We start from the raw sequence: 288,358 nt of genomic DNA, 5'->3' as shown, positions 1-288,358 counted from the left end.
AAATTTTGAAAACAGAAAATTTTTGAAAAAAATATGATGGTGAAAACAATTGTTTGGTAAACAAAAATTGATGAAAACAAGTAAGAAAGTATGGTCGGTCAAGCCCGAACATATAATACCCTACACTAAGTAAAAGAGCAAAAACATTTTTCTTTTATATTTTTGAGTGATTTTCGGAAGTGGGCTTTATATGGGGGCTATACCAATTATGGACGGTACCGTGAAATAGCTCCCAAATGAAATAACTCCCAATGAAATAACACCAAATGAAATAATTCCCATGAAAAATGAAATAATTCCCAAACTTGAAAAATGAAATAACTACCAAAGGGTAAAATGAAATTACTCCCAATAATCGGCGGTTTCATAATTTTTAAAATATTAGTACCTAAAAAGCGAAATAACTCCCAATGAAATAAATCCCAATAGAAATGAAATAATTCCCAATCCGATGCAATTTTTTTATGTAATCTAAAAAAAGGAACTACAAAAGTGAAATTATTCTTCGCTTACCAAACATTTTTGGCATTGCGGGCCTATAGCGTAGCTCAAAGTTTTACTCCTCTGGGGTGTATCAAAAACTGGCTTCGCTCAGAAAAGTATTTTGCATTGCCGGCCTTCGGCCGTGCGCTAAGGTTTTCTCCTTTGGGGTGTATCAAAAACTGGCTTCGCTCAGAAAAGTTTTTTGCATTGCCGGCCTTCGGCTGTCCGCTAAGGTTTTCTCCTCCGGGGTGTATCAAAATATGGCTTCGCTCAGAAAAGATTTCTTTCATTGCAGAAAGTTTTTTTAATATTTCAGAAAACCGATTTTCATTTCGCACCAGATTAAGAAATCGTTGCAACCTAACAAAGGCCGACGATGTAAAAAGAATATTTTCTGAGCGAAGCCGGTTTTTGATACACCCCAGAGGAGAAAACCTTTGCGACAAACCAACAAAAATGAAATAACTCCCAATACAGTGAAATAACTCCTAATTCCCAAAATAAAATGAAGTAAAACCCAACAAAAATTTCATTGGGAGTTGTTTCAAAAAATTATGAAATAACTCCATATGCGTTAGGAGTTGTTTCATAATGAAATAAGTCCTAAGTTGTATGAAAAATTTGTTGGGTGTTATTTCATTTTTTCGTGGGGAGTTATTTCATTTGGGAGTTATTTCACGGTACCATTATGGACCGATCGTAATAAAATTTGGTGACATGAATTTTGTATATATAAAACTTATTTGGAGCCAAATTTGTGGAGATACATTTATAAATTAAACATTTATGACCGATAAAGTCCAATTTCGGAAGGACATTTGTATGGTGGCTAGGTGAAATAATGGAGCCATTTCAGCCAGTTTCAATAGGCTTGGTTCTTGGGCCGAAAAAATAATATGTACCAAATTTGATCAAAATATCTTCAAAATTGCGACCTGTACTCTGCGCACAATCAGAAAGTGATTCTAAGTCGATCGGTATACTTTAAGGTGGGCGTTAGACTAATATTTTTAGGCGTTACAAACATCTGCACAAACGCATAATACCCTCCCCACTATGGTGGTGTAGGGTATAAATAGATAAGAAAATCGAGGCAGTCGTATTTTTTTTTATCTCAGCCACCTGATATCAACAGTATCACCACTATATCTGATATATTTACACTCATAGATATATCAATCATGTTTTTTAGTTATTTGGTACATCGGAAAGTTGATTTTAATAGACAGATTTTTTCAAACCATCTTAATTGGAATTTAAATGTAAAATTCAAAACTTGGTTTTGATTTGAGAAACTTTAAGAATTATTTTTTTTAATGAAATGAAGCCTGCTTTGTCAATTGATTGAAACTTCCAAATTAATTGCACATGGCAATAAAATCGAAAAAATTTTACAGGCTTTTTAAACCACTACACAATTTTAATGTTTTGTGGTTCTAGTAGTACAAAAAATATGGTCCAAATTTTAAATTCTTTGGAGAGGTGTTTTTTAAAAAAATGTTTAAGTAAAATTGTGAATTAGTCCTATATTATTTAAGTAAATTTTGAAAAATTTAAATTTACATAACCTTTAATCCGTTTATATATTGCGTTTTAATCGGCTTAGTAGTTTCGGAGCTATAATAATAAATTGAAGCAAAAAATATAATTTTTACGTGAAAATAGCAAATTTTTTTCTTTTAAAAAATTCATGAAAAATCGAAAACGGCAGAAATTGTTCAGATTTATTGCTTTATCGCAAAGACAAATATAATAGTAACAAAATGAGGTATCGACGATAGAAATCAATTGATTCTTTTCGAATTTATTCACACTTATGTAAATTCGCTCATTTTTACAAAATTTTGAGGATTTTGTTTGATATACATAAAATTAAGTAGTTAGTGTTCTTCTTTCGATTGATTGAATTTTGAAAACATTTTCCCCATGCTGTTTATAAATTTTCATATATATATTGCGTTTCAATCGGCTCAGTAGTTTCGAAGTTATAATAACAAATTGAAGCAAAAAATATATTTTTTACGTGAAAATAGCAAAATTTTTTATTTTAAAAAAATCATGAAAAATCGAAAATGCCAGAAATTGTTCAGATTTATTAATTTATCGCAAAGCCACATGTAATAGGTACAAATTGATATATCCACAATAAAAATCGTAGGATTCTTTTCGAATTTATTCACAATTAGGTGAATTCGCTCATTTTCACAAAATTGTATGTGCTTACAAGCGTGTACTTTGAGGGGTAGTTACACAATCATATAAATAAGGACAGTAAAATGATTACTACTATATTTTTTTTCTGGGTGTGTCATTAATAACACTCTGCTACAAAATGACCCTTTCTGTCAGAACTTAAAAAGCGACCTAATGGGAGTTGTAGGCCTAGATGAGGACATAATAAAACCGTTTTCAAAGATTTTGAAACACCCTCAAAATTTTTAGACCGATTTAATCAATTATGGATAGACAAGGAATTAGGCTTTCATAAAATGTATGCACAAAATTTATATAAAAAAAATTGCGTAAGTTTTTATAAAAAGTTTCGCTTTATTTTTTTTTCGAAATTTTTCATATTCAACAATAGTCAATTTAATTTTTTTCTATGAAAACCTATTCTCTTTTGCACAGTGTTTTAAAGACAACTTTATATGGGAAAAAATGAGATATAACCTGTTAAAATTGATTTATATTTGCAAAAGTTATTAAACTTTTTTGAAAAAAGTTCGAAAAAATTTACCTGTAAATTCAAAATTTTAAAAATATTTTTTTTCTACAGTTTTTTGTTTATTTTTATTTATATGCGCTGGGGCAGAAAATACTAAAAATGGCGTTAATTAAAAGTTGAATAACTTATAGAACTTTCATCCGATTTGAATAATTAAAACCATGTTTTGTTAAGAACTAAATTTCCTATATATGTTGGTATAAATTTTTATAAACTTTCATATCAAAATAAGCAATGAAAAGCGACTGAAATCAAAAAAGTTGATAAATTTTGTTTTTCTTTTAGATATTCTTAACAAAAACAATACTTATAACTTAAAAATGTTTAAAAAAAATGCCCATCATTTTAAAGCGTAATCAGTTTTCTTTCCAAACCCGTTAAAAATTTTAAAGTCGGACAAAAACTGACTAAGCTACAGGTCGATAAGTGGACGAACATCACTGAAAACGTTATTTTCAGAATAACTTCTGAATTTGAGGGTGTTTCTTAAATTTTGAGAGACAATTTCTAGTGTACTCAGCAAGACCTATAACCCACGCTAGGCCTTTTTTCAAGTTTTTTTTCCATCGTAGCACCGTGTAATTAATTTTCAACTAAATTTATTTTTATTTCTTAATTTTGAAAATCTGACTCCAATAAGTTTATACTTGTGAACTTTTGAAATGATTCTCGTACATTAAACCTGCAATTCTATTAAAACTTTCAATTTTATTTAGTATGCATTGTACTTGGAAATGTATTCACAAGATAACACGGCAACACTTGTTCAATCTTTACTATACAATTTCCATATTCTCATCTCAAGCAAAAGGTAGTTGCTTCATGAGTATGTGTGTTGTTTTTTTTTTTTCATGCAACATTTTTTGCATTTAGAAGTACGAGTTCATATACAAACATACTTGCAGCTAGCAATAACATTTTCTAAGAAATGGGGTAATTTATGAACAAAAAAAAAACACTATAAAGAAAATATTCCATGTGTCTCCTTGGTACTTTTTTTTTTTTTTGCTGAAGCATCTTATAGTTGTTGCTCTAGACGTATGTATGTTTGTTTATGTATTCAAATGCATTTTCTTTCTACATATTTTTGTAAAATGAAAATTTTTTAGTAGAAAAAAAAAATGTTTTGATTTTAAAAGGAAACTATTTTGCAATTTACATTGTCTTGTCATGTCATAAGTTGATGTTGTTAGTTTTGTTGATGTCGTTTTTGCTGCATTTATTGTAGGAAAGAAAGTATCATCATCATTATTATGAGTATTATTTAGATAATACAACTAGGTGTGTAGATAGGATAGATGTTTTAAAATTGTATTTTTATAGGGATTATATATAAATACATTAAGGTAATATTGCTTATTAATATAATTTCCTAAAATTTAACATTATACTTACAATTTCCCTGAGTAAGGTTCTTTACATCAGTGGCAGACATTCTTCATGTTGCTTAGATTGAGTAGATTATTGGAAATTTATTTAAACACGACACTTGCCTATCTTTATCATAGTTAAAATAAACTTGCTAAAATTCCTAAAATCTCCTTTTTGTGTTAGATAATAGAGGGATTATCAAAGTCACAACTAAAATTTAATTTCTAAATTTATTAAATTATTTTTTTGACAAGAAATAAGGCATTTCGATTTTTCAAGTTTTAATTTTTTATTATTTTACTATTCACTCCTTTACTTATCTGCCTCCTACCCTCTTATTTTGTACTTTGTTTCATGTAAATGTGCTAAAATAAAATCATACATTGAACACATCTTGTCTATACTTTTATTTTTACATTTGCGTACCAAAAACAAAAACAAAAACAAAGAACACAAGTAACAAATGTGAAATTTTACTACATTTTGCAGTTGTTGTCATCAGCAGCGAATATTTTATGGGGGGCGCCATGTTTTCAAAAATAGATTTTGGAGTAAATAATGGCACCAACAAAACTAAACAATATAAAAATAAATGCAAGACAACAGCTCGAGGAAGAACTATAAGAAACAAAGACAAAGAAATTACTTGAAATTCAGCAAAAGATGTGTGAATGTGATGGGAAAGATATTTAAATTTCGCTAAAGTTGCATGTGGGGCAAAAGGTTACTTATTCAATTTTACATTAAAGTAGTGGAGATATTTTTTTGAGAGAAATTAGTGAAAAAAACATTTGCCTTTCACAAAGTTGTTTTCAAAACCGGTTTCCAGAACCGGTATGTAAAATCAGAACAACTGTGTATTCCTTATTAATAGCACCAGCTATATTTAACAATATTTATTAATTCGAAGCATCTTGTTTTTCGTAAAAATGCTGCCTGCGTGTTTTTGCTAATAATCTTTGATTTGTTTTTCTAGTTGACTTATCTTTACAACATTCTTAGTCCATGTACCTTTTCATATTCTCAATAAAACTTTTCGATCTTTTAATTATACTCTCTACGAAATAATTGGGGTATTCACAAGGTGTGCTACCAAGTCATATTGTCATAAAGTACTAAAGTTTTATAATAGTTTTAAAAATTCTTGTTGAGCTTCAAAGAAAAAAGTCATAAAATAATAAGACTTACTCATCCAGCCTTTGCAACGACGTATATAACGCCATAGTAAGATGGACCCATTGTAGAATGGGTCAAAATCGGGGAAAAAAATTTGATCATAAAATTTTTTCAGTACTAAATTTAAAAAAAAAAATTTTAAAAGTAAAATATTTGTTTCCCTAAAAAATTAAATGAAAATTAAAAAAAAATTGCCATAAAATTTGTTTCACCATTTTTTTAAATTTTGAAATGAAAAAAAAAAATGTAACTAAAAATATTTAAAATTTCTATTTGTTGAGTAGTGTATATGTAAGATTCGGCACAGTCGAATTGTTTTTTTCAGCTGACTCAAATTTGAAATAGCACACTAATTTATGAGGATTGCTCAATGCAGTCATATTTTTTCTTGGTATTATTTTATGACATACGACTTTATGACTACCGTGAATACCCTAAATATGTTTCTTACACAGAATTAAAAAAAACATAATTTTTAAATTCATGACGAATTTTATTATAGGTCAAGCTTAATCGAGCAAAAAATTAATTAAGTACATTGTGCGATCAGTTTGGCAAGAGAGCTAAATTAAAATTTTTGCAATAGATTTATTATTTATTGTTTTGACATACTTTTTATATAGAACTTTAGCCCTTTAACTAAATCCACTTGTAAAGTAGTTTCTACATTCTCTACTGCTTTATCAACCTTCATTCTGCCATATACTTCAATATGCAGTTACAAAAGTCAGTCCATCAACCCAACATAATAAAAATACAATAATTCCCAAATAGTTTATGTGAATTTTAATAAAAGACATCTAAGAAAAACATGAACAAGAAAAACAAGAACAGATGTCACAATCTAACATAATTCTGAATTCGGACTAATACCGTAGATAAAATCCATAGTTATCGGATTGTACTCATTAGCTAGTATTAGCCAATATGTGGTAGTATGCCGATGATAGCTGAAGAATTTATCTGCTCGGATTGCATCCATAAGCTGTATTTACCAATAATTAGTCATTAGCCGACCGAGAGTCGAAGCAGTTATCTCGTCGGAATCTACTCATTAGCTAGTGATAGCCAATAAGTTGTAGTTTGCCGACGTGAGCTGATGAATTTATCGCCTCGGATTGCATCCATATTCACTAATAATTAGTCGATAGCGGACCGAAGCATTTATCTCTTCGGATTATACTCAGTAGCTAGCTAACTTATAGTACCAACGAATTCATCTCCTTGGATTGTATCCATTGCATTTACTTTACAATAATAAGTCGTTGGAAGAGCGAGAGCCGAATCGTTTATCTCCTTGAATCCTCTATTAGAAGCTTCACTCATAAACAAACTTATTGCAAAGATAAAAGAATCTCGGTGGTAAAGAAGATTTCAAAGACCGCAAACCTTCGAAGAACCTGGACAGACTAAAAGCTGCATCACAATACGAAATTTATTTTTCACTTTTATCTTTCAGCAGCCTGTTATTGGTTGTATCTAATTTCAGTCGCTCTAAACATAGTTTTCTCAGCTTCTATATTCAAATATTCTTTACATTAATAAATCTATTTAAATGTTTCCCCACTGCTGTATTGTTGCTCTTTCTATTAGCACACGTTTTATCCATCTAAATAAGCATTTCAATTTCGATAGCGAACGCGACATGGTTTGAAAGTCGTAATAAAATGTTTAGTGTGATTATTAAACGCTTTAGCTTTTTTAAGTTTAAGCCACTAAATTTTAATTTTAATTAAAATTTTCAGCCAAGTATTTATGAACGAATAATGATTTTACAAGAACGCGTCATTGGAACATGTACGGAAATCATGTGAATAATTTTTCCTTAAATTCGGCTTTGTTCGTCATCATTTATATTATAAATGTGTCCCAAATAGTTTAGATATCTATTTCTGTAATCTTTTGAAAATGTTGTGTAATTCAAAACATAAAATGTATGACATTTTTAGGTCTTAGGTCTTTTCCTTTTTCTATTAAAGTAAATATTTTGTAACTCAAGACATACAGAAATAGCTATCTAAACTATTTGGGACCCATTTTGCTATTAACAATAGGTAATAAGTTACATGGATGAGAAAAAACATCTGTTTGGCCAAAATGTCATATTTTTGACCCCCTCTAACTCAGAAAGTTTTCGACCGATATTATTGAAAAAATTGACTGAATTACTATCCATTAGGACTTAACCGGAAGATATCGATTTCAAAAGTTGGTTCACTTGGAATGAAATCCCGCATATATATACTGGATAGTTATAGATAGCGGTGCCATATTCGTCCTTTGAAATCAACTTTCTCAAGCCCTCAAATAACACACATGATAGATACATCAATATAACGGGTATGTTTCTGGTTAGGTTGCTATTTGAAATCGATTCAAGAAAGGCTGAGATACAAAAAGCCCCTACTACCTCGATTTGTTAACCTATTTTTCACATAATATATATAGTTTTTATGGTGGTAATGCAGAAGTACTAAAGTAAATGGTAAATTACAAAACTATTATCTAAGTCAAATAGAATTAGGTATAAATTACTTTATTATATATATAGTAGCGCCAAACTTGTTTTAGTTATTCATTCACTTATTAAGTTAGTTTTAACGAGATAAATTAAATCATATATTTTTTAAGGAAATATTGAAAATTTATTATCATCTCGACTACTACCCAGCAAAAACTTTACTTACCTAGTAAGCCAGCAAGTATAATTGGAGCAAAGCGATAACTACTTATTATTTGACTGAAACACTACTTACCGTTGTTCGAGATTTTTAAAAAATTCAGGGGTCAAGCTTACAAATGTACTTACAATCAGTTGAGAAATAAGTAGTAAATTCACAACAAGAATATGTAGCTAAAAAAAAAAACACAAAAAATATTGCCTTGTGTGGGAATCGAACAGTCACATTATTTGCTTGTGTTTGATAGTCAAGCTGCTAACTCACTGCTCCATGTACGAGTTATTTTGTTGTAAGTTAACAATAGTTTTAACATCAACATATAAATGAATATGATATGAACAAAAAAATTAATGGCTTTGACAGGTGGCGAACCACTAACCTCCCGTTTTCCAGTCAAACACACTAGATAGCTGTGCTAAATGCAAAAGTTCATTACCAGCCTGCATAAAAATAAGTACTTATTCTAGTGAATAAAATAATGTGCTGGGTAACCACCACTCCTTACAAAAGAATGCATGAAATAACTAGTGGTCATTACAAAAATTCACAAAATTTTTCCTGGGTAATATCAAAAACGTTAGTCCATTGACTCTTTTCCATTTTTTTCATTTCCTCAATTTACAGATATAAAGCTTTAGAATTAATGACAGTTCTCATAAAAAACTCTATGATATTAAAGTATAAACAAATTTGAATTTCATGCTTAAACCGCTGCACCCCCACTTGTGATTCAAATAACGCGAAAAACTCTTCACATTCGATTTGCAATTTGTATGGGTGGGTGTATGTGTGTGTATAGATTGTGAACTTATAAAGTTTTCTTATGAATATTCATTAGACACTGACTGAATTGATTATTTATGCCTGCGAAATTGAAATGTTTTGCCATAAAAACAGAATTGTCTCTGCTGCGCGACAACAAGTCAATATTTTCATTCAAAGTTTTGTTGTTTGGTTTTTTTGTCGTTAAAATGAAAGTTTTATTGGTTGTATGAGAATGTTGTCTATATGTATATGGGTGTTGGGGAAAAATTAATAACAAACATTTAAATGCAAATACTTACACATACACACAAAGCAATATTATATAAAACACATACATACACATCTATGCAAAGAGAGCTAGGATCATGGCAGAATTTTGCATATGAAAACACCCACCAGTATTCGACAACATAAACTTGCTTTATTAAAATATTTTTATATTAAAACAACCGGTATACAGTGAATAACAGAAGAGGAGTCAGACTCTTACAGGCAGACAACAAACAACATGAATCATACATAGAAACACACACACAGAAACATATATTCAACAAATAATAACCCAATTGGCCAACTGATTACTCATATTGGTAACCAACAGTTTATGATCGATTCTCAAATAAAAAAATATTCAAGAACGATTGTCAAAAAGAATCGTATCGCTACAAGGGGACGAATAATTTATTTCTCGAATTTTTTGTAAATTTCTGAATATTATTTCCATACACATAACATGAGTGAGTAAGTGACTGTATTTGAAATATCTACAAACAGACAAATATTAAAGTTTGAAATGTTTTGCATACGCCAGCAAAAATCAACGTACATTAGAATGTCACATTAAAGTCAAACATTTATAAAAGACCACAAAGAAAATAAAAACAGACATACAACACACCGACTCAATATTCAAACAGACAAGCAGCGTCACACAACAATTTTTCTAAAAGGAAGTTTTGTGATTTCGATTAAGTTATTTTCTGTCTGTGCATGAAAATGTGTGCTTGAGCATGAATAGCTACTACAGACGTTTTATTTATATAAATATTGATATTTTTATGTAAATATTTTATTGCATTTTTTTTTAAATTAAAGTATTGAATCAATCAAAAACAGTTCCTGAATTTTTAGTTTTTTTTTTCTGTTAATAGAGGAAATTTAGTAAATTAATTAATTTTGTAATATTAGAGAAAGTCTTTTACAGCTCTGTGATGTCATATAGTTCTGCAAAGTAAATTTACCATTGCTATATGTAGTGGTTTTTATTTCATTTCAATTTTCGCCAACTTTTTTCAAATAACGCGGAGTAGCTGAGTTTGGAACTAGCATGTTGATATGTACATACCGAAAATCTCGACACAGCTAGTAGCAACAAACAAGTATATTTTGTTGTATTTATTCTATTTTATTTTTGGATATAAAGTACAACGAACTTTAATACAAATGACACCCACTTGGAAGATGACATAACATTACATGCACTCGTTGGCTTTTGCATGCATGTGTATTCTGAATGTGTTGCTCAAACAGATATTTGAAGCAAATATTCTTGTTTTTTATTGGATATAGAGAGCCAGTTTTTAAATTTAATTTAAATACCAGCAATAAAAATAAAGCTATTGAAGTTTTAGTTATTTGATGGAGTAGAGAACTAAAGTAAATTAAAGTTTGAAAACAAATTGAAATACATACTTGGTGGATTTAATGTCAAGTGAACTAATATTTGAAATCGATGTCTTCCGGGATGAAATTTGCACCAAGGTTAGTCCTATTGGATACTAATTCAGACACAATTTTCCAACAAGATCGGTTAAGAACTCTCTTAAGCTGGGTTTCCGCATACACCGTAATCGGCGCCGATAACGAAAACTGAAAAACGTTGGTGTTTGTCACCGTCTCGTTTCTAAATTGTTTTCGTTTCAGGTGCGCTGCGGCATGAAACAGAAACGAAATTATTTTTTTAATTTTAGATGTCGCACATTAAATAAAATTTAATTATTTTTGACAAAATCTATATTTTTTCCTCTTCCAATAAAGAAAAAATTTTTTTTTTATTTATTTTGATTTTCTTTATTGAAATAAAAAAATAATTAAAATAATTTCTACAGTACCGAAAACAACCTACTTGAAGTTGTTTTCTTTCCGGCCCCAAATGACAGGTTTTTCGTTACCAATTTTCGTTGCCGATTTCTGAAACGAACTTTTTTCAGTGCAAATGTATGGAATTTCGTTATCGGTGCCGATTACGGTGTATGCGGAAACATAGCTTTATGTTCTTAGCAAAATGTGTCCCAAATAGTTCAGATAGCTATTTCTTCAATCTTTCAAAAAACTAAAAATATCTGACATTTTTTTTTTCGAAATAAAATTTCATCCCGATCGGAAGACATCGAATTGAAAAGTTGGCTCACTAAATTATCTTTAAAATTACCAAGACAGAGATACAAATTAAAACTCTTTCAGAAACATTAGATAAACAAAATTAGAATTCTAAATTGAAAATACCGAGTATACCAATACAACACAGGATACATTAAAACACGACCATGTTCTAATGTCGCGTTCTTGTACAAATATCATATTTTATTATCACTACTTCTCGATCGTTCTAACAATTTTAATTCAAATTTAAATTTAGTGGCTTTAGCTAAACAAAATTACTGCCTATAATTACCACACTAAATGTTTTGTCAAAATGTGTCTCGTTCGCCATCGTAAGTGATTACTGTTTGAAAAACAAATGTTTTTATTAATTTAAAATGAATATTTGTGCCGAAAGTAGCAGGTTAGCTGAGAAATTTGGTTCTTAAAACTATGAATATGTTTTTTCTTCCTCTTAACTACTTCTAAAGAAATTTTCTCATGAGTATTTATTAGAGTAAATTTTAAAATTTTTTTCGGATTTGGAATTTTTTTAAGGGTTTAAAAAACGTCCCTTGTATTAATTTTTGCTGCAGAATCGACTGGTGTAATCATATTTGCAAATATATTCAACCGTTTTTGCTCTACAGAAAAATGAGCTCAAAATCCACATCTTTAAATATGTTGAATCACATTAAGGAGTGAAAATTTTCCAAATAAAAGATCGCCATTATTTTTGTAAACGCAAAAACCTTCAAAAAAAAATTATGATACTCGAAAAACATATGAAGTGACCTGGTCACCAAACGAACTCTAGTATTTATTGTCCAAATATTTATACTCGTATCATGATTGCACTCAAATTATGAAAACTTGCTATCAACAAAAAATTTATTTGAATTAATAAATTATAGCAAACAAATGTGTGTATGTTCCAATGTCGCGTTCTGGTAACTTAATCATCATTGGTTGTCAGTGGCGTTAAATTAAAAAGGTTACTGCATATTGTAATTACTTTAAACACTTTATTTTGATTTTCAAGGCTGTCGCGTTCGCTATCGTAAATATAATATTGTTCAAAAAGAAAAGTTTTATTACTTTAACATGCTTCATATTAATATAGAAAGTAGAAAGGTAGCAACAGTGCGACACTTGAGATAAATTAAAAGAGATTTACTAAAGTGTACCGAATATTTCGATAAATCAGTTGAGAAGACGCCCTGAAAAGCTGTCGAATTGGAATTTCAAAACAAATAGCAAGCTGCGTATAGATAAAAGGGAAACAATTTTATAAAGCTGAAAAGGTTCAGCTATTGAAAGACACTTTATGATAAACAAAAAGGGAAGTTTGAGCCATACACATTCCTGCAAGCAAACATTGGTAAAATCAGTTAATAAAGCAGAAAATGTAATTGTTCATATTTTTCACGATGGAGTAGAAACTAGTAATTTTTATTAATGTTTATTGATCATACATTTGAAACAGTAAAACAACATAGCTAACAGAAAATGGAAACCAAAGAACAAATTTTAAAGTTTTCTTCATTTTTTGCTCAGTTCATAGCCATTGAATGTCGCGTTATTGATCGTGAAAATGCCCATATATAATGAAGTTTATGCAGTTGTTTGTAGTTTAATTCAATAAAACGATTATTAAGCTGTCATTAAAAGTGGGTTTAGTTAAAAAGTTAAAGTTATTGAAATACTAAAAAGCTTGTCTAACCAATAAACAATAAATACAAAGCATTTAAAATTACTTATTAGAAAAGTGACGGGAAAATATGTCGCACAGATCTTACAAATATTGTAAATAAACTAAATACAAATGTTTCATATTTATATATTTTCTTAAAAAAAATTAAGTTCTAATCCATAGATTTTTGCATTTTTCTAGATGCTTTCGAAAACAAATTCTATTTTTTGTAGCGTTCTTGATGCCATGTTTAATGCTAATATATTGGAAACTAAACAATGACAATACCAACCTTTTACACTATAATGCTATCGAAAAATGGAATTGTTAAGACTTATTTTTTGTTTCACTTCAAAGGCGTGGGTATGTCGCCTTCAAGACCGTGGAAATTCCCAAATTATCATTTTGAAAGAAATTTGTTTTTAATTCCGTTACAAAGTTTAGAATAAGTGAGCAACTCCACCTTTTTATAGAAAAAAATATTTTTATATAAAATTACACTTTTTTTATATGCCTTTACAACTATTTTAATTTATCACTCCTTTATTATTTTTCTATCGCTTCAAAAATCTTTGTTTGCAATCCTATTTTTTCAGTCTCAACAATTAATTTTCCTTTCTTTAACTATTCACAGTAACTAGTTCCAAATTCTTTAAAAAAGTTTTCTTTTTCAATTTTCTTTATATAACCAATTGTTTTTTTTTTGTTTGTGCTTTTTTCCTGCTCTAACGTCTGGCAATTGAAAATGCTTTTAAGTTTAACACACTTGCCAAAGTTTTGCAGCAAAAACAGTGAAAAATAGTAAATTGAAAATTGAATCTTTTCAGTTTTCTTAAACAATGGCAACAAAAAGACTATGCGATTCTACTTAAGGAAGAAAAATATATTGTTTTTGCTCATTTTCCGCTGGCATTTGTTTGCAAACAAGCCTCGTAAATTGTCATTTAATCATTTACATTTGGATGAGACAAATATTTTGGACTTTGGTAACAAATTTGTGAAAATTAGTGGAAAAAATATTAAAAGATTTACAGTAAAAGTTTTACGGGATTATTTTTGTTAAAGGGAAAAAGGAAAATCATTTATATAAAAACTTTTGTTTTTTAGCTAAATGATGGCATAATTTAAGACCAAAATTTACAGACTAGCTATAAATGTCAATTTTGTATTAAAATATGAAACTGCATTAAATACAATTTCACAAAGGAAATTGGATTTTATAAAAAAAAGTAATAGCAATTGGGTGGGATTTAAAGATAGTGTCTTCTTTAGTAATTTATTTATAAAAACTTATAGCTTTGTCTAAATGTTACAATATATTATTGCTGTTCAGACAAATCTAATTATATTTATCTCTAAAAAAGCTTATAATATAATCAACAAAATTTACATAAATAGTTAAAGCAAAATCTAATTTCTTTTTTTACGAAAAGAGAAAAGAAATTACAAGAGATTTGCATAAAATTTGTGTATTCATATGAAATTAAAATAAAACATTCAAGGACACACATTATCGAAAATCATATTTGATCCATAACAACATGCATCATTACAAGAATCTTTAGAAAAATAAAACATCCTATTGAAAATAGAACATTGGAAACTTTAGAAATTTTGTAATAAATACACACAAAACTAAACAATACACAGAATTGTATCTTTGAATCATTTAAAAACACAAACTTATATAATGAGAGACTCCATATATACAAAACGAAGTGAATCACAATCAATTCTGGAAAAAAAAAAGAATAATTCGCACTTGATCAACAAGAGGGTATTAACTCAAAATTTTAAAATTTTCAGTAGAGGTGAAAAACGGTTTGTGGTTACATTTTAAGAGAATTTGAAAATCCGAATATATCATAGTAAGCAAATTCCATTTGAAAATATATTTACATTGTTTTTCTTTTAAATTTTTGCAATTATTGCGAAAAAAAATCTATTTTTTGAGTTAATACCATTTTTCTGAAACTTCTCGATAGTTTTTTTTGTATTATTTTGAGTTGTGACTCTTTAGTTGAAATTTTAATAAAGTTTCTAATATTTTTTTTTCAACAAAATGGTATTAACTCAAATTTTTTTTTTATATCTTGAATATGTTCTTGATTTCAGATATACTACTACGAGTAGCCTTTATTAAATGATACAAAATTAAAAAAGCTAACAATTATTATGTGTTTAAATTAAGTATCTATTAAATTTTTGTAATACAACTCATAAATATGTTTTGGGATTATATTCTTTTTTACAAGTTCCTTAAGATCCTTTTTCTTGTTTTCTGACAGGGGTAGCATTTCCGAATAAATGGAGGATAAACTAAATCAATAATAAGTGTAAGATATGTTTTAAATTATAGCAGAAAAATATAAAGAAATTAATGAATTACAAACTTACTTAAGATTTTCCCAATAGCTCGTGCATTTGAATTTGTTTTTTTGGACAGTTACTTTTGAAAAATCTTTATCCTTATAGGAATCTTTATAAAAAAATGAATTGAGATTTTCGTATTCTACACGCAAAACTTTGATATTATGCCAGTTAACTTTTCCATTGGCATCATTTTTAACAAAATTTTGGCCCCATTGCTCTTGTAGGCTCTTAAGATCATAAAATCTATCATGCTTTAAATCATGAACTTTGTATGGTATACCAGTCTTTTTAGCGGTGGCTATTAATGTGATGTATTGATCTGCCGTATATATCGGTTTGCTTAAAAGATGTCTTTTTACTTGCTTTTCTATAACACTATGAACGTTATCTCCTTCATTTTGGGAGTGGCCTTGAATTAAATATTTATGAGTTATGCTTCGTATCTTATATTTTTGAACAGCATAGAAATACATCGAAAGCAAGTATTTATTTTTTTGCTGTCCAAAACAGTTGTCGGAGTAAAAAATTAAATCCAAATCTTGAGTACTATTTGCTTCTTGCACAATTTTTTGTATATATAAAAGAACGCACGTTCCTATTTCATTCGACCCACGCTTTCCTTCGACTTCAGTCCAGAAGAAGCATTCCACGTGGTTTGCTTTAAGGTCACTTACCGTAAAATTGTAACAATTTATTTTGCTTTTATAAAAAAAGCTAGAAGTTAATCCTTTTGGCAATGGAAGAACTGATTGCAAATCATATACAGCTACATTACCATATTGTTTATCTATATTTTTTTCTTTTCTACACAGTTCCTTTTCTTCGTGGTGTGAAGTGTAATCCTCATTTAAACTTCTTTTTCCATTTTCGTCGGAATTGGAAAACGATGTGCAAAGGTCACATTGATCTTTTTTCGGCTTAAAAAATGAAATGTTAAATTCTTCTTTGAATATTCTGCGGAACATAATGTTACTTCCGGGTGTTAAATGTTTATTTTCACACATTTCTTCATAGTCCTTGTATAAGTCTGTAATGCTTTTGCCGCTCTCTATAAACTCACGGGATGTTTGGGCGCGTAAGTAGTGGGACTCAATTTTCGGAATATCTTTTATAAATTGCCTTATTCCATCCTTGATTTCTGGGCTAACACTCTTGTGCTTATTATGCTTTCCACGATAATCAGGTTCCACAAATCCTTCTTCGCTCCTTTTTTTAATTACTGTTGCAATAACTCTATCATTTATATCGAGAGTTGATTTAAAAAATGTTTTGCATACTCGGATAAGTTTTGAGTCCATTTCCAAGAAAAAGGCGTTGTTAAAACTACGGTAATTTTGAGTGCTTGAATATCTATATTTGGGTCTTATCTGTTTTATGTGACTAGAAATGAATTCCCTCTGTCTTTGTAAGTTGCTTGTATCCCAATATTTTTGAAATATTTGATAACGTGAAGATTCCGTTATTTTTTCGTTGCACATAAAACGGCAGTTTTCTCTACAAGCAGTTCGCAAGCACTTTTCTTTTATTTTTCGTGTAGGATTAGATAGCGAAGTATATGAATATCCCGAGTTTCGCAAGTTTTGTTGACGTTTTTGTTTCTTGTTTTGTACTTTGTAATTAGTACTTTTTATTCTACCATCAACCAATTCCTGCATTTCTATGTCCGAAGAACTGCTTCGACTTACTAACGACGGATTGAAATCGTCATTCGAATCATCGCTGAATGGATCTGCAGAGCTATAACTATTATCAGTATGTATATCCTCTAAAGGCAAAGACGTAGAATAGTGTTGTACGTTTGGACACGTCATTTTAAATTTTAATTTACTATTGTTTGATCGTACAATATAAAATACAATAATTTTTCTATACATATTTAAATATTTTAATTATTACTGCAATGAGCAATCGATTTCGTTATCAGCAAGTATTTATGTTAAAGTAAATTTATTATAAACACGATATCATGAAAATGGTTATTACTAAAGAAGGATTGAATTATTTCATGAAAAGGGTCACAACTCAAAAAAATGTGAACAATTTTATCATAAAAAGAGTCACATTTCGAATTAAAATTATAAAGTAAAACAAATTTTATCAACAAAACTGTATCAACTCAAAATACAACCAAATTTAAATAAAACAATTTGATTATTTTTAACTTGAATAAAGGCTCAAATCAAAATAATACCTTTTTTATGAAAATATACGACGCATTTCTGTTTCAACTTTTGTATTAACTCAAAATAATACCTTTTTGTTGATATAAAGGTAGTCACTACATTATCACGAAAATAGTCTCAAATGTGGTTTTCAAGATGAAAGAGTATTCGGAATACGTTGAAATTTTTACAGTATATAGATATTGATGTTGTTAGATGATTTCTTGCAAAAAGTGGAATTTTAAAAATTTTGAGTTAATACCCTCTTGTTGATCAAGTGCGAATTGTTGATTGTAAAATCTATAAGCATTTCGAAGATTGTTTACATTTACAAAACCCCAACAACGTAAGTCGACATAGACACACTTTTCTCTATAAAAGACTTGGCTAAATGAAAATTTCATTTTGTTGAGAAATTGTGTTACAAGCCACACACATAAAAGAAATGGAAAATATTAAATGGAATTGATTTCTATAAACGAAAAACAAACATTAATAACTTGCATTCTAAAGAAGAAAAATTATACAAAAAGGAAATTATTTCATTTTTAAGCTGGAAAACAATTCTACACAGAAAAAAGTTTCAACATAAATATTATGATTCGAATTCACTGATTTCAATTCATATTATTTATAAATAATTTCTTAAATAGTATGATTTTTTTAATATTTTATGTTTTGAAATAAAATCTAGAAGGCTTGAAAAATATAATTTCATTTTTATTTTTATGTTGTTCAACAATGTTTGAAATTTTTCATGGAAAATGTTTAATTTTTTTATGATTTTCAGCTACAAATTGATATTAAAGCGCGAAAATGATTAAATTGATTTAAGAGGATGAAATGCTTTTATATTTATGAATGTTTTATTATGTTTAATGATAATTTTTAAGTTTCAGATATTCTACTTTTTATCTTAAAATATTGGCCAATATATGGCTATTATGCAAATATTCTTGCACTAATTCATTATATAATACAATTATAATGCAATTTATTAAAAAAATTAAGTAAAAAAAGCAAAAATTTCCGTCATGTAAAATTTTATAATATTTATGAACATGTTCTTATTTTGAATGAAATAAGTTTGGGAAAAAAAAGTCAAGTTCGATTAATAATATTTATTACAAAATTCATTCCAATTATGAATTTTTTTTTCTGTGTATTGAAAATTGTGTTTTTCTTTTTGAAAAAAAAGAACTTAAACAAATAATATAATGCTGAGGTTAAACACTCGAAGAGTTAAGGTGAGTTTGAAAGAATGGGAGCTAAAATCATCAGTTTGGGTTTTAAAGTCTCTGTTTCATAAAAATGTACATGAAAGATATGTAACAGCTTTTAGAAGCTTTTAGATAGATATCTTATGGACAGAGATGAATTTTCCTTAAAAAACTTTATCACTAAAAAAAGTATTTGCACCAACCAATAATTTCCACTAAAAGTTCATTTGCACCAAAAAATATTTTTCATACAAAAAAGGTGTTTCCAAAAAAATTTTTCACTTAAAAAGCTTTTCCACAGAAATTTGTTAATTAATAAATACTTTTGAACTAAAAAAAGTAAAAAAAAGTTTTGTAATTAAAAAATCGTTTTCACCAAAAAAATTTTAAAATTTATTATAAAAGCTTTTTCAGAAGTTTTAACTAAAAAGCTTTTTAAATAAAAAATTCATTTTCATTAAAAAAGCTTTTTAACATTAAATATCTTTCACTAAAATATACATACATTTTCATTAAAAAGTATTTCTCTACTAAAAAATACTTTTTCATTAAAAAGCTTTTCACTGCTAAAAAAATACTTTTTCATTACTAAAAACATTAAATAAAAAAAATGCTTTTTCACTTTACAAAAATAAAATGTTCACAGAAAAAAGTTCTAGCACCAAATGATGTATTTTCACTAAAAAGCTTTTTAAAGAAAAATTAAATTTTTCACATTAAATATCTTTTAATAAAATATACTTTTTTATTAAAAAGCTTTTACATGTTTAATAAAAAGTACGATTTTAATAAAAAGTACTTTTTTATTAAAAAAAACAATTTTAATCAAAAATAAATTTTTACTAAAGCTTTTTTGCAGAAAACATTTTTCAATACATAAAATAATTTTTCACAAAAAAACTACATTACTAAAAAATTTTCACTGAGAAAAGCTTTGCACCTTTTCATTAAAAAGCTTTTTATAGAAAAAATTAATTTTCACTAAAAAGCTTTTGAACATTGAACATATTTCACTAAAATATACATTTTCATTTAAAAGCTTTTCTTTACTAAAAACTATTTTTCCATTAAAAAAGCTTATTTAAGCTTTTGCACTGAAATATAGCTTTTCACTAAAAAGCTTTTTATAGAAAAATAAATTTTCGTTCATTAAAAAAGGTTTGTCACTAAAAAATTTATTTAAATAAAAATACTTTTTCACTAAAAATTCTTGCTATGTCACTTAGACATTTTTTCTCTAAAAAAAAGCTTTTTACTTATCATTGAAATTAGCATTAAAAATGTGCTTTGAATAAGTTTTTTCTCTAAAGAAGCTTTTTACTAAAAAGTTTTATTTTATTCAATGAAAAAACTTTTTTACTAAAAAGCTTTATTTCATTCACTGAAAGACCGTTTTTACTAAAAAGCTTTATTTCATTATTGATTTATAAACTTTCTTAAAATATTACTAAACCCATTTTTTTAGTGTATTCGTAAATACATTTTAACACACAACAGCAATATTTGTATTATAAGTATGAGAGCGTTTTGAGTAACATCTGTAGGTTAAAAGCCGAAAGCAAAATAGATTCCTAGAAACACGATATGTTTAGATAATGAATACGTGTTTTTTTATTTTTACTACATTAGAAAGAAGTTCGAACTAAAACATTTCAAAATATTAAATTTTTTCCTCAGAAAAATAAAAGTTTTTGTTGTTGTTGACCTAAATTTGTTTGATTTTCCGGAAATAATTGCTTTTGCTAAATAAATATCAATTACATTCGTAATAAGGACTGCCAAGTTTATTTTTAAAATGTGTAAAAGAGAAAAAATTTGTTGGTTAAAGTTAAAAATATTCTAGCCTTAACTGATAAATTTGCAAAGTATTTTAGAAATAAAAACCCATTAAATGTTATGCAAGCTTGCTTAAAATCGCAAGCATGATGAATTGTCTAAATAATAGTTTATTTGCTGTATATTCTACGTATCTTTAAATTTACATTTAATTATTTTTTTTACTTTAAAAATTATAATTTTACATTTCAAGCAAATAGTAGAAACCTTAAAAAGACCTTCTTGACTTAACTACGTAGATCCTTTTTACATTCTCATATGACATTTAATTTTCTTAGACACACATTTTTATAGAAAACCAATATATGAAAAAAAGACCAAACCGTTTTTATTTTTTCATGTTTTACAAAACTCAAATTGCATTTATTAAATCTCAACTATAAATCCTTTTATTTATACTGCCTGTTATTTTGTATTTCCTTTTTATAGTGTTACCAACATTAACCTTCGCCAAACGAACAATAAAACAAGTGTTACACGCTTGTATCTGCTGCCACTACATACAGTGAGCCTTAAAAGTGAGAATACACCAACAATTATTTGTTTTTTTTAAGATAATGAAAATCTTAAAATTTATTCATCGATTAAAATTTTAATATTTTGGTTTGTTGGATATTAAATTGAATAATAGATTCGGCTGTGAAAAAGAAAGATTTAAGTCGAACTATAATGATTTTCATGATCCTAAAAAAATCAAAAAAATCGCGGGTGTTTACTCACTTTTGAGGCTGTGTGTATATGTAGAAGAAAATAATAATAATAAAAAACGTCTAAGATTTTATGTACAAACCATGAAATAGAAACTCACATTTTACAACCTGACCCTTAATTTTATGCGAAATTAAAATACAAAAACACTTTATCACCAAAGAGATGTATAAAGTCCGTGATGTGGGTAGTGGGTGGAAATTGGGTGAAATAAAATAAAATCAAAGTCAAAATCTACATTTGTTTAGTAAAACGAAAGGGAAAATATATGTATATAAATCTCATCAATAACATCTATTGTAATAACAAACGTACAAAAGTATTGAATTGATGGAAAAAACCTCAAATCTGAAAGGAAAATAGAAGAAGAAGTAGGAAAAATAAGCAGAAACACATTTCAGATTTCAAATAATTTTCATGTTCTACTACGCACTTTGCATAAAATTTAAGAATTATTGTGACACATGATGCTGATGCTTTAAGCTGTTGAAGGAAATAGAAAATTTGAAAAGGTGAAAACAATAAGGAAGTATGGGATCGTCAAGGCCGACTGACTGATTGGAAGTGTATATGAATATTTGCTGTATGAAATCCTGTTCGAATCAAATTTATGCTCAGCTTCATATTTCAAAATTTGTAATATTAATTTGATTCATTTTTAACCAGTTCAAAATCTTAAAAATTTTATTAATTTAATCAATTTCGTAATTGAAATAGATTTTTATTTTTTCTGAGTAGATTTGATTTGCTTGGATATCGATTTTGTATTAATTTAATAAACAAAGATAGATTTCTTGATATGGTTTAGCTTTTAAATAAATATTTGATTAATCTTCTTTGCCTCCATTTCAAATTATTCTAGTTCAAAGACAGATTTCTTGATATGGTTTAGTTTTTAAATAAATATTTGACTAATCTTCTTTGCCTCCATTTGAAATTATTCTAGTTATATTTTCGAGAAGAATGGTAGCACACGATTAAATAATAATAACTATTCAAAAATTTTGAGATGAAATGAAAAATATTGTACGTTTTACGTACATACACAGAAAAAACTATTTCTTAACCCGTTTCAATTCAAATATTTGTCACATATTGAACTGGTTTCAATTATTTCATAATTAAATCAAGTATTCATTTGCTCAAAAACAAAATATCTTGATATTTTCTATTGAATTTTGAATTGGATTATTTTGACAATTGAATAAACAATTTTCGTTATTGGTTGAATTTCAAATACAAAAATTATTGAATAGATAATTTTCGTAATTGAAAACACATTTTTGTTATTTTTTGTGTTTCAATTACGAAAATTATCTATTCAATAATTTTTGTATTTGAAATTCAACCAATAACGAAAATTGTTTATTCAATTGTCAAAATAATCCAATTCAAAACTCAAAATTCAATAGAAAATATCAAGATATTTTGTTTTTGAGCAAATGAATACTTGATTTAATTATGAAATAATTGAAACCAGTTCAATTTGGGATAAATGTTTGAATTGAAATATAATTTCTTCTGTGTATGTATATTAATATTATTGTGACAGTAATGTTGAAGCATCTGGCGAACTGTTGGGTGTATGACATAAAAATTCTGGACTTTTTAAAATTTTTAGCTTTTATTTTGAAACATTTGTACAACATAAATTAATTCAAAGTATTGGCCATTGTTAGCTATGATCTTTTCCCATTTTTCTGGCAACACATGGCTTGCGAGCCAAAAGAACTGCTCATCTTTTTAAGCCAAGAACAAATCAAGCCAATATCGAATACTCTGTTCCCAAGTGTGTCCCAGAGAGAGCATTCAGCATCGATCGAAACAAATAGTAGTCGGACGGGGCACGTAGTAATAGTCTGGACTATAAAACAGTTGAGGTAAAACCAAAATTTAAGCAGCTCATATTAGATAAGATTTTTTTGGTCCCACCAAATAGAGAGTATTACCTTAGCATCATGGATATTTGGCTGTGGTGTCGATTCGGCTGTTTGGCCGGGCTTCACGTATGATCTCTTACGCTTTGGGTTATCGTAATGGATCTATTTTTCATCGCATGAAATGATTTGGTGGAAAAATGATTTTCTTGTATAGCGTTCAAGCTTCATTTCAGACATGCAAACTCGTCTTTCAAATGTAACTCGGTTTCATTACTTATGGTACCAAATTTCCCTGCTTTTTGATGAAACCTGCTGTTCGCAAACATTTTGAAATTGCTGCTAGAGTAGCACCCAATGATTTTACAAGCTCTTGTTGAGTTTGACAACAATCTTCGTGGAATAATCCATCCAATTCTTGGTCTTCAAACTTTTTTGGCTGGCTTTGTCTTCCGTATCAAAATCACCACTTGGGAACCGAACAAACCATCTCTCGCACGTTGAAGCCGATGAACACACTCACCATAAGCTGTAGTGATCAATCGGTGTTCTTCAGTGGCACTTTTTTTTTTTCCAAATTTAAGAATAAAGCTAAACTTCTCGCATATGACGCTTTGTTGGTACAAAATTCGACATTTCCGAAGCAAAAAAAACTTTGTTGTTTACATTATAATGTTGAATAACTAAGTGCGAATAAATAACAGATATGTACCTTCAAAATAACGTATAGACTATCAAAAACAAAAATCGCGTTCAAAAGATACGCCATTTATTGTAAACATTTCAGCAATTTGCTTGCAACATATGAGGATCTGCGGCTACAAAAGGTACTTTTTCGCATCTTATCAAAAATTGGTTTTTTGGTATTTTTATAATATTTGGGTTTAAATCTTCTAGAAACAATCAAGCCACCCACATTTTTTTAATTTTTTTACTGAGTGAATGGGTCTAAAAAAATTTGTACTTAATAAAACGTACAACACTAGTATAAAACGAAAAAAAATATTTATTTAGTTTCAATGTGTAATTTGTTTGTATATTAGATCAGGATTAAAAACATTCATTTAAAATATTATCATTAAAAAAAACTCATAAAAAACATACTTTTTAATTTTGCTTTTAACAAAGCGTACTTTTATTTCTTTATTTTTTAACAAAAGGTTCTTTTTCCGATATTAAAATGGCTTTATATCAAACATCCTTAACATTTAATGTGGGGACTTATGACAGTTAGGTGTATCTATTGATAAGTAAGAAACTTGTTTCCATTTCCAGGTTCATGCAGTTTTTTAAGGGGGCAAAATAAATAAAACTCATTTTCCCAAAAATTTGAAATGTGCGAAAAAGTACCTTTTGTTCTGCGGCTCCTCATATGATACATAATTAATATGCAGCAAATTTGTGACCTGTCCTACTATTATAAATTTATCTGATAACTGAAAGACAGTTGACATACAGTGAGCCTCAAAAGTGAGTATACACCAAAAATTAGTGGATTTTTTTAAGATAATGAAAATTCTAAAATTTATCCATCGATTAAAATTTTAAAGTTTCGGTTTGTTGGAGATTGGGTTGAATAATAGATTCGGTTGTGAAAAAAAAGATTTAAGTCGGACTATAATGATTTTCATGATCTTAAAAAAATTAAAAAAATCCCTGGTGTTTACTCACTTTTGAGGCTCACTGTACATTTATATCGGCTCTAAAATACAGCCAGAAAAAAATATTGTTGTACATCATCACAGCAATCATTTCAACATGATTTAAAGTTATTTAGCAATATTATGGTCACTGTAATTATTTATATGTTTCCGTATTATATTTACGATTTACTTACTTGCAGTAATCATATATATGATTGTAGTAATTATGTATATGTTTATGGAAATCATATCAATGACGAATCATTTCAGATTATGGTAATCATGTGAATCGTAACTGTAACATATTATGTTTGTCTCAATTATATGAATAATTACAGTGGCCATAAGATTGTTAAAATATCTTGTAACAGTGTTGAAATGATTCCTGCGATTATGTACAACTATATTTATTTCTTGCAATATGAACTTTAATTTTTCTTTAGACAAACTTTAGTTTAAATATATAATATCGGCCCATTGCTTATAGGTACTGTAGGGTACAACAAGAAACTACATAAAAAAGAAATACTGATGAATAAGTCAATACGATGATGATGGTCTTTGCCACGCTTTCATGTCCTACAAACAAAAAAGCAATGATTTAAAAGGATTGTATACAAGTGAACACATGAATATGTATGAGAGGATGTACATATGTATGTTTGCAGTTTATGTGTATATGTCAAGTTTAATGTATAGGTAAATAAAATGCCAAACAAATACGACTTCATGGAGAAATGAAATAAAATGAATACAAAACTGAATGTCAATACACTTGTTTGAGTTGTTAATATATGTACATCTGTATAGAGAAATATTTGTATGTACATCAGAACATATATAGGGGCAAGTCTATATACATATGGTTGAAGGTATAAGTGTGACTCTATAAAGGATCCCAACAACAAGAAATGGGAATAAGAAAGAGTTGTTTACCAAGCACAGCCAGTTGTATAGTACGCAACTCAGCAAGGACCTTGTAGTAGCAAAAGCCATAGCTGCTACAAGTAGTTGTATTGATAGGACTAGTATATGGCAGTGGCAACAAAAAAAGGCCATCATGTCTTGTATATGTGCTGCTTGTTATTTCGAACATTTTTAGAATTTAAATGAGTTTTAAAATGCTTTATTTGTTGTTGTTGGTTTTTTTGTATTAAAAATGAAAAACAACTTCGATTTAAAAACATTTACAATACACTATGACAAATTCCTGCAAAGAGGTCATGAATTATTTCAACTCCCGCCCCATTGCACAGTAGGTTCAAATATATCCAAAGTGGCGATTAATTCAGGCAAACCGTAATTTTATATAGTTTTATTTTTTTATCGATAAATAACTAAAATTACATAAATTTTTTATTTTTTCGGCAACAATTTACTTGCTTCACAATTTTCGCTGTATTTTTTAAACGAAAAGACACAAATTAATAAATTATGTTTGCAAATCAGAGCATACATGATTTATTATTTAATAAATTATATTCTGTATTAATATGAAGTTTAAGTTTTTGCTTTTGACCAAATTCAATAATTATTAAAATTTATCCCAAATATAAAATATAATATTTTTATACTGATGAATATTTATGAAATAAATAAACTGTTTTACAAAAAAAATAGAAACATTTTTTTTTGCTTTTTTATTTTTCGGCATTAAATGCTCGATGCACAATTCTAGTTGCAACACTGAAATACAAATCAAAAACTTAATAAATCGAATTTTAAATAAAAAAACTATATGTCCTATATACGAGTATATATCGCTCATTTGCTGCAACAACGTCATAACTCAAAATCCGGGTGTTTTGAACTGAGTAATACAAAATATGCGCCGTTCTTTAGTCTTTCATATAGTTTTATCTGTTTTAAAAAAGTCAATTGTTGTTTGTATGCGAGTGTTTTTTCGGTGTAAACGTCAAAATTAAAATTCATGTTTTCTTGTATATTTGACAAGTAAAAATTTGGGTTAAATACAGATTAGAAAGATACTATTTAAATTAAAGATCTACTATTTAAATGGATGGATATTAATATCTACTATTTAAATCAGGTTTTATTTCTGAAATAGCCTGATTTGTTGAAAATTTATTTAAGAATTAGTAAAATGACATAAAACTTTAAAAGCAGTTTTTCTAGAAACGACATTTTTTAAATTATGACGTTGTTGCAGCAAATGAGCGATATTTATTAACAAAATATAATATTGGGTTTACAATAGCTGGTGTATCGCCTAGGCCAGCCAACAAAGTTTGAAGACCAAGAATTGGAGGCATTGCTGCATGAAGATTGTTGTAAAAATCAATAAGTGCTAGTAAAATCAAAAGCAGGAAAATAGGGTACCATACGAATTGAGACGAGAGACCTTGAAAGACGAGTTTGCATGTCCGAAATGATGCTTGAACTCTATAAAAGAATCATTACTTGCGATGAAAAATGATTCCATTGCGATAACCCGAAGCGTAAGAGATCGTATGTGAAGCCCGGCCAAACAGCCGAATCGACACCAAAGCCAAATATCCTTGGCGCTATTTGGTGGGACCAAAAGAATCCTATCTATTATGAGCTGCTGAAATCTGGCCATATTGTCACAGGGAACCAGTACCACTTGCATAAAAATGGCCAGAGTCTATCAATGGCTAGGGGATTTTGTTTACTTTTTCAAAAATATATCCAAAATTTGACAATTAAAAAATTCATGGAATACTTTTTTGAAAAATATGACAAAAAATGCTTCCTATTGAGTTTTTGCAAAGATACACATTTTTCAAATTGAAATTAAATTTTTATTTATGAATAGTTTTTATTGAAATTTTACAGTTATATAGATTTTTCTATTGAAAATAGAGAAACAAAAACAAATTTTGAAATTTGTAATCAGAAGAGAAATTTTGTAATCAGAAATCCCGCAATTCCCAAAAAAGTTTTGAAAAATCCAAAAAATTAATTTTTTTAGTTTTTTGGCTATAATATCCATACCAGGGCCGGGTTTATAAGGAACCCTTCACAAAATAATTAAGAACATATTTGTCTAAAGTGGGTTACTATATTTTGATATCGGCTATGCAATTTGAGAATTTTTTGCCCTAAATTAAAATTTTTCATAAAAAATAGGCGTTTTTTTTGGGTGGACCTGGTCCCCTCAGTATCAGCAATTTTCAAATTTGTTTTCATTTAAAATATTTAGTATAAAGCTAGCTTTTCAAAAAGTATAAACTTCTAATACATCTTCTTAGACATTTTTTAGATAACTTAAAATGAAAAAATTACGTTTTTCGTAAAAACTAGCGAAAAATGTTTTTTTTTTTAAATTAAAATGAATATAACTTTTGTCTCGGTCACGATTATTGAACAATTCTTTCTTTGTTTGACATATACATTTATTGTTAGTCCAAGAATGAAAAATGGAGAAAATCGGGAAATATTTGGACCCGCTGTTATCAAAAAATTTGAGTAGAGTGGCTAAAAATGTTGAAAATTTAATTTTGAAATGCGAATTATTTTTAGCTACTACGAGGTTTTTATAGGACTTGAAGAGGAGATTCTATATATGTTATCGGAAATTGATATACAGACGAATAAATATCATACCCGAGGTGTCCTACTTTGGGGACCCCTGCTGGGCAACACTTCTTCTTTGCGCATGTAAAATTTCATTCAATTTGTAACATCTAAACCATTAGTCCAACTAAGGGTTTAGATGTTAGAGATTTAATTCCCTAATTTTTTCTATACCCCTGTGGGACAGTCAACTTTGACCACTATCTACGGAATATGTAAATAACTTAGATTTTTAAAATTTCACATCTTTTATCTAGTTTTAGCCTATACAAATAATTATAAAAAAACGTTATTTTTAAATTCGAACCCAATTTACAATGCTAGGAAAGCAAAAAAGAGGAACTAGAAGTGGTCAGAAAAAATCTTGAAATACTTAAAGTGAAATTAAAACTTTCATAAGATTTATTAGCAATTACTTTAAAGGTTAAGCTAAGTTAAGGGCGTTTTAGAAGTGAGTTCAAAATGCAACTATTTGAATAATTTTTATTTTTAGTAATTATCATATTAATAGATTAAAATTAATAATTCAAATATATTTTCTAACAAAATCTTTACTTTTCTACTAAATGATAGATTATAAAATTTTAAGATAAACCTTTTAGATTTCATTGCTATTTTATAAATTTTACTCCTACTTAAAGCAAATTATTCAAAACCATTTTCCATTTCAATCGCCCAGCCAGCCAACCAGCCACTAAAACACCATCGTCATCACCTTGGCAAATTTTAAATATAGTTTTTGCTTTGCTAGACATAAAATATTTATAAGAATATAAACCAGGTTGTTATGACCCTTCTTTTATTTAAAATGGTTTTCATTTTGCTGCACTTAGTCCATGTATTAATTTTTGCATTAATAGTGCAGTATTATGTGGTGTGTTTTATAGTCGTTTTTCTTTAAAGATTAATATGAATTATAATATACATAATTTATAACCGTAATTCATAAAATTGCACTTAAACATAAGCACGGACATGCAGTTAGATACTCGCAATAGAGATGAGTAATTGAGAGGCATTTTTAGTTAGTATATTCACTGAAAGAGAAAGTGTAATAGCAAAGTATTGGAGCATTAACGAAGTCATTATTTCATAACATCCAAAGAATAGCATGTCCTTGTTTGTGTTCTTTTAGTTGAGTAGGATGCGGTATTTTTTTATTTGCAAATGGTGAATACTTCATTTTTGGCTTCTTCGGAAGTTCTCTTAGCTTCTTTGCTAAATAGCAAAATACCTCACGCGCTCATTACCAATTCGTTGCAAAAAATACTCTTATAAACTTCTATAAACAAATTCTATGAATCGTTAAGACTCTTTTAAATATTTACTTAAAAGAATTATATTGTTTCTCTCTCATCCACTTTCTTTGTAACAAGTCCTGTGAGTTTATCCTTTTTTATGATGTGAAACCACATCGTATTAGTTTTTCTGCTTTCAACATAAAGTATATTATTTGTGTTGTAGTCTCCAACACATTAAAAATTTAAAACTCTTCTACTACAATAAAAGCAAAACATATATATTTTTTTTAATATTTGTATTTTTCTTATTTTCTTTTCTTTATTTTATTGCAAATAGTTTAACGAAATAGAATCTGCTTTTTCATTTGAAAGTTTCACTTGAATATTTTATTATATAAATAGCTTAAAGCTTTAAAATCAAAAAAGTTTCTCTTTTTGTTGTTCACAAAATATTCTTTTAAAGTTTTATGAGTTTTTATTCTTTGTTTATATATAAAAAAAAACAAAAAGTTTAAATTTGCTGCAGTTTTGTGAAGAGTTTTGTTTTTTTCTGAGATTTGGTTTTGTGATTTGACTTCTGTTAAAGTTAATTATTGTTGAGTTTTATATTTTTACTTTGTTTTACTTAAGTTAAATAGCAATTTTGTTAAAGTAATTTATAAGCAGGCTTTTACTGAAAAATAAAGATTGTAATTATTTATATAAATTGCTGAAAATTGCCTTAGCCGGCTAGAAATGTCAATAATTTCATTCTGCTAGTATTCAAAATTATTTTGTAAAAAATTCTAAAATGGAAGAAATTATGAAAAATATTGAATGAATATTTTATTTGTCTTTTCAGAAAAAAAAGTTCTTCGAGTTTATTTCAAATTTCTAATCAATAGTGAAACAACAGGTAAGTTTCCAATATTTAACTTTTTGAATTAAATTCCATGTTCCTAAAATAAAACTGTAAAAAAACACAACATTTTCTGAAAACATAAAAGTGGAAATGTCTCTAAAACTGCAAGTACAATTTTAAAACTGTTGGCGTGTTCAACGAGTAGAGCCCTTTCTGGCACTCAAATAGTGTTATTTAAGCTAAAATATTGGATGTATGACTTAAAAATGTGGTATTTACAATAGATGTTGTATCTTTTGAACTCGGTTTTTGTTTCAATAACTTATATGTCATTTTGAAGGCTACATATCTGTCATTTATTCTCACTTAGTTACCGAACATTATAGTGTAAACAACAAAATTTGTTTGTGCTTCGATAATGTCGAATTTTGTGACAGCAAAACGTCATATACTGAAAGTTTTGCTTTACTTCTTTAATTTAAAAAAAAAATGCAACTGAAGCACTCTGATTGCTCATCAAAGTTTATGGTGAATGCGTTCCATCGGTTTCAACTAGCAAGAGATGGCTTGTGCTGTACCGATGTAGTGATTTTGACACCGGCCAGCCTAAAAGGTTTGAAGACCAAAAATAGGAGGCTTTACTCCATGAGGATTGCTGTAAAACTCGACAAGAGCTTGTAAAATCAATGGGAGCTTCTCAAACAGTAATTTCAAAACTCTTAAGAGCAGCAGGATTCATCAAAAAGCAGGGAAATTGGGTACCATACGTATTGAAGCCGAGAGACCTTGAAAGTCCAAAATTATGCTTGAAATCTATAAAAAAATAATTTTTGCACCGAATCATTACATGCGATGAAAAGTGGATTCATTACGATAACCCGAAGCGTAAGAAATCGCATGTGAACCCCGGTCAACCAGTCGAGTCGATAACAAAGTCAAATAGCCATGGCCCTAAGGAAATCTGATCAGACCAGAATATGCGGCCAGACATGAAATCCTAATATTCCATCATGACAATGTTCGGCCACATTTTGCAATACCTGTTAAAAAGTATTTAGAATGAAGTTTTCCCTCACCCGCTTTATTAGTCCAGAACGTTGCCCGTCCGAATAGTATTTATTTCGATCGATGCTCTCTTTTTGGAACAGAGTATTGGCTTGGTTCGTTCTTGCCTCAAAAAATGAGCAGTTCTTTTGTCTCGGAATCCATATGTCATGAATTTTTAAGTCATACATCCAATATATATAAAAAACAAGTAAGAAAGTATGGTCGGTCAAGCCCGACCATAAATACCCTACACTAAGTAAAAGAGCAAAAAAATTTGTCTTTTAAAATTTCAATAATTTATATTTTTGAGTGATTTGTCTAATTTAAAGTGAAGTGTCTATATTAAAGTTAACTATGTTGAATTTTGTGTGTTTACCAACATTTTTAAGTGATTTATGCACGTTAAAGTGATTTTCGGAAGCGGGTCTATATGTGAGCTATGACTAATTATGGACCGATCGTAACAAAATTTGGTGACATGAATTTTGTGTATATAAAACTTATTTGGAGCGGAATTTGTGGAGATACATATATAAATTAAACATTTATAACCGATAAAGTCCAACTTCGGGAGGATATTTGTATGGGGGCTAGGTGAAATAGTGGACCGATTTCAGCCAGTTTCAGTAGGCTTGGTCCTTGAGCCGAAAAAATAATATGTACCAAATTTGATCGAAATATCTTCAAAATTGCGACCTGTACTCTGCGCACAAAGTTTACATGGACAGCCAGCCAGCCAGCCAGCCGACCAGACGGACGGACGGACATCGCTTAATCGACTCAGAAAGTGATTCTAAGTCGATCGGTATACCTTAAGGTGGGTGTTAGACTAATATTTTTGGGCGTTGCAAATATCTGCACAAACGCATAATACCCTCCCCACTATGGTGGTGTAGGGTATAATGAATGAAAACTGTAAACAGTTTAAGTACTTGGGTGTTATTCTTAAAAAGGACTATACTGAAATTCGGCATCCAGAATAGGATAAATAGGCAACAAATTGAATTGGTCCAATTGAAGCCCATTTAGTTTTATGGTCAGTAACACGAAGTCTGGTTTTGTGTTAACTAATAGTTATACTGACAGTTTTCATACAAATATAATTTTAACCGACAGTATAACTATTGGTTAACTTATAACCAGGCTTCGTGTTAATGGGGCTTAATCTTTGTGTAACAAAATTTTTTTATAAATGTATTAAAAAATGAAATGTATTAAAAAATTCTATTCTATTTTTTATTTTGGTTTTGAAAATCCCTGAGTGATGAAGTGGTTTTATAATAATTATAATGATATTTATTTCTTTACATAACTAACATATTCTATAACCTTTGTAAGCAGAATTTTTAATCATATAATCCCAATTAATTACACTAATATCAAATTGCTCTAATAAACATAGAAAATGCTTATGCTCTCTTAACCATTGAAACGACCTTGATAAACATATTAATTAATCAAACAGTTTTACATGAATACAAAAACCCCAAACCCTCTTACACAATTGGAATATGTATGTACTAGCAATGCAAATATGTAACATAATTTATTAAATAACAACTAATCTGTCAATTAGTTTATGAAAGTGAGAGAGAGAGGGTACGAGTGTAAAGAGACAAACAAAAACCAACAAACGGAAATAGTCAACAACTTAAAATATGATAAAATCATGTTGCAATATTTATAAATGTAAATGGTTGTTGTTTATATGTAAGTGCTGCTATATTAGTATGAATTGCAATATAAATTATTTACCAGGCATGACATTGCATGCCAAACCAAGCTAAAGCATCAGCATAGAGAAGAGAGTGAGGGAATAAAGAAATACATGTAAAGCAAGCAATTTGGTTAAAAGGAAAATTGTATTTAATTGTAATTGCATCTGGCAAACAAATTCACTTTCATCAGCAACACAACATCGTCATCATCAACAACTGCCACCAATAAAGCTTTTCTGTTTTTTATTCTCAATATTTTTTCCCTTTTAGTCCCTTTTGGATATAGTTTTTCAATAACACAATTTTCGTGTCCTTCCGCCTGCTCTAACAAATGGCTTCAACTAAAAATGCGCCAGAGAAAATTTTTACAATTACAGCTGTTTTCGAAAATTCGAACTGTTAGTGCAGTATTGAATTACTTTCATTCAAAACTAAAGCAGAAAAAGAAAACAAAAGAAACTACCAACTTTGTTTTTCTCACAATAAGTTTTCTATTTTTCGTTTTATATTTCTTTTATTTGAAAAAAAAATTATAGAAAAAAGGAGAAATTTGTATAAAAGTTATTTTTTTTTATTTGTTTTTGTGTTTTTTTTTTTCTGTTTGTTCTGTATTTACTTTTCAATTTTGTTAAGTATTGCAAGTTTATACTCAATTTCTTTATAACAATATTATTTTGCAGAAATAAATAATGCCATAAAAAAGTATTCTTTATTGCTTTACTAAAAAGACTAAAGTGAAATTTTGAAATCTAGGAACTTTTTATTTACAGTTTAATGTTTTGTATTTAATTTAATTGCCTCACAACGATTTTTGACTTATCGCATTAATAATTCTAAGATTTTATCTCAGATTTGTTGTATTATTCTTTTTAAAATATATAACAATATATTTATAATTCTCACATGATTTTATTGCTGTGTGTCTGTCATTATTATAACTTTATCATTATCGAATGTTTTTGTGTTTATGTGTGTGTTAGTAATTTGAAATATTTGATTTCCGTTTCCTCAAATGTGCTTTTTTCTGTTGTTGATGTAAAAGACAATCATTACTCATTTCAAATGAGAATCTATTTGTTTTTGCTGTCTTAGTTTTTCCGTTAGTTTTCCAACTATTACTTGCTCATATGACAGGCATTGTGAGCGTGTGTGAAATTTTATTAACTTTGCTGCTGTTTACTAGCAAGGAGCATTGTGTGAGTATGTTGTACGTGTGTTTGAAGGAGTGTCATTAAATGCTTTGGGAAATTTTCCCATTCAATAAGCTTTGTTTCCGTTATGGTTTTTATTATTGTTACTGTTGATTTTTTTTGGGTAATGATTAATGACATCATTGAAATCATAAATGAGTATTATTTTATATCATTTTTATCATTAAGGTTTGTGTATGAGCAGGCACTGTTAAGGACTGAGATCAATGGAACTCATGTAAGTTGTTAGTTTGTGAAAATTAATTGCAAAGAAATATTAATTGTTGAAACTGAGTATATTATTGGACATAATGCTCTGCATGGGGATTTTTCGCTCAAACAAAATTATCACGTATGGTTTTGCAGTGAATAAAATAAAGAATTCTTAACAATTTTTATTCTTGTTCTCGTTTTTCGATAGCAGCAGCAGTTTTGCTGATTCCAATATATTACCAATAAACATGAGATCAAGAACGCGACAAAAAATGTAACACATTGAGGACTAAAATGAGGCTTGATTGTTGTTATGGTGAATATACATTCACAATTTTTGTTTGTCAACTTTTACTATGATTTAGAACGCGACTTATTTTCTTATCAAGTTTGTATTGTAATAACTGTAAGTTCAAGTAATTTCAACTCAAAATTGCAATAACTACCAAAAGCTTCTTATGTCTTGGGTGTATGACTTCAAAATGGGAGATTTTTTTAATTTTTTTATGGTAATGGATCCATTTTTCATCGCAAGTGATGATTCGGTGCGAAAATGATTTTCTTTTATAGATATCAAGCATCATTTCGGGCATGCACAATCGTCTTTCAAGGTCTCTCGGCTTCAATTCGTATGGTACCCAATTTGACTACTTTTGGAAGAATTGCTTTGAAATTGTTGCTTGATATAATAATGCTCCTAATGATTTTGCAAGCTCTTGTTGAGCTTGACAACAATCTGCATGGAGTAATGTATCCAATTCTTGGTCTTCAAACTTGTTTGGCTGGCGTGGGAGATCTTTGACTTCCGTGTCAGAATCACCCCTTCTGAACCGCACAAACCACTTCTCTCGCACATTGAAACCTATGAAACACATTCACTATAAGCTGTAGTGAGCATTCGGTGTGCTTCAGCGGCGCTTTTTTCAAATTAGAGTACAGCAAAACTTCCCGGATATGACGCTTCGTTGGTAAAAAATTCGACATAACTGTAGCCGACCCTGATAGAATGTCCTGAAAATTCGAGTTTTCCAAAATTACTTCCTGGATCTATTTGGCAGGAGACGAATCTTTATTCTCCATTAACTAATGACTTCCCTTTTACTCTACTTTTATCACTAAAGTAATGTTTATAAAAATTGCCCACTGTGTCCTCATATACCCTACTAGTTACTAGTTTGACTTACTCCTAGTCCTTAATATATGTTTTATATTATTCTAGTTAGTTACGGTATTTAGTATATAAAACTTTTATGATTTATACGTAGTTATGTGAATATAAGTATGTCTACAAAAAAATAAGAAAAATTATGGCAAACATAAATTAACTATTTGAGGAATGACCTAAAAAATTACACATTTTATTGTGGATTACAGAGATAAATTTTGCAAAAACATACACATGAACAAGCTAACGATTGAAGGTCATAATAAGGAAATTATTTTGTTTAGCACATGTCTATTTTCACAACATTTCATAACAGTATCCGTTTAAAAGCCGGAAACTAACAAAAATATTTGATTGAAATTTCAAAATTCTATTGAAATTTAGAAATATCGTATGTACCTTAAAATTACTTGCCTTTATACCCTTTAACATGTTGTCACAATAATAAAACCCTTACCAAAATAACAGTATCCTTTTTCATATCAATTGATGACAACATTTCTCTTTCAATTTCTATTCATTATACTTTTTGGTTAATTATGTTTATGTTGCAAATCTCCATATAGATGTCATTCAAACTTGAACTTATTGTTCGAATCTGAGTAACATGCTCAACCATTAACATTGAATTGAATCTCTTTCAAAGCCACAAATTAGGAAATACATTTTCTAACTCTCTCTACCCGCTCCTCCTCTTCACAAAAAAATAAACATTATGTAAATATATGGAAATGTAAATGTAAGTTTACATTTACAAATTAAATGTTTATTTGTATGTCTAGCTACATGTAAACGTACGTTGGAGAGTAAGTTTGTACCAGTATTTGTTTGTAAAATATTGTAGGTGACAAAGTGTATCATTGGTTGACTTAACAACTTAACCAAATAGTTAAAGTTGACTGTATGATACAGAATTGTCTAACTGACCGTCCGTCTGTATATCCCAAACATTTGACAGTTTATTGTAAGCAGTTGTAAGCAGATAACATTTGATTTGTATTGATTTGCCTTAAATCTCTGCTTTCGTCATGTGTGTGTCTTTATATTTTAACAAGGAGTATACATTGAATTTATTTTGCTAACTTGCTTTTAACTTGAAAATTGAAATGCTATTTTGGTTGTAATGAGCAAAAAAATAAAGGATTTTGTTGTAAGGCGGTTAATTGAAAGGAAACTGAAAATTGTGTTTTTTTTATATAAAATAGATTGGAAATATATTTCAATGAACAATTTCTGTAAGGATATAATGGTCCTTCGGATGCTAATATTGTGACTATTTATTTTATGTTTAAGGTTTTAAATCTATAAAAAACTAAGTAAAATAATAAGAAATGTATAGCAAAAAATAATACATAGGTAAAATGTATTTTTTTTTGCAAATGTTAATGAGAATTTAACATTTCTTTTGAATATATAATTTTTAATATTATATCTTGAGTTATCCCAATAACTCAATTTCTTCTAACTTAGAACATGTAAAGAAATATGATTATAAAAATCGATATTTGGTGGCAAATGTGGAGTGATCACATATTTTTGTCCGTTTTCTATGAGTAATTATAGATTTCAATATAAAAAATGGATATTGGTGGGAAATATGAATGATCACAGATTTTTGTCCTTTTTGCCCTTGGACCTCTAATTAACGATATATGAGTGATTTAAAATTTTTCATATAAAAATCGATATTTGTTGTGAAATAAGGGTGATCACAGATTATTGCCTTTTTTCCTCTAGGACCTCATATAAACGATCTATGAGTGATTTTAGAATTCTCATATAAAAATCGATATTTGGTGGGAAATAAGAGTAATCACAGATTTTTGCCCTTTTTCCTCTAGGACCTCATATAAACGATCTATGAGTGATTTTAGATTTCTCATATAAAAATCGATATTTGGTGGCAAATAAGGGTTGATCACAAATTTTTGTCCTTTATCCTCTAGGACCTCATATAAGCGATCTATGAGTGATTTTATAATTCTCATATAAAAATCGATATTTGGTGGGAAATAAGAGTGATCACAGAATTTTGCCCTTTTTCCTCTAGGACCTCATATAAACGATCTATGAGTGATTTTAGAATTCTCATATAAAAATCGATATTTGGTAGGAAATAAGAGTGATCACAGATTTTTGCCCTTTTTCCTCTAGGACCTCGTATAAATGAGAGATCTATGAGTGATTTAAGAATTTTCATATAAAAATCAATATTTTGAGGGAAATATGAGTGATCACAGATTATTGCCCTTTTTCCTCTAGGACCTCATAAATTATCTATGAGTGATTTAAGATTTTTCATATAAAAATCGATATTTGGAGGGAAATATGAGTGATCACAGATTATTGCCCTTTTTCCTCTAGGACCTCATACATGATCTATGAGTGATTTAAGATTTTTCATATAAAAATCGATATTTGGAGGGAAATATGAGTGATCACAGATTATTGCCCTTTTTCCTCTAGGACCTCATAAATTATCTATGAGTGATTTTAGAATTCTCATATAAAAATCGATATTTGGTGGGAAATTCGAGTGATCACAGATTTTTGCCCTTTTTCCTCTAGGACCTCATATAAGCGATCTATGAGTGATTTTAGAATTCTCATATAAAAATCGATATTTGGTGGGAAATAAGAGTGATCACAGATTTTTGCCCTTTTTCCTCTAGGACCTCATATAAACGATCTATGAGTGATTTTAGAATTCTCATATAAAAATCGATATTTGGTGGGAAATAAGAGTGATCACAGATTTTTGCCCTTTTTCCTCTAGGACCTCATATAAACGATCTATGAGTGATTTTAGATTTCTCATACAAAAATCGATATTTGGAGGTAATTATTGGTGATCACAGATTATTGCCCTTTTTCCTCTAGGACCTCATATAAGCGATCTATGAGTGATTTAAGAATTTTCATATAAAAATCAATATTTTGAGGGAAATATGAGTGATCACAGATTTTTGCCCTTTTTCCTCTAGGACCTCATTTAAACGATCTATAATTCTCATATAAAAATCGATATTTGGTGGGAAATAAGAGTGATCACAGAATTTTGCCCTTTTTCCTCTAGGACCTCATATAAGCGAACTATGAGTGATTTTATAATTCTCATATAAAAATCGATATTTGGTGGGAAATAAGAGTGATCACAAATTTTTGCCCTTTTTCCTCTAGGACCTCATAAATGATCTATGAGTGATTTAAGATTTTTCATATAAACATCGATATTTGGAGGGAAATATGAGTGATCACAGATTATTGCCCTTTTTCCTCTAGGACCTCGTATAAATGATCTATGAGTGATTTAAGAATTTTCATATAAAAATCAATATTTTGAGGGAAATATGAGTGATCACAGATTATTGCCCTTTTTCCTCTAGGACCTCATATAAACGATCTATGAGTGATTTTAGAATTCTCATATAAAAATTGATATTTGGTGGGAAATAAGAGTGATCACAGATTTTTGCCCTTTTTCCTCTAGGACCTCATATAAACGATCTATGAGTGATTTTAGATTTCTCATACAAAAATCGGTATTTGGAGGGAATTATTGGTGATCACAGATTATTGCCCTTTTTCCTCTAGGACCTCATATAAGCGATCTATGGGTGATTTTATATTTCTCATACAAAAATCGATATTTTGAGGGAAACATGAGTGATCACAGATTATTGCCCTTTTTCCTCTAGGACCTCGTATAAATGATCTATAAGTGATTTAAGATTTTTCATATAAAAATCGATATTTGGAGGGAAATATGAGTGATCACAGATTATTGTCCTTTTTCCTCTAGGACCTCATATAAGCGATCTATGAGTGATTTTAGAATTCTCATATAAAAATCGATATTTGGTGGGAAATAAGAGTGATCACAGAATTTTGCCCTTTTTCCTCTAGGACCTCATATAAACGATCTATGTGTGATTTTAGATTTCTCATATAAAAATCGATATTTGGTGGAAATAAGAGTGATCACAGATTTTTGTCCTTTTTCCTCTAGGACCTCATATAAACGATCTATGAGTGATTTTAGAATTCTCATATAAAAATCGATATTTGGTGGAAAATAAGAGTGATTACAGATTATTGCCCTTTTTCCTCTAGGACCTCATATAAACGATCTATGAGTGATTCTAGAATTCTCATATAAAAATCGATATTTGGTGAAAAATAAGGGTAATCACATATTTTTGCCCTTTTTTCTTTAGGACCTCTTATTAACGATCTGTGAGTGATTTTAGATTTCTCATATAAAAATCGATATTTGGAGGGAAATATGAGTGATCACAGATTATTGCCCTTTTTCCTCTAGGACCTCATATAAACGATCTATGAGTGATTTTAGAATTCTCATATAAAAATCGATATTTGGTGGCAAATAATAGTGATCACATATTATTGCCCTTTTTCTTCTAGGACCTCACGATCTATGAGTGATTTTATAATTCTCATATAAAAATCGATATTTGGTGGGAAATAAGAGTGATCACAGAATTTTGCCCTTTTGCCTCTAGGACCTCATATAAACGATCTGTGAGTGATTTTAGATTTCTCATATAAAAATCGATATTTGGTGGGAAATAAGAGCGATCACAGATTTTTGCCCTTTTTCCTCTAGGACCTCATATAAACGATCTATGAGTGATTTTAGATTTCTCATATAAAAATCGATATTTTGAGGGAAATATGGGATCACAGATTATTGCCATTTTAGCTCTAGGGCCTCATATAAACGATCTATGACCTCATATAAACGATCTATGAGTGATTTTATAATTCTCATATAAAAATCGATATTTGGTGGAAAATAAGAGTGATCACAGATTATTGCCCTTTTTCCTCTAGGACCTCATATAAGCGATCTATGAGTGATTCTAGAATTCTCATATAAAAATCGATATTTGGTGAAAAATAAGGGTAATCACATATTTTTGCACTTTTTTCTTTAGGACCTCTTATTAACGATCTGTGAGTGATTTTAGATTTCTCATATAAAAATCGATATTTGGAGGGAAATATGAGTGATCACAGATTATTGCCCTTTTTCCTCTAGGACCTCATATAAGCGATCTATGAGTGATTTTCGAATTCTCATATAAAAATCGATATTTGGTGGAAAATAAGAGTGATCACAGATTATTGCCCTTTTTCCTCTAGGACCTTATATAAGCGATCTATGAGTGATTTTATAATTCTCATATAATAATCGATATTTGTTGGAAAATAAGAGTGATCTCAGATTCGATATTTGGTGGAAAATAAGAGTGATCACAGATTATTGCCCTTTTTCCTCTAGGACCTCATATAAGCGATCTATGAGTGATTTTATAATTCTCATATAAAAATCGATATTTGGTGGGAAATAAGAGTGATCACAGAATTTTGCCCTCAAAATATTGAAATCAATATTTATTTCTGAATTGTAAATTTGACCAATTTATAGGCCACGTGATAAGAATTTTGTATTTTATCTGCAACATTTTTTTTACTAAAAAATATATGCTACCATTGATGAACCAATCATAAATTCATGGAATTTATGAACATTTCTTATTATCAGAGGGTACTTTTACCTACTGTTTATTGCTAACAAAAATACTCATAAAACAGATTTACTTCAGGGACAATCACTAAGAAATTACAAAAATAAACAGTGGAGGCATAAGAAGGAGTAAAACCAATGTGCCCGCTGGCTTTTAAAACCCCTTTCAACCAACCTCAAATTTGATCAATTGCAATTATCTTTACTAATTCTCCTGAGAACTGTTGACATAAAATCGAAGCACTTTAAATCAATTCCCAATGGTCTAACGTATTAAAACGTATTTAATGTTTGTTTGTAGAATCCACAGAATATGTACGTGGCTGCTAATGTTGTCTTCTTCGTCATACAATCGTAATAGTTTGAGTATTAGAAAATGCTGATGAAATGAATTGTCATGTACGTTTCAATTTCCGGTCTTGTTGTTGTTGCTATTGTGTTGTGTTGATGTAACCTCAAACTTCAATATTGAAGCTGACAATTGTTACAAGATTGTGCGTGTGTGTGTATTTTACTGCTGCTACTAATACTAAATGCTAAGTCTACATACAGGCGCAAATATTATAAACATACATACTAAGTATGAATATGTGTATTTGCTTAACATTTCAAGCTAAAGACACGCACGTCTATCTCGCACTCGTCTATCTGTGCAAACACAAACATTTATTTCTAGTTAATGTTGCTGCAAATGGACTAATTTTTTGGTACAATTGAAATGGAAAAAAGTACAGAAAAGGTACTTTAAGCATATAACATGAGTAAATAATAACTTATAACAACTTTTAAATTCGTTGGTGCTTCTAAAAAATTGGGTTTGTGTTACGACCCTTGTCTTAGATCATTCTACTTTTTAAACTTACAGATCAGCGATTTTAAAGAAGCTACAATGGGTCAGTGAAAGAGCTAGTATTCATTTACAACGAAAAAAATTTTGAATTTATACAAAAAGTACTGTTTCCTCTTACTTTTCCCAACACTCAATCTAAACACTACTAGTCTACAAAGGCTTGTTTGTTTTCCAGTTTCTACAACAGTGAATTGCTAAATATCCCAGCAGTTAAGCAAATAGTCAATGTATCCCATATAGACAGTAATTGTCACTAATGTCCTATGAATTGTCTGACTCCAATTTGTATATTTGGGTTGAGTTACATTATACATCCCAGGTAATCTAGCGTGAAGACAATTGTCACTTATGTGTCTCTAAGTAATCAAGAGTGTAGTCACTTTAAAAGCTTCGTGCGTAATCCGTACAAACTGGTTTTATGCAAATTGTGTTGATATAATTCTCATACAGTTTATTTTTATTTTTGCTTTAGTATACTGATATCCCATGTAACATAGCGTGCAGTTAATAGTCACTTTAGTGTCTCCTAGTAACCTATACTGTAGTCACTTTATTTTGTACTGCACTTTATAAAGTAGTCATTTTACCTAACAAAAGCAATCTATTGGAGAGTTGTTGGATGAAGGCTTGTTTACAAGAATGGTTTATTGCACTAGTTGTTACTTAACTAGTTTTCACCTTAAGTGATGGGTAAAATCACTAGTTCGCGACTTTCTCCTAGAACTGCTGGGATGTGAGTGAACGTTTTACTGTGTAAGGATGTATGCATGTATATGTGCGTCTGTGTGAATGTGTGCGTATGTATGTCAAGTGATATTTTAGTATTTGAGTCAGTCTGTATGTCTGTCTGTCTGCCATTATGTCTGTGTATTTGCCTGTTTATCTATATCTTTGGCTTTTCCTTAATGAAAAACGAAAATAAAACTTCACATAAAATATCAATATGGGTTAAATTGACATTCTAGTTTCGTTTTATTACATTATGTAGTAGTATTAGTGCGGTTTTATTTGTATTAGTTGCTGTTGTCGAGTTGTGTCTATTTGATAAGCATAAGTAGTTGTTATATTGTGGCAGTGTTAGTAGCAATTTCTATAGACATTTATGTGTGTGGGAGAGTTTTTATATAAGAATAGATAGATTTAATGTTACCCCAGCTGCTTTTCTCTCAGCCTCCTTCCTCTTTTGGGCTTGTGTTAATGAGTTTTTTTTTTGTTGTTGTTTGCAAAAAAGTGCTGATTTAGCTAGCTACCGCCTCATTTCAATTGTAAGTTTTAATGTCTTCAAATCTGTTTGACAGTTGTTGCTTTCCCCAACTCCTTTAAGTGTTGTGGTTACTATTGTCGTTATAATTTGTCTATTTAATTGCTGTTTTGAAGTAATAGATCACATTACCACCGAAAATATTTCAAATCTCCTGTGGGTGTTTCTGTGAAGGTCATTATTGTCAACGTGGTGAGTGAGTGAATGAATGAATGATTGGGTGGTGGTCGTCGCTTTGTAGGTTGATTGTTAGAAAACTTAAGCAGTTGTCAGCAGTTTAATTCGTTAACAAACGAGTGGGTTGTAATTTGTATGAAGATATGTATAAAATGTTGTATAAGCTAAATAAAACAATAATTTTAATTACATAAATAATGCTTTCTTTGAAGCTTAAAATATGTAAATGTATATTTTCTGGAATTTGACAGAAAACTACAAATACAATTTTCGTTTTGGGAATGCTATAAGTAGAAAATAATTTAACTAATTTTGTGGAATTTAACTTTCAAATGTCGAAATGAAATTATGTCGTGTACAATGTGACAGAATATTTATTCATATTGAAAGATAAGTTTAGTTTTAAAATCTATCAATTTTAATTGTTTGAAACACGAACAACATACAAATATATCAGTATTTCCAAGATCAAGAACGCTACATTCTAATGCCTTTGAAGTGAAACAAATAAAATATCTTATCATTTTGATTGATTTAATTGATTTACTATTATGTTTAGTGCATATTCCTTTGTTGTTTCATTATATTAGCTCCAAACTTTGAATCAGGAACACGACAAAAAATATAATTCGTTTCCAACTGCATCTAGAAAAATGGAAAAATCTGCGAATTGATTAATAATTTGTTCGAAGCTATTTTTAATAGTAACTTAGAACGTTGTACATGATATTGGGAAAATTGCAAGTGAAATAGCGAATTTTTAAATTATATTGAAAAGTTTAGAAAGAAATTTTAAAAATTCCAAGTAAAATTTAGAATACTAATTTGAAATTGAGGAAATTCCAATTGATATGTTGAATTTCTATGTAGAATTTAGAAAAATCCATATATAATTGAGAAATTTGTATTATTCTCAATTTCAATTGGAATTTTACCAATTTCATATTGGAATTCTCAATTTTATTTGGTATTCTCTCAATTTGAAGCTGAATTTCTCAATTGTATTTAAAATTTTACCAATTTAAGATTGAAATTCTTAATTTATTTTAGAATTTTATTTTTTTTACAAGCTTATGATTTATCACGCGAGATTTATAACGCGACATATTTTCCCAACATGAAATATTTCAACAAAATTTATATATTTCTTTAACACAATTGAATCGTTTATTTCAAAAACCAGTCAAGCAACATATTATTAATTTTGAGTAAATCAAAGAAAACTAGTAACCTAAAAGTTATTTTTATACCCTACACCACCATAGTGGGGAGGGTATAATGCGTTTGTGCAGATGTTTGTAACGCCCAAAAATTTTAGTCTAAGACCCACCATAAAGTATACCGATCGGCTTAGAATCACTTTCTGAGTCGATTAAACGATGTCCGTCCGTCCGTCTGGTCGGCTGGCTGGCTGGCTGGCTGTCCATGTAAACCTTGTGCGCAGAGTACAGGTCGCAATTTTGAAGATATTTCGATGAAATTTAGTGCATATCAAGGACCAAGCCTATTGAAACTGGCTGAAATCGGCCCATTATTTCACCTAGCCCCCATACAAATGTCCTCCCGAAATTGGACTTTATCGGTCATAAATGTTTAATTTATATATGTACCTCCACAAATTCCGCTCCAAATAAGTTTTATATACACAAAATTTAATCACCAAATTTTGTTACGGTCGGTCCATAATTAGTCATAGCTCCCATATAGACCCGCTTCCGAAAATCACTTAAACGTGTATAAATCGCTTAAAAATGTGGGTATACTCACAAAATTCAATATAGTATACTTTCATATAGACACAAATCACACGACCTAATTTCATGGTGATCGGTCTATAATTGGTCATAGCCCCCATATAAGACCCACTACCGAAAATCTCTCAAAAATATAAATTATTGAAATTTTAAAAGAAAAATGTTTTTGCTCTTTTACATAGTGTAGGGTATCATATGGTCGGGCTTGACCGATCATATTTTCTTACTTGTTTTATCTATATATTTAAAAAATAATATAAAGTTTTCACTTGACTGGTTTCTGAAACAAACAACCATCACTATTTCATACGAAATATTCTAATTTTATTAGGAATTTCAAAAGTATAATCACAAATGAACTTTTTAAAGTGTTTAACATCATATTCATATATAAATATTTGTTCTGAAAAATTTACTCGTCATCATACATTCGTTCTACGCTGCATTCTGCTTCCGTTGTAGGCCATTGAAAAATATTCCTATAAAATTCTTCAACCAAGTAGGATTATAGTACTTGTAAGTCATTAGTTTTATTAGTATTACTTAATATAAAATAAATCATTTGACTTCTTTCTGCACTAAACACAGATATGCTTCACCATAATAGCCGGCAGTATTTAATTTTTTTTTCATTTAACGGAGACTTTTCAAAACATTAATTACCCAATAACTCAATTTTGGATTTTTTGTTGCTTGACTGGTTTTTGAAACAAACGATTCAATTGTTCTTTCTATGGCGCAACTTCTTCTTTTGGGCATTTTTTGCCTTAGTGAAGATATTTCAAAATCCAACTTAACCAATTAAAGCTTTTTCAAATTGCTACATTTAAAAACTCGAAAACTAAACTGTCAAACTAAAGTTTAAAAAAAATCTCATTTAAATGTTGCTCTATTATTTTTATTTCCAAGAACACAACAATCACTTCTAACAGTTTAAGAAAAAAACGAAAAAAATAATGGGAAAAATGACACAGCATCTGTTTGTTTCAATTTTTCTTTGGCAACATTTTTTTTTCTCGTTTCAACTTAAATTTATATTTTTCAATGTGAAAATCACAAAAATATAACTGACAAGTTATTGTTTGAGGCGTTATTGGCCTTTGTATCGTGCTTTATATATTATTCTGTCTTCTGCGAGTATGTACGTTTGTTTTTTCATTGGGGTACGTATATTATTATTATTTGTTCATGTTGTTTTGTTTTATTTGCAGTATATTTTTTATTTTATTTCATGCCTTCATTAAATGTGAACGTGAAAATTCGTTCGAATTACATCCTTTGTTTTTTTTTCTCTCTCTTCTGCTCCCCCACTCTAGATTTTCTAGTATTTTTTTTGCAGTTGTCTATGACTTGTTGTTATTATTATAGTTGCTGTTGTGCTGCCTTTACTTTTTCTATCTTATAAATACAAACATTTTAGCTCGTGGCATTATAATCTTACACTGGGTGTTGTAGTTCGTTTTTTTCTCCTCCAACTTTGTTATTTTTTCTTGTTTGGATTTTGTTGTTGGGTTTTAAATTCAGTTTTGTGGTGTTTTATCATTCATTCGTATCTTGTGAATACGTGTATAAGGATACAGGATATTTTGTTCTGCTGTTGCTGCTGTGTTGTTTGTGGTTGTTGGTGCTGTTGTGAGAGTGTTGTCAGTACCCTTAGATGTTGGTTTCTATTACTTGTTTTATGTTGTCTTTGTTTTGTGTTTTTTCTATCTTTTTTTTTTTTGCTGTAAAGGTTTTTTAGCCTTAACCTGGTTTAGTAACATAGTATGCTGATAAATGTTAAATAATTAAATAAGAATTTCGTTTCTATTAAATTTTGTTAAATTAAGAGCGAGAAATATAAAATAGAACAGTTTTGTATTTAATCAAAAATCATTTTTTACTTTTTCCATCGTCTTTTGTAATTATATTACAGCAGGTCGGTGTAATATGATGATGTGCTCAAGTGTCTGAAATGATGCTGGGTTGTTTATTTTATAAAGTTTGTATTTACTTACAGAAACAAATTACATAGAATTTGGTTTATCAGACAGTATTGAATCTAATAACAAATTTTGGTTATTTTGCTCTTTAACTATTTTCGTATTGGGAAAATTTATTTGCTCGTGAAGTTGTATTTTCCACCTAAAATATTGGAAATTTCTATTAGAATTTTCTTAGTACTATCACAATGCACTTCATAAAGAGGTGTCGTGTCCTGACAAGACAATTTAAATGTCCTTTTAAAATAGGAAAATTATTTCTGGAATACTATTCATCAACATCAATCAAACAAATTTTAAAATTGTATATATTTGAGCACATTTATCAATATAGTATAGAACGAAAACTTAATGACGTACAGTTAAATGAAAATGTCTTAAATTGTGGCCTTCCTTCAGATTGTATGCATTCTCACAGAAAGATCAGCTTCCGTAGACTAGTTTGAAGCCAGAGTAACTAACACACAAAAATCTCACTTCATTAGTTGCTGATACCCCTAGTTTTATACCGATTCATTTATTCTCATTTACATATTTTATATTCGCTGTAAAGCTGGAAAGATGTTTTTAAAAAAAAACCATTAATTTCTTATTTGAATGATGAGAAAAATTCAACATTATTTAGAGTAGAAACAAAAACACAATATTAAATTATTGTTTTTTTTAGTTCTTTTCTTATCTGTCCTTTTCGTTTGTTTATTTGTTTGTGTAGCTATCTTATTTAAGGATTAATATTGAATGTTTATGCAATATATTTTACAACAAAACATGAAGAAACGCAAACAAATAATATGATAATCCAACCTGTACTTATAAGATAAATACTTATGTTGTTATTCTTCTTATTTTACTCATATTTCAAAAATTTATATTAGAGAGGTTCGAATTCAAATTTCATATGCAGCAATTCATATGAGACCTAAAAAGCGTTAGGTCAGTAAAACAATTATATATGTCAGTAAAACATTTAGGTAATTTTCTTTTGTATAATAAAATTATCCAAAAATTTTATTTATTTATTTTATTTAAATATTATATAATGTTGAACCACCCTTGTGTTTAAAGATACTTATTTTGTTTTTTTTCCATAATAATACTTTTTAATACAGACACAAATTGTAATTGAATTATTTAAGACTTTGCTAAATATACATTTATCCTTATTTTTAAAATAAACATTGATTATAATGCAAAGAATCAATAGTTAGTAATATTTTTTCAAATGTTTATTTGTGTATAATGAATTATCTTAATAATGTCTTTATGTTTTCAAAAGAAATTAAATATTGTTTAGATTATATTATTTTTGAACATTTCTTTAAATTAATTTAAAAATAAATACTTTTGGTTTTATAAGTAAGGTCAGTAATTTGTAATTTTTTTCATAAAATATAAATTTTCAACTTTAACTTTTTTGTCTGAGACATAAATCAGTTTATTCCGCTTATTTAAATTTTACCAAAATGTTTTTAAATCAATTAAATATTCAATTACGTATTTCAATCTTCATAAGTTATTTTACTAATTAAACAAAATGCCCCCTTTTAATCAATTTAATTTGTTGCTTTAAATGCCTATTTATTGACTATTAATTATTAATGCGTTCATCATATACTGTAATTATTGCGTCAATCAACATAAATAGATTCCACGAAAATGTGTTAAAATGAAAATTGTAAAGGAAATATGACTAAATTAAAATGTCCTTGAGAAAAATAGCATTTTTCAATCTAACTACATACAACTGCTTAAACTTTCATACATATGGAGTTTTCCACGGTCATGAACGCGACATTTGTATGACTTTGAAGTAAAGAAATATAGAAATCTTCATTTGTTTACATTTTTCGATAGCATTTTAGTAGCACTATGTTTATTGCAAAAAGTCGATTTTGTAGTTTTGTTGTTTCTAATCTATTAGTAATAACCATGTGTTTATAAACGGCACAAAAATATGGAACTCGTTCTGCATTCGTTTTTTCCTTTAATAAGATTTATCACGCTACATATTTTCCCCTCAAGTTCGTAATATGGATAGTTTAACTAATTTCAACAAAAGTATTGTATTTATTATTTGTTTAATATTGTTACGTTTTAACCTTTTCAAAACGTTGGTTTATTTTCTTTAAATAAACCGGATACTTTTGATTGCAAATAAAAGCCGTTTAGTAGTTTGAAAATTGTAACAACTCTTTATTTATTTAAAATGTACAACAACAGAATTAAATAATCACTCAATGTTTTTTATACACGTTTATAAATTCGCAGAAATACAGGAACACTTTATAATGTACACGAATTCACTTGAAAATCACAGCACTCAGTTGATGTTTGTTCGAAAAGCGTCTCTGATAAACTCACTCACGACTGCAACCTCTGGCACTATTTATAACACTGCCATCTGCATTCTAGAATGCTCTTTAACTGTCTAAAGCTTTCTAATACATACGCCATCTGAGGTGTACTTTCTACAATGTTCTTTAACTGAATATTCGAATTCGAATATACGGTCGCAGCAAACAGCGTTGCCAACTTACGATCAATGGTCAACTGAAAGCTTTTATTCAATGTTAATAATGCCCACAGATATGTTAAAGTTTGCAGCACTGTTATTTGAAAGCATTATACTACTTTTAAATCAGCCGTTAAAATCGTTATTTTTGAATTCAAGTACAATTTCGTACCACTGGCAATGCCTTTTATGCCTTCTTTACTGTATTCCTCATGTTAAGTAATACTAAAACTGTAAGCAAATTACACCTTGATCAAAATTACCGCATAGTACTGACAACAGACGATGATTTACATACTAGAACGTGACATTACTAGAATTTGATAACATACGAAGATTTAGGTACAAGAACGTGACATTAGAAGATGAAGAAACTCAAATGAAAAACTAACAGTGCTTGGTTTGTTTTATTTTCAATTTGTTGATAGAAAGATTTCATAAAATGTTTGCAGTAAGTGCTCCAAAAAGGATGATAAGATGTTAGGAAGTATTACTTCACCCACTTTATATTCCAGACTTTGGCCCATTCAACTATTATTTGTTTTGATCGATGCAAAACGCTCTCTCTGGGATACTCTTCACTTTTAAACCGAGTATCCGATATTGGCTTGATTTGTTCTTGGCTTCAAAAGATGATCAGTTGTTTTGGATCTGAATCCATATGTTGTCAGAAAGATGGGAAAAGGTCAAAGCTAACAATGGCCGATACTTTGAATACATTTATATTGTACAAATATTTCAAAATAAATGCTAAAAATTTGAAATAATTCTGCATTTTTTTTATTATAATGTTAGAAATATATATTTTTTTTAACATATTAAGTTATGTCACCTATCTGTGGAAATACCCATATACTATATTATAGAACCATTTCAACCAAATTATTTTTAGCCTTTAATAATATTAATATTTTTCCAACTTAAATTTAAAGGCAATTATGTAGTTTACAAACGATATAATACACAAAATACACAATTCCTTAAACAATTCAAAAATAATTGATCAGTATTTTGAAGATGCCAACCCGTCCATAAAACCTTTTCCTACAACGGCAATAAAACTCAACCAGGTGAAGCAGTCGTAATGAAACATCATTATCATAAAATGAAATTTGTTATTAAATAGGTACTGGCCTTTAGAACATTTAAATAGTCCTGATGAGTTTTACTCGTGTATGGTATTAAATTAAAGCCTTCATTTAATACATCCACAAATGCCTTGTTGGGCATAAATCAGATACTGTGAGGTGGGGGAGTCGTGAAAACAAATCAGAAAATCAATGAATGTAATAAAAATGAAAATGTAACAGTTAACACTTTTACTATGGGCTAAAGAAATGTTGAATACAGGGAGAGAAATTGTGGGTTTACATTCTTTTGGTGAAACAAAATTTTCATCTGATTAATCCTGCCGACATTATATTGCCAGACACAAATAACTTTTTAAAACCCTCTGTTTTATATATTGTTACGGAATTTCATTACCAATTTGAAGTTAACGGTCTGTAATGGTTGCTTCAAGTTCATCAAGTTCTAAAACATTTTTATCAGTAGAAACATCTACTTATCAACAATTTTGATGACACTCTGTTATTAACATTGTCTATTAGTATGACAACAGTAACTGTTAAAGCTGCTGACACTAACATTAAAGCTGCTAAAAGCTCTAGCTGATCATTGTGGAAATGTAGAAAATTCATGAAACCACTAGAAGATGGCACTGGGTATATAAATAGTAACAGCGAGATGGAGAGTTAGTTTATCGTAGGCTCTGTTAAAGTTAACTCAACTGTATTACCGATATATTCAGGCCTGTCACAGAATTCCATTCCGATCGAAAGTGGAATTAATTCCGTATTTTGCTTCTTCAGAAAAATTAAAACGAAATTTCTTTCGGATTGAAACCTCTTTCAGTTTTCAAAGTGGAATTGATATTTGATTGTAATTATTTGGTTTTCAAAAATTTTCTAATCAATTTCTGTACCAAAACCTTCACATTTGTTTTAATATGAAAAACGCTGTCAAATTAAAATCAGAAATACAGAATTATCAAATATTTTCGGAATTAATAAATTACACGGAATCTGAAGAACCTAAAACGAAATCGATCGGAATAAAAACTACGGAATTGAAACCATTCAGAACAAAATGTGTGACAGGCCTGATTGTTGTAAATTATAAATACAAGTTTGACTTTATGGTACATTTAATAACATATTTATACTCAATTTCATTTCACAGAGATAATGATTTAGTAATTTTAATAAAAAATGGACTTCTCTCAGTGTAAATTTTATTCCCCGTATTTGTGTTGCCCTCATTCAATCATATCGTATTCGTACAGTATAGAACACATTGTTTATTATCTACACTTTTTAACCCGTATCGAATTGTATCACATCGTATCGTATCTTTACTCTCATCTTTTATTTTATTTATTTTTCATTAAAACGTTATTTTTTATTGTTTTTGTTGTTGTAATATCTTGACTATGGTAAAATCATAAATAATATTATTACCCATTGTTGTTGCTGTAACTATTCTCCTTCAGAGGTCATAAAACATTTATTGCTTGTTTATTGTAAACAATTTAACAACTGTTAACCCGTTCGTTGGTTCGCTTCACTCCACCTCTCCTATCCCTCTATCCATCCACTTTATTCCTTGGAGCATTATTAGCCACGATTATAAACAAGAGTCGATTTAAAAACAACCAACGTTAAATTCAAAACTTCCTCCCTCAGCGCCGTGTTTTTTTTTGTCGATGTAGCGGCGTTGTTTTGTTGTCTGTTGGTGGCTCCTGGTTGGATTTTTATTCGCACAATTATTATTTGAATGCTGGAGAATGAACGGCGATAAGGTGGTCTGGGAATAGAGTAAACGATATTGATACTTGGTTATTTTTTATTATCATAGAATAGAGACAAACAAACAAAAATTTTTAAATACAACATTTTAACCATGTTGGAAGAAGCCAATATGAAATTTTATGACTGTTTATAATTTACGAGAAGAAAATGTTTGTTTTTTAAGCTGTTTTTAATTAAATTTGTATAATCAATAAAAATTAATTTCTAAGAAGAAAGTGCTTGCAGATAAATTTTCTATAAGAAAATAAAGCTGTTTTTAAGTATAATAAGATGTTATTTAAAAAAACTTTAACAAACACTTTTCTAACAAGTAAGAATTTATGGTCGGTCAAGCCCGACCATATAATACCCTACACTAAGTAAATGTTTTTCCAAAAACATTTTTCTTTTAAAATATCAATAATTTATATTCGTTACTGATTTTCGGAAGTGGGCCTTATATGGGAGCTATGATCAGTTATGGACCGATCACCATGAAAATAGGTCGCGTGATTTATGACTATATGAAAGTTATCTATCTTTAATTTTGTGTGTATACCAAAATTTTTAAGAGATTTATGTACGTTAAAGTGTTTTTCGGAAGCGGGTCTATATGGGAGCTATGATTAATTATGGATCGATCGTAACCAAATTTGGTGACATGAATTTTGTATATATAAAACTCATTTAGAGCGAAATTTGTGTAGATACCTATATAAATTAAATATTTATGACCGATAAAGTCAATTTCGGCAGGACATTTGTATGGGAGCTAGGTGAAATAACGGCCCGATTTCAGCCATTTTATCGAAATATCTTCAAAATTGTACTTTGCGCACAAGGTTTACATGGACAGACGGACGGTAGGACATCACTTAATCGACTCAGAAAGTGATTACAAGTCGATCGGTATACTTTAAGGTGGGTGTTAGATTAATATTTTTGGGCGTTGCAAACATCTGCACAAACGCATTATACCCACCCCACTATGTTGGTGTGGGGTATAAAATTAGAATATCTTGATAAACGAAAATTGAGAATATTCTAAAGACAGTAAGATTTTCTATATGAAAATAAGGCAGACAGCTAAAATTCCTATAAGAAACTACAGCTGCGTTTCTAGATAGCTAAATATAAAATACAAAAAATGTTTCTAATTATGTCCGTTATAGACTCTGAGACCATCCAACCGATTAGCTATAAACTGGTATCATTGTAAAGGAAATTTTCTAAATATGGTTTTAGACACATAAAACACTACATTAGGTCCATTCGCTCCATTCTTAAAGAAGATTTACGAATTTTCTCATACAAAAATTTTTCATCTAATATACATGTTCCGAATGAATTCAAAAACGGGTGGACCGATTTTAATGAAATTTTCAGGGAATCATCAGATTACCCTAGCGGGTAACACTATAAAGTCGGTCTGTGGGCGGAGGGGTGTGGAAAAATCAAATTTTTACATTATACCGCTAATGCCATCTATATATATAAAAAAACGGCTGGACCGATTGTGATGAAATTTTCAGGGAATCTTCAGAATTGCCCATCGGTTAACACTGTATAATCAGATTTTTAATATTCGGTCTGTGGGCGGACGGGCGTGTAAAAATCAAATTTTTACATTATACTGCTAATGCCCTATATTTCATAAAAATGGATGTGTGTATGTATGTTCCGTATGGACTCAAAAATGGCTGGACCGATTTTGATGAAATTTTCGCGGAATCTTCAGAAAAGCCTCTTGGGTAACAGTGTAAAGTTAGATTTCCGATTTTCGGTAAGTGATGAACAATTTAGTTTACTCTTGAATATTAGGTGCATGAATAAGAAATTTCCATACTAAATTTTTGAATTCATTGGAACCAGCTGAAATGCCATTACATGTATTACCATTGAAGTTTGGATCACCGACTTTAAAATCGAGATCAAGATGCAATATAAAAAGGCCAGCAACGCGGACCGGGTTCCGCTAGTTTTCTATAAGAAAATACAGCTGTCTTAGAAGGCAGCTAAATTTTCTATAAGAAAATATAGCTGTCTTAGAGGCAGCTAAATTTTCTATAATCAAATACAGCTGTCGTTGAAGACAACTAAATATTCTATAAGAAAATACAGCTGTCTTTGAACACTGCAAAATTTTCTATAAGGAAATCTTGCTGTCTTTGCAGACAGCTTAATTTTCTATAAGAAAATCTTGCTGTCTTTAAAGACAGCTTAATTTTCTATGAGAAAAACTTGCTGCCTTTGAAGACAGCTTCATTTTCTATAAGAAAATCTTACTGTCTTTGCAGACAGTTTAATTTTATATAGAAAAATCTTGCATTCTTTAAGGCAGCTTAATTTTCTATAAGAAAATACAGTTGGCATTGATGACAGCTTAATTTTCTATAACAAGATCTTGCTGTCTTTGAAGATATCTTAATATGCTATAAGAAACTACAGTTGGCTTTTGTGACAGCTTAATTTTCTATAAGAAAATCTTGCTGTCTTAATTTTATATAGGAAAATCTTGCAGGTAATTTGCTATATGAAAATACAAGTGTCGTTGAAAACAGCTAAATTTTATATTAGACAATACAGCTGTCTTTGAAGACAGCAAGATTTTCTATAAGAAAATATAGCTGTCTTCCAAGATAGCAAGATTTTCTATAGGAAAATACAGCTGTGTCTAAAGACTCCAAATACACCAGCACTTTCTATACGAAATTAAATCTCTTATTAAAAAATACATGATTTTTTATATGAACTTTAGGCAGCCTTTAAAGACATCAAAATTTTCTATATGAAAATATACCATTTTCTTATTTTCATTGATTTTAAATCTTATTATTAGATACTTGACCAATACACTAAATCTATTTATTTGAGTAGGTAGGTGTACATTTAGGGGATTTATAAGAACATATTCCAATATTTATTTATTGGATTGCTACATATAAATATTACTTACAATAAATATATTTGTGTTAGTATCTCTGGCTAAGAATTAGTCTTGTTTTTGTTATTTATATTTATGATAAACATGTGTAAACATAAAGGTTTAGTTTATATATTTATCTTACTTTATTGCAGAGCTTCTTCCTCTTCTTAATATTTATTTATATACTCATAAATACAAATGCAAACACACATACATTTACTAATACGTACTTACTAAACTAAAAGATACATAGATATTTTTTTTTAGAAGGAAAACATAAATGTGTACATATGATTATAACTCTATAAAATAAAAAAAAATACATATTTACTTTTGATTTGCTTGACTAAACTAACGATTCGTTTATAGACCAAATAGTTAGAAAACGTATAAATACTTGTTCAATAGACTAATACATGAACATACTCTATCCTTATGTCTCAAACACTCTTACATTCTGATACTGATAATAAGAATTTATGTTATGGCCTTTAGCAAATAATAAAAAAATAAAATATATTTATGTGTAATGAAGTAAAATATGTATTTATTTTCTGATTTTCTTAAATTCTTATAAAGAGATGAATATGTTTGTTTAGCAGTACTTTTTGTGGTAATATTCTAAATTGAAAAGTACTTTATTGATTTAAATTGCAAAATTCTATACATCATATAAAACCTCTGGCCTCTATCATATGAACTGGTTTGCCCACTTTATTTTATTTAATGTACTTAAAATTATAGAACATTTTAGCATTCCCAAATTTCAACATGGGTCATATTTTATCGGAATGTAACCATTTTTTAGTCTAACTAATTGTTGGGATTCGTTTTATGCTTGTTGATTTCAGAATCTTCCCTTGTTTTAAATCGATATTTTTTTCAATATTATTGCTACAATTAGTACTTTCTCTATGTACTTCATTTTTTCTCCTTATTATTGTATGTATTTATTTTTTTAGTTCAGAACATTTTTATAAACCTACTTCTTTACTCTTCATACAATATTTTTAACTTATCTTTACTTGTGCTGAAAATAATTCAATAATTATAACCCCAATGCTACAGAAGGCCGACATTGTCAATGATTATTTATCTTAAAAAATTCTTTGCCAACAAAAAATTTATGAAAAAAAAAGAAATATTTCGAATTCTTCGTTGTGGTGTAAATAAAGTAGAAAAACAGAGAAAAAAGACTATTTAAACAAAAATGGCAAAAGAAATATAAATTTTATGTGGCATTAACAACACCTTTAGTTGTTAAAGAAATATTGGAATTATAAAGGGCCATCATCACATGAAATCTTATATATTGCCACTTAAATTATTAGGAGAAAGCTAACAAAACGACAGTATATTCTTATAGAAAATCTAGAATTTTCTTATAGAAACTCTAACTGTCTTTAAAGTAAGGCATATTTTCTTATAAAAAATGTTGCTGTTTTTAAAGACCGACATATTTTCTTACAAAAAATCTTGCTTTCTTTAAAGACAGTATTATTATCTTCTAGAAAATCTTGCTGCTTTTAAAGACAAACAAATTTTCTTATAGAAAATTGTGATGTCTTCAAAAACTGTTTTAGTTTCTTATAAAAAAACCTTGCTGCCTTTAAAGACAGACAAATTTTTTTTATAGAAAATCTTGATATCTTGAAAGACAGACAAATTTTCTTATAGAAAATCTTGCTGTCATTAAAGACGGACAAAGTTTCTTATAGAAAATCTTGCTGTCTTTAAAGACAGACAAATTTTCTTATAGAAAATCTTGCTGTCTTTAAAGACAGACAAATTTTCTTATAGAAAATCTTGCTGTCTTCAAAGACGACTGTAGTTTCTTATAGAAAATCTTGCTGTCTTTAAATATACAAATTTTCTTGAAGACAGCCAAATTTTCTTATAGAAAATCTAGCCTCCTTTAAAAAAAATAAATTTTCTTATAGAAAATCATGCTGTTTTTAAAGACAGAAAAATTTTCTTATAGAAAATTGTGATGTCTTCAAAAACAGTTTTAGTTTCTTATAGAAAATCTTGCTGTCTTTAAAGACAGACATATTTTCTTATAGAATATATAGCTGTTTTTAAGATAGCAGTAGTTTCTTAATGAAAATTTTCTTGTCCTTAAAGGCAGAGGAATTTTCTTATAAAAAAACTTGCTGTCATTAAAGAGAGGCACATTTTGCTGTCTTTAAAGGACAGATGAAAAACAGAGATAGTTTGCGATAGAAAATATTGCTGTCTTTTGAAGCACTCACATTTGATCACAGAAAATCTGGCTATCTTTAAATACAGGCAAATTTTCTTTTAGAAGTTCATACTGTCTTCAAAGACAGACAAATTTTCTTTTAGAAAATCTTGTACAAGATCTTGACTGCTTGTAATGGCAGACATATCTACTTATAGAAAAAGTTCAATTCTTAAAAACAGCCTTAATTTTAGATAGAAAATCTTGATGTGTTCAAGGGAGCTCTTCGTTTGTTATAAAAATTGTTGGTGTTGGTATTAGTTGGTCATGCTTTGATAATCAATATTTTTCTTTATTGACATTACAACAAAAGAATTTCGCTACAACAGCAGAACAAATAAACGTAAGAACAAAAAAAAAAACGAAAAAAACTCAACTCCAGCATAAAATTTTATAGCACATAATGGTCACAATAAATGACCAAATTGTCGTAACAAAATTGAGAGAAGAAAGGCAGTTGAAACTGAAAACAAGGGAAAACATGTTGCTTGCGGTTGACTTTCATAAACGACTGACGGACTAAATGAATGACTGACTGAACTGAATTAAATGAATGAATGAACCAAGAAACAAACGAACACACAAGAATATAAAAAAAATCCTTGCAAGGGAAGTTTTTTCCCTTGAATTTTTCTGCTTTGTCTTTGCTTTTTTGTTTAAACAATATTTTTCACTGCAAACAAAGAAATACAAAAATATTGACATGTAGAGTAAGAACAACAAAAGAAATAAATTTTTTATATTGTTTATCTTACATTTTTCCCCCCTTTTTAAAAATTGAAGAAAAACACAAACATTCTTGAAACTGATGATGTTCTCTCTTTTTGAAAAGAAGCAAAAAAATATAAAAATATCATTGTCACATAAACAATAAAGAAGAACATGTGAAGAAAAGGACCCAGAAACGACAACAAAATTAAATTGAATGGAATGGATCATTATCACAGAAAGAAAAAAAAATAATGTTGCTGCTGAAAAATAAAACACTTTAAAAACATTTAAACTCTTATGTACAGTTTAAAAATATTAGAGAACTAGCTGACCCGGTGCGCTTCGCCACCCCAATTAGAAGAAATAAATAGTACTATCAAGTCTCACTTTGTGAATCTAATTGTAAATGTCTAATTTCATATTTCCATTATTATAGAAAATGCAAAATGTGTTCCTAATTTTAAATTTTTATGTTTATTATTATAAAATATTCAAAAAGTACCATTGCAATAAGGAAATAGTACCATTGATTATCACTTTTAAATTCGCATTTTAGATTTGTATATCATTTCCTATATTATCAACTAATTTTGTTTCTATAATACTTAAGATTTAATAAATTATCACAAAACCGAAACCGATCGGTTTTTAATTTTTTAAAACCGAAACCGCGGTTTTTAAATTCTTCGATTTTTTGGAAAGTCTAGGTCCATTATTATAGGAAATTCAAAAAAGTACCATTAGAATATATAAAAAGTACCAAAAATCCCCCACTTGTGGTTTCCCACTCACTCGGGTCCATATAAGCTTAAATTCATGGCTTTAGGTTCATTGGTGTAGAAATTACAAAAAGTACCATTCGAATAAAGAAAAAGTACCAAAAAGTCTCCCCTAGAATTCTAACTCACTTAGGACCATGTATGCTTAATTTCATGTTTTTAAGTCCATTGCTATAGAAAATTAAAAAAAAAGTACCATTAGAATAAACAAAAGGTACCATGAGGTATCCGCTTGAATTTTCAATCACTTAGGACCATATACGCTTAATTTCATATTTCTAGGTCCATTATGTTATAGAAAATTCAAAAAGTACCATTAAAATATAGAAAAAGTACCAAAAAGCACCCACTTGTAGTTGCTCACCCACTCGGGTCCGTATAACCTTTATTTAATGTTTCTAGGTTCATTGGTGAAGAAATTACAAAAAGTACCATTTTAATAAAGAATAAGTACCAAAAATTCTCCCCCTAGACTTCTCACTCACTTAGGACCATATATGTTTAATTTCGTGTTTCTAAGTCCATTGTTATAGAAAATTCAAAAAAGTACCATTATAATATAGAAAAAGTACTAAAAAGTATACACTTGTGGTTTTCCAGTCACTCGGGTTCATATAAGCTTTATTTCATGATTCTAGGTTCATTGGTGAAGAAATTACAAAAAGTACCATTCGAATAAAGAAAAAGTACCAAAAAGTCTCCCCTTAGAATTCTCACTCACTTAGGACCATATATGTTTAATTTCATGTTTCTAAGTCCATTGTTATAGAAAATTCAAAAAAGTACCATTAGAATATAGAAAAAGTACCAAAAAGCAGCCACTTGCGGATTCCCACTCACTCTGGTCCATATAACCTTTATTTTATATTTCAAGGTTCATTGGTGAAGAAATTACAAAAAGTACCATTCGAATAAAGAAAAAGTACCAAAAAGTCTCCCCTAGAATTCTAACTCACTTAGGACCATGTATGCTTAATTTCATGTTTTTAAGTCCATTGCTATAGAAAATTAAAAAAAAGTACCATTAGAATAAACAAAAGGTACCATGAGGTATCCGCTTGAATTTTCAATCACTTAGGACCATATACGCTTAGTTTCATATTATATATATATATTAATTCCTGTTGTTCCTATAAGGAGCATAGGGCCGTAAATATCATATTTAGGTCCATTATATTATAGAAAATTCAAAAAGTACCATTAGAATATAGAAAAAGTACCAAAAAGCACACACTTGTAGTTTCCCACTCACTCGGTTCCATATAAGCTTTATTTCATGTTTCTAGGTTCATTGGTGAAGAAATTACAAAAAGTACCAATCGAATAAAGAAAAAGTACCACAAAGTCTCCCCATAGAATTCTCACTTACTTAGGACCATATATGCTTAATTTCATGTTTCTAAGTTCATTGTTATAGAAAATTCAAAAAAGTACTATTAGAATAAACAAAAAGTACCAAAAAGTCTCCCCCTAGAATTCTCACTCACTTAGGACCATATATGCTTAAATTCATATTTCTATGTCCATTATTACAGAAAATTCAAAAAGTACCATTCGAATATAGAAAAAGTACCAAAAAGTAGATTCCCACTCACTCCGGTCTTTATTTCATGTTTTTAGGTTCATTGGTGAAGAAATTACAAAAAGTACCATTCGAATAAAGAAAAAGTACCAAAAAGTCTCCCCTAGAATTCTCACTCACTTAGGACCATATATGCTTAATTTCATGTCTCTAATTCCATTGTTATAGAAAATTCAAAAAAGTACCATTAGAATATAGAAAAAGTACCTAAAAACCCACACTTGTGGTTTTCCACTCACTCGGTTTATATATAAGCTTTATTTCATGTTTCTAGGTTCATTGGTGAAGAAATTACAAAAAGTACCATTCCAATAAAGAAAAAGTACCAAAAAGTCTCCCGCTAGAATTCTCACTCACTTAGGACCATATATGTTTAATTTCATGTTTCTAAGTCCATTATTATAGAAATTTCAAAAAAGTACCATTAGATGAACAAAAAAGTACCTATAGTACAGTTCACACATTATGGTACCTAAATATTATCCCCTATTCCTAACACTAACTTCACTCAAATAAATATCAGCTAACTTTAATGTCGATAACTGAAATAATTTAAAATTTTAAAAAAGTACCATTAGGAGAAAAGTACCAATTTCCCTTTTCTTACTTGAACACCCCTCAAGTTTGAAATTTAAAAATATTCCATTTTGCCAAAATTGTTTATGCTATAGGCATGTATCAAAATATTAAAATCTGTGTTAATGTGCCCAAGAATAAATATGTTTTAAAAAAAGTACCAAACTGTTTACCCGGATTTGGCCCAATATACACCTTGGTACTCGAGTTCCAAATAACACGCTGTTAGTTAATTTTTGTATGAATCCAGGAACCAACGTTAAAAAAAATTATCAAAATTGGCTTAATAATTTCAAATATAATGTATTTTCCCGATTTTATCCCCTTTTTGGTACCTTTTTTATCCCCATTGAGGTGGTACAATTTCATTCAAATAAATTTCTGTAACGTGGTGGGAGCTCATAATAAAATATTCGTATGTCTATGTCAAATTATAGAAAAACATATTTTATGAAAAAGTACCAAAAATTAACACAATTTTTATCCCTTAAGGGTTCGAATTTCCGAAAAGTACCAAACTTATATTTTTTATTTTTTGTTAGTTAAAGAATACGATTTAAAATTTGTTTCTATGTTTATTGGTTTAAAAGATACATAGGGTGCAAAAAAAGTACCAAAATACAGTTTTTACCCGTTTTCTCCCCTAAAAGTTTCGAATTTCCAAAAAGTACGAAACACCTGTCAGCTTATTTTTTAAATGGAGTAACATGCTATTTTAAGTTTTTTTGTATCTTTATTAGTTTTGAAGATATAATGTTACCGAATTTACCCGTTTTTACCCTTTTTTACCCCCTAAACGTTCGAATTTCCAAAAATCCCTTCTTATCGGATCGTTTTGGGGAGGGAGGAACCCACAGTTAAAATTTCGTGATTCTAGCTTCAGCCGTTTGGGCTGTGCGATGATGAATCAGTCAGTCATTCAGTCAGTCAGTCAGTCAGTCAGTCAGTCAGTCAGTAACGTTACTCTTTTATATATATAGATTGCAGAATAAACTGCACAATTCATTTCATTCATTTGCTATAAAGATTCCTTAAGTTTTTTTTATTTTGAGGTTACATGAGTCAATGAAAAGTCTTGTAAATTCCTGTCCTCACTGATGGAGATAATGAAGAGTCAGTAAATGATTGGAAATTGTAAAATCAGCAAATATGACGGGGTTCTTTATTTTACAGGAAATTCTTAAATTTCTATCAAATATTCGAGAAATCAGTAAAAAAAATATATCTAGTGTTTAAAAAATATTGCTTTGACGAATATGTCACCACTTCTGCTCTTAAAATCTTTGAGACATTGTTGAAACCACACAAGAACTTTAAACAACCTCAACGTTGCGAAAAAGAAAGTATGAATATCTTCCCTCTTACTCATCACAAAATAATAAATTTAATTCAACTAAAAAATGGAAAACGTTTCTTTTTAAACTGCTGGTATAAGTGTTTTTCCTTTTGCAACATATTCGGGCGTTATTTACCACAACCGTATAGAAATTACAAGGTCGTTTATTACCCAAACTCGCAGAAACAAAATTTCAGAAATGACATGAAAATAATACAATAAATATGAGACAAACGAAAAAAAATTAAGGAAACATCATGCATGACAACAGCACACATTGAACAACAAAATCCTTTTTAGTTGAAAGCATAAAATCATTAAATATGAAGCACCGCAAATACAAAACAAGACACACACTTACACTCGACTTGGTTGATGTCTTAATGACAAGGACATTGGGACCAAATTCAAAAAGAATAACATGTGTTGGCACAAACAAATAATAAAAATAAATATGTATGTTTACACAAAACAATTTCATTACAAATTTACACGTAACGTGTAAAATAAAGATATATAATGTATTTTTAAATATTTTTAATGAATATGAAAGTGAAATTTAAGATTTGCTAAAATTTATGCAAGAACTTATTTTGATTTTTAAACTAAATTTAGTATATTTTTTGGAATTTCTAATTGTACTCCTTTCATAACAAAGATTTTTTTCTTTTATTTCAGGTATGTAGCTCCGTTTTACGAAATTACTAAGGTATGTCTCAGCTCTAGTTCAGTTCTAGTTCTAGTTCAGTTCTAGTTCAGTTCTAGTTCAGTTCTAGTTCAGTTCTAGTTCAGTTCTAGTTCAGTTCTAGTTCAGTTCTAGTTCAGTTCTAGTTCAGTTCTAGTTCAGTTCTAGTTCAGTTCTAGTTCAGTTCTAGTTCAGTTCTAGTTCAGTTCTAGTTCAGTTCTAGTTCAGTTCTAGTTCAGTTCTAGTTCAGTTCTAGTTCAGTGAAGATCTAAAGAGAAACACAAGAACATGCATTGATCATTTATTTCTAAAAACAAATAAAGCAACAACAAACGCACACGCAGTAATAATTACAACAAACATCTCTGACCACTACTCGCTCTTCTGTTGTGTTGATGAACAAATAACAAACCAGGGTACGGAAAATGCACTAAATCAGGGGACGGAGTTTAACAATTATAAAATTAACAAACAAATACGGGAAATAAATTGGTATGAAGTTACAAACGAAATAACAAATACAAACAGTTTATACAATAAAATTCACGACACGTTCTGTCAAATATATAAAAATGCAATAAATAGAGAAAAAACTATTAAAAAAAGATCAACAAATCCGTGGATAAGTGAGGAAATAGTCAAATATTGTGATATTAGGGATAAACTTTTCAAAAAATGGCGAAATAATCGTAATAATAAAAGATATGAAATTGAATATAAAACTTTTCGAAACTTTTTAACCAAAAAAATTAACTACGAAAAAAACAATTATTATAAAAACAAATTTATTGAAAATAAACGCAATATACGGGCAACGTGGCAAATAATTAACGAAATTATTGGCAGAAAATCAACAAATATTGACAATTTTATATTAAAAAATTTTAAAAACGAAAATTTAAATAATATTTTAAACAAATTTGCGCTAAATTTTAATGAAAATGTTAAAAAAATTATGCATGTCTGTAATATTAGAACAACTGATAATGTGTGTAGTAATGTACAAAATTCAATATACGTTGAATACACTAATGAGGAAGAGATATATTATGTTCTAAAATCATTAAATATTAGAAAAGGAGCAGGTTTTGACGGTATACGACCAAAAGATATCAAGATAAATGCTAGTTTTTTAACACCAATCATAACAAAACTAATTAACTCAAGTTTGGAACAGGCAACTGTGCCGAATTTACTAAAAATATCAACAGTAAGACCAATATATAAGAGTGGCAACCAATCCTATGTAAACAACTACAGACCTATTTCCATCCTATCAGTGATAGATAAAGTACTAGAGGAGATTGTTGTTAGACGACTAACAAATTATCTACAAAAGTACAAAATTATCAATGAAAATCAATATGGGTTTCAAAAAGGCAAAAATATTAATAAACTTTTGGGAAACTTCTCAACATACATAAACGGATGCTTAAGCAAAAACATGCATGTTTTAGCTCTTTTTATTGATTTCAGTAAAGCGTTTGACACTCTTTCCCACAGCAAAATGCTTCAAATTCTGGAAAGAATTGGTATCAGAGGAAATATTTTATGCTGGTTTAAAAGCTACTTAGAGTGCAGATCATATTGTGTTAAAATTAACAATAAATTAAGTAACAAAATAGCAAGTGATTGTGGAGTTCCCCAAGGATCGAAACTTGGTCCAATATTATACATCATCTACGCCAACGATATGATGAAATGTCTGATAAATGGAACAACTTTTGCTTATGCGGATGATACTGCAATAATTGTCGCCGATAAAAGCATAACAAACGCAACAAAAATAATGCAAAATCAACTGAATGTTGCTACAAAATGGTGCCATGATAATGGGCTAATTATAAACGGAAGTAAAACAAAAGTTATGCATATAAAGCCTCCTCATTTGGAAAATTCAGACATTACACTAAAATATCACGACATACAATGCGCCCATAACAAATCCATGGACAATATAAATGATACATGCTCAACAATAATAGAAAAAGTCGACACATATAAATATCTAGGTGTAATCGTTGATAACAAATTTAAATGGAAGATTCACCTGGAAAAATTACAAAAAAAATTAAGAAAGTCAGCATATATGCTCTTCCATTTAAGCAATTGTGCTACTTATAGCGTATTACGTCAAGCTTACTTTGCGTTAGCTGAATCCTACATTCGTCACGGAATAACAGCCTGGGGAAATGTGAAATACAGCAGCACATTACAAAAAACACAGAACCAAATACTAAAAATATTATGGAGAAAATACAAATACAACACAACAAACAACACAAACTCAAATGTCCTAAACAACAATCGTCAAACTGAACACAACATAAGATATAACAACTCACCAAATTATAATATTAATATCAATACTAGCAGCGAAAATAATATAAACAACAATAACATAACTACAACAAATATTAAATCAAACAAACTTGCCAAACATCTACACGTCCTAAGCGTTAAACATCTTTTCTACACAACATTAACCAAAGAATTTTACAACAACACCAGCTTTCTACAACCAATTGATCATCCACACAACACCAGAAGCCGTTCCCAAGGAAGGTTCAAGGTTGACCGATTTACGAACGAGTACGGTAGAAGCACACTCCAAGTAACATTACCAACCATTTTCAATAATATACCAATTAATATAATTAACGAAAAAAATTATTCTAAAAGAAATAAACTTATCAAAAATTATTTCATAAATATGCAATAGTTTATAATAAAAAATAAAATACACATATATATCATATTTTAAATTAAATTAAAAATGAAATGTAAATAATGAACTTTTTAGTATATAATACTCCCTGCAGTCAAGCGAAAAGCTTTGCGGGTTTTAATTTAAGAAATCATTGTAAACGAATTTTTAAAATAAAATATATATATATATATATATATATATATATATATATATATATAAAAAAAAAAAAAAAAAAAAGTTCTAGTTCAGTTCTAGTTCAGTTCTAGTTCAGTTCTAGTTCAGTTCTAGTTCAGTTCTAGTTCAGTTCTAGTTCAGTTCTAGTTCAGTTCTAGTTCAGTTCTAGTTCAGTTCTAGTTCAGTTCTAGTTCAGTTCTAGTTCAGTTCTAGTTCAGTTCTAGTTCAGTTCTAGTTCAGTTCTAGTTCAGTTCTAGTTCAGTTCTAGTTCAGTTCTAGTTCAGTTCTAGTTCAGTTCTAGTTCAGTTCTAGTTCAGTTCTAGTTCAGTTCTAGTTCAGTTCTAGTTCAGTTCTAGTTCAGTTCTAGTTCAGTTCTAGTTCAGTTCTAGTTCAGTTCTAGTTCAGTTCTAGTTCAGTTCTAGTTCTAGTTCAGTTCTAGTTCAGTTCTAGTTCAGTTCTAGTTCAGTTCTAGTTCAGTTCTAGTTCAGTTCTAGTTCAGTTCTAGTTCAGTTCTAGTTCAGTTCTAGTTCAGTTCTAGTTCAGTTCTAGTTCAGTTCTAGTTCAGTTCTAGTTCAGTTCTAGTTCAGTTCTAGTTCAGTTCTAGTTCAGTTCTAGTTCAGTTCTAGTTCAGTTCTAGTTCAGTTCTAGTTCAGTTCTAGTTCAGTTCTAGTTCAGTTCTAGTTCAGTTCTAGTTCAGTTCTAGTTCAGTTCTAGTTCAGTTCTAGTTCAGTTCTAGTTCAGTTCTAGTTCAGTTCTAGTTCAGTTCTAGTTCAGTTCTAGTTCAGTTCTAGTTCAGTTCTAGTTCAGTTCTAGTTCAGTTCTAGTTCAGTTCTAGTTCAGTTCTAGTTCAGTTCTAGTTCAGTTCTAGTTCAGTTCTAGTTCAGTTCTAGTTCAGTTCTAGTTCAGTTCTAGTTCAGTTCTAGTTCAGTTCTAGTTCAGTTCCAGTTCAGTTCTAGTTCAGTTCTAGTTCAGTTCTAGTTCAGTTCTAGTTCAGTTCTAGTTTTAATTTAAAACAGCGACCACTTTTTTGCTTCATTTGAATTCATATGTTACCAAACATTGTAACGTATGAGTATTGCACATTTTAATAATAACATTAAATATTTATCATACGCCTAGTATATATTTACATGTAGCCACATGAATAATAAATGGTAATTATCTTTTCTACCTTCTAAACTGTTTGTCCAATCAAAAAGCTATTTATATAAAGATTATAGAAGGCGACTTATGTGCTGTTTTCCTATAGCGAACGAGTGGTTTTTGTGGACGTTTTTCATGTATTTTGTTTTTGTTACAATAACAAAACACATGTTAAATTTCCACTCAAAGTACTCGTTCGCTATAGAAAAACAGCAAATTAAGCTTTTTAATTTTAGAACGTTTTGGAGCTCTTACATTAATTTTTCGTAAAGTTTATTGAAAGATAAGTAAAAACATGTGATCAAAAGATATTGAATCAACATTAACAATACGTAATTAAAATAATAAATGCAATCAAATTGGACTTTCTTGTATTTTGTCATGAAATCAAGACACTGATTATCATTTTAAATTTCTAATTTCTATTTTTAAATAATTTTTTCTGTATTCATACAAAATCTAAAAAAGCTACTTAACATTGGACACATTAGCAAAGATACTTATCTTTCATCTATTTTTAACAATATTTCCTTTTATGTTCGTTGAAAAAAGCTAAATAATTATATACAAACACAAATAATTGCTTGGAAAAATACTAGAATTGAAAAGGTTAAAACTAAAGTGAAAAATATATCAACTGTAGCATTGAATATGCAGTACTAGTTTCTTAAAACATCATCCATGGTTATATTTTTCATTTTCCATCTTTTTAACTTTTACATTATTTTTCTCAGAAAACAGCCATCCCTTTCATCATATTTCTCTTGCTATTTGTAGTATATATTTTTTTGTGTGGTCATACAAAAATCATACTCACGGGTATAAAAATGGAAATACAAAAATAGAAAATAGTGTACTTGCATTGCAAGTCAGGGTATAATTTTTTTGGGGATTCATTTTGTATCTGTTCAGCTTATAGTGGACCAAATAAATGAGGGAGAGCACATGTATATTAGAGAGGCCCCAATTAAAATTGAACTTTAACATTTGTGTCCTTTGTTGAAATTCACCAATGCTACAAATTTGAATAACAAAACTTAAATGTTTTTTGGGTCATATTAGTTGATAACTTGTTGAGGGTCCAGACTAATAGGAATATACTTGAAAATAGTGGGAGCTATAATAAAAAACTTATAAATTCTATATTGTATATAGTAATTTGGTATACATATACATGTTTATAACTTGCATTAGTTAATGTAGGTGTGGGTGTTTGTGAAAGTCTGAGGATGTAGATATTTATCCCTATTATGTGTGTTATAAAATGTGGAAAATGTTATATTAAGCTGAATGTTGCACAATTTAAAAGGCTGAATTGATTCTTGATATTATGATTTTACACGATAATTATTATTATTATTTCAGTTTTCTGCGGACTTTAGGAAGGACCTTGATCCTTTCAAATTTGTTATAACTTGTCATTCACAAGTCATTCACTTGTCATTCGAAGTTGCTCAAGCATTTTATATTCACTTTGGTTTGTCTTTTGTAGAGTTTTAAACTCTATTGCATCAAAAGTTTCAGCAACAAATTGCAAGAATATCTTTTTTTCAACATCGTGAAATTTAATGAAAACAAAATAATAGGTGATTAACTTATGATATTGCGTCTATAGCAAAGTGTAGATTTGTCTTTTTATATAAAATACATATAAAATGCGGTAATGTTGAATATGAAATTGAATCAAAATTGTACGTTCGAATAAACGATTGTATGTCTGATCTCTGCTCTTAAACCAAATATCTTAGTTCTCTTAAAAATTATATCAACAATTAATTATTTTATTTCTCTGCCGGTGGCATAATCATACATTATTGCAACTTTAATAACATTTCAGTGATGTTGTATGCAGTGATGCCAACTATTTTTGATCAAAACGAGCAGTGCAGCACTCCAAGAGTTAAATAAAACTTAAACCGTTAAATATGAAAATTCTCAAAAATACTTGAATTTATTCAAATATTGTACGAATTCAATAAACATTAAAATATTGGCATATTACTCGGTATTTGTAAATTTATCCATCATTTCCGGAAACCCTCCCATCAATGATAATAGAATATTTGCTTCTGCTAACTTTTTGGACGTGGTGGTCCACTTACCGGACACGTCCTTGGGTACCTTTCTTGTGTTTTTTAATTTTTTTTTACAAGAGCCCAATACCTTTCCACAGCCCGAAGTTTTGGACAGTTGGGTGGATTTGTCTCCCGTGGTACAAAATTGACATTATTATTTGAATATCACTCAAGGCGTTTTTTCCATAGTAGCATAAAGCCAAATCGGGCCGGAATTATGAAGACACTCTGTGGTATTTTAAGAAAGGTAAAAACCGTTTTTGTAGAACCTCCGTAATATTTCTGTGTTTATCGTCCCTGATGTCACGAATGATTGGCTTCTGTTGCCACAACTTCAAATGTCTTGCCACACAAGAAACTTCTTGGGGAATTTTGTTTGTTTTTTTATTCGGTATTATTCTTGAACATTATCTCATCCATCACACAACAGGTTCACATAGAAATCAGATTCCTGATAGCTATGTGAACCTGTTGTGTGATGGATGATGTTGCCAGTCGAATATTTCTATTTTAGTGACCGAATTTTACAATTGTGACTACAAAATTTTGCAAAGGGTAACAAAAGGTTGGTTGCTTCAACTGAAATTCTTCTTTATCAACTGACATTCTGTTGATAAAACCGAAAAATTCTATGTGTGCAACCGAATCGTTCGATTGGCAACAAATTTGGTTGCTACTATCAAACTATTTTCTCTGTGTGTATTTTTTTATAAAATTTTATCTAAATTTTTTGAATGTTCTTTTTTTTCTAAGTTCTTTAACGCATTGCGACCTGGAAGCATTAATCTTTACGAACAGCTTTTCTGATAGAAGTGTTCGGTGCATTTCGAAAGAGTTGGTCGACTTCTTTTGCCATACCAATATCGGTTAGTCTTTATTTCTTACTGTTTAATGGCTTTTGTAGCAACATGACGCTGAACCCTCAGATCTTTTACTATTTTTTTTGAAATTCCATATTGGATGTCTTTGAAGTTCTAATTATTTTTTCACTGTCCATTTTGACCAAGAATAAGTTTTGGCTGGAGTAGTGTGTATACGTTTTTTCTGACTCATTCTCTATTGTTTTCATATGAGATATTTTGTTTACAGTAGCAAAATATTTACAAATTTGTAATAGACAAATTTGTAAAATAAATTGAAATTGGAAACAAAATTCTCCTACATTGGCAGGCCTAAAGGTGGACATTAAATAGAAGATTGCATATATTTCATCTAGATAATTGAAGAAAAATACTCACAAACGTGGTCAGTTTTTTATCTGATGATGTCAACTTAAACAAATTTCGACATAAAACCTTGTCATTTTAATAAAATATTGTTAAGAAATTGTATTTGAATTCAAATATAATGGTTTTAACAGCTTGTTTGAAGTTGCATCATGTTTCCAAACCTTTCTATTTCTGGAGCCTTATAATTGCAGTTAATATAACTGTGGACATTATTAACATATCTGTAGATATTATTAACATAGCTGTGGAACATACAACATTGAATTAAAATTTCGAGTTGATCATTGTAGAAATAGAACATTCATGAAACTACTGGAAGGAAGATGGCGCTGTGTTTTAAATAGCGGTAATAGTTGTAGGCGGTAGTTAGTTTAACATAGGCGCATTAACTATGCAAAAAATCATTGAGCAAAAATGCGACTTTTGTGTTATTAATCGCTAAATATTCTGCGAAAAGCTCTTAAGTTGCAACACTGGTTGGACATATCTGTAAGCTCTCTCTTTGTGTATAAAACTGTATCTTGGTTTTTGTTGTTGTTGCTGTTGTTTTAGTTACATTGTATTCGCTCATTCGTTTGGTTAATTGTTGGTCTATTTGTTCATTCTCTTTTTTTATTCATATTTAACAACATCCAAATGTAGTTGTTGGTGTTGTTTGCTTCCTTAACGGTCCTTCTAGCTCTATATGTCAGTCATAGCAAAGTAAGAACGGACCAGAGTTTGTGTGTGGTTATGTGCATGTGACAGTGTTTAATAATAACAGTCATCAAGCATAAAATACAATACAAAATATTTCTAGTTGTTTCATTACAATTATTTTTCTATTTTTATGTTTTTTCTACTTTGGTATTGTTGTTGTTGTTGACAATTTTGTTCACTAACGAGTCTTTTAGAAGTGACAATAGTGGTGCTTTACTTTGTCATAGAGGATGTAAAAGTGGTCGTAGTAGTAGTGGCCGGTGGTGGCGGTAGAGGCAGTAGCTTTAGCCAACGTTCCTTTGCAATATTGTTTCAATGATCCACAGTGATGTTTTCCTTTTTTCCTTGCATCTTTACTATATTTGATGTTGTTATTGCCATTATAGTGAGCATAGTGTTGAGTCAAATAATTAAATGTTGACAGCATGACTGCAGACCAACAGATGTGTGTTGGTCTGCAGTGCAAGTCAGCATCCTTGCCAGCTGACTACTGCAAATACAACAACTACATTTAGTTATTACCACTTCTATTTTTAACTACTATTATTGATAATACAGTAAGTTGTTTGTTGTGGGGTTTTATGTTTTTCTCTCTGTTTTACTCCTACTTTTTGTCAATGTCATGTTGGTCCCTTTAGAATATTTGCGCTATGATGACTAGCCAAGGATGTTACGTCTGACAGCTTTTGTGGCTTGTATTGGACAAAACTCTTTTATATAAATAACCATGTAGTTTTGTTTTATATAAACTTTTTAGTTTTTCTTCTATGTAAATAAATAATAAAAGTAATAAAGTGGTTAAGGATGCTAGAAAATATATGTTAAAATATAAACTATGTATATTAGGGTGGCCTTATTTTAAAAATTTTCGATTTTCAAGGCTAACAGGTCTACAATTTTTCCTTATCAATGCTGAAATCTTCAGTAAAATCTAATAACGTTTAGAGGTTGCACATTTTATTTGAAGTTCCTAGTTTTGGGTCAAAGTAACAATATTTTTCAAAAAACTAAAAAATTAAATCGCTCATTTGCTGCAACACGTCATAGTTCAAAAAAAGTCGTTTCGAGAAAAACGACTTTGAATGTTTTATGGCATTTTACTATTTCTTAAATCAATTTTTAACAAATCATGCGATTTCTGAAATAAAAAATGTTTTAAATAGTATCTTTTAATCTATATTTAACCCAAATTTTTACTTGTCAAATATACGAGAAAACATGAATTTTCATTTTGACGTTTACAACAAAAAACACTCTCATACAAAAAACAAGTAAGAGAGCTATGCCGAATCTTATATACCCTTCACCAAATTATACTTTAAAATACATTTTTTTAAATATTTTTAGGTAAACAAAATTTTTTTTTTTTTAATTGTTTTACAAAATTTTTTTTTTCGAAATTGTTTTTTAAAAAATTTTTTTTCATTTTTTTTTTTTTGGAATAAAAAATGTTTGACAAAAAAAATTTTTGATGAAAAAAAATTCGGGTCAAAAAATATTTTTCCCGATTTTGACCCATTGTAGGTCCAACTTACTATAGCCTTATCTACATCGTTGCAATGGACTTTGAAATATCTATCATTAGATATCCATATTGTCATTTATACCCTACACCACCATAGTGGGGAGGGTATTATGTGTTTGTGCAGATGTTTGTAACGCCCAAAAATTTGTAAAAAAATTTTAATGAAGAAAAAAAATCGGGTTAAACAATATTTTTCCCGATTTTTACCCATTGTATGTCCAACTTACTATAGCCTGATAAACCATGGAATTTGAAATATCTATGATTAGCTATCTATATTGTCTATATTAATTACTTAGTAATCCAGATATAAATCAAAAATAGGCCAGAAATTGAGGTTGTCCCAGTTATTTCCTTATAATTGTCGATTTTAAATAGCAGCCGATCCGGAAGAATTCCCGATATATTGATGTATGAATCATGTATGTTAGTTATTTGGGGTCTACGGAAAGTTGAGTTCAACATACTGACGGACATGGATATATCGACTTCGCTATCTATAACGATCCAGAATATATATCGAAATATTCATCACAGACTCACTAAAGTATATAAATTCTAGGTCCTTATGATATTCTAAGATATGACCGTCCATCTGTCTGTTGAAAACAAAATAGGGCTCAAACGCAAGGCGATAGGTGGCTGAAATTGAAACATTACTCTCTGCTGTTTAGGTTTGTTTGGTATTGAAAATGGTATCATGATATAATCTAGCCCCCATACTTATTCGCTTTTGCTCAAGATGAGAATCGATAATCCAAAAGTCCAATAATAAGGGCCACACTAATGTTTATACTATAGTTTTTAATTAACTTGTTCATGAAGCTTATTGTCCAGGGACAATATTATATTTATTAGATTTTAAGAGATTAATGGTAAATATTAACATTCTGCTGTTTTGTTGCTACGCATAACCAAAATGTTTTGCCATAACTTTAGAAGTTTATAATTTCGCGCGAGGAAAACAACAATCCTCAATAATATCGCCAACAGTGAAGCGATAATATCGCTGTTTAAGGCTTTCATGTTTTATCGATTTTCCAAATTCTATTGCATTATGCTAGAATTCAACATAAACCAAAGTAAAACTAAATTAATTAAGTTAACCAACCCATAAGAAATTAGTTTGTAACATATTTATTTCCCTGTTTACACTAGTAGTTAATTTCCCTTTTTCCTTATTAGTTTTATATACAAGTAACGATTTACTTTTTAACATTTTTTTAAATTAAAATTAAACATACTTAAAGAAAACTTTCTTTTCCAAGTTCCTCCTCTATGCTGTTTTAATTTTAAACAAATAAACAAGTTGAAATTTGTAAATAGAAAAAAAAACAAACATCATAAATAAATAAATTATCTATGCTTATTATGTTTAGCCACTTAAATATAAATTTACAAAATTTTATGTTTTTGGGCTTTAAAGTTTCTTTAACAAATCCTTGCAAATTACACATACAAACACTCACAACTAAATGATAAGATAAACAAACACAAACATATTTTTTTGATGTTGGCTTCCATCACAATCTTGTAGTTGTTAACAAAGTGACAAAAAAAATAATAAGAAGAAGCCAACAACAATGATAACAACATTAGGAAAAAGTTTTGCAACAACAATTTGTATTTAAGCGAGTCTCTAAAGTTTTCTCGTTTGTAGCTAGACACATACAAACACTCGCTCACACACACACAAACAATTTAGGCTAACATCAACTAAAACATACATCCGCTCAAATAAATTATAATCATAAAGAAGGAAAACTCTGAAGCACTAAATTTATGAGTGTAACAATGGGACAGACAACAAAATGAAATAGATTATTTAAGTTGTTGTTTAATTTGTTGAAACTAAGGCGAATTGTTTGTACGCTGCAGCTCAGGAGGTAGGATACTCTCCTCGGATCAATCGGAGAGGAATATAGTATTACATGATCACCGCAATCATTTTATTTTAATATGATTTCAAGTTATTTGCAATATTTGGTTACTGTAATTATTGATATATGTTTGCGTTTATCATAATATGTTACAGTTAAGATTGACATGATTTCAGCAATCATATATATGATTGTAGTAATTATTGCCAGCAGTCTTTTTTGCGTTATCATGATTATCTACTTGTTGTAGTCAGATTTTGAAGATATGATCTTTTTTTCAGCAGGATAATCGATCCCTTGATCACCAAATTCATCAACTATATTACGAGCTATCTTCACAGAAAATTATTATTATTTTTTAAAATAAATTCATAATTAAATCAAGTATTCATTTGCTCAAAAACAATATTTCTTGATATTTTCTATTGAATTTTCAGTTTTGAATTTGATTATTTTGACAATTGAATTTACAATTTTCGTTATTGGTTGAATTTCAAATACAAAAATTATTGAATAGATCATTTTCGTAAATAAAATAAAAACAAAAAATAACAAAAATGTGTTTTCAGTTACGAAAATTGTAAATTCAATTGTCAAAATAATCAAATTCAATACTCAAAATTCAACAGAAAATATCAAGAAATTTTGTTTTTGAGCAAACGAATACTTGATTTAATTATGAAATAATTGAAACCAGTTCAATATGTGACAAATATTTGAATTGAAACGAATCAAGATAAATTCGGATACTCTATTCCAAAGTGAAGCTTATACTAGAGAGAGAGAGTTTTGCATCTCTCGAAACAAATAGTAGTCGGACTATAAAGCGGCTGAGGCAAAACTTTCTAACCACTTCTTTCTATATAGTTTTTAACAGGTATTGCAACAATGGCCTATCCTTGTCATGATGGAATATTACGTGTTCATGTCTGGCCGCATATAATGGGCGTTTTTTGGCCAATTCTTGCTTCAAACGAATCAGTAGCGCTTTTTAAATGTTCCTTGTGGTGCTCTAGTCGGATCTCAGCAACTCATAATAGATAGCACTCTTTTGCTTCCACTAAATACAGAGAATTTCCTTAGCGCCAGGAATATTTGGCTTTGTTGTGGATTCAATTGGCTGTACTGGCTTCACATACGATCTCTTACACTTATATTAGGTTAGGTTCCATGGGTAGCCACTCTTCAAGCAGCTCACTTGGGTCCATTAAAAACTGATTCCGTTGCGATACCCAAGGGGTAAACATCTGGGTATTACTTATACGTCCATTGTTTTCAGGCTAAACCAACCAGATTCTCTGATGAAAGAGTACATTCGTCTAACACTCATCCTTAATAGCTAGTCTAAGCATGATAGGAATGGCAGTCCGAGGATGCGTTCCCTCAGGTTTAGTAGAGCTGGGCATTGGCAGAATAGGTGGGACAGCGTATCTTCTTCATTATGACAGCTCCTGCAGTAGTCATTGTATCGTAGGCCCAATCTCCTAGCATGTGTCTCAATTATACAGTGTCCTGTAATGAAGGAAACATAAGTAGATTCGTCCTACTGACATCATATACGGGCCACATAGACCTCGTTATAGCTGAATAGCCATCTTGCATTTAACAAGAGAAATATCAGAAAAGGGGTCAATCTCCTCATCATCCATCATCGCACCCCTTTTGGCCAGTTCGTCTGCTATACAATTACAATTAATTAAAGACATTTTCCAAGCAAAATAATGTTTTTTGTTTAAACTATAATATTCAATAAATAAGTGAGAATAAATAACAGATGTAAACTCTTCAAAATAACATTACAGTTATTATAAACAAAAGCCGGGTTCAAAAGATAAGCCATGTATTATAAATCCCGGATTTTTAAGTCATACACCCAATATCTAGCTAATAAATATGTAATTTATACGAAGCTTTTGATGAAAGTTGTTGAACTAATCCTTATTACAAACGTGACACTAATAGAGCATTCATTGTAAATGTCGCATATTATATCATACTAAAATTTATATCAACGTTAAAAAATTCTATAAAATATTATGTTAACATTTGAGATTTTTCCATTTTTCATGATCGAAAACGATCTATTTTATTTTGTCCCGTTTTTGAACCAATATTTATTTATTGCTAATATATTGGAAATTACAAAACCTATCTTTTGTACTAAACCTAGAATAAGCTAACGAAAAATGGAAACAAGAAAACAGATTTTAAGATTTATTTATTTTTTCACTTTTTCTCGCATCTCTTGTCGCGTTCTTGATCCTGGAAATTCACATATCAGAAATTTTAAAGCCATTCATTATTTATTTCTGCACTTTTTAAATGTTCTTTGTCAAAACTTATTTCGCCTTAAATACACATCTCTTTTTAATAAAGCGTACTCATAAATGAAATAAATAAAAATAATTTCATGCTTGTTTTTCTTATAATAATGGACAAATTTTCTACGCTTGTCTGCCTGTGAAAATGATGATGATGTTGAATCATTTTTTTTTCTTTCTCTCATCACTGGTAGTCTTTTCATTATTTTTGTTGTTGGTCATTTCATTTCTTTATCTTTAGCTGTACGAACATTGTGTGTGGCACTCCAGTAGTTGTTGTAGCTGTAGTAAGTAGAAATAGTGCTCATTAAGTTTTTCATGTTCAGTTTTCTCCCTCTTGTCCGTCAGCTCATTTACAGCGTCCAAATTCGTTGGACTCCCAACAACCGAGTAATTTAAGAAAGACAAATTTTCTTTAATTTATGAAAATGTTGAGAGAAAAAAGATTTGCCAGTTCGTGATAGACTCATACTATTATAAGTAGAATAATATCTGCAACTACAATTTCTTTAAAAAATATGCTTTAAGGAAAAAAAAGAAGAACAAACATTTTAATAAAGCAGAAAAACAAAAATCAAGAGAAAGACCCAGAGAAATTAAATTTAATAGAAATATTATTCCTTCTGCTGAAAATTAGCCATGGTACTTTAAAAGGAACAATATGGCTAAATAATTTTTTTCTCATTTACAGTTATTCTTGCTGGTTTTGTGAGTAATTGTGGGGCCATAAAAACAACTATTTAGACAAATGAAAGACAACTAATTATTTTAAATTAATTTACACTTGAAAGCTGGAGAAATAAAGTGCCATGATGACAGTAGGTTAAATCTACTACAGCAGTTTATTATGTTTTTGAGAAATATATGCTTAATTTTATAGGAAGACTCTTAAAGTTTGCCTTACGCAACATAAAAATTATACAATTTCCTATTTTCAAAACATATCGAGCCCTAACTGCGAAAATATCTTAAGTTCATAACAACTTTACAGGATAAGATTAGCTTTGTTTGTGATTGTTTGCATGTTTTAATTCAATGTAAACATAGGGACGATATGTTACGGTAGTTACACCCATAAAATTTCAACAGATTATGCAAACGACTTTAAATAATCGATTTGCTTTAAAAAATTAAAATCGAAATATTATTGGTTAAGATATTTTCGCTGTTAGGGCTCGATACATTAAATATTTGTGTGCATACTGAGAATAGTCATACAATTGGAAAGCCTCAGTGAAATTTCAACATTTTACATAAATTTATTGTGCAAAAAGCTGCTTAATTATTTCTAGTTTGAAATATTTGAAATTCCTTTTAAGTCTCTTTTATTTATATGTAATTCAAATCAAATATATGCCTTTTAAAATAATGAATATAAACCATTTTGCATATTTTGATTCTTATTAACCTTAATTACACAATAAGTAGATTTAAATCTAGAGAAAAATGTTAAATATACACACATAGAAACTCATACTTGTGCAACGACTACAACAATAAATGTGGCAGTAATGTGTACTTGCAATAAGCTGAACAAACTGTTTCAACTCAAGTAGACAAAATGTAGCAATATAAAAAAAGTACTGAATACGAGTATGAAACTTATAGGAATTTAAGACGATTTTTTTAGGTTACAAAAAAAGTTTTTTATTTCAAGTAGTACAGCCACTCGAGACAACACTAATAACAAATAAGAGTGTGTATTATTTGCTGCATGTTATTAACTGTATGAAAGTAATACAATTTGATTGTACAGTGGGAGAGGATTTGTTCTAAATATAACAATAAATTGATAGATAAAAACATATATAAAATGTGATAAAATCGAAAAATGTGCATCAAAAAATTAATTTTTAAAACTTTACTCTTCTGAATTTAATATATTTGGTTAAAATTTTTCCTTGTCTATACAAAATCTAAGGTCCTCCAGAATTTCAAAACTGGCTTTAATTTGGTTTTCTTATACTCACAGCCTCAAAAGTGAGTAAACAGCAGTGAATTTTTTTATAGTCCGATATTTCAGAACCGAATCTATTATTCAGCCCAATCTGCAACAAACTGAAACTTTTAATCAATAGATAGATTTTAAGATTTTCATTATTATAAAAAAATCAAATAATTTTGAGGCTGCGTATATTCAAAATTCATATTTTTGAATAGATGTATGCAAATGGTCTAAAGTAAAACTGTTAATAGCTTTATAAATATCAGTTTTGATCTCTAAAAAATTGCCGCTAAAGCACACCGATTGCTCACTAAAGCTTATGGTGAATGTGTTTCACCAGTTTTAATGTGCGAGATTTTCACACGGAAGACAAATATCGCCCAGGACAGCCAACAAAGTTTGAAGACACACAATTATAGGTGTTTCTCCATGAAGATTGTATTCAAACTCAACAAGAGTTTGCAAAATCATTGGGAACTACTAGGGCATTCATTCGACTAATGATCGTTCGATTAATCGAATAATTTCTTACGAATAATTATTCGATCAATTTAAAAATGGCAATTTTCGAATAACGAATAATACGAAAAATTGTATGTAGAATAATCGAATAAAACGAATAAATGTTCATATATATTTAAATTTATTAAATTGCTTAACATTTTTCATAATTTCAAATTTAAATAAGTAATAATGACTCACAAAAATTTTATTGTTTCTGAAATTTGACAAATAACTAAAGACAGAGGGACTTTCGATCACTGTAGATGAGTGGCCCGATAGCTCCTTCTATAAATATATAAATATTACTGCAAGAAGTTACAATTCCACAGTACAACATTTTTCAGTTCATTGCTTTGGGACTCAATTCTGACAATTTCACGTGAAAGTAGCCCCAAAAATAAGAACTTCTGCATCATTAGTTTTGTCAAGTTGGCTGCCGTATTAATTTAATGGCCATACGAATTTTTTTTCCTCAAGGTGGATTTTTATCACTTTTTCTATATTTTAGCACGGTTATATCTCGTATACCGTACGGAATATCTCTTTTGTGGCTGAAGCAAAGTTGTAGATATTGAATAGTAGAAAAAAAGTACGGAACATGCCTACCCGAAAAAAGTGCATCCAGTGCCTTAAAAATCGCAAAAATGCCCATTTTTTAAAAATTTTTACCAATTTTTCACCTTTTTTGCTCAATAGCTGGATTACAAATCCAATTATGGACTGATCACCATGAAATTAGGTCGTGTGATTTGTGTCTATATAAAAGTTATTTATCATGAATTTTGTATGTATACCATCATTTTTAACAGATTTATTCACTTTAAAGTGATTTTCGGAAGCTGGTCTTATATGGGATCTATGAATAATTATGGACCGATCATAATAAAATTTTTTGACATGAATTTTGTATATATTAAACTTATTTGGAGCGAAATTTGTGTATATACATATATAAATTAAACATTTATGACCGATAAAGTCCAATTTCGGGAGGACATTTGTAAGGGGGCTAGGTGAAATAATGAACCGTTTTCAGCCAATTTCAACAGTTTTCGTCCTTGGGCCGAACAAATTATATGTACCGAATTTGTTTATGATCGGTCCATAATTAGTCATAGCTCACATATAAGACACGCTTCCGAAAATCACTTTAAAGTGAATAAATCTGTTAAAAATGATGGTATGCATACAAAATTCATGACAAATAACTTTCATGTAGACACAAATCACACGACCTAATTTCATGGTGATCGGTCCATAATTGGATTTGTAATCCAGCTATTGAGCAAAAAAGGTGAAAAATTGGTAAAAAATTTAAAAAAATGGGCATTTTTGCGATTTTTAAGGCACTGGATGCACTTTTTTCGGGTAGGTATGTTCCGTACTTTTTTTCTACTATTCAATATCTTCAACATTGCTTCAGCCACAAAAGAGATATTCCGTACGGTATACGAGATATAACCGTGTTAAAATATAGAAAAAGTGATAAAAATCCACCTTGAGGAATAAAAATTCGTATGGCCATTAAATTAATACGGCAGCCAACTTGACAAAACTAATGATGCAGAAGTTCTTATTTTTGGGGCTACTTTCACGTGCAATTGTCAGAATTGAGTCCCAAAATCATGTGTTGTACTGTGTTCTAAAAACAAATCTTTAAAATTTTTTAACTTAAGACTTGAACCAATGAAAATAAAAGGTACAGAATAAAATATTTGTTATTTAGCTGGAGAAATATTAGAAGAATCGCAATTAATAATCAGAATTTTAACTTAGATTAAAGTGGAGTTGAATGTGATGGAGAATGTGATTTTGAAACGGTCGTCGAAAGTGATATTGAGGATGACATTTATAATGATAGTAAATCAATATAAAACCCGAATTAATGAACGACATAAAAAAGTTCTTAATAATTTAATATTGTATTTGTATTCAGGATCATGTCCAACTAGCTCAAATTTTTTAAAGCATAACTCCAAAACGGAAACTAAAGAGTTTCCTAATCAATTGTTATGTAGATTGTACGGGAGTTAATCTGATCAGAATATTTGTGTTGAAAATTTAATGATGAACATTATCAATACATGAATTGTTAACTTTAACGTTATTTTTTGTTTATCTTTAACAATAAAGTATTAAAAAACCGACATCAAAACTTCATTCTTTACTTTTTTAAAAAACTCTTAATTATTCGAATAATTCGATTAATTTTAAACATATGATCGAACAAGTTGAAATCTCTTATTCGAATTATTCATTTTATTCGAACAAGAGAAAAATCGAATAATTCGAATACCCTAGGAACTACTCAAGCCGTAATTTCCACACGTTTGCAAGCAGCAGTATTCTGTGTCTGTGATGATGCTTGAACGCTATAAAATAATACCATTATTTGAGATGAAAATGGATCCATTGCGATAACCCGAAACGTAAGAGATCGTACTTGAAGCCCGGCCAACCGGCCAATCAGCTTCTGAAATCTGATCAGACCGTAATATTCCATCATGACAACGCTCGGTCACATTTTGCAATACCTGTTAAAAACCCATCCGACTTATAATTGTTTCGATCGATGAAGAACGCTCTCTCTGGGATACGCTTCACTTTGGAACAGAGTATTAGGTATTGGCTTGAAAAGATGAGCGGCTCTTTTGGCTCGGAATCCATATGTTGTCAGAATGGTCTGAAAATATCAAAGTTAACAATGTTTTGAAGCCAATATTTTGAAGCTAAAAATTTTAGGGATTTTACCAGCCGAATAAGTTATTTTAAATTATTTTAAGGTATGTAGTGAAATTACAAATATCAATATAGCTAAGGCATATTGATCCTATTTATGTGATATTTGTTCTGGACTACTTTGAAAATGGTTCTACAAAGTTTGCTTTCGATAAACATACAAAAATTATCACAAAAACTTTTTTAGCTGGATACTGTTTTTAATATTTCTATTATATCACCAATCGATATAAGCCATTTTTAGGCCCTAGTTAAATACTATATTTATATTTCATTGCAATTAGTTAATTATTACATAGCAAAGATTTTTAGCGTTAATTCGATTTCTAAAACATAATTCTGGGAAATATTATCAGTCGTTAAAAATTTTAGCATAATGACACAGTTTCCTTAAGATCATTTTTCGCTCAACAAACAGCAACAATATTTTATGAAAGTAAGCTGCAGAGCAACAGAATAAATGCAACAATATTCAAAATTAGCTTTTATACTAGCTCAAGTATTTATATAATGCCTGATGCTGCAACATATTTTTTTGTTAAAATGTTACTAGATTTTTCATAAGTGCCGCATTATAATACAACTACGATATTTTTTAGCACACTCTCACTAACTTTTCTTTGCTTATTGTATTTTTCATTTCCTTGTTGGTGTCATGTTGTAAGTTGCATGTATGATGTAAATATATTTTTGTATATATCGGTACGTACTCTGACTTTGTAAGATGCTGATGTGCACTAGGGTGGTCCAACTTTCCATTTCATCTAAAATTTAAATTTATTTCGTTTTAAGATACTATATCTCAAAATGTCTGAACGTGATCCAGGAAAGGATTTTCTGCATGATTTTCCGATTTTCCTTAAATAATGTAAAATTTAATTTTAGTTGCTTAAAAATTTATTCTGTTTCGTCTTTTAATAATAAAATATGCAGAAAATCCATTTAGCCTGGCTGTTTTTGTAATGTGTGTGTAAAACAAGCTTACGTCCAATATGTCAAACCAAAATTAGTGAGATTTATGTTGAATATTTCAAATTATCATAAGTAGCTTTTTATTGAAAATCATAAGAATGGGTTTTGTAGAAAAAAAATTATAAGTCAAAACCTGAGACAATCGATAAAAGGTTTTTTGATTTTAATTAAAAAAATTTTCAACATAATTTGGGCTGGTTCACAGATATGTTTACTTGATTTAATCTTGAGTTTACAGAAGGAGAGGAAGGAAAATCTTTCCAACTCCTCTTTCTTCTATAAACTCAAGAAATTTGACGAGTGCGTACCATCTTTTTCATTGGTTGAGGTTTTAATGCGTGCTTAAATATATAATGTAAGTCAGCATATAGTTGTAGTTTTTATTTCCCGAAAAAAGATCTATGTACAATTTTTAGAAGCTTTTTATTCCTTCATTAAGATAGCCTTATTTAGTATATTGTTACGTTTTAACCTTTTCAAAACGCTGGTTTATTTCCTTTAAATAAACCGGATACTTTTGATTGCAAATAAAAGCCGTTTAGTAGTTTGAAAATTGTAACAACTCTTTATTTATTTAAAATGTACAACAACCACAGAATTAAATAGTCACTCAATGTTTTTTATACACGTTTATAAATTCTCAGAAATACAAATACTTTATAATGTACATGAATTCACTTGTAAAATACAGCACACTTTAAGGCACTCAGTTGATGTTTATTCGAATAGCGTCTCTGATAAACTGACTAACGACTGTAACCTCTGCCACTATTTATAACACTGCCATCTGCACTCTAGATTTGTCTTTAACTGTCTAGATGTTTCTAATACATACGCCATCTGTGGTGTACTTTCTACAATGTTCTTTAACTGAATATTCGAATTCGAATATACGGTCGCAGCAAACAGCGTTGCCAACTTACGATCAATGGTCAACTGAAAGCTTTTATTCAATGTTAATAATGCCCACAGATATGTTACAGTTTGCTATTACAGCACTGTTATTTGAAATCATTAGGCTATTTTTAAATCAGCCGTTAAAATCGTCATATTTGAATTCAAGTACAATTTCGTAACAATATATTCAATGAGCAATACATTTCTAAATATTTGAACTAACTCCAAATTTATCACACAGAATTCATAAATTTTTTTTTTTTAAACACATTAATTGTTAAGAAAACAATACGACAGTAATGAGTGTAAAAAGAAAGTGGTTGCAATCTTAAAATATAGTAAATTTTTATTTTAAATAGACACATAGACATATTTCTTTGACTCCATACAAACGAGGATACCCTACTGTACAATATAAGTGTGCGTGTATGCTGTAAGCTTATTTTAAAACATAATTTTATATAACATTCATATACTAAATCTGATCCTTATTTCATACAAATATAAAAAAAATATAAGAAAATCGTATACATATTTTTTTAAAAGCAAATCTTTTCAATTTAGCATTTTTTCATGCCATATTTTTTAGTTTCTTTTTCTAGTTTTACTTTATTGTCGACAATTTGTCTATAAGAGTGAAATTAATTTGCATGCATGTGAGTAAATTTCGTCTTTTATAATAAAAAAACCTAAAAAATAGTACAGATTATAATCGGTTATAACGAATCTATAGGACCCTTAAACGAAAGTTTTCTGATGAAAATGTATCCACAGGGAAATTATTTCAGTAGGATACATAAAAATACTGGATTTTTTAAATTTTTAGTTTTTATTTTGAAACATTTGTACAATATAAAAGTATTCAATGTATTTTTAGTTTTTATTTTGAAACATTTGTACAATATAAAAGTATTCAATGTATTGGCCATTGTTAGCTATGACCTTTGGCAACATATGGATTCCAAACAAAAAGAACTGCTCATATTTTGAGACCAAGAAGGAATCAAACCAATATCGGATACTCTGTTGCAAAGTGAAGCGTATCCCAAAGAGAGCGTTTTGTATCGATCGAAACAAATAGCATTCGGACGGGGCAAGGTCTGGACTAAAAGGCGGGAGAGGAAAAAATTCACAACCACTTCATCCTAAATACTTTTTAACAGGTATTGAACCATGCGGTCGAGCGTTGTTATGACGAAATCATGTCTAGCCGCATATTCTGTGCATTTTTCGACCAATGCTCGCTTCAAACGAATCAGTTGCGTTCGTTCAGCCGCTCATGATATATAGTACCCACCAAATACAGAGAATTACCTTAGCGCCATGGATATTTGGCTTTGGTGACGATTAACCTGGATGACCGGGCTTCACATACGATCTCCTACACGCAGAGAAAAAATATAATTGGACATGGTTACTGTAACCATTTATATAGTGTTACAAGTTTTTTAACTATATTATAGTCACAGTAACCATTTACATGATTGTGGTAACCATAATATGGTTAACTTACGATTCACATGATTGTCTCAACCATATATATGGTTACAGTAAACATATATATGTTTGTGGCAACCATATTTATGATGAATAATTTTATCATAATATGTTGTTCTCAGATTATGATAAGCCTTAAGCCGAGAGCACCATAATATGATAAGTCCTTCATCATATAAATAGTTGTCACAAACATATATATGTTTACTGTAACCATATATATGGTTGAGACAATCATGTGAATCGTAAGTTAACCATATTATGGTTACCACAATCATGTAAATGGTTACTGTGACTATAATATACTTAAAAAACTTGTAACAATATTGAAATGATTACAGTAACCATGCCCAACTATATTTTTTCTCTGCGTGTACGTTTCGGGTTATTGAAAGGGATCCGTTTTACATCACAAGTAATGATTCAGTGCAAAAATGATTTACTTGTATAGCATTCAAGCATCATTTCGGCCAAATCGTCTTTCAAGATTCATATCTCGGTTTTAATTCGTTTTTGGATGAATCCTGCTGCTCGCAAACATTTTGAAATTGCTGCTTGAGTAGCTCCCAATGTTTCTTCAAGCTCGTGATGAGTTTGACAATTATCTTCATGGAGTAATGCCTCCAAACTTTTTCGGCTGGCCTGTGCGATCTTTGTCTTCCATTTCAATATCTTCACTTCTGAACCGAATAAGCCATCTGTCGGAAATTCAAACTAATAGAGCACATACACCATAAGCTTTGGTGAGCTATCGGTCAAATTTCAAATTAAAGACATTTTCAAAGCAAAAAAAAAAAATGTTTACTCTATAATGTTCAAGTGTTCAAGTGAGGAGAAATGACCTTCAAAATAACATATAAGTTATTAAAAACAAAAACCGCTTTAAAAATATACGCCATCTATTGTAAATCCCGCATTTTTAAGTCATACACCCATAGAATAAATTTTTTCCCATTTTTTTTAGTTAAAACAAGCTGAAGTTGTAATTGTTTCATCATATCGAAAGGTACCTTCACATTGATCAAATATGAGATGAGAAAAAAACGTAACCAACATATTAACATATGTTTATTTGCTATTAAATGGCTTTTGTAAGAGGAAATAATGTCACTTTTTCTAAAATGATTGTTTAGTGGTTACGCTTTTTTCAACAATTTGAACGAACCTTAAGCCATTTAACAACCAATTATAGTGACTATTCTGGAGATAACAAATGGATTGACAAACTTATATATACCTAGTTTAATCAGCATGGTGTAGGGTATAACAAAAGGAAAAGAAAAACTAAATTTAAAATAGAAAACAATAAGAAAATTTAAATACATAGTTCCTTTATTTTCGACATTCTACATACATATATACATTTTATGTAAAACATGTATGTCGTTGTCATTTGTTAAAGAAGATGGTTCATTCTTAAATTTATTTAAAGAAAAATAATGTTCCAGTTTTTGTCTATGATTTTTTATACTTAATACACAATAAAGAATAAGGAAACTTTATATAAGCTCTTAAACATTCATGTGCATATTGTAGATTTTTGTTTAGTTTTCGCTATAGTTGTAGTTGCTGAAGCTTTTCTACTATAAGTGAATGTCTAAAGAGTGTGATGTAGTCATATCCATGTACACATAATATAGTATACTCCTTTGAGTATATATTCTATATAAAAATGTGTATATGGGCATTTCCATTATGGCGTGATGTGAAATTTTTACGACAAAATGTTAAAAAAAACGAAAATTGGCCTTTTTTAGAAAACCGGTTTTTCGGTTAACCGATATCTAAAAAACCGGTTAACCGTCATATATGCTTAGAAAACATAAAATGTCCAATATAGTATATACAGCTCTAAAATTTGTAGTTTTTACTAGTCAGAAATGGTTAATATTAAATAACTATAAATATACAAAAGTGCTAAATCCATTTTATTTTGTAAAAATTTCAAAATTATTATCTCAGTCAAATGGAATTGAGTGTAAATATGTTACAAAATATATAATAAGTACTTGTTTTAATTTTTGGTTTATTCATTAAATTTCAACCAACAAATGTAAATCAATTTTTTAATTAAATATTTCATAATTTTTAAATTTATTATCACCTGGACTTTCTGATATGAAACAGAAACTGTTACAAGTCCCAAAAAAGGCCCTATAAGATGCAAACGCACTTCTTCTTAGGTGTGATTATTTGTCATTATAAATCATACCAAATATGTAAGAAATAAAACTCCATTATCAGATTTCAAAAATATTAAAAATCATGGATTTTGAACGTTTTCTCTCCTATAATATTTCTGAAAAGAACTTTGTACACTAAGCTAACGAAATGATTAATAAAATAAAATTTTAAGAGCAAAACACTCATTAGTGTGTCAAAGTTATTGAAAGGTTTGTACATCAAATTCAATTTAACGTTTGGTAAAATCATCACTAAGTTTATAATGAATCATTATTAAGATTTAGCTTAACTTCCAAAATTATGCGGAATTTAATTTTTAATAGATTCATTATGTGCAGTTTATTCTGAAAAAGTTTTTAAGTAAATTCATCGTCCTCTACTATTTGGAATCATTGTAATTCTTAAAAATATTAATCTAAAGAGGTTTGTATTGTAAATCACCAGTTTAGGTTTCAAATCTGACCAAAAATGTGTATGCAATGAATATAAAAATGCACAAAAACATGAGATTTATTAATTTTAGTCCCAAATTTTAAAAACCGATTAACCGAGTGAAAAAAACCAGAAAAACCGGTTAACCGAAAATCAATATTTTAAATTAACTGATTTTCAAAAACAGAGATTTCGAAGAAAAACCGGTTTTTCGGTTAACCGCTAGTTATGTTGGAGCTATGACCAATTATGGACCGATCGCCATGCAATTTCGTGACATGATTACCATATATATAAAACTTATTTGGATCGCATATATAAAACTTATTTAATTTGAATTGATTCACTTTTAATTTTTCGATTTGGGTGGAGTTTTTGGGGGAAATGCCCATATATACATGCTTATAGGTATGTAAATCAGTGTATAAGACATATATGTATATTTTTTGGCATCATTAGTTTAAATGTTGCAAATTCTCATACCCGTACATAAATTCTACATACATACATATATGTTAGTGTATGAACGTATATAAAGTATAAACTTAGTAAAGCTCTCTACAACTATTCATTCAGCTTGATTTGTTGCAATTTATTTGAAGTGTTCTGTCGTTTATTTAAATACTCAGACAATTTCGTTGATGTATGCATGTGTTAGTATTTTTTTTTTTATTTTTTTGCTTTTGCGTATGTGTTTATGTGATGCATGTAATTTTTTTTATTATTATTTATTTGTCTATATACTAGAGTTATATTTAGTTTGTGAGAACATTTTGCTGTATAACTTGCGTGCTTTTTTTTTTTTTTGTTGTCTATGTTAGTTTGACTAGTACTTGTAGTATTTGCAAATCACAACGTATCTACTACATACTACATTGCTGTTATTTACTCGTGAAATTATTATAAAAGACGGATGAAATGGTAACACCAGCAGCATTAGAGCCAGAAGATAACAGCGGAAGTTGTAGAAGGACTAGAAAACTAGCTTTGTATGTGAAGTGTTCATTCAATTTGCTAAGTTTTAAAGAGATAATAAAACGTTCGAGTGTATTTGTGCAGATAACAAAAAATCTGTTGAAAATTTAGCAGATTTTTTTTGTATGTATTTGTTTTTTTGCATATTGAAATTTAAGAGGATTTTAAGGTTTATTTTAAGACTTTATTTCGCAAAAACAAAGCATCAATTATTTAAGTCAGACAATTTTTATGAATTTGTTAATATTATTTCATGTATAGTTTAGAATTTCGAGAGTTTTTGATAAAATTTAGCCCACATGTAATTAAATTGGCCACTTAAACCAATTTTGACATCAGCAATTTTAATCAGAAAGTATTTCACTTTATTGTTTTAATATTGAATGTGGAATGCATATCGAAATAACTTGCATCTATCACGTTTACTTTCCAGATCGTGTTAGTCGAAAATTTTCAGGGAAAATCTACCAAAAAAAAGCTTTTTCACAAAAAAAAAAAAACAATTTTTTAGAAAAGCTTTTTCACCAAAAACAAATTTTGACACGAACAGTTTTGTTTAGTATTTGCACAAAAAACTATTTTCTTATAAAGCTTTTTCATCAAAAGACTTCAATGGTTTTGAAGACTTCAGACTAAAAAAAATAATTCCACTTAAAACGATTGTTCTCCGCAAAAGGCTTTTTTCAAAATATTTTATAAAAAAATATATTTTAATGAAAAGCTTTTTTTGTTGTAAAATTGTTTGTGTTAAAAAGTGTTTTCACCAAAACAAAAATCCAGAAAAAATTAAGCTTTTTCATTCAAATTTCCCAAAAAATCTAAATTTTATCAAAAACGGTTTTTTCTTTGAAAATTTTTTTCGAAAAAATTTTACAACGAAAAAAGCTTTCTTGATTAAAATACATATTTTTTTTAAAATGCTTTTCACTAAAAGAAATCCAGAAAAATTAAGCTTTTTCACAATTCAAAATTTAGTTTCCAACAAAATTTTTTTTTGAACTAATGTTTTTCAAACAAAACGTTTTCAACCATAAAACTTACATAAATTGATTACCAAACAAGCTTTTAAAACATACATCAATCAATTTTTTACATAGATTCCTTTGTTACTAAAAATCAGATATCGCTTTTTTAAGATACTTTCTCAAAAAGCTTTTTTAACATAAAAAAAAAATCACAAAAAAGCTTTTCCACATGAAAAATTACTTTTTACAAAAAGAAAAAGCTTTTTCAGAAATAAAAGCTTTTTGACAACAAAAAAGTTTATAATGGTCAACATTTTTGAAAACCATTAAAAAAAATTAAATGATCTTTTTGGTGAGAAAACCCGTTTGTGATGAAAAGCTTTTTTTGTGAAAAAGCTTATTTTTTTAAAGTGTCATAAATAAATCAGAATTTAAAAAAAAGTTTTTTTTCCAAAAACAGAAATATTCATAAAACTTGTAATGGTTTTTTGTCACAAATCAAATTCCTTTTTCTATAAAAAGGCAGTATATCAAGCCATTAACGATCAATAATTTTGGTAGCTTTACACAATTTTAATTTGTTCCTTCAAAACCCTTTCGTAAGAATATTTTACTCAGTTTTCTTATGAATACCTGTTAAATGATTTTGATAACTTTATATTTTTACAAACAAGTCAGGTTTATTTTCCATTTAAATCATGATTTTAGAGCACATACGCTGTTTTAAACGTTTTCTATTGTCAGTTTTCTTCGAATCGCATCTTCTGTGAAAGCAACAGTAAATTGAAAATTCTAAAGCATTTTCATTTTAATTTCTGCTGTTAATTGTTGTTCCTTTAAAGTGATTCTCATACTTTTTCATTGAATTAATTAAGCAAACAAAGAGCAACGTCAACACATCAAAGCAGGCACAGTGCAGCTCTTCCGGTACCAGAGAAAGTTAAATAAAAACAAACAAAAAAACGGAAGAAAAACACGAGAAATGCTAAAAGCAAAGAAAACAAAATTCACTACCAGAAATATTTGTTTAACGTGTGATGACTGAAAAATGTACGCAAACAAAATCATACCAACACAAATATTTTGTTTTCCATCATCATGAGGGGTAAAAATTGAAAGAACTGAACCGTAATATGTACACAACACAAAAACTACAATATTTTACAAAGATGCAGCAGAGTTAGTGACAATAATAATGTTTGTGGGCTGATGCAGAAAAAAGTGTGAAAAGGAATTGCCGTGTTTTATTTTGAAATGTTGCACACGGAAATGCAGTCATAATGCAATGTTTTCCGTTAATATTTCTTTTATTTTTTTATTTCAGATTTTATTATAATTTTCATACTAATGATAGAATTTAATTGAAATATAATTTAAAATATTTTTTATTTAAATTTCCATTATATTTGTTTAATTTAATGTTTAGTATCATTAAATCGCAGTGATAATGCCTGCAGTGAACATGTTTAATTTAATTTGTACTCCCTTTTCGTGGCGTCTGGTTGCATTTGTTTTTCCTGAAACTGCAAATTTAAGTGCAATGCAGTTATTAAGGATGTGTTTTATAGGTTGGCATATTTGTTTATAATGCACTCGTATTTGGCAAGAAATTAAAAATGTTTTCAATGGGGTGACCAAATTTTTAAGTTTTTTTTGCGGTTTGCTTTTGTTATATAATAAGTTGGTACTTATCGTATATAATTGTTACGTTTTTACCTTTTAAAAATGGTGGTTTATTTACTTTAAATAAACTGGATACTTTTAGTTTCAAATAAAAGCAGTTTAGTAGTTTAAAATTGCAACAACTCTTTATTTATTAAAATTTACACAACAGTTTAAATAGTCAGTATGTGTTTTTATATAATTACACGTTTATAATGTACAAGAATGCTGTTAACTCTAACATCGACTATGATAAACTAATCTTCAGACTGCAGCCTCTGCCACTATTTATACACAGCTCCATCTTCCTTCCAGTAGCTTCATGAAAGTTATGTTTCTACAATGATCAACTCTAAGCTTTTATTCAATGTTGTATGTTCCACAACTATGTTAATAATATCCACAGTTATCAGAAACATGATACAACTTAAAAACAGCCGTTCCATTTGATACTTGATACAATATTAATTTGCGATCATAGCCGAAGGTTGACCATGTCCACCTTTGGCTATGACACCAGTAAAGAAATCTTTGATTTTAGTAGCAATCTCATTTTGATTTGTTTTGATCTAAACAAACGTGACCACCCTAACGTCGATATGTGTGTTACTGTATGTATTTCTGTGATTGCGTGCTTTATATTTTTCCGAAATTGATTTCAAAGTCTATTTATTTAAATTTGTATTGCATATGTGACCATTTATACACCATTAATATTATTCATACACAAACAGCCACAGTTAAAATCTCACGTATGTATGTGTATAATTGTTTAAATGTATGTGGGTGCACGTACCAATACTCGCATACATCATATACACACACACACAATACAACAACAGATTGCAACAAAATATAACAAATTTAATTGAGTTAAATAACTTTGAATACACGTACAACACACCAACCAATCTGTACACACATGCAACCCCTCACATTTATCAGCATGCAACGTACGCGCCGCACAAATGTTCGATTAAAAAAAAAACAGAACCGAAATGAAAATGCAAAAAAAAAATGAAATTTATTAATATATACAGATGTAGACCACTTTAAATCAAATTAATTTATTAATTTATATTTATTGAATGACCAAAGAAATATATACACAATATTTTGCCACTCGTTGTGTATGTATTTTTTGGTAAATAAATGAAATATTTGTGTGTTTTGGAAAAACTTAAGCAACTGAAATTAAAATAATCGAAATTTGTAATAAACAGTTTTTCAATAAATAAAGGACACACGACTGGCGTATACTTAAACAATTTTACTTTCAAAATAATTGAAATTGAAATCTAAAGTTGCTGATTGTTTGAACCATTCTAAGAAATCCTCTACTTAGACCCAAAATGTTTATCATACGCTGATACTTCCGAGAGAGTTCTATGAATTGGAGTTGACTATAGCACTCAGTTACCCTTTATTGACAGAAGCTTCTCAGAATCGATTACGGGCGAGTTACCTACTTCTAGGGACACTTTTATCATCTATACAGAAGGCTCCAAGTCTGGGACTAGGGTGGGCGGTGGATTGTATCTCATGTCTATAAGTCAACGAGATCGATCTTTTGGTCGGTTTACTGCTCTCCTTTTGTAAATCACTCATACAGCACAAATTTTTTGAGTCTGCTCAAATTGTCTAGTTTGAAAAATTGCTCGGTATTAAGGCTTACATGGCCCGTTTACGACCATCATAAGTCAATCACGGCTACGAATTTTGATAGTCGTTCCTACAGGTCACTGCTGAATTGGTACGCATGCTAGGAGACTGAACACTCCTTATAATAACTGCTGTAGAATTTATCATAACGAAGACGATAAGGAAACGGTTGAACATCTCCTCTGTCTTTGCCCTACTCTTTCGGGAATCCGGACAACGACAATGGTTAGTCCTTCTATGGACGCTCTAATGGATCTATCGAGATCCATGTTGTTACGATATAGATGTTATGAAGGTGTATTCGTTTATTCGTGCGTCAGGTTGGTTCGGCATTGAAGCACTTTTCTACATGTGAAGGACCTCTTGAACATGATCATTTAGAGTATCACAAGGGTGCCAACTCATGGACCCAAGTGAGTTGGTAATACTGGCTGCCTTTATAGCCTAACCTAAACTAAAAGCTTTAGTTTCGAATTTTTAACTTTACACCAACATAAATTTAGCAGTTTTATCAAGCACTCATTATCACAAAAAAAAAAACATTTTAATAATAGTTTTAGTTAAATTCTGTAAAATGTTTGATTTTCCTCATATGATAATTTAATGAGAAATTTATATTTATGTTTCAAACAAAATTTTATTAAATTTGCATTTTCTAAAAGCAATTCTTTTCAGTTTTTTATAAAAAAAATCATGATCTCAAAAATATCACAGGTACTAGAGGAATAGTTAAGCAATTTTCTTAAACATTTTGCATAAAGACTATTAAAACAAAATACTTTACAAGTTTGCTAATATTTCCACCTAAAGTTTTCCATTTGCACAGTGGTATAATAGGCAAATATTGAAGAAATATTAGTGGTTAGCATTACATCACTTTCTATTATTAAAGGACAAACAAAAATTATCATTAACCCTCCGTTACTCGCAACTGATCTAGTTGATACAGGCAAATATTTTTTTATTGTAAATTTGTTTAAACACCCGAAATTTTAAACTATTTTTTGATAAAATAATATTTTTACTGCAATTTGTTTGTATTACTCTTTTAAATAAATTGCATTTAATATTGTTTTTATGTTTCCGAAATAAAAAGTGAAGAGATTATTTTGGAAACGCGCCTTTTTTATTGATATCAATTTGATACATTGCGACTAGTCTCGATTGAAAATGATTGCGACTAACGGGGGGTTAAAAAATAAATATAAAGTTCATACAGCAGTATTTAGATGGACTCCACCAAAACTTAATTTTAATTTTTGGGGGTTAGATCCGGTTCTAGTTCAAACACTTCATAAGACATGTCCTTTGTCTCTGTACTTCTGACATCTTTTAGACGCTCTTTGATATGTCATGGCTCACTTAAATTGAAATTGTTCTTTTTTTTGGTAATTATAATTGACAAAAAAATAAAATGAGAGAAATTACGACATATTTGAAAATATGTCATAATTGTTGATAGAAGGACCATTTGATTTTGAGAGCAAAGCAAAACAAAGTATAGTTTTTGACATTTGCTTTAAAATGTTTAAGAGCGGCCTAACCACAAGCATTGGTTGAATGTAACTAGATGGCATTATTAGAAAAGTTAAGGAAAAAATGGAGATAGCGGACTTTGCCTCTATACCACTCATTTCATTACCACTCTGTCATTTTTTCACATGTCAGGAGGAAAGAGCGTTTAACACAATTGACTAAAATTTGCCCAAGGTACTTTTTCAACATGCAAAACTTTGACAGGTGATGTAAATTAACCTCAAAAACAAACATCTTATATAATGTTACTTAAGCAACTTTTGCGGTCATAGCTCGTTATTATCTTCTTTAATACCACTGTTCAAGGTTAAATTTATTTTTCTTTACACAAACGAAATAAAAAATTAAAAAAAACAGCAGAAACTTAAGATTGCTTACGCACAACAAGAGTAGCATGAAAAAAACTCACGCCTTTAAGGCTAACCTGTGTTTTAAGCTTTAGGCTCTTTAGCATAGAAAAATACTACAAAAAGTACTTTCTACTCGTTTTCCTTTTTGTTTTTTTTTCCTGAGAATATTATGAGCCCCAAAAAACTTTAAGAAAAAATAAACCAACATATAGAAAAACTTAAGCGTAGAAAATAATATACAAAAAAAAAACAAAAAAGGAAAAATAAAATTTAAATCACGTTTACCTGTTAAACAAAAATAACTTTGTAAATTTCACCTTTTAACACAAAGGTAAGGTATACGAAATTTGTGTTCACTTCGTTTTTATTATTATTTTTTTGTTCAGCAAAGTTATAAAAACAACAAAAAAGTACTAGTAGACGAAATTATGATGGTTGAGCAAAGTAAAAAAAAATGTTAAAGAATTTAAATGTACAGAGGTGGAGGGAAGTTTAGGGATTATGCGTTCTTTTTCCTCTAGAAAACAATTGTTGAAAAGTTGTCGTTTATCATGATTTAGATTTATTAGTCTAGACTCTAGACTGTTATATACAAAAATTTCTATAGAGAATACTGATATACACAAAGTTGCTGCTCGAAAACGTTTTGAAATTGCTGCGTAAGTAACTCCCAATGATTTTGCAAGCTCTTATTGAGTTTAGCGACCATCTTCACGGAGTAATGCCTCCAATTCTTGGTCTTCCAACTCTGTTGGCTGGCCTGGTAGATATTTGTCTTCCTTGTCAAAATCACCACTTTTGAACCACATTGTGCTTCAGTGGAACTTCAAGTTAAAGAAGAAAAGCAAAACTTCCCGCATATGACTGACGTTTTGTAGGTACAAAATTCGACATTTTCGAATAAAAAAAAAACTGTTTTCTTTACACTACTCAAAAAACACCACCAAAAATTTCTATAGAAAAAACAGAACATTTTTTTAAATGGGTCGCGGGATTACATATAAATTAAATAGTTGTGATTATTTTAATTTAAACATAAACTCCTTCTTTTGCGTTTCCGTGTCTTTACTATAACAACATTCAACTAGTAAATTTAGTTAGTGATGTCATTAATCACTGCATGGACTCATTTGTTTGTAATTAACATTTTAACATACATAGGTCACCCTGTAGCAATGACAAAACATCAGTGTGACGAAAATTTTACCACGGTTCGCAAGTCAGTGTGATAAAAATCAAGTAAAATAAATTAAAATTAAATATTTAAAGAGTTTCTTTGAACAAATTAATACGGCAGTGTGGTGAAAAATATATTAAAAATAATGTTGTGTTATTGGTTTTGTAAACAAAATGTTATTAATAAAAATATAATTAAAATAAAAAAATGCAATTAATTGTGATACAAAGTTATTTTGCTTTATGTTGTTGTTGCTTTACATTGTATGCTGCGTCATCAATAATCAGCTCATTAAAGAAACAATACAAAAATAACGGTTAATCAATTGAGAACATAAAGAGAGTGAATAAAATATGGGTGAGAAGTTAATATTGTTATTGTTGCATTATTTTACTAAAGAAAAAAATTGTTTTTATTGTTTTGGTGCATATTCAGAGTAGTGAGAAAATTAGTGAGTGCATTTTAGTAATTTTGTTGTTGTTTGTTATAAGAATGTAAACAAAAAGTGAGAAAGGTGTTGTAAAATGTATAAGATATATTTTGTAATGGGAAAATAATGTTTAGTGTAAAGTGTGGCCCACTTCGTTGGAAATGCAAATGTTCGAGTATTTATCAAAGGTAAATTAATATTTTATAAGGAAAATAATGTATTTTTCTCTATGATTCATAAAACCTAAACAATTTTAATAAAAAACTTGCATTTTAAATTAAAAATATATGATTTAAAACCAAAAGATATGCAAAATTTTTGTAGCTGATATTCATAACGAAATGTTTATTGATTAAATTAAAATACAAAAATAATATGAATCAGAAAAATATACATATCTTTGAATTACCCTTGGTTAAATTAATTTTCGAATAAGCTGTTATTATTACTGCTCTCGAATTTAAAATTATATGTACTTCTTTTCGTGAAAGATTTTCAATGTAGACAAATTTTTAAAAAACTCCAGAAATTTTAGAAATTTGTTCCACATTACTATTTGCCTCTCATTATTTTTAATTTCGAATATTCCAAACTTTCAAAAATAGTTTTTAAAAATTCCGTTTCTTTTATAATATATATCGACTTTGAAACCTTTTCAATATTAGCCATGACTTTTTAACAATTTAATCTCACTGCTTTAAACATTTTGTGTATGTACTTCAAATTACACAAAGAATTCCTTGTAAACGTTTGTCTTCTAATGTTCGTGCATTTGTCTTGTTGCAGTCAGTGCTGCTGCTTGCTCAACGTACTCGTCCATCATTTGAAACACATTTTATTTCCAAGTTTCAAACTAAAAAAAAAAAAATTCAACTGGGAAATGGAGTTGAAACTGCAAAAAAACCTCCACTGACAGATGATCAACATTAGTCTGAAAGTCTTTAGAGGTTTGCTGTGTAATCTTTGTTAACCTAAAAAGTTTCAATCCATTTTTTGTTTGTAGTTTTTGTTCCTCTTGGAATTTGCTCAACATTGTACGAGGACTAAAGCCGTAACAGAAATATTTGTTTTTTTTTGTGCAGCAAGTTTAAATAGTTGCTAGTATTTTTGATGTCAGTTTTTTTTCTCTAAGTATTTTGCTTTTTCTAGCCCAAAGTAATAGGAAGTTCAGAAAAAGAAAACAGAGAAATTGTAACAATCGTTAGCAGCAGTAAAGTTGTTTTCGGGAGAGCTAATAGTTAGCTAGAAACGAATTTGAAAGAGCTGCTAAAGGAAGGGAATCATTTAATTTTTTAATTTAAAACAAGTTACTAAAACAATTTTTATTAATAACTAGGGAAAATGGGGAATAATTTGCCACTGGTGTACATGCGCCATCTGCAATTTCTACCACTTTATTTATAACATGCGATCTTTGACAGTTAATCTTAACCTGTGAATAGGAGTTTTGGTATTTTGCGGATAAAAATTATTTTAGGTATTTTCACTGTAGCCTTAATAAAATAGTTTCTTCTTCAAGGCTTTTTATAGTATTCAATGAGATATTAAATACTTAAGTTACCAACTATTGCACTAACTTTACTTACCCTTTGTAGCTCTTTGGTATTCCAACAACTATTTGTTGTCTTTCTAAATGGTTAACAACTTTGATAATTTTCTTTCTTTCCTCATTTTTTTCGATTTAAATCGCAAAATAAGAAAAGTCTTATGAGAACAAAAAACTAAATATAATTTGAAAAGTATAAAACTATTTTTCGTTTAAAACAATTTAGCTAAAGCAAAAAAAGAATTATTAATTTAAGTACTATGAACGCATATAAAATACTTTGGGCAAGGAAAATCTGTAGTTAGAATTTGTGGAGCCAAATAAATGCGTAAAAATATAAAAAAGTTGAATTAAATTCAAATAATCGATTGGAATGGAAAATTAAATTTTGCTTTAGTACTTATTAGTGATTTTCACTACTGGAATCGTCTTTCTATAAAGAACTCTGTTATACACAAAATTGTCTATAGAAAATACTGTTATACACGAAATTGTCTATAGAGAATATTGTTATACACAAACATTTATATAGAAAAACTGTTATACACGAAATTGTCTGCAATTAATACTGTAATAATTTTCTACAGAAAAAAAACTCTTATACACAAAATTTTCGGTAGAAAAACAGTTATACACAAAATGTTCTATAGACAATACAGCTATACACAACATTGCCTACAGTTAATAATGTTATACACACAATTTTCTATAGAGGAAACTGTTATACACAAATGGTTTATATAGAATACTGTTATACACAAAATTGTCTATAGAAAAAACTCTTATATTCAAAATTTTCTACAGAAAATGCTGTTATTGACAAAATTTTCTATATAAATTATGTTATGCACAACATTTTCTATATAAAATATGTTTTTCTATAGAAAAGAACTGTGATATGTACACAAAATGTTCTATAGAAAAAACTGTTATACACAAAATTTTTTGAAAAAAGAAACTGTTAAAAATTGTCTATAGAAAAAACTATTATACACAAATTTTTGTATAGAAAAGAACTGTTATACACAAATTTTTCTATAGAAAAAACTGTTATACACAAAATTTTCTGTAGAAAAAAACTGTTATACACTAGATTTTCTATAGATAAAACTGTTATACACAAAATTTTCTACATAATATACTGTTATACACAAATGTTTATGTAGACAAAAACTGTTATACACAAAATTTTGTATAGAAAAAAACTGTTATATACAAAATTTGCTATAGAAAATACTTTATGGAGACGCAAATGAATAATGGAGAAATTCAAAACGGCATGACACACTTATAATACCCTTGCAACTCATGGTGAATGGTATAATGAAGGAATGGAAGATTAGCAAGTCATGATCGAACATACTGATTTATAAATGTTTATTTTTAAGTGTATATTTAATAAATTAATGTGTAAATTTGTCTTTTGAAGTAAAATACATAGTGAACATTTTTCTAAAAGTATCAAATATAGAAATACTATCGAAAAGAGTGTAAATTTTTTCAATTCTGATTTTAAAACAATTCATTTTAGTTAATACAAATATAATCTACAAAAAACTCCTTGCGACTGACCACAGTGTCTTTCACTTTGTGATCCTGTAATTATTTTTACATTTTTGCCGCGGTTTAAATTGTTAACACCCTGTAATAGCAATAGTGGAAGCTAGAAAATGGCTAGGATATAAAGCAAAGTGGGGAATGATACTCGATAAGATTCACCCCTCTCGCGAATCAATATTTCACATGAAATATGTTCCCTTTTTCCATTTTTAGTTCAAAAACATTTTTCACGTGAAAAAATTCCCCATGTTGTGAAATTTTTAGATGGAATTTTGTAAACAATTACGAACAAAATCAACCATTGTGATTGAATAGTTCATGGGAATATCACGATAGCAATTTTCCTTTCGAGGGAAATGGATATTTCATAGGAACATAAATTTCACATGTTATTGCCGATAGGGGTGATTATTTTCATATAAATCAATTATATGACATGAAGTGAAAACTATCGCTTTAAAGATCTAACAATAGTTTAAACTTAACAAAACGATAAAAAACTAAAACTTTTAAGGAAATTATAGAAATCAAATTTTCTTAAGCATGAATAATTTTTCATATTTTTCTTTATAATTCTTTCTTATCAAATCAACTTATATCTATTATACTTATTTACCATTTTGCTAAAATCAGCAAAAAATTGTTTCGTTACTCTTAAAGTCTGTTTATTTAAATCTTAATTTGACATGTCAGTTTAGCAAAAACACATTTGTTCTCTGGTGTTTTAACTTTTCGCAAAAAAACCAACCAACACTCTCACACAACAAAGAGCTGTCAAAAGATGTCCTGATGTTGGTATTTTTTTTACTCGTTGTTATTTAAATATTTTTCCCTTAGACGCCTTTTGTTGACGACTACAACTGCCACCGTGCTCAGACCAGCGTTTGAGTATTCGAAATCGAAAAGCAATTTGATAAACTTCTACTGGAAATCCATGAGGGGAAACATGAATTGTAATCTACTCAGTTAAATTGGGTAATTGTGCTTATCTAACGCGTTTTTTTGTGTCTAGAGCGAGCTGACAGTTTCATATTTTCTTTACTTATTTTTTTTTTTTGGTTTTCGTTTTTGCTGGTTGCTTTCGAAATGTCATAAAATATAAAGCATTATAATATCCTGTATAATATTCTCTGTTATTTGTTATTATACTTTTGGTGTTGTTGTTGCTGTAGCTGTAAGTTGTGTGTTTTCTTTATTTTTGTTACAAAACAGAAATCTTGAAGATAAAATATGAAAATCCTTTAGACAAAAAGTTTGAACTTGTTTGTTTCGTTTTTGCTTTTAAATCTAACAACATTCAAAGCAGCGTAAACTTTATTTGACCTCGTTGTGGTGACAATGAGGGTTTCTACACTAGGCGAAAAGTTTTAAGGGTTTTATATAGGACAAAATATCCTTGGTTTATTTAAATAGCTTAGGATATTCAAAAAGTTTTCGTTCAATGCATTCATATTTAGCTTACTGAACATAGTCAAAACTCTAAAAGGCGATCATATAGTAGAACAGATCTAAATTAAAGACTCTCTTTAATAAACTAGAATGCAAAAATCCAAAATCAGCAGTAAACTTTCATTGGGTTTAAAATATTTTCATATTGTATCCATTTGTCTAAGACTATTATAGTTGTAATTTACTAGTTATTGTATTTTACTAATATTTTTCCTTGAGTTAAATAATTTATTATTTTTCATTTTATGTGGATTGCCAATATTTATGACCAGTTTTTTACGACACCATTAATTTTTTTTTATATAAAACTATTGCTTTCATGGCATTTTATTATGATAATCAGGATTCTATTAAAACGAAGGACAATATTTTGTATAGAACTAAACTGTAACTAGGAAATTTAATTTCATCCATTATGTGGTATTTTATAGGTTTTTGTAATGTGAGTAGTAGTATTATTGAAATTTACAATACAAAAAAAAACTAATCAAAATATGTTGTAAAATAAATCATAATGGAAATAACTGCCTGCAAGCATATGTAATTTTTAGACATTATTAAAATTGGTTTAAATTAAAGATTTTATAAAGCAAACAAAATTCAATGAAGCTTTCAGAACTAAGAGTTTTCAAATCTAAATAGTTTTGACTACACAATTTTTAAAGTTATCTATAGCATTGTTCTTATTTTCATTATTTTTTTGTGTAGGTGATTTAAATAATATTAGTTGTTGTACCTGTTGTGTGCTCTCGTCGAAAGTTCTTCCGACGCACAGTGGCACAGATCATTTTTAGGAAATGTGGTTCGCTTTTAGATACAATATATGGAAAACTATTTAACGGATCGTCATTATTTTTGATTCTGTTGATAGTTCTATTTTTTTATATTTTTTCAATATTTCTCAACTTTGATGGAAAATAAAAAAACTATCAATATCTATATTTGCCATATTTTCAAAATAAGTTCCTTGATTATTCCTTTACCTAATGCTCCTTGCCCCCTAGAGGTAAACTTTTGAAAAAATACATGGTTCCAAACAGTGAAAAACTAACCAAAAAATTTTTTTTGCAGAGATCGAAAATAACTCGTCCATATATCAAAAAACCCAAATTGTGATTTATATTTTTGTGATAAAAATAAATCACTGGAAATAACAGTTATAAAATGATTTTTATTTAAATGGTTTGGTATGACCTTTATTCGTTTTTGCTGTTTTTTTAATTGTTTGGTTTGAGATAAACAATTCATTTGTTCTTGTTCGTAATAACTGTTACTTTCTCCTTTATTTACACACAGTAACATATTATTAGTAATTTTTAACAAATTATGGAAATAATATGATAAGTATGAAGTAATGAATTCTGAGTAACAGAAATGAGAATTTTTTTTTTAAATTGTTATTAATCTTTTGATAAATTTTATATATTTAAGCGTTGATTTGCATCAAATGCATTTTTGCGATTTATTTTTCATGTTCGCAAATAAAGGTCTCAAGCTGACCTTTACGAAAAAAATAAGTTATAAATCACTCATCCATATTATTTGTGTTTGATTCTTTTCTGTTTCTCTCAACTCCAAACCTAAAATGTTCTCAAATAAATCACCCTCTCAGTGATATATCACAAACAATTATTTTTAAATGGCTGCGAATGAGAATTTACCATTGAAATGAAAGTAAACCCGTTATTTTCGGTCTCTGTTTTGTTTATCTTTTCTGGATTAATTTTAGATCATAAAAGCCTTTAAAAAGAAACATAAAAAATCAAAAATTTTAAAAAATATTTTATTTTACTTCCCATAAAATTGATTTTTCCACAAATTTCAACTTTGCTAACTCATAAGTAGGCACCTGAAAGGCGTAGATCCCTTTTCAAACTGTCATTTCATAGGCAGATCAATTATCGAATTGTTTGATTATCTCATTTGGTTCAAAAGTTATAATTTTTTCAACGAAAAAACTCAAATGGCGCCACTGTGCGACGCTGAGTTGACAATATTTAGCACAATTGTGTGTTATTGATGAAGACTTTTTAACTTTAGAATTAATATTAATATCGATATTAAGAATACTATTTTTTATTTCTGAAAAAAAAATTTTTTTTTAATTTTTTTTTTCGAATTTTAAAATTTATTTTTTTTTAATTTATTAATAAAAAAATTAATGAAAAAAAAATTCGGAATTAAATAGCGAGATTTTCGAAATAAGAAAACTTTTAAATGAAAATGTCAAAATGGCTCCAGACTATATACATATGTGGGCCAAATTTTAACAAAGTCTGAAGACCCATGGTAAAATAATGGAATTTGTTTATAAATCTTTCATGGAAGGATATACTTCATGGTGTCGCTATTGAAAAATGTGGAAACTACAAATGGAATGAATTGATTGATTAATTAATTTCGCATAAAACGATACTCTAGCTTCATATAAAAACTAATGATGCGTTCCAAAATTCTGAAAAACCGCATAAATTCATATTTTCATTAAAAAACCAAAGCAAAATCGCATAAAAAAATCATCAAAAATATATTTATTTCATTTATTTAAATAGTTAAAATAAAACCCGTTTAAAAAAATAAACAAAAATATAATATTAATTCATTAATTACAGAAAAAACTGAAAATGATCCAAAAAATAAGCTAAAATATTTTTTAAGGAAATTCTGTAAATATTTATGATTAATCTGAATCACTAAATAATTGTCTGCATCGTTTTGGAATTGGTTCAAAGTCACTTTCATCACTAGATGATATAATCATATTGTCACCATATTGTATATATTTTTAATCACTAGAGTTTAAAAAAAAAACATCTAAAATTTTAAAATCTGTTAAAATTGCAAAAAAAATTGTTAATTTAAAATCGCATAAATTTGAATCCGCATAAAACTAGACCTGAGTGTAGTTTGAATTTAGATTTTTTAAAAACTTCTTGTTCCATGTAATTGAAATGAATTACTCATAATACAAAGTTGGCTTCCGATTCAAAACTATTATAAGGTAACGCTAATTATTATTTCAGTAACGGTATTTTGACGGCCATTTGCAATTATTTCGAAAACGTTATTTTATAGGAAACAGTAGTTGATAGGGTATTTTAAGGCTAACCTTGGTACAAACAAATGATTGACATAGAATACAACTTTAGTTAATATATACAACCATCACATTTGGTATTTAAACTAACTGAACATCTTTCAAGACAATTTATTACAATTTCCTTAATGATTATGTTCTGCAAATACCTATGTGACAAATTTGCAATCCTGCTAAGATATTTGAAGTGTCATAAATCTTTTACCATACCACCCACATAAACAATGGTACCAAACTAATTATTAGGAAAAACGGAACAACTTGTTTTATTAACACGCCAGCGACAACCAAAGATAGGCGTTTAGCTCGAATTAACATCATTAAGATTATCTGGAAATAATCAATGAAATGACATCATTTATTATTTTGTTTTTCTGATGGCGCGCTGTAGCAGAAGAATACAACATAATAACATTGATATAAACGAAAACTGACAATTGTGGATATACTGGACAAGCTTATTGTTTTGTGGTTAAATTTTACGGCTTTATTAGAAATAGATTTAGATATTTATTAAATATATAATAAATAATTTAATTTCTTTGTTTTTATGCTAAGATGGAGGAAATGTTTACATAAATTGCTTTATAAATATTGTAAAATATACGTGCATAAATATGTTTATATTTAATTATGTAAAGGATTTAGATAAAAAACAAGGATATTAAATATAAATATTTATGTTTATGTAAAACCACAATAGTTAAGTATCATGTATATAAAGGAAAACAAAATTTGTTTGTAAACAAATGTAATTTCATTTTTTAAAAACAATAAAGATATAAAATTGGGTGTATGACTTAAAAATTTTTAGCTTTTATTTTGAAAAATTTGCACAATATAAATTTATTCAATGTAATAGTAATTGTCAACTATGAACTTTTTCCATCATTCTGGCAACATATGGATTTCGAGCCAAAAGAACTGCTCATCTTTTGAGACCAAGAACGAATCAAGCCAATATCGGATACTGTGTTACAAAGTGAAGCGTATCTCAGAGAGATCGTTCTGCATCTAACGAAACAAATAGTTGTTGGATGGAGCAAGATCTGGGGTATAAGGCGGTTGAGGCAAAGCTTCCCTACCACTTTATTCTAAATAGTTTTTAACAGATATTGCAACATGTGGCCGAGAATTGTGTTGATGGAATATTACGGTTTCGTATCTGGCCGCATATTCTTGCTTCAAACGAATCAGTTGAGTTCGGTGCAGGTTCTCTGTGATGGTAGATATGATCCTTTTTGTCCCACCAAATACAGAGCATTACCTTAGCGCCATGGATATTTGTCTTTGGTGTCGATTCGGTTGGTTGGCCGGGCTTTACATACGATCTCTTATGCTTCGGATTATTGTTATTTGTCAATTTTTCATCACAAGTAATAATTCGGTGCAAAACTGTTTCATTTATTGCGTTCAACAAGCATTTCAGACATACAAAATCTTATATCAAGGTCTCTCAGCTTAAATTAATATGGTGCCCAATTTTTCTGCTTTTAGATGAATCCTGCTGCTCTCAGACATTTTGAAATTGTTGTTTGTTTAGCTCCTAATGATTTTGCAAGCCTGCTAAACTTTTTTTCAAATACTTGAAATAGAGTTAGATTTCAAGTCATTTGCAATTTAATATCAAATCTCTATATTTGGGGGTTGTACTCAAAGACACCAACCAGCATCTCAGGCTTTAGCGAACATGTAATTAAGCTTAGATTAATCATTAACTCAATTTTAAGTTGCGTATGCTTATAAGTTTTTTGAATGTAGCTTAAACCTCTTGGAATCCTAGACATGAGTAAACTTCAATTACTGAACTGTTTAATTGGGTTAACTGTCAAAAAAAAAACTTTCAAACTGCGATCACTTTTTGACATTATTGATCAGTATACTCTAGCAAATCATCGTGAATAGATTGACGCTTGAACAACGCTACTATGTTATCCAAATTTACTTTGAAAATCGGTTATCGATAAGTTTCGCTTATAGTCAAGTGTTTTATCGCCAAAATTGCCACAAATGGAGTAAGACCAAAATACAACAGACCCTACAGAATCCACTACATCTAGAAAACTAAACCGTTTGGTGCGGCTTACACGCTGGTGGAATTATCGGATCTTATTTCTTCAAAAATGAAGCTGCACCATGATCAATGATTTTTTGATTGAAAATATGAATCACATTGATATGGTTTCAACAGGATGGCGCTACGTGCCATACGGTGACCAACGATTTATTGAAATCAAATTTTAGCGATAACTTGATTTAGAGAAATGGAGATTTAAAATGACCTCCCAGGTCGTGCGATTGACATAGGCAAACAATCCTTGAAAAAGTGGCCCACAATTATACTTCCAGAATGCGGAACAGCAGTGGCTATATTGCTAAAATCATTTTTAAATTTGTATGCAATGCATTGATTATTCGATTAAAAAAATAGTTTTCATTAAATTTACATTTTACAATTTAAAGTTCTATCTGGCAAACAATGTTTTGTTTGCTACAAACTTGCATTGTGACTGTTTTTATTTTTTTGTTTAAATCTAAAGTTAAAACTTTAAACAAATATGTATTCAATTATTTTATGCAAATTTAAATAAAATATATATTTTTTTATCTCCATTTAGTTTATCTTCATTTATAATTCCTATGAGTATTGAGTTTTGGTCATAAAATTTCCTTTTTTTTGTATTTTTCATTCTCATTTTACTTTTTGGTTTGCTGATACGAGTACGAGTCTGCTTTATAAAAAAGTGTTGAATGACTTTTAATTTGTTGCATTTATCTTTGTGTCTTGAGGCTACTTGTAGCAAAATATTGTATATTTTTTTTTATTTCATTTTTTATCTTTATTCAAACAAAGGTAAAAATTATTTTGTGGTTAATAATTTTATTTTACTAATGCTTTATATTTTTTGTATTGTTTTCTTTATCTCTTGCAGAAAATCGTGTACAAAAAATAAAGTTTTGAAATATTCCGGAGAATGCTGTATTAAAGTGGCAGCATAAAACCCACAAAACGTTTTCAAGTGGTAAGTCATATTGCTGTTGCACAATGTTTTTAATTAAATTAAAAACCATTAGTTTAATGAAGAAGATTAAGTGGGTTTTGTTTTTTTTTTGTTTGTGTTTGAAGAGACTATATGTATAAGAAGAATAATGAAGAAGGCTTTAGTTACTAAAAAGAAGTATCTACTTTAGACGAGTGTGTTTTTAGTGGAGTAAAAAAAGTTTTTGTAGTGTACTATATTGTAAGAAAGACCATTACATTAAGTAATTGTTTTTGGTTTTACTTTGAGATGTTAGTTAAAATATAAATGCAATTCTATTGCAAAAACTTTGGGATTATTTAATGGGATTTAAACAAAAATATTATCTTAAATGGAAATACAGAAATTCAGTTTTAATTAATATAAATAAGAGCTACATCTAGCATGAAAAGCTGTAACAAGGTTTCTTTGCCTCATACACTAGAATTACTCACACTTCGCACGTCTCTATATTTTACCACAATAAGTTATTTTATAACATTTATTTTGTGATTTTACAATCCATCTAAAACAGTTATTATTCAACGTAAAAATAGAAGTTCTCACGAAACTCTTAAAAAACAGTTTTAAATAGCCGTCATAAAAAATCTCATTTGAGAAGTTTAATTTTTCCTGTCAGAAAAAAAAATTATTTGGAGGAGTTTTATTTTTCCCGTCAGAAAATAAAACTCATTTGAGGAGTTTTATTTTTCCCGTCAGAAAATATAATTCATTTTATGTAAATTGACACTTGTTTAATTGTTGTTGTTTTTTCTTAAAAAAATAAATAACTACACACCAGGCGCTGATCCAGGTCAACCATTTGGGGAAACTTATATGAAAACTTTTCAGTTTTGGGAGGGGAAAATTCCTATTTCACCCCCTCTGGATCCGCGCCTGCTACACACATTATATCAGATAGAATCATTAAATAAAGACACGGAAAAAAGTAAAAAATATACAAAAAGAGTTTTATTTTGTGGCGGGGTAAATAAAACTCCTCAAATGACTTTTATTCTATGACAGAAAAAATAAAACTCCTCAAATAATTTTTTTATGACGACATTTTAAAACTTTTTGAAAAATAACTATTAACTGTGCAGTTGAGATAATTTTTTATCACCATAGAAAGAGTATTTTAATACGAATCTATTGGTATGTAACAGTATAGGTCTCCGTTGACGCTAACATTAAGAGTCATATATTAACCAAATGATTAAAATTACCAAATTTTTCTGTTGAGTCTGAACAAAACTATGGATTTAATCAAATCATTCGATTGGCAAAAAATCATAACAAATCTTATTTATATGTACAGCACTAATACTCTAACTATAAGTAGAAAACATGTAAAATAATTCCGGAACTTTTCCGAAATGTTAAAAAATATCTTCTTAAAATTTTTCGCGATTTGGAAACTTTCAGCTTTAGAAATCGGAAGATTTTTCTGCAGGACAGCAGATATATTACAATAACAACATCTTATTTAATGCATTTCATTGTTGTTCTTGATGGAACAGAGTAGGAAATAGTTTGTTCTTACAAAATTCAGGTAAGAACAAATAAATTTGTATTTGTTTTTTTAAATACCACAACCCTGTCAATGTACCTTTACTGCTATAGCAGATTAAACGAAATACACAATTTCTATACAAACAAGTTTTTAATTAAAAAAGAAACAAATAAATGCAAATAGAATTGCTTCAGATAATGAGTTAAATAATAATTTAATACCACTCTCTCACCTTACTAACCATTCAAAGTTGTTTGTTCTTCAAAACAAATTAAAAATATTCATTTAAAAACTTATTATTTGCTCAACATAAATACTTTACCCCTACTATTGCTCACAAACAAATAAGAACCCACAACACATATTGATCAGATTATTAAATAATAAATAAAGATTTATACAAAACGTTTCCTTCCCCTTTTCCTTCCCCTTTTTACTTAGTAATTTGATAAATATTTTATAATTTCATGGCAATTATACAAACCGTAAACAGATTATATAAGCAAAACTACATATAAACACCCTTTTTTAACACGATTTTCCTCAGCACTACGACACACAACAGTTCAAAGACCCTTTTATTTTAGTTGGAATTCTCATATTTCTTGCCACAAAACCCAATAATTCATTAAATAATGTTGCTTGCTAACTGTGACTGCAGGATGAAAACAGGATGTGGGTGGAGTGGTAGTCAAGTGGTAGTGGCTGGGGTTTCTTAAGGAAAATTACATTAAATATTTTGCAAATAATTAGTATGAAATGTCTTGCTTGTTTATTCTTATTTATTTCTTATTTTTATTTTTTTGTGCTGGCAAATGAAAATCATTTGAAAATGAAAAATGTTTATTTCTTTAAAATAGAAAAGGGGAGCAGAAAGAGACCAACAAATCATAAATTTTAAATGGTTTCGCACAAATATCATTAGCTGCTAAAAAAAAAGCCAAAACGAAGAAATATGGTTTTGGGTTGCAATGGCAATGTATAGAGGTTGCTGCTGCCGGCTGAAGGAGTGAGAAATTTAAGACAAATAAATTAATCAAAAATAAGCTTTAAACAAAAACGACAATGACGACATTAAGCAAACACATTAGAGGGTATTAAATGAAATGATTTATTTCTCTTACTGGGCTTTGCTGCTGCCTTTTCTAAAGAATTTTAGGTATGCGGCCAGTGGCACAATTATAATGTCATAGCTAAGGTAGAGTTGTAATGAATTGTTAATGTATTCATTTACGTTATTTACTACGGAAAATCATGAGTGGCAGGGGCAATAAACATATATTTTTCATAATAAAGACTAGAAGTGGGCAACAAGTTGTTTAAGGTACATGCATATTGTTGAAATTGTTGAAGGACCAACGAAAATTAAATATTTATTATAACAAAGACAAATAAATATAGACTACCGGACAAATTTCAATCATATCATTTTCAATATCCATTTTTAAACAAAAATTAAAGACCTTAGTAAAAGAAGAAGCCTCTCCAATCACATTCGCATTTTATTCGCCTTAAACGAGGCAATAAAATGACTTTAGCACACAAAGAAACCAATTAGTTTAATAAAGAAACGAACAAAAAAATAACGGAAACTTTTGTTAAACATTTAAAAGTCCAAAAAACTACAATTAGCAACAAATTGTTTTTACAAACTTTTTCAGTTCAGCTACTTTTCTTCAGAGTCAGCGGAAACATTTGCGCCAGACAGAAATTTTGTTGAATTTCATTTAAAGCTGAAATGTGTTCGTTTCGAATTTTACATGAACTTTAAGGCCATAAAGCAAAAGGACATTCACAAAAACTCATTCAATATATCTCTTTTTGTAAGAAAATGTGGTAGTAATTTTTTACACAAAATTTTCTTGAACAAGTTTAAAAATGTTAGTTTTATACAATATTTTATGGCCTAAAGCAAGAAAATTTCTCTAAAAATGCTAATTACACTGACATGAAGTTAAGTAAAGACGACTGTCACAAAGTTTTTTAATGTAAATACATAGTTAGATTTAAAGTTTTAAAGTTTCTGCAAAATATTTTATTATACCTCACGCTTTTCTACTTTAATATTGATACCACATGTTTTTTGCACCCTATCGCTCTATCGAACTATTACTTTTCTAGGAATACAAGAACAACTTGAGTTTTTTTTTTATCTATTTTCTTACACAACTCTTAGCGTATGTCTTAAACAGAGAGTGAGAGTAACTTTAACTCGATTTCTATTCTTTAGTTTTTTGTTTGTTCCTTCAGTAAAAAACTTTATAAAATCATATACATATATTTACGATTTTTTCAAGTTTTTCTTTGAGCCAAAACTTTCCAATCTAAACTCTTCAACACATAAAGATAGTCAGGAAAGAAAGCAAGAAGAAAGAAAAAATAACAAAGTTTTCTACAACAAAGTTAACTAACCAACACTTCTACACTTGCCGTGATGTGTTGCTATAAGGTTTATTATTTTTTACTATTTTTTTTGCTGTAGTAAACGTGTGTGGTGGCTGTTGTGGGACCAACTAGTTTTTGGGAGTCTAAAGAAAATAGCTCAATCTGTAATTGGAAATCAAAAATGTTTCAAAAAAAATTATTTTCGAATCATTTTCGTTGAAAGAACTTTTTTGTGAAAGTTTTTATTAAAAACTTTTTTTGTTAAAAAGCTTTTGTTCAAAACTGTTTCAAAACAAGTTATTTTCGGATTTATTCGTCAAAAAGCTTTTGTTGCGAAAAAAGCTATTGTTATAATAAAACTTCTTGTTGTATGAGAAAATATCTGTTTGTAAAAAAGCTCATAACAAAAGCTTTTTTACAAACAGATATTTTCTAATCACTTTTTGTAACTAAAACTTTGGTTTTGTTAAAAGCTTTTTTGTTGTAAGAAAAATATATTTTCATAAACAATCTTTTGTTGGTAGAAAAGCTATTTTTATAAATAAAAGCTTTTTTGTAAAATCATTTGTTGTGAGAAAAAGTATTTTGTTGAATATCATTTTTTTATATATGAAAAATCTTTTGATGTAAAATGAGTCGAAAAAATGTGTATTAAAAAATCTCAGTTTTTTAAGTTCTTTCGAATAGTTTTCATACAAATTAGTTCGAATCATTTTTCTTTCGACATCGTGACAAAAACTTTTTTTTTGGGTAAAGCTAATTTTTTGTTTTCGGTAAAGCTAATTTTTTTATTTTTGAAAAACAAATCTTACTGCGATTGGCTGTTTTTGTTGAAATGCCTTATTAAAAAAATCTGCTTTTGAAGGAGTTTTCTGTTGTTGTGAATAAAGTTTGCTGAAAAATAAGCATTTTGGTGAATATTGATATTGTTTTATTAAATTTTTCTAATTTCTTTCCCCTATGGACTGTTAGTGGTCACATCAAATGAAAATGTTTTCCCTTATCATTCCATATGTGTTGGAATAGAGAAAAGTTAAACTTAAACTTTTATTGTTATTGTTTTAAAACCACTATGACAGCGCGAATTAGCCAAATAGTAAATAAATACCATACCATACTTGTATTTTTCTTTACATGCACAACTTCTTGCTCCTGCCTGCCTTTGAAACTTTTCCCACTATCTAGCTTCTATTTTATATTTTTTTCTCATATTGAAAGTCATGCTACTAATCATGGTATGTGTTAAAATAACCCTGCAGTCAAAATTGCATTTATATCAGCAGGAAAATGAAAAAAAAAACAATAAAAAATAAAGAAAAAAGAGAATAAACTTGATGTGTAGTATATTTCTTTAAACATGAGTGTGCTTGTTTATGTGAAAACGCGAGAGTGCATGTGTGCATTCTACCGGAAGTGGTCTCTTTGGTATCCAATGTTATAGTTTTATATTTTTTTTTGAATTTGTAAACTACTACTCTGTTATTGTTTTATAGAGTTAGTAAGCGAGTAAGTTTTCATATTCCTAGTTCAAGCTGTAATAGTGGGGCAGTTACTGTGTGTGGCAGTAGCAGTTTTTCCTCTTTTCTGAACTCTTATTCACGTCCATTGCAACAATACGGTTGGTTTTATGCTTCGTTTGCACTTTTGTTTTGTTTAGTGAAAGTTTCTTAACTTAATTTTTTATACAGTTCTGTAATCCACGTTTTCTTTGTCGTTTGTAGTTGAAGGGAAAACTTTTGAATAAGAAACGTCTCATGTGTTTATATAAATTTAAAAAACATTTTCTATTTTATTTCTGTAGCATTCTAAGTGGACAAAGTTTTTATAATTTTATTTTTTTTCCCAGTTCTTTCTGTATTTTTTTTGTTGTTTATTAGAAGGTTAAGAGTAAAGTGCATAATTGTTTTAATTGTGTATCATTCGTGATCTAAAAAGATTTCTCAAACATTAGTTTTTTCTTTAATTAGCTGCACTCGAGTTTTCTGTGTTAGCTTACAAATGAAAATTAGATTTTGTTAGAAGATATTTGCTAATGTTTATAAAAAGAGTGGGCATTGTATGTGACCTAATGTCTTGGCATACAAAATTATGTGCGAACTCTTTTTTATTATCTATTAGCTAAAACCCGATGTGCTTTGCTACCCGTACCGTAATGATTTAAAATATAATTGGACTAATATTATGGAAAAGTTTAGAACACAAAATTCAGATGTTGGATTTTTGGAGCTTGCTTTATTAGTTCCGTTTTTATCACATTAAAATTTGAATTGCCAAAAATCCGTTCTTAGTGGATCTACACATCGGTGGTAATAGCTGTATAATGTAAATTTATTTTTACACGCCCCTCCGCCCCTTATTATCGGTCCAGCCGATAATAAGGTTTGTTTTAGTATTGAAAATGGGCAAATATCTTCCCGGAATTAAAAAAAAACAATATCTGACATTCAAAGGTGTGATCTCGATCACGTTGGCAGGTACAGAATGCGAAATTATGTGATTTTCAAAATGATTTCTCAATAAATCCATTATTGCTCGAATTGCTCGAAAAACATTTCTCACAGAACGCGGATTTTCGTAATACAGCTGAATATTTCCATGATAAATTGTCGAATAATATTGAATAAATGCAAGTAAAAGAGCTATCTTATATACCTTTCACCAAATTAAACTTTAAAATAAAATTTTACATTTCCAAAAATATTAATTTCCAAATTTTTTTTAGTCAAAAAAATTGTATGCCAATTTTTTTTTTAATAATTTAATGTTTACTTTTTTAAAAAATTTTATTTTTTTTTTAATTTATTAGTGAAAAAAATTTTATAATAAAAAAAATTTTAGTGAATAAAAAAATAAGTAAATGAGCAAAATCACTTTTCTTTTAAAATTTCAACAATTTATTTTCGTGAGTGATTTTCGGAACCGATCGCCATAAAATTAGGTCATGTGATTTATGTCTATATGAAATTTATTTCTGTTTAATTTTATTTGTATACCAACATTTTTAAGAGATTTTATGTCTTATTATGGACCGATCATCATAAAAGTAGGAGTGAGTGAAATTTGTGTATGAATTAAGCATTTATGATGAAGTCCAATTTCGAGAGGACATTTTTATGGGGGCTATGTGAAATAATGGACTGATTTCAGTCAGTTTCAATAGGGTCGAAAAAGATGCATCTACCAAATTTTATCAAATCGTCTCAGAAAGTGATTCTGTTGTCCTAGTTTTTTTCTTACATCTCAGCCATTTGTGGCCCGATTTTCTCGATTTTAAATACAATTGAACCGGGTATATAGCGGACATATTGGTGTATGATTCATGTATGTAAGTTATTTGGGGGATAAAGAACGTTGATTTAAACATACAGATGGACATGGATATATCGACTCCGCTATCTATAACTATCCAAAATATATCTAATTCGTTGGGTCGCAGATGAAAAATGTAGAAATTACAAATGGAATGATAAACTTATATAACTCTTGTGACTCATGGTGAAGGGTATACAAACAAATTTCATTATTTATTTACACAATAATATTAAGTGATTGGTTTTTAACAAAAACAAACAAATTATCTTAAAGCTTAATTAAATCAATCAAATAATACATGTTATTCACACATTTTTTTTAAAATTGTTTAAAATAATTTAGAATTTTTCAATATAAGTTTTGTTTGTCGTTTCTTTAATTGATGTTTATCTCTCAACATTTTTTTTATTTATTTAGATTTTTTCATTTCGTTTTTTTTGCTAATACATGTAGGTATTCCCATAGAAAGAATTTCATTTTTAATTTCCTTTAAGTAAATTGACATTTCGAAATTCTCAATTGTCTACAGAAGCTTTACAAACATGTCAGTCGGTTGTTTATCTATTTTCAAATATTTTTGCAACACTTGACAAAGCAATTAAAAACCACACCATTGTAAATATAATAATGAAAAAAAGTATATACATATGTAACTATACGAATAATAGCAACAAATATAACTGTGGAAAAAATCAAATATGTACGTACTTATGTTGCAAAAAAAAAAGAAACCTCAAAAACCAGCTATAAAAACATTAAACAAAAACCCATTTTGGTAACAATATCATGACACATGAATCCACATACGAGTAGAAGCAACAAAAAAACGAAAACACTATTGGTATTTGTGTTGTAAAATTTTTGTTGTTGGTGGCGTTGTTTGTTTCTTTTCTTGTTCATTACAACTTCTAAATAAATAGATAGAGAGTCTCCTTAATGTTGCAGGAAAGTGTGTTGGAATGAGTTTTCCTTTATCTAAATATAAGGGTTTGCCGAAAAAGGATTTGTTGCCTGGTAATGGGTTATATTTTAACCTTAATAGGGTCTTGGGATCAAATTTGACCCATTTTGAAATTAGAATTGATTTTTTTCCAAAAAAAAAAATTTTAAAAAAATATATATTTTCTATTTGGGTCAAATTTGACCCGAAGATCGATAACGTCAGTAAATTGTGATGGTTAAATCAAAAAAAATCTTTAGACCATTTTGTGATCCTCTGGACTGAACCATCTTGTTTATTTTCACTGACGAATTTCGAAGGTCTCATCGGAATAAATGGCTAATACCTTATTAAGACTATACCTTATAAGGACTAGAGAATGACTAATGCTTCCATTCAATATAGTTGTATTAACCATGTCAAAATATATAGGATATCACATGGTGTCAAAGTTTGACATTATTTCTAATGAATATTTTGCAAGAATCTAAAGAACATATAGGCACAACAAGAGAATACTACATTGGTAAAAGTATTTGCATGATTGTACTGAAATGTCACAACAGTAGAAGTTAGCTGCCAAAATCGAGCACTGTATCGTTATATTATCTTTCTTGGTGACATTATATTCAACGCAGTTTTTGTATCCTTAAAGTTTTACTTTATCTACCTGTTACTTATTACCCCATACATCCTTAAACCGCACCCCCTTAATCATTTACAAGTTTATGTATCCATATGAGAACACATGTATTAAGAACTTAATGTTGTTTAGCAATTTCTAAGCAATGTTTTACTTTCAAATACACACAACTACAAAAAAAATTAAATAAAATAAAGGAAGTCCACACAACCATACAAATAAAGACAGAACAACAAAAACGCAATTTAAACATTAATACAGACATGAAAAATTTACACAAAACCTTTTACTAGAGAAGAATAGAAATGAAGAACGAAAAAAAAAAATCAAAGTAATTTTCTTTATTTTCTAAATGAGACTAGGAAAAAAGTAGAAGAAAGTCTTTATATTTTATGTTGGTAACATGGTGCTTGTGATAATGTGAGTAGAAAATGAGTTTTAAAGTTAAAAACCGGGTTGCAAGAAGACAAAAACAAACATTAAAACAAATTACTCAAGTGGCAACATAAGCAACTAACCAACCAGCCAACTACAACAAATATTAAAACAACTATATAACTTCACATATATGTATGAGTATTAAAAATCTAATGAAAATAAAATCAAACTTAAAAATAGTAGACAGTAGAGGAGGCAAAAATAGTGAAATTGTCAAACTTGCAGAAATTTTTTAGAAGAAATTGTCTAAAACAGTGGTTGGGCATTTATAAATACCAGAAACTGTACGAGATCAGCTTTACCACTTTTACTTTAACTTTAACCTTCTTCTTGAAGTGCTTGTTAAAATAATAAAAAAAAATTGATATTGAAATAATACACTTACGATAGCGAATGCGACATATTTTGGTAACCAAAACAAAATGTGTTATTACTAAATGCAGTAACTGCTTTCAATTAAAGCCACTATATTTTGATTTGAATTACAAATGTCCGCTACTTGATTACAACTATCACGGATTACAGATGACTAAGGTACAAGAACGCGACATTGGAGCACTAGACATTATCGTACATCAGCTGTACAAGAGTTCAATCGCAAGCGTTTTACATAGTAAAAGTACCAAAAATCTAAAAAGTACGATTGCTCTTTTGTAAATTAGATGAAGATGTTTTCTAAGCTTTATATAAGGTGAAAGATTGCTAGTACTATATTTCTGTAAACTTTATAATTTTCAAAACTCTCTTCTTAATGGATGTATTAATCTGGAGATAATTTCATTTATTGGTTTGGGCGTTTACGCCCAAAATAAACTCAAAAATAAACTTAAGTTGTTAACTTTCATATGTTTTACATATGCGTAGAAAACCACACACCAGGGTAAACAACGCACCTTTTAAATATCTAGTTATTAAAATATTTTTAAATCAATTAAGGCGTTTTCACTGCTAAACTGATGCGGCAGCAAATGCCAAGAAAATTCATGAACATAGCTGAATAATTTTGTTAACCCTCCGGCGGGTGAGAAGGTCCCTGGGGACCTTTTTCATTTTCAGACTGAATAACTTCTTGATGGTCCATGGGAAGAGTACCCGCCCCTCACATGTATTCCAAGGAAATTTTATCTAGAATCGTTTAAAAAAAATCAAGGCGATCCGACCAATAGTTTAGTTTCTATTGAGATTTAAATGTGTTTAGTACGGGAACGTGTGAAAAGGTACTTGTACTGAAATTTCAACAATAGTTTTTTAGGCTTTTTTCATATAAAACTCATAAAAAATTAATAATGTTATATATAAAAGAAAATTTTTTTTCTAACATTCATTATACATGTATAATTAGTAAATAATAATAAACCAAACAAAAATGTTTAAAAAATGCGTTTTCATATAAAATTCCCTAAAGGTCCCTGTGGACCTTGTACTTCGTATAAGGGCAACTTCTCCTCAACCGTCGTAGGGTTAAATATATCAAAATATTCATTTGTGTGAGTTTCCACACACAGGTGAAATCATCGTCCTGCAGAAAATAGCGAATTTAGAAACATTTCTTCTCCTACATAGACTAATTGTGCTCACTTTTTCTACCCCACTATTCAGCATTCTCTCGAAGCCCTTCATAGTTTGCCAAAAAGTTCAGTCGATTGTAAAAATCACTAAAAAACAATAGCAATGAAAATAAATTCATACACTTGTCTGAAAATTAGTAGAAGTACTAAGGAAAACATAAAAACACCAAACTAAGGAAGCAGAACAAAAAAAAAATTAAAACAAATAAAAATAACAAAAACCAAATACTAAAACAAACAAAACGAAAGCTAAATAAAAAAAGGATAATAAACGCAAAAACAAATTCTATCAATGTCTCACATGATTACAGATCCACATACACACACGTTAAGGACTAAGAGTACAAGTTACACACACTTTCAGCAAAAAGTCACAAGTGAGAAACAGGGATAAAAGAAAGTTCATGAAACTTTCATTAAGGACATCATTGTATGCATTCGTTATAAATATTTGTATTTTTTTGTAACTGTTTGAGCAAAAACATACTGGTTGGTTGGCTGCTTGCTTTAAACGTTATTAGATTCAACATGATTTTAGTTGTTGGTATTTTTTTCTCATATAATAGAGACATGTTAAAGGATTTCATTTTATTTGTTTTTATTGCATTGTATATCTTTTTATAAAGTAGAAATTTTTCCTTTTAACAACATGATGTTGTTTAGTTTTTTCTTAGATTTTTTTTTCATTTATATTTTTCAAGACAAGAACATGTCAAATGTGTTCACTTGAATGCTTGTTTTTATGGTTAAATGAGTCGTTATTATATTATTGGGAATTATGCCAAACTTATTGTTCCAGAAAATGTTCTTATACATACACACACACATATTTGTATATAAAGAAATTTAAAAACAATTGGAAATATACTAAAATATTTTCTGTATTTTGCTTTAGAGAGAAAACTACTCTCCCTTTTAAATTCTATTTTTGTTTGTTTCAACTAGAAAGTGATGTTTTTGCCAAGACAACAATGGCATCGTTAAATGAACACATATCAAATGTGACACAAAATAAGGACATTGTACAAAAACACCAAACAAAATTAGAAAAATATCTATTCTTGATGTTTTTTTTTTTTTTGGGAAATTTATTAAATTAATTTCAATGTGATTTGCCAAAATCAGAGATAGTTGTTATTTTTATGTTCATTTCTTAAAGTTTCTATGGAATTCAAAACTTTAAGGATATTAAATTTGATTTAATAATGCTAATTGCGAAAAAGGTTTTGTTAGAATTAAGAAAAAGATTTGTGAGAACTCATCTTAAAATAATCATATCTTTTTCTGTGGAAGCTGGAGCTATAGTGTTTTCATTTACAGAAGAAGACCTGATTTGTATGTGATGAGTTCCCGCTTGTAAGTAGGTTTTTATGCTTTGTTTTGTTTTAATTATAAATTTTGTTTTCTCGCTTAATATAATTAATTTATTATCCTATACTTGCAAATCTTAGAAGCACTTAAAATGCTTAGAAAAGAAGCTACATTTGTTTACTTCGGATAAGAGCGACTCACTTCGTATGGATAGAAAAGTATTGATTTTGTTACACACCTCAAAATAATCTTTGTTTTGTTTTATGATGTTTCCTCAAATATTTTTGGTTGTTGCTAATATATTGGCAATATACATGGAATGCAGAACGCGACAGAAAATAGAAGTAGTTTTCAACTGTATCTAGAAAAGTTGATCATATTCATTAACAATAAACACCTGATCAAGAACGCGACAAAAAATAGAACTTGGTTATGTCTATAACAATTTAGATGCAAGACATAGTTTCTACTTATTGAGTTTTTTAGTAAAAGCTACAAAATTTTGATTTCAATTACAAATTTCAGCTTGATTGCATCGATTACGGAATACTGATAATAAATGATGATTATCTCTCGAAGATAGAATGCAAATTTTACTACAAATGTAGACTTTTTTTATACCCTTCACCTTCGTGAGAAGGTACACCCTTATTTGGGTATATTAGTTTGTATATTACGTTGTAATTGAAAACTTTTTTTTAGAAAAGTTTGTTATTAGAATTTTTTATTTTCCAATAAAATTTAATAAATAATGATAACAGTAGTAATGAGTTCTAATAATAACAAGTAAGAAAGTATGGTCGGTCAAGCCCGACCATATAATACCCTATACTAAGAAAATGAACAAAATAATTTTTCTTTAAAATTATTTTGTTTATTTGGGAAATTAGGTCATGTGATTTATGTCTATATGAAAGTTATTTGTATTGAATTTTGTGTAGCTACCAACATTTTTAAGAGATTTATGCTCATTAAAGTGATTTTCAGAAGAGGGTCTTATATGGGAGCTATTTATAGACCGATCGCCATGAAATTAGACCATCTGATTTATGTCTATATTAAAGTTATTTGTGTTGAATTTTGTATAGCTACCCAAATTTTTAAGAGATTAATTCTCGTTTAAGTAATTTTCGGAAGAGGTCCTTATATGGGAGCTATGACTAATTATGGACCGATCGACATGGAATTAGGTGACATGACTTCCGTATACATAGAACTTATTTGGAAAGAAATTTTGTGCAGATACCTATATTAATAAAACATTTATGACGGATAAAGTCCAATTTCGGGAGCACATTTGTATGGGGGCTAGATGAAACAATGGACCGATTTCAGCTTATTTCAATAGGCTTCATCCTTGGGTCGAAAACATTTTATGTGCCTTATTTGATCGAAATATGTTCAAAATTGCGACCTGTACTTTGTTTACAAGAATGCATTTATACTAAACAACATCAGACTTAAGTCAGAAAAATTGATCGAGCTCAAAAAGAGCAAAAAAGCGCAACACGACATGGGTATGTAAATAAAGGAGAGAGTACGTGCTTTAAATGGTACTACGTTTTTTACGAAATATTAGGAATTCCCTAAGGTTCTATTCCATCAAACCTTAAATTTATGAAAAATTTAATACATTTTTAAAAATAATATGAAAGCGATTTCAAAAGTGGTGGAAACATATATCTATATTGAAATTATAGCTATGAAACCATTTTAGCGAAAACCGTTTATCTCATAAAAATACCTTTTGAAAATAAAAAGTTATAAGAGATTGAATTTTCAAAATTTATTACAAAATCCTACTTTTGTTAGACCTGTAGACTTTTAGAGACCTGAATTTTTGGCTTCTGAGGTGCTCAGGAGTTGACTTTAATATGAGTATTTAAAACTAAAAATTGGCGACAAAATAAAAAAAATACGTGCGACGTATGTAAGACCATAGTGAGTTGGAACTACAATGGATCAAAATCGGAAAAAATATGTTTTAACCCAAATTTTTTTATTCACCAAAAAAATTTAAAAATCATAAATATTTTTTTGAAATTTAAAAAAAAAAATTTAATTACAATTCGAAAAAAATTTTTTTCCAAAAAAATTATTGAATAGATAATTTTTGTATTTAAAGTACAACCAATAATGAAAATTGTATATTCAATTGCCAAAATTATCAAATTCAAAACTCAAAATTCAATAGAAAATATCAGAAAATTTTGTTTTTGAGCACATCAATAAGTGATAAATGTTTGAATTGAAATATAATTTTTTCTGTGTAGGCAGGTATTGGCTAAAACTTGCCTAAAAAAGTATTAAATTTGCTTTAATAGAATCGAATTATCTTGACTGTTTCCACATTTATTATAGGACCTTATACGTATGAGTAATACGTAATGTCTTAATAAACAAAACCTCAACCTAAGCGTATGAGTATTTTAAAAATAAAATACTAATAATACGTATACGCCTCAATGAACTTTAAATGACCTAAGAAACCACATAATAACTACAATAATTCCTTTATTTATTAAGTTGTTTAGGATTTTATAACTTTGAAGTTTTCTTTCCGCCCCCAAAAAACACTTAAATAACTTTTATTAACATTGAGTCTTAGTTAACTTAAAAATGTGTTGAAAAATTTCTTGAAAATTAACTACAAATTTTCAGCACATATTAAATAACAAAAATTATGTTAAAAATATTTACCATAAACAAGAAATAAACATCATACAAACATATTTTTCATACTTAATTACTAGAATAAACTCAACAAATTTTCTCTCTTCAATGTAGATTACAATTAAGTTTCACATACAAACCATCAACAGAAACGTCTAACAAATTTTAATCATTCTACATCATTGTAAGGCCTACAACAAATAGAATATTAGAGAGTATGTTGCTTGTTGTTGGGCATTAGAAAGTGTATGAGTGTGTGTGTTTTTGTATGTGTATGTAGACTTCATAAATAACAGGGCTTTTAACGGTATAACAAATATCACAAATACCACTTACTCGTACTCGTTCTTGTACAGACACACATTCATACACATATTTCTATTAATTTATTACCCTGCTAAATATATGGTAGTAGTTTTGTTCTTTGGTGATATTTCTGCTACATAGTATTATACTGTATTTACGAGTTGAGTATTTTCAGGCTGTACACAAAACGTATTTTAGTTTTAGTCTGGTTGTATTAAAGTTTACTATAAAATCATTATCAATACGATCATTATTGTCCAAAGTTAATGTTGTGCTAACAAATATACGACCATTTTCAGTGTGTCTGTCTGTATGTGTCTATCTTTTCCCTTCCTGCTTTCCTGGCAAACGTATGTCTATCAGTTAGTCAGTCAGTATTTTAATATCTGTTTACACTTTAAGCAGAAATACACATACATACAGACATACTTACATAATATAAATGTTATTATTATATTAGGGTGGCCCTTATTTTGCAATTTTTGGATTTTCGATGTCTAAAATTATTATCTCATCTAGAAACAAAATGTTACAAATTTGAGTAAAATCGGATAAGGATAAATTTCGTGGCCTATTTTCATACAACCATCAAAAAAGATCGGGGATATATCGGTGTTTCCATTCCATTTGTAACATATTGAAATATGCATCGCAGACCTTATGATATTCTAGGACGATCTCGATGTATCCGTCTGTCTCTCTGTCTGTTGAAAACACGAAAGGTCCCAAATGGAAGGAGCTAACTGACTGAAATTTTACCAAAATACACTCTGTTAGGTTTGTTTGGTATTGAAAATGGGCAATACCCGCCCACGATTTAAATTACCCCAGGAATACTGTTTGAGCAGTCATACATACGTTGATTATGATGCAATCCTGCACAATAAGGACCTCCCTTGTATACATATTTACTTGTCTACAAACGATTTTTGTTGTATGTATTTTACTGGTCTAATTTAATCTATTATTAGCAGTTTATAAACCTAACCATAAATTTCTTATTCTTGTTTTTGTTTTTGCTGTTAATATAATGCTCTTTACCAGTACCGATACTGTTTTTGTGTTTATAACATGTTTATTATGCCAACAATTATTTAAGATATGCTACATTTTACGTTTTACTTTTATGGTCTTGTGATAGCAAATCAGTTATAATTGTGGCAACTAAATATTTTTGTGGTTGTAGCTACTACAATTTGCAATAAAGGTTGTTGGCATATTTTTAGTTGGGTTATGAGCAAATTAAGTAATTGTCTAGGGTACAGATTGTATGGTGAAATAATTCGAAATTTTTTAGAAATATTTAGAAATTGTCACAGAAGTTTGTATGTTAAAGAGTGGAATGAAAGGTGATAAATATTGTTACGTTTTAACCTTTTCAAAACGTTGGTTTATTTCCTTTAAATAAACCGGATACTTTTGATTGCAAATAAAAGCCATTTGGTATTTTAAAAATTGTAACAACTCTTTATTTATTTAAAATGTACAACAACCACAGAATTAAATAGTCACTCAATGTTTTTTTATACACTTTTATAAATTCACAGAAATACAGGCACACTTTATAATGTACACGAATTCACTTGAAAAACACAGCACTTAGTTGATGTTTGTTCGAAAAGCGTCTCTGATCAACTCACTCACGACTGCAACCTCTGCCACTATTTATAACACTGCATTACCATCTAGAAAGCTCTATTTCTACAATGTTCTTTAACTGAATATTCGAATTCGAATATACGGTCGCAGCAAACAGCGTTGCCATACTTACGATCAATGGTCAACTGAATGCTTTTATTCAATGTTAATAATGTTAAAGTTTGGGCACTGCTATTTGAAAGCATTATGCAACTTTAAATCAGCCGTTAAAATCGTTATATTTGAATTCAAGTACAATTTTGTAACAATATTTTAAATTAGGGACCATAGTATTTAATACTTTTTAACGATCTTCATTAGTAGTAGTAAAACTATACATTTTTTTGACTTTTATTTTGTAATGATCCCATAAAGTATATATTTAGTCCAATCTCATCAGCATTCAGAAGACCCTACACGCAGAGACAGAATATGGTTGTGGTAAACAGAATCAAAGAGCAAAATATTATGATAAGATTTGTTATTGTAGTCTAAACATACTATGATCATTATTAATGTCATAATATTATTGTCTGAAATAATCATATTATGATCCAAAGCAATCATATGATCCAAATGAAATCTTATTATAATAGAATGTCATCATATTTATGATCCAATGAAATCATATTATGATCCAAAGTAAATTTTATTTTTGGGAATATAAAATTAAATTTCAATAGATTTAGATTTAATGTGCTAAATTTCCAATTTAAATATTATTGATAAATTCACTTATGACTTAAAAATGCGGGATTTTTAAAAATTTTTAGCTTTAATTTGGAACATTTGTGCAATATAAATGTATTCAAAGTTTTGGCCATTGCTAGCTATGACCTTTTCCCGTCTTTCTGGCAACTAATGGATTCCGATCGAAAAGAACTGCTCATATTTTGAGAACAAGAACGAATCAAGCTAATATTTGATACTTTTTCCCAAAGTGAAGCGTATCCCAGAAAGACCATTCTGCATCGATCTAAACAAAGAGTAGTCGGGTGTGGCAAAATCAGGACTATAAAGCGGGTGAGGCAAAACTTCCCACCCATTTCTAAATACTTTTAAACAGGTATTGAAACATGTGCCCATGATGGAATATTATGGTTTCATGTCTGGCGTTTTTCGGCCACTGCTCACTTCAAACGACTCAATTGCATTCGGTACAGGTTGCGTGTGATAATCTGGTCAGATTTCAGTAACCAAATGCAGACAACTATCTTAGTGCCATGGATATTTGGAATTGGTGTCCATTTGGCTGGATGACCGGGCTTCAAATACGATCTCATTCACTTCGGGTTATTGTAGTGGATCTATTTTTCATCTCAAATAATGATTCCGTGCAAAACATATTTTCTTTTATTGCGTTCAAGCATCATTTCGGAGATGTAAGGTCTTTCAAGGCCTGATTGGACACTTCAGTAGCTCCCAATGATTTTGCAAGCTCTTGTTGAGTTTGACTGCTGTCAAAGTTCATGGAGTAATGATTTCTTGGAGTTCAATCTTTTATGGCTGGCGTGGAAGAAATTTACCTTCCGTGTCAAAATCATTACTTCTGAACCGCACAAACCACCTCTCGCACCTTGGAAACTGTTGGAACACATTCACCATAAGTTCTGGTGAGCAATCGGTGTGCTTTAATGGCACTTTTTTTCAACAAGTGGTATAAAATTCGACATTTTTCAAAATTCAGTATCTATTCACCAAACTGCTTTCTAATTTATTTATCAAAATTTCTAAACCTACTTCCAAACATATGAGCAACTAATATTTAAACAACTAACTTATACACAATATTTTAGCTATTTTTATTTAAATTAGCCTTACTTTAATATAATTATTGGTATTACTAATATTTTCTACTACATTTTATCTGGCCACACTATTAAATTAACCATAACAAATAGAATTTTTCCATTACAAACAATATTTGCCAAGCAATCAACCGATCAATTAATTATGCTAAAGCAAAAATATTCCAAAAAACAAGTTCTCAACTTCATTAATAAATACATAAGTACGCCCATACTCTTACATTACTGTACAGGCGGCTCCTACGAGAGTATAAACTTCTAAAGAATCCAAATAAATATGACTAATTAATAAATATTCATTAACTTTTACCTCAAATTTAACCATAGAATATTAAATAGAATTTTATTCAGTATGTTTAGCCTTAAATATTCATAGAATAATATAGTAAAATTAACATACAAACTGACTGACTGACATCTTTTATGGAAAATTTTGTGTTGGGGTTTTTTTTTGTAATCGAAAAACCCCAAAAAATTAAGGTTACACACACCACACCACACACACATATAAAATCCAATTTTATGACTTTATAAATGTGTCAAAAAGTGTTAAAATTTGCCATAGTTTTTGTTGTTGTTAATGGCATGAAGGCAAAAAAAGGAAAAGTCAATGACACAAACAGGACATGTACAGACTCGTAAATACATACAGACGTTAAGGATTTGCATACACTGAACTATAGCTAATAGTGTTGTTTTGTAACAGTTATTGGAAGACCAATTGACCACTAATTTGTTTATTTAATACCAAGTAACCCTTACATACATACACTTCAATGCATATTTATAATGGCTTTTTTCTTCTTTTTTTGGTTATGTTGTAGTTGGCTTAGTTTAGTTGCAGATTCAAAGTCATACATTAAATCCATGTTGTTATAATTCACCATAATTGTGTCAGCCAACAAAACAGCAAACTATCGATGGGAGAAACTGAATTTTTGTTGGGCTTTTTTTGGCTGACACATAAATACTTTTTTTGTTGAATCGTTAATGTTTGATATAGTGTTTTGTATGGTGACCTTTTGAGTTAGGTCTTTTTGTATACTTAGATGGTTAATGTAACCAAGTGGATGGCATGGAGGATGGTACTAATATTTTCATGGATTAAAATGTCCTTTGCCAAATTTTTGAAACATGTTTTAGAATTCTTCATAAAAATATATTCTAAAAGTTAGTTTTTTTAAAACTTTTGATATACTTTGAAAATTACGGTAATAGCTATACACAGAGAAGACAGATTCGTGATAGCAACCGAATTTGTGGCCAATCGAATGATTATACCTTAGTGACTGAATTTTACAGTTGTGGCTACAAAATTTTAAAAGGGGTAACAAAAGTTTGGCTGCTTTAACCGAAATTCTTCTTTATCAACAGACTTCCTGTTGATAGAACCGAAAAATTCTATGTGTGCAACCAAATCATTCAATTGGTAACAAATTCGGTTGCTATCATGAATCTGTTTTCTCTGTCTATGACTATTTATTTTGAAACATTTGTACAATATGACCTTTTTCCACCTTTCTTGCAACATATGGATTGCGAGCGAAAACAACTGCTCATCGTTTGAGGCCAAGAACGAATTAAATTAATATCGGATACTCTGTTCTAAGGTGAAGCGTATCCCAGAGAGAGCGTTGTGCATCAATCCAAACAAAAAGTAATCGAACGGGGCACGTCTGGATTACAAAGTGGGTGAGGCAAAACTTCCCGACTTCTAAATGGTATTTAACAGACATTGCAACATGTGGCCGAGCTTTGCCATTATGGAATATTACGGTTTCATGTCTGGCCGCATACTCTGGACAGTTTTCGGCAAATGCTCGCTTCAAACGAATCAGTTATGTTCGGAACAGGTTCCATGTTATGGTCAGGCCAGATTTCAGTAGCTCATAATAGATTGGAACCTTTTGGTCCCACCAAATACATAGATATTTGGCTTTGCTGTCGATTTCGATGGTCGGCCTTACTTTACGTACGATATTTTACGCTTTGGGTTATAGTAATGGATCCATTTTTTATCAAAAGTAATTATTCGATGCTAAACTTATTTTCTTTTATAGCTTTCGGATATGCAAAGGTATCTTTGCTTCAATTCGTATGGTTCTTGTCTTGCCAGGTGATCTTTGTCTACTATGTCAAAATCACCACTTCTGAATCAAAAGAGTATTTAATGGGTAATGGTAGTTTAGTGGTTAACATTGCAAGTCAGCAATCTCCTGGAATTGTTTTTAATTATACATCTTATCATCTTTCTAAATCGTTAAAAAAATGTGAAATGAAGAATAAACGAAATATTCATTCCTTCATATTCAAGAAAAATTCCACTTTGATCTAGGCTGGATTCTAGCTTCGCTTAAAAAGTGTCTTGAATAGCCGTTCTTCAGTCGGGAGTTTTAAACTATTATTAATAGAGGTAACTTTAGTTACCGCTGGATACCATGACTCGTTTTTGTCATACCATAATATCCGAGAACACAAATATTTCATCTTGGAATTTATACAAATTTATGTAACATTAAAACAATACAATAATGCATTCTCATTTCATGGTCCAAGAGTGACAATGTATTCCTAATTTGCAAACCTTTGAAAAAGACGCTGGCTCTGTTGCTAACTATTTATGGTGTATACATACAAAACATACTGGTCACATTTTAAATGCAAGTTATCTAAAATACCTTAAAAAACCCACTGCCAAAATCACTGAAAACTAACCCAACATATTTGCTCTTCATCTCCAACAAATTAGTTAAAGTAACCCAAAATAGTAAAGAAACAGAACAACAATGAAAACGAAACTTTAGCCCAAAAGAAAATGATAATCAATGTGTAGAATTTAACGATAATTTCAACGTTTATGAACGTTTAGACATGAACATTTCGTATGTGTACTAAATAACAATGACACCGGAAATCCGACGATAAATGTTACTTGTTTTTTTGGCTTTTGTTTGCTCTACACTGCATAAAACAAAAGACTTCTCGACAATACGATGAAAATCATATTACAAGCAAAACCATTTGTTAAGCTTTTTGAGGGCATGTGTGGTGAGTGTTTTTTGCACAAACATACGAGCACTACTTAATAAATGGACAACGGTCATCTGTGATGTTCTAAAACGAAATAGAATTTTTTGCTGGCCAAAAAGCAGGCACACGGAAAAAAATATTGTAGAAACTCTCATATATTAACACATTAGTTTGACCGCTTTTTAGTGTGTTGGGATTTTTTTTTTGTTGGCTTCTTCATGTTTCATCCTTTTAACCAACATTCAATAGCAGGCCAACCCAAGCAACCAACCACCAAAGCTCTCTAACAAATGAACCAAACACAAATTTAATGTAATCGATGATACTTGCTCCATAATGGTTCCTGATGATATTTTGTGGTGGTTGCTGTTGTGTTGTTGCTGCTTTTAACTTTTAGAGCTTATAATTCTCAATAATCAATGGCTGCTTGTTTGGGGCCATAATGTTATTTTTGGTCTATAAATGGCCATCATACAGTTTAAATAGCTAAAGTACTCCTCATACACAATACATGTAGTAAAAGCATCCACATCCACAACATCATCATCACCATCGTCATCATCAGTTAAGTTGTGAGTGAAGAACTAAGGCCTAAGGAAATAAACGATTTGTTTTTCCAATTTATTTTGAACACAACATTTCCACAAATCCCTTTATTGATGATTATAATTTTGTTGTTTTGCCATGGCAAACATTTAGTAACATTTAGTATTTACGAATTGAAATAGCTACACAGAAATCCACAGAAATACACATAAATCTATGAATTTGTTTAGTAGTTGTATTAATACAAGAAATGAAAACAAAATAAAGGATTTAAATTTATATGTTTTTATATCAATAGATCTTGGTTTCTAAAGAACAATATACTTTAAACTGAGTGAGTGAGTGGTGACTTCAAAACAATATAAAAAACAAATTTAGTTGAAGTTGAAGAAAATTATTTTGTAATTTATTTGTGGTGTTAGAAGATAAGCTAAAGTTCTTTGGAGACTTTAGAAAATTTGTGTGTTTTTTTAATTTACAACTTAAATAGATAAGGTTTAATGTAATATATTTAGCCACAAAACCAAACATATAGTTTAAAAATATTGCAAAACTTTAATAGATTTTAGTAAATATTGTGTGATGTTTGGTCACAATTATAATATTTACTGTAAATACTTTGAAAAAATGTATTCAAAAAATTGTTTTGATGGCAAGAATAATTGTCAACCTTCGTTTTCAAAAGTCTAAATCTTAACCAAGAACTACTTCAACGATTGAAATAACACAGTTACTAAGGAAATCATAAATAGTAAAGCGATTTGTGTTAAATCCTAATAAACCATGGTTGGCTGCTGATTCAAAACGGTTCTAAGGTAACGGTAATGCCAATTTTGATTATATTATTGGCTTATTTCGGTAACGGTAGTTTAGCGGTATATGCTGTTAGTTAGTTTCACCCTGAATTAGATTATTATAAAAATTTCCAAAAATTTTATATAAGTGTAATTTTATTATATTTAAATTTCATCATGAAAAACGAAAGTTTGTATTTTCATATGTTAAATAGATTTATAGAATAACGGCAACGGAAAAACGGTTCTAGAGGTATAATAATATAATTACAATTATCGGTAAAAGTGTTTTAGAGATAACGGTAGTAGTGCTGAAAGAGTATTATAGGGATGACGACAGACAACCTTGTAATAAACGTAATTAGAAATAAAATTATTTTCTATTTCTCAAACTTTAACTAGGCTTTGAGTTTCACATTCGGATGCTAGTTTTTTTTTGAAAAAATTTTATTTTTTTAATACAATAAATCTTAACAAATGTTTAAACAATTATTTGACTATCATTTGATATTGAATGTTATTCACAAAGTTTTCTGAAACTTTAACATATCCTTTAGATTCACTCAAAGCCAGAGAAGAGGTGACTTTTCCTGGATGTATCTATTTGAGCCCAAAGTAGAAACTGTAACATTCTAATTTTATTTCTTAAATTACCATTTCTTAGTGGACCATTTTTTACATATTTCCATTCTTTCTTTTTTAAGATGATATCGGTAAAGTAGGCGTCGCTATTGTTGATGATAATTTTGTCTCTTTTTATCGCATTTTCAAACAATCTTGGGAAAAATGCCCAAAATAAGTTCTCGCACTCTTGTCTGATATTCTCTTTGATAACTTCCAGAGTCTGTGGTTTGTTCATTTAGAATTCTGAAAACCAATGAAAACCATCAAAACGAGAACTTAATCGAACCGGAAACTGTAAAATGTTGTGATCACATATTCTTCAAAACTAATTTCACAATTAACGGCAATAAAAACTAGTTGTTCATGGTTTCTGTGGCTTATAAGTAGTTGCTTACAATAAAAAATTTGGTCGATCGAAAAAAACTACTGTCGGATTGAAAAATCATGTATGAACGAATTGTAGAGAAGAGTATAGACTATAATAAAATTTAATTTGAGATCACTGTGTTAGAATAGGATACATGGTGTCAAAGTCAACCATTTCTGTTTAGGAAAACTTTGCTATAAAGCAAGTGGGAAGGTAAAGTAATATCTGCTTATATCACTAAGTTATCTGTAATAGTTTATAAGATATTTTAGTTTCAATTTTTAAATTGTTTATTTTTTTTTTCCAAATTGTTTTTTATTTTTTAAAAAAAAGTTTTTCCAATTTTTTCAAATTATTTAAACATTTTTTTTTTTTGAAAACAATTTATGACAAAAAAAAAAGTTTTTTGATGAAAAAAAAAATTCGGGTTAAAAAATATGTTTCCCGATTTTTACCCATTATATACATCGTTGGAATGGACTTTGAAATATCGATCATTAGATATCCATATTGGCTATATTAATGACTTAGTAATATAGATATAGATCAAAAATAGGGTCAAAATCGAGGTTGTCCCGGTTTTTTCCTTTTTTTCAGCCATTTATCGGCCGATTTTAAATAGTAACCGAGCCGGAAGAACTCCCGATATATTGATGTATATGTATTAAGTTATTTGGGTATTTAAGTTATTTGGGGGCTACGGAAAGTTGATTTCAACATACAGACGGACATGGCTATATCGACTTCGATATCTATAACGATCCAGAATATATATACTTTGTGGGGTCACAAATGAAAAATGTAGAAATTACAAACGGAATGACAAACTTATATACACACAGCCTCATAAGTGAGTAAACACCAGTGAATTTTTCTATTTTTTTAAGATCATGAAAATCTTTATAGTCCAACTTAAATCTTTGTTTTTCAGAACCGAATCTATTATTCAACTCAGTCTCTAACAAACCGAAAGTTTTAAATTTTAATCGATGGATAGGTTTTAGAATTTTCATTATCTTAAAAAAAGTCATATAATTTTTGGTGTTTATTCAATTTTGAGGCTCACTGTTACCCTTACCACATGTCAAAAAATAATAATGGAGCGCTATTTTGCAAACAGAAGAAAATAGTTTTTGAGTAGGTACTTTTTTAATATAGTTTTATTTACATCGTAGTTTAAAAAAAAAATATTTTTAAGAAATGAACTCTTTTTTAAAACGATATTTTTAAAACAAAATTTTCGAATTTTCTTTTAAAAACGGTTTTTTTTTAAAGTACATTTTTAACAAAGCCTTTAAAAGAATATTTCTCCTGAAAGTACATTACAAAACATATAAATTTAATTTTGAATTTAATTTTTAAAAAGGTGCTTTTTAGGGAAAACTTATTTCTGATTGTCTAGCCTAGATAAAACTGTCATTACCAAGTTAAACTGCTAATTTCTGGCATATTACTATTTACACAATATCATTTTAAGTTATTATTTTAACACGGTGATGTCATTGCAGGCAAGCACTTGCAACAATCGCCTATAAATAAGTATGACTTATTGCCCGAATTAGAAATATGAAAGGAAAACTATTTAAAAACTAAGTGATTTTCATACAAAATTTTGAAAATCGTTTTACTTTAAGCCATTAGACTGTAGTCTAATATCACTCAAACTAGTTACAATTAATAGTTAGGTCTCACAGAACTCGTATAAAAAAATGTGCTAACGCAAATAACTAGAAATTAAGCAGTAGTAATTAGAAGTAATGCAGTAATATAGTAGTCATGGACAAGTAAGGTATTGCAAGTTATTACCAATTTTGAAAGGACATGTATTAAATAATTCACATACTAAATATCACCTCGAAAAAGGAAATATTTTATAAAGGTACTCTTTGGGAAAATGTTCACTGCAAGGCCAGGCCTTGAATACCAAACACACAAATGTTTGTATATAAACTGCAAAATAGGAAACAAAATTCAAATTTGTTTGACAAAAGTAGACGAAATGTTCATAACAATGTTTAAATTTGACTTTTTGGTTATAGCCTTTTTTCCAAAAATATATCCCCTACAAAATATCATATTACCACAACAATACATAGCCGATGAAATAATATAAACTCTTTTATTCAAGTAATATTAGCTTTCAAAAAGGGGATCAACTACAAACACATAAGGACAACAGTTAAATCCTTTAACAAATGAAAAACAATTTATAAAGAATATTGTTTTGATGAACCAAAACGAATGAAATAAAATGAAAATAAAATTATATGTTTTGTATAAATGACATTTATACTTAAAGACCAATAATATTACGTACTAATATAACAATATAAGAAGGACTTTTTCTTCATTTTCAAATCAAAAAAGGGGTTTTACGTGATGACCAATAAATGTTAAATAATCATAAGAAGAAAGCATACGGAAACGGTAATACCGACAGATACAGATACATAGATACATATAAATAAAATATATAAAAATAAATCCCAATCATTTTTAACCACAACAGTAAGCTTAAATATGATTATAAAAGAAATCTTGTATTGTTTAATAAAAAGGTCAAGCAAATAAGAAAAGGATATAACTAAGAAACAAATGGAAAATTTCAACTTTTTGTTTGCCATGCTAAATTTTTACTTTTATTGCTGGAAATAATCATAAATGCAGGAACAATTTCTATAAAATTCCAATTGGAAATCAAAGTTTATATGCTAAATTTATAGGCCACAAATAACAATGCAAGTTATATTTTTTTTTAACACTTTATGTATTAAATCTTAACTAATTTTCTTAACGTTTAAATAGTTTTATTGCTTAGTAAAATTAGACAATTCCAAGTGAATAGAGTCAATGCATTAGGAAAATATAACATAGGATAAAAAGCTGTAAAAGGACTTTTAAACTTTGTTTGAATTAAATTTATTCTGGCCTCCAAACAGTTTTATAAAAATATTTTGTTTTAAAATGTCTTCATCCCAAAAATTTGTATTTTTAACACTTTTTATTTCAGCTAAAATATGTGTCATTATTAGCTTCATTAATCACAATTACAAGCTCTTCCCCATCACTGCAAATTTGTCTCAAACATTCCTTAAACATTTTTTAAAACTTTACATAAAACAAGTAAGAAAGAATAATACCCTACACTAAGTAAAAGAACATTTTTCATTCAAAATTTTAATAGTTTGTTTCGTGGGTGAATTTCGGAGTGGTCTTATATTGAAGATATGATTAATTATGGACCAGTCGCCTTGAAATTAGGTCGATATTTTTATGAGATTTATGCTCGTTAAAGTGATTTTCGGAAGTGGGCCCTGCATGGCAGCTTTGTAGAATCAGCATGAAATTAGGTACCGTGATGTCTTTTTTATATGAAAATTATTTGTGTTGAATTTTTACTGGATATCAAGTTTTTTATGTTCTATAAAGTAATTTTCGGAAGTGGGGCTTATTTGAGAGCTATGGTCAATAATGAGTTGAATTATGAGTTGTAGATGTGATTTATTTGTATATAAAACTTATTTGTGGAAAAACTTCTGCGTATATCTGTATAAAAAAAGCATTTATGACCGATAAAGTCGAATTTCGGGAGGAGATTAGTATGCGGGCTAGGTGAAATATTGGAACGATTTTTACCAGTTTCAATAGACTTCGTCTTTGGGCCGAAAGTAATACATTTTGCGCACAAGTTTACATGGATGCCAGACGGACAGACATCGTTAAATCGATTCAGAGAGTGCACAGAGAAAACAGATTCGTAATAGCAACCGAATTTGTTGCCAATAGAATGATTCGGTTGCACACATAGAATTTTTCGATTCTATCAAAACAAAATCAGTGGATAAAGAGGAATTTCGTTTGAAGCAACCAAACTATTTTTACCACTTCTAAAATTTTGTAGCCACAAATGTAATATTTGGTCACTAAGACAGAATCATTAGATTGACAACAAATTCGGTTGGTATACTTTAAGGTGGATGTTAGACTAATATTTTTGGCTGTTAGAAACATCAGCGCAACCGCATAATACTTATTGTGGTGTAGGGTATAAAAATGTTTTAAATTTTGCAACTTAACTGACAATTATGCAGACACTTGGCTCGTTTATACAGAATATATTTCTTTATCTTTTCGTGAGTTTCCCACAGTTTTATTTTCTCCCCATCTTATGAAGCATCTTGTACCCAATTGTATTTTCATTATTAGCATTTTTGGAAATCCTCGAAGAGTGTTCAAAGTTACCCCGTTGGTCCTTAATCTTTGTTCGTGTTGTATGCAAATTCTATTTTATTTTAAATGCACTTGAAAATACAATTTCTTTCATTCAATTCCACTAAACTTCATTTAGCATACAATGAAGAAAATGACGGAGTGAGCGAGTGAGTGCATGAATGAATGAGTGAATGAATAAATGTTGAAGTTGGTGAAAAGTGTGCTGCACATCAAATGTTATTAAAACAATTTGCCAAAGTTTTCTTTGTATTTTTAAATGCAGGGTATAGGGGGTGATGTTTAGAAAGTGAGAAAATAACTTTTTATTTTACACTTTTCTTAAGGATTTTAATATTAGGAATTTTTTTTGATGATGATAAATGGCGGTTATTTCGAATGCTTGCGAGTTTGCTGTTGTATATAATTTGTTTATTAAATGTTTCTGAAGCTTTATTACGTTAATAACATTTAAGGAAATTATTTTGTTTAAAGAATTTTAAAGGTGAGACAAATTTTTCAGGAATATAGATTGTTTTTTCGTTGTTAGAGAGAACTGTTTCGTTGGGACAAACGAATTTGTTTCCAGTTGTGTTAACCGCTCCCACCATATTTCTGATAACCCCCACCCTCTTTTCCATGCCATTTCTGCCATAAAGCAAAAGTTGAAAATTTAAATTTTTTGCAGCTAAAATTGGAAATTGGCACATAGTGCAGTATCACAAATATTTGGTTGCTTCAGTTATAATTCATCTTAATCAGAATCTAAGAAATCTTTCTACACAATTACCCATTGGCAACAAATACGGTTGTCACAACAAATCTGCTTCCTCATCAGCTCCAATGATTCCAACCCGAAATAAAAATAGACTAGTGGACAAACTGTAGTGGTCCTATTTTAAGAGTTTTTGTTACGTTCCTTATTTTGAACTTTATTTGGTTTAAAATTTTCTAAAAAGAAAATGCTGAAAATTTTAGCTAAAGCGGATTACGCTTAGAGTTTGCAAATATGTGTAGTTTTAATGTAAATATATTATTTTGTTCATACAGCATTTGAAGTATTTAACTAGTTTGAAATTTTGTAATTTCTCTTTTGCCTAACCTTTCATACATCTTGTGAAGAGTACATAAGATTCGGGTTAACCGAATCTTCGTGTTTTACTAAAGTCTATTACTAGTTTACAAGGTTAAAAAGTTACTTGATTTTAACAAATCTCAAAAACAAACTGTTTTTTATTTTGGAATAAATTCGTTAAAAAATTGAGAACAAGTGTTTTGTAAATGTGAGTGTTTGTGAAGGTAATACATGAATAGCACTTAAAAAAACTACTACAACAAGTTGCAAACTATTGGAATAGGTTTTTTTAGCTTGAAGGTAGAAATAGATTTAGAGACTTGTACTCATGCATATCATGCATCAATATTAGAATGGCCCTGGTTCCAGAAAAAAATTTGTGGATTAAATTGAAGTTGAAAAAAGTTTCTTAATTTCGGTCATCAAATAATACTTGATCTTTGCATGGCGATTTCCGACTTGAAAGCAGATGTTTGTGTGTTTTGATCTGTTTAAATCATTGTATTTGTTTTCTTCATTATAATATTTTATTAAATCACACTATTGCTTCTAAGAAGCTCAATTTTTGAATGCTTTCTTTTTCTTAAGTAGTCCGAATACTTAGAAGCTAATTTTGTTTGCCTGGGTGATTCATAAGTTGCTTATGGTCATATCTCAAATTAAATCTGACTTTATTTTAGTCTATAACCGGAGACATTTTTTCTGGACCGGTCTAATGTAAAATAGTTTTATAAACTACAAATTCTAGACTGCCTATATCGATTTTGGCAACCTCCCTAGATTCATTAAACTTAGCTTTAACGTTTAAAACTGTTTTCAATACATATTTATGTATGTATAGATTATTTTTTAGTTTTTTTTTTTTTCTTAATAAGTGCAATTTGAAATCACTAGAGCCTCCAGAAAAAAATCACTCATTCATTTGTAAACTTACAAACACTGCCATCAATATTATTAACAGTTTCAGGAATACCAATGTCAATTCTTGATTTTATGAATACAAATTCACATGCATTCATATTCATATATATTTTAGCATGATGTTATATGTGGAGCATGCTGTTGGAACAGTGAAGGTTCAAAAATAATATAGAAACTGAATTATCATTTATAGCTTTAGCTCAGTTTAATTTGTGTCTCTGAAACATAAATTTGCTAAATAAGTTTTCAACATTTAGAGCAAATTTGTTTTGCAGATCTTTAGATTAAAATAAATAAATGCTATTTATTTATGCAACTCTGTTTACAAAAAAAAAAAGGAATTTTTTATACATATGCATCCATGTATATAACATATGCATATTTGTTGAAGAATTTTCAACGGAAATTCAATTTATACACTAAAGTTCATTTGTTTAAAGGTGCCTGCAGCACACACACAAATTTTCCACTCACAAGCACATACATGTATTAGTTTGTTTCTTTCAAAAACTACCCAGCAATTAACCAGGTATTCAATGTGTTCCTTAAATACAATAATTATACCTAATGTCTGATCAGTTGACTAACTCCAATTGATATATTTTGGGTCATTTGATATGTATGTGCTTTTTGTGGTGCTGAGATAAGTCAATTGGTTACTTTATACATCCCTGGTAATCGAACGAGAAGATAATTGTAACTTAAGTTTCTCTAAGTAATCTAGAGTGAATAATTTTAAACGCTTAATTTCCCAGCAGTTAGCAAGTGGTCAATGTATGTCTTATACACAGTAATTGTAACTCATGTCTGATCACTTGGCTGACTCCAATTTATATATTTTGGGTCATTTGACATGTATGTGCTCTTAGAAGTGCAGAGAGGAGTCAATTGGTTACTTCATATATCCCAGGTATTCTAGCGTGAAGGCAATTGTCACTTAAGTGTCTCTAAGTAATGTAGAGTGTAGTCACTTTAAACTTTTGTTTTGTACTGAACTTTAAAAAGCAGTTATTTTACCCACCAGAAGTTATTTATTGGAAAGTAGTCGAAGGAAGGTTTATTTACAAGCAATCGGGTATTAGACTGTCTATAAGATAAGGTAACTATGTCTATGTAACCACACAGTATCATATTGTCAAAAGGTGCAATTGACCCCCTGCTTAGAAATAACAGCGTAGCTAGTTATTTAACTAGTTATCACCCTAAAGGATAGGTAAAATCACTTGTTCGGGACAGTCTCCTAGAACTGCTGGGAAATAGTAATACCAACATCTACATATGTATTTATGCACATATGTGTGTGTATCTGTTTAACGACAAAAAGTTTGATAAAAAAAATTGAAGAGAAGTAGAAGGAAACCATTACTTGTCGCTACACATCACTGAGAACATGACAACGAATTTAAATGAATAACCAACCGTGAACACACACATACACAGATAGAACGCGACATAAATACATGCATACAAAACAAATTTGCTATGCATACACATTAGGGTGGCCCCGTTTTTAAACTTCAATGAACATTTACTTAATTTATGGGCTTACTGCAATAACTCGCTAAGCTACATGATTTAGAAAACTAGTTTTATAATAATATGCCTTGGTCACCTCAACCCAAAATATTTGATCTTATATTTCTAATCTTTTTTTTTATATACATAAACCAAACTTTCTTATATTATTCAAATATTTTCAAACGTTAAAGTCATCTTTTCAATATTTAGATTTAGTGGGCCTAAACTTTAGCATAACTTTTTTTAAAATTGTTACTCTACGCTTAGCCATTGCTGAGCAGGATTAAAGTACAAAGAGGTCCCTTCATATTTCTTTTTATTTTTATCATATTAGAACAAATCATTTGAGAATTATTTAGTATCAAAAACAGAAGTAATTTTTTTTTCAACTCGACAACTTTTCTTGGGTCCAGCCTAAATCTCATGCATTTATCTTTACATCCAAACATATGCAATCATGCTCATATACAGATACATAAGTATATGCATTTAAATTTCAAATATACAGTTAGCAGCAATAGAAAACAAACTCTTAGTGTTTTTCAAGCGGATGTCAAATATGCAATTTTGAAGAGTTTTCAGAGAAAAAATAAATTTGTAAAATTATAGCAAAAACAAGCAATAGTGATTTATTAGAGTATGCCAAAATTTATATGGGCATTTCCACTTTTCAGAACGCGACATTCATACAACTTTAAGATGAAAAAATAAAGAAATCTTAATAATTTGTTTCTTATTTCCATTTTAAATCAAAAATTTCAAAACTGTACATAAATACTTGCATAAGTTTATTTTACAACTTTCAGCTTGATATAGCTGAAAGTTGTTTATATATAGGACATATATAACTCGTCACTTTTGTAATAAGGATTAGTTCAAGTTATTTCAACAAAACCATCGTACATTACGAATGTTATTTATTTATAGTTTAGACAACTTTTTATATACTTAGTTCTTCAGTAACTTTAACTAAGCCCAGGTAATATAGTTTCACTCTTGTTTTTACTGATTTTTTTTCCAATGCAGCAGCTTCCTATTTGTTATTGACAATTTGTACAACGCCTCAAATAATCTTATCTGATGCTTTATCGAAATATTATTTATACTTCAGATGAATTATGTGTTCTGTTGAAATAACAACTGCATATAGTTTAATGTACACTTACGATAGCGAACGCGACAAACTTTGTAAATGAAAATAAAATCATTAGTATGATTTTGATATTTTGTTAAAGCTACATTGTAATTGTAATATAAATTTAAATCCACTTAATTAGAACTTACGCTTTGCACTGATAACAGACAATGATTTATGTACAAGAACACGATATTAGAACATAACAGAAAATAGCTACCAGCAAAAACAAATATTTTCAAGATATCAACTAAGATTAACTGCAAAATCATTATATGTGTACGACTTAAAAATTAGGGATTTTTAAAATTTGTTGCTTTTTTTTGAAACATTTTTACAACATTAATTTATTCAAAGTATTGGCCGTTGGTAGCTATGGCCTTTTCCCATCTTTCTGGCAACATATTGATTCCGAGCCAAAAGAACTGCTATTCTTTTGAGGCCAAAATCGAATCAAGCCAATCAACTCTATTGCAACCTGAAGCGTATACCAGAGAGCGTTCTGCTTCGATCTAAACAAATGGTTGTCGAATGGGACAAGGTCTGGAATATAAAGCGGGTGAGGCAAAACATTCAAACCACTTCATTCTAAATAGTTTTTAACAGGTATTACAACATGTGTCCGAGTTTCATATTTATGATGAATAATTTTATCATAATATGTTATTCTCAGATTATGATAAGCCTTAAGCCGAGAGCACCATACTATGATAAGTCCTTCATCATATAAATGGTTGTCACAAACATATATATGTTTAGTGTAACCATATATATGGTTGAGACAATCATGTGAATGGTAAGTTAACCATATTATGGTTACCACAATCATGTAAATGGTTACTGTGACTATAATATAGTTAAAAAACTTGTAACAATATTGAAATGGTTACAGTAACCATGCCCAACTATATTTTTTCTCTGCGTGCATATTGTCTATATTAATGACTAGTAATCCAGATATAGGTCAAAAATCGAGATTGTCCTGGTTTTTTCCTCATATCTCAGCCATTTGTGGACCGATTTTGCTGCTTTTAAATAGAAGACTTCTCGACAGAATTACATCCCGAGGATATCTGGGGTCTTCAGAAACTTGATTTCAACAGACAGACGGAAATGGCTTAATCGACTCCGCTTACTATAAGGATCCAGAATATATATACTTTGTAGGGTCAGAAAATTATATTGTGGAAATTACAAAAGGAATGACAAACTTATATATACCCTTCTCACGAAGGTGAAAGGTATAAAAAAGGAATTCAGAGAGTTTGAGATTCCAGATAACTTCTAAAAGTCCCCTCTGTTTTGACCCCCACTGCAGATGTGTACCGAAATTCGTATTTGTACACAAGAAAAGAGAGAAAAACAAAAACACACACAGAATACTTTTACATTAATAAACATTGGTTATAAAGACAATATGTTTAAAAGGATTGTTGATTTAGTTTTTTCTCTCTGTACACACATGTTTGTGTGTATCTTCTCGAATAATTTTTCTGTATGTTTTTCTCTTGTAGCTGCGGTAAAATCATGTGCACAAACACATACAAATAATTTGCACATCAGCCATAAGGGGGGCAACAGGGAACACACATACTAACATAAATAAATGAAAAACTTTGTATGTATGAACTCCGATCATTATGTGTGTTGCATGCTGCATGTTGAAACACATCAAACAACCAAACAGTTCGTTGGTAATGCCAATTTGATGCAGCTTGAATGGGTTTCTGTGCCTCAAATATGATGTTGAAGAATCGGAAGTTCTTTCAGACACTTTAGTGGCTGTTGTCAATAGCGTGTCGTTCGTTTTGTTTAAAATGTGTTCATGAGAGGAAAATTTGTTAATCTTGGATAGAATTTTAAAGATGTTATTGGAATTTTACAGTAACGATGTGCACTTTACGCACAGAATATTAAACTTTTAAGCTGAAACAATAAGTCAAAATAGGCAGAGTATTTTGTGCAATAAAGTTATTAAAGATGTATTAAAAGAAATGAGTCTATTTCTAGAAAAACTGAATCTTGTTTTCCCTTAAGACTATAAATTGGAGAACTGATTTAACTTTTTTAATTGAAAAACAATTTTTAGCTTTGTTAGAATTATCTGTAAAATGTAGTTACTACACTGCTTTAATATTCAGGTTTTACACACAACAAAAACCTGTTTGCTGCAGTTCCTTTTGCAAACTACACATGAAAAGGTTTTTAATTACATAAAAATGTCATGTTTTTTCTTTCCCAAAACAAGGAAAAAGTAATACTAGTAAAGTAAGTTGTAGACAAACAAACTTGTCTGACTGGTATGATTGTTTTTCATTTTAGTCAAAGTATTCAACACAGTACAATATTTGAGCTTTATTACTTTTACGTAAACATTTTTGCAGCCTTTTTGAATTATTCTTTTTTGTTTGTTTCTTAAAACACTGAAAATAATCAAAGAAATTGCAATTAAAAGGAAAAAAAAATAATGTTGCCAGTTCAGTGCTCATTTGGCAAACGCATTTCAAGGCAACTTTGATGTTTTAGATGGATGATTTTAAATATGGAAATCATCTTAAAAAGCAGAAATTTATTTTTTTTAATGAACAGGAACAAATATTGTAACAAAAGTTAATAGAATTCTTTTCACTGCTAAAAATTTAAAGTAATTCTTTGAAAAATAATTTTAAGCGAATTCAAAAGTATCATATATTTATAGTTTTATCTCAACTGTCTGCCTTGTTCATCTTTTTCAAATTAAACACATTGGCCCATAATCATAGTCAGAAATAAAGTATATTTTAATAGAAATAAAGTCGTCTTTACTTAAGACTGGACTTTAGGTCTACCATAGACAAGTTAAAGTATATTTTTGACGTTAAAGTCGACTGTAAATATAAAACAAGCCGAAGCTGTTATTAACTCATTTAACAACAGCATCAGCTGTTCTTCGCCATGTAAAAAAGTTCGGCAAAAAGTAAAAAAATTAAGTTACAAGAATTTGGGAGAGATTTTACAATTATTGAACAGTTATCAATAAAATTAGTACCAAAATATTCTTAATATGATATTAAATTTATCTTTTCCATTTTTCCACGACAAACAATTTTTTTTCTTTAGTTGTCCCGGTTACTTTTATTGTTTACCTTTTTTGGTTTTTGTTTTAATTTTCTATGTCAGCTGTTCAGCGGTGCCACTTGTCTGTATTTCGTTGTATATTCTATGAAAACATTTTCTACATTTGAGGTGACACCCAGTTAAAGTCGGTTCAATTTAAAACATACTTTAATTTTGACTATAGTTGGGAAATAATATAAAGCGGGTTTTTAATTTAAAGTTGTTTTTAAAAAGAACCGACTTTAGTGTTTGACTATGATTATTTGCCATTGACTTTCATTCGTTTTTAATTATTATAAGTACATATTTTTTGGATCATTATAGATAGCGGAGTCGATATAGACATGTCCGTCTGTATGTTGAAATCAACTTTCCGTAGCCCCCAAATAAAAAAATCAGGACAATCTCGAGTTTTGACCTATTTTTGATCTATAGCTGGATTACTGTAAGTCGGACCTGGAATTAGTCATAATCGGGAAAATTTTTTTTAGACCGATTTTTTCCTTCACCCAATTTTTTTTTTTTTAAATTTAAAAATAAAATTTCTTTCAATAAAAAAATTTTATTTTTTTAATTAAAAAAAATTTTGCAATAAAATTTTTTTCACTAAAAATTTAAAAAAAAAATATTTTAAAAATTTTGAAAAACAAAAATTTTCAACAAAAATATTTAAAATTTTTATTTAAAAATTTAAGAAAAGAATGGTATAGGTGATCTGGAACATCTACTCCATTTGAATCACACAGATTATCTCTATATACAGTCCGAAAAAGTCAGTCTTATATTCCCCCTGTTTGTCTTTAAGTTTTTGTTGACCAAAAAAAATTCCCAAATTCCAGACAATGACAGCGCCACAGTTGTTTCTTCTTATTTTTCGTAGTTGCAAATTCTATGTGTAAAAATAATAGACTATGACTAGTAGTAACTGCTATAAGTTTCCTTAGATTGAATATAGGCAGATTTATCCCAAGTCGCTGCCTCAGAATATCCATCTTATCCAGATTTTTCTATTTTCCATGCATGTAACTAGTCAAATAGTTACTACATCCGATACTTTCATCTTGATCAAGCGCTGAATATTTGAATGACATTCCCTGGAAGGTGCAGGCCTTTTGTCATAGTCTGATATATCGGGTTCAGAAATGGCGCAGTCTAGATTTTCTAGATTTGTATTTAATTTTTTTTAGATTTTTTTTAATTTTGCTTAACAATTTTCTTTGAGAAATATAAACTTATTTATATTATTTACTAAACTAATTATGACTGTGTTTACTTTCAAAATTCATTAAAATAATTTAAATAAAATTTTTAGAAAAAAATGCGTATGATTTTTTTTAATTCAAGTCATGAACTAATATTAATCATACGCTCTAGATTAAGAGAATAATAATATTTATAGATATTTTAAACTACTGCAGCGGCTAAGACAAAACTGAGAGTGCAAATAGAGGAGGAACTAAGCTTTTAAAATATTCTTAGCAACTATTCAAAGTTTAAACAAAATGGGCTCTGCTTAAGAGCGAAATAGGCTACCTCGAGTAAGGCAACTTTAAGGTACTATGTCTTCTTTAATTTTAGTATTATGAAAATCTAACTCTGTAATTCAGTTAGTGCTTAAAAAACTTAAATTTAGTAAACTTTCTACATAATTACGTATAGAATGTAGTGGTTTTACTGGTTTTCAAAAGCAAAATTCTGAGGTCTTCATTTCAAGATACAGACGTTTAAATGAAAATAGTCTTGATCTGTCTCACTTCTTTCTATTTGATAATATATATTTCGGTTTACTTTTTATACAATACATATTTCTCCATTACAAGTAAAATGCATTAGTAGCTCACAAATCAATTTCATGCCATTAGTATCAATTAGAATTTTGTTTAAAAGTAAAAGAAAATATACCATAATTAATAAATGATTAAATTACTCGTTCATTTGGCTTTGGCAACATTTATGATAAGTGTTTGACTTATGAAGTTCTCATGCATACTAATAAACGGAATTAAAAAATTTCACATTCATTGAATATTTCCCTTCAATACAGCTTTTTTAAACAGATTATACCAACTACACTAGTTATTTGCTAAAAGTTAAACAATGTTAAAAAAATAAAAAACAGAAAGATATAAAGCAAATGTCACTTCAATTGTAGATTAAAGTCATATACAGTCTAAAGTATAAACTCTACTCATGTTGCTTATAAGTGGCGTCATAGAAAATTATACTACCATCGAAGCATAGATGGTAGCAAAAAGATATACAGTAACTAAACTGAACAGAACTTATCATAAAACAAATAGATAGATACATAAATGTTTTAACAAAAAAATCACAAACATTACGGTTCAGTTATGTGAACTTACAAAACAGAAAGACTAACTGACTGACTGACAAATTATTATACTACATTCACTCATAGATGAAACTCATATGTTTCGGTAGTAGTACATATGTATGACCTCTTGTGCTTTTTCGTAGAAAAATCTGTTTTTAAAAATAATGTCATAGATTGTTGTACATGTATACATACTTACACTTAAGTATGGATATGTATATTTGTTTATGTGTGAGTATTGAAAGAAACTTTTATATTTTCCATATTTCCATAAATGTATCTCATGAGTGTTTGTGTGTGCTCATACTTTTAACAAAAGATAGGAAAATATGTTTCATGCTTTTTTTGTTTGTCTTTCATAATGTTTTGATGCCAATAAGTCTACAATGAAAATATAAAAATCTTGTTTGTTCTGATATATCTTGGCTAGAGTTGTGAAAAAGGGCTTACATTACATTCTTCAACTGCAGGCATACTGAATCTACTCTTGGCGCTTCTAACATGTCCAAAGTAGCTATTCGATGTACCCAATATTGACGTGACCTCTCCGTACTGCTCCCTATATTCTGGATCGTTATAGATAGCGCAGTAGATTAAGCCATGTCCTTCTATCCGTCAGTATGTTGAAATCAACTTTCCGAAGCCTCCAAATAACTTATATACAGTGGTGGCCAGGTAATTAAGATAAAAATTGTTTGCTAAATTAATGTGATCCATGGCTAAATTCCATGTGATCCATGTGATCAATTATTTTTTCAAATATTTCCACAAATATGAATGTATGAGATGAGGACTGTTTTAACACAGAAGTGTGTTTTATTCAACTGTGTCAATTCATACATATTCACCACGAACACATAAGATTTTTCTACAACTTGACCAAAAAAAATTTTTTTTAAATAAACATATTTTCAAACATTTATATCATTATGTTTTTATTATTATAAAATATTCGGATTAAATTTCTTATTTTTAGTTCCATTAGTTTCGGTCACATCATGTTATTAACAGCAGATGCTCGCTGAGGTGGGTCAACGTATTTCCACATATCTTTGTCCATATATGATGTACCGATTTTTCCAAAAATTTTTGAGAAACTAGATATATTAATAATATGGTATGGTATGGTATTCAGGCAGCCGTCCAAAACCTTAAGTATTGTTCAGCTCACTTGGGTCCAATAAACGTTCCCTTTGTGATACCTGAAAGGAGAATAAAAACAGAACGGAAGAAAAAGGAAAATAGAAGTTAAAGAAAAGGGAAATCTATAGTTTGAGTCATAGTGAAGTTAACAAGAGTAGAGTGTAAAGAAAAAGAGGAAGAGGAGAGGAGTTAAGAATTCAAAGAATTCGAAAAACGCAGACCATCATTGCTGGATCCCTAGGAGGTAAAGTTTGCGTGACCGGTTTTATCAACCATCCGCTTTCCCTGATAAAGGCGTCTATACACCTTAGTTCCTTCACAGATAACCCGGAAAGGGTACTCACGAATCTCTCTCCTAAGAGCCTAGCACGTATATCACCCAGTGCCGGGCAGATATTAATAATACAATTTAATTCCTTTTGTTTTGACTTGTGTTATAATGTCTCCTTATTGAAAACAAACTCCCAAAAATATGTGAGTAGAAATACAGAAAAAGGTACCGTGAAATAACACCCAAATTAAATAACTCCCCACTAAAAAAAATGAAATAACACCCAACAAATTTTTCATACAACTTAGGACTTATTTCATTATGAAACAACTCCTAACGCATAAGGAGTTATTTCATAATTTTTTGTTGGGAGTTATTTCATAATGCAATAACTCCCAATGAAACAACAAATTTTTGTTGGGTTTTATTTCATTTTATTTTGGGAATTAGGTTGCAACGATTTCTTAATCTGGTGCGAAATGAAAATCGGCTTTCTGAAATATGGTAAAACCTTTCTGCAAAGAAAGAAATCTTTTCTGAGCGAAGCCAGATTTTGATACACCCCGGAGGAGAAAATCTAAGCGCCCGGCCGAAGGCCGGCAATGCAAATATCTTTTCTGAGCGAAGTAAGATGCAATGCAAAACAAATTTTGGGAAATTGGGAATTATTTCATTTCTATTGGGATTTATTTCATTGGGAGTTATTTCGCTTTTTTGGGACTAATATTTTTAAAATTATGAAACCGCCGATTATTGGGAGTAATTTCATTTTACCCTTTGGTAGTTATTTTTTTGGTAGAATTATTTCATTTTTGGTGGGAATTATTTCATTAGGAGTTATTTCATTGGGAGATATTTCATTTGGGAGCTATTTCACGGTACCACAGAAAAAACGTAATGTTGCGTTTTTACCTTTTAAAAACGGTGGTTTATTTCCTTTAAATAAACCAAATTCTTTTGATTGATAATAAAAGCAATATAGTAGTTTAAATGTGCAACTACTCTTTATTTAACCCTTTATTTTAAAAACTCACGTTATAATGTACATGAATACGGTTGATTTTAAGTCTAACAGGGCCTACAATACACTGCCTAACTTAAACTTGTTGTTTTTATTTATACACAGAGCTTTTATCATGTTGTTATACTTGTAAACAATGTTAATAACAGCATGTTATAATAACTACAAGTTTCGAGCACTGGAAATGTTTATAAAGATGATAAATGTTGCCAGCAGTCGTTACAGACCGTCAAATTCAAAGTGTTAATAAAACTTCGTAACAATAAATTAAGGGCTTACACAAGACAACTTGCTGCACAAATATGTGGCATTGATGTGTCTTATTGTATGATTGTAACGCAACCAAATATCCTTTTGTTAGCCAAAGGATATTATTGATGGATAGCAGAATAGTCTAATAATGTGAAATCCAGATCGTGATCCAAATATAACAATATATATTGAACGTGTAGCAGTGCCCTTAGACATTGCATTTTAATATTTTTCATATCCTTTTGTATGACATTTTAGGGAAACTATAATTGAGAACATACATATATACATTCTAATAAATGTACCTGGTTGATTCTGCCATGATATATTATTGATGTATGTATTTTTTAAAAAAAAATATAAAAAATAAATAAAAACTTACATCCAAAGCCTTACACATGAATTTCAATTGTTATTAGAAGCCAATTTGAATTTAAAGAAATTCCCTTGTCTATTTAAAATTACAATTCTATGAAGATACTTATTTGCAAAATGTTTTTAAATTTCATTGGTATATTTCTTAAATTCTGTAAAGTGTTTAAGGAATATTAAATGTTTATAAATATATACTATAAAACACAAATACAATTTGGTATTATTTTTATTGATTTATAAATAAATTGTTATTAGAAATTTTGCAATGTATGAAGTAATTTTTTGCAAAACTCTAAATATTTGTTAAATTGTTGAATTTTTTAAACACATACTTAGACATTTGTATGCTTACGAGTACAAATTGGAGAGAACAATAAAAAAAATTGACAGACATAAAGACGTAACAGTCATACCACTAGCATTACTAAATTCAATTGCTAACAGAAAATATGAGGGTTGTAGCTGGAAGTAGAGAATAAATACGGCTTCAAATTCTTCTTCTAGCTTCAACTTAAACATAATTTTTGTATAAGCAACTTTTATAAAATTTAACAAGTTCTAATATCTCTTTTGAAATAAATCATGTTTCACTTATTTTTCAAAATCCTAACAATCTACCCCTCGTATCGGCAACAACATTAGCAAATTTATTGCATGCAGGCAAACATGTTGTATGTATTCACAAGCAACACTGCTGCTGCATGTTGATGTTTAAACAATTTTTCTCTTATTTTCCTCAGTTTTGTTTTTTTTATTGAAAGGATTTTCAATATTTGCATATCGCATGCACACACACACACTCAATCGAACACTGTATTTGTATGAGTATGTTTTGGTTTTATTTTTCTGTTTTTGCTGATCACAATGAATGTGTGGCATTTTGAATAATAAAAACAAAATTTATATCAAACTTAACAAGTTTGTCATACATACTCGAACATTAAACAACAATTTTGTTTTAGTTTCCGGTTCTTTATAAAAACGAAACGAAACTTTTTTTGCAGCAGTTATTGCAAATTGTATTTATATGTGTATTGGGTAAATTGGTGTTTGTATTTGAGAGCATGAAAGTGTGTGTGAGTGTGTGTGAAAAAAGAGGTACAACTTCAATCAGCACTATGGAAAGTCACGTATTATCGCAAAATAACCATGTGTTATTTAAGTGTATGCAGAATTGCGATTTTTTTTATTGGTTTTTATTTTTAAAGAAATGAAGTGTAAATAGTTGTGTAAATAAAAGTAGCGCTATTTGGGAAAATGATTTTGAATTCTGTTATAAAAGTGAAAATAAATATTTACAATGGAGATCATAATCATAAATCAGTATGATGCAATTTTAAATATATAATCCACATTCGGTTGCCTCTTATAAGACAAGAAATAGTCACTCGGGGCTAAATCCGAGCATTTCGTAGAATAATTCAAGGATTTTTGGAATGGAAACTCTACGTGTATGTACCCCTTCGTGCCCTCAATTGTGAGCAAATGCGACAGCTATCTTGCGGAAAGCTTTCTCATACTCAAGTGATCATTCAAAATTTAAATCACTGAGCCATGTGAAATGTCTATGGCTTCTACAATCTCTCACTTTCAATCTCCGATCAGCGTAGAGACATGATCTGGTCATCCACTACGTTCGGCATCTTACACGCTTGTAAGGCCACCACTTTTTTACCATTGAAATTGATGGTGAGAATTCCCGTAGTATTTATCAAGCTTAATATTTATTTGGGTAATGGCTTTTCCGCGAAAATTAATGCTTAATGAGCAGACGAAATTCGCTTTTTCCAATTTCTTCTATTTTGACAGGATTCAACTGACAGATAGATGCCTTTTGACAAGAGCAGTGTTGACCTTTCAGTTAAGAGCCGTATTTTTTCATAAACTTTTTCAATTGATTGAAAATTTTTAAATTCGAACATTTGCTTAGGTTTGAAAAGACTTTGGGTATATTTTAATAAATTTATTATTTATTGTGATGAATAGAAAAATTACCATATAATTATCTGGATGATAATTGTTTTATTGATTAAAGTACGATTTGTTTTGAGAGGTAGTGTACTAATGTAGTGTACTAATATGAGTTCATCGCTCTAAATTGCAATAGAGAGTCAAACGTGGCAACATGTTTGGCTTTTTGATGTAAAATTTCAATTTATTTGTATCCGAATTACTGAATTTATTTGCATCGTTCAAACAACACTCTAAGTATATACAGTTCCACTTTTTTATGTTATGGCATCCATTCATCTATTTCACCATCTCTACATCTGCCTTTAAATCTTCATACCTTCGCCCTTCGCCCTTTTCACTGACATTTCAATTATGTACTCGAGTTTATTAAAATTCTTAGAATTTTGCAAAATCTCCTCAACAGTTTTTAAAGGGATAGTTTCGACAATTTCTTCTTATGTGGCCCAACACAACAAAAATAGGATTTGCAAACAGCCAATTAAAATGTCTACTTTACACTTTACATTTGGTAATCTACCAGAGTTAAACAACAAAATCGAGCTTTTATTTTCCATTTTTCTTCTTTTTTTTTTGATGGGTAGACGACGTTGACATTCTGAACAAAAGCAACAAATGGTAAATAGTATGCCAAAGTGTACATCAATCTAGTTTTACCCAAACACATGCTTAAACATTTAAACAAAATCAGAAATTTTCAACGGAAATCCATTGTAAATATCGTTGTTGTATTGAGATTGTGATTCAATTCCTTGTCTATCTTTTTTTTATACTTATGCAGACAGAGAGAACAGTTAAACGTATACACAACATAAGTCTGTCAATAACTGTCTATGCTGTCTTTCAATCACAAACATACGGCATAGCAGAGAATAGAATAGAAAATAATCGAATTGAATCGCCTGGCATCGAAGGGAAATACAAAGGAAGATTTCTGCTTATAGTAGCCCAACTAAACTCTTAACTTGTAACTAGATTTCTAAAGGGGTTTAGATTGGCTTGTGTTTTTTTTTTCTATATTCTACTATTTTATACGTTTGTTTGTCTTTCACGGGTTGATGAACTGAATTTTTGTTTTTCCTGTAAGTTTGTTTTTTTTTTGCTTTATCTCAAAATGTTTATCTGGCCATTTTGTTGTTGTGTTTGTAAGTTATTGCTGTGTTACATGTGGCAAAGATTCACGATTTCATGTCGTTATGGCTTTTTTAGTCTACATATTTTCAATATTTCTACATCTGTTAAGATTTTGTCTATAAGACAGTCGTTTTATAGACACCATTCATTCCTACCTAGATGTTTTCGTCTATGTGAGTGTGTTACTGTTATGTGTTTGTATAAGTTTGATTTAAACTGTCAGTTGTTATTGCTGCATTAACATTTGTAATACAGCAGCATATATATAGAATTTCCGGACTTTCTTTATTTTCCTTACCACTCTTATATAGGAGTTCATATATATTTTTGTTTTATCTTCTCAATTTAAGTGGATTGTTAGTTGTTCGTTTGCTTTTGTTTCTCTATTTTGGGTAAGCACTATGGCTCTGAAAATTTAAATATTTAAGAGTTCAGAATACAGAGACCAGTTTGTAACACATAAATATAATTGTAATTACAGAAAATATGTGGAATTATTCGCGGTGCCCAAACAGTTAATAAACTAACTCATTGAAAAGCTCCAACACAACCGCCTTGACCGTTCTCCGAATTTATACCCTGATAAGTATAAAGGGTATGCTGTTGCACCTCTCGAAATTTCGGATTACTGTACCATTTTTACGCTCTCCGTATTTCGCAGAGTTTTGCGAAAATTTTTATCTACGAAAAGTCTCTTTGAGTCGAGCTTGATTCTCATTCTCTATTCGATTTCTTATGTTGGAAGGTGGATAATGAAAACCCAATTCTTAAAAAGATAGACTATCCCTTAAATTCATCGCCCAGTAGCAATTTGCATTGCGTTTTCAACAGTCATGAAAAATATGACAAACTACCATCTATTCGTTTATTATAAGTCCAACAATTTACCTAACGATCGACAGTATCTCTGCGGGACACTGTCTAGCTTTCTTATTAGGAAAATGATGCCATTACATTCACAGTTTTGGCGAAAATAAAGTCTTACTCTAATTATTTCCAAGTAATCGGTTATAGTCTCTCATGGTGTACTTATTGAAACTCAATATATAGCGAGCTTTCTCAATATTACGAGTTGATATAGATGGGATCTCTACACGCGAGCCCAAATTTGAATCAGTAGTACCACCTATTTTCATCAAGATCATATTACAATAGATTATAGGCGGTGTAAATCTTAGGGATTTAAAAGGACGAATCTACTTATCGGTGAAAGTAGTGTATCTAACTCTACTGATTCACTAGAACATCGTCTCAATGTGGGTTGTGTTTCACTGTTCTATCGATACTACAACAGAATGTGTTTTGCTGAAGTTAGGAAATTTGTTCTAGGACCGAATTATCGCATTGGATATCGCGTAGAACTGACCTTATTTTTATACCCTTCACCTTCGTGAGAAGGGTATATATAAGTTTGTCATTCCGTTTGTAATTTCTACATTTTTCATTTCCGACCCTATATCCTATAAAGTATATATATTCTGGATCCTTATAGATAGCGGAGTCGATTAAAAAGTCGATTTAAAAAAAAAAAAGTTTAAATTTAAAAAAAAATAAAAAAATTAAAATAACAATAAACAATTTTTTTTCCAAAAAATTAAAAAAACAACTGGAAAAAAATTAAATTTTGTTTACCTAAAAATATTTAAAATTTTTAAGTATAATTTGGTGAAGGGTATATAAGATTCGGCACAGCCGAATATAGCACTCTTACTTGTTATACTTTGAGGTTGTGGCATTCGATATCTAGCAAGAAATTTAGTACATCCTATTTTAATTTCGATATCGAAATTATATTTAGATACGATAACTCATTCGATCACGAATGCGGTAATTCGGTCACTGGTTATCCTTAGTATTTTACGTAACACACGTTATTCATAAACAGCTCTTTCATTCGTGGTCGAATATACAGTCTACCACACAACACTCTATAAGGAAAAGTCGTTATCTAGCAGGACCGGCTGTATGTCTTTCCTGTAAATTTCAATGTAGGTCAATTTAGCATTTTATCCTAAATCCAACACAATGCACTGCATGGGAGGGGTCATCACCAGAGTGAATAAGTAGGGATTCTCCCCTGAGTCCTGGTTGATAAATAAGACATGCCATTGTTACAAATACACTACAATCCACAATTTTCGACATCGACTTTGTATTTCATGCCAAGCAAATTTTGACACTTGTCGTCTATTTCTGGGCGATATTTACTTAATACACATCCCCCAATAACAGCTCAAAGCTTCGTAGTAAATTGGACAGTAGATCGCACAACACAGGAAAAAATTTTCTTTACCCGGACCCGACATACATATGTATTTCTGTCACTTTCAATGTTGGACAATTCAAGTCGAATATCCACAAACACTACTTCTTATACCATCCTTCCCATAAGCTAGTTTCCCAGATCCAACACAATCGGGGTTGTCATAGAATCCAATCATCGTCGGAATCGGTTTTGAAAACCATAAAAAGGTACATTCGACTTATTAAATCCAATATGATTTCTTGTTTAATCGATAAAGAATTTAATTCTAGATCGAACATTAAACCGATTACTTTCGATTTCACGAGACCAATCTACTTTTTCTTTCGTTTTCAAAACCGATTCCTACAGGGATTGGATTTTATGACAACCCCGAATACACTGCATGAGTAGGGGTCAACCCTTAAGTGGTGGTTAATAAATAGGATATGTCCTATTTAAAAAGAGAAAGAACATGGTTGTGATAAACATAATCAATATTAGTATCATAAACTATCATATTATGATCAAATATAGTCGTAATATTATTGTCATACATGATCATAATATATTCTTAAGTAATCACATTATGATCCAAAGCGATCTTGGAATTTCTATTACCCTACTCGTGATGATGAACTATAACAATGGCTAGTCCTGACTCACATTACACTTTCTAACTTAATACTTTACATCCCATGGTGTTACAACTTAAGATTTCCCCAAAAATTTATGTTTATGTGTTTGTAGAACACACATACACGTACTCTATTAAATGTCAATATTAAATTTATTTTATTTATTTTGTATTTTTTTGGTTTTCTTCCTTCAAACTGGCATTTCCTGACAATCCTTTGTACGAGCATGCATGAAAATTATATTTGAATTTTGTTGTTGCCATTTCCATTGTTGCCATTGATGGTTGGTTTGCTGTTGTTGCTCTTTATGTTGTTGTTGCTGTTGTAGTGAACTTTTGTTATAGTTTATTTTCCGCTTTTTTATGGTATTGTGTAAATAGTTAAATCAAATAAATATATACAGACAGACATTTTGTTGTTCCAGTATTTATATTCAAATGTTTTATTTCTGCAATGTAAATATGTATTTTATTGTTCTAAGTTTAGTTATTTAAATTTAATTTATGAATATATGAGTTTTTTGTTTTTTTAAATGATATAGGTTTTGAATAGAAGGTTTTGAAAAATATTTATTGCACTAAAAGTTATACAATTAAATTCTTGATTTTATATGTTTAAAATATCCTTAAATCTTAGAATGCTAATTTCATCGGATTATTAAATTTCTTAGTGCAACAAGAATACAGAGGAAACAGTTTAATAACTAGATTCTGTCCTGCTGAGAAGTTTCAGAGGTTATTATTGAGATTATTATAGGGACATAGGCAAACAAGTCAGCTGTAATATGAAATCTGCAGCCAAGTGTATTAACTCCCAGAGAAAAATTATAGTTGAGATATGTGATATATGATTGTAGCTGTCAAGAGATTGGGGTAACTGTATCATAATATAGTTACGGCAGTCATATTAATTATAACAGTGGTCATATATTGTTAAATAATTTGTAATCATGCCACTTAAGTAGATACTAAGTAAATCGAAAGCAATACAAAATAAAAATAGAATTTCCGTAAATTTATATTTTTTTAGAATTAAGTATTTCCATACGTACAATCTTTGATTTCTTAAACTTTCGATTTAATTGGATTTCAACTCTTTCTGTTCAATTTTATACCCACCATCGAAAAATATGGGGGTATATTGATTTTGTCATTCTGTTTGTAACACATTAAAATATTCATCTCACACCCACAAAAGTATACACATTCTGGGTCCTTATGAAATTCTAAGACGATCTAGCTATGCCCGTTCATCTGTCTGTCTGTCTGTTTAAAATATGATGGGACACAAACGAAAGGAGCTAACTGATTTCAGCTCATTTCGCTTGTGTTCCACCAATACTCTCTGTTGACAAGGTTTGTTTGGTTGAAATTAGGCAATATCGATCAAATTAGCTCGAAGTACTCTGAAATTATACAGTAATTTATGGCGAAAATCGGGCAACATTTGTCTCTAGTTTCCCGTAAAAAATTACTTGAAATTTCCTAATTTTCTTATTATTAAAATCGTGATGAAATTGGAAATAAACAAGTTTTATGTGAACCTAAATCTTTCTACCAACTTTTTGTAAGGATGTTACGCGCCGGATACAAGCTGAATAATAAAAATTTTTATACATTTCCAAAACTCAAGTTGTTATACCAAAAATAAAATTGTTGAGGAGGCATGGATGAAGATTTCCCAGCTAGCCACAGAAAAGGTAAATTTGGTTCTCAACCCATAAATTCTATTGCGCGTAAACACATAACACACTAACCATGCCAAAGATAATACCAATAGTGTGCAAAAAGAAAAATATATATCAGAAAACATTAAGAAAAAATCGCAAAACTAACCATGGCAAGTTGTTGAGCCATGTAGGGTACATTGGTTCCCTCCCACTGACTTAAGGTCAGACGCCTTGACAGAAAAAATACCCAGAATGTTATACCTGTCCCTATATTAGACATGATTATTACTTACAATTCATATTTTGTATGGTGTACCATTCCCCTTTGAAATTATTTAAAATTGCATATTACTTTTTATACTATTACGAAAACAATATTTATTTGATTCATTTTAAACTGATTGATATATGTGTCTATCAAAACGAAAAAAAGATTTTCAATTATAAAAAAAAATAATGGAAAATATTTAGAAATTTAAGTTAACATTAATTTGGTTTAATTATAATTAATAAAAATAAAAGAAATATTAAATTACTCACAAAACTTTTGTAGATTTGCACTTAACTTGATGTATGTTTAATGTAGAGTTGTCTGCAGCATCAATTGATGGGCCCAGCAATTATTGCATGAAGATACTGTTGTACTGATTGTTAAATTATTAATAAATATTAAGCTATATTCAAGAAAAAAGATTAGTACAAAATAGCAAATTTAATCGAACAATTTTTTGAGATGTTTTGTTTGTAAATGTTTCAAAAATTCAGTTAAATTACATAGTTTTAGATTGTTATGAATTTATGACATTTTATGGAAATTATTTCAATTTAATTTTTAATTCAAATTATTTTGTTTTAATTTAATTTTTAAAATTTCTTTTAATTTTTAGGATTTCTGAATATTTTAATGCAAATTATTTAAATTTTTAATTCAAATATTTATTTTTTTTTTTTTATTGAATAAAAAAAAAAATCTTTTAATTTTTAGGATTTGTGAATATTTTAATGCAAATTAAATTTGATTTAATTTGTTAATATTTTTAAACTTAATATTTTAATAATTTTAAATTCTACATTGTTTTGAATTTAATTTAGTGATATTTAATTTAATATTTAATAATTAAATTATCAGTTTTAAAATTTCAATTTAACTTTATATAATTTTTTATTTTAAATCAATTTTAATTTAGTATCTAATATTTTTAATTTAATTATTCAATTAGTTAATTTATCTATTTATATTTGCATTAACTTTGACTTTAAATTCATTTTAATTTAGAATTATTTAAAAATTAAAAAGTGATTACTTTAATATTTAGTTTATATTAATTATATTTTCAATTTAACAGAATTAATAATTTGCATTAGAATATTTTAAATTTATTAATTGGTTATTTACATGATTTTCACTTTACTTCAGATTTGGTTTAGCATGATCTTTAATTTAATTAATTTTAGATTCAAAAATGTTGAGTTTAATTTAAAATTTAACACATTAATTTTCAAAATTGTATTTTTAATTGTTTGGTTTACATTAATTACTTTTTGTTTAATTTTTCAATTGTTTTTTTTTTTTTTTATTCACATCGATATCAATTCAATATTTTTTTAAATTTCAATATTATTTAAATGTTTTTTCAAATTCCTTTTGTTTGACAAATTTTCATTTTTGCTTCTTTAGATTTTTGATTTGATTTTATGTATAATTTACATATTTGTAAATTGGTTTAAATAAGGTTAAACAAATTTATAAAATGTTATATTTTAGTAATAGTTAGTAAATTTGAATCGATGATGTGAATGATTGATTAGAATGAGTTAAAATTACATGAATGAATTATAATTTTTTGTGATAAATAAAAGATTTGGAATTTAGTTCACATATTTTTGTATAAATTCTTTTTTAATATTCTTTAATTTTTTTGGTTTTTTTCTTTTATGGAATAATTATATTACAATATTTAATTTTAAGTGAATTTGAATACTATAATTTAATTTTAATTTAGGATTTTAAAGCAATATTTTATGTTTTTATATTAATTAATAATATGTAAATTTTGAAAATGTTTAATTAATTAATTGCAAAATAAGTTGTATATGTAACTAGTTTTAGGTGAATTTATAAATTTAAATTGTTTGAAAAAAAAGAATTTGGCTTTATATAACATTAATTTTAAGTAATTAGTGTAATTAATAATTTTAATTAAATTAGATTTAATAATTTAATTAGAACATTAGCGTAATTATAATTACAATTGTTTTATGTCAATAGCAGGGGAAAGAAATTACAAGTACCTAATTAAGAGTACTTAGGCAGAAATTAGAAATTTCGTTGTAAATTTAATTTTGTTTTAAAATTTTTGGAATTAATAAATTCCAAAAATAATTACGTTTTAAGTTTTGAAAAAAAAAAATAATGACGTTTAAAGTTTTGTATGCAATTTATGATAAATTGACTTGCAAAATGGAGGGCTTGCACGTGGTTTATGGTGGCGTGAAGACCACGTGCGCTTTCTTTTCGGTGTGAGTTTTGGAATCTTCTGGAACTTGACGGGAAAGATTTCTGGATTTGTCAAAGAAAGCTATGTGTTCAATAAAACACTTGTAGGATTCTAAGCTATGTGATGAAACTTTATTTTAGGCACTTATAAAGATTTGTGTGGTGAAATACTCCCACGTGATGAAACTTTATTTTAGGAGCACTTATAAAGATTTGTGTGGTGGAATACACCCACGTGATGAAACTTGACGTGTCAGATTCCTTTCCTAAACCAAGAAAATTCCTACATTAATTCAAAATGCTTTACCACTAGCCACAGTTTGGAAGCTTACCTTCAATGTTCTCCAGTAATTAGGTGATTATATAATGGTAAAATAGGCCACTGATATTTTCACAAACAAATAGGCCACTGATAATTACACAAATTACTTTTATTTAAAATCAATTTATCGTTTTTAATTTCTCCGCGGTTGATGTTTAATGCTCAACGTTTACTGATTTAATGACTTGGTTACAGAAAAAATATAAAAGACAAGTCAAAGGCAAGCGTCTTTTCCAAAAAAAAAAAGAAGTCCCGTTGCATTTCACAAAATATAAAAAAAATTGTTAGGTCTAATATAAACAAACTGGTAATGAAACATTACTTACATCTGAGTGTGATGAAGCAAAAAAAAAAAAAAAACACAAGAAATTTACTTTAAAAGGTACATGCAAAAAAAAAACTACCAAAAAAAATGATCTGCTCTCTTTGAAAGAAGCTGTATCGACAGCAAGCTATTAAAAACTGCATGTGTTCTCTTGTACTAAAAAAAACACAAGAGTAACAAAAGACACTCAACAACAACAACGTACAAAGAGTGTTATTATTATTGTAGTTAAATTATTGCAACTCTTAAATATTGTTTAATCAAAATAAAGAGTGAAGCATACATTCATACTTACATACAAATATATGTGTATAAGAAAAAAGCCAATGTGTAACCTTGAAATTTAAGATTCTTTGTTTAATAGAAATTTGGGAAGTAACCCTCACTAACAATCAACTTATGACAATGAAATATATCAATTTATTTCAAATATTAAAATAAATGTAATTTGTCTAAATAGAGAGCATAAAATCGTAACAAACCTGCTTCGAACAGAAATTTTCCCTAAATTGAAGTTCGAATAGGCAAGATTTTATTTAGTTTTGCTTATTATTTCATAATATGGTAAAAATTTTTATTATAAGTACTTAAAAGTGTGGCTCGACCCACGAAAAGCCGGGCAAATTTCACAATTTTAGGTCTGTTGCGTGATATTTCCCAATATATTTTCCATTTACGTCCTCTATATCATATAAATTGTTTCCAATTTTCTCCTTTATTTTGCATTTAACATATTTCGGCATAAATTTTCTATTTATATGTTTCGACATATTGCTTAAGATGTGATTTTTCCTAAATACAGACTGACCTTTGTGATATTCAATTGGCCTGCTACGAAGATTGTATGTTTTTGTGGCCTTCGTATGTGCAATTGTCAAGTTTTCACGGATCTTATCTCTGACTTTTGCTAATTTATCCACATTATCAGTTATCGAAACATCTTCTCCAGGTAAACACCCAATTTTATCTAATATTTTATATGCCGAACCATGTTGAATCATGTTTTGGCCAAAAGTCGCGTAATATGGGGAACATTTTATTGACGTATGATAGTCACTTCTTAAGATAGACAAAATTTGAGGAATATATTTATCCCAGTCTTTATGGTCCTTATGGCCTTGCAGAAAACATCTAATTTTTGTTATTATTTCGCGGTTAGCACGCTCAGATGCATTGGAATGTGGTGCATAGAACCCAGTGGTAATGTGAGTTATATCGTACAGAGTATAAAAATCTTTCATTTCCTTGGAAAGGAATTGTTTTGCATTGTCGCTATGTATGCACCTGGGAACACCAAATGTAGGAAATAACTCTGACTCAAAAAATAGAATAATATTTGATGTTGTTGCTGCCTTTAACGGTTTTAGAAATACAAATTTTGTCAAATGGTCTAAGCAAATAAATATTATTGAATTGTTCAACTTAGTAAATGGGTATGGGCCGAGAAAATCGCAGTATAATCTCTCAAATGGTCTATTGGTTATAATTTGATTCCCCATTGGAGGTCTTGAAATTCGATTTGACGATTTTACACTTTTACATACATCACATTTGCTTATAAATGACCTAATATCATTAACCATTGTCGGCCAAAAATATTTTTGCCGAATTCGAAACAAGGTTTTTATTAAGCCACCGTGACATGAAGTGTCGGAATCGTGAGCTAATTTAATGACAGATTGCGTTAAAGTTTTTGGGATCCATAACCGCCAATGAGAATCCTCTTCATCTTCTGCGCCTTCTCTAAAATTTACGCGCTTTAAAACTGTGTTATTGGATATGCAGAGATCTGGCAATGAATCTTTGTTTTCGCTGATGGTATTCCTAAGTTGTCGGTATTCATCGTCTTCAAATTCGGGTGATGATAAATCAATTTCAAAAGGCAAGTTTGTTAGTGTCAAGTCTTCTACGTCCATCCTAGATAAACAGTCTGGTACAATGTTCAATGCCCCTTTTCTATGTTCAATTCCAAAATTATACCGTTGAAGTTTAAGGCTCCAGCGTGCTAAACGTCCACTCAAATCTTTTTGCGACATAAGCCACTTCAGAGATGAGTGATCAGTAAGGATACGGAAACGCAAACCCTCAATATACGGACGAAACCTATTAACGCTTACAATTGCCGCTAAACATTCTAATTCGGTTACCGTATAATTTTTTTGAGCTTTGTTGAGCTTTTGCGATACGTACGCTATTGGATGTTCTTTTCCTTCATCGTCATATTGAAATAATACACCGCCCACTCCAACTTTAGAAGCGTCGCACTGAATGATAAACTCTTTATCGAAATTAGGTTGAGCTAAAACTGGTGCGGAGGAAAGAGCTAATTTCAACATATCAAATGATGATTTGGCTTCTTCTGTTAATGAAAATGCTCCTTTTGATTTCTTTAAGCAGTCCGTTAATGGTCCAGCCAGGTCAGCAAAGTTGTTAATGAATGAACGGTACCAGTTTGCCATACCGATAAACCTACGCACTTGTTTAGGTGTCCTAGGCAAAGGAAAATCTCGAATACATTCAACTTTAATAGGATCGACCTTCAGACATCCGTTGCCTACTATATATCCGAGATACCGAATCTCCTTCTGACAAAACTTGCTCTTTTCCACGTTAATTGTTAATTTAGCTGCCTTTAGACATGAAGCTACTTGGGACAAAAGACTAATGTGTGTTTGAAAATCTGAACTGCAGACCAATAAGTCGTCAAGATATATAAACACGTTTTCCCGTAATCGCGAAGGAATGACTTTGTCCATGAGACGACTCATGGTCTGAGGACCGTTGCACAATCCGAAGGGCATGTATTTGTAGTGGTACAACGGCTTACCTGGTATCACGAATGCAGTCTTTTCCTTTGAAGAGTCGGTCAACTTGATTTGTAAGAACGCATCTTTAAGATCTATTCCACTTATGTAGAACGTGTCTTTTAGTCTACTTAGCAAACCATTTATATGAGGCAATGGGTACGAGTCCTTCTTCGTAACTTCGTTAAGTTTCCTAGAATCGATACACAGGCGTACTTTTCCAGGCTTTCTGACTAACACAGCGGGGGAGCACCATGGAGAATTTGATTCCTCAATAACACCCATGCTCAACAACCTATCAATCTCCTTAAAAGCTTCTTCTTGTCGGGGAGGCGAGAGAGGATAATGTCTGCACTTTATTGGGACTGCGTCACCCGTATCAATGTGATGCTGTAGTAAGTCAGTACTACCTAAACCCAATTTTTCATATGAAGGAAATTCTAAAATGGCCTTGTCCAACATCAATTTCTGTTCGGGTGTAAGTTTATGCAAGTTTTCATCTAAACAAGAGATTTCAGAAATATTTCTGGTATTAGTCGGTATTAATTCAGGAGCTAATGCGAAATCTCTCCAAAAATTTGTACCAAAATAGGCAACTTGGCTCAATGATGGGACTAAATAAAATTGAATATGTCTTGTAACACCTTTGAAATGTATCGGAAGTTCACAGAATCCTATAATATCTTGTTTAGTTCCATTTGCCGTTCGAACGGAAGAACTAATTGGCGTGTACGTTAAATTATTATTTTCTAGAAAAGATAAACAGTCTTTACCTAACACTGAGATATTCGCACCCGAATCAAGTAGACCCACTAACGTGTCATTCAATACTTTAACTTTGGCGAATGGCCTGTCATCAGATCCATTAATTATGGTTGATTCTATAAGTTTACGAAAATACTTCCGTTTCTTAAAACGTTGCCTACATCTCATTATACGAAAAGTTGGTTTCCTAATAATTTTATGATTTGTATTAACAGAAGCATATTTCTCTTTTTCCCATATGCAAGTGTCATAAGTTTGAGTTGAGTTATCTTTTGTGGAATTATAAGTTTCTATATTATCGATTAAATTGTTTTTATAAATGCAAGAATAATGTAAATCGTTAGTTTGTGTTGAGCTATCCCTAGCAATATTTCTACTCATTACTTTGGATTTTTGAATAGGTATAAAATTTTTCGATTTGTAATCTAGTTCAAACTCGGGGTTTGATGGGATGGACGAGTGTCCCCGGTAGCCAGTTCGCCCACTTTCCGATTTCCCTGAAACCCATGTTTATTTGGGCACTTTGGTGTCAGAATACCCTTCTGCCCGCATTTAAAACAGAATGGTTTCTTAATTTCTTCGGAACAATAGATATAAGAGTGACCGAATTCCAAGCAATTCCAGCACTGAATGCCGGAATAATCAAACTTAGCTTTCCGATTTGGCAACTGAATTGCCTCAATTTGTGGATCTATAACTTGAGACTCGAAATCTACTTCCGGAGTATTATCAACTTCACTGACGTTTCTAGATGTTCCTATATTGGGATGTTGAAATTTCGAATCCCGCAGAACCTTTTCTGCCTTTCGGGCAATATCTCGAAAATCGTTTAAGTCGCGTGGCTCGGAATTAAATAATAAAAATCTTAAATTTTGATTTAAATTTCGTGTCATAATATCTATAAGTGTCTTGTCCGGTAGTGGATTCTGAAGTCGTAGATTCAATGTAACTATTGACGTGTGGAAATCATCATATGTTTCTTTTTGCTGTTGCTTTCGCAACGAAATCTTGAGTAACACATCATGATCGGACTCCAAGTGTCCAAATTCCTTAATTAGAGAATGACGTAAAATAGAATAAGTAATATTACGGTTTTGTTTTGTAAAAAGCCAATACCACTGCTCAGCGCGGCCCTCCAAGAGAATGTGGAAATTAGACAACAAATGTTCATCAGAGCATTTTGAACGTGAGCAGAGAGTTTCAACTTTGAAAAGAAAATCTGAAACCGATCCAGAACCATCGTAGGTTATCTTCCACTTTTCCATTTTCACATTGCCATTTTCGAATGTTCTAGTTTGACTATCAGATAAACGGTTCGAGTTGGAAAATGGAGTATTTGAAGTTGTAAAATTTTGTAAAATTTCTGCTTGTCTATTTGAATTCATAGTTGGGGCACTACCTATTTGAGAAATGCTTTCCCTAATCGATGTAAGTTCTCTACGAAATTCATCTTGTGTATTTCTCATAGTCTGCTGCATCAACGCTATTAACGAATCTATCGAGGATATACTGTTTGGATTCACACTATTTGTATTGGAATTTAATGAAGCGTTATTGTTAGAACCAGAAGGATAATCAAATGGAGTTACGTTTGGATTAAGGGACGATCTTGCGGGTGCTTCCTCAGAAACTGCCGAGTTGAACAGTTGAGGCTGTGAAGCGGAATTCTGTTCGTCCATAACTACTATGTCTTGAAACAGATTAGAAGACTGTAAACTGTTTGGACTATTAGCCCTTACAACTGCTGAGGCTTTTATTGTTCTATTTGCAGGGGAGTGAACAACTTTGGGTCTTTGACTTTTGGGATTATCTTGAAGGTTTATAGAAATGTTATTGCGTGAAGTGGATAAACGTCGACTTCCTCTACTAAAAGAATTATTTTGGGAACCTCTAGATGAATTTGTTCCTCTACTAAACGAATTATTATTAGAGCCTCTAGATGAACTTCTGGTGTTCATTACGCAGCTAATAACTAACTAATAATTGACAAGATATTGACAATAAAATTGCTTTAAAAATATCGAGGGAAAAAACCAAATTATATAATTCAAATCTGTATACAAAATTCAAAATCTAATCGAAAAAAAAAAAACCGAATTCACGATACGGTTTAAATGTGATAGAAATCAATAATAGCAAATATATATATATATATTAATTTAAAAAAAAACTGTATGTATGTATATTATAATATATATGGGGAATGATACACCGTAACAAAATTAAATATAGGAAGCAAAAATCATGTCTGTAATGAAGCTTAATATTGGCTGAACTTCTAAGATTAAAACAAATTGTTGCTAATCTCTGTCAGAATTTATCATACTGCAACATAAATAGCCTCTAAGAAAAAGCTAGGTACGGACTAGCATAATATTCTTAACAGATGTCATTGTCTTGCCTCATTGCATCTAAAACCGATATAAATACTACGTTCAGTATTAGGACTCATGAGACTAAAATCAAGGACTTTATGAGGTTAAATGTATAAAGTACGCATATTTTCTAAATCGCAATTAGATTCCGATACAATAATCTTATAGAATACTAAGACTTAAGTAGAAAATATTGTATACAAGCATGTAAATTACATACAAATTAATCTATTTAACCCACTTTAGCCAACAAGTTAATAATAAATGTTCAATTAATAATGAATGTTGCATTGTTTTGTTGACTTTTGAAAGTTTCTGCGATGGACGACATTATGTTAAAAGTCATATGCAACTAAGATTGGGTTGCATTAATTTCAGACCTTAAAAAGGCCATTCTCGTTGGGCGCCATATATGTTACGCGCCGGATACAAGCTGAATAATAAAAATTTTTATACATTTCCAAAACTCAAGTTGTTATACCAAAAATAAAATTGTTGAGGAGGCATGGATGAAGATTTCCCAGCTAGCCACAGAAAAGGTAAATTTGGTTCTCAACCCATAAATTCTATTGCGCGTAAACACATAACACACTAACCATGCCAAAGATAATACCAATAGTGTGCAAAAAGAAAAATATATATCAGAAAACATTAAGAAAAAATCGCAAAACTAACCATGGCAAGTTGTTGAGCCATGTAGGGTACATTGGTTCCCTCCCACTGACTTAAGGTCAGACGCCTTGACAGAAAAAATACCCAGAATGTTATACCTGTCCCTATATTAGACATGATTATTACTTACAATTCATATTTTGTATGGTGTACCATTCCCCTTTGAAATTATTTAAAATTGCATATTACTTTTTATACTATTACGAAAACAATATTTATTTGATTCATTTTAAACTGATTGATATATGTGTCTATCAAAACGAAAAAAAGATTTTCAATTATAAAAAAAAATAATGGAAAATATTTAGAAATTTAAGTTAACATTAATTTGGTTTAATTATAATTAATAAAAATAAAAGAAATATTAAATTACTCACAAAACTTTTGTAGATTTGCACTTAACTTGATGTATGTTTAATGTAGAGTTGTCTGCAGCATCAATTGATGGGCCCAGCAATTATTGCATGAAGATACTGTTGTACTGATTGTTAAATTATTAATAAATATTAAGCTATATTCAAGAAAAAAGATTAGTACAAAATAGCAAATTTAATCGAACAATTTTTTGAGATGTTTTGTTTGTAAATGTTTCAAAAATTCAGTTAAATTACATAGTTTTAGATTGTTATGAATTTATGACATTTTATGGAAATTATTTCAATTTAATTTTTAATTCAAATTATTTTGTTTTAATTTAATTTTTAAAATTTCTTTTAATTTTTAGGATTTCTGAATATTTTAATGCAAATTATTTAAATTTTTAATTCAAATATTTATTTTTTTTTTTTTATTGAATAAAAAAAAAAATCTTTTAATTTTTAGGATTTGTGAATATTTTAATGCAAATTAAATTTGATTTAATTTGTTAATATTTTTAAACTTAATATTTTAATAATTTTAAATTCTACATTGTTTTGAATTTAATTTAGTGATATTTAATTTAATATTTAATAATTAAATTATCAGTTTTAAAATTTCAATTTAACTTTATATAATTTTTTATTTTAAATCAATTTTAATTTAGTATCTAATATTTTTAATTTAATTATTCAATTAGTTAATTTATCTATTTATATTTGCATTAACTTTGACTTTAAATTCATTTTAATTTAGAATTATTTAAAAATTAAAAAGTGATTACTTTAATATTTAGTTTATATTAATTATATTTTCAATTTAACAGAATTAATAATTTGCATTAGAATATTTTAAATTTATTAATTGGTTATTTACATGATTTTCACTTTACTTCAGATTTGGTTTAGCATGATCTTTAATTTAATTAATTTTAGATTCAAAAATGTTGAGTTTAATTTAAAATTTAACACATTAATTTTCAAAATTGTATTTTTAATTGTTTGGTTTACATTAATTACTTTTTGTTTAATTTTTCAATTGTTTTTTTTTTTTTTTATTCACATCGATATCAATTCAATATTTTTTTAAATTTCAATATTATTTAAATGTTTTTTCAAATTCCTTTTGTTTGACAAATTTTCATTTTTGCTTCTTTAGATTTTTGATTTGATTTTATGTATAATTTACATATTTGTAAATTGGTTTAAATAAGGTTAAACAAATTTATAAAATGTTATATTTTAGTAATAGTTAGTAAATTTGAATCGATGATGTGAATGATTGATTAGAATGAGTTAAAATTACATGAATGAATTATAATTTTTTGTGATAAATAAAAGATTTGGAATTTAGTTCACATATTTTTGTATAAATTCTTTTTTAATATTCTTTAATTTTTTTGGTTTTTTTCTTTTATGGAATAATTATATTACAATATTTAATTTTAAGTGAATTTGAATACTATAATTTAATTTTAATTTAGGATTTTAAAGCAATATTTTATGTTTTTATATTAATTAATAATATGTAAATTTTGAAAATGTTTAATTAATTAATTGCAAAATAAGTTGTATATGTAACTAGTTTTAGGTGAATTTATAAATTTAAATTGTTTGAAAAAAAAGAATTTGGCTTTATATAACATTAATTTTAAGTAATTAGTGTAATTAATAATTTTAATTAAATTAGATTTAATAATTTAATTAGAACATTAGCGTAATTATAATTACAATTGTTTTATGTCAATAGCAGGGGAAAGAAATTACAAGTACCTAATTAAGAGTACTTAGGCAGAAATTAGAAATTTCGTTGTAAATTTAATTTTGTTTTAAAATTTTTGGAATTAATAAATTCCAAAAATAATTACGTTTTAAGTTTTGAAAAAAAAAAATAATGACGTTTAAAGTTTTGTATGCAATTTATGATAAATTGACTTGCAAAATGGAGGGCTTGCACGTGGTTTATGGTGGCGTGAAGACCACGTGCGCTTTCTTTTCGGTGTGAGTTTTGGAATCTTCTGGAACTTGACGGGAAAGATTTCTGGATTTGTCAAAGAAAGCTATGTGTTCAATAAAACACTTGTAGGATTCTAAGCTATGTGATGAAACTTTATTTTAGGCACTTATAAAGATTTGTGTGGTGAAATACTCCCACGTGATGAAACTTTATTTTAGGAGCACTTATAAAGATTTGTGTGGTGGAATACACCCACGTGATGAAACTTGACGTGTCAGATTCCTTTCCTAAACCAAGAAAATTCCTACATTAATTCAAAATGCTTTACCACTAGCCACAGTTTGGAAGCTTACCTTCAATGTTCTCCAGTAATTAGGTGATTATATAATGGTAAAATAGGCCACTGATATTTTCACAAACAAATAGGCCACTGATAATTACACAAATTACTTTTATTTAAAATCAATTTATCGTTTTTAATTTCTCCGCGGTTGATGTTTAATGCTCAACGTTTACTGATTTAATGACTTGGTTACAGAAAAAATATAAAAGACAAGTCAAAGGCAAGCGTCTTTTCCAAAAAAAAAAAGAAGTCCCGTTGCATTTCACAAAATATAAAAAAAATTGTTAGGTCTAATATAAACAAACTGGTAATGAAACATTACTTACATCTGAGTGTGATGAAGCAAAAAAAAAAAAAACACAAGAAATTTACTTTAAAAGGTACATGCAAAAAAAAAACTACCAAAAAAAATGATCTGCTCTCTTTGAAAGAAGCTGTATCGACAGCAAGCTATTAAAAACTGCATGTGTTCTCTTGTACTAAAAAAAACACAAGAGTAACAAAAGACACTCAACAACAACAACGTACAAAGAGTGTTATTATTATTGTAGTTAAATTATTGCAACTCTTAAATATTGTTTAATCAAAATAAAGAGTGAAGCATACATTCATACTTACATACAAATATATGTGTATAAGAAAAAAGCCAATGTGTAACCTTGAAATTTAAGATTCTTTGTTTAATAGAAATTTGGGAAGTAACCCTCACTAACAATCAACTTATGACAATGAAATATATCAATTTATTTCAAATATTAAAATAAATGTAATTTGTCTAAATAGAGAGCATAAAATCGTAACAAGGATCGGTCCATAATTGACTCTACCACATATTGATAGTGGGTATACAAGATTCGGCACAGCCGAAGATAACACTCTTACTTGTTTTTTTCTTCTTTTAGCCTCTATTACAATCAAATCATTTAAACCTTATCAATTCATTAATGCAAATATCCAGAAAACCAAAAAGAAGCAACATTAGCAAAAAAAAGATACACCAAAAATGAATTAGTTATTGTCTATATAAGAAATTGCCAATTATCATCATTACGGCCAATTAAGAAATTTTGCAAAGAAAATTACATTTCATTTACAGCAATTCTGTTCTATTCTCTTTCATTAACATTTTCTTTTAATTTATTTTCAGTTTTTTTTTCTGTTGGTATTTTTCTTTTCCATTTTGTTTGCATACAATTGTGTCTGAATGGTATAATGGAGTAATTTAAATTGCTTGTTAATTATTTTACACAAAATGATAAATTTGCCCAACTGGCTTTTTAGGTCTTTAGAAAACTCATTGGTCATTACAGAAACTTTTCGTTAGGGACGTTTGTAGTAACAGATGATGGCAGATTATTTAGCAGGAATTTTCCTTTTTTTTTTTGTGTAATTTTAGGCATTTGTATTACTGTTTGGTTTATTCCTTTGCATTTGTGTAAGCACTGTAAAAGTTAAAAGTCATTAAAAATTTAGAAGTAATGGGGTTTATAGGTACAATGCATGTTAGTTTATTTATGTTTAAAGTAAATTAAGGAAAAATATATCCTCAGCTAATGTCTTTATGTCCAATGTTAAAAAATAATTGAAATTTCAAAAAGGTTAGGAGTTACGAATAGTTTTCTTTATTTGTTTGTTTTATGCATTATTTATACTGTAGCTTTATAATACGAGTATAATCCCAATTTTCATATAAATGGACTTAACACATTTACACACTAAGCCAAAGATATGTACATTTTCATATTATCTTTAATGTTGCCTAAAAGTTGCTTTGTACTTTTATGTTTTAAATACCTACTTAGTTTCGTATCTATGAACATTAGGAAGGCTCTTATTTTTAAAATTTTATAATTTTCGAAGCTTCTTATGCCAGTATTTATTTTCCGTCATCTAAAAACTAAATGCTGAATACACAATCAAATTCGGAAAAGGGTAAAAAATTCTTATTTTATATAATATTAAGAACATTTTGCTAAATGCTTATTACCTCGAGATCCCCTCATGTTCTTACTCTGAAATTTGTATACCATATAGTGGCTGCAAATTGATAAAAATATTTTTTTTTTTTTGCTTGGAACCGCCCTCAGGTGATGACCCCTACTCATGCAATGCATTGTGTTGGAACTATGAACAAAGGTTATGGAAGGGAAGACAGAGGGGGTAGTGCTTGTGGACATTTGATTTGAAATTTCCTTGTCTGAAAGTGACAGAAAAGACTTTAGCAGGAAGCTTATTCCACATACGGACATTCCTTGTAATGTTTTGTACGATCCACTGTTTAGTCGATGACGAATTGACAAGCCCTCGCAGAAAACCGAGTATTGCGTAAAAAACTAAGGGTTTTGTAAACAAGTTCCCTAATTTCAACTGTTTCAATAGAGCTGGATAATCTACTGTCACCGATAAACACCTTCGCCCTCTCCTGTATGCGGTCGAGTAACTCCAAAATAGACTTTGAAGCACCGGTCCATACATCAGATTTGTATTCATTTTGGTTCGGATTTAGGTGGTGGAAATAGTAAGGATATCAGATGGAGTGAAGTATTTACTACAGCGTTTTAGAAAACCTAGAAAAAAAAATTAGTTTAGTCCAGCGAACATCGCACTGAATACACATGCCTGGAACATCAAGAGCTTTTGATTCATAAAACCAAATGAAGCAACAATATTTTGCGTGCCTTGATGTGTTAACGTACAACATTGAGTCTTCCGAGCATTAAAATCACCTCTATTGGCTCAACCCCATTCAGAGTTTGTCAAAAGTTCTTGGTTAAATGTAACATTCACGTTTTGCCTCATTGCTAAAATCTTGGACAGTATTGGTCTACAATTGAATGAATATGAATGGCAAATATTGCTGTCATCTGCATAAAGTTGGAGGTCCACACCACGCGTTTTACGCTTTCTCGCATTCTACGCGGCTGTCAAAAAAGTAGAATCAATGTATTTGTACGCTGCAAGTTACAAGTACTAAAGCGTAAAATGCCTTGACGCATAGAATGCTTGAAGTAGATCTACTTTCTACTTTTATAAGCGTCACAAGCGGCGCACGAACATGTCAGCTGATTTTGACAATTTATATTCTTTTTTAATGTGTATTTTTCATTTTTAATAAATTAAATCAAGTTTAATGGTGAAAAAATAAGTAAAAGCTGCAAAAAACTCGAAGTTTTTTTAAATATTAAAACAAAAAATTTAGGCTTAAAAATCATCGCATGTAACTTGAAGCGTAGAATGCGAATTAGGTATGAAAAGCACGCAATGCTTTGACTTGAAGACGCGTAGTGTGGACCTCTAGCTTAAGAGTAGATATGATTGAAAGTTTGACGTAGAAGGTCGTTTAGAGTAGGAGAAAGTACAGAGTCTTGTGGTACCCCTGAATCGATATTGAAGTCATTTGATGAGATTCAATCTACAACAACTTGCATAGTAAGATCACAGAGAAAGCTCGATATATATCGAGAGAAGTTATTACCGACACAAAAAAAATAATTGTTGATAAAGGATAATATTTTAGCTTCACTATTACTGATATTTTCTATATATGGCCCGCTACTGAAAATCACTTGCATGCGACAAATTATTGAAATTTTAAAATAACACTGTTTATACACTTCACCATGGCAAGGGTATATACAAGTTTGTCATTCCGTTTGCAATTTCTACATTTTTCATTTGCGATCCTACAAAGTATATATATTCTGGATCGTTATATATAGATATCGAAGTCGATATAGCCATGTCCGTCTGTATATTGAAATCAACTTTCCGTAGTCCACAAATAACTTACGTACATGATTCATACATCAATATATCGGGAATTCTTCCGATTGGGATGCTATTGAAATTTATTTTATTTTTTTATTTAATATAAATCGATACAATCGGCCCACAAATGGTTGAGATATAAGGAAAAAACCAAAACAACCTCGATTTTTTACCAATTTTTGATATATATCTTTATTATTATGTCATTAATATAGACAATATGGATATTTGAAAGACATTTGCACCGCGTTTATAAGGCCAAGTTAAGTCGGACCTATTTTTTACCCAAAATTTTTTTTATAAAATCTTTTTCACTTATAAATTTAACAAAATATATTTTTTAAAAAAATAAAAATAAATAGTTTGATCTAAAATATTTTTCGCTAATTAATTAAAAAAAAATAATTTTGTTTACTTAAAAATATTTAAAATTTTTTTATTTGGTGAAGGCTATATTCTGTTACTTGTTTTAGTGTAGGTCGGTAAGGCTTGACCGACTGTCATTTTTTACATGTTTCTTTATTCCTCACGTTTTTTATCTTACACTCTCGATTTATATAATAATTTTTATTTTCACAAAAAATGGACTTAGCACATTTGGACTATATGCATATTCAACAATATTATCTTAATTGTTTCCTTAAACTTATTTTGTCTTCTTAATATTTTAAGTAGTTTCATATTTAAGTACATAGATACAATTTCTACCAACTAATGGAATAATTTAAACTAAATTTGCTCAAAGCTGATAAAAATCCATTTATCCGATTAATTAGAATTATCTTAAACACTTCCCAACATTAATATATATAAATAATTGTCTTCGCAATACACTTAGGTTTAGCAAAAATAAGCAATATAAGTAAATTATAATAAATTTTAATGTAAACTGGATATAAATAAAAATAACTATTGTACAATGAATTGAATTAGAAAGGATTTTGATTAAAATTTTATAACTTCACAGACAAGTTAATTTGACTAATAATCATGAAAATTAATCTGTATTAAAATGTATATATTTCTCATATGATAAATTTGCTTAATTTCAATTCTATTTGGAAATGCAAATAGTCAATATAGTGCTGCACATTAAACACATAAATACGAATATATTTAATTCTATGAATTTTAAAACATTTTAACAAAACAAACATTTACATATGCAAAATCTCTTAAGTACATATTTGATATTAAACAATAGTTTACAGTATTTGTATGTGTTCACAAACACACTTACACACATTCACATTGACACACATACACAGAAACAAATCCTTAGATATTTATAAATGAAATCATTATCCCATTATTCTAACAATAGACTTAAGGCTTCAGTTTGTGATTTTTTTTTTTGTTCTTCTGTTCTAATGGCAAACAACGTTAAGACCCTAAGACTCGTCATCACTTAAATTTTATTCTCTTTTTAAGATTTACAGGATTCGTTTTTCTATTTCAATGCTAAAGACTAAGAGTAAGTATATCGGCACCTGAAATACAAAAGGGCGTAACAACCAAAAAATTCAAAATTCAATCCCCACCTTTTTCGGCTTTATTGATGAAAGAAAATCATATTTATAACCCCCTTAAATTTTGTTATGTTTTTTGTCTCTAATGTAAAATTTAAAAAATTGTTGATAGGCCCTTTTGCATTTTAGGTGACGGTGTGTTTCTGTCTTTCAGCAATTGAACTGCTAGGAAAAGCAAAGAAACTCGTTTTTCTTTATTTTTGAAACATTTAACAATATGTCGTCGTTGCAATTGTCATTTGAGTATTTTCTACTTTATGCATGTGTGTGTTATTGTAAAAAAAAACTTTTTTTCTGCCATTTTCTTATAAATGTTTATTCTTCGAAGGCTTTTATTGTCTGCTCCTTTTCATACAATTTCTTATATTCATATTGCCTGAGTGTTGGTGCATCCTTGCACGCACACACTCACTTATCCACCAGAATGGCTAATACTCAAGTACATTGAACCTTTAGGTTGATGCATTTAATAAATTCTATTCTATAAACTAATTTTGGTTTAAAGGAGATTCAAATGCCAGCAAAGAAATTCAAAAAAAAAAAACACAAAATGATGTTAAGCTTTCGTAAGAAAACTCTTGGTATGGTTATTGTATTGAAAGTAGGTCAGTTTATAAACAAAGTACCAGAGGAGGTTGGTTGAAAAAAGGACGAATGAACAAACGAAAAACAAACATGAAATTAGAGAATAAATGTAAGCATTTGCTAAGAAAATTTACAATAAAAAAGACATTTAGTTAAATCTCCAATGTATGTTAATCGATGCAAAAGAATTGTTATTTGAATGAAATTGTTATTATATATAAATATACAAATTTAGGGTAGTTTAAATTTATTTTACAATTAATTAATATACAAACTTTAATTTTTTCTTTACAGGTATGTACGATTTCTCAATTCTTTTTAATAAATGTATAAACTTTAGGTGAGTTGTTATTATATAATGGAGGGTTGTGAACCTACAATTCAAATTTGAGCTTTACGTTGATGAATCAGTCAGTGTTACTTTTTCACATCTATGGATACAATGTCAGAAGTATTAATGAATTAAAATTTTTTTTTTTCTAAATTTTGATTTCGAATATGAGATGAGCTGCTTTCAAAATATTCATAAGGATCGACTGATGTCTCAATAAGTATAAATAAATGTCAGTCTTTTCACTTAAAGGACAATAGCTCAGACCATAGAGAAACAGACACAGAGCGGAAAATAGAAAAAAACTCAAACATAAAAAGTAAGAAAGCACAGTCGGTTAAGTCCGACCATATTATACCCTACACTGAGAACAACAGTTTTTTTTTAAATTTCTTGGGTGGTATGTCTTCTGCATAAATGATACTTATTTGAATACCAACATTTTTAAGAAATTGATTTTCGGAAGTGGGCCTTATATGGGAGTTATGACTAATTATGGACCGATCGTTACAAAATTGGGTTACATAACTTTTGTATATATACAACATATTTTTATTATATTTTATTAGAATACCAAAAATTTTAAGAGATTTATGCTGGTTAAAGTGATTTTCAGAAGTGGGCTTTATATGGGAGCTATGACTAATTATGCACCGATTATCACAAAATTTGGAGAAACGAGTTAGGCTTTTACAACACTTATTCGTGCTGAATTTAGTTTCGATATCTATATAAAGAAGCTATTTATGAGAGCTTAACTATTTCCAGACAGCGCAATCGAATGGGCGCTTAAATAAATAATTTACCGATTCTAACCAAATTCAATAGGATCCGTCATTGGTGCAATAGAAAAGCTTGTATATAGTTTGATTACAAAGTTTACATGGACGGACAGACGGACGGACGGATGGACAACGCATAATCGACTCAGAAAGTGAATCTCAGAAAGATTGGTGTTGGACAACATTTCAGTACGTTACAAACATCAGCACTAACCCAATATACCCTCCCCAATATGGTGGTGTAGGGTATAAAAATGCAACTGTTGTGTGGTGAATGATGAAACTTATGTACTGGAAGACCTTTAACAACTTCCGGGTCAAGAATAATACCAATATACCCTCCCCACTATGGCAGGGTATAAATATTACTCAAAATAATCACACATACGAGTGTGTGTGATACATTTCTACCACTTAGGTTTTTGTCGACTAAGTTAGGTCTTTAACAGGAGAGTTTCCGATCTATGTGTATTTATCTATAGCTCAGATGTTTTTTTACGATTAATTTACTATTTACAGTTTGATTCAAAAAAATTGGCCGGAAAATAATTTCCAAATGTACATATGTATGAAAAGCACTCAGTTTTTAAATAATTTTTGAGTGTTTTTCATACAAAAGTTTGAAAATTGCTTTCCTGTATCTGTATCAGGATGTTTGTGTTAAGCAATAAAGTTTGCTTTAAATGTAATAGTTTTAGACTCAAAGTTGTCTTTATTATTAAATTAGACCAAAGATCCTCTTTGTTTAGTGTCTAAATTATTTAAAATTCTTTTATACTATTTTCAGTACCAAAAAATATACAAAGAACTGTATTTCCTTTATGCACGGTAATATAATATTCGCACACTCTTTATTTTGTTTTAAAAAAAATGTATTTGTTTGCCTTGCAGGCATTTTTCTTTTAATTTGCCATAGACAAAAAGTTTAGCTATTGAACCAATACCTTTTCAAATATATATATTTTCTATTTAACTGAAATTTCTTTTCATTTCTTTGTGTGTATTTTTTTTTTCATAAAAAATAGACCCAAAAAAACGTAAACGAATTAGAGAAAAAGTAAATTAGATTTTCACTTTAATAATTTTAATTTATATTGAAGTTTGTAGTCGCTGCTTTAAGCCTAAAGGTTCCTTTTGTTTGGTGTAATTTGTAAAACGTTTTAGCTAATTCAAAGGATATTTAATAGAAAAGGATGGCTACGTAAGAAAGTTTTTGCTTTTTTTTTTCTTGCAGCCATTCATTCTATTCATTCGTTTATTTCTTTTAACCATACACATCATTAAATTTTATATACTTTTGAGTTGGATTTTTTTTGTTTGGTTTGTCTATATTTTTATAGCAAAATTATAATCATTATGGTGATAATCTATTGACTATTCTGCGTATTTTTATCATTATGCTTTTTATATACTGTATTCTGTATTTTACACTTCTTTTATAGAGAGAATCAGAAATGTGTGTGGTTGTGTTGGGGTTTTATTTCTTTTGGTTTTTATGGTTTTTAAAAATCTTTGACAAACATCTACTACTACTATTAAATACAATAAATTTTACACACACAGATAAGTGTATTAGGGTGGTACAGTAACTTTTTGTTGAGTATGTCATCCACATTTATTCGTTCATATTCGTTCTGTACAGAAATGTCAAAAACTGAAAATCAAAAACTTCACTGTGTGGACACGAATGTAGTTTCAAAGGAGAATTTAAAAAAGTTTTGCAGCAAATGTTTCACAGTGTGGACAGGGACTAAGAGATCGTACGTGAAGCACGGCCAACCAGGCCGAATCAACACCAAAAATAGCGCTAAGGTAAGTTCTGTACTTGGTGGGAGCTAAACGGTTGTATCTACTATGAGCTGCTGAAATCTGGCCAGACCATCACATCGAACAGAACATTCGAAAAATGCCCTGAACATGCGGCCAGACACGAAACCGTAATATTCTCGAATAACTACACCCTGCCACATGTTGCAATACCCGTTAAAAACTATTTAGAATGAAGTGGTTGGGAAGTTTGGCCTTACCCGCTTTATACACCAGACCTTGACTCATCTTTTTTGATGGTGGCTATAAAAATATACTATATGGGGGATTTCATGTCAAGTGAACCAACTTTTGAAATCGAAATTTGCACCAAGGTTAGTTCTTCTGAATAATAATTCAGACACAATTTTTCAACAAGATCGGTGGAGAACTCTCTGAGGTAGACGGGGTCAAAATTTGACGTTATGAACAAGAAGTTTTTTCTCATCCATGTAACTTATTACATATTATTCTTAGCAAAATGTGTACCAAATAGTTTACATAGCTATTTCTTCAATCTTTCGAAAAAAATTAAGAAAAAATTTTAAATCTTTTAAATTTTTTTTGTCCGAAATCAAAAACTTTTTTGACTTTTTTTTTAAAATGGAAAATTTTTTCTTAAAATAATGCTTAGATATTTTCCTTGAAGACCTATTTGGTCGCTTAGTGGAGTACGAGTTGGTTATCTATCAAACTAAATGTTTTGAAACTCAAAACATGCAATTTTTATATATTCATGACAAAATACAAAGAGTTTTCTTTCAAGATTTTCTAATTTTTCTTATATTTGAAACTGATCTAGTGTAACCATACCTATAATTTTCAAATTTTAATCAACCGTTTAGATTGTTGAAATTTGTTTTACTTATTTCTTTTGTTACGATCAACAATGTTATCGTGCTAATTGATTTGCAAACATCGATCACTTTATTTTTGACTCCTTGCAAATGTTGCCACCCTAAATTTTTATTGTTTATTTATACGAGTACTTCTTGTCTAAGTGTCTATCAAGCAGTCAGTCTTCATTCAGTATTTTTATGATTATTTACTATTTTTATTTGTTCATTGTTTTATTCCACAGTTTATATTTTGTTTCTATCTTTGCTCTTAACTTTTATTTGTATATAAATGGTTTATATGTATAGCAGTTTAAGTGTTATATACATATACATATGTATATGGATATATTTATATTCTATATACTACTTATGTACATTTAGTACTCTTTACTATAGTGTATGTGGTGGCTTGTACTTTAACATTTTATTTCAAACGATTTGTTAGCAATAATGTTAATAAAAATATACTTTATGTGTCACCACAATAAATATTTTTATGACCATTGAATCTCTTACCACACTACAATAGGAATAATAATGAAACATATTGATATACTCGTAAATCGAATAAAGTTGTTTAAAGCAAATATTTCGCTTGGGGAAGATATCTGATACAGAACATAATATAAGAGTAGTTCTGGTGGTAGGGATCAAATATGGAAGCTTTTACTTTGGTATTGGCCTACGGAGCGGAAACTGGCATACTCTGTGATGGTCTGGAATAAATTCAAAACAAAATTGGATTAAAATTAATTGATGAGATACTTTTACCAAAAGTGCTGCCGAAGATGTTTGGTTGAGAAAGAGAAGGGTTGAAATACCTCAGTAAAGACATCTGTCGTGATATGGACTGTTTTAAGTATGAGTCACCAATAAATTTGATCAATTAAAAAACTGTATTCTTAATTGAAACCTTCTTGTTCAGACTTTTATTTAAACATACGAATTTCACAAAATTTTGTAAATAAGTATGAATGTATTTTTAAATCATTTGATTTTCATACGAGTATGAACTGCAAAAATATTCGTTTAGTGAAAATACATGCATTTTATTTTCATTCTGATAAATATTCACAAACTATGAAATATTGTAGCTTATTTCAACAATAACTTAATAATAAGTTTCAATAAAAACTTTTGCACAAGCTGAAATCGTATGCGAAATAATTTAATATTTAAATGTTTTCATTTAACAAACTCATGCAATACGAGTGAGTTTTCATTGCGATGAATACTAATTGAAATACGGTTCATGTTCATACTTTAAAAACGAAAATATTTGGCTCAGAATTTTTAGGTCATATACGAACATACATATATAACTATTTATTTACTCTTCATTAGGCAATGAAGTATCTGTGCTAAAATTAAGTTTATTTTTTTTTTCGTTTAAACCATATTAATAACACAGTGATACAAATGTGAACGAAAAAAAATATGCAGCTATTCTGTTTTGCTGGAAACCATAGATTACGGAAATTCTTATAGTTTTTCTCGATCACTTCGTTTTAGTGAAATAATAAAAACATGTTCACCCCTATCGTTAAAACCATGTGAAATTTACGTTCCCATGAAATATTCATTTCCCTCGAAGGGAAAATTGCTATCGTGATATTCCCCTAAATTTTTTATTCACAATAGTTGAGTTCGTAACAGCTGTTTATTGTTTTCAAAATTCCATCTAAAAATTTCACAACATTGGGAATTTTTTCTCATGAACAAAGTTTATGAACAAAAATGGGAAAAGGGAACATATTTCATGTGAAATACTGATTCGCGATAGGGGTGGTTATCAGAAAAATAAGCATAACTCCTTCAATTTCAATTTTTAACTGATATTTACTTACGTGTTTTGGAAGGCTACTTCAGTATGCTCACGATCGACTTAGAGCGTAAAGAAAATTAAAATTTAAAAGTACATTTATTAAAACATAAACGACCATAACACCGACAATTTCCAACCGATTTTTAAAAAATCTCATCTGTTTGAAAGGTAAAACATACATATATCTTTTATCACTAAGCGCTGCCAGTCTTCAAATTTAAATATTTAAAACAAAGTGTGTTTTAGACAGCGAAGCCGCGGATGATAACATCTAAAACACACTTTGTTTTAAATATTTAAATTTGAAGACTGGCAGCGCTTAGTGATAAAAGATATATGTTTTACCTTTCAAACAGATGAGAGTTTTTCAAAATCGCATCCGAAATGTCCAATTTCCCATGACTATGGCGCATAAAACAGGCTGAATTTGGCTTTGAGGGCCTTAAGGAAACCTCACAAGAAAATGTCTAATAGATTTATATCTCGGTGGCCAGTTCATATCACCACCACCTAAGATGACCATGCCCTCAAATCGCTAGTGCAGAATGTCCAATGGCATGAGCTGTGTGGCATGTAGCGCCGTCATATTGAAACCACATGTCATCCAATTCAGGCCAAAAGAAGTTTAGATGGTTGGTTCTAAAAAACATATGGACCGATAACGCCGCCAGATCAAAATCCACACCAAACAGTGACTTTATCAGGATGCTCTTGGATGTCATGTCGATTGGTATCGTCCCAAATTCGACAATTTTGTTTATTGACGTACCTATTCATACAGATATGGGCCTCATCGCGTAAAATGAACGAAGCGGTACGTTGGCCGAACATAAAACCCTTTTATATAAAACAATTTTATGGTGATTCGGCAAAATAAACTGAATAAATGACTGCGAAACAGAACACCCATTTTGATATAACCGTTTTATCATTTGAGCACTATATCCATTTAGGGTGATTTGACAAAACAAACTGCATATATGACAACCAATCCAATAGAAGTGCCTTCAATAATATGGTCGATACCAATTGTCAAAATTCCGAAGTCTCTATTAGAAGAGCCTTTATAAAAAACAATTTTGTAATCAATTTTAAAAACAACTTCCTTATTATTTTTTGAAGTTGTAACTTTAAGCATATCGTTATTACAGTCCACTTTGGTTCCAAGATAGACCATAGTGTGCTGGACTATCAATCTGAGGGCTGCAGGTTCGATTCCCGCCAGAGACTCTGGGGGTGTCTGCAGACAAGCAAAACGCTTCGCAGTTTATGTATTTTCGAAACAGAATTGCAATATAAGAACCCCTGCATAATTTAAGTGTAGAATAATGAAATTATTGTTAGTATTTATCAGTTGTCTAGTATTTTAGATCATTATTAAGAAACTGAAAATTGTTCAGATTTGTAAAAATCTGTTTGTGAGAAATACTCAAAGAAATCTTTTGCTACAAATTTGTACATTTAAAAAAAAACAACCAATAAAAATATTAAAATTTGTTATATTTAAAAAAAAATAGAAATATGTTATTCCTTACAACTCTGTATATGCTGCACTTAAACAATGAAAAACATATTTGAAATATTAAATGACAACTACTACCCTACAATCCCTTCCTGCTCAACTCTTAATCCCATTAGGCTACATTTGAATGTCATAAACAGTGCTCAAACTGTTATCAACTTATAAAATATTTATGTAAAAATGTAAATATCAACATTTTTGTTAAATGTAATGGATAATAAAATAAATACAAACAACCAGAACAACAAAGGCAATAAAACGAGAGAAATACAAATAAATACTTGTGATATTTTAACAATTTTACAACTTTTCAAATGAAAAATTCCCATGTTACAACAAACAACAACAACTAAAGTAAAACTATACAACAACTTGTAAATAATTAAAACTCCATGTGACATATAAACTGGAAATTCCCCCATCCCCCCCCCAAAAAAAAAGAACGTACATTTAAATAAGTAATAATAAATAAGTTAAATTGCAAAATGCATTTACAACAATTAAACATGAAATAAACGTACATATTTTATATTAAAATAAATAAAATATAAATACTATATTTATAAATTCATATGTAAGTTATTAACATTTTTTTGTTTTTTTTAAATGAAACCCTTTAACATAAACAACATACTTTAAATAAACGAACAAAAAACCTTAATTGAATTGATTAAATTACTGCAATTTATTTAATTGGATATTTATTTGATATTCAATAAAACTTACACCCAACCAGAGACAAATTGCCCTTAATTATATGTAAATAGCGTATTATGTTTCATGTTTTTATTAAATTATTTTAATTTTATTTTTCACTAGAAAAGTAATATTAACATGTTCAGATAATTATTAACTGTTGATTGCATTTCAGGTTGGTTTTACAAATTCCTTATTCGGATAACCGAAATAACCAATACTTTTTAATTCTATTAGCAATTCTGGGTAAATGCTGACCGCTTTGTAAATGGCCTTTTCCAAAGTGTCATATTGATAGTAGGGCGGAAAGGGCATCTCATCTAAAGCGTTGATTACTACTTTGCCTCGTTCGGTGCCAATTGCAATGGAATTGCCATCGAGAGAGAAGCTGCAAGGAAAATGAGAAATTATGATATTTGAGTTATTAGAGTACTTTATTGTGGCTGCATTTATATGGGGGAAAAGAAAATATAGTCGATGTTCCCAAGAGAAATATTTTAAAATGCCGATTCATGAACCTTATAGTTTAAAAAGTTTGAAGACCAAGAATTTGAAGCATTACTCCATGAATATTGTTCAAAAAGAGTTTGTAAAATTATTAGGAGCTACTCAGTCAGTAATTTTATAATTTCGAGTAGCTAGATTCATCCAAAAGCAAAGAAATTGGGTACCATAAAAACTGAAGCCGTGGGACCTTGAAGAACGATTTGTGTTTGAACGCAACAAAAGAAAATAATTTTTGCAATGAAAACTGGATCCATTTCGATAATCTGAAGCTTAAGATTTCGATTTCCCGGCCAACCAGCCGAATCGACAGCATAGCCAAATATTCATGGCACTAAGGTACCATTACAGGGTACCTGTACCGAACACAACTGATTAATTTAAAGCGAGCATTGACCGAATAACGCCCAGAATATGCGGCTAGACATGAAACCTTAATATTCAGGCATGAAAACAACAAGAGTAGTTGAGAAGTTTTGCAGCACCCACTTTATAGTCCAGACCTTGCCCCGTCCGACTACTATTTGTTTCGATTGAAGCAGAACGCTTTCTCTGGGATACGCTTCACTTTGGAACAGAGTATCCGAAATTGGCTTAATTCGTTCCTGGCCTCAAAAGATGAGCAGCTCATTTGGCACGGAAACCATAAAATAAAAGCTAAAAATTTAAAAAAATCCCACATTTTTAATTCATATACCTAATATTATAAAACTATTCTTTTTGAGATATCATTCAAAAAATCATAAATGCTTTATAAGTTGTATATGAAAGTTTTGGTTTTAAGAATGGCGATTTCAAACAATAAACATTGGCATCATTGATAATTTTTAACTAAAAACAAATAATTGTTTTATCTCCTAAATTGATTTTATCATACATACATTCCCATGGTATTATATGATGTACCAACGAAAGTGGTTGACATGGGCTTCAGAATGTTTCTCCTCAAATCCCATATTTCACACTGTTTACGATTAATTGCTATCAATATAGTGGAATGCACACGACTCCAAGCAGCCCACTGATAGGGTCCACATGTATTTTTAAGTGTTACTAAAGGCTGGAATATACCATCCATCCATATGCGTATGCACCTTGAAAAGGAAATTCGAAAAATAGTTGTTTAAATATATATACCAATTTCCACTCCTTTCCACTCACCAATCATTGCCGCATGTCAAAAACAATTTCGGTGACCAAGGCGAAAAATCCATAGCATTAACGGCGCCCTCATGGGTCTTCAAAACTTGTAAATAATGATGTTGATAATTTGTCGAACACTTGTGCACACAACCCTCATCGGTTAGCACATAATATATATCTAATTGAGTGGGATGTTTTGTTAAATTCAAGCCTTGCGAACAACGATTAGTATGTTGTGTTAACTCAGAGGAACATTTAATGCCCGGCAAGCCCTCCGGTATACCCTCAATTCGTTCCAAAGACATTAGCTTGAAACCCGACAAAAAGGGACTATTAATAATAGTATATTGTGTGACTGAACCATCCTGGGAGAGTGCGATAAAAGGATCGACATCTTCATGGCCATTGGAAGTGGCTTGTTTAATCCATTTAATGGCCAAAACGGGATCAACACCAGGTGACGAATTGCGCTGAGATATCGCTACAGCAGGTTGATTATAGTTTGTTATATCTCTAACTTCCACCGAACCATCGAACAGGCCTATGGCCAATAATGTAGGCATATAGGGAGAGAATTCTACTGACACCACTGGCACCTCGTAGTTATAGAAACGTTCTGGATCACAGGGATTCTTAATGCTCCACACACACACTTCACCTCTTTTGGGTAATTTGGCCGCCTGATAGGAGTAAATGCCATAAGCCACGGCCAATATATCGCTGTTGGTATAACAGAAACTCATGTCGGATATCGCTTTTCGTACTTTATCTTTGGAAGCTGGATGTATGTTAAACAAAGTTTTCAGAGAATATTTATAATTAATCTTTTTCACCGTTCTTGTTACGCTTATCATATTGCGGAATCGTTTTTGACCCTCTTCATAGGTATTTCCAGCCAATAAACGTTTTATTATCACACTGGCCAGGTGAAATGAGGGCAATTGTGCTATAATAGCAAATTGTTCCTCTGGAGTTTGACTTTGGGAAATATGCAGCTTTGTGGATTCGTACTCATTGAAGCCATATTTGATATCTTCCAGCTGATTGTAGGTATCAAACATTTCAAAGTAAGAAACATATGTGGCAACGTCTCTTGTCTCTAACTTGTTGGTATTGATTTCTCTGGCTTTATATAGAGTTTCTGATGTTTGTGATTCAGCCTCCGAACGCCTGCGTACTTTACCTCTACCAAGGGTAAGGTAATCATATTCTTTATTATCCATTTCAGCGAAATTACCATCCTCGGTATTTTTTATAGCCGTCATACTGCGTTGTTCAAACAGCAGCTGTAGCTCTGTTTTGCGCAATATTATGCGTATGAAGGGCCATTTGTATTTGGGGACTAAGGGCATTTCTGGCAGTGATAGAGAAGATGTTGAAGAGTCTAAACTTACCATGTGGGAAGAGTGTCTGGCAGAGACTTGTAAATCCATAAGCATACGCTCACTGCCAACCTAAAATTTTAGGATTGCATAAAGAAATATAGAATTTAGTTCTTATTTAAACGATTTACCCCATTTATTATATCTTCCAGTGACAGTCTCAATCCCACTCCCCTAGATGATCGCGATTTCATTATAGTACTTGTCACACTCTTAAAACTGGTTATATCATCCCCTACATCCCCACCAACTTGCAAGCCAGTATATTTTCTTGTCAATTTCTTATAACCTTCCGTCTCGTAGGGAACATCTATTGGTTTGGGTGTTACATTTACCATTTTATTATCTATTTTCTCATGAACTACCAATTGAGATCTTATGTGCAAGATCTTTTGAGTCTCCAACAACATGCGTTCGTATAAACTTAAATGCATTAAAGATGCTGTGGCCGATGATGGCTCGATACGATCCATCATGACTTTTTTGATTTTGACTTCCGGTGGAGCCTATTTGGGGGGAAAATTATAATATTTATAGGATGGTTTTATCATGAAGTAAATTGTAATTACCATTTCTCTTTTGTCATCATCTTCAATTGTGAGTTTGGTAAATTTTGTGACCTTTGCTGGAGTCATGTTGCTAGAAGAAATATTTTCGTGTATTAATTATTTTTTTTTTTAAACAAATTTTTGAAACAAATCAATTTGCTTGACTTTGTTTATTGAAATTTCAAATATTTTAGTAGACTACAAGGCAAGGCATAGAGAATTATACATAGAGACGAGACACTCCGATTTGTCAAACAAAAATACAACTAATCATATGTCTGATACAAAAACAAAATACATTGACTAGCATGTATTTTGTTGTTGCCAGAGATAGGTTTTTGACAACAGACTTAGATTTCTGACAATTACGTCTCGTCTCTATGTTACCCTATGAAGCAAGGCGTATTAACACGGGTCACCATGATAATTCGCCTTGGATGTCTTCGTGATGTCACCTTGTATAAATTCGCCTTTTATATTTGTAATATCTTGAATTTGCATCTATTAAGTTGGAGGGAGGTACTAAAGTACATATAACAATGGGTTATATGCAATAAACAGTCCGTCTATGGATGAACTTTCGGATGACCATAAGAACCTATTGATTCTGGTCTTCTTTAGAGAACAGAATAATGGATCCGAAAATTGTGAATTAAAAAAATATGGCTGAAATATAATCGAATGTAAAAACTAAAATTTCACATTAAAATCTAAAATTTTTCATGATCAGAAAATTTCATTACAATCAAATTTTTATTAACAACAGGATTCCTCTTACTTCACGAGAGGGTAGAGTACTAGTCACGTGACTGGTTACTTGAAAGAGTGTCTGGTTCCATATCAAACACTTTATGTGCAAAAGGACTTGTTACACATATTCAGCTAATACGATCAGACTTCATTGATTGTCGATTAATCGGCACAAATTTTGCTCAGAGAATTATCGTAATTTCTAATCAGGTTATCCATATTATTTTAAACATAGTCAACACATTTGCGAGATTCAACCCATCTGCTATTAAGTCATATTGTCATAATGTCCTAATATATTATGATAGTTTAAAAAAATTTTTGTTATATTTCAAACAAAAAAGTTCTAAACTAATGAGGTTTTTTGAACTATTGTTTTGTCATAAAATAATACTTTTTTGTTTAAAGTACAACAACAATTTGTTTAAACTATCATATTATATTAGGACATTATGACAATACGACTTAATAGCAGACCGTATGAATCCCCCAATTGTTTTTAGGAAATTATGAAAGAATTTAGTATTAAAATGATATAAGTAATTTCTAACAATGAGTTACAGTTTTTAAAACTTTCTTCTCTATTGTCACTCATTCGCTTTATGTATGTTAATTTATTTCCTCATACACATTCTAACTATATAATACTTCAAATGTCAAGTATTCTATTCTACAACATAAAGAATGTAAAAAGAACTAAATATACTTTCAATCTAATAAAGATTTTAATTAAATAATTGTTCCACACATGTAGTAAAATACAAAAGTGAAGAAAAGGCAAACTGTAGTTTGTCAATTTTTGATTTTTTTTTACAATACAAGGAAGTAACTAACTTACAAGTATCTACTCCCGCAGACTCAAACAGACAAACACAAACTTAAGTTTATTTTACTTTGAAGTGAATTGTACCTACTCCTTGGTTACTATAGAATTTCATCTTTTTCTAGTATCTAATATCTTAAAGTACCCAGACAAGTAGCAGTCTTAGTACTTACACATGTAAAGAGTGTGAGTAAGAGTGAATGAAATGAAAGCTGACTGCATGAAATATGTTTATTAAAAAGGAAATTGTAAAGAAAGAAAAAAATTAAAGCAGGCCTTTTCATCATATATGAAGTTAAGTAGGCAACACTTGAATGATGTTAGAAAAAGATTATGTACTGTCGTCTTATTATGTACTCGTTTGAAAGATGGAATGTAAAATGAACTATACACTAGGAGATATTTATGTAGTAAATATAGTACATATGTATATTCTAACTAGAAAATATGAATTTTTATTATTCGAATTTGTTAAAGTCAATAGTTTCCTGCAACTTAGTAAACTTACTCGCTTATCTCTGGTTCATCCAGTGTCTATGCTTAAACAACTTCTTTGTAATTCGTAGAGTAATTGAAACTTGTACAGGTTCACGTGAAAAAATTCCCCTTGTGAAATTTTTAGATGGAATTTTGTAAACAATAAACAGCTGTTACGAACAAAATCAACTATTGTGAATGTAAAGTTCATCGTGATATTCCCGATAGCTATATTCCCTTCGAGGGAAATGGATATTTCATGGGAACAAAATTTGACATGTTATTGCCGATAGGGGTGAATATATAAATTCCAAAAATGTGAAAAAATGAAGTAAAGTACCTGGAAGCACTAAGGCAGAACAAAAATTATATTTCAGTACAATCAGAAGCCCATACCAATTTTTGGGATGTACGAAATACTGAGAGTATTACACTATTTTTGTTCGTGATTCTTCGCCTGGAGGCTATGCCTTTGTGATTCCTGATAGCTTTAGGTAGTTTTGCGAGAAGCTATATGGAAGTAATAAAAATTCCCGCTGCTTCCGAATTAATGAAGTTTTTTCTTGGGATATTTTTTCAGTGTATTTAAGCAGTAATATCGCAGTTAACTACTAATTTAGTCATTTCATGATAAAGGTTTTTATAAAGTCAAATTTACGTATTCTTAATAACTATTTCTTGTTGAAAATATAGAAGAGGGACATTTGGAACTGGAGAATTTTGAACTATTTCTTATAATTTTTCAAAATATCGAAATCTAAATTAATCAAATGTGAAACATATAAAAAGACTTTTAAAACAATGCAATACAACAATATTTTCAAATAATAGTTTTGTTCCAGGAACATTTTTAGAACTTATTATAAAATGTTCTGCAAAGAATATATTCAAATACTTCCAGAACCCGTTCTGTTGAACAGTAATGTGTTTCAAAAGCACTTATGAATAGTTTTATTGGAACTAGTTATGCATTGGTTCTATAATTTATATAAATACAAACATGAATAATGAATTTTTAAGGACTTGGACGAACAGAGAATGTACAGTACGGTGGTCCTTAATAAACGAAAGTTGGATTTTTGCCGACCAGTTTCGATACTAATTGTAGTCGGACGGGGCAAGGTTTGGTCTGTAAGGTGGCTGAGGCAAAATTTTAGTTGAATCCTGTTGTTCGCAAAAGGTTTTGAAATTGATGCTTGACTAGTTCCCAATGATTTTGCTTTCCGTGTCTAAATTCCCACTTCTAAACCGCACAAACCATCAACGGAGGTTGAAACTAATGGAACATATTCACCATAAGCTTTGGCGAGCAATCGGTGTACTTCAGCGGCACTTTTTCCCAAACTAAAGAAGTCAAGCTAAAATTCCTGCTTATGACGCTTTGTTAGTACAAAATTCGACATTTTCGTTTACACTATAATATTCAATAACTAAGTGGAAATAAATGACAGATATGTATCCTTCAGAATGTCGTATAAGTTATTAAAAACAAAAACTGCATTCAACAAATACGTCATCTGTAAACAATGTAAGGTATTTAATGCATTGTTGATAACAAAGGAATCTGTAGCTCCTAGATATTGTACCCAATTAAAATTCATACTTATGGGGAATATGGGAGATTTCATGTCAAGTGAACCAACTTTTAAAATCGATCGAAAGGAAAAAAAGTTAGATTTTGCTATAAAAAATAAAAAATTTTATGTATTGAGTTACAAAATATTTCTTTTGATAGATATTCCACTCGCTTTCTTTTGAGCAAAAAAGAAATGAAAAAAGGGTCCATTTAAATAATAAGTTAAAAATTGATTTAGCAAAAAAAGTAAAAAAAAATATTTTGAGTTTACAAACATCCCAATTATGAATAAAAATTCCGCTGGAGTTTTTTAACTTTTCTTATTTTTAACATTGAATTTGAATAGGAAAAATGACAAAAGGGAAAAATCTCCCGAGGAGTTTTGTTCATAATTGGGTTGAAAATATTTATTTTGATAGATATCGAACTCGCATCCCACTAAGCCACCAAATATGTCTTCAGGGAAAATATCTAAGCTTTCTTTTAAGAAAAAAAGGGGCCATTTTAAAAAAAAAGTCAAAAAAGTTTTTGATTTCGGAAAAAAAATTGTATTTAATATTTTTTGGGATACATGTTTCTAAGAACAATAGCTAATAAGTTACATGGATGAGCAAAAAGACATGTTTGGCCAAAATGACAAATTTTGACCCCCTCTAACTCAGAGAGTTCTTGAAAAATCTTGTTGAAAAATTGTTGTGTCTGAATTCAAACTATCCAATAGGTCTAACATTCTTGCAAATTCCATTCCGATCGGATTTAAAAGTTGGCTCACTTGACATGAAATCCCCCATATAAGAAAAACTCGTCTTTATATAAAAAATCGATAATATTACCAAATATTTTTAAACATTTTCAAATCATTGAAGAGTAGTACCTAAAAAATTCGTTCATTGCCAGTCAAAAAAAAACACACACGCACTTACTTCCTTTTTAATAAATTCATATGGATGTGTTAAGTCATTATTTATGATCTGTAAAAGAAAAAAAGGATAAACGATACAATATATATTTATAATAAAATCATATACATAATAATATACAATACAATCTAACAATACCATAACACACCACATAATACATTTCTATTATATTATGTTACATGTTTTATGGTACTTTTTTGAAGTTTGTTTCGGTTTCTTGTTGGAGCAACAAAGTTTTTGTTATTTTTGCTTTTTTTCTCTTTGGTGTAAAGATAAGATTTGCAAAAACTTTGCTGCTTTTGTTAAACAAAGTGTTGAGCTTTATGCTAAAGCTGACACAAAACCAAATAAGCCAAAAAAGAGAAGCAATTCTGTCCAGGAAGGAAATATAAACCTGCACTTTTTTTTGGAATGGGAATATTTTAAATTTTAGTATACAAACAACAACAATAACAAACAGCAAAAAGTACATGTTAAGTTTTCCTGAAAAGGCATTCATTAAAAAGTTGTACTCACTCGTTTACTATGTTTCTTTTGAAAATTCGTTACTTTTAATGTTAAATATTCGTATAATAAATAAATACTAACTTGCATAAGAAGTACTTAGTAAGTACAACTTGTTTGTTTCTACATGTAAAGAATTGCAAACATTTCTAAAGAAATAAAGTTTTTTTTGGGGGGAAAAATATACATACATATTCATTAAATTTATGCAAGTAGGAGAAGACATTTAAGTACATTATATACATGTGTGTAAATGTTGCATGCAACATTCGTATGTATCAATTTCAGGAATATTGTTGTATCATCATTAGCATAAGTTTTTTTTGCAGAAAATATTTTTTAAAAAGTTTTAAATGATTAATATACTTATATATTTATGTTTAATAATGAGTTGTTATACATAGACTTCATTTAGCTTTTTATTAAGTAATGTGGTGTGTATGATAAATGTATTAATTTTTAAAATTATCTCTACTTATCTTAAAGTAGATGTTATGTTAAAAAACTTTTGATTCCATTCTTCTTCCAGGAAACATATTTTTCGTATGTATTAATATTTGCGATTAGTAAATGTTAGTATTCGAAATTGAATTTTTTGCTAACATTAATCAAATGCTCATGACATTGTAACGACACGTTTTTGCATCTTGTACATAAATACTTTGCGCCACGCTGAATTCACATCAACTGACACTAAATCTAATGACACTAGAGTATTCAAAATACAAAATTTTTAAGAAACCGGGTTTCGAAAATTTTTAGAAATCTTAATACTTTTTGCTGGCTTTTCATTATACTATATATATTTGAGTGGTCCGTCCATATTTTGCAATTTTTCCATGCTCCCAAGGTCTAAAATTATTCTCGGTCAATCAAGAACCAAATGCTAAATTTAAGAAAAACTGGTAAAGTTTAGAGGTGTACATTTTTGGAGTTTTGGATCAAAGTAGCAATATTTGCAAAATAAAATAGTGGATGATTAAATATATAAAAAATAAGAAAATTTTCTAAGTTCGTTTAGCCTTTATAAAAAAATTTCATGCATTTCCCAAAACCCAAATTGTACAGTTCAAAAAATATTTTTAACAACATTTAAAAAAATTATTTTTGATTCTAATAAATACTAAATTAGGATTAAGTTTGTAAATTTTGACAGTTGTACCTATTATGGGTTAAAGTAGGGACCGATTTGAAATTGGAGAATTTCGGTGAAATTTCCAAGACATTTCTAACTCTCTTATATCTGTGATCAAAACTGTCCAAGGCAGCAAAGTCAGACACTAAAGTTAAGCCATTAAAAACGATTGGATGTATGACTTAAAAATGAGGGATTTACAATATAAAGGTATCATTTGAATGCGGTCTTTATTTTTAATAGCATGTATGGCATTTGAATGGTAAATATCTGTCATTTATTCTCAGTTAATTATTGTAAACAAAAAAAAATTTCTTTGCTACGAAAGTGTCGAATTTTGTGCCAACAAAGCTTCATATGCTGGAAGTTTAGGTTTACTTCTTTAATTTGAAAAAACTGCCGCTGAAGCACACCGATGGCTCACCGTGGTTAACGGTGAATGCGTTCCATCGGTTTCAAGGTGCGAGAGGTGGTTTGAGTGCTTCAGAAGTGGTGATTTTTACACGGAAGATAAAGATTGCTCACTCCAGAAAAAAAATTGGAAGACCAAGAGTTTGAGGCATTACTGCATGAAGATTATTTTCAAACTCAACAAGAACTGGGAGCTACTCAAGCAGCAATTTCAAAACTTTTGCGAGCAGCAGGATTCATCGAAAAGCTTGGGAATTTGATATCATACGAATTGAAGCTGAAAGACCTTGAAAGACGATTTTCCATGTCTCAAATGCTGCTTGAACTCTATAAAAGAACATAATTTTTGAACCAAATCATTACTTACGACTAAAAATGGACCTATTACGATAACCCGAAACGTAAGAGATCGTATGTGAAGCCCGGCCAACCAGTCAAATACCCATGGCGCTATGGTAATGCTCTGTATTTGGTGGAAGCCAAAGGGTCCTAACTACTATGAGCTATTGAAATATGAGCAGCCCATCACAGGAAACCTGTACCGAACGCAACTGATTCGTTTGAAACGAGCATTTGCTGAAAACGCCCAGAATATGCGGCCAGACATAAAACCGTAATATTCCATCATGACAACGCTCGGCCCTATGTTGAAATACATGTTAAAAAGTATTTAGTCGATATTGGCTTGATTCATTCTTGGTCTCAAAATATGAGCAGTTATTATGGCTCGTAATCAATATGTTGCCAGAAATATGTAAAAAGGCATTGTACAATTGTTTCAAAATAAAAACTTAAAATTTAAGCAAAATCCGGCATTTTTAAGTCGTACACCCAATAATTTAAACTACAAAGTTTCTATATACAAGTACTTACTTATTTATACATCCATTTTTCTCAACATAAGTTTCGAAATCCATTCATCCTTTGAACCCATTAAAATTGTAAAACATTGTAAAAGAAATTCAATCAAAGCCTAAAACAAAACCTAATATGATTAAATTGTTTAACATGGGAGTACATACATTATGAAGATTTATTTAAATACATCATTATTCAGCCACTTAACTGCAAAATACAAATGTCTAATTTATTTTGTTTGTTTTCTTTTTGTTCTTTCTTTATTGCCACAAAAAAGACATTTCATCTACTACGAAATGTAGTATGTCTTGTATTTGTTTTAACTAATACTCAAAGGAATTTGTTAGCAAATTGTAATATACTTCAGGCATACACAAAAAAACACACTAGTATATGTTATATAGATACTTTCACAAAAAAAAAACAAAAAAGGAATAGTAAACTAAACAACATTTCAAGTCAATTTTTTAAGCTTTAAATTGAGTTTTTTCCTGTTTTATTATAACAATTCACACTATAAAACAAATAAATAAAAAAGAAGGGAACAAACATACAGACACACTCATTTAAAATGTTAGCAAAACCTAAAAGAAACCATGTTGTCATATACCCAAAGGAATAAACTACTAAAGCTATTGCCACTGCCACTCCGACTATGACTCTGGCTCTTACAGTGTCTGTTGGCTGCTGCCTCTAGTTTTGTTGGGGAAACAAAACATAAAAAATAAAATAAACGTAGGCGTAGCCAACTAATGAAATGATTCATTTCCGTTTTCCGGTCGCTGAGTTTTTTTGTTTTTTGTTCTTTCTACCATTTTCGATTCCTTATGGTTTTTGTTCTTAACTTTTATACTTATTTGTTTTATTTATTTTTCTATGTATGTGAATGTATGCTTGGACTTGGTGTATTTTTTTTGTTGCCTCAACCATTTTGTGGGTGGTACCTCACTGTTTCTTTTCTTGACACTTTTTTTTTTCTTCTACTGTTGCTGTCTGCATCTACAACAAATTTTTATATGTCTCGTTACTACAATAATAAATTTTAGTTAAAACAAATAAAAAAAATCCACTTTAAGTTTTTTTCATACTAATATTTGCAATTTTTTTCTTTTATTTCTCATTTCAGAGTATTTTTTCCTAATTCATTTTGGTTTGAAAGTTTAGTTTTGCTAAAAACAAAACGAAAACTACTCGTACATTTAATGTCCTTTGGGGCAACACCTACACCCTGAAATATGTTCCTGTTTAAGAAGGTATGATTTCGATATTGTATTTTTGTGGTTTTTCATTTATTTCTAACATTTCTAGTTTCATTTCGGTTGCTTGTTGTATTTATAGCCAAAAGGCTTTATAACAAGATTTACGATAAGAGATATATTTTTAAAAATAATTTGATTTCGTTGGAAAAACAATTTGGGAAAAAATGTCGAAATAAATTTTTAGCTTTTGGGCTGCCTTTTGTTAAATGTGAGTGTCCAATAAATAATCATAAATAGATTTTGTCAATAAATTTTGTGTGAAATATAGCAGGAAGGTAAAATATTTTTAAATTTTTTGGAAATTATTTAAAGAGAAAATCCAATATTTTTTAACGGTTTCCATATAAAACCATGAAGCAACATTTTCGAACATTTAGTCAAAGTATATAAACAGAGAAAACAAATTCGAAATAGCAACGAAATTTGTTGCAAATCGAATGATTCTGCGATAGTGATCGAATTTTACAGTTGTGGATACAAAATTTTGGAAGGGGTAACAAAAGTTTGGAACCGAAAAGAACCGAAATTCTTCTTTATCAACTAATTTTCCATTGCTAGAACCGAAAAATTCTATATATGCAACCGAATAATTCGATTGATAACTAATTCGGTTGCTACTACGAATCTGTTTTCTCTGTGTATATGCTGGATTTTTTTTAACATTTTTAGCTTTTATTGTGAAACATCTGTACAAACTAAATTTATAAAAAATAATTGGCCATTGTTAGATACGATAATTTGCCATTTCTCTGGCAACATATGGATCCGAGCCAAAAGAACTGCTCATATTTTGAAACAAAGAGTGAATCAAGCCAATATCGAATATTCTTAATTTTATAGCCTTACTCCCTCGGCTTCAATTTCCAATTTTACTGCTTTTGGATGAATCCTACAGCTGGCAAGCGTTTTTAAATTGCTGCATGAGTAGCTCCCAATGTTTTTGCAATCTCGTGTTTAATTTTGCAGCTATCTTTATGGAGTAATGCCTCCAATTCTTGGTCTTCAAACTTTTTGGCTGTCCTGGGTGTTCTTTGTCTTACCTTGTCATGTTGAAACCGATGGAGCACATTCACCATAAGCTTCGGTAAGCAATCGGTGTGATTCAACGGCACTGTTTTTCAAATTAAAAAATTAATACAAAAGTAGATGGAGAATATTTAACCCTTTCACCACCATAAGACTATTTGGATAAAAGTAATCATTTTGTCTATTTAATGTGAATTAGTTAGCGCCAAAAAAATATATTTTGAAATTAAAACAAAAAAATGTAACGGATTTACTGTAATTTTGGTAGTAAAATGCAAATTTTCGTTCCACATACTCATGTTTATTGACTAAATATCAATGCAAGCAACATGAATAATAATTTATGATTTTATGTAATAAAAATGAACCTATCAGGTCTAACGCAATATAAAATTTAAAAAATCAGTTTTACGCTTAAGAAACATTTTTGAACAATTCTTGAAAACTACCAAAATAAAACAGTAAATTTTCAATGACAATAAAAAATAAATTCTGTAACCAAACTTTTCTTAATCTAAGCACATTAATAATAGATACGTTTACGAACTAATTAAAATTAAAATGGCACCCATTATTTTTTTCGTTATTTAGTTATTCAATATTTTTGTGTTGGGACACCGGTGCCCCGTGGTCGTCATATGGTTAAGATTCTGTATAGCTCAATTCTAGCTTGTCTTAGTTACAATTTCTTTACTCTACTTTTATTTTAAATTTATTTAATACAAAACCATGATACAATAATTGCAGAAGGTAGAATCACTAGGGAGAGTTTTCAATATTTAGCCCTATAACGTCAAATTTTGATTTTGATCTTTTTTTATATCTTTTCTTTTGTTTGGCGTTACAAGAATTGTATAATAGAGAATTTATTTTCTACTGAGTGTACCTTATATTGCTGTATCATGATACAAAACAATGTTAAACAAGTAAGAGAGCTATATTCGGTTGTGCCGAATCTTATATACCCTTCACCAAATTATACTTCAAAATAAAAATTTTAAATATTCTTAGGTAAACAAAAATTTTTTTTCCAAATTTTTTTGGAAAAATTTTTTTTTATTTTTTTTTTTAAATTTTATTATTTTTTTTGTTTTTTAAATTTTTTTTAATATTTAGCGAAAAAAAACTTGGTGAAAAAAAAATTCAAGTTAAAAAATATTTTTTTTGATTTTGAACCATTGTAGGTCTAATTTACTGTGGTCTTATATGCTGTCTATATTAATGACTTAGTAGTCCAGATATACGTAAAAAATAGGTCAAAAATTGAGGTTGTCCTCGTTTTTTCTTTATATATCAGCTATTTGTGGAGCGATTTTCACGATTTTAAATATCCAACGAATTCCGGAGATATTGATGTATGAATGGTGTACGTAAGTTATTTGGGGGCTTCGGATAGTTGATTTCTACAGACAGACAGGCGGACATGGATTAATCGACTCCGCTATCTATAAGGATCCGGAATATATATGGGGGATTTCATGTCAAGTGAACCAACTTTTGAAATCGATGTCTTCCGATCGGGATGAAATTTGCACCAAGGTTAGCTCTATTGGATAGTAACTCAGACACAATTTTTCAACAACATCGGTCGAGAACTCTCTGAGTTATAGGGGGTAAAATTTTGACAATTTGGTCAAACAGGGGTTTTTTCTTATCCATGTAACTTATTACCTATTGTTCTTAGCAAAATGTGTTCCAAATAGTATAGATAGCTATTTCTTCGATCTTTCGAAAAAAAATATTTAAAAAAAAAAATAAAAAATTTTTAATATTTTTTTTCCGAAATCAAAAACTTTTTTGACTTTTTTTTAAAATACGCTATTTTTTTTATTTTTTTTTTTTTTCTTAAAATAAAGTTTAGATATTTTCCTTGAACACCTACTTGGTCGCTTAGTGGGATGCGAGTGGGATATCTATCAAAATAAATATTTTGTAACTCAAAACATAAAATTTTTGACTTTTTTTGCAAAATCAAAAACTTTGTTGACTTTTTTTTTTCAAAATGGACCCTTTTTTAATCTTTTTTTTTAGGTCAAACAAAAGCTTAGATATTATCCTTGAAGACCCTTTTGGTCGCTTAGTGGGATGCGAGTGGGATATCTATCAAAATAAATATTTTTTAACTCAAGACTTACAATTTTTGACTTTTTTTTTTGCAAATACGATTTTTTTTCCAAATGGGCCCTTTTTTTAAAATTTTTTTTGTAGTCAAAAGAAAGCTTAGGTCCATTCCTTTAAGATATTTTTAGTCCCTTAGTGGGATGCGAGTGGGATATCTATCAAAATAAATATTTTGTAACGCAAGACATACAATTTTTTAATTTTTTTTTGCAAAATCAAAATTTTTTTCCAATATGGGCCCTTTTTTAATTTTTTTTTTTGCTCAAAAGAAAGCCTAGGTCCATTCCTTTAAGATATTTTTAGTCCCTTAGTGGGATGCGAGTGGGATATCTATCAAAATAAATGTTTTAACACAAAAATTGTATGTCTTGAGTTACAAAACATTTATTTTGATATATATCCCACTCGCATCCCACTAAGCGATCAAAACCATCTTAAAGGAATAGGCCTAAGCTTACTTTATAGCAAAAAAAAAATTACAAAAAGGGCCCATTTTAAAAAAAAGTCAAAAAAGTTTTTGATTTTGCCAAAAAATCAAAAATTGTATATCTTGAGTTACAAAATATTTATTTTGATAGATATCCCACTCGTATCCCACTAAGGGACCTAAAATATCTTAAAGGAATGGACCTAAGCTTTCTTTTGACTAAAAAAAAAATTTTAAAAAAGGGCCCATTTTGAAAAAAAATTCGAATTTGCAAAAAAAAAGTCAATAATTGAATGTCTTGAGTTACAACATTTTTATTTTAATAGATATCCTACTCACATCTTCCTAAGTGACAAAATAGGTCTTAAAGGAAAAGACCTAAGCTTTCTTTTGAGCAAAAAAAATTTTTAAAAAAAAGTCCCATATTGGAAAAAAATTTCGATTTTGCAAAAAAAAATTAAAAAATTGTATGTCTTGCGTTACAAAATATTTATTTTGATAGATATCCCACTCGCATCCCACTAAGGGACTAAAAATATCTTAAAGGAATGGACCTAGGCTTTCTTTTGAGCAAAAAAAAAAAATTAAAAAAGGGCCCATATTGGAAAAAAATTTTGATTTTGCAAAAAAAAATTAAAAAATTGTATGTCTTGCGTTACAAAATATTTATTTTGATAGATATCCTACTCGCATCCCACTAAGGGACTAAAAATATCTTAAAGGAATGGACCTAAGCTTTCTTTTGACTACAAAAAAAATTTTAAAAAAGGGCCCATTTTGAAAAAAAATTCGAATTTGCAAAAAAAAAGTCAATAATTGAATGTCTTGAGTTACAACATTTTTATTTTAATAGATATCCTACTCACATCTTCCTAAGTGACAAAATAGGTCTTAAAGGAAAAGACCTAAGCTTTCTTTTGAGCAAAAAAAATTTTAAAAAAAAGTCCCATATTGGAAAAAAATTTCGATTTTGCAAAAAAAAATTAAAAAATTGTATGTCTTGCGTTACAAAATATTTATTTTGATAGATATCCCACTCGCATCCCACTAAGGGACTAAAAATATCTTAAAGGAATGGACCTAGGCTTTCTTTTGAGCTAAAAAAAAAATTAAAAAAGGGCCCATATTGGAAAAAAATTTTGATTTTGCAAAAAAAAATTAAAAAATTGTATGTCTTGCGTTACAAAATATTTATTTTGATAGATATCCTACTCGCATCCCACTAAGGGACTAAAAATATCTTAAAGGAATGGACCTAAGCTTTCTTTTGACTACAAAAAAATTTTAAAAAAAGGGCCCATTTGGAAAAAAAAAATCGTATTTGCAAAAAAAAAAGTCAAAAATTGTAAGTCTTGAGTTAAAAAATATTTATTTTGATAGATATCCCACTCGCATCCCACTAAGCGACCAAAAGGGTCTTCAAGGATAATATCTAAGCTTTTGTTTGACCTAAAAAAAAAGATTAAAAAAGGGTCCATTTTGAAAAAAAAAGTCAACAAAGTTTTTGATTTTGCAAAAAAAGTCAAAAATTTTATGTTTTGAGTTACAAAATATTTATTTTGATAGATATCCCACTCGCATCCCACTAAGCGACCAAGTAGGTGTTCAAGGAAAATATCTAAACTTTATTTTAAGAAAAAAAAAAAAAATAAAAAAAATAGCGTATTTTAAAAAAAAGTCAAAAAAGTTTTTGATTTCGGAAAAAAAATATTAAAAATTTTTTATTTTTTTTTTTAAATATTTTTTTTCGAAAGATCGAAGAAATAGCTATCTATACTATTTGGAACACATTTTGCTAAGAACAATAGGTAATAAGTTACATGGATAAGAAAAAACCCCTGTTTGACCAAATTGTCAAAATTTTACCCCCTATAACTCAGAGAGTTCTCGACCGATGTTGTTGAAAAATTGTGTCTGAGTTACTATCCAATAGAGCTAACCTTGGTGCAAATTTCATCCCGATCGGAAGACATCGATTTCAAAAGTTGGTTCACTTGACATGAAATCCCCCATATACTTTACAGGGTCGCAAATGAAAAATTTAGAAATTACAAACGGAATGACAAACTTATATATACCCTTCTCACGAAGGTGAAGCCTCCCCAATAATTCCATTTTAATTGCCTCAATTTATCTACAAGTTATGACTTATTTTAACAATAAATAAAGCTAGCCTTTACCATTCCACATGTTTTTAACCGCATCTTCTATTAAGATTTTTTTCGCTAGTTTGGTTTTCCTTTTAAAATCATTTTTCTCTTGCTTGACCACATAAAGGTTATAATTTTCTTTTGGTTTTTGTAGCAAAATTTACAACCATGTTGTATATAAAATTTTTAGTTGGCATTTTTTGTGTGGCAACCGCATTTCACAAGAATTTTTTTTTAGTTGGTAAATGTATGTTTCGTCGTTGCTGTCACTAGCAAAATACACGTATATAGCAACTCTATACTTAAACTTTTGTTTCGATTTGTGTGTTTCTTATATAAATTGTTGTATATACATATGTATGTAGTTTTTTTTAGGCCACAAGAAGGCGTAATTTTTCTGTGGCGTTTGTTTTACTTCCGGCTGTTGTATGAATGTTGTGGTTGCAAGAAATTCATGTTTATTTAAAAAAAATATATGATTGTCGTATTTTTTTGTATAATTTCTGTTGCTGGTGGTAAACGGCCAGCCTGTAGCGTTGTAAAAAGAAACCACCATGTGCATATGATATTGTTCCCTATATGTCACTGACAGTATTCGGATTTTTATTACATGCAATTTGTTGTTCTTTTGTTCTTTTTTGTTTTGTTGGCGAAGAACATCATAAATTGTTGATTAAAAAAAATACGCATTCGAAAAGAATTTGCTGGGTAAACAAAATTTTATATTGTGACCAACATTTTATGCAAAACTTGGTAGGAGTACTATATGTATTCAGATGATTTGTATTATTCTACATTTGATGATTTACTGAACTCATCTGTCCAAAATTTGACAAGTGGACGGCTCAAATTGTTGGTTAGTGTTGATTTTTATTGTTTGATGCCTTAAAATATGCTTTAGAATTTATATTTTCAAATAGTTTGCTAGAATATTATTGGTTTGGGGAAAAAGTTTGTGGGGGATTATGAGTAGTATTTATCAAAATGAGCACAAATACTTGAAATATGTGAGTAAAAAGATGATATATTCAACAAAATTTTAACATCTTTTTAGAATTATCTTCAAAAAATGCGCTTCTTAGATGCAATAAAGTCAACGCTATAAGCAGTTTGCTTTGGCTGGAGAGTAAACATAGCGCTCCCATTTAGTGTTCAGACAAACCCGCATTTTTCAAACTGAAACCGAACCCAATATTAGGCCTAGTCCGAAACTTTTCGAATGTTATTTCAATAATTTATTTCATTTACTTCGTTTTTTTCTCATTCACATGATGAACTTTATCTGAATTTCATCTTTATAGTAAATCTTTTATTTGGCAAAAGTTTGTCTATGTAATTTTTAAATATCTTTTAGTAACTGAGTTTGAGTAATGATGTTCTAAAGTTAATTTTTCATAAAAATTCTAGAATCAGTGTTTTTTTTTATTCCCAAATACCTAACACTGTCGAAACCAGATTTTTGGCCTTATCAGAAACCGGATATTCGGCTAGCATAAGTTCTTCTTTCTTAATTTCTAATCATAGATTTGGGAGTTGTGATCTTAAAAAACAGCCAGAATGTTTTTGTTTACGTTGGTTTTAGTTAATTATCATAACTGATACATTTGAAGGTGTTGTAAAGTATTTTTTTATTCTCTAAAATCAAAACTATTGTACATAAAGCTATTTGTACCTCAATATAAGCTTATAATTCTATTTAAAAATCTATTTAATTTGTGATTTCTTCAAAGCCAAATTCTTTAAAGCCACACGATCAACCTTGCCACAGGTAGTAACAGGTACAGACTCCACATAATAAATATCTTGTATAACCGCCAATTCTTCGGCCGTCAAATGAGATTTTAAAAGTTTAAAAATATTCTTAGAGATCTCAGCTTGTGGTGTCGTGACACCTTGATTAAGCACCACAAAAAAGGCACCAATTTCATTGCAATCCTCCGGTGACTTGCGATAACCAGCCAAACGTGCTACACAAATTTCCGGCAATTCCATAACAGTATGCTCCAAAGGATTAGGTATGAGCTGTAAATTATATTTTAATTAAAGAAATATCATTTGAAAATGTATTAGTAAGTTTACTTACAGTTAAATTATTTGAATAAATCAAATCTTTATATCTAGCCAAAACATGCAAATTGCCTTGGTCGTCTATTACACCATAATCGCCATTTATAAACATACCCTGATCATTGTAATACTTCTGACAATCAATGCTCTTATAGCCCTTCAAGGAAAATGGAGGCTTCAAAGCTATTTGCCCCTTTTGATTAGGACCCAATGGTTTACACTGGTCATCCAATATTTGCATTTGATAGCCTGGCAGCAATTTGCCACCATTTATATCTTCATCATTAGATATACAGCTGGTCATTTCAGTCATGCCATAACATTGATATACCTTGGCGTTAACACAATGTTTCTTGGCCAAATCCAACAAAACCTTTGAGGCCGGTTCACCACCCAGCAATATTAATTTTAAAGATTTCAATGACTCTACATCCTGATCCTCTAATTCCAATAGAATATTATAGAATATAGAGGGTGCCACAAATATATGACTTATTTGAGATTTACGTAAGACTTCCAGACCATATTTTCCCGTAGGCGCACCACAAGAACTAACACGTTTAATGCCCATTAACATGGATTCCAAAAGCATAGCACATTGGCTGATCCATCTCAAGGGACTAAAGGAGAAGACCACTGTTTCCGAGTTCAAGGGTTCATAATGGTTTTTATTATCCCACCAGATATGTATACCGTGCAGCATTAATGTATGAGTGATTTGCACAACTTTAGGAATGCCCGTCGAACCTGAGGTCAGCGCCAAAAAGCACAACTCATTTTGGGGATCTTTAACTTCCACACTTTCAAATTTATCATAGTCAATGACACCATCATATGTTAGTAATTCGGATTTAATATTTGGTTGCTCTTGGCCATCGATCGATAAGACATATTTGCAGGATTTAAGTTTTGTACGTTCGAGGGATTGCAAGCATTTAGTTTTATGCTTTTCTTCATATAAGACAATTGTGGGTTTTACAATGTCAAAAACGTAATCGATGTGTTCTAAAAAAAATAAGAAAACTTGGCTTAGCATTAAAAGTTATATTATTTAAATTTTTATGTTAAATTAATTTTAAAGTATTCGAGATAATATTCAAACAAATATTCAAATCATTAATACCCTTCATATATAACTCGACACAATATAAACAACAAGTTTTTCATTCCGTTTGTGGAAGGGTATATAAGATACGACATAGAAAAATAGCACTCTGAATTGCACAAATTCATATCGTTGCCTTGAATTTAAAATAATCATTATCAGGAGAATCAAAAAATAGTTTATTATTATATAAATTTGTTCACCTGATTATTTGTTATAACTTCTAAAGTCTTTCATACACACTGACTAAAAACGACGAAAAGGTAAAACTTTAAGGTTAGAATTTCTATATTGGTTATCAATTTTACGATCGCTTTCACGATTAACAAACGAAATCGCGAAAAATTTTATCTTAGCGGAGAAAACTTGATTTTAATATACAGAAACTCGAAAATGGTCATACAAAGTATTTGGATTTAAATAAATATTGGATGTATGACTTAAAAATGCGGAATTTTTTAAAACTGTTGCTTTTATTATGAAAGATTTGTACAATATAAATTTATTCAAAGTATTGGCAATAGTTGGCTATGACGAATCAAGCCAATTTCGGATACTCTGTTCCAAAGTGAAGCTTATGCCAGAGAAATCATTCTGCATCAGTCGAAACAAATAGTAGTCGGACGACTCACGGTCTGTACTATTAAGCGGGTGTGGCAAAACTTCATTCTATATACTTTTTAACAGGTATTGCTACATGTGGCCGAGTGTTGTCATGATGGGATATTACAGTTTCATGTCTTACCGCATATTCAGGGTTTTTTTTTGGGAAATTCTTGCTTCAAAAAAATTAGTTGCATTCAGAATAGGCTCCCTGTGATGCTCTGGTCAGATTTCAGCAGCTCATACCAATATAGAGAACTACCTTAGCCATGGATATTTGTCTTTGGTGTCGATTTGGCTAGTTGGGCGGGCTTCACATATGATCTGTTACGCTTCTGGTTGTTGTAAGGGATCCAACTTTCATCGCAAGTAATGATTCGGTGCAAAAATGATTTTGTTTTATTGCGTTCAAGCTTTATTTGGGACATGCAAAGTTGTCTTTATAGGTCTCTCGGCTTTAATACGTATGGTACCCAATTTCCCTGTTTTTGAATGAATCCTGTTGCTCGAAAACGTTTTGAAAATGCTGCTTCTATTGTAAATCCCGCATTTTTAAGTCATATACCCAATAACATTTATAGATTTTTTGACTATACAGTTTTCTAATTGTATGTCATTTAAATTACCGGATAAACGCTCATAAGCCTGACCCATTTGTTGAAAATACTTTGTTATTATTTTGTTAAATGCATGAATGATAAGGAATATTTTATTATTAAATCATAATTTAATTAAAATACTTAATGTATGCCTGAGATCTACAAAAATATATTAATTTATGCATGTTTATCTCAAGTAATTTAAATTATATTTGAGTGATAAAAAAGTGGAAATATTCCATTATACAATAATTATTTGTCATATGTATTGATTTAATTTTAAAATGCCCTACAAAATTATAAATGTCATTTCAAGTTGCTATTTAACTTGTTGTTTCTATATTTTATATTCTCCACCACTGCATTTAGTGTATACGGATTTAGATAAGTTTGTCATTACTTTTGTGACACTTAGAAATATTCCTCAAGATCCCACAAAATAAATACATATATTCCAGAGCCTTATGAAATCTAGAAATCGACCGCGTGTCTTTTAGTGTAAAACACGTGTGCGTCCAAAATACCCAACAGAAGTTGGAGAAATTCACACAGAAATGTTTTACATTGGAAGGAATGTAAAATTCTCAACAGTCGTATACATCACTATTATCTTGATCAAATATAATCATTTTCCTTTAGACCTAATCTCACCTGAATTTAGTAAAATAAGTACTGAAAAGAATGCGTTATCACTGCTTATTATTGAACAACAATATTTGTTTTTATTCTCATTTACTTTGTCCACACTGTCACGTTTAATGTCAAGTGTTTTCTCTTTTTCTAATGCTTATGTTATCAAAAACTCTTAACATTTTAAAATCTCTAATCTAAATAGTTTCTTTTTAAATGTTTATATATTGAATAAGTAACTTGAATAGTAAATTAAAAAGCTAGAAGCAAATGTAAGAATAAAGAAACTTAATTATAAGTACTATTTACACTCATAAAAGTAAATATAAATATTCGAAAAGGTGACATAATTTTTTTTAGATATATGTATGTATGTAGTAAAATTCAACTTAACAAAAGTTCTCTTGCACAAGTTCCTTCAATTTAAACATTTGCACTCATTTCTACTTTCTACTCTATCCTCCCTCTGGCAACATATTTAAATTGAAATTTAAATAAGTTTATGTAAATTGCTAAATTTCATATTATTTTGTAATTTAAATAAAAATATTTGTCTCCACACTCTCTTACCTCCCTCCATAAATACTTCGAAATAATTCACCAGGGCACCAATCAAAATACAACCCATTGTTAGCACTGCTACATCTTCATTGTTCATGGAGAAAAAGACCACAACATCGCCCTTCTTAATACCCAAACGTTGCATATTCTTCGCCACTGCAATCGATTGCTCGTAAACCTCTTTGGCGGTTTTCTGTTTATTAGTATCGTAGAATTGATCAATGATTTTATTGGGGTCAATGCTGCGCATTGTCTTCAAAAATCGTTCTCCCATAGAGCCTTTAATTTGCTCCTTGTAGGGATAATGCGATGATGTCCAGATTTTGTTGTTGGCATCGTAGGTAACTTGCAAAAATTCTTGTACCATTTTTATTATTTCTATATTTTTTTTTTCACTTTACTAAACGATGTTGACACTTTCGGTTTCGCGTTAGAACTAACAGAGTATATATTGCAGTTCTCTTACTTAATGCTTTACTTTTGTACATTTGTTAAATTTAATTTTATTTGTTATAAATTTGTTTTTGTATTTTATTTTGTTTTTATATTTGTATTATATTGTTTTGTTTTTAGTGATAATGACAACAACGTGACAGGGCATTTTTGCTTTAACGTGCGTTGTTGTTTGATTAAGATTTTGAATGAAAATAGATTCCACGATCTTCTCAGTAAGAATTGCTTACGCTCTGTTTATTGTTTTTGTTTACACTCTGTTCAGTGTTTTTATCTATTTTGTTGTTGCTTTCCGAATTTCTCTGATTTATTTGAAAAAACAAATGTTTGTGTTTAAATCTGTTTTGTAATTAAAAGAATAATGTCTTATCAATTTAGAAGTATTTATATTTAGATAGGTTCTCACTATCAGGTGGTGTCTCTCATTTCTTATTGATATTTTAAAAACAACTGCAAAAGGTAGAGTTATATTGCGTTTATGAATTATAATTTTGTATGGGATCTGTTATCAATAATTACATAATTCTACAAAATAAAAAAAGTAACTCTAGTAAAAAAAGTAGAATTCCGACAATTGATTAAGTCTTTTTGAATTTTTGAGTTTTCGATGATTGCAATGGTTACGACATTCCAGATTTGTGGTAAAGAAGCAATCTTTGTAAAAAAAAATAAAAATACATGTTAAAAAAAAATTTATTTAAAACTGGTTTATTTATTTTAATTACCCATATATGTATATTAACTGCAAACTATAAAAATTATAAGTTGATACCAAAAAAAATAAGATTTCCTTTCTGCATTATTTAATTCCTAAAATTTTCATTTTCAATTTTTTTTTTGACGAAATTATAAAAAATTGTTAAAAATATTTTTGATTCCAAAACTAAAAGTGGTTAAAAAATTAAAATTTTAACTATTTTATCTATTACGGGTTAACGTGAGAACTGATTTGAAATTGATGGATTTCGAGGAAGTTTATGTTCATACATTTTTTCAAATTATTTAAAAATATTGAATTGATAAGACACTGCTAACCCTTCTATATCTGGGGTCAAAATTGGTCAAGACAGCAAAGTAAAACCTCCAAACTAGAGATAATATTGAGAGTATGAATTAAAAATACGGGATATATAATAGATGACGTACATTTTGAACGAATTTTTTGTTTTTAATAATTTATATGTCATTATAGTGTGATTGGACTACATAGATGTCGTCCAATCTCACTTAGTTATAAAACATTATAGTGTAAACAACAAAGTCTTCGAAAATGTCGAATTTTGTTCTAACAAAGCGTGCGGGAAGTTTTGCTTTAGTTCTTTAATTTAAAAAAAGGGCCGCTGAAGTACACCGATTGCTCACCAAAGCTTATGCTGCATGTATTTCATCGGTTTCAACGTGCGAGAGTAAAAAGGATAAAGATCAAAAATTGGAGGCATTACTCCATGAAGAGTGTTGTCAAACTCAACAAGACCTTGCAAAATCATTGGGAGCTGCTCAGTCAGCAATTCCAAAATGTTTGCAAACAGCAGGATTCATCCAAAAGCAGGGAAATTGGGTACCATACGAATTGAAGCTGAGAGACCATGAAAGACTATTTTTTGCTCCTTGAACGCTATAAAAGAAAATCATTTTTGCACCGCATCATTACTTGTGATGAGAAATTATCCATTACGATAACCGGAAGAGATCGTAAGTGATGCCTGGCCAACCAGCCGAATCGACACCAAAGCCAATTATCCATGGCGCTAATGTAATGCTCTGTATTTTGTGGCAGCAAAAGGGTTATGAGCTGCTGAAATCGGGTCAGACTATCACTGAAACCTATATCGAATGCAACTGATTCCTTTGAAGCAACCATTTGCTGAAACGCCCAAATATATTTGTAATAGTCACGATTCAATAAAGAACAAACATTTATATTGACAAATTTATTTCATCTACTTTGATGTTATTAATAGATTTGACCCCATTTATAAATGGGTTAACATGTTCTAGGAATTTAAAATTACAAAACCGTAGATTAGGAATCGAAACAAGCAATCTGAAATTAAACACAGAAAATAGGCTATTAAATAAATAATTTTAAGAAATTTATTGCAAAAAACTAAAATTCCTCGAAATCCACCAATTTCAGTGCAATCTAAGGGCCTCCCTAATTTGTATTCTGAAATCCTGATTTATTCCTAATTGAATCGATGTATTAAATTTAAATTTTGGAGTACAATGTTATCAAAGCCATCTGACCAATAATTTCGAATTTCTGGCCTTACTACTATTCATAATTCGCCTAAAAATTTCTAACTAAAACCTTTTATCCATTTCAAGAAAACTGCATATTTTACAATTGCAAATGAGTAAAAAATTATGTTTTTCTACATAATAAAATTAAAACAAAACTTGCATGAGTCAGAAATAAGCTTAAGAATAGGATGCATTTAATTTCAATACATTAGCTACGTACAACTACTATGACTAAACAACAACATGGTGGAATAATGTTGCGTTGTTGCCGGAAATGAAACATATGTTGCACGTTCTACTAACAAGTCTAAATGCATGCAGACATTCAGCCATTATACCACAAACAATTTACTATGTAGGGAAGATGAAAAAAAACTAACACAAACTACACTGCTAGTTTAGACTGACTAAATAAAAGAGCGAAATGAATACAAACTACAAACAAAAGCATTCATTTTTATATGAATGAGAGTTTAAATGTACTATATAATACGCGTTTAGATATGTAATGCGAGGGCAGGCTTAAAATTTCATTCGAAATAAATTTCAAATAACATTTTCTTCAGAAACAATTATAAATTGAAGCGGAATGTATGATCATTAACAAATGAAATTTACACCGAAATTTACATCAAGGGAAGTTTAAGACTTCTTAATGTGTCCACTATTTTTGGCCTGATTTGGCATCCTGTCATTATGGTAAGCAAGGTCTTGAGTGGTACAAGAACAATAATGTGGTTTTTGTACCAAGAGAGGCAAATCTTCCAAACTGACTGGTCAGTGGAGAGATATTGGGCTCTTTTTAATCACATTTTTTGATTTTGAATAGAAGTATATTTCATTGGTGGAATAATATTGTGTTTTTGCCGGAAATTAAACATATGTTGCACGTACTAACAAGTTAAAATTGATATAACAATATCCTGCTGTCAGAATGTTGGCTGAAATCAACACTCCGAAGATCAAAGATATTTTAAGGATCGTGTGCCATAAGCAAAATTGGCTTACAAATAGGGTACAAGAGAAACATTAAGACCCCCTTAATTTTTCGGTATTTTTCTGGATATATTTCTAATACTAAGGTTTTTATATAGACAATATATTATCAAATGAAAGCCTAATAAACACAGGAGGTATTGTAATTTGTTCATTGTTCCCAAAGGACTTTAGCCTACCTTCGCAACATAATTTTTGTATCATATACAATGGTTGCCTGAGTGTGTGTATGATCACGAACACACTTTGTTACTAATGGTGCGAAATTATTATTATTTTTATTTCTATTAAAAAACGCGATACAAAAAAAAATAAGAAACCTTTTTACTGACTTGATGCTTGTACGACATCCATAAATGGGTGCCAATTTTTTTCATTTCATTTTTGTTCCTCACAACCGGTTTGTTTTCACTACCAGTGTTTAACTCTCTCCAGGCAATTGAAAGTGATTTATGTTTTTGTTTCGTAAATGAAGCTGAACATAAAAAATGTAAGAAAATAATTCAACACAAACAGCAAAGAACGTATATATACGTATATGTATATTCAAGGAAGACTACTCCTATCAAGGAAGACTACAACACAACAACAAAGAAAGTTTTTATAAGAAACAATGAAGGCCATAAAAATACGTGCGTTCAATTTAAAAAAAAAAAAAAACACTCAAGTTAATGGTGCGGTGTTGCTCTGTGTTTTTCATTAGCTTCATTTTTATTTTGCAACTTTTTGTTTCATTCTATCTTATAACTTACGCCTTCTGTTACAAGTTGCTTGTTAGTTTGTTGTTGGTTGTTGCTGTTTACAAATCTTTTGTTGCTACTGTTGATTATTTTTTTTTAGAAAACTTACAGCTGTTACTATGATGAGTATAAATAAATAGGTTTTATAGGAAAACAAGCAACTTCTAACGATTTTTTTAAGATTTCTTTTTTTCTTTTATATTGTACTTAAGTTTAAAATGTATTTTTGGTGTTGGTTAGATAATAATAATAAGTAAATAATAATGAATTATTTGATGGCCAATATGCTGAAAGAAGAGCTACATATATTTAAAAGTATATCCCTTAGAGATTAATTAAAGACTGCATCAACTTTTTTATATGATAATTCCTGCACATTACATAAATTTTGTTTATGGGATTAAGTAATTCTAAATATTTAATTATTTGCTTAGATTTTTTGATTTTCCAAGCAGCCCTCGTTTATGTTTTACAATTCCAAGCATGTTAAATAACATAAAACATTTTAATGATCGACAAAATGTTTGAATAGTCACAATTGTAAAATGAAATATTAATAATATCAAGATACAGTGTGACACAAATTAAATGAAACAAATGTGTTTTCATCTACAGAATTTGAAACTACATCATTTCCAATTGTATGACAGAAGTATCTAATTGTATTTCAGAAATTTCCATTTGAATTTCAGAAATTTCCAATTATATTTCAGATGTTTCTAATTCAATTTCAGAATATTCCAATTATATTTCTGAATTTTCCATTTATATTTCCGAAATTTCTAATAGTATTTCAGAAATTTCCAATTGTATTTCTGAATTTTCCAATTGTATTTCAGAAATTTCATTTTATTTTTCGCGAAAATTCTAATAGCGATACCAATTTCTGAAATATAAATAGAAATTTCTGAAATACAATTGTGAGTTTCTGAAATACAATTAGAAACTTCTGAAATACATTTGGATATGGTGTAGTAAGTATATGCTAATAAATTAAAGAAATGTTATTTCAGTACGGCTTGTTTTAATGGGTGTACGACTTAAAAATGTGAAACAGGTTCTATGTGATGATTTGACCAGATTTCAGCAGCTCATAATAGATAGGTCCCTTTTGCTACCACCAAAAACAGAGCATTACATTAGCGCCATGGATATTTGGCTTTGGTGTCGATTCGGCTGGTTGGCCAGACATCACATACGATCTCTTACGTTTCGGGTTATAGCAATGGATCCATTTCTCATCACAAGTAATGATGCGTTCAAACAGCATTTCACACATAAAAAATAGTCTTTGAAGGTCTCTCAGCTTTAATTAGTATGGTACCCAATATCGCTGCTTTTGGATGAACCCTGCTGCTCGCAAACGTTTTCAAATTTTTGCTTGAGTAGCACCCAAAGATTTGCAAGCTCTTGTTCAGTTTGACAACAATATTCATAGAGTAATGCCTTCAATTCTTGGTCTCCAACCTTTTTTGGCTGGCCTGGGCGATCTTTGTCTTCACCAGACAGACTTTTTAAGTACTGACAGATATCTATAGTGCCTGTAATTTCATCAAATAGATATCTACAGCAGATAAATTTACCTAAAAGGAATGTTGACATTAATTTGAAATCAATATATATGCGTAAAAATTACCAAATATTTTTAATCCATAAGTAACTAGGCACTGGTAGCTATCTATCTGTTGAAATTATGGGCATTAGTCGGGGAAAGTTACCTAGAACTGTGGGGTGTTGAGACAAGTATAATGTTTGTAATTCTAGTTTAAGATAGAAACTAAAATATGGCATAGCTCAGTGCTGGCATTTCAACAAAAACGTGGTTATCAAAAGAGTTATCCGTATCTCTATATTTGTCCCACACTATAGCCACAGCCATGCGAAAAGTGTAGTCATTGAAAAATTGCTTATATTCCATCATTATTTTAATACGTACGAAAGTATGTATGTGCAACTGAATGGCTGTAGCAAATGTCGACAAAAGAAAGTTGAGCTTCTGTGTTTTTTTGTTGAGTTTTGAACACATTTTATTAATGTAGCAACATGTGTGCATTTGTGTGTGTCTGAGAATGCTTAAGTGTGTGTGTTTTTTGTTTCTGTTACAAGAAACAACTTAAGAATTACATCCGGTTAGGTTTGTTTTTCATATTTTCCATACAACATTGATTTTTTATGACTTACTATATAAAAAAAAGTATGAAAAGAAGCGAAACATTAGCATTTTCATACTTTTCATATTTTTTTTTTTTTTTTGTTCTCGAAACTGTTTTTTTATTTCCGTTTTTTATTATTATTGTTGTTTAGCAGGACTCATGCAAAGTGTTGCTGTTGCATTTCTTTTGTGTGGAACCCAAAAAAAAAAAAGAAATAAAAAATTATTTATTTTTTAATATTTCATTTTATGTGCGTTGTAAAAGTTGTGGCAAAAAACAAAGAAAGAGAAGTAGCAGCAAAAAAAAAAGTAATTTAAAATACATTTAACGCAATTTTTACAAATTTTAATTTTCAACCCTCTAACTGCTGCTTCGAGAGTTGTGAAATTTTTCTGAAATTCAAGAAAAATGTAAGTTTTCGCTATGTGACAGATTTCAATTTTGTTTTAATACAAATTGATTTATTTTTCTTTCTTTCTTTTTGTTTATTTCGAAATAAGTGGATTTAAGTATTATTGTTTTTACTTTTGTTTTATTGCTAGGTCTAATAATTTGATAATAAAACAAGGCGACATGAATTATTGTGGCTTTAAATCATAAATTACTTGATTGTTTCAATGATACGTTTTAGTATTTGAATGTTTGTAAAGTTTTTATTTTCTCATAAAATGTTTGGATTGTAAAATGGCATTAGGGTGAGTGTTGTACATACATGCAAATTATTTTCATTTTTTTTTTAATGATTTAAGGATTAGAGAAAAATTTTCTTTTCATCATTTATTTAAAGTGCAATAAAAGGGATATAAACATTAAAGATATTATGACAATATTCAAAACCAGAGTCTGGTGAACATCTGAGGTTATCATTCAAGTATGATTAAGTACTAGTTCACAGACTTCAAGTTTACTTGAGCAAGTCTTGAGTTTATAGAAGAGAGGAAGAAAAAGAGGCAAATATTTCCAATCTCCTCACCTCTCTTATCTACAAACTTAAGACTTGCTAAAGTAAAATTGACGTGTGTGAACCAGCACTAATTTCAGTAGTGTTCGGTATTCCTTCTTATGTCATGCCGAGTATGTTAAAAGAGCACGGCATGTATTGACAATGTTTGGTATGACACTTGTCGCATTGCTGTTCATTCGTAACCTCATTCTACCCGATTTTGTAAAATTTTACCTTTACAAATAATAACAGATTATATACATTCTAATACTTTAACTTTTGTGTCATATTTGCAGCTTTTTAAAAGAACACATTTTAATTTAATAATTTCTCAGAAGTGAAAAAGACATGAAATTACAAAAACTTTAAGCTTGTATTTACACATATTATCTCAGTTAATACCCTGTTCCCATATTTCAAGTGCAAACATACAAGAAAAGAAAAACTAAATAAAAAAAAAACAGAAAAAATCTCTTTATTTTCAATTCGCATTTCTCATAATCCATTGTGAGTGTGTAAAAGAATTTCAAATTGATGTAGAAGTGTACTAAGAATCTTTTAAGAAATGAAAAGATAAAATACCTTTTAAAGAAACAGAAAAGAACGACAATTTATTCAGACTGACTGAATGTATGACTTACTGACTGACATACACACAATGGAAAATAAATACCGGAAAAAATTAAAACTAATAAAGAAACAGGTGTTTGTGCAGGAGCATCTCAGGAGGTGGAAAGTGTGTGTATGTAAAGATTAAAATGTATGAATGACTACTGAATGTTTATACAATTTTATCTGGGGATTGTAAGGAATTTTTAATTTGCCTTTTTATATTTGTAAGTACATAGTAGAAACATACAAAAATCCTACAAAAAAAAAATCACACAAACATAAGAGCTCTTAAAGTTGTAAGTCAAGAACAGGGGCATAATAATAAGAAAATACTTCAATGGGAAAAAGGATACAATTAAAGTAAACTTTAAAAAACCAAACATAAAACAAAATTAAATTTTCTTATAATTTTTTTTTTGAATTTCCATTGAAAGTTTTTCCTAGTAATTTAATTATGCTACAATTATTATTTGTTTTGAAATAAATCGAGTAAATAAGCCTAAATTTTGGGTACTATTTCTAATGCTTTGAGGAAAATAATTTATTTTCTAGAAATAAATAAAATTCATTAAAATGTTTGTATTATTTTCAATTACTTTTATGTTAAAAATATTGATATCTTGTAAAGGAAATTAACCTTTGACTTACATTATCTGAAAAAAATATGTTTTTATTCATTAATGAATGTACCCAGCAAAAACTATATAGTGAACAACTTACTTTTCAATGAGTTTTTCATACCATCTACATTACTTGGAAGTAGTTTAGTACTGGCTTATATATAAATAGATGTTTAAGAAATTTGGAATTAATTCTTATTAAAATTCATTGAAATTTTTAATAATTAATTTTTTCTGAATTGAATTCCATAGAGTTCGGCAATACTTTTAGTTTTTCTTGATCAGTATGATAGGCACAACCGTTAAAATTTGCATTTTTATACCCACCATTAAAATAGATGGGGTATATTGATGTTGTCATTCCATATCGAAATATTGATTGTAAACGCATTCGCAATCGAATGAGATTTCGTACCTAAAATGAATTTCGATAGTAATGGGTCAAAACCGGAAAAAATATTTTTTAACCTAAATTTTTTTCCCAAAAAAATTTTTTTTCATAATTTTTTTTTTCACAAATACATTAAAAAAAATAATTTTTTTTTTGTTAAAAAAATTAAAACAAATATTTTTTAAAAAAATTAAAAATACTATTTTGAAAATATTTTTTTTTTAAATTTTGTTGTTTTTTTATCAAAAAAATTTTTTTATAATTTTTTTTTCACAAATAAATTAAAAAAATTAAATTTTTTTTTTTTTTTGTTAAAAAAATTAAAAAAAAAAATTTTTAAAAAAATTAAAAATAATTTTTTTTTACATTTTGTTCTCTAAAAAATTTTATTTTAAAGCAGTAATGCGTAGCCCATAGCACAATTGTGCAGAATCAAATCACACGTATTCTTATGCTCTTACATTTTAGTAGTCGTTGTCCACTCAACGAGACAACTAGGAATACGCATGCGCACTGGTTTATGACTTTTTCTTTATTCTTTTCGTTTTTTGTATTTGTGTGTTTGTAGGTGTACTGAATAAAATAAAGAATTGAATGTGTTGGTGAGAGAATTTTTTTTGCGCACCTCTGTTTTAAAGTATAATTTGGTGATGGGTATATAAGATTCGGCATAGCCGAATAAAGCTCTCTTACTTGTTATACATAAAAAGTTTTTTTTTTAAATTAAAAAAATTAATCAAAATTAAATTTTTCTACAGAAAAGTTTTTATAATCACCACCAAAAAGATGAGGGCTATATTGATTTTGTCATAACGTTTGTAACATATCGAAATGTCGTAGCTTCTTATAAAATTCTTAGACGATCTAGCTATGTCTGTCCGTCTACTGAAGGCACAGGGAAGAACTTAGTGAAATGAAATTTTCCAAATATTCTTTGTTGATCAGAAATGTTTGGTATTGAAAATGGATGAATTCGGTTAAATGGAACCAGAGTTATGGACCAAAAACGTTAATATTTTCTAATATTGTCACCTATCACCCATACAAATATCTTCCTGGGAAATGTCTCTATGATACATAAATATCTATAGAATCGTGGTATCCATACAAAATTTTGTATTGCAAATAGGCAATATCAGAAAAAAATCCGTGCCAGTCTTATATTGATGGTGGCTATATAAGATTCGGCATAGCCGAATACAGCATACTTACTTGTTTATGTTCCTTTTATATGCAATATTCTAATTTAGCACACACAAAAACTGCAATAAACAACTTTAAGTATAATGCTACGACTATTTACTAAACTTTTATGATCAAATTCATAAATAGAAATATTCTCTGCCAAGAAAATAAACATCATACTATTTATTATCCAGCATTGTATTACAACATGATGGAAGGATGAAGTTTAACTCCTTCCATCATAGTATTACATTTCACTTTGTACTTTTCAAAACTATTTTAAATTCCAAAGGAATGCAGGACAGAACAAAAAAACTATACAAAAATAAAATAGAATATTGCATTAAATTAAATCGTTGTATACAAAAAAATAAAACAGCAAGAGCAGCAACAATAGCATTAAGAAAACTTAAAATAATCAACAAAAAAATTTATTCATTTTACAATTCACTTCTTTTAAACGATTGTTAAAGAGAAATGAGCAAAAAACGAAAACTTAAATACAACAATAAGAAAACTTTTTCACGAAAATAGAGAATTGCTCAAACTTTATAGTCCCCTCTCTGACTCAGCTCTAACTGTTTGTAATTGCTGTGCACCCTTTAAGTATTATTTTATTTTTATTTTTCAGTATTTTTATTTTTTTGTTATTGTTATTAATATGCCAACAATATCAACTTGAGAAACTATACGCCACAGTTTGAGGAAGCTGAGTTGCACTAAAATGTTAAAAGTGTAGGTTGAAGAATACAACACGCAGCTTTTGAGAGTGTTGTAACTGCAGAAAGATTTTACGTTGAAGAGCTGTATGCTCAACTAATTCTTAAGTGCTACAAAAGGCATGCAACACTACACTACAAAACTCAACAAAATTCAACAAAACACAACAGAACACAACATACAAATGAATACAAACAGCACGAAAATAAATATCTAAACAAAAATCGTAAAAATAGTGCAAGAGTAACAACAACAAAAAAAAACATAAAAAATGCAGGGCATAAGGTTGTAGTGGGATTAAGTTATTAAGGCCTTGTTAAGAGTAGTCCAAAAAAATTGAAATAAATTTGAATCCTAATTTTTACCAGGGATGTATAAGCTTGTGTAGCTTTACTTAATAAATATGAAGAGATTTTGTAACCCATATTATATTGTAAATCCCGCATTTTTAAGTCATACACCAAATATTAAAAAGTATGAACTTTGAACGTGTATAAAAATCAAACTGAAGCGAATTTTGAAATTCTACAGAATTTTAAAATTCAGAAGATTAAGGGTTCAAAAATTAATTTTCTTTATCAAAATATTTCGTTTCATCCCAATATTTTTCAAAATTTTGTTCCTCATATAAAAACAACACTATGGACCGATTTATTGTCATTATCTTGCCGATGAATTTACTATGCCATGGTTATTTAATTACAAAATACTCCTAAAATGTTCCTAAGTATTGTCATTATAACCAAGGCCCTCCAATTCTAATTAATCCTTTACTTATATTTAGCCAACATCTTCGCCTGCTTCCACAGCACTGAAAGTAACGTTGAGGGAAAAAATATGACAACAATAGAACTGATAAGTTTACGAAGAGATATTGTATAATGGTTGAAAAATCTCTATTATTCTTAAACTTTTACAAAATAGCAAACATTTCAAGCAACAAAAAAAATAGCTAGTAAAAAACTTAAACTCTAGTGTCTGTGGCAACATCTTCTTCGCATTTCGAGTCCTGGCTTGGCTGTAATGCAGCTAAATAATAAATGATGGAGAAGAAAAAAGCTATTTTCCTTTTCTTTCTTTTTTAACTCTCATCAAATTTATACCATTCAACAAAACTTTCCCTTTTTTTCTTACGTACGTTCAATTCAGCATCACTATACTTTCCATTCATTCATTTCTTGCACTATTTTTCCCCATCCTTTTTCGCTATGATGGATATTGTAGTTGTTGTCGACACAACAATGAAGGAAAAAATGGAGAAGAAAAAAAAAACGCTCAACCATTTTGTTATATTGCTTGGAAGAAATACAAACAACAGCAACAACATTTCCACTACAACAGTAAAAAAAGTGAACAAAAAATTGTAAGAAAAAAAGTTTTTCATTAAACATAAAAAGGTTAATCCATGGGGAGGCAAAAAAAACAGTCATTGTTTAGATTTTAAGTTTAAATCTTTGTGCTACAGAAATGTAAAAGAACGAAGGTGCATGTGCCTGCGTTTTAAAGTAAGTGTGTAAGTTTTGCTTTATTATGTTGCGTGTGCATGAGTTTTGTAAAAAAAAAAATAAAATAAAATGAAATGTTGGCAGTAAGTGGTAGTCAGATAGATATGTTTCAAACACTAGTAATGTTTTCTGTAAAACATATTTCTTCTCTACAGAGATGAAATAGATTTAAAAGTAGCTATTGTTGTTGTTGGCATTGCTTTTGCTGGCCAGACTTTGAATGAGACAATTCTAAGATTGTCGTCACTTATCTGATGATAATGAAATAACTGAGACTGAAATAAAAGTACTTGTAACAAACTGAACAAAGGTGTCAACTTGTAAAGAAAATTAAAATGATAAAATCTTTTTTTTCTGTAATCCTCTTTTGTTGCAAGACACCTGAGGATTTTTTTTATTTCAATGTTGAGTTAAACAGAATTTACTGATAAAGTGGGGTTATTGGGTCGTATGAGTGTTATTTAATTTAGCCTTAAAGTAGGCTTTATAATGTTATGCTTATTTTTTGTATTAGAAACAGTATTGCAGTTTCAAATGATATTGCCATATCATTTTAAATACTGACATTTGAAATAATCAGGAAAATGATGTTTTAAGTCAGAAAAGATGATTTCATATAGGAATTACTCGATTTATATTATAAATATAATAAATATATTACTGGTTATTTTGTCGAACGTTTATTCCTTATTAATATTATTAAATAAATTTAAAAAAAAACAAAAAAGTAATAATACTAAAGAATACAACTCTGAAAAAGCTCGTAAACTTCGTCTAACTGAATCAAAGTAGAAACAGAAATATGATTAAAGAAAGCTTTGATATAAGTCCTTTATTCTATTTCTGTAAAACTGGTGAGTTAAATAGATGATGTTTACAAGCGATACTTACATCGACACAAAAGAGTGCTGATGAGGGGGTGGTGGCTAACCCCGAAAATGCATTCCATTCTGCCGTATGTCAAATATAACTTTTCAGAATTTCTAAAGAAAACAATTTAATGAACTTGAGCCTAAATAATTAATAATATTAATAATAAATATAAATGTTTTAATATGTAGCGATTAATTGACTTTAGTACACATTTGGATCTAAAAGTAAATTTGATAAAAATGTAAGCTACGATAATTTCACGCAAAGGGGACGATATATCGTTTAGTGTGCAAATGAGTTAAGTCAAATTTCACAAATTTTACAGACGAAAACGTTCTAACATTTGGTATGATTTCTAATAATAAATTATCACAGTTTAGAATAAGTGCTTTGGCGACTTATAAAACTTATCTTTGGGACTTAGTTCATTTTCTGTTACTTATTTTGTTTTTTTTTAGTGAACTTACCTCATTTTCCTATAATATTTATTTTGTTTTTTTTCGCATCTATTTTTAATCAAACGGTGTATTACTAATTTTAACGCTATGAATTACAATTTAAATTTTCATAAAAGGTGGACTTAACACGTTTGACCACTAAGCCCATGATATGAATTTATTACATTTACCACACTACAGAAATAAGTTGTTTTAATTTAAACACTTAATTTGGTTTAACAACACTTTGCCAACATCTTTAATATATTGATTTATATTCAACTTTATTTGATAATTTATAACTAAAGCAATCAAAAACACTTTTTTATTAAGGGACTTTTTCGACAATTTATGTATGTTCCTGTAGGTGAATGTGTGTTTCAACTCCAAGCTACTAGACGTTTTCACAAACCAATTTAGTAGAATCAGTCGTGCAGAAAAATACTTCTTTTTATATTATTTTCTATACAATCACTTCCTTTATACACACATTATTATTATTTCATTGCCATTTACACAATGCACAGCTGGTCACTCAATTCTAATAGGTAAATTTTTCGTTATCTGTCTAAAAGTATGCTATAATTTATTTTATATAGTTTTCTTTATTGTATTTTACACAGGCTGCATAAAAAGAAAAGAACAAAATTTATGGAAACACCCTGTGTAATGGAAATAATTTTTAGTTTTTGTAGGAAAATGTATAATAAAAATATATAGATATAAATTAACTATCAATTTCGTTTTATGTATCTATGTATATGTAGTTATATATTTTTATAAAAGTTTTCATTATTCTTTTAGAATCACATCAATTTTACAATTTGACAAATTTTCAATTGAGGGTCGGCCATTTTTGTTGTAAAAGAATTTATTGTATGACAGTGTAAGTGAGTAAGTGCAAATGAATGTGCAGAAAGAGAGTCAAATAATAAAATAATATTTTTTTTCTTTAATAAAATTGCCAAATATAAATTTATGAAAGGCATTTAAAAAAATTGGCGTAAGATTTTTACTTAGAATGAATACTTACATAGTACTTGTATAAACGCTTGTAGGCTGACCAGGAGGCTCTATGGCATGCAGTTTGTTTTCTATTGTTAAAACAACTTCCGGTTTGTGTCTGTAAGTGCAAGTGTAGTGGAAATTTAACAAAACCAAGCACAAAATACATACAAATATATATTTTGTATTTTATTTGTTTGTTACATATTTTGCCTGTAAATTGTTTATTATACATACATATATGAGTCAACTCCAAAAATATTAGAGAATCGTTGGAACTGTATTCAGATAGCTTGTATTTAGAAATTTAAAAAATCCGTGACACATATCGGTAGACTTTCAAAAAACCTGTGAATCCGAAATTTTGGGTCACTATTCGTTCACCCCTTTAAGTTATGGTCATTTGAAAGTTGTACATTTAGAAATAAAACCGTTAGTTGAACGATCTCACGTTTAAATTTATATTTGTCTTGATAAAGATGCCTACAAATTTCTTAATCCTTTATTTTATAGTTACATTTAAAATTGCAAGTGATATTTTTGTTGGGTTGTTCATGAATATTTATTTTAAATTCTTTGCAAACTTTAGTTTTATTTACTGTAAAATGTTGAGCAAAAAAAAAAACAACAATATATATACTGAAAACTTAGTGCTTTTCATAACTATAGTTTTTCTTTTATATAAATATCTATTTTCATCCTGTATTGATATCCTGTTAGCACTAATAAATTTTACGTATTTGACAATACAATACAACCAATACCATGAGAGTTTTTCCTATTTTTTTATATGTATAAAGGAAACACACATACCCTTGCATATGTGTGAATAAACACACAAACGAATAATTTTGTAAAATTGAGTAGCGTGTGTGTTCAGTGAAAAGTATCATTATTTCCAGTCTCTTGGTGCAACCATTACAACACTACAGCCAACTACTATTCGCACAAGTTCGTTGCATTTATGGTTTATATTTTACCCTTTTTGCCTTTCCAATTGTTTTGTGGTTCAGAGTCTGTCTGTTTTATATTATTTCATCTCTGATATATTTTTATATGTTTTTTCCTACAGTACAATTCGTCCATAAAGCAAAAGAAGTAACAAAAAACAAAATATCACTGAAACAATTGTGGTTGTGAGCTTCAGTTTTGTGTATTTTTTTTCTTCTTTTTGTTTGGTTGGGTTCTGGTTCATTGATGGGTAAGTGTTCCATATAGAGTAAATTTATGATAGAAGATTTTGATTTAAAGCATGACCATTTTATACTCACTCAGTCGCTTTTTGTATGTGTGATGTGTTTGTTAGTTCACAGTTTAAATTGCCACAAAAGTTTCAATACTCATAGATCATTGTTTTCCAATGACTGCTTCAGTTTTTGTTTACACTAGGAAAAGTGTGTAATAAATAAAAATAAAAACATACTACATGTTTTTTTTTGTTTTGAATTTTTAAAAGGGATATACATAAATAGTTTAAAAGTATTTTTTTGGACGTTTTATTTTTGTTTTAATTTTATGTAAAATTATTTTAAGTGCAGGCTGTTTTGTATGGTTACAAATTGGAGTTTTAATACTGAATTTTAATAGAGGATTTTTAGCAAACATGCCCAATTTAAATTTTTAATGCAAAAATTTACATTCGAAATTTGGTTCGAATGTTCGAAATAGCTAGCAAGTAGAAAAATTAAGTAGACATTTTTCCAAAATTCGATTAAGTGAAACTTTTTTATGACAATCATTTTAAATCAATTTCGAAATTAGGTTCGTATTGCGAAAATAACAGAATTTTATAAAATCAACTACACAGAAAAAAGTTTCAACATAAATATTATGATTCGAATTCATTGATTTCAATTCATAACATTTATAAATAATTTCTTAAATAGTATAATTTTTTTAATATTTAATGTTTTGAAATAAAATCTAGAAGGCTTGAAAAATATAATTTCGATTTCATTTTTATTTTTATGTTGTTCAAAAATGTTTGAAATTTTTCATGGAAAATTTTTAGTTTTTTTATGATTTTCGGCACAAAATGACATAAAAAGCGCGAAAATGATTAAATTGATTTAAGAGGATGAAATGCTTTTATATTTATGAATGTTTTATTATGTTTAATGATAATTTTTAAGTTTCAGATATTCTCCTTTTTATCTTAAAATATTGGCCAATATATTGCTATTATGCAAATATTCTTGCACTAATTCATTATATAATACAATTATAATGCAATTTATTAAAAAAATTAAGTAAAAAAAGCAAAAATTTCTGTCATGTAAAATTTTATAATATTTATGAACATGTTCTTATTTTGAATGAAATAAGTTTGGGAAAAAAAGTCAAGTTCGATTAATAATATTTATTACAAAATTCATTCCAATTATGAATTTTTTTTTCTGTGTAGAAATTCTTAAAGAACTCATTAAAACAAGATTGAACGCAAAAAATTATATTTAAGTTATTTTTAAGCAAAAAATAACATTCGAAAGTGGTAAACTTAACTAGGAATGCTTGCAAAAGAGAATGGACGAAATTTTTAATAAAAATTTATAATTTTAAATGCTTCAAATATATTTCGAAATTAATTTATAATTTTATAAATTAACAGAAATTTATAAAATTTACTTAAAACAAGTAAGAAGCTATATTCGGCTGTGCCGAATCTTATATACCATTCACCAAATTATACTTCAAAATAAAAATTTTAAATATTTTTAGGTAAACAAATTTTTTTCCAAAGTGGTTTTTTTCATTTTTTTAAATCTTAAAATTTTTTGTTTTTTAAATTTTTTTTATATTTACTAAAAAAAACTTTTGGTGAAAAAAAAATCGGGTTAAAAAGTATTTTTTCCGATTTTGACCCATTGTAGGTCAAACTTACTATGATCTAATATACGTAGTTGCAAAGGCCTTTGAAATATCTATCACTAGATATCCATATTGTCTATATTAATAACTTAGTAATCCAGATATAGTAGGTCAAAAATCGGGGTTGTCCTGGTTTTTCCTTACATCTCAGTCATTTGTGGACCGATTTTCTTCTCACGAAGGTGTAGGGTATAATTATAGAAAACTTATAGAAATTAGACTGGACTGTGTAAAATAAAATATTGAATATAAGTTCGAAATCCTGTACATTAAATGGTTCAATTAAATTTCGTATTTATGTTCGAATTTTCGAAATTCACAAAATATTGTAAAAGAAAGTGATAAAATTAACTAGAATTGCTTACAAAAATTAGTAAAATATTATTGCATATTCCTATTTACACTTTTTTTTTGAAATATTATTTGTAAAATTTATTTTTTTCAGTAAATTATCAAAAAAATTTATCTATAATAGTTATATTTGTCCCAGATTTTTACAATAATAGATTGTGTAAAGCATGTTGAATTGAGTATGATGATCGAAACAAATGACAACGATTCCGATGAATGAGTTACGGAATCAGTATTACTGACAACAAAAGTGAAGGGCTTGAATTAGGCTGCAAATTGTAAAGTATTTTTTTTTAAAAACTATCCAAATATTGAAAGAGCCCTCGCATATTGTTTAAGGACTTAAACAATAAATCAACACAAATTATATTTCCAAATCTCTACGAACTGATGTTATTTCCAATTTATCAACTATCGAACCAAAAACGCATGAAACGATTTTTTTATGATTAGTAATGGAAGGAGTGATGAAGAATTGATTGGAAGTTTTGACTGATACATACGACAGATAATAGAAATATATTTCTAATTGGTTTTAATGAACTGGCATGTTATTTATGAGTCCATTTATTTTCTTTTATTAAATGCTTTAACTAAAATGTATTTACTTTACTCTAAAATAAATGAACTTTCTAAACAAAAGTTTAAATTTATTTGTATTTGAGTATTTTTTCGATTTACACGATTTCTCATACAAAAGTTTTTCATTTCGATTTACACGATTTTTTCAGGAACTGGACCAAAATATTGAAATTAACTGAAATGCTCAGAAAACTAATTTAAATAAGATTGGAGAGTTTTTATTGGGAATTTGTTATTTTAAATTTTAAAATTTAAAAGCTTTAATCAAAATTCGAATTTTCGAAATTTACCATATATTGTGAATTTCGAAAGAAAATGGTAAAATTAACTAGAATTGCTTACAAAACATACTCAAATATGATTTCAGAGTTTTTCTATAACTAGTTTTTTATTTTTACTGATTTTAAATCAATATCGAAATTAAGTTCGAATTAAAAATTCTTATAAAACTTTCTGAAATAATACTGGAACGTTTTTTACGATGATTTTGTTGTTTTCCAACTTTAATTAAATTTTAAAATAAAGCGAATTTTCGAAATTGCTAGAAATGTATTACCTTGTTAATGAAATGTTCGCAAATGTTCAAATAGTTCCCTATTTATTTCGATTTGGCCCCACTGTGTAATGTACTTATAGCAATACAATTTTCTGGCAATACAAAGTTGAAGGAAGTCAACATATCCGGCATGTGCACACTCATCAATATACTTCTCACCAAAATACAAACCACTTAAAATAACTATAGTTTACGTTTTTATCCACAGCTTGTTACAATATACAAATGTATATAAATACAAATGCCAGAGTGTGCATAAACATACTCGTGCAAAAAATAAAAATAAATGTAAAATAACAATTGGTTTACATTATCTCAGGCTTAAAATGTATTATTTAAAGTGTTAACAAAACAACTGCACTTTGGCTACAATTCAACGCCTTTTTTTGGGGAGTGCTGTATGTGTATGTGTGTTTGCTATGCCTAGGAGAGAAAGAGAGTTTATTTCCTTTTCAGCCGATAACTTTACTTAAGGACTTTTTTGGTTTGTATTGCTGTTGTAGTTGCTTGACTGTTTCTTATTTAGCTCTTTTTTTACAATGTTGTTGTTGTTGCTATTGTAGGATAGTAAATTTTGGAGTTGTATTTGCAAAAGTTCTTTTAGTTCTTATAACAACAAGGAAGTAAGCTACGTAAAGCCAAAAGTTGGTCCATATTCTTATTTTCTTTTTGTTTCTTTGGTGGAGATTTTGTCTTGCGAAGTTTCCTTCATCTTTAGCCATGTCGTAGTTGTAGTAGTAGTTGGTGCATGTGTGCAGTTGTTGTTAACTTCCGTTTTATGGCTTATTTTGTACGAGTTAAGTTGGATTTTTACAGCCACTTCTTGTCTCTCAAAACTATAATGGCAGTTGTAATTGTGCAAGTATTTTCTTATATGTGTGTGCGTACTAGTATTTGTTGTTTTTGCTTAGTGATTCAAGCTTTTATTTATATTTATTTTCTTTTTTTTTTTGTTATTGCATTTTTTACTTTTTGCCCTTCGTTGGTGTTGGTTATTGCGGTTTTTTTTACAATTTCCTTATTGTTATTATTTTTGGCTAAAAAGCCAATGCTTTTTCTTTAACAGCAAATATTTATTATTGTTAGCTGAAGCAAAAATGGCGGAAGAATAAAATCTTCTTTTCTCGTTTTTATTTTATTTATTCATGTCTAAATGTCATTGTTGAAATATTTGCATTACTCTCGTTAGTTTCTATCTTTAGGAGTGTGTGTGAGGGAATTCAAGATGGAGTTGGGGGGCCTGCAACAAGATGCTGTAGTATCTGTTTTTTATGTATTTTTTTTCCATTTTGCAACATCTGCTCACGGTGCATTTATTATTTGCTATTATTGCATTCTTATCATTTCTTTCCTGCTTAAATGTTTTTGGTGTACATTTTCAACATTCTTACAAAAAAATAAAATAAAAAATACAAACGAAAAAAAGGTGTTTAGTTTTTCTCAAAGAAATTGCTGAAAACAGTGTAATTTATGCAAAATGGTTTTATTGTTGAAACAAAATACCAGTATAGTTGTACAGAAACAAAAAAAGGAAATAAATAAATTGCACAAATTTTATATTAAAAATTTGTTAGATAAAGAAATATGTTCTTGTTTAAACAAAAGTGTTATGCAACAAAGCAGATTAAGGATTTAGCAAAATATGTTTTAGCAGTGTTTAAATTGTTAGCAAATGTCCAATATTTAAAGCTTAAAATTTAAATAATATAAACTTATTAAAGTAGAATAAACAAAGTTTAATTTAAAAAATAGAATGAAGAATAAACTTAATTTTCTGCTTTACTGATGGTAATTATTTTCGGATTTAAAATGCCCGGATATCGAAATAATTTTTAAAATTTAAACAAATTATTGAATTTTAAATAAATAATAGAAAAAAATATTTTGAAAAACGAATTTTTAGTATAATTTTAAAAACGCGTTTTTTTCAAATTTTTAAATTTATTCTAAGTATTTGTCATTGTCAGCTATAATCTTTTCCCATCTATCTGGCAACATATGGATTCCAAACCAAATGAACTTCTCATCTTTTAAGGCCAAGAACGAATTAAGCCAATTTCGGATACTCTGTTGTGAAGAGAAGCGTTTCCCAAAGCGAGCGTTGTACGTAAACCGAAACAAATAGTAATAGGACGGGGCTAGGTCTGGATTATAAAGCGGTTGAGACAAAACTACGCAACCACTTCATTCGAAATAGTTTTAATAGGTATTGCAACACGTGGCCCAGTGTTTAGGTTCCCTGTGTGGTCTGGTCAGATTTCAGCAGGATCCTTTGGTTCCAGAGCATTACCTGGATATTTGGCATTGTTGTCGATTCGGTTGGTTTGCCGGGTCAAAAATCAACACTTCGGAACCGCACAAGCCATATCTCGCACGTTGAAACCGATGAAACACATTCAGCATAAGCTTCGGTGTGCTTCAGCGGCACATTTTTCAAATTAAAGAAGTAAAGCAAAACTTCCCGCATATGACGCTTTGTTGCCAAGTTATTAAAATCAAAATGACATATAATGTATACGGCATTTGTTTATCATTAAATGAAAAAAATTTCACATCTAATTTTTAACTTTTTTTAGATATTAAAATAAACATATCATTTAGTATTAATCTGACTTTTAATTGTTATCCGAATGATCCAGAGCATCAACACGGGAGCTGATTTTCTATAAATAGTCAAATTTTCAATAGCATTTTATTAAAATAAATTTTATTATTACAAAATTATTTTTTTATTAATCACCAAAACTAAAGAATTTGTTTGAGTTTCAAAAATTATTATTTCAAATCAAAAAAAAATCAATATTTTTAAAGCTTAACTTCCTTTTCCTTTACATACATGTATTTCAAGTTTTATAGTCATATTATTCTGTAGCCTTTTCTTAATAATAAGTAAATTATTTCCTATATACCCCTTTGAATATGTTGCTACAGAAACACATAACTTAAGTTAAATTGTATGACTAAGTATAAATATTATTAAAAAATTATTTTATATACAGCCATTCAAAAAATCGAAATATAAACTACGCTGTTCTTTTTCTTAATAATTTAATGCAATAATCACATAAAACATTTCTTTTTTCACATACTTCCTTTAATAAATTTTTCTCTCATCTTTTGCGAAATCTTTACGTAAGAAGTCACAATTATACATTTGTATATTTTTTAATAATAATTTACCTAAAGTACTTGTATTTATAATAGCATTAAGCATTTCACATCAACTTAAGTAGTAATTTCTTGTGGTTTTACTTAATTAAAAATTCCACTTAAAACTGGCGCTCACATACAACACACATGTATGAATACTTTTTTATTTTAATATCAAAAAAGAAACTTTTCTTTACAAATTAAATTCAAAAGTATGAAAAAAAAAACACACACAGTTATAACTTGATGAAAATGTATTTCATTATGATGACATTTTCCCCATTTCAATTGAAAAATTAACAGCTAAGAAAAAGTAAAGAAATATATTAAGAAATAAAAGAAAAGACGCACAACAACCGCTTATTTGTTTCAATTTTATTTTGTATTTATTTCATCTTCATACACCTAAGCCGGTATTATGGGGTGAGGAAAAGGGACATATCTTAAAGTTGTTTAACTAAAGAGTTTGTTTTCAAATAATTTTGTAAGAATCTTGTGTTTTGAATAAAGTATTTCTCCATACCAATACCAGTAAACACATAAATATGATGAATTTTCTTAACGTTTTCCGGTTTTGTTTTATTTTCATTTCCGTTTTTTCTTACTCATTTTATTTAATCAAACTCTTGAATGAAATGCTGATTATATTTTTACATGCATTTATGCAAATGTACAACCTTTTTAATATTCATATTTATTATACAACACTCACACGTTAACAGCATATACATATGTATATGTGAAAAATTAAAAATTTTGGAAAATCGTTGAAACTGAATTCAGATGGCTTTCATACAACTACCACGATGTATAAATATTATTAAAATTAATGTCAAATGAAAACTCTCATTTAGATTGATTCCATTGAAATATCGAGACCTTAGCGCCAAATTATCGTAAGCGACATTTTTAAAATTTTTGTTTTATTGCAGAAATTAAAATTGTATGGACCGACTGATGTTTTAGCGTTCTCAGAATATCAAAATTGTTAATAACATCAAAAATATAGGGGGTAAGATTTTATCGTAAGTCAATGTTTATATTTCACAGTAAACTAATTTTATCGTAAGCGACACACAGTGGTATAGAAAAAAAAGAGGGAAATAAATCTGTAACTTCTAAATGTTTAGATTAGTTTGAATGAAATTTCACATGCGCAAAGAAGAAGTGTTGTCGAGTTTAAGTTTTGAACGTGGAGCTCATGGGCCCACCAAGGGCACGACCAAGGGCCCTCAAAGTAGGACACCTCGGGTATGTTATATTTTGAAAACGATATTATTTCTTGGTTTGAGTTCCGATTTCAAAAAAATTATACATATAGAATCTTCTATCACTACAAAAAACCTCGTTGTAGCTATCAATTATCTATTATAGCTTAGGAGATATTCGTATTTGAAAATTAAATGTTCAACATTTTTACCCACCCTACTCCAGTTTTTTGTTAACAGCGTATCCAAATATTTCCCGATTTTCTCCAGTTTTCCTTTATTGGACTAAGAACACATGTATGTGTCAAATGGAAACAGAATTGTTTAAAAGTAATGACTAAGTCCAAAGTTGTATGCATTTGAATTTAAAAAATTTTAAAAAGGCGATTTTTTGCTAATTTTTTGGGAAAAAAATAACTTTTTTTCTTTTTGAGTTATAGCAAAAAATTTCTAAGAGGATTTATAAGGAACTTCTACTTTCTGAAAGCTAAGTTCTCATAAAATATTTTAAAAGAAAACTAATTTTAAAATTGTTGTTACCGAGGGGACCAGGTCCTTTCAAAAAACACCTATTTTTTATGTAAAATAAAGTTTTATGACAAAAATTCTCAAATCTCGTATCCGATATCAAAATATAATAACCGCTTATAGGTGGCTCAATATGTTTCTAATTATTTTGTAAAGAGTCCCGATAACCCCGGCCCTGGTATGGATATTATAGCCAAAAAACTAAAAATTTTAATTTTTTGAATTTTTGGAATTTTTCGACACTTTTGTGGGAATTGCGGGATTACTGATTTAACTAATTTAATTTCAATTCGAAAAATTTTTATCATGCATAAATTCAATAAAAAACATTTTTTGTCATATTTTTCTATAAAGTATTCCATGAATTTTTAATTGTTAAAAGTTATAAATGTTTTTGAAAAATAGATAAATAGCTTGAACGAAATTATATTATATCGCATCATAACATTTTTAATTCTACGTATAAATTTCAAAATAATCAAAAAAAAACCTTCTCCTGTAAAATTTGTGTTTTGTCGCTTACGATAATTTGGCGCTAAGGGCTCGATATGTTAATACTTTTGAAAGTATTGTATGACTTAAAACTACGCGATTTACGAAAGCTTATGTTTAATGTGATCCATTGGTTTTGTCGTTTGAGAGATGGTTTGTTTGGTTCAGAAGAGGTGATTTTGACAAAAATCGCCTAGGCTAGTCAAACAAGTTTGAAGACCAATAATTGGAGGCATTACTCCATAAAGATTATTGTCAAACTCAACAAAAGCATGCAAATTAATTGGGAGCAACTCAAGCAGCAATTTCGAAACATTTGCGAGCACCAGGATTCATCCAAAAAAAGCAAGGAAATTGGTTACCATATGAATTGAAGCCGAGAGACCATGAGAGACGATTTTATATGTCGCAATTTTTGAAAACTAGAAAATCATTTTTGCACCGAATCATTACTTGCGATGAAAAATGTACCCATTACGATAACCCAAAGTGTAAGAGGTCGTACGTGAAGTTTGGCCAACCAGCCAAATCGATGCCAATATTAACTAACATTTTCAAAAATTAAATAAAATTTGCAGAAAAGCATCAACAATTAACCAAAAAAAAATTTTGGAATACTACCGTACCACCGCTAAAACATGAAATGTATTTGACAAAATGAAAAGTATTAATACACAGTCTTGTAGTCTCTAAATAGCTTTAATATGTAATAAATATTTTGACATATGGGCTTTATTTTTAGGATTTTTTTTTTATATTTTAGCAAATCAACAGAATTTTTTCACACAATGTAAAAAAATATTGTTTTAGCATGCTTAAGTATCGAAATATACAACAAAGTAGTATTCGTGGAACAAATTTCGTGTCATACAAAAATTTATTTGAAAAATATTTTTAGTCAAATTCTGTGAAAGTTTTGATTTTTCTCATATGTACATGTAAAGTATATACATATGTATAAGTACATGTACTTGTATTTGTATTGCGGTTGAGTGTGTGTATATATGTATACCGTCTTGCACTTCATATATAAAAATAAAGGCTACAAATAATTACACATTTATTATTAAGAACGAGGAAAGTCGAGGAGTTAAAAGCAACAGCAATAATAAGAATAATATGTATGGGATGGATACATGCATATATTATGTTAATGTTTCTTTTTAGTCCTTTTTATTTTCGTATGCGTGTGTGTGTATGTGAAAATTCCTGTTAAAATTGCTCCTTTTTTCCTGATTTTAACTTTTTGTCGTCTATTTTGTGTTGTACATAAACGTACAGCCATGTCGTTGGCGTTATGTTAAAGCTATTTAATAATTTTCTTAAGCCTGGTCTTACCAAACATACTTATTCATGTACGAATACATACATATATTTAAACGAAACCGGAAAGTAGCAAATTTGTTATCGTCTTGTTTTCTTTCCTTTTTTTATTTATTTAATGTCATATTCTTGTTGTTCTCTTGGTTTTGCTGTTCATATTTTCTTCTTGAATTTATGTTGATGTTTATGTGTTTACTTACACACATTATCATTTGCATATGTAGGGGAGCTGTTTGAAAAGTTTTTCAAAAAAAATTTGTTATGATAATTATAACAGTGATAGTAATTCGTATATTTTTGGGCTACATGATCATTATGGCACTGAAATCGTATATAAAACAACTTTCACATGATACCATTATTTCATATGTTTCATTTGAGAGAAATATGAAAAAAGTCCTAAATCTTAAAAATAATTAATTGCTATTTTTAAATGGGAACATTGTAGGGCCACCCTAATGTACAGATGTGAGTGAGCTATATATCTCAGCAGTTCTAATAGTGTTAATTTATCCCTTTTAGATAGTTATTTTCACATATATCTAGACTGATTCCAATTTATATATTTATGCACACAGAAAACAGATTGGTTGAAAATCGGTTGTAATTATTAAAATTTAATTACGTTAAACTACATTATATTCTAATCATTAAATAACTGTATATTTAATCGTTTTTTTAATATTTAGAACTGAAATACAGTTATTGTTGTGGAATTGTTGTTGCAATAACTGTAAAATTGGTTGGTTTGTGTCACTACTAATATAATTTTGGTTAATTTGGAAATGACAACCAACACTATTGGGGTTTGTAATCGATAAATTCGGTTATTATATAAAAAATACCAATTCGGTGTTCTAAACCGACGGAAAATAATGAAACGGTACATGTTATTGACAGTTGTAAAGAAAAAATAATTAAAATAAATTTAAAAACTAAAATTAATAATCTGTGAATAAATTTTGGATAACAAAAATTAAATTATACGGAAGTGTAAGTAATTAACTCCAATTTATTTCCTCAAATATATGTATGTTTCATTAAGGAGCCTTTAATTTTTTTTAGGAGTTTAAAGAAGAAAAAATCATGAGTGGAACCACCGAAATAGACCGAAAAGCTAATTCTCAACTAGCCACAAAACAATATTTTCCCATTATAAAATCTATTCAGTGAAAAAATAATGTACAAAGCTTAAAAGTCTTCTATTGCAGTTCAGTGGTTGTCACTTATTGAAGTGATAGTGTTCAAAACACGCTAATAGCTTTAACATTGCCCAAATGCTGAGGCCAACGATACGATCAACCAACATCCGTAGAAGTACATTTAAGTTGACTCTCTCAACAGAAACCAATTTGACTAGAGGCACATGAATAATACTACTCTGGATAGTTGCTGGATGCGAGCATAATTCAGTGGCTGTAGGAAAAATATAAAAGAAGGAAGAACAAATGAACGGTTTATGACATGGATTCTTTGTAATGCAATGAGAAGTCAATATAGATTACATAACACATCCAAAGTAATCTAGCGTAGAATCAATTGAAACCTTTTTTTACATTTTACTTGATTCTATTGCAAATTCAGTTGACACTATTACTTCTTCCACTTCAACATAAGTAGTGAAATATCAAATTTGGTAACCATTGATGAGTATAATCACTAGTTCGGAAACAGTTGCCAGAACAGCTGGAATGTTCATGACCTTTCCTTGGTATGTGTATGTGCGGTTGGCTTCTTGGTTATTCATGTTGTCGCTTACATTATGTGTTGTTGTACTTATAAATGTGATTTATTTATGTTGGGTTATTGTATTTCTCTTTTGTTAGATCTCTTGTAAGTATTATATATACATTTCAGGATATAAGGACATTGTTTGCCTCTAGGCCACTTTTGTTGTGTTCATGCATGTGTTCATTTTTATTATACAAACCCAGATTTGCCTAATGCCACTAAATTTTTGGTTATTATTTATGGTTTTATTTCCCGAATTGAATTTATACAATATTTACGGTTGAAAAGAAATTAACTTAATTTTGGTATATTTTCTTCTTTTGCTCTCTTTCAGATTTTCGCTGTCGCAAACAATCAAAATAAATGTAAGTAGACATTAAGCACTTAATTTAATTAACTATTTGGAAGACTGAGCAATATTAGGATTTTGGGAACTAAAAGGGACAAATAATGTGAAATACATATAAAAGGTTACACATTTTTGATATGGATTTTTTGTTTAATAAAATTCATATTAATTTAATTAGCATTAATATTTTTTGAGATATTTGCTTCCAGTTTAAGACGGAAATTTTAAGTTTTTGTTATATTAATCAATTCAGCAACGTTATAAAATATTAAATATTTTAAGAAGGTTTTCGTTGTTTTAATGGACTTTGTTATATAAAGTTCATTTTATAATAAGTTTTAAAATTTTTTTGAATTTTAAAAATACTTTGTAACACAAGTTTGTAAACTTTAAGATTCAGGATTCTTAACTATAGATAAGGCAAGAAATCCGGAAAATAGTTTATTTTTTATATAAAAGCCAGTTATATATATATTTTGAACTTTTTAATTACTTTGTAAGCAATGGGTGCAAGTTATTGCACGATCAACAATCGAATAAAAAATAAATTTTACATAAGAATTTGTGTTGGCAGTAAATGCATTCTTGAAATACAAATTACTTAATTTTTTTTAATATTATATTATTTATATTTAAAGCTAATAGCTCAGTACATTCAAAAAGCTCTTAACGCATTAAGATCTACTTTAATTTGCATACAGGCAATTGATTTTGTTATTAAAATTCCTTGCATATTTTACTTCAACTTCATAATTACATTTTAAAATCTCTACTTTACTTGTTATAAATATTAACTTTTACTTAATATTGATTTTTCATTGGGCAAAACTAAAACAACAACAACAACAAATAAACTTAGTTTACAACTTTGCCCCATAAATATGAAATCTATATTTCCAAACAAAAACAAATGCAGAAAACAAAACAAAAATATAGAAACGAAAAACAGTTGTTTGTTGAAAGTTTGAAAATGTTGATTATCATCAACTAAAAATCTATAGAAAAAACCAAATCTAAAGTTCACCGTAGTATTTGTTAACAACTTGCAAAGTACATGATGTATTGCCAGCATTCAGTAGTTTTAGTAGGGGTATTCACAGACAAGTTAAAAATATATTTATAAAAAAATTAATATAACAAGTCAGTCGATCTGTCGATTATAGTTCAGTTTTCTAATTTATCGAAATTTTATGGTATAAAATATTGCCATGATTACCCTTAATATTGCATTAGTTTATATATAGATTGAGTATAACATTTTGGGTGTAAGTTTTGTATACATGTACTTTCATTTACACACAAACATATTTATGAAGAAAATCAAAAAATTTTAAGCATCGTTGAAACTTAATTCAGATGGCTTGTATTACTTTTGGGTTTTTGAATTATACAAATCAGTAACACATATCGGTAGACCAAGAAAAACAATTTGTGAATCCGAAATCTAACCCATAAAGATATTGTCATTTAAATTTTAAAAATTTAAAAATATGCTTTGAAACTTGCACAGAATATCAATACTTGTACAGGGAACCTGTGCCGAACACAACTCATTCGCTTCAAAGACCCAAATGTTTCATTCGTTTGAAGGCCCAGAAAAATGATTAAAAAACAGTTTGGAACGTTTAAATATCGGTGTTTCTGTATTAAAAAACAAGTTTTTAATAAATATTTTTAGTAAAATCTCCAAAATTTTTGATTTTTCCCATATACCAGCATATATTTAGTTTATCAGTTTTTTTTATGTTTTTGTTTTATTTATCATATCGTTAGTAGATTTTTGCCGTTTTTTGCATATTTCAAGCACGTGCTTTACTTAAAGTTTACACGAGAAAATAATATAATACAAGTGGTTTATGCTTTTTTTATCAACAACACTTCGTCAGTTTGTTAGACAGACAGACACACAGACAGCCATTAAAAATTAGCCAAATATAAAGCAATAAAACAAAATGAAATATAGATGATTTTGTTAGCAGAGCCATACACAAAAAAGCACCGCTATATAAATATCAAAAAAAAAAAACTACAATAAATGTGGGATAGTAGCTGGCCAGGCTCAATCAAATTCAAACCAACAACACTAAATATTGCGTGACTTGAATTAGAACAATTTTGTCACCCAAACAAAGTAGGTATGTTTTTGTTTTATGTTTGTTTTATTTTTATTTTTTGTGTTGTTATGCGCTACACTGTAGATTTGTTAATTTTTAGTTGATGTTAAAGGTTTGTCAATGTTCGTTGGCATGGATTTAGGTCAATTTTGTATTTTGTATTTTTATTTTGTTTTATTTTATTTTTTCTATGGATGAATTTATAGATTTGTAATGTCATGTTAACAAATTGGGAAATTTTAGTGGGATTATTTTGATTTGATTGAAAAGATTTTATTAGATTTGAAAAAGTGGGATTTCTAATATTCAGCGGGAATTTTAAACAAATGTTGTAATATTTTTGGAAAATTGTAGAGTAAGTCTTTGATGACAACTATATAACTAGTTAAGTGAGATTCAGAAACTTAAGTCTATTGTCAAAAACATAATTAATGGTAATAAATTGCCATGTATTTTGTTTATTATTGTTTTGAATTATTTTATAATTTGTTTTGAATATTACTAAAACATACTAGCATATTTACATGAACCCCCTTTAGAGAGTAATTTCCATTAATCTCTGTATTCTTTTTATTACAAAGACAAGTCAATTGGTTACTTTATACATCACAGGTAATCAGGCGTGAAGTTAATTGTTACTTTAGTGTATCATAGTAATCTAGAGTGTTGGTACTGAACTGTACAAAGCAGTTAGTTTACCATCGAAAAGAAATCTCTTACGAATATAAGACACTTTCAATAGGGACCACCAAACTTTGGCATCTACAACTGTCGAATTGTCTGTCATTTATTCCGTCTGTTTTTTTGCAAAATCACAATGGACGTATATAGCGTTAAACAATGATACAATTGTTTTATTAAAATTGGTGTTCTTTTCGGACAACCGAGTGCTTTTCACATTTTACGGCGGATGCATCCCGGATAAATCACTTTTTGCTGGGGATTTTGCGCTGGTGGCGTCATTGGTCAGAATTTACCAAACCTTTGGACCAGAATTGGATGATATCGCACTGGTTCCTCTAAAGAGCGTCAACTCAAAATTGTTCAATTTTCACTTTTTGCAAGAAATCAATGTGCAGTTGTCATCTGCTATCATTTTCTCTACTCTTTTGCCAAAAAATACAGTTGTCCGTACAGTTGTTTCATTGTAATGTATTGAAAAAAAAAAAAGTTTTTTGCTTCTACTGAATTTTTTTTAAAATTTTGAGTTGGCGCTCTTTAGAGGAACCAGTACGATATGTACGATGATATATCAACAACATGTGGTTTTAACAGGACTGCGCTAAGCGCCACATTCTGTATGATCGATTTGAGAGCATGGTCATCTCACGTGGAGGTAATGTCAACTGGCCATCGAGATAGTGCGATATGACCCTGTAGACCTTTTTCTTGTGTGATTTTCTGTATAATCGACGGAGAAATGTTAGGAAACGATTCAAAATTTATTTCCAAAATTTATGAAAATGATAAAACGGAACAAATGGTTGTAGTCACCCCTCATAAATTAGTAGGAGAATAAAATAATTTTTATAGAGTTCGCAACTAATTAGATTAGTAATATTAGATAGTAATATAATAAAATTGAAAAATTTTCGAAAAGTGGAGTTAAACCTTTTAGCTTTTGACACATCCATATATATTTCACTGTTTTAAACAACCAAGATACATGAATGTATTTATACCAACATTCATCTCACTCAACTCTCATACCCACAACTAGGGTTTTTAGTTTCCCGACCTTTTTTGGTTCCCGGGAATCGGGAAATTTTTTTCTACATTCACGGGTACCCGGCTATTCCCGAAATATATAATGATGCTGTAAATTAGGAATATTATAGCCAAATTTCATATAAAAACTTAGTGTTATAATTATTAAATATAAGAGCTTCGAATTAATTAATAAAATTGGAGCTTAATTCACTAAAATCTTAATCCGTAATTAAAAAATGTCGGCCTTTCATTCCATAAATCCATTCCTAATATTTAATTTTTTAAATTCATTCCAAAGCCTTTGTTTCAACTGAATTAATTTTAAAGTTAATTAATAACAGAATTTATTCAAACTTTGAATGATTACATTTTTAAATCAAATCATTTACAAAATTAATTGAAAAAATTTTCTTAAAACTTTTTGTACTAGATTTTATTTGAAGAAAAATCATTTAATAAATTTTTTAAGCTTTTTTGTTATGGATTTGAAGAAGCAATTTAAAGAAATTAGAATGATTCGATAACAAATAAATTCTATAAATAATGAATTCTCTTTTTAAATTTTCATACGAAAAACTCCAAATAAATAATAATAATAATAATAAGCGGTCTAATATTGCCGAGATATAAGCTGTAAAAAAACTGTAAAAAACTTTTCACTATTTTTTGGTGAACTTGTTTTCTATGTATTTTCGTCAGTTTTTAATTCCCGGGATTCCCGACTAAAAATCCCGGGAATCGGGTAGTGAAAAATTGGCAAAATTCCAGCGAAATTTGTACCGGGAATTCCCGGGATAAAAACCCTACCCACAACATCTGACTCCATAATATTTATACAACCCAAAAATACTCAATATGTGATCTATGCTAACTTACGCCAGATCCCGATTAATCGTGTCATTGAAGTTTTGACTCATGTTCCTATTTTCCAAAACAGATTTGTGCTATAATTGAGTGAATACGAATGCCAAATGTTGCTATTATCGACATATAAATTATAAATTTAAGAAATAGAGGGAAATGGAGCTAATTGGAGATATTTTCATGACTCTTTTGAAGAGATACAACAACTCGTGTAGTTCGAAAATTCTAAAGAATTTTTTACCTAAACTCTATTCTCCATACAAATGCCGTATTTATAACAAATTGCTATAGTTTTTCTCATTTAAATCCATTGAATCCTTCGAACATTCCACGTTCGAATAAGTATTCGCTAGTATACTAATGCGAGAATTAACCCCCCGGTAAAAAAGCCAGCAACTAAGAAAAATCTTAACTGCATCATAATTTAAATTAAGTTTAAATATTTTCAATACTCATTTTCCTTAAAATAGCATATAATATGATTATTATTAAAGCCTACATTACAATATTTTGTGTACAATTTTTTTTTAATTTCTTCTTAATTGTGTCATTTTTTATTACAGCAACAACAAAACATAAAAATAAACTAATGTTGCACATTAACAATCCTAAACTTTTTTCCACAGTTTTGTTGGCATGTCTTCCCAAAAATTGTTTTCGTCTTTGCAAAATTTCTGCTAAAATGTAAATAAATTTCCAAATACACAAACAAATATAAAATTTTCATCGTGTTCAGTTTGTGTCGACTTTAACTTTTTGGGTGGCCTAAAATAAATTGTTCATAAAGTTGTTGTTATTTTTTGGATATTTAAATGGTTTGTTAACAAATATATATTTTTTTTAGTTACGGCTTGTGCCTTTATGACGTTTATAACCAGCATTTACAATCTCTTTTGCTGGGCCTTATTTCATACTTTTTTTTTTGAGATTTTTTTTATGGAATTGTTGTAGTGAATGCTTGTTACGCCTAATTTTTCACTTTACGCTATTGCCACCTTGATTTTTGGCAAGTGTACAGCAGCAGCACAAGCAACACCAAAAACAATAGAAAGCAAAATGTTTATAGGCTAAAAAATATTTTAATGGCTGGTAACTGACCACTTTTGCTCTTGTGTTTAGTTGTTTGTCGTTTTGTTTTTGACCAACACCAAGATTGCTGCCAAAATTATTAACATATTTTTATATTTTAGTTGGTCTTTTTTTTCAATATTACTTTTTTATTGTTTTGCAAGTTGTTGTGGTTGCTACACTTTTATTTAGGTTTGTCGTTTATGTTGTTTTTTTTAACGTTTACAGTTTTCATTTTGTTGCTGTTGTTTGGAATATTCTTCTGGTTGTCTGGTTTATTTATTTATTAATTTTTTTAGCTGTAATTTTGTTATTTTTTTAAATTTATTTAATTACTCGTATCATTATGCCATTCATGTTTATATTGTTTAGCATGGCTGTTTTTTTAAATTATTGCTGTTAGATGTCGTTCGTAAGTTAGATTTCTTGGCAATAGTTGTTTAAGAATTTATTAGATAATAGAGTTACATGATGTTTGGTTTTTTGCATTTATAATGTTAACATAAATTTTGAATTTATAACAGGATGCTAAACATTTAGTATGATTAAACTTGACCTAAATTATAATTTAACTTTGAAATACTGGAAATAATTGAGAAATATTTTTAACAAGGTATGGGACCACATCTTTTCCAAATCCAAATCCAAAATTGAAAAATAAATGCCACCCTAGTGACCACAGATACATATCCACAAATTTTCCAACTCAATTCTTTAATAGACTTTTTAATTAAATTCAATATACTCTTAGCTTAAATAACTTAGATAAACAATTTCCATTTTTAATCTCAATCTAATATGCGAATTTAAAAACTAATTCGTTTTTTTCCCCATAAATTACAGTCTTGTTAAGAAGTGAAGAAAGCATGAATGAATAAAAGAAAAACAGATAGACATTATTCATTTCTATAATCAATTTTAACCTCAATATTTCCCACCCATTATTCATTTGTTTCTACTCATTTAACTGGTAATAAAACAAACACAGCCAAAGAAAAATCATCAATAAACAAAGAAAAATAACGATAAAATATAATTTACACTCTACGACGACAGCAACAACAACTAATGCTAAGAAATAGGAATAAGCTGCAAAAAAAAAATAAATAAAAATAAAATTTATATGAAAAGTCATATAAACCACAGCACAGCAACGAACGAACTTGCACTGCCAGCATCAACCGACTACCAGTAATATTAGTCTAAGTCTTTCATACTTTTTACTCATCCTGTTTCCTTGCCACATCTTATGCTCTAAGCAGCCATTAAAACTGTGTAAGCTTAAAATATATTTCATCTACACTTTCTTAACACTTACTCACACCCGTGGCCATGAGTGCAACCACCCACGCCCGCCCTATCTTTACACCCATTCAAACACTCTTTAATACAAAACGAATCAACACCATTTCGAGTTTTTAGCTTTTATTTTGAAAATTGTATACATTTCATTTCATTTTGTTATGTTGTGTTTATTTTGTTGTTATTTAGCTGATGTTTTAGTAAAATTCCAAGCAGGATAAACATTAGCTTTTTATTTTTTTTCTTAGAGGATCTACGCCCTACAGTGGGTAGTTTAAGGATTACGAGAAAGACAGCAAAGGATATAAGAAATATTTGTTAATCTGTATATGTGTTCACTATATAATAAGATATAAAAGACAAAAATTGGTGAAAAAATGTTAAAGTTATTAAAAAATCGCCAGGCCATTAACGTGTCTCAGGCCACTAGAACAAGAAATTTATGAACAAAATTAACATTTTTTTAGAAATATTAAAAGCTTATTTTTACTTAAAATATTTCCATATTTACTTGTATATGAGTTTTTGTCCTCGTAGGATACCGCTAACCTATTCACAGGTATGACCAAAAATATTAAATTTTTTTAACGGCAGTTTCAAAACTCCAATTTCAAATTTTTAAAAATTTTGTTAAACAAATTTCAGAATTTTTTGATCATCACATGGGGATTTATTGACAACATAATAGGGAATAAAAATGTGAAAAAAGTATGTCAATACCTCCTATAGTTTTTCCGTACCTGCGATATAAATTTTGCGATTTTCGAGAATAACTAATTTTTTGGTCATATTTTGCGGAATGACCAGAATTTCCTTGCTGTAATGAATTTTTTAAAAAAAAAATTTAAATTTAAAAAAAAAAAATTTTTAAAATTTAAAAAAAAAATTAAAAAAAACAATTCGAAAAATTAAAAAAACAACTTTGGAAAAAAAATGTTGTTTATATATTGATTTTGTCATTCCGTTTGTAACACTTCAAAATATTAATCACAGAACCACAAAATTATGAAATTCTAAGACGATTTAGCAATGTCCCCCCGTCTGGCTCAGATTTAAGGAAAATTTCTTTCATTTTGGAAGATGTCTTTCGAATGAAGAGAAACGGATTTCTAGACAAAAAATTATAAAATCTATGATTCAATAGCGCAAAAATAATCAAATCCAACAGTTCTAATGTCACTAATAGATTTTCTTTAGGTATTTTGCACATACATATCTATTCAAATATGAACTTTGAAGCTATAACAAAAACGAAACGTGAACTTTGCAGAACTCTAAATTTGTTTGGCCGTGGAAAACATGTGTACCAATTATTATCAAATTCAATAGAGTAAAGCCTAGTACTCTGTTCATATATGCGAAAAATTATGTTTTTTTCATACGAAAAATTTTACATGCTGTTTGACAGCTAGCTGTCGGTTTTAATTTCGTGCGAAAGAAGTGCTGCGTATGTTATTTCGTGTGGAAAAATAAGGTTGCCAGATGTATTTCACATGTTTTCCACAATAAAAACAGAGTACTACTTTTGCGAAATTATTTCGCATAAATTTCATTCCAAATATTTTATATATAGTTTGACAGCATTTCGCACGAAATTTTGAACAGGGTACCTAGCTTAAAGGTTCAAGAAATCGTTTATTTGATCCAAATTTTACTCATATCCTCAACCATCTCACAACCTTTGTAGCCATTATATAAATCGCATAAACTAGACAGCCGAATTAATTCTAATCAGTAACAAAATTCCAACTCCTTTGAAAAATTCCTAGAATGGTGTCAGACATTTCTCAGCTATTCTAATTCACATTAATGACTTATTATCAAATCAATGTATATTTTAGATAAATACAAATAATTCAGGAAAATTTCGCAGAACCATTTATCTACTTTAACTCAAAATAACTACAGCTTTAAAATTTATTAATTTGTAATATATTGTGTATCTGTAGAGATCTATCAAGTCTCTTTTACTTTATTTTCTTGCTTAAGTTTTCTGTTTTTCTAATTCTTTTTTCATTCACTTAATGAAAGAGTCTGTAACACTTAGGATTGGCATTTTTTCTACATATTTGTACGTGTCAGCGTGTTTTCTTTTTGTGTATATGAGTGTTGGATTGTATTTGGTTTTGCACAAGAAAAAGTTAATAATGTAACAAGTGTAGGGAATTGAGACTCATGTGTATTTGTAGAAATTAAAAGGAAACACTAAAAAGGGAGAAAAAAACAATAACAACATGACAAGTGTTTAAATTAAATGAGTAGAAATAAGTATTCGATTAAGTTAAAAGAAATATATATATACACTTAATGAAAAAAACTAAGCATACAAAATAAAATTGAGGAAAACAAACAAAAACTGATTTAGGTATGCATAAAAACAGGACTTTGTTCTCCATAGATAGAAAAAAATACAATTAATGAAAACCTTTACAACGAAGTAATCAAAGAATACAAATAAAAATTGTCCTATACAAACTATTCGAGTCCTGATCATGTATAACAAATATGGTGGTACAAAGTCTAAAATTGTTCGATATCATCTATGAATTATTTGCAGAATATTTGAGCAAAATCGTATAACGCATTAACTAAAATGTGAAACCTCTAAACGTTATCCGATTTTACTCACATTTTTAGTATATCCTTTTTAGATGATGGAGCATAGTTTATTCAGTTCTTTTGGGGTTAGCTCTTGATCTCGGGCCACAATGTATATTTAAGAAGCAACTGACTGTGTCAGTTGTTTTCATTGTCCTTGTTTTTCGAGAATTTGTTTATTTGGGTTCCAAGTGTTTAAGGGATTTGGAAAGCATTTAAGTGCTACGAGCCCTCGGTAAGGTCGTAAGATCATGTTATTTTTTTTGATGAAATGGTCAGGTATTAGCAAAATCTTCGTAGTTAAGTTCTCGAAATAATCAATTTCTTATCTTTCCACAAATTTAATTAAAAACAATTCACTACTTAATTTTTAATTACCACTGTATCATGAAATGAAAACAAAAATTTACAGAATGTGGTTAAAAAAACATAATAGAGATAATAAACTATAGTACTTAAATACTACAATTCCAGTTAAATAAACTATGCAGACATATACAGACATCCATTTTTTTTGTATAAAAAACTATACAATTTGTGAAAATGACATTACATTCTTATTATGAAATGGTTTTTCTTACCACAAAAATTTTTGTTCTATCTTTATGTAATTTATTTTGCTGTTTCTTTTCTTCCAATTTTTTCTTGTGTTTTCTTTTTTTTTGATAAATTGTTGCGAAAGATCAAGCTGTTTTTAATTAAGTTTTAGTGAACAAGATTACATGTGAATCCCTTGGTTGTGAAATTGAACAGAGTTCATATTTGTAACAAAAAAAAAAACGAAAGGAATTGAAAGAAAAGAAATTATAAGAAAAGCTATACTCATTTAAGTTATAGAAAAACTGCCAACGAAAAACCAATAAAAGTTAATTAATGATTTGTAAATTACAAAATAAAAATCCTTAAACAACATAGTCATAAATTTTCGATTAATATAATAATAAGATTTCAATGGATATTGAATAAGTAATCAATATGAAACGAAAAGTATATTATGATAAATAAATTGGTTGTGTAAATTTAACTTCTTTGGAATGCTTAATTTAATTGTACTTACTAGATATTTTAAATTTAGTATGGTGTTATGAAATTCCTGAGCCATGTTATGCTTTATCTCACATTTGTGTGGAATACCACTCAAAATTTAAAAGTAAAGTTGCTTACCCTGATGTGTTATTAAACTTCTAGTCCTGCTGGTCTGAGAGAATTCTTATTGTCAGAGTTATATTGTGGATTTTCATGGGAAAACCAAAATAAGTACTTTCAAAAAGCACATTTAAGGATTTAAATATTCTAGGAACATTTTTTTCGGAAAATTTCAGTGGGGGTCACCAAATATATCAAAGTTGTAAATAATGCTCTTTACGCTTAATTAGCTAAATTAAACGTTAATAGTCATTGAGAAGATCTATAAAAATCACCCCCATAGGATAAATAATCGTTTATTTATTAAATAGAATATTTTATCTTCCTCTAACAAATTGTATTTGCAAAAATTGTTTAAACAAAATTGCATTTGTTATCTTTATCATAATTCTTTGAAGTTGAAATATTTGCGTAATCTTTTGTAGCTTTTGCATTTTAGCTGCAGTCAAATGTTGTTAGTGTTTAAAACATGTTGTTCTGTTGTCTGATCTTAGACAACAGCAGCAGCAGCAACAACAAAAATGTGTTGCTGTTAGTTAGCTGTACAAACAATTTAATGTCACTTAAACATGACAAATTTTAAATTGAAAATGACTTTTTTTCTTTTGGTTAGCAGCAAAAAGTTACAAAACAATACCAACGATGATATTCCAAGTAAAATGCAATGTTGTTGTTCTTTAGTTTTTTTTTTGTTGTTTCTGGCTAAAATGCAAAAGTTTTGGTAAGCAATTCACAAGTACGTTCTTACTCACACAGATGTAAGATGAAAAGTATTTGGAATGAATTTTAATGCTTACAGTAGAATATGGCAAACAAAACTGTAATATATTTGTAAACGCTAATGCTGTATATAAACTTTAGTTTACAGCAAACTTTTACTGAATAATTTGGCGAACTCTGAACTACAGCACATTGCAATGATGTTTGTTGTATCGAACTGTAGGAAATATGCTGCAAATCCAAACTACTGATTTGATTTCTTCTTTAAACCGTGTAATATTTGTTGCTATTTTTGTTTTGTAAAATAAACTGTTACACAGATCCTGGCATTATTGTACAATACATACAAACAAAACACGCAAAGCGAATAACTCTAGTCTGGTCTAACAATCACCAAACTATTGTGGCAATTTTCCCCAATGTCATGTTGATCCAAAAAAAAGTTTAACATTTTGTTTTCCTTCTCCTTTTTTTTGTTTTTGGTGCCACAAACTGCTGTAGTTGTTCAGTGCAACTAGAAAAAGTTTCGCGGAGATTTTTTTTAGCCAAATTTAATTGGAAAATTAAATTTAGCGCTTGTAAAAACAACAACAATACATTGCAGTTACTAAATAGTGGTAAATACATTGTGGATGTACCAGCAACACTCTGCACCCCACCACTTTATTTCACTTGCAGCAAAAAATTTAACTGCCATGAGAGCTTTTGTTTAAAATTTCCATATCTAGTGGTTGTTGGGAAAAACTTTCAATGTTCTATTTTTGAAAAATGGCAAAAATTACTGAAAAAAATTGGAGGGAAATTGTTCATTTCATGGACGACCAATGCACAATTTTTGACTCATACTTGTATAATAGAGGCTTATGCCCAGCACAATTTTCATTTGTTTAGCTTTACAGTTAGTTGGTAAATATTTGTTTACGTGCATTTTCAATTGGCAGTTTTGTTACAACTACCAGAAATATTCATAACAATTGAATTTGCCTCACATTTATGCAGATTTTAGCCTAAAAATCAAATGAAATACATGCGAAAATTAAAATCAATAAAGGTATTTTTTTTTGAAAATTTAAATCAATAAAGAGTATTTTTGGGCTGAAAACTGTCAATATTGATGGAAGGTGGTCATTATGGTGAGTAATTAATGAAAAGTTATTTGGAAAATGAAAATGAGCTTAACTATGACAACCGAATTTGTTGTCAACAAAATACTAAGTATTTCTCGAAAAAACCTTATATATATATTTTTAGGTAAATCTGAAATTTTTCATCAACATTTGAGGAGAACTGAGTGGGGTTCTGTTCCACTAAATGCCAATTTTTATTTTACACTCATTTACGTTATGGTTTCTTTAAGAAACATAAAATATATGGACAATTTTGAAGAATTTCTATAAGAGAAATAATATGAAGACCATTTTAATAAAAAACATTATTGGGTGTAAGTCATACAAACAAATGGGGGATTTTTTTTAAATATTTAGCTTATATTTTGAAACATTTGTACAATATAAAAATATTTAAAGTACATATTGGTCATTGTTAGGAATGACCTTTTCCCATCTCTCTCGCAACATAAGGATTCCGAGCCAAAAGAACTGCTTATATTTGTAGGCATAGAAAGAATAAATCGAACATCCAAAGTAAAGCATATCGAGTAAAGCGGATGAGGCAAAGCTTCCCAACCACTACATTTTAACAGGTATTGAAACATATGGCCGTGCGTTGTCATGATGGAATATTACGGTTTCATGTCTGGCCGCATATTCTGTGTATTTTTCGGCTTATGCTCCCTTCAAACAAATCAGTTGCGTTCGGTACAGGTTCCCTGTGATTTTAACACTTCATAATAGGAGCCTTTTGCTCCCGACAAATATAATTAACTAATTCGATTCAAAAATGATTTTATTTTATAGCGTTCAAGCATCATTTCGGACATGCAAAATCGTCATTCAGGGTCTCTCGGCTTCAATTTGTATGACACCCAACTTAACTTCTTTTCTTGATGAATTTTTGGAATTCATGGAGTAATGCCTCCAATTCAAACTTCTTTGTCTTCCGTGTCAAAATCAAGTAAGAATAAATGACAGATATGTGCCCTTCAAAATGAAATCTCAGTTATCTATTGTAAATCCCGAATTTTTAAGTCATACACCCAATAATATAAGAATATTTAAGGATTATCGAAAATAATTTTTTTTTGTTAAATTAAAGTGTTTCTAATACCGATTAGTCAACTAAGTTTAACACAAAATTTCATAAATTACAAAAAACTTGTTATTTATTATATTATTTTGAGTATAAATACATATATTTTGGACTAATGTAATAATAATAGACATCACAATACACTCATATAAAGCAAATTGAGTAAAATTATGTTTTAAAGTTATTATTTTTTAATAAATTTGCATATTGGTGCTAATTGTAATATATTGTTACGAAATTGTACTTGAATTCAAATATATCGATTTTAAGCGCTGATTTAAAAGTAGCATAATGCTTTCAAATAACAGTGCTGTAATAGCAAACTGTAACATATCTGTGGGCATTATTAAATAAAAGTTTTCAGTTGATTTGATCGTAAGTTGGCAACGCTGTATTCGAATTGGAATATTCAGTTAAAGAACATTGTAGAAAGTACACCACAGATGGTGTATGTATTAGTAAGATCTAGAATATTCGAATTTTGACAGTTAAAGAACAATCTAGAGTGCAGATGGCAGAGTTATAAGTAGTGGCAGAGGTTGCAGTCGTGAGTGAGTTTATCAGCGACGCTTTTCGAATAAACCTCAACTGAGTGCCTTAAAGTGTGTTGTGTTTTTCAAGTAAAAGTACATTATAAATTGTGTCTGTATTTCTGCGAATTTGCAAACGTGTATAAAAAACATTGAGTGACTATTTAATTCTGTTGTTGTTGTACATTTTTAAATAAATAAAGAGTTGTTACAATTTTCAAATTACTAAACGGCTTGTATTTGCAATCAAAAGTATCCGGTTTATTTAAAGGAAATAAACCAAACGTTTTGAAAAGGTTAAAACGTAACAATATTGAAAACAAAATATCAAAAAGTTCAAAAAATATCCTTAACGACACGTATTTTTAAAATCAAAATCAAATTTTTAGTGTGATTGTTATATATCTACAGTAACTTTTTTTTAAGATAAATCCAAAAATTCTTGATTTGAGTCAAAATGTTTACTAACTTTAATAGAACGATCTCGGAGTACTGATAACAAACGATTTAGGTACCGGAACACGACATTGGAACAATAACAAACTCAAATGAAAAATGTATCTCTATTCGAGCTTTGTTCGGCTTCTTTTCATTTGTTTGTACTATTTTTTCATTGATAGAACAATTTTATAAGATGAGTGTAATCATGATATAAATATGTAATAAAGAAAATATACAATATTTTCAGTTCTCAGTCCAATTTTCTCATGATACTAACTGAGATTAACTAAAAATAATACAATATTTTATGCAAATTTGGAAGTTTATTTTTATTTCCGGTCGCTGTAAAACTTTCTAGGGATATGCCCATATTTAAAATAAAACAAACAAATTTCGTACAAAATATTTAAACAAATTTAGAAATTAGCAATTTCAACAATATGTTTTTACATATTGTTTATATTAATATTTATATATGTATGTATATATATTTATTTTTAAAATATTCCATGATCCATAACTAAAATTATAACAACGCACTCTCAATAAGAATAATTTGTTTAAAAATCAAATCGCAAATATAAATAATTTGCCAACAATTTTTACCATAAACAATAAAACTATCAATAATTTCAATTAGTTTTGTGCGCATTAAAGAAATTCTCTATAAATATAGTATATTCTAATATAATTATTTAATTTATTAATATGTTTATTATAAATTTCAGTAATTTCCGTTAATAGTCATAATATAAAAAAATATTATTATTCACATTTTAATTAAGCAACCGGAAATTTGCAATCAGCAGGCTTAAATAGAAACAAAAACGGTAGAAAGACAGAGAAAATAAGGAAAACAAGTATAATGAAAAATTTAATGAATTTCATGGAACCATCACACACATAGTACAATACATTCACACACAAAAAAATATGTTTTTCAACAAAATTTACCAACACATATTAACACTTGAAAATACATACAACAAAAACAAAGTAACTTTTCCATTAAAAATAAGTAGCTCTGAGAAAAAAGGAATATACATACACATACATACATATAACTTATTAACGCTTTTTTCCACATGACTTTACATGAAAATTTTCAACACTTTGCAACAGATTTTTTTGCTATCGACGTACATCTTTTCACAGCTGCTTGCCGAACAACAAATTGAATAAACATTATTAAATATATATGAACGTACAATAGCAAAATCAGCAAAAAATTAAAATAGCTAAAATGTGCTTAAGCATTCCAGTCATTGCTTTAATTAAGCTTTACATGGCAACCATTAATACGCTAACTTATTTTTTTGCACACACTCAGCCACCCACCCACATTTTAACACACTAGCACTAGAAGTAGCTACCAATATGAAAAGCAATTTAAACATGACCATATAACATGGAAAAATACCCCATTTAAATTAAACCCTTTTTTGGTGGCTACTTACCACTCCTTCTCCCTCTATTTCTGTCTCTATTAGATACGCACAATAACAGCAAACAACTTCCGGCGTTGATGCTGATGATGCTGTGCTTTTTTATTATTTTAATTTTATTTTTGTTGTAGTTGCTGCTGGTTAAATTTTAGGAACATAAGTAAGCAATTTATTTTAATTTGAAGTTTCTCCTCCATCTACTTACTTTTACTGATTTCAATTTCATCATGGTTTCCCAATTCTTACTATCATTCTATTTAAGCATTGAAATGTATACAAAGTGTATGAATGATGCTTTAATGCGTTAAACAAAAAAAAAAGAGAACAAATTAAAATACAAATTTCTTGGTTGTCATTGCTGATGTAGTGTGGCTGAAGTAGTGCTGGTTCCTGTGGAAGAAAATAAATTTGTTAACGACCAAAGGATTCATTTTATGTACATTTCATAGTAAATTCATTTAAATTTATCGACTAGAAATATTTCAAATTTTAACTTTTTCCACACATTTATTTTTATTAAAGACTAATTTTCTTATTGTTGTATAAAGATTTTCCATACAAATGGGAAAATCGATATTCAATTGAAAGTAGAGACCATTCATATTAACATTGGGTACTGAGGTTTTCTTGATCGGGTCAGATGTTCATTTAAATGGACTTTAAAATTTCAATGGCGATATAGGCAGATATAAATTAAAATGGGATATGAAAATTTACAATAAAAAAAAGAAAACTATAATTTTGGGATTCTTTTAACACAGGTAATTAGAAGAGTTATTAAAGTGCAGATTATAGTGTTTCTTGTTCTATACTTTTTCTGGGGGCTTCTAAAAGTAAATTATTTTATGCACATTTTAGAAAATCGTAAGTTTTTGCTTATATCCAAGGTATTTATGATCTAATATTAACCCCAGATCTGTAGGCTATATGGGATCTTCGGAAAATATATTTCATCTAAAACATCAATACACTTTTTGCAGCACCCAAATAACTGACTAGGTCTATTGAAACTGACTAAAATCGATACATTATGAAATCGATCCATTATTCGGAATTAGACATTATCGGTCATAAGCATTTAATTTATATAGGTATCTACACAAATTTCGCTCCAAATAAGTTCTATATATACGGAATTCATATCACATAATTTTATGATGATCAGTCCATAATTATTCATCGCTCCCATATAATACGCGCTTCCGAAAATCATTTACGTGCATAAATATCCAAAAAATTTTGGTTTACACATAAAATTAAATGGAAATATCTTTTATATAAACATAAATCACACGCCCTAATCGTATGGAGATAGGTCTATAATTCTCATAGCCCTCTTCCGAAAATCACTCACGAAAATAAATTGTAGAAATTTTAAAAGAAAAATGTTTGTGCTCATTTACTTCGTAAAGTGAATTTCTTACTTGTTTTTTTTCATATAAATAATGATAAATAACAGTGTTCAAATATGATCAAAATATTGTATCATTAAACAATATTCAATGCAAAGTCTAAAAAAATTTATTTCACAGATTAAAAAACTTTATAATTATTTCTACTATGCGAACACACATTTTCTTGCATACTCCCACTTAGATACTCACACAATATATAATAATTAGTATCCTTTAGGAAAATAAGCTTTATTTGTTTGTCAAAAGAACTACCACGACAACACAAGTAAAGAAAAAAAGTTTTATAGTTGCTGTCATCAACATGCCACCACTATACTGCAGTAAGAGTGTGTTCATCGCTTGCAACATGTTAGTACGGATTTGTACTAGGGTGGCCCTTATATTGCACTTTTTGGATTTTCGATGCTGTCAAGATCGAATATTCAAATATAAAAGGATTAACAATGTTCTAGAAATTTAAATTACGAACACGTACCTAGCAAAAACTTCATTTACAATTTTAAATGTAACTACAAAATAATTTATTAGGAAATGCATTAGACATCTTCATCAAGTCAAATATAAACATGAGGTAACGAGCTCAACTCACGTCTGGGGCAAACTTCTTTATAATTATTTTTTTTGTATTGATTTTTGTAAGATGCCGGAGAATAACTTTAGATCTTGGGACATCCAAATAACGATAACGTGCAAAATAAGGGCCACCTTACTATGTACTGTTTGTATATATGTTGGTTAGTGTAGTGGTCCTATATTATCCTTTTTCTGTCATTCAACTAGCCAAAGAGTATGTTTTGAAAAATAATTTAAAAAAAAACAAGACACGACCATATGAGAGCATGTGTTTTATTTATTTTTTCCGGTAATAGATTTCAATAAATATTACCGGAAATTTGCTCAATTAATTATATTCAAGTTTTTCAATTTTGCATATTTTTAAGTGAGACGTTAAATGAAAACATAAACCAGTAAACACTTTTTAACTGAAATATATTTAAAAAAAAATTGGGTTAGTGCTGATGTTTGTAACGTGCAAAAATATTGTTCTAAAGCCCACTTTAAAGTATCCCAATCAGCTCAGGATCACTTTCTGAATCGATTACCGTCCATGAAAACCTTTTTTTCAACGATAATTTAAAATTTGGTATAAGCCTTGCTATTGCCCCAAGGACTTCAAGCCTGTTGAATTTGGTTAGAATCAGTCCATTATTTCTCCTAGCCCGCATACAACTACCCTGTCTGAAAATAGTTAAGCTCTCATAAATATCTTATATATAAACATATCCAAATAAAATTCGCACAAATGAGGGGCATATAAGATGAACTCGTACTACAAAAATTTGGTACCAATCGGTCCACAGTGTTTCATAAATCCCATATAAGAACCATTCTCGAAAATGTCATTAACGTGCATACATCTCTGAAATATGTTTCATAACAAAAGAAAACTGGTTGTAATCATATACATCCTTGGCGTTGGGTATCATATGATCGGTTTTGCAAATATAATTACACGGTGCTACGATGGAAAAAAACTTGGAAAACGGCCAAGCGTGGGTTATAGGTCTTGCTGAGTACACTACAAATTGTCTCTAAAAATTTCAGAAACACCCTCAAATTCAGAAGTTATTCTGAAAAAACCGTTTTCAGTGATGTTCGTCGACCTATCGACCTGTAGCTTAGTCAGTTTTTGTCCGACTTTAAATTTTTTAATGGGTTTGGAAAGAAAACTGATTACGCTTTAAAATGACGTGTATTTTTTACAAGTTATAAGTATTGTTTTTGTTAAGAAATTTGTCAACTTTTTTGATTTTAGTCGCTTTTCATTGCTTATTTTGATATGAAAGTTTATAAAAATTTATACCAACATATTAGTCCTTAATAAAACATGGTTTTAATTATTCAAATCGGATGAAAATTCTAAAAGTTATTCAACTTTTAATTAACACCATTTTTAGTATTTAGCGCATATAAATAAAAGTAAACAAAAAACTGTAGAAAAAAAAATATTTTGAAAATTTTGAATTTACAAGGTAAAATTTTTCGAACTTTTTTCAAAAAAGTTTAATAACTTTTGCAAATATAAACCGATTTTAACAAGTAATATCTCATTTTTTCCCATATAAAGTTGTCTTTAAAATACTGTGCAAAAAAGAATAGGTTTTCATAGAAAAAAATTAAATTAACTATTGTTGAATATGAAAAATTACGAAAAAAAATAAAAAATAAAGCGACACTTTTTATAAAAACTTACGCAATTTTTTTGATATACATTTTGTGCATGCATTTTACGAAAGCTTAATTCTTTATCGGTCTAAAAATGTGTGAGTTAGAGGTACTAAAGTACTACGACCTAACCTAAAACTGTTTTTTCAAAATATCTCAAAATTTTGAGGGTGTTTCAAAATCTTTGAAAACGGTTTTAGTATGTCCTCACCTAGGCCTACAAACCCCATTAGGTCGCTTTTCAAGTTCTGACAAAAAGTGTCATTTTGTAGCAGTGTTATTTGTAAATACATAATTGTATCTTCTTTGTAAATTGTTGTTTGTTGAGTTAGTGTATTTAAAGGGTTGTGAACATGAATGAATTTCAATGAAATAAATTTCTTTACATTACACAACTGGAATTCAATAAAATTAAAGGTAATTTCAATTTATATAACAATTATTTTGTATTTGGAGTGTTTTAAAAGAAAATTTTTATTTTAATTGAACATATAATACAAATAACGAATTGCCAAAGAAATATTAGAGTATTCGACACATTGTTTTACATAATTATAAAGAGTGTTTTTTTAAGCCGGATAGAACTCCACTTGTGATTAGTACGCTCTAGCAAATCATCATGAATAGATTGACGCTTGAACAACGCTTTCAAATTACCCACAAATTTACTTTGAAAATTAGTCATCGATTCGTGTAAATTATAGATGACTGTTTTATCGCAAAATTGCCGCATATGGAGTGAGGCCAGTCCACAACAGACTCATTACAACCAGAAAAAAACACCGTTCGAACCTTATTTCTTATAAATTGAAGCCGGAGCTTGCGTTACTGTCAATGGAGATCGCACCGCACCATGTTTTTTGTTTAAAAATATGGATGATATGTGGTTTCAATAATATGGAGCTACGTGCCATACAGCTACCGCAGTCAACGATTTATTAAAATTAAAATTTGACGACAACTTGATTTCGAGAAATGGAGATGTGAAATGGCCTCCAAGGTCGTGTTATTTCATACCACTCGATTATTTCCTGTAGGGCCACATGAAGTCGCTGATTTTTGCTGATAAACAAGATTTCAATTTTTGAATTCGGCTAGAACATCCTCACCAAACTTTAATTTGTTGATTATGAAAAGATCATTTCATTTGAGAGTGGCTCGACTATGGAATGCTATTATCCCATACAGTGAAAGACATTTTTCCATGACCGTTAAACAATTTTCTAGTTTTGTAATGAATCATATTTAGACTATCTACCTTATTCATAGCGGTTTGTCAGGGGTTTATTGAACAAATTTTGTATGAAAATTTGATAAATTGTTATGAATAAGGCCCTATGTGTTTCATTGTTATCACCAAAATTTTACTATTAAAAGTGATATTTAGAATAGACCCATATTTGTGTTAGGAAACAATTATATTAGAAATTATATACGACAATAATTAATATTAACATATACTATGTAAGTTTGAATTGTGCTTAAATTATATATTATCTTGTAATCAGTTTTGGCCTGTTAGGAGGCTTTTAGATTACATTCAATAAATGAAATAAATAAAATAAATAAATAAAAAATTGATGCCTTGGATGCCAACATTGCTTGTGTTATTCGTGACATATGGCCAGGAATTCTCGAAAAAGTTACCCAAAATTTTACGTACTGAATGCGGTTCGTCAAGAACAGCAGCGCTGGCCATATGCCAAAAATCATTTTCAAATGATAATGTCATGTATTGATATTTCGAATAAAAAAATTGTTTTTATTAAAATTTACTTTTTTTGGATATTTTCTACAATTTAAATGGCCTTAAAAAAATCAATGTTTTCATTATTCTACCATAACTGAATTTCAATAGTTGAATAATAACAGTTTTTAAGGAAAAATGCATTCATTTGAAATTTGAAAACAGTTTGCTGTGCACTGTATTATGTCATTTAGTTCACCTCATGTAGAGCATAACAAATTCTTAATATCTCAACAGTTTTAACAGTTAAAATCCTTTAAATCCTTGTACTGACAATTGCTGCATTAAACCCTTTTTTCACAAATAAAAGATGATGAAAACATTGTTGCATAAACATGAATTTTGTACAGAAAGTCACACACAGACATGCAATAACATTAAATGTAATATTTTAATAACACGTGACAATTAAGACATGTTGCATCATAAGATACAAAAACCATTTCAACATTTATGCATATGTGTGTGTGTGTGGGGGTATTAACTGTTTGAAGCAAATGTAAAATAAATCATAAATGGTCATTGACCACCTACAGTTTTACGTAACACAACACTGATCAGCACAGTGGGTTTTTGCACCAATTAAAACTATAAAACAAACAAACAAAACATAACAGTTTAACAAATTCAAACAACAAATTAAAATGCATACGATATTTTTTCGTCAGTTTCATTTTGTTAACAAATATTTAGTTTTTCACCTTGGAAACAGAACTATGTTTTTTTTTGGTATTCGCTCAACAACAATATTCCCTTACAAACAGAAACAAACATCAGCCAGTATACAGTAACAAATAAAAAGGATTCATTTACAAAATAAAACATATCCCGAAATCTAGAACAAGGAAAAACACCTTTAGGTTTAAAAGTAAACAAATTTTTAAATACGGGAACAATCTGGAATAGCTGGGAAAAAAAAGTAAAGCGAAAAACGTTTGTAACAAATTCAGCTCATAATTCATGTACACGATTGCTATGAACAATAAAAAAATATTGCTTACAATGTCTTTTCGCACCTTAGTTTTTATATGTTGTTTCATTTATTTTGTTTGTTTGTGTTTCCAGGGTTTAATAGCCATTTGACCGTACACCAAAAGGAACATACTACCTCGAATTTTATAGTTATTTTTTTTAAAACTGTAGCTGAAACTACACTCGCACAAAAATGTTAATAAGATAAGAAAGGATGCGAAAGTTTTATTTGTATTTCAATCATCAAGTCTCCAAGCGCTTTCTATAATATTCCAGCAAAAATGTATGGTTACTTAGATTTAATTGTGGCTTATGTAAAAGCTTTCAAGCTCAATATGTTAAAGATAATTTACTTGTCATTTTGATTATAAGAAAGATGTCTATAAGAACAGAGCATTCCATTACTGTTCAAAATCGGTGTAGTTTCAGATGATTCTTCCATCAGTGAATCAATGTAACTTACTAAGCTTTCATATAATCAATCAACTTCTCACTGATAGTATGTTGAAGAATAGGGAAAATTGGTTACATTTCCATTATTCTGACATCCTTAAACACCAGTATGGTCGATATTTTGCTGTTTTGGGTTTTCGATGCTCCCAAGGTCTAAAATTTGTTTACGTTATCTAAAAATAAAATTCTCAAAATTTGCGCAAAATTAGAGAACGTTTAGAAATTATCCAATTTATTTGATGTTTGGAGTCATAGAGAAACATAGAGCAGAAACTAGAAGAAAACTCAAACAAAAATATTACTCAAAATAATCACACATATGAGTGTTGTTTTTGTTTTCACATAGTTTTTTTTACTAAAACAATCTTACCACTTAGGTTTTTGACAACTGAATTAAGTCTTTGACAGGAGATTTTTCGATCTATGTGTGTTTATCTATGTTTCGAGTTTTGGTTCAAAATTATTAAAAAAATACAAATAAAAATATTTTTTTTATTTCATAGGTATTTTAATATAAAAAATTTCATAAAGATTCAAACCAAATTGTTAAGAATCAAAATTAGTATTTAACGAAATTTATAAAAAATTAGTTTCGTTTCCAATAACCACTAAGGGCCTGATTCAGAAACACAAAAGGAAAACTGTTTTAAAATTTTTGTATGAAAATCACTGTTTTTCATACAAAAATTTTTTTTTCGGAATTTGGCCCTAAATGAGGACTAACAATTAAGAGAGCTATAGATATTCTGTGAGGAAAATGTTGCTCAAAAATATTTATTTAAAAAATAGATTTTAGGTTTTCGTAGTTTTTTGCTTATATATCAGCCACTTAGTTTTCGATTTTAATTAGAACCCAGCCAAGACTATACGTGATATATTGATGTATCAGTCATGTTTGTAAAGAATTGGGGGTCTTCGGAAAGTTTATTTCAACAAACAGACTATGTTTGTTGAAATAAACTTTACTTGACCCCACAAAAGTATATATTCTATGATCCAGAATATGTATATACTTTATCGGGTCATAAATGAAAAATGTGGAAATTAATAAAACGTAAATAATTAACAGGTATTAAGTATTGTGAATATAAATATACTATTTCTTGTATAATACAAAACAGAATATTTTTTTAATGAAGGTGATTGACTCATTTGAGAAATATAGTTCATTTTAACAGTTGTACAAATTACTGATTCTAATATTTGATTTCAGATTGTTTTTTGGATTGCTAACTTACGTGTACGTAATTTCTAGGACAACGTTAACATTTTTATGTCCTTTTTTAATAAGACATCTTCAACCCATATTAACACGAAGTCATAAATAAAATATTAGAAAATGTGGCCTAATATATTTTTAAAAATATTTGAAAATGGTTATCAACTTTAATGGGTTACTGATGTCATTGATATATTATATGGGAAAATAAAACGCAAAAGGAATTTTTTATAATTTTTTTTTTTAAATATTACTACTTTGACCCAAAACTTGAAAATAAAAAAATTTTAAGATTTTAAGATTTTTTTCAAGAATTCCTTACTTTAAATTCAACATTACTAACTTCTGACCGGTATCATCATTTCTGATATCAACTCTGACTTTATATCAGAATTAAAATAATTAATATTGCAACTAAACTGGTCGTTATCTATTGAGTACAAAGCGTAAAACGCACTCACTCCAATGCTTCCATACTTGCCTCAAGTCTAAGAATCGCACTTCAGAAAAAAACCCTGCAGGATCTTAGAGAATTTATGCACAAGTAAATGAAATTTATGGTGTAAACTATAACAGTAAATTGTGTGATGTTGTTGTTGTTTTTGCAGCTGTAAAACATTCAACAACAACATTGTAAAAAAAATTAAAAAAAAAAACTAACCTGGTAAAAATTCATTACACTTTTTTTTATTCCTTTTGCTGCAGGGCTGCTACATGTATAAAATGTTCTCTTCTTTTTTCCACATTTATTTATTTATTTTTCTTTTTTTTTGTTGCAATTTTCATGTGTAACTTTTGTATATGTTTGTATTTTTTTCGGTTTTGTTCTGCCTTTTTAAAATTCACATGTATAACACCTCTAAATTTTGCCACATTGTTGCTGCCACAAAATTTGCCATCATGTCCAAACATAAAACTCTTTCTCTTTGCCTTGTTGATGTTGATGCTGTTTGTATAGGATGCCAACTTCACATATGCTCATGTGTCCATGAACATATGCCTGCCTGAATGCTCACTCGTCATTATGCAATAACAGGATTTTCTAGGCTTTTGCAACATTTAACATTTGCAGTGGGCAGGAGTTTTCTATAAGTTTGTTAGTCGATTTGTAACACTTTCATACACCCATGCATGAGGAAATGTGTGTTTTTGCGTTCGAGTGTTGGTATCATGATTAGAACTACTACAAACGGTCAAGAGTCCCAGTTTGATTTCAAATCTTTATTTGAGTTGATTATTAGATGTGGGAAATTCAAAATTCTAGGGAATTTGGAAAACAAAAAAACAAATGTTGAAGTTTACTCTGTATTTTTGTAAATGTTAGGTTTCTTTGTATCCACCGAATTTGATGTTAGGGCTGGAATTAAACAGTCCCATCAAACGAATATTTTAGTTGTGGTAACAAAATTTGTTATTTACCGTTATGTGAGTTCAATGAGTGCGTTTCAGTTTGCTTGCAACAATTTTGGTTAATTTGTAAAATAAGACAACACAACGTAAAATTTTTGGTCATTTCACAAAGTCTACTATCATGTCATAATTTCCTAATATTTCACAATAGTTTAAAAATGTTGTTATTGCCTTTCAAGCAAAAAATGTAATATAATATAAAGAGTGAATTTTTAAGCCCGATAGAGCTTATGAAAGTATTAATTGTCGAATGAACTGTCATACTCACTCAATTCTTGATATTTGTGATCAGTACACTTTGCAAATCATCATGAATAGTTTGACGTTTGAACAACGCTATCAAATTATACAAATTTACTAAGAAAATCACTCATCGAGTCGTGTAACTTATAGCGTGAGACCAATTCACAACAGACTCCATTATATCCAGAAAACTCCTCCGTTTGTTGCGGTTTAAACGCTGGTGTTATCATCCAACCATATTTCTTAAAAAAGTGAAGTCAATTGCCGCACTATGAATCATTTTTAGTTTGAAAATATACATTAATACAGACAAAATGTGGTTTCAACAAGATGGCGCTACGTGCCATACGGCGACTGCAACCATCGAATTATTGAAATAAAAATTTGGTGATACTTAACTACATTTCAAGAAATAGACCTGTAAATTCCTGTAAAAATGTGGCCCAAAATTGGACGTCCAGAATGTGCTTCGCCAAGAACAGCCGTGGCCATATACTCGAAATCATTTTCAAATAATAATACCATGTATTGATCTTTCGAATAATATGTTTGTGTTATTTTTACAACTCAATTTCAAGTTTTATCGGGCTTAAGAACACAACCATTAATACAAGAGAATGAAATAATTCACAATTGTAGCTAATATTAAAGTCGATCTTGATCCTTTAAAATATTTAATTTTAACTTTAAAAATATTTACAACATTCAGCACGATGATTTTGCAACATTTTCCACCTCTTTCACTTGCTACATGCCAAAATTACGAACAGCATACAACTTAAAAGGATTTCATTTCCACAAGAGCTCTATTTTGTAGGATTTTGCATGATTTTGTTCAAGTGTTGTGTAAACTTAAATTTTAATTTCTCAAAACATGTGGCAGAATTTTTGTTCCACCATTTTTTTCGAGAATACAAAAATCTCAGCATCAAGTACATACTTGTTGTGAAATGTATCAAAGAAGTTACAAATTAAGAATTTAATAGAAAATGTTGCATTGCTCGACCAAAGATTAGGTAACAGTTGAATATTTCTTAAATTTCAATCAAACGAATATTTGCGTTCAAAAAAATTGCCATTGCTCGTTCCAATTGACCGGGACATTCAATGATGACAATTCGTTGAAGTTGCGAGCTTCGACACAACATTATGGAGTCATTATTACTGGGAGCTTACTCCGTAGTGTATTTATTATACAAATTATATTTTTTTTTCGATTGAGTATGGTTTTATAGAAAACTCTCTAGAAGCAATTTAAATTCATTCAACAGAATGGGTTCTGAAGTGGTTGTGACACCACTACCTATAATTGTTCCTCATTATATTTCTCAATTACATCTGCAAATGAGCCGAACTTTTTCATTAAAATATTTTGTGGCATACAACAAATAGATTGTTTATATTTATAATACTTAATACCTGTAAAATATACATTAGGGTAGCCATTATTTCACAATTTCCATGCTCCCACATTTTTTATACCCTTCACCACCGTAAGAAGGGTATATATAAGTTTGTCATTCCGTTTGTAATTTCCACAATATAATTTTCCGAAAGATATAAAGTATATATATTCTGGATCCTTATAAAAAAAAAAATTTTAAAATTTTAAAATTTAAAAAAATTTAAATTTAAAATAACAATTGGAAAAAAAATTTTTTCCAAAAAATTAAAAAAACAACTTTAGAAAAAAAATAAATTTTGTTTAGCTAAAAATATTTAAAATTTGTATTTTGAAGTATAATTTGGTGAAGGTTATATAAGAATCGGCACAGCCGAATATAGCTCTCTTACTTGTTTTTTCATCACCTAGATTTTGCTCAAATTTTCAGCATTTCAGTTTTTAGATAACGAATGGCTAAAATTCAAGATAAAGACCACCCTAATACATATGCATAAACCAAGTCCACAAACATACTCTTATGTTGCAGCAGTGTACAGTATGTTCGTATGTACTTGTAAGTACTTATCAACTAAATAATTACTTTATTAATTTTCACACATACGATTTTATACATATTTTTCAAGTGTATCTTGTACATAAATAGTTATTAGTATAAAAATGCTTTTATTCTTTTTTTTTTACTTTCACAAACACATGCATATTTTTATATTTATTTCATGTTGTTGTGGCCTTTTTAATGAGTTTACTTTATTCTTCTACTTCAAGAATGTATATATATTACAATATTACAATAATACAAGCCCACAAGGCTACATTTGAATGTAATAAAGGATATATTTCTGTTTTATTTGTTGGTATATTTGAACTCACAAACCTCGCTGCTATTACTTAGACTTTAAGTAAAAGAAACTTATTTTTATATGTAATAGACTTTATTAATATTACTTACTTGTTATGTATATGAAAGTAGTTTTAGTTAAAGGATGTTTATGAAATTTCTCTGTACGAGTAGTACTAATTATAATTTTACTAATACATTCACAAAGAACATATGATGATAATAAACACGTACCTAAATATTTAGTGATACTATTTGAAGGTAATAGAATATGGGTGTATACATGAATTTTGTCGTTTTTTATATTTACTTCAATAGCTGAGTCATTTTCACGACTTGGAAGTTTTGGTTCTGCAAAGTATCGCCACAAAATATTCGATATTAGTGATTAGGCTAAAATTTCAAGCTTTCTTCAATCCATGAAAGACCCATATCAATTACATAAATACATGCTCAAACATATTTATGTCTACACACATACTAAAATGTTTTGTTATAATTATCAGGTGTGTTTGTTGGTGTTTTGCTTTTATTCTTTTCTCATTTTGGTTTAATATTCTTCACATTCACAGACTTTCAAGTACATACATATATTTCTATAGCCCCAAAATTATACAAAGTATTTTCTAACATCTTTATATGTGAAGTACATTTGTATAAATAATATTTATTATTGTAGTTGCTTTTATATTGAATGGTTGGCTACATGTTGCCAACAAACCCAGTTAACCATGCCATTAAGATATCCTCGACAACAAGTACAAGTCGTCCAATAAAAACGCTGATGACTTGTTGACGAAGGACCATGAACATATTCGGAAATTATTTCAAAGCTTATATTACCCATAATGGTACATTATTCGTGCATGAGGGACAGTGGCGTTTTTGTCAATGATATTATATAGATAACTGTTGACAATATGGATTTCAAAGTTTTTTTTTGATACGAATTACTTCATATTCAAATGTACCCTATTATACCCGCGACTTATCAAATCTTTAGTATAATAGTATTTTCTGTAGAAAATATTAATTTTAGCCGTATTTTCTATAGAAGTCTTCAGCATTTTCTAATAAAATAGTAAAGAGCAGTATTTGCTAAAGAAAATATTCAGTATAATAGTCTATGCTATAGAAAGTTTTATACAACATATACTATAACAGTATTTTCTGTAGAAAAACTTCAGTACAACAACATTTACTATATGAAATATTCATCATTGGGTTTTAGCTATTTTCAACCCCCCAGCTTGGTGAAAAATCATACAGAAAAAAGTTTAGGTAAATCGGTTGGAGTTAAAATGTGCCGCAAGCCCTCTGAAGTTGTAAGATGCATTTACAAGGGGGAAAATGCAATGTTTTTTAATTTTTTTTTCAAAAATTTTGCCGTTAAAAAATTATTTTTGCAATTTAATTTAAAAGAATAGAAATATATACGTAATTTTCGTTCTAATGAGACATAAAAAACAGAAATTGGTTAAAAAAATGTAAAGTTATTAAAAAATCCCCAGGCCATTAACGTGTCTGAGGCCACTAGAACAAGAAATGTAGGATCAAAATTAACATACATATTTTGAGAAATATTAGAATAAAAGCTCATTTTTACTTAAAATATATTCATATTTACTAGCATAATATAACAATAAACAAATTTCAGAATTTGTTGATCATTACATTGAGATTTATTGAGATTATAATAGGGAATAAAAATATGTAAAAATTATTTCAATAACTCCTTTAGTTTTTCCGTAACTGCGATTTTACGATTTTCTAGAAAAACATTTTTTTTTTCGATTTTTGGGAATGAGCAACCTATTCATAATATTATAGTCCAAGTAATTCTAAAAATAGTCTGAAAGTTTTACTAAAATCGAAAAACGTTAACCTTTAAATCGTGAAAGTCCTTCAAAATTCGAACGACAATATTTTTCAATACAACTGATTGTCACACTAATGTACACAGAGAAAACAGATTCGCAGTAGCAACCGAATTTGTTACCAATCTATTGATTCTGCCTTGGTGACCGAATTTTACAATTGTGGCTATACAATTTTAGAAAGGATAGCAAAAGTTTCTTTGTGTCAACCGAAATACGGTCTTACTAACAGATTTTCTATTGGTAGAACTGAAAAATTCGATGTGCGCAACAGAATCATTCGATAGGCAATAAATTCGGTTGGCACTACGAATCTGTTTTCTGTGTGTATGTATAGTATAGTATTGAAGTATATATCTGTGGAGTTTGGACCAAACATCTTAAGTCGAGATAAGAAAATATCTTAGTTTTTTTATAATAAAACTAACTTTTCAAAACGCTCCGTTTCACTAGTATGCTTCTTCTTACGAGTATTAGTTTCTGAGATATCATAAAAAAACAAATCATCTTATTTGGAGTTGTTGTTGATTTATTTTTGACAATACAACTTAATTCGCAAAAACTGTTGAATTGTATAATTCTTTGAGACAAATAATAAAGTTCTTCAAGGACAAAAAATAAAATATTGATCGATAAATTCAACAGTTTTTGCGCTCTCCTGAAAAATTTGAAAATTCCACTTAAGTATATAAAAACATGTTCAAGATATTGTCGCTCATGTAGTTATCAATGTGGCTTGAAGCATGACAACGTATGTATATTCCATTGCTAACTAACTTGTTCTGAACGATATTATATACACCACAAATTATGAAATGAACAATTGGTCAGTTGGGAAAACAACACACAAATACAACTTAAACAACTAAATAACAATAAAATTTTCGGAAAATTATTTGTTATATTGTGTTAATTACAGGTGACATTTTATTAGACTTTCCGGTCATTAGAAAATAACAACTTGTATTAATTAGAAGATATTTTATGTTTATGAGAAAAACATAAATCGTACTCAGATGTCCTATTGTTTGTATGTGCTACATATGTAGTATATGAACAAATAAATGTACAAAACATTAAAAGACTTAATTAATAAACATTTCTTTTAAATATGTTTATATGTATTGTTTTAAGTTATTTTATTTATTTCTTTTATTGTTGAGTAGACTAAACTTTATTAAAAGTTTAAATTTATTTAGACTTAAACTTTTTGTGAAAACAAACACATTTCCTAGTACTCACACATACATACAAACATGAATACAAAATAAAATTAACACTTCCGGGTTGTGTTGTACTGAAGTAAAAAAGTTAAAATGTTTGCCCCTAAAAAATACTCATACGAGATGAAGTACTTTATGAGTGCTAAAAGAAAATACTGCATCATTTGGTACTTTGGTTATTAAGAATGTTTGTGTGTTTCTTCTGTAATGAACTTATTTCACTCACTGCAACTCTTAACTGTAAAACTTTTCAAATAAATTGCATCATTTTTTTTTGTTTTGTTTCTGTACTGCTCTAAGAAAAACATATAGTTTGATGAATTTCCTCAAGAAATATACATAAGTATAAGAAAATACGAAAAACATACATTTAAAAGTTTAAACTTTCGATTATTTGTAGTTAAAAAGTTTTTGTTTTTATATAACACACAAACAAAAAAAAAATTGGGAAAACCCTTAAACAATTTCTTAGAAAATGTGTTAGAAGTTGTTAAATAATTTTTAGTGCATATACATATGTATGTCTATATGTATTTATAGTAAATATGTACATAAATTCTTTATTTACTACATTAAATAAACTAATTTAAAAGTTTTTTATTCTTGAGTTTTATGCTATTTGTACAGTTTACAAATATGCAAGAAGAAAAATGCATTATTAATACAATACTTTTGTTATATGTAGATGTTTTTGAAATGTCATCTTTGTGAAAGTTTGATTCGCTTCAGGAAAAATATATTTTTTTTTTAATTTTGGTACATTTCATTTAATATGTTTCTTTTAGCTTTCTTCATACATTTGGATATGTTAAGGAAACAATGGTTGACTAAACTGTCTTAGATAGGCATACATTTTGAAAAATTTCTTAAGTTTGAAAACTACATTGGGAAACAAAATAAAATTAAATGTTGACACATGACTCAATTTGTTCATGTTCTGAAAATGTTAGATTTGTATTTCAAGGAACTCAACTTTTAATTTTGTTGGCAATCTTTTTTTGCTTAATTTATTCGTCTAATATATCCAGGGTTAAAGAGATCTTTTAGTTCATTTTGTGAGAGAAAACTGTAAACCAGGCTCTTTGAACCAATACTTTTGACTAAAAAATTTCAAATATTTTTATAAAGAGATCTTAGTTCTGGCATTCAATTGGAGCTAGTTTCTTCGAATATTTCCACCCATGATACCTCGTCCTCTGAAACTTCTTTATGTGCGACAACTTCTCATGGCTATAGCGTGGCAACATTATTAGGTTTGAAAGTGTAGCCTGAAAATTTGTCTTGTTAAACAAATTTACTGTTTTTGAAGTTCGTTTGTATTAATGAAATGGTTTTCGTATTTTTTGATTAAAAGTGTTAAGATATAGTTTTAGAATATTTAGATCGTTAAAATACCTTTAATAAATGGTATAAAATATGTTGGAAGCATTTAGTGTCAGAACAGAAAACTCCATTAAAAATAATAAGAACTGTATTTGCTACCGTTTGGAGGGGTTGGGATTTTTTTAAGAGTTGATCCAGCTGACATCCCTCTCTTCCTAGGTATTGTAAGGACACACAGCTTATTTGAACTTCCTTCATCGCTTTAGATACAGTACTCTTACCACTTCGACGTTCATGCCTTGCTTCTTATATATCGGTCTATTAATTACATTATTTGTCTAATGCTCTATGGCAACGGTATTGACAAATCCCTCAGCTTGTGTGCTAGGGGTTAATTCATCTGTTAAGATGTATATTCTCTACATGTGCCATTATTTCAATATTTGAAGTGGAATCATGCGATCCTGATACAGGTTCAGTTAGTCTGAGGTATTCAGGTCATGCATCTCTTGAGTGGAATTTCTGTAAAAATTAGATTTTCAATCTAATTTTCAATTATTACCAAAGTACAATTTGTTATTAAACCAAAACATATTCTGTTATTGTCTGATGTAGGATTGTAAATATTAAAAATTTGTATAATAAAATTTCCCGGGAATTATTAAAACTATATATTCTTGGAAGTTACTGGAAAATTGTTACTTTACTTTACCCGTTTTCTATTTCATCGTAAAACCTGTCTCAGATCTCATTCATAATAAGCCTAAAGACAAATCTACCGTTTTACTCAGTTAAACAGTGTATAAATTAAATTTCACTTTTAAATTTACAAAAAAATTATAATTGAGAAGTTATCTTATCAATGTCTAAAATTAAGTTTACAAAATTTCCAAAGAAAAATCTTAATTTTAAAACAAATTATCCATCTACTTTCTATCACTATTGGCTCATGCTGGAGTTAATCATTGTTATTGAGGCTCTCAAGAAAACAAACTATTTTTCACAAAGTAACCCAAACATTATAATGGGACTTTTTTGTTTGTTAAAAATATTTTTACAGTTGTTGTTGTTTTTGTTGCTGTCGCTATTATAAATATGTCTTAAAGCTTATTGTTATTGGCCATTAACTATATAGTAAATTTTTATGAACTTTATAACATGGTGATTGTATTTTGTTGGTTCTCTCTATTACACATAGTTTACATTTAAACTGGGTAAATAGCAAAAACTTTAACCTTTTTGGATTAACAAAAAAGAGTAAAACTAAATAACTACAGTTTTTAAATTTTGTAGTTTAAGTGTAGGTGTGTATGTAATGTTGTGTTTGTAAACAATGTTTTAAAAGAAGAGATTAAAATTAGATTTGCCTGGGGAATGTTTAGAAAATTGTGTTGAAAATTAATACTTAATTAAGATGGAACATCAAATAGCAGTTTAAGGCAATAATATACTAAATACTTACGATATTTGTAGACGAATAGATTGGTTAAAGTTTCAAATAGCTCCATTTACAGTTTATGTATGTAAACAATTTTACATTTAAATTTTAGTAGAATGATTAATGTAATTTAAGTACTTTGCTTAAGTACGTGTTGCATGTAGCAACATAACTAATATACATTAGAATGCTCTTGTTTGATTGGAGGAAAAATAAGCTGCCAATGTTCCAAAGTGAAACTAACTTTTAGCTTGTTTGATGAGACCATTCCACAAAATGTTTGTCCCGGCTTTAGTATGCAGGATCAAATGATAAAAAGGGCCTTAAAACAGACCATTTTATCTTTAGATCCTGCACACCAAATACTGAACCCAGCGCAAACATTTTGAGAAATAAACTACAATAAATTTCTTTTTAAGTTGGGAGTGCCATCCCTAATTTTTCCTACATGCTAAAGAATCAGCCCTAATATTCATATTTATATATTAGGGTTTCCCTATAAATGTCATTAATCCTAACTAAACAAAAACTTTATTTAATATTCAGATGAAATTTATCCAAATGTTTGTTGTAGATTATTGAATTAAATAGTATCTATGCGCACAACTGCAAATAAAACCTTATACTAATTTCTAACTTCAAACTAAAAACATTATGATTTGTTTTAACTAGACTGGATTATTGTATATCACTACCTTAATATAGAAAGGCCGTAACAAACATTTTCATTACTTCAGAGGAGAAGGAAACAACTTAATAAAACTTAAAGTTCTGTAGTTGCAATTTTTTTTAAACACAGACTTTTATGAAGGTCTTCAACCAATTTAATGATGCGACATTTTATTTTATTAATGGTGTATTACGGGATTATCTATCAAAGTATTCAAAAAACTAGATTTTGGGAAAAAAAAACGAGTTAGGGCTTTTCTATATTAAGGTAACAATATGTATGTCTGAATATATTTTCTATTTTAACAATATTTTTTTGCTTCTCATGTAATACGAGTTAGTACTCTTGGAATTGTTGTTTAACCGTACAATTTTTAAATATTCATTAAAACATTTTCACATCAACTTCTTTTATTTCAATTTCAAAAGAATTCTTTAAATTTTCAATAAACTAAATTCTATTACAATAGATGCCACAAAATATCAGCCTACAACTCTTTCCACCAGCACCACAACAACAACAACTACATACTCCTAAATGTAATAATATTCATGCCTCTCACCTCGAATATTCAATAAATAACAAATGTTACATTCATGCAAACCGACATACATAAAAATGTATAAAATTAAAACAAACAACAGACAGACAATCTGACGGACGGACGGGCAGGCGGACCAAAAAACCCCAAATGAATGAAAAATAGAGAGAGAAAATCTCATTGAATTCAATTGAAAATTCAATTCAACTCGTTGTTTTGGCATTTTTGTGGGTGTTGAGAAAAACAAACAAACCAAACCAACAAAAAAAATAGATGAAAAAAAAACGTAAAAAATTCTGCAAAAACACAAAAGCGGCATAAAAACTGTTTGTAGATGCAACATTGTGGTACACTGTGCAACATTTGTATTTATATGTATGCATGTGTGGCAGTGTTTACAATCAATGCACTTCCACAGACAATAGTATTTTTATTATGTATAGGAAATCTGTGCAAAAACAAGCAACAAATGTTTGCAATGTAATTCTCATTTTATTTGTTCTTTTTTATGTGCATGTGTGTTTTTTTTAGATTTCCTTTACTATTTACATACATATGTATGTAGATTTGTAAAAATAAAATTAAATTGAAAAAAAATTAAATTTTTTAATTTGGAATTTCTTTTTTATGTTATTTTCTATGTTATTTTTTTTATTTTATTGTAATTTCTACATATTGTTTTTGCAGCAAATTTAATATATTAAGCATTTAGTAGTGTTTGAGGTATCAGGCATTATTTATTATTTGTTACATACAAATTTGTATATTTGTGTTATTTGAAGGACAATGAATATGCACGGAATTGGCATATTCTAAGCCGTAATATACTATATCGTGGATAGGTCCTTTATTAGATATTCTATAGGCTAGAGTATCCAAAACCGAAAACCGGTTTTTTCATCTTTGTATACTCCACCGGTTTCGGTTTTTCTAACTTTTTTTTTGACAAACCGGTTTTTGTAAGACGGTTAACCGGTTTTAATGAAATATATTTTCAAAGCTCATTCAAATATATTTTGAAAAACGTTGATACCATTTTTTAAAATATTGATTTATTTTATAAAAAAATTATAGTATTTGACAATATTTCCAAAATGATATAAAATAATTGCATAAATAAAGAGCCTTAATTATTCAAAAACGCTAAATTTTCGAAGATTTAGTATACAATTCTTAACACATTTCCTATTAGCGTCCATAAATAAATTTAAGGAGACCTTTTTAGTATTTAATAAAAATTTAATATAAACCGGTTAACCGATTTTTTGAAGACAAAAACCGAAACCGTTTAACCGGTTTTGTTAAAAGACAATAATCAAAACCGGTTTTTTCAAAAACACAATTTTTCGGTTAAACCGGAAACCGGTTTTTTTAAAATTTTCCGGTTTTTTGGATACTCTACTACAGGCTATGTGACATGACTCTGAAAAAATTCGGGTTAAGCAAATATTTTTCACGAAATTGACCCATTTTTGGCCCGAATTTCGTAGCTGTTATAGGTCTTTGAAATGCATTTAATTTTATATCCATGTGGAATATATAATTCGAAAATATTGACAGACCTAAAATGGTACAATGACCAGACAATGAAAAATTGCCACCACAATCTAGATTATCAGTTGAAATTGTCAGGGAAAAAAATTCAGTTCACACGGTAGTCAGAATTGTTCGCCTTTCTTTGCTTATATTTTTTATCCGACAATGGTGCTAAAAACTCGCGCATCTGACAATGAAAAATTATCTGACAATATTTTGAAAACGACAACGAAATATGTTCACACGACAATGATCTAACAATAACTTTCTCTGAAAATATTGCATGACAAATATTTTAAGTTCACACGATTGCAAGACATTTTCTGTACATTTATCTCACAATATTGTTAGTTCTGACAACCGACAGAACAGACAATAAACAGAGCGTTTTAATGTTTCTCGATAACTTCGTTTAGTATATTTTTATTGTGGTATTCTTAAAGTTACAGCTTTAAAACATAATAAGTATGTTCTGTTGGAATTGATTTTAAAATTGGTCCTTTTGATTGAAAGTCATGATTTTTAGCCTTTTAAACAGAAAATTATTTCCGAAAATCGGTTGGAAAGTGGCTCAGTTACGGTATTTTAAATGGTATCCAACTAAACAACCTTCTGCTATATTTTTTAAAAGAAGGTGTAAGCATTTGTATGAAAAATCCGAAAAAGGCAAAAACATGTTATCACAACAATTAGTATAATTCATATACATATTTTTAATCGATTTTTATTTTTGCTTTAAACTGTTACATGCATAACATATAAAAATACAAGGCTTGACTCACTCACTTACTGACTCAACAACGCCCAGCCCAAACCGGCATTTTTTGAAATTCAATTCCTAAAAGGGTAAAAACGACTAAAATTTGTACACTAATATCTCCGAAATTAAGACATATGAAATCAAAATTCAAAAAGCAAAAATAATACTTTTTTGATAATTGTACTTTTAAAGGGTAAAGCTAAAATCTAATTTATTTTCTTAAATATTACAGATAAGAATAAAATTAAACATATCGAATGTGTTTTGGTATGGGTTTTGAAAAGCGGCAAAAGGCTAGAAAATACAATCTTCGTAACAGAAATCCTATCCTATAAATTTATTTCGTTTCGTCGTTATGAACGAATTTTTTAATTTCCAAACGAAATACTTTGAACATTTGAAATTTTGACATAAAAAGTATTTGAAAAATAAACAAAATCTTGAGATTTATGAAGACAAAATTTATTACGAATTCGCTTGTATTTCATTCTTTTTTTTATTAGCGCTTCATTTTATAAAACGAATCTCTCTAACCCTTCATAACATTTACATATGGGATAACTAGTTCTAAATTCATTACGATTATTTTTCCAAATCTAAAACACAAAATTGAATTATAATTTGAAAAAGAAGTGTAATAAAAGTGCGTAAGTACAATTTAAAATTGTTAATACCTTGTTCCGTAACATTCCACTAAAAGCCATAAAATTAAAATACAGCTGCTGTACACAATGAAAAAGTTAAAAATGTTTACTATATATTGATATTTTCCAGTTTGAAAACCTTTCAACTCCTTTTAGCAACACATACATATGTATACAAAATGTTTCCCTAATGGTCAATCAAAATATTTACCCCTTCCAACACATGCAAATTACTTGTAAAACTCTAATAAAATAATTTTAAATGAAATCTCTACGAAAAATTACTTTAACCTCCATTAGTTGTTGTAGGGCAACAAAGTAATTTGGCTGAAAACAAAACAACTAGTTGCATTATGGCCAAACAAGCAATTGACCAAAGTAACACTGGCGTTAAGATTTTAAAACCATTTTCATGGTCATTTCTTTTTTATTTTTATTGATGTTTCGACGATTATTTGCTGTTGTAAGTATGTAATATTTTTGTTACTCGTACTACATTTCTTTGATTGTTTGCTTGTTTTAGTTTGCAAGTATCCTGCATGCTGGCTAAGAGGTTTGAGTGTAGATTAAGCCTTAACTCGTGTTGTCCGTGCTCTTGTTATTTTTTTCTGTTTCTAACCCAGTTGATTTTTATGGGCTCAATAAAATTTTATTACTTTCCGATTTCTCCCAACATTGTGATAATTTCCACACAAACAACCAACCAAACATTAACTGATTCATTTTTTTTTTGGTTTGTTTCTATGTATGAATGTATTTTTATGTTTTTGCAATTGTTTGTTAAAATGGAAATAACGTTGAGATACAATTTTGTATGTGTTGTTTTTAATTTTTTTTTTTCAAAAACCTATTTGATGCTGGCGTTATTGTTCGCCATGTAACAAGTTATTCTATTGTTTAGATGCTGTGATTAGTTTTTATTTTTTTTTTATTATTTTCAACACAATAAACCCATAAACGCAATAAACCTCATCCAAGCAACTTAACAGCCAACCCATACACCGCATTTGCCACCTCTTTTAGTGTTTGTTGCATGATTTGAAATAAACGTGTGGGTGTGTGTATCTGTGTTTGGGCAAATACTCTCACACTTAGTGCAAATAACAATTTCAAGTGTATCATTGTTTTACAATCATAAAAAAGGATATTTTTGCTTTTATTTAAAAATAACAACAACCAGCTATGAAAAAATATCCTTGTTTTTGCTTACTTGATGAAGTAATTGTTGTTCGTTCGTTCCTACGTTTGTTTGTTAGTTGTTTCTAGTACTATTATTAGTATGTAGTTGTAGAAGTGATTGTTGTTGTTGTTATTATTATTTTACAAGTACTTTTACGTATGTTTACATTGCTGTATTGTTGTTATTGTTTTCCTAGTTATCTTGGCTACAAAAGTGTATTTTATGCCTTGTAAAGTAAATGAAAATAAAAATCGTTCTAATAATTGGCGCGTGTAACGGAAAAGTAAACAAGTTGTTGCATTTCGCTAACAACGAGGACAGGTTATGAAGGCCTTTTAAAATATGGGAGAAATAATTTCGTAGGTACACAACTGTGAGTTCATCGTTGAATCAAATTTCCATGGAGCCACTTCATCAGGTTCAGAAACCAGAAATATTTACAGAAGTCTAGACTATCGGGGTTGTCATAGAATCTAATCATTGTCGGAATCGGTTTTGAAAACGACAGAAAAAGTACATTGGTCTCGTGAAATAGAAAGTTATATATTTTATATTCGATCAAGAATTAAATTCTTTATCGATTAAACAAAAAATTGCGTTGGATTTCATAAGTCAAATGTACCTTTTTTGTCGTTTTCAAAATCGACAATGATAAGATTCTATGACAACCCCGTAAATAACAATACTGATGACAGCTCAATTTATAGCTTAATGCATGGAATTTTGTAACTAGTAACTAGTTTCATGCATTGAAATTAGGGTGGCTCTTCTATTGGTCTTTTTCGATACTCCCAAGATCTATAAATATTCCACATTATCTTAAAAACCTTACGAAATGAACGCGAGATACCTTTAAATACTAATATATATTAGTCCAGATCGTGCCACGTCCGACTACTATTTATTTCGATCGATGCCGATTGCTCCCTCTATGATTACTTCGGAACAGAATATCCGATATTAGCTTTATTTGTACTTGTATTCAAAAGATGAGCAGTTCTTTTGGTTCGGAATCCATATGTTGGCAGAAAGATGGGAAAAGGTCATAGCTAAAAATGGAAAATACTTTGAATAAATTTATATTGAAAAAATGTTTCAAAATAAAAGCTAAACATTTAAAACAAATTAATTTTTAAGTCATACGTCCAATACATTAGAAAATAGGCTATTAAAAGTTTTTGAAGAAATAATTTTTAAAAATTTGTGACCAATTTTCCTTGAAATTCCCAAATTTCAAATCAGTGCCTAAGGTAACCCGTAAAAGGTACAAATGGTATGTTTAATCTTCATTTAATACATAATAGAATACAAATCTATTCTTGGAGTCTCGGAATTCCAAAAAGTTCAATATAATAGAAACTCATGCAATATGTAGACATTGCATATTTTCCTTTATTCATCATTGAAGTTGCTAATAGGTTTTAAAGACATATAAACGATCTCAACTCCACATTTTTTAACGAAAAAAAAGTTCGGTTGAAACTCTTAAAATGAGAGTTTTAATTAGCCGTCATAAAATAAAACACTGATGAGGAGTTTTTTTCGTCATAAAATAAAACTCATTTGAGGAGTTTAATTTTTCCCGTCAGAAAATAAAACTCGTTTGATGAGTTTTATTTCGTTTATTTTCTTCTTTATTTTCAGTATCTTTCTTTATTGAGTCTATCTGATATAATGAGTGTAGTATTTATTTGTTTATGAAAAAAACAACAACAATTTTTTGTTTTTATTTTATTGATTTATTCAATAGTAATGAAAGGTGCATCACAAATTTAAATGATCTGACCAGAGGCAAACTTAATGTGTCAATTTGTATAAAATAAGTATTATTTTCTGACGGGAAAAATAAAAATTCTCAAATTTCTGATGGGAAAAATAAAACTCCTCAAATGAGTTTTATTTTATGACGGCAAATTAAAACTCTCTTTTTAAGTGTTTCATGCGAACTTTTATTTGGACGTTGCAAAATAACTATTTTAGATGGATTTTTATTTTTAAAGTCACAAAATAACTGTTAAAAAATAACTTTTTTGATATCACTTATAACCGTTACTGTCCCTTTAGTAAAGTATATATTAAAATAGAATACTAATTTCATTTCTTTCTATACCATTTTATAAAGAATTGTGGTTAATAACCACTAAAAAACTTCGCCTGGGTGACAATAAAACTTCGCCGAATCATACCTTGGTTGCAAGGAGTTTAATCTTTTAAATTGTGAAAGAACTCATTAACTGACCTCGTATCTTAAACACACATACACAAATTTACATAATATTTTCAATTAAACGGACTTGTGTTTGGTATCAGTGTATTTTATGGACTCTCAACTAAATGTTCTACCTCACTTTTTTTCAAACATTCTCTCTTGCTTTCTACTACAAGCGTAATTATTATGTGTGTATTAGTTGAGTTGGGCTTGTTGTTTATCTTGTCCTTTTTACAACAACTCTTATAACAGGTTGCATTTTCGTGTTTATTGCTTTTGTTGCTGCTGCTGTTCTAAAGTTTGTTTTTCACACTTGTTCAAAATGTTAAGTGCTCTTATGTATTGACTTTAACACTGGTATATGAAATAATTAGTAAAAGTAATTAGTTTAGTCTATTAGATTAAACAATAGAGTTTGTGTGTGTATATGTTGATGATTTTATTGGAAATAAAACCATAACATTTAACGAAGTATCCTTTTTAAAAGGGTTTTAGGAGAACTGTTCGTAGTTTTATGATATTTGATGATGGAAATATGATAAAGGTTAGGAAGATGCTGTAGTACTTAATGTTTAAATGAGTTTAAAGGACTAAGGTGCATGTGAATATACAATTTGTTAAATATAAGTACTTAATTAGGTGATGTGAAGATATTGGGTTTGTAATTTGTTAGTAGTTCAAAATATTCCAAACAATTTCCGGCATTTTTCAAATATAACCAAAATGGTTAAAAATACACAGTATTGTAAAACAAATTTAAACTGTAGTAAGTCATATAAATCTCTATTTAAATGCCCAATTATATTAAAATATTGCGATATTTTTTAACCACATTTTAGCCATAAACTTAAACTTTATTATGCTATACTAAAGTTAATACAAACCTAAATTTATTTAAATCCCTTATGTAACCCTAATTTAAAATACTTATTTTTTTACTATATATGATTAATTTTTTTCTTCTTCTCTTATTCTTTGCAGCATAATGTTTTAAAACACTATTCAATCAAAAGGACATCAACAAAATAGTCGTTACAACTAGGAAAAGTTAACAAACTCTGGCTGCAGAGGTAATCAAGAAGCCTTCAGAATTTTATTTTTCTGTTATGCTTTCGCCCTATTTTCTTTTGCAATAAATATTTACATAAATTTTACCTTTTTTGCATTTTAAACATTTAGACTAAACACAATTTATAATCCAATCTAATAAAATTTAAATCTCTTTTTGATTAGTTTTAGTACAAGTTTGTAAAATAAGAAAATAAAAAAATGTGTACAAAACACCTTAATTTAAAACACATGACTTTAGGACAAAATCTACAAAATTTCAAAAGAAAATTCACATATGAATGAATGGAAAAATGAATGAGGAAGAGAATAAAAATGAAACAAAATACTGACAGACAGTTATGACAGACAATTTCGCGATTTCCCTAAAGGCCATAAAATCTCTTTTCTTATATTGTAAAAATGTACAAAAAAAAAATTTGTAAATTAAACATAAATACAAAGTAAAGAAATGAAAAGAAATCAGCCATATATTTAAAGAAAGTCTACATATATGTAGATGGTACAAATATATATAAATATTTATTTACCATAAAGTCATAAAATTTTATATACCTTTATACATATGTATGTATGTACGAGTATAAGAATGAATGAGAAAGAAGTGTATTACCATTATAAATATATTTTCATTGCCAAAATAACAAATATAATATTTATGTATATTTTTGTACTTAGACACACATGTGTAAAGGTAACTTGTTTTATTTTTTTGGTTTTGAGTACAACTCATACAAACCCATAAACATTGATAAACGTCATAAGAACTTCTTTATATAAAATGAAGGCAAAAAATAACGACTCTTTAAATACAAAATGTAACGCCTGTTCAACATATGTCTGTTCTCACACCAAACTCACAGCCATTCACGTTTTCTCACACCTTCGAAGGTGAAAATAAACGGTGTTCACTTTAATCAAAATGTATTTAAGGTTTTTACTTTGGGGACTAGGGAAAAAAAGAAGCTGTCATATTGGACTTCTTAATTTACAAACGGGAAACCAAAAAAAAATAAATGGAATTTACAATTATTATGAAAGAAATATAAAAAAGCAAATAAATGAAAGTAATGTACGGTTTGTTAAATGTAGATAGAATTTAATAGCAGTGATGAAAAAGAATGAAACCTATACTGAGAAACATAAATGTTTAAAAATATTTTCAAAATAAATTTTTTTCATGTATTTCAAAAATAATTTTGAGTCAGTGTAGCAACTTCAGATTTAGAATTTAAAAGCTATAATTTTACTCATAGTTCTAATTCTTGTTTTAAAATGGTTACAAAACTATAATTCCAAAATAACAAGTAAGGGGCTACGGTCAATTATGAACATATCCTCACAAAAGTTGGTAGAACAATTTATGTTCATACATATAAAACTTGTTTATGTTATGTAAGACAATTATAAATGTTGAAGTCATTTTCTGAGGGGGGCCTTGTATGAAGACTAGGAACAAATAATGCCTGATTTTCGCCATACTTTACATTATAATTATAGAGTACTAAATTGTGCAAAGCATAATCAACATATTTATGATTGCTCAAACAGTATATTTCCCATCCCTCTAACTCCTTTTATTTGGGAGTTTTCAACAGACGGTCAGACGTCAATATGGACAAATGGACAGACGGAAATAGCGGAAAATATCTAACTTTTTACAATATAATAAATTTATATATAATCTCTATTGTTATCATGAGAAAATAGTACTAAAAATATACTTTTTCTTGCTCTTAGCTACTTTTAATGACATTTTCTCTTTAGTATTTATTGTTTATATATTTATTTCATGACTACACTCATCTCATAAAATCTACAAGTTATTACAAAAACATTAATTGAAGGCAAACAAAGCTCTATTAACAGTAAATTTTTCTTTTTATTTAATGTTCCAATGTCGCGTTCCGATTAATAAATGATCGTTTCTTATCGGTAATCTGACAATTTTTATTGAAATAAAAATGTAGTCGATTTGAATAAAAAACACTTTACTGCATAAAATAAACAAATATTCGGAATTTCAAAGTGTGTTTCCTTCGCGAGCGTAAGTGTATCACTATCATGATAACTGCTTTTACTTCAACTATATTTTTTGTGTTAATTAATTAATGTTAACATTTTTGTTTGCTTTCTCTTAGTTTAAGAGTAACAGGACTTTGAAGTCATTATAAATAATAGTAGATATTTATCTAATACAATTAATAAATTATCGAAATTACATTATATATAGAATAAGTTATAATGTTAATGAAATTTTGAGTTGAATTAACTTATCTAACGGTATTACAAAAATGACGGACGAATGTCGCGTGACAAATCTAAATATATATTCCACTGTGATTTAACAAAAATTTATTTAATAAATTATTTCCTAATTCGCTGATTTTCGCATTTTTCATGAAACAGTCAAAATTGAGTTTTATTTATTATCTTTATTTGTTATTGCTAATATTTTGAAAATAACTAATATACAAATATGTTATCGAAAAATGTAAAAAGAAAGGTAATAGTTGAGATTTCATTATTTTTTCCATACAAAGGTGTACGAATGTCGCGTTCGGGACATACCTAATAATACCTAGGCAGTTTGAATTTGGCATACGTATACTCATAACAATTGAGCTTCAAAGGAGCCAAATTTTTTAATTTCGATTAGGAGGTGGATAGTTTACCTACTAACATAGACGGGCTTATACGCTAGTAAAAATAATAGTAATTACTATGTAAATAATCAAATCGCTTTTATTACCTTAAAAATACTTAAAATTAGAATAGGCCTACGAAAACATTATTTTAAAATCTGTTGTTATTTCTAACGATTACAAAAACACAAGTACACCCAAATACAGACACAGTTAAGAAAATACTACTTCTGTGAGAGTGGGTGTTTTAACAGGAAAAAAATCTTATTACACTAATAAAAACTCCTAAGAAGTATTTAGATGTTTGTGATATTAGCAGAGTAGTCAAAGTGGTGGAAAATAAGAAATAAAATTCGAAAAACATTTTTAAACATATGCACAAGGTATGTTAACATACCTCAGCTACTAACGCCTAAGTACCCATAGAGTTTTGCATTAACCAACTCAAGGAAGGATGAAGCAAACAAAAAGGCAAATATAAATACAAACATGAAAAACGAACTAAATGAGTATGTGAAAATCAACATTTTTATTTCACACATTTAAATCGTTTTTTTCGTTAAAAACCAGCAAATGCATACGGGTGTGTTGGAATTTTTGGGTTCTTCACTAGCAGCCCATAGTGAAGGCGTGTGAATTTCATGTGAATGAAGGTGATATAAAACGTTTTTTCCTTTTACCTTTTCCTATGATTTGGTTCCTTGTGTAAACTTCCGCTATAAACGCCCGTTACTTTCTTCGACATATGAGTGAGTGTATGTTGTGGATTTTTTTCCTATTTCATTGAAGGTTTTCTAGGTGGAAATGTAAATTTCATTGAGTATTATCCTTAATATGTTTGTTTGATTATCTTTTTTTTATTTTAGTTTTTCTCTTTTTGCATACAGATGTTGTAAACATATAAAAAAGGTGGTTAGACAGACAGTCACATTTAGATATGTTAAAAGTAAATAGTATTTAACATAGATCTAACAACTTAGATAGGTATGTTGTTAGGTAAATGAGGTGTCTGAATTTGGCAGGAATGCAAGAATGTTATAAATATTATTTTTTTTTCTTGTAAGGATAGAAGCCCTAGGGAAACACATGCAAAATATTATTTTTAAAGAGTTGTCACTTCCTTTATATAAGTTGCATTTAACATTATTTAAGTTGCAATTAACACGAAATTTAATTCAATTTGTTGAATTTAAAGCAATATTTACTTAAAAAAGTTATTATAAAACTGTGAAAAAAAAACGCAATATACGAGTAGCCATTTCAAGGACTAACATTAGGGCATTAGGATGTATATGTAAAACCTTCACCTTACTGGAAAACCACACATAGTGGATAATTTTTATACATTTGAAAACAATTTGTTGGAGTGAACTTCATGAAATTTGTTTCTGGGAAAAGGTTGATAGTGCAAAATACGTACCCATACCGCATGTATGAAACTGAATTGAAACTTTGTATCTTCCAAACGTCTAAAACGATTTTAAACTAATTTTATACTGATATAATAAGGAAACAATACCAACACAAATCCCACTTTATCAATAGAATTTCTAAAATATTCTTGAACAAACTTGTTGCATTTCGGTCATTAACTATGATTAGAATTCATGGCACATACGCAAAGTACGTAATAATTTACACATTATTAGATGTAAAATGGTTCATTCTTATATTATATATTATTGCTTTTAAAATTTGTTCTATAATATTAAAAAAGAAAAAATAATAAATTTATGCTAAATTGTTTTATGATAAAACGTTTCCACATGTGAGAGCATTGGGGTGGTCCTTATATTGGACTTTTTCTAATTTCGGTGCTCCCAAAGTATAAGATTTTACTACGTTAGAATATTTGTTTTCATTACTAAGAATCATTTACATTAACAAACTGCAAAAGTTTAGATATGTAATCCTTATTAAGCTTTAATTAGAAGTGAAAACTAAATTTTTAAATTTACGCTTAAACAACTTTTGAAATTTGTAACTGAAATTTGATATAAGGAAAATCAAAAATTTTGAGAACCTGTAATTTTTTTTACATTTAGGTTTTTGAAAATAAATTTTCAGTATTTTGTTTCTAGACGGAAAACTATTTATGTCCTTGCGGTCATCGAATGTCCCAAAAGCTCAAAAAAGGGTCACCCTAATGTATATGTGCGTATGTGGGATTCTGTAATGCTAAATTGGGATGTAAGTGTGAGTGAACTTTTCTACGTATTCTCCAGATAATTGTTACCTAACACCACATTATTTTTACTAAAGAAAAAAAAAAACGAAAAAGAACAAAATCGAAAAATAAACTTCTTTTCATGATTATAGGGATTATTTTTAATATTCCCCTCCTTGAAAACATGTAGACACGTATCTCAGTATCTATATAAGTATGAATATGTAAGAGCATTTTGGAAGTTAAAGTATGCGTATGTGTTTAACAAATTAGTATTACTCCCGTATTTTTGTATATTGTGGCGTGCATATGTATGTGAATTTCATTCACAAACATATATTTATGGGTTTGTAAAAAAAAATGTATGCGTGTGTTTGAGTTTAAGGACAAAATTTATCCATGATATTCCAAAGAAGGAGGTGGTATGAGTTACTGGTATCTATATGTACATATGTATTTGCCTTAACGCCATTAATGCTGCTACACCACAATTATCTACCAAATAACACTTAACATAAATATTTTTGGGCAAGAACCCTATCATATGCGTACGGCTGTGTTTAGTTATATGTGGCTTTGAGTGTATGAATTTACACTATATATCTGAAAAAAGAAGGCGAACAAGAATGTGAAAAAAATTAAAGAAATGTAGGTGTTGTTAGGTGTTTAGTTAAAGCCATTAAAAGGATTTGATAGAGAGATAAATAGGCAATAAAGATTACAAAACAATATTGTATCGGACATTTTTAAGATATCTTCTAGCCTGATTGAACAAGATTTACATATTTTGGTAATAAATCTTACAACAAAAGATTAGAAATAAACGTAAGTATTTATATAGTAAAACCACAACCAGGGCTAGCCGATTTGGATACCTGCCAAAACAAAAAGTAAGTTGGTTTAGTAATATTCCATCAAGGAACGATGGTAGAAATGTAAGTATAAATATGACAGTTTTTGGTATATTAAAACTTTCCCAATGAGTACCAACATCATTGAAATCCATTGAGGCAACTAAAAGTTATGATCACATGAACCCAATCGTTTCCGTGTCACACGCTTCCAATGAGTAACAACATCATTGAATTCCGCATATAGCCGACAAGATCGGTTTTTCTCCATTCAAAATAACTTGGAAAATTATGGCCGAAAAATTTGTTTGTACCAGGAGATCAGAATCGAATAGTAGGTGAAAACTGCATAATAAAACTGTTTAAACGCTTATAACTTCCAAACGACTTAACCGATTTTAAAGATGTTGGTATCAGCGAAAAGCCCATGAATTTGGCTTTCTCATAGGTATGGAAAATGTTTTGATCGCTTTCCATAAGTGTTCGCTTAAGCGTTAAATTCTAGCAAATCGCTCCTAATTATCAAACTATTAGATATATTCAAATGATACATATTTTATCAAATAGCTGACTTCCTTACGCTTCCAATGAGTACCAACATCATTGAAATCCGTTAAGGTAACTGAAAGTTATGACCAGTTGAACCCAATAGTTTCCTTGTCATATAGCCGACAAGATCGGGTTTTCTCCATTCAAAATAACTTGGAAAATTATGGCCGAAAAATTTGTTTGTACCAGGAGATCAGAATCGAGTAGTAGGTGAAAACTGCATAATAAAACTGTTTAAACGCTTATAACTTCCAAACGACTTAACCGATTTTAAAGATGTTGGTATCAGCGAAAAGCCCATGAATTCGGCTTTCTCCTAGGTATGAAAAATGTTTTGAGCGCTTACCATAAGCGGTCGCTTAAGCGTTAAATTCCAGAAAATCGCTTCTAATTACCAAACTTTTAGATATATTCAAGTGATACTTATTTTATCAGATAGCTGACTTCCTTACGCTTCCAATGAGTACCAACATCATTGAAATCCGTTAAGGCAACTAAAAGTTATGACCAGTTGAACCCAATAGTTTCCATGTCATATAGCCGACAAGATCGGTTTTTCTCCATTCAAAATAACTTGGAAAATTATGGCCGAAAAATTTGTTTGTACCAGGAGATCAGAATCGAGTAGTAGGTGAAAACTGCATAATAAAACTGTTAAAACGCTTATAACTTCCAAACGACTTAACCGATTTTAAAGATGTTGGTATCAGTGAAAAGCCCATGAATTCGGCTTTCTCCGAGGTATGAAAAATATTTTGAGCGCTTACCATAAGCGGTCGCTTAAGCGTTAAATTCTAGCAAATCGCTCCTAATTATCAAGCTATTAGATATATTCAAATGATACTTATTTTATCAGATAGCTGACTTCCTTACGCTTCCAATGAGTACCAACATCATTGAAATCCGTTAAGGCAACTAAAACTTATGACCAGTTGAACCCAATAGTTTCCTTGTCATATAGCCGACAAGATCGGTTTTTCTCCATTCAAAATAACTTGGAAAATTATGTCCGAAAAATTAGTTGGTACCAGGAGATCAGAATCGAGTAGTAGGTGAAAACTGCATAATAAAACTGTTTAAACGCTTATAACTTCCAAACGACTTAACCGATTTTAAAGATGTTGGTATCAGCGAAAAGCAAATGAATTCGGCTTTCTCCTAGGTATGAAAAATGTTTTGAGCGCTTACCATAAGCGGTCGCTTAAGCGTTAAATTCCAGAAAATCGCTTCTAATTACCAAACTGTTAGATATGTTCAAGTGATACTTATTTTATCAGATAGCAAACTTCCTCCCGCTTCCAAAGAGTACCAACATCATGGAAATCCGCTAAGGCGACTGCAAGTTATGGGCATTCACACCCAATAGTTTCCGTGTCATAAAATAAGTTGAAGCTGCATAATAAAACTTTTAAAACGCTTATAATTCCCAAACGGTTTAATCGATTTTAAAGATGTTGGTATCAGTGAAAAGCCCAAGAATTTGGCTTTCTCATAGGTATGGAAAATGTTTTGACCGCTTTCCATAAGCGTTCGCTTAAGCGTTAAATTCTAGCAAATCGCTCCTAATTATCAAACTATTATTTATATTCAAATGATACATATTTTATCAGATAGCTGACTTCCTTAAGCTTCCAATGAGTACCAACATCATTGAAATCCGTTAAGGCAACTAAAAGTTATGACCAGTTGAACCCAATAGTTTCCTTGACATATAGCCGATAAGATCGGTTTTTCTCCATTCAAAATAACTTGGAAAATTATGGCCGAAAAATTAGTTGGTACCAGGAGATCAGAATCGAGTAGTAGGTGAAAACTGCATAATAAAACTGTTTAAACGCTTATAACTTCCAAACGACTTAACCGATTTTAAAGATGTTGGTATCAGTGAAAAGCCCATGAATTCGGCTTTCTCCGAGGTATGAAAAATATTTTGAGCGCTTACCATAAGCGGTCGCTTAAGCGTTAAATTCTAGCAAATCGCTCCTAATTATCAAGCTATTAGATATATTCAAATGATACATATTTTATCAGATAGCTGACTTCCTTACGCTTCCAATGAGTACCAACATCATTGAAATCCGTTAAGGCAACTGAAAGTTATGACCAGTTGAACCCAATAGTTTCCTTGTCATATAGCCGACAAGATCGGTTTTTCTCCATTCAAAATAACTTGGAAAATTATGGCCGAAAAATTAGTTGGTACCAGGAGATCAGAATCGAGTAGTAGGTGAAAACTGCATAATAAAACTGTTTAAACGCTTATAACTTCCAAACGACTTAACCGATTTTAAAGATGTTGGTATCAGCGAAAAGCAAATGAATTCGGCTTTCTCCTAGGTATGAAAAATGTTTTGGGCGCTTACCATAAGCGGTCGCTTAAGCGTTAAATTCCAGAAAATCGCTTCTAATTACCAAACTGTTAGATATGTTCAAGTGATACTTATTTTATCAGATAGCAAACTTCCTCCCGCTTCCAAAGAGTACCAACATCATGGAAATCCGCTAAGGCGACTGCAAGTTATGGGCATTCACACCCAATAGTTTCCGTGTCATAAAATAAGTTGAAGCTGCATAATAAAACTTTTAAAACGCTTATAACTCCCAAACGGTTTAACCGATTTTAAAGATGTTGGTATCAGTGAAAAGCCCATGAATTTGGCTTTCTCATACGTATGGAAAATGTTTTGATCGCTTTCCATAAGCGTTCGCTTAAGCGTTAAATTCTAGCAAATCGCTCCTAATTATCAAACTATTATATATATTGAAATGATACATATTTTATCAGATAGCTGACTTCCTTACGCTTCCAATGAGTACCAACATCATTGAAATCCGTTAAGGCAACTAAAAGTTATGACCAGTTGAACCCAATAGTTTCCTTGACATATAGCCGATAAGATCGGTTTTTCTCCATTCAAAATAACTTGGAAAATTATGGCCGAAAAATTTCTTTGTACCAGGAGATCAGAATCGAGTAGTAGGTGAAAACTGCATAATAAAACTGTTAAAACGCTTATAACTTCCAAATGACTTAACCGATTTTAAAGATGTTGGTATCAGTGAAAAGCCCATGAATTCGGCTTTCTCCGAGGTATGAAAAATATTTTGAGCGCTTACCATAAGCGGTCGCTTAAGCGTTAAATTCTAGCAAATCGCTCCTAATTATCAAGCTATTAGATATATTCAAATGATACATATTTTATCAGATAGCTGACTTCCTTACGCTTCCAATGAGTACCAACATCATTGAAATCCGTTAAGGCAACTGAAAGTTATGACCAGTTGAACCCAATAGTTTCCTTGTCATATAGCCGACAAGATCGGTTTTTCTCCATTCAAAATAACTTGGAAAATTATGGCCGAAAAATTAGTTGGTACCAGGAGATCAGAATCGAGTAGTAGGTGAAAACTGCATAATAAAACTGTTTAAACGCTTATAACTTCCAAACGACTTAACCGATTTTAAAGATGTTGGTATCAGCGAAAAGCAAATGAATTCGGCTTTCTCCTAGGTATGAAAAATGTTTTGGGCGCTTACCATAAGCGGTCGCTTAAGCGTTAAATTCCAGAAAATCGCTTCTAATTACCAAACTGTTAGATATGTTCAAGTGATACTTATTTTATCAGATAGCAAACTTCCTCCCGCTTCCAAAGAGTACCAACATCATGGAAATCCGCTAAGGCGACTGCAAGTTATGGGCATTCACACCCAATAGTTTCCGTGTCATAAAATAAGTTGAAGCTGCATAATAAAACTTTTAAAACGCTTATAACTCCCAAACGGTTTAACCGATTTTAAAGATGTTGGTATCAGTGAAAAGCCCATGAATTTGGCTTTCCCATACGTATGGAAAATGTTTTGATCGCTTTCCATAAGCGTTAGCTTAAGCGTTAAATTCTAGCAAATCGCTCCTAATTATCAAACTATTATATATATTGAAATGATACATATTTTATCAGATAGCTGACTTCCTTACGCTTCCAATGAGTACCAACATCATTGAAATCCGTTAAGGCAACTAAAAGTTATGACCAGTTGAACCCAATAGTTTCCATGTCATATAGCCGACAAGATCGGTTTTTCTCCATTCAAAATAACTTGGAAAATTATGGCCGAAAAATTTCTTTGTACCAGGAGATCAGAATCGAGTAGTAGGTGAAAACTGCATAATAAAACTGTTAAAACGCTTATAACTTCCAAATGACTTAACCGATTTTAAAGATGTTGGTATCAGTGAAAAGCCCATGAATTCGGCTTTCTCCGAGGTATGAAAAATATTTTGAGCGCTTACCATAAGCGGTCGCTTAAGCGTTAAATTCTAGCAAATCGCTCCTAATTATCAAACTATTAGATATATTCAAATGATACATTTTTTATCAGATAGCTGACTTCCTTACGCTTCCAATGAGTACCAACATCATTGAAATCCGTTAAGGCAACTGAAAGTTATGACCAGTTGAACCCAATAGTTTCCTGGTCATATAGCCGACAAGATCGGTTTTTCTCCATTCAAAATAACTTGGAAAATTATGGCCGAAAAATTTGTTTGTACCAGGAGATCAGAATCGAGTAGTAGGTGAAAACTGCATAATAAAACTGTTTAAACGCTTATAACTTCCAAACGACTTAACCGATTTTAAAGATGTTGGTATCAGCGAAAAGCCCATGAATTCGGCTTTCTCCTAGGTATGAAAAATGTTTTGAGCGCTTACATAAGCGGTCGCTTAAGCGTTAAATTACATAAAATCGCTTCTAATTACCAAACTGTTAGATATATTCAAGTGATACTTATTTTATCAGATAGCAAACTTCCTCCCGCTTCCAAAGAGTACC

The 288,358-nt window shown here is 29.2% G+C and overlaps 2 protein-coding genes and 1 long non-coding RNA gene across 3 annotated transcripts; 1 reads left to right on the top strand and 2 right to left on the bottom strand.

Moving 5' to 3' along the window:
- The first annotated feature begins 108,085 nt into the window (after positions 1-108,085).
- Positions 108,086-277,398, top strand: LOC135959241 (uncharacterized). Its single transcript, XR_010576519.1, has 3 exons — positions 108,086-108,175; positions 234,755-234,785; positions 277,226-277,398. It is a non-coding gene; the product is annotated as an uncharacterized LOC135959241 (long non-coding RNA).
- On the bottom strand, positions 183,329-186,913 carry LOC135958802 (dynein axonemal intermediate chain 4-like). Its single transcript, XM_065509701.1, has 5 exons — positions 186,774-186,913; positions 186,336-186,710; positions 184,841-186,276; positions 184,561-184,773; positions 183,329-183,563 (listed from the first exon to the last, which is right to left on the bottom strand). Exons 1-5 carry the CDS (start codon positions 186,837-186,839, stop codon positions 183,347-183,349), a joined length of 2,307 nt encoding a protein of 768 aa, XP_065365773.1. The 5' UTR covers positions 186,840-186,913; the 3' UTR covers positions 183,329-183,346.
- On the bottom strand, positions 202,801-207,219 carry LOC135958973 (uncharacterized). The gene is made up of 3 exons (XM_065509925.1): positions 206,764-207,219; positions 203,273-204,261; positions 202,801-203,211 (listed from the first exon to the last, which is right to left on the bottom strand). The coding sequence occupies exons 1-3, from the start codon at positions 207,119-207,121 to the stop codon at positions 202,894-202,896; spliced, it is 1,665 nt and encodes a 554-aa protein (XP_065365997.1). The 5' UTR covers positions 207,122-207,219; the 3' UTR covers positions 202,801-202,893.
- Positions 277,399-288,358: the final 10,960 nt, after the last annotated feature.

Source organism: Calliphora vicina, chromosome 4, assembly GCF_958450345.1.
Source record: "Calliphora vicina chromosome 4, idCalVici1.1, whole genome shotgun sequence".
Taxonomy (NCBI): Eukaryota; Metazoa; Arthropoda; class Insecta; order Diptera; family Calliphoridae; genus Calliphora; species Calliphora vicina.
Note: the sequence above shows the minus strand (reverse complement) of the source record. Positions and strands in the feature narration are given on the sequence as shown.

Coding starts and splice junctions, on each gene's coding strand:
- LOC135958802 (XM_065509701.1), bottom strand. CDS start 186,839: ATGACTCCAGCAAAGGTCACAAAATTTACCAAACTCACAATTGAAGAT. Junction 184,774..184,840: donor TTGACATGCGGCAATGATTG/GTGAGTGGAAAG, acceptor TTCCTTTTCAAG/GTGCATACGCATATGGATGG. Junction 183,564..184,560: donor TCATATAATACCATGGGAAT/GTATGTATGATA, acceptor TTTTCCTTGCAG/CTTCTCTCTCGATGGCAATT.
- LOC135958973 (XM_065509925.1), bottom strand. CDS start 207,121: ATGGTACAAGAATTTTTGCAAGTTACCTACGATGCCAACAACAAAATC. Junction 204,262..206,763: donor CGAAGTATTTATGGAGGGAG/GTAAGAGAGTGT, acceptor TATTTTTTTTAG/AACACATCGATTACGTTTTT. Junction 203,212..203,272: donor TTTATTCAAATAATTTAACT/GTAAGTAAACTT, acceptor TATAATTTACAG/CTCATACCTAATCCTTTGGA.